The sequence below is a fragment of the Anomaloglossus baeobatrachus genome, chromosome 4, assembly GCF_048569485.1.
Source record: "Anomaloglossus baeobatrachus isolate aAnoBae1 chromosome 4, aAnoBae1.hap1, whole genome shotgun sequence".
NCBI lineage: Eukaryota > Metazoa > Chordata > Amphibia > Anura > Aromobatidae > Anomaloglossus > Anomaloglossus baeobatrachus.
Window position 1 is genome coordinate 174,407,405 of NC_134356.1, and position 288,358 is coordinate 174,695,762.

Here is a 288,358-nt window from a genome sequence, read left to right on the forward strand (position 1 = left end):
ATTTTAGAGTATCGCGGTGCACCAAGGCCTTGTTGGAGGAATCTACATAGCCTCTCCTTTCCCAAACAGGCAGATAATCGGTTAGGGACCTGACAACATAGGAGCTATCACTGTAGATTACCATTGGAGTTTGATCATCAGCTTCATTCAGCTGTAGGACCATTCTTACCGCTTCTATCTCTGCCCTTTGAGCTGAGAAATGACTCGGTAACTTGTGTTTTACCACTTGTCCTCGCTTGGAATAGAGAATTCCATATCCTGTGTGATAGTGTCCTTCCAGAAAAAATCTAGAACCGTCTACAAACACAGGTTCATCTGCGTCTTCCGACTGTCGTCTGAAGAGAGATGGACTTGGTTCATGGAACGTTTGCAGACAATCATGGGTTTGTCCTTCATACTGCATCAATTGAGGAAGAACATATTTGGCCTTATAATCTACCTCAATTTGATTTGGAGACAATGAGAGCAACCAATGGGCAAATCTCTGATGTGACACACCTGGGATGTTTTTCTCAAAGAGAAGTTTCAGTGTGGAATGTGGCGTTTGGAGAATAACCTTTTGGAACCCGATGATGTGTTGAGTGATTTTTATCGCAAAATACACTCCCACCAGGTGTCTTGCGCACACCTCAAACCCCCTCTCAACAGGTGAAAGAAGCTTAGAGAAGTAACCCAAGATTCTCCATTCCGCCCCCCCTTGCAGCTGCAGCAAAACCACAGAGATGCTTGTCTCTGAAGTGTGTGCTTGAAGCGCAAAAGGTGCGTTCTTTTCCACCATACTTAACGCAGGTGCGTGTTGTAGATCATGTTTCAATTGTGTGAAGGCTTTTTCCTGTTCGACACCCCAGGGACCAAAATAATCATCATTATCACCTTTTAAAAGATCATACAAAGGTCTGGCTTTGTCAGCAACATTTTCAATGAAATCCCTTGAGTAATTTACAAGTCCTAAAAAATGTCTTAGTGCCTTGTGTGATGTTGGAATTGGAAGGGATGCGATTGCCTCAATTCTGTCCTGTAGGGGTCGCCGTGCACCTGGACTTAGCAGAACTCCTAAAAACCTGACCTCAGTCTGCATCAGCTTGACCTTTTTGGTATTCAGTTTTAAACCTGCATCATGCAGCAGCTCAAACAATTCTGCAAGTAGAGTCACGTGCAACTCCTTGTCCTCTGTACTCAACAAGATATCGTCCACATATTGCAATAAACATTCCGGATGAGAAAATTTCGACAAAACGTTTGCTAGCGCCTGATGAAAAATGCTTGGCGACATACTAGCCCCTTGAGGAAGACGACAACATACAAATTGTTGATCCAGGTGGTTAAATGCAAGCCTATATTGACAACTTTTCTCAATCGGTATACTGAAGAAACCATTACTGATATCCAATACTGAGAAATACTTTGCCTTAGCATCCAATCTCGACATCATGTCATGTGTATCAGCTACAATCGGTGCAACATTGGGAGTAAACTTATTGAACATCCTCAAGTCCAACAACATCCGATAGCTACCATCGCTTTTCAGAACACACCACAATGGATTGTTACAAACAGAATTTGCCTTTCGTATCACACCTTGAGCCAACAATTCCTGAATAATTTTAGACATCGGAGCAACTGACTCTGGAGGCAACTTATACTGACGCTGTGGAGGCGGATCTCGGCCTTCAATTTTAACAACAACATCCTTCATGGTTCCAACCTCATTTCTGTACTGAGCCCATAAAGAAGGAAACCGCTGTACTATCTCAGTCAATACTTCATCACCACCAGTTTCAGGCTACAAATGATCTGCTGAATAGGATAACTGAAGTGAGCACTAATATATATATTTTATGAGTGCAAGCCAAAAAATACATACTATACAAAGGATAAGGCTGCACATCAAACATAGATAATGGTATAATGCCTCAAGCATATGGAAAAATATTGGAATATACAATGAAAAATGCTACTTGCTAATTTGAACATGTGAATAATGAATTGCATACTTGCCATGAATATTAGGAAAAAGGAGATATTTAGCAATCGCATTGATCAATGTAACTGAGCCCCAAGACCTCGTCAAGGTATATCTCTATATTGGGGTCCCTAGCTCTGTGACCCTAACTGTGTGTCATCTCATTGCAATTAAAAACTGCTGTGGGTGGAGAGGGGTAACTAAGGACTTTCTTATATAGGAGATGGAAAAAACATGGCCGAAAGGGGCGGAGCTGTGTTCACATTCAGAAAAAAACTACATATAACTGAATAGGATAACTGAAGTGAGCACTAATATATATATTTTATGAGTGCAAGCCAAAAAATACATACTATACAAAGGATAAGGCTGCACATCAAACATAGATAATGGTATAATGCCTCAAGCATATGGAAAAATATTGGAGTATACAATGAAAAATGCTACTTGCTAATTTGAACATGTGAATAATGAATTGCATACTTGCCATGAATATTAGGAAAAAGGAGATATTTAGCAATCGCATTGATCAATGTAACTAATTGCTATTGCTAAATATCTCCTTTTTCCTAATATTCATGGCAAGTATGCAATTCATTATTCACATGTTCAAATTAGCAAGTAGCATTTTTCATTGTATATTCCAATATTCTTCCATATGCTTGAGGCATTATACCATTATCTATGTTTGATGTGCAGCCTTATCCTTTGTATAGTATGTATTTTTTGGCTTGCACTCATAAAATATATATATTAGTGCTCACTTCAGTTATCCTATTCAGTTATATGTAGTTTTTTTCTGAATGTGAACACAGCTTCGCTCCTTTCGGCCATGTTTTTTCCATCTCCTATATAAGAAAGTCCTTAGTTACCCCTCTCCACCCACAGCAGTTTTTAATTGCAATGAGATGACACACAGTTAGGGTCACAGAGCTAGGGACCCCAATATAGAGATATACCTTGACGAGGTCTTGGGGCTCAGTTACATTGATCAATGCGATTGCTAAATATCTCCTTTTTCCTAATATTCATGGCAAGTATGCAATTCATTATTCACATGTTCAAATTAGCAAGTTGCATTTTTCATTGTATATTCCAATATTTTTCCATATGCTTGAGGCATTATACCATTATCTATGTTTGATGTGCAGCCTTATCCTTTGTATAGTATGTATTTTTTGGCTTGCACTCATAAAATATATATATTAGTGCTCACTTCAGTTATCCTATTCAGTTATATGTAGTTTTTTTCTGAATGTGAACACAGCTCCACCCCTTTCGGCCATGTTTTTTCCATCTCCTACATAAGAAAGTCCTTAGTTACCCCTCTCCACCCACAGCAGTTTTTAATTGCAATGAGATGACACACAGTTAGGGTCACAGAGCTAGGGACCCCAATATAGAGATATACCTTGACGAGGTCTTGGGGCTCAGTTACATTGATCAATGCGATTGCTAAATATCTCCTTTTTCCTAATATTCATGGCAAGTATGCAATTCATTATTCACATGTTCAAATTAGCAAGTAGCATTTTTCATTGTATATTCCAATATTTTTCCATATGCTTGAGGCATTATACCATTATCTATGTTTGATGTGCAGCCTTATCCTTTGTATAGTATGTATTTTTTGGCTTGCACTCATAAAACATATATATATTAGTGCTCACTTCAGTTATCCTATTCAGTTATATGTAGTTTTTTTCTGAATGTGAACACAGCTCCGCCCCTTTCGGACATGTTTTTTCCATCTCCTATATAAGAAAGTCCTTAGTTACCCCCCTCCACCCACAGCAGTTTTTAATTGCAATGAGATGACACACAGTTAGGGTCACAGAGCTAGGGACCCCAATATAGAGATATACCTTGACGAGGTGTTGGGGCTCAGTTACATTGATCAATGCGATTGCTAAATATCTCCTCTTTCCTAATATTCATGGCAAGTATGCAATTCATTATTCACATGTTCAAATTAGCAAGTTGCATTTTTCATTGTATATTCCAATATTTTTCCATATGCTTGAGGCATTATACCATTATCTATGTTTGATGTGCAGCCTTATCCTTTGTATAGTATGTATTTTTTGGCTTGCACTCATAAAATATATATATTAGTGCTCACTTCAGTTATCCTATTCAGTTATATGTAGTTTTTTTCTGAATGTGAACACAGCTCCGCCCCTTTCGGCCATGTTTTTTCCATCTCCTATATAAGAAAGTCCTTAGTTACCCCTCTCCACCCACAGCAGTTTTTAATTGCAATGAGATGACACACAGTTAGGGTCACAGAGCTAGGGACCCCAATATAGAGATATACCTTGACGAGGTCTTGGGGCTCAGTTACATTGATCAATGCGATTGCTAAATATCTCCTTTTTCCTAATATTCATGGCAAGTATGCAATTCATTATTCACATGTTCAAATTAGCAAGTAGCATTTTTCATTGTATATTCCAATATTTTTCCATATGCTTGAGGCATTATACCATTATCTATGTTTGATGTGCAGCCTTATCCTTTGTATAGTATGTATTTTTTGGCTTGCACTCATAAAATATATATATTAGTGCTCACTTCAGTTATTCTATTCAGTTATATGTAGTTTTTTTCTGAATGTGAACACAGCTCCGCCCCTTTCGGCCATGTTTTTTCCGTCTCCTATATAAGAAAGTCCTTAGTTACCCCTCTCCACCCACAGCAGTTTTTAATTGCAATGAGATGACACACAGTTAGGGTCACAGAGCTAGGGACCCCAATATAGAGATATACCTTGACGAGGTGTTGGGGCTCAGTTACATTGATCAATGTGATTGCTAAATATCTCCTTTTTCCTAATATTCATGGCAAGTATGCAATTCATTATTCACATGTTCAAATTAGCAAGTAGCATTTTTCATTGTATATTCCAATATTTTTCCATATGCTTGAGGCATTATACCATTATCTATGTTTGATGTGCAGCCTTATCCTTTGTATAGTATGTATTTTTTGGCTTGCACTCATAAAATATATATATTAATGCTCACTTCAGTTATCCTATTCAGTTATATGTAGTTTTTTTCTGAATGTGAACACAGCTCCGCCCCTTTCGGCCATGTTTTTTCCATCTCCTATATAAGAAAGTCCTTAGTTACCCCTCTCCACCCACAGCAGTTTTTAATTGCAATGAGATGACACACAGTTAGGGTCACAGAGCTAGGGACCCCAATATAGAGATATACCTTGACGAGGTCTTGGGGCTCAGTTACATTGATCAATGCGATTGCTAAATATCTCCTTTTTCCTAATATTCATGGCAAGTATGCAATTCATTATTCACATGTTCAAATTAGCAAGTAGCATTTTTCATTGTATATTCCAATATTTTTCCATATGCTTGAGGCATTATACCATTATCTATGTTTGATGTGCAGCCTTATCCTTTGTACACAAATGATCTGCTGACACTACATCGGTCAACCAAATGGTCCCGACATGACTGTATTCATTTGGATCAATAACTACCGCCTTACAACCGTTAGAGTCTTTCCAAACTGTTATGTTACCCAAATCAATAATCCAGCCATGCTTTTCCATAAAATCAGTGCCAATTATATTCTCAGTATCCTGACAACACCAAATATCCATTTTCGTTTTCAAAAAACCAGGTATTTCCAAAGAAACATCCTGCGCTAATGTCACCTTTGTTCCATTTTTACCACTGAAACCAACAATTGTACATACAGGGGAATCTGGCTTTAAATGTAAATCAACATTTGTGACACTCAATTGCGCACCTGTATCAAGGAGAAATGTTACTTCCTGACCTTCAAGATTTACCTTTAAAAATGGTCGACCACAGCTATCCATTGAAACTCGAGTAACAAATTCCAGTGGATGGAGCCTGGGCACCGGCTTTGCTAGTCAGGAGGATGGAGAAGGGAGAAGAGCAGCAGGTGTCTTGCTCCTTCCATCCAATCCCTGTATGGTCATTTCCCTAATTTGTCTGGTCAGAGGTGCATATGGTGATTGGTTATTTCTGTTGTCAGTATGAGTGGGCATGTATGAAGGTGGAGGTGCTGAAGATGGTGGAGGTGCACTGGATGTGTTTGGCATCAGTCCATTTTCTTTACCCAGCCTTTCCTCAGCTCCCACCCTTAGGAATTTCTTGCATTCCCACTTCAGATGTCCGGGTAGGCCACAGAAAAAGCAGTGTATATTGCTCTTACTGTTACCCCCCCCCCTGAATTTTTGTTTTTAGAATTCAACACCGGTCTTTTGTTTTTGGTTTGTTTTTCCTGGGATACTAATGTGTCAGTGGTCCCCTCTATCATTGCTATTTTTGACTTTACCTGATTTTGCTTCATTCGTCTACGTATTCTATCAATAAATGACGTGGCCTCTTGTAAATTGTTCATCCTAGAAGCAATTTCGAATGAAGCAGGGTGCAAATATTTAAACTTTTTAACAAAGGCCTTGACCATGGAAGTCGGTTCTTGATCAGGTCCGATTTCCATTATCAAACGATATCCTTGTTCGAATTTCACTAAGAATATGTATGGATCCTCCTGTATGTGTGTCTTAAGGTTTTCTAACAATTCGACTGTTGGGGTAGACTCTCCTGTGGTAAAAAAATTAACTGTCTCAGCCTATCTTCCTTTGTGTCATGGATCAGGTCATCCTGTTCGTTTGGCCTAGGTGTTGCTTGTAACCTTTTTGCCATGTGGGAGGGAAGCCATACCCTGAATATCTTGTTTCTCTGATCATTCGTCAGATTATATTTATCCGAATGTGACTCAAAAATGTCCGCATTATGGAAGGCGTCCATTTTATCATCATATTTGGGTATGTCTTTAATGATTTTCATTAATTGGTCATGGATTTTAATGTTAAGATGGGCTGCCTTGTCATGTAACTTCTTTTTTCGCAGTTCCTCCTCATTTAGACTCTCGTCCTTAGCTGTATCCAGCCGGTCCGGTATGTCGGAACCTGAGGCAGGTGATGCGGAAGCATCTTTCGTGTTCTGTCTCGTATTAACAGATACATATTTAATATCTTTCCGTAATTTTGATATTAAATCTGCTCTTGTTTCCAACTGATCTTCCAGATGTTCGATATGTTCTGCTAATATTGAACAATTTGGACAATCTGTTGTTTCTGCATCTGTGATGTGTGTATCTGTTGTATTGGGTGTATCAGTTGTATTGGGTGTATCTGTCACCATGCAGATGGTGTGTGCATATGGCTGTGCCCCACCCACCATGGAGTTGTAAGTGTAAACCATACCCAATACATTCTGTATCTTTTTCTGTAACCGTTTCACAGTAAAAAACTTCTTATCTAACTTAGCATTCTCAAGTTCACATTGCCGGTACAGATTTGACCATAACTGTGCGTCACTATGTGTATGGTCAAATAAATACTCCACATGACTTTGTCTAGAATAATCATGAATGAAATCCATATCTCACCAATATGTGATGCGTTGTCCTGGAATGACTCCAATCGTCTATGGGTCGATCGTCCTGGAATGGCTCCAATCGTCTATGGGTCGATGGTCCTCTGTGTCCTAGAAGGATTACCCTGGGGATCTCCTGGATTGGAAGTCCTCAGGTGTCCGTCAAGGCTTGACACATACGACCTCCGTGCAGCTTGTCACGTCAAACCTCTCCAAGGTTCCGTGATGTAGACACAGTGTATCGTCTTTGCCTGCAGTCTTTGGACAGAGATTTTACTCCACTGACCCGATCCCCCTTCTCGGACAAAAGGCAGGGAATGACGTAAGAAAAAAAGTCCCACAGGAAGAAAAGGCAGTGTGAAAAAAAATCACCACGCACAGAAAACAGCTGTGCCTCTCAATCATTCAGGCTGATGCTCGCCAAATATGTTAGAAATACGGTTGATGTGACATATGCTAAGCCAGTATATTAATGATTGGAGCAAAATAGGTGCAAAAACATATGTGGATTTATTCAGTAGAAGTTAAAGTCATTACAGAAAAGTAACTTCTTGTCTTTAGTTAGTGAAGAGAAATAGATAAGTAGAGAAAAAGAGTTCATTTATCTTACATAGCTGTGATGTTGTGATAAGCCGTCCCTCTCTCGATCATCTGGTGAGAATGCTCCCATTCTACTTCTGAGTGAGTGTTCTTTGAAGTGTGGTCCGCTTTTATAATTCAAACCCCACCCCCTGATTCTCCTCATCTCTTTACATGGTCTAGCTATCATTTTTAGATATCCATTATGTCATATCACGTGATTCATAATTTGCAGAATAAGTGTCATGCGCAGTGAAGACTTGTAAAACTAAATCACTTTACCATAGAATGTAAAATATATAGAACTCTTTGAAGCTCGCTGACCTTTGACCTTAGTGTAACAGTAAGAAGATTCTCAATTCTAATTTCAGATCTTTGCACAAATTCCAGTTAGAATATAGCACTACGTTGTCAGCTACTTGATGAACAATGGCAGATGGTTTGGTTCTACCATGTCAAACCTTTGGTTAGAGATTTCAACTCACAGGCTCTCTTAAAGGGATGGGCGAAATACACACATTATATGAATGTATGTATTCAAGTTTATGAATCAAATCTCCATAAACTCACTATTTTACACTGAGTCTGGAAGATGTATGGTGCGGGAGGCCAGACCATGGATTGTACTAAACTGGTGACTTCACTCTGTTCCAGAGGTACTCTGTTGCCCCTATTCTGGCAACCTCACTCCTGTGCCCCCGGGTCCCCGTTACACGGACCCAGCTCCTGGCACCCTCCTTTCTCTTTCACTACTACTTCAGATCTCTCCGTCCCCTCCCACCAGGTGGTCTAGCCCCATTTGTTTCTGACTACCCAATGAGCCCTGGTGTGAGTGGCAACTGGGGTTTTGGTTGTGTGTTGCTGTTGCTGGCACTGGTGTTCCAGGTCCCAGGGGGTAGGTCCTGCATCCCTGTGAGGATGCAGTTCCCTGTAGTGCCCTGAGTGGCTCAGGGGCGCAAACATAAGCAATTCAGTGACCTCCATAAGACCCGCAACACACATCCGTGTTTTTTTTTTTGTACGTGTGCAGTACGTATTTGCACGTACCGGAGACATGTACACACGGAGACCCATGTTAATCAATGGTAGATGGCACACGCACGTAAAATCACACGGAACATGTGTCCGTGTCGTAAGTACGTGTGTGCGCTTTTCTACACGGACGACATGTCCGTTTTTTGCCGGCAGCACGCAGGCACGGACCCGCTTTAGTCTATGGGTCCGTGCCTGCACGGACCGCACACAGAGTATGTCAGTGTTCAGCACGTATTATCCGTGTCCGTTTTTCATCACAAAATTTGAAACACCTGTTACCAATCTATCAGGTCAATTGTAGGCCATTAATTCTGGCGCTAAACATACATTTCCTGTCTCATTTGCACGCCAGACAGCAGCTGGGCACCTGTCCTCTCACTGCAGGGGAACTTTGAGCACAGAGAACAACACAGGTACTGAGCATGGCGCCCAGAATTGATACAGAGAGGCTGATTGGAGAAGTAGAGAGGCATCCAGAGCTGTGGGACACACGTGTTGATGGCTATCATGACAGGTTAATGGTGGAACGAGCCTGGATGGCTGTGGCAGAGATAGTCTACCCTAGGAATGGATGGTCTCAATGTACCCCTGGAAAGAAAAATAGATATGATGAGTACAGATATTTGCATTGCTTCTGTCTTTACCTACATGTGCTCATTCTGTAGGCAGATTAGATCCATATTTGTATAGTTTGTTTTGCAGGTACAGTGCCTGCAAGTAGTTTTCAACCCCCTGCAGATTTAGCAGGTTTGATAAGATGCAAATAAGTTAGAGCCTTCAAACTTCAAACAAGAGCAGGATTTATTAACAGATGCATAAATCTTACAAACCAACAAGTTATGTTGCTCAGTTAAATTTTAATAAATTTTCAACATAAAAGTGTGGGTCAATTATTATTCAACCCCTAGGTTTAATATTTTGTGGAATAACCCTTGTTTGCAATAACAGCTAATAATCGTCTTTTATAAGACCTGATCAGGCCGGCACAGGTCTCTGGAGTTATCTTGGCCCACTCCTCCATGCAGATCTTCTCCAAGTTATCTAGGTTCTTTGGGTGTCTCATGTGGACTTTATTCTTGAGCTCCTTCCACAAGTTTTCAATTGGGTTAAGGTCAGGAGACTGACTAGGCCACTGCAACACCTTGATTTTTTCCCTCTTGAACCAGGCCTTGGTTTTCTTGGCTGTGTGCTTTGGGTCGTTGTCTTGTTGGAAGATGAAATGACGACCCATCTTAAGATCCTTGATGGAGGAGCGGAGGTTCTTGGCCAAAATCTCCAGGTAGGCCGTGCTATCCATCTTCCCATGGATGCGGACCAGATGGCCAGGCCCCTTGGCTGAGAAACAGCCCCACAGCATGATGCTGCCACCACCATGCTTGACTGTAGGGATGGTATTCTTGGGGTCGTATGCAGTGCCATCCAGTCTCCAAACGTCACGTGTGTGGTTGGCACCAAAGATCTCGATCTTGGTCTCATCAGACCAGAGAACCTTGAACCAGTCTGTCTCACAGTCCTCCAAGTGATCATGAGCAAACTGTAGACAGCCTTGACATGATGCTTTGAAAGTAAAGGTACCTTACGGGCTCGTCTGGAACAGAGACCATTGCGGTGGAGTACGTTACTTATGGTATTGACTGAAACCAATGTCCCCACTGCCATGAGATCTTCCCGGAGCTCCTTCCTTGTTGTCCTTGGGTTAGCCTTGACTCTTCGGACAAGCCTGGCCTCGGCACGGGAGGAAACTTTCAAAGGCTGTCCAGGCCGTGGAAGGCTAACAGTAGTTCCATAAGCCTTCCACTTCCGGATGATGCTCCCAACAGTGGAGACAGGTAAGCCCAACTCCTTGGAAAGGGTTTTGTACCCCTTGCCAGCCTTGTGACCCTCCACGATATTGTCTCTGATGGCCTTGGAATGCTCCTTTGTCTTTCCCATGTTGACCATGTATGAGTGCTGTTCACAAGTTTGGGGAGGGTCTTAATTAGTCAGAAAAGGCTGGAAAAAGAGATAATTAATCCAAACATGTGAATCTCATTGTTCTTTGTGCCTGAAATACTTCTTAATACTTTAGGGGAACCAAACAGAATTCTGGTGGTTTGAGGGGTTGAATAATAAATGACCCTCTGAATAAACTTTTCACAATTTAAAAAAAAAAGAAAATAAAAATAACATTCTTTTTTTGCTGCAGTGCATTTCACACTTCCAGGCTGATCTACAGTCCAAATGTCACAATGCCAAGTTAATTCCGAATGTGTAAACCTGCTAAATCTGCAGGGGGTTGAATACTACTTGTAGGCACTGTATTAATATGCCTGACTCATTTTGAGATACACTGGAGACTCACAAACAGGAGAGTGTATTTTATTGGCCTTTTGAAGTATTCATTGCAGTTTACTAGTAATGTCAGCATGTGTATATGTGGTCTGCAAAGCATTTTATGCATGTACAAAAGGCATTTCAGGATGGTTAAGCCACTATTAAACATGTTTGGGTTTTTTGTGCTTTTTCTATTGCAAATGTGCTGTGAAATGTCTATACATTTTGAGTTGTATTTTTATGTTTAGTTTATTATGCATGTTCATTGGTGTCACCATGTCTGGAATGGTAACAGTAATGTGTAGTGTATAATGGAAAATCTTTGTGCAACATATGGCACTTCATGGGTTTGTTGTCATTTTATTTCTCATGGCTAAAGGTCCAGTCACAATAAGCAACTTACCAGCGATCCCAACAACGATAGGGATCGCTGGTAAGTTGCTAGGAGGTTGCTGGTGAGATGTCACACTGCGACGCTCCAGCGATCCCACCAGCAACCTGACCTGGCAGGGATCTCTGGAGCGTGGCTACACGAGTTGCTGGTGAGCTCACCAGCAACCAGTGACCAGCCCCCAGTCTCCTAGTTACAGCACACATCGGGTTAATTAACCCGATGTGTGCTGCAGCTAAATGTGCAGAGAGCAGGGAGCAGCGCACACTGCTTAGCGCTGGCTCCTTGCTCTCCTAGCTACAGCACACATCGGGTTAATTAACCCGATGTGTCCTGCAGCTACATGTGCACAGAGCAGGAGCCGGCAGCACAGGCAGTGAGAGCGGCGGAGGCTGGTAACAAAGGTAAATATCGGGTAACCAAGGACAGGGCTTCTTGGTTACCCGATGTTTACATTGGTTACCAGCCTTCGCAGAAGCCGGCTCCTGCTGCCTGCACATTTAGTTGTTGCTGTCTCGCTGTCACACACAGCGATCTGTGCTTCACAGCGGGACAGCAACAACTAAAAAATGGCCCAGGACATTCAGCAACAACCAACGACCTCACAGCAGGGGCCAGGTTGTTGCTGGATGTCACACACCGCAACATCGCTAGCAACGTCACAAAGGTTGTTCGTTAGCAGCGATGTTGCTAGCGATGTTGCTTAGTGTGACGGGGCCTTTACTGAAGGTTTTTTTTTGGTAATTTACAAGGAGATAAATGATTATACAGTTGTTTAAGATTTTTACTGGTGAACTTGTTTTCTTTCTCATGCTTATTGTGTTATTATGTCACTATATGAGTGTTATGGGTTGTTGTTTTCATACACAGGGATGTGTGTTCCAATTTTTTTAGAAATGCTGCAATACAAGACTAATTATTTAAATTAACTTATTTTTTAAATCTTCAATTGTTAGAATTTGTGACTTTATTTTACAATTATTTTTTTTTTTTAACAGTGGATCTTGTAAAACGGCGATGGCGCTCAGCCCGTGACCAGTTCAGAAGAGAATATAACCCAGTGTCCACCACAGCTGCCGATGCAAAATAGAAAAAATATGTCCATTATGAAAAACTGAGCTTCCTTATGCCCATTATGGAAGTACCAAAGTAAGTTTAAACTATTACATCACATGGTGTTTTTTTTTTTTTAAATGCACACATTAATTTTTTTTATTTCATCAAAGTACAGAGGATAATCTTGAAGATAGTGAGGAAGCCCAGTCAGCAGTATTAACAGCGGCCTCTTCTTCTGAGATGGAGCCTACCTCATATCAACCACCAACAATCCCCATCACCAGCCAGCCAGACGCAGAAGAAATGTCCTCTGATTTGGGTTTGTGAACAAGTCAATCCACTAATGTAATTGCAGGCCAGTCTACAGGGCAACAAAATGGCCCTTCACCAGTTCTTGCAGAGAGTAGTCCACAGCTACATGCAGGCACACAGCCAAGAATATCAACTAATACCATGCGCACAGTAGCACAATCTATCCGTGGACGCCGACATAGGCGTTATGAAGACTTACGTTCCCTGCCAGATATCATTGATACTAGAATTATTCACATGATGAATTCACTGATACCAGAGAGTGATGGAGAGAGATTTTGCCGCTCCCTTTCTCCCTCTCTTGCATTGGTTGCACCTGATAGGCAGGACAGATTGAGGGCGTCCTTAACACTAATATCTGCTACCCAACGTGAGCCAGAACCCATATATTGTTTTGAAGTGATAGAACAATGGAGAGCTAATCCACGTGGCCCACACACAAACACAACTCAACAAACTGTGGAAACCCAAACAGAGGAACATTTCTCTAATTTTCAACTTAATCCTGTAGTGCAACAAACACATATACAGTGTCCATCTTGTTCTATATTAACTGATGTACAAATTAGGCCAACAGTTGTCCGACACCAAACAGGTACATTAATGACACAAAGGTCATCTCAACAGCCTTCATTTGTCCCACAAATATCCCAACAGACACCAATGCAAACCTCTTTTAACTATCCTAGTATTGTTAGTAATGTTCATAGACTACCTCAAATGTTTCAACAACCAACATCCTACCATGTTCCTAATAATCCACAACAACAGTACTTTCAACAACAGACTTACCCAACTAACTTCACATACACACATACTCCGCCTCTTCCAACACATCAATATAGATGGTTGTTGGTCTTCCATCTGCTCAAACAACTGCATCATTATTTGTTCCAAGTACAACAACTGTTACTAGTGGAAACACTGATCAGTCACTCACTACAACATCTAGTGTTGTGCAGCAAACATATTCTGTAGATGTCAATGCAATGGAGACTACACAGGAAAGCATCACTAGCCTAGAGGATTTAGTTGAATCATAATGTGATATTGTATGTATTATTTTACTTTTTGGTATCTTTTCTAGGGTATTGCTGGTGGGAAAACATATCAAAATGTAACACATTACTTACTCTATATGCATGTGGTCATATTTATGTTTTACTTCCCAAAAAATCAATAGAAATTACTCTATCACTTCAAAATCAATACCTGCCTGTTAGAATTTAGCCTTGCTCTGGACATGTTGTTTGGACCATCCATTAGAATAAACTGGGTTTAGGGAAAAAATGCACGCACATAAACCACTACACTAACATTCAGACACCTTTATTATAAAAATCCAGCCACTATGCAGTATCTGCATATTGTCTGGTCTCATACTTGTATTCCAATAGTGTCAAACAAATTATGCTTGCGTGACATTATTGCATAATAAAGTATGGTGTTTTGTATGGGCTAATGTCCCTGACAAAATTGATCAAAACAAAACAAAAAAAATACAGGGTGTATTGCAAAAGATAACATACATACATAGGTAAAATAATAATTCTGGACTATTTTTTTCTAAAACAATTTGCCATATTTTTATTAGTCATGTACATTCAGTAGTACTGTTTTTAGAATAACAAAAATTCCAGATTTTATAGCAATATAGTTATATCACAATAGCTTATGGGGACCACAAACACAACCAACCAACAAAAAAAAACACAAATTATACCTATGTATGGTCATTTTCTCTTTTGTATTACATATGTGTTTGTGCTTATGTAACCAAGTGATAAAAAACTATAACAATGTCAAAATTATACATGACTATGGTGATTTAAACTAAAATAATCTTTAAACTGATTCCTCACTTGTAGACCAGAAGTGGACACAGTGGTTCTAACACTACCATTCTCTACAAATGGTACATTTAAAGCAGGCAACTCCTCAATGTCTTCGTCATTGCTTTCATGTAATCTACAGTAATTATGTAACACTACTGTAGCTTTAATGACAGCCTTGACGGTGGTTGGTTGGAGTTGGATGGTGGTTTGATAAATGCTCCATCTTGAGGCCAAAATGCCAAAGGCACGTTCAACATAGCAACGTGCTCTGGCCAATTTGCTATTAAATAGGGCTTTTGATCTGTCCAGCCCCCTTCTGGGATATGGACGCATCAAATGCCTAGACAATGCAAACCCCTGATCTTCAACCATTACAAAAGGAACAATAGGGCCATTAGTACCAAACAATGGTCTTGGTGCAGGCAAAGTTAAACTATCAGACATTAATCGTCTTGCTAAACGTGAGCTTCTGAAAATGCGTGCATCTGAGGCACTGCCATAGGCCCCAATATCAGCAAATAAAAAGCAGTAGTTTGTATCTACCATGGCCAAAATAACTACAGAAAAAAACTTATGATAATTAAAATATCTTGATGCAGAGTTCGGTGGTTTCTTCACTCTAATGTGCTTTCCGTCAATGGCGCCAATACAATTAGGGAAAGCTGTTTTCTCCAAAAATTCATCTGAAATGTGCATCCATTCCTGTGTTGAAGGCAGCTGCATGACATGATGCCTAAGGGTCTCCCATAGCACAGTGCAGGTATGCAGGATAATCTTGCCAATTGTGAACCTTCCCAATAAGAATTCGAAATGTAGACTGCTGATGGATTGGCCAGTTGCTAGGTAGCTGAAATAGAATAAAAACATGACATTACTTTGACTATTCATGTAAGTTGTATTTCACACCAAATATTTGTATCATCCAATGACTGGCGATATACTGTGTATGACTATTTTTTTATTGCTTTTGTTGGGAAAACATATGTGATCTTTACTTTCCATATTGGAAAAATATTTATTTTTCTGTTTAATAAACAAGCTTGTTCAACAAATAATTAAATTTTAAATTACATAATTTAAACAAAATTATGCCTTTGTGATTTAACATGTATTTCAAAATAACAGATAAAACATGAGTATTCATGACAACAGCTACCATAAAGTCACCAACAGTCGTTCCTCAGGGGAGATGCTGAGGCGCATAGAGGTGTCCTGATGCTTCAAACGATGGTACACAAGGCCAAGGATGTTGTCAAATGAATTCATGGTGAGATGGCAGTAGGCTTGGAATTTTGGTGGCAATTTCCGCATTTCGCCATAGAGAATATTAAAATGCCCATGTGTTTTCCTGAGCTTCACAAGGGGGTGGATCCACATCCTTCTCTCCAGTGGTGGCTCTTCTTCAATCATATGTCGCCTAACCCCAAATCTCCTAGATATCAACCAGAGCAAATACATGATTCCTTCATTGGAGTGAGACATTTTGGAGTGTGTCTAATGTGAGAATAAGCTCAGAAGCCAAGTTTGTTAAGGTTTTTTAAGCAAACTAACCAAATTGGGTAGTTAATTAACCAATTTAACACACCAGGAGCACATTATGATGGGCTAACAAGGTTATTTGTTTGAAAATACGGATCTGAAAAAACGGACGGCACACGGACTGCACACGTACGTATTGTATTTCAATACGGACATTCCACACGCACACACGGCTCGCATACGCCATCACACGGATGCCATACGTACCGGAGAAACGCCCCAAAAAAAATGGAACACGGACCCGAAAAACGGACCGTGTCACACGGACGATTTTTCTGCGGAAGTGTGTTTTAGGCCTAGAAAAAGGGAACCTTTCACCAGGTCAAAAATCACCAGTTTTTGCTCTTCTTTTATTATCACTGCTCCTCTTAGTATTCTGTATTTTGTTTGTTTTTTTAAATCCAACTGTTTCACAGATTTGTGCCTTTTTTAGTTCTACTTTTTATGGACTTTACCAAGAGGGAGTTTCATGCAGGATACCCTGGGGGTCTGTCTTTAGGCTGCTTTCCATTATTACTCTGTGAGTAATGTCTCCCTGTTAAGGCCCTAAAATATAGCACTAAATAAAAAGATCCCTATCTCTGGAAACCTATTGCAACAAAAAAAAAAGTACAAAATGCAGGGCAGCGGCGGGAATATAACTAAAGCAAAACTGGTCACTTTTGACCTGATGAAAGGTCCTCTTTAACCCCTTCACGACACTGAATTGTGCTTCATGATAGTGGCAAATTTAGGACAAATCTGTCACAAGTCTCGTCATAACATTTGTGACACTCAAACTACATTACATGCACATGTACACAGATTTAATTAAAAACCCTTAAATGTGTGTGCTTTTTTAACATTCTTATTAAAGGCGTAGCTAAGGGTTCAGCTCATGGGAGCGAAACATCTGAGTGGGCCCCTAACCAGTAACCATGATTACAACTATGGGCCTACACGCAATATGGGTATAGGGGAACCTCAGCAGATGACCACGCAGTTACTGAATATAAATATCTACTCAAACACTGACCATACGATGACCGCATAGTGGTAGCTACCAGTCCTGCATAACATATGAGATTACAGTACTGTTACAGATAGTGACTTACAGCTGACATTCTTTCCTATGGATTTGTTCACTTTCCCATTTTTTCCATTTGGCCCAGACCAATATAAAATCTTCTTCCAGCCTCAACTCATCTGCACAGATTAGAACAAAGGCAGATTTGACTTCTCACATTTCCTGCACCATCTCAATCTATTTCACAACTTGCAAAGACACCTGATTCTACAGATACCCCAATACTGAGCCACTGCTGCTATGTGTGACCCTATTACTGCACCTATTGTTTGGCAAAATAACAGCGCTCCTCTTACTGCTTCACATAAAATTGCCACGAATGTGCCCCTTACAAAGTAATAATGCCTCCTTTGTGTCCTCCAGTTGGTAAAATTGCCCCCCTAGAAAATATTAAATGCCCTGAGCAAATGCCCTAGAAAACAGTGTCCACATTTTACCCCCAGAAAGTAATAATTGCAGATGTCCGTCTTTGATTGTCACAATGCTCTGAGTGCCCCTATAACTATAATGGTTGTTAAGTGCCCACTTAACATTTCATAATGTTTCCTCAATTTCCGAATTTACTGCTAATTTATACACAATATGATGCCCCTACACCACCCCTATACACAGTAAGATGAACACACAGCTCCCTTCTACACAGTATGATGGGCACACAGCTTTCCCTATACACAGTATGATTGACTCAAAGCTACTCTATACACAGAATTATGGACCCACAACTCTCCTACACAGGGTATGATGAGCGCATAGCTCCCCTATACACAGTATGATGCCCCTACTACTCCCTCATACACAGTATAATGAGCCAGCAGTATTTACTCCCCACATTAGCCCTCAAACTGAATAATGGTCTGAAATTTGCCCCCAAACTGTATAATGGCCCCACATTTGCCCCAAACTATATATTGGACCAATATTATCCCTCAAACTCAATAATATAATAGCCCCACATTATCTCCCAAGCTTTATAATGGCACCACATTAGTCCCTAAAATCTATAACTGCCCCCAAACTATATAATGGCCCACATATGGCCCCAAAGCTTAATGAAGGCACCAAACAGACGTCCTTACAATGTATAAGGGTCTCCTCCACACTGTTTCAGCCCTTCCACACTGCATAAAGGTCCTACCTTGTTTTTGATATCCCCACAGTCACATCACAAGTTTTAAATAAAATAAAAACATTGTATACTCACCTAATCCAGGATCCTGATGAGTCCACTCGCAAGGCAACGCATGCACAGAATATCAGATTCCTGGTGCGGTGACATCATTGCATTGGGACACTCACGTCCTGTGGGTGCGCTGGTGCTTTGGTCACTGAATCTTCTGCTGTTCTGCTGTCTATAGTCCACAGGCTTAAAGTGATGCAGTTGTCGCGGGCGGAGGAGGGGACGCTGCGCTCTCCCACTGCTCGGGTCCGGCTGCCGCTGCTGCGGCCGCTGCTGCTCGGTGGCTCGAGCGATGGGCCGGATCCCGGGGACTCGAGCGGCGCTCCTCGCCCGTGAGTGAAAAGGGGAATGGTTTTGGGGATTTATTGTCCGTGACGCCACCCACGGTTGTGGTGATTGTGTGGGCACCACCGCTGCTCTGGATGGGGATCCCGGGAGCGGTGATAGGGAGCAGCTTTGTTGTTATTTCTCCCCTCCGTGGGTAGGGGGTTGGTTGTCCCGGGGCCCGGTGATGGGGTAGGAATAGATGACAGGCGGGTTGCGGGGCCTGATGAGGTGTAGGGTCGCAGGGGCAGCGCTGTGCCGCACGGCACGGAGGTTCTCACTCAGCCCAATGATGATGACACAGTTCACGGTAAAACAAGCGGCTGGATGGACAGGTCCCTCGGACGGCTGCGGTTGCTTCTTCCCTGTAGGTTGGTGATGACTGTCTCTCCCTGCACCTAAGTTCAATGTTGGTAGCGATAGGTTCCCACCGGTAACCCGCTCCCCGACTGGGATGTAGGCCGGAGGAGCCCCTTTTGCCCGCAGGCGCTGGCCCTGGGAAATGGTTGCCCTTGGCGGTGGCGGTGTCTCCCTTTCTCGGTTGGACGGTTGCCTTCTATCGGGACTTGGCTGTTTGGAAACCCGGAGGTCCCCTTCACTAACGGATTTGGCAAATTCACGGCGACTCCAAGCCTTGCCGGGATCCGAAAGGCCCCTGCCAATGGTGCTGGCTTCTCTTTATATGCCGGTCCGGTACCGCCGGGTCACCACCCGTCCACGGTCCTTACGGCAGACTCCAATCGGCCTCCACTGCAGACGGTCACCACCGTCTGACTGACAGAGTCCGGGTGTGTGGCCCGGACGGAACAGAAAGGTTGGCAGTTGCTCCACTACTACCCTTTGCTCCTCACACTTTCACTGTCCAAACTCAACTGCTCCTTTTCCCTCCTCCAGGACTGTGAACTCCTTGGTGGGTGGAGACCAACCGCCTGGCTCCACCCCCTGGTGTGGACATCAGCCCCTGGGGAAGGCAACAAGGATTTTGTGTTCTGACCTCGATGTGCCTACAGGGAGTGTGGGGTGTGGTGGTGTTGTTACCTGTGGCCCCTGGCTTGTCCAGGGCGACACATTCCCCCATAGCAAAATGCAGACCGTCCTCGGGCTGCCCGTCCATCACCGGTTTTATTTTTCTGCAAAAAGATAAGAAAACACAATACAAGTAAAATAACATCATCCCACAACGGGAGGCACTTTTTCTTAAACGTTGCAAACGATTAACGGTTACGGCTTCCGCTCTCTCCCACCCAAGCAACCTGGCCCTGATGCTGCCCCCAAGCAAACAGGCAGCACCCCTTGACCCCAGTCCAGCACAAGTCACCCGAGTGGGATCTGTCCTTTCCAGGGGACCCACGTCCATGGGGAGCCCCTGGAACCCCCAGAGGGTAGCCACCGGTGGTGGCTGGGCCCCAGCCTGCTCCACTGCGGGCCCCCCCTCCAACCTGCCTCTCCGGAGGCGGTAACGGTGAAGCTATAACAAAATTTTTATTTACAAGCCACTAGTTTGTGGTTGCCCTGCAAGTTCATGGGCTTGTCCATAAAGAGTTCTTTATGCAACTTTTTGAACGGTCCCCACGGGGACAACGGTGCCGGCAACTACCGGTTTCAATCAGCAGTTGACAATCAGATGAACTTCGGTTGATCACTCATTTTCATTTTTCAAAACTTTCAAAACTTTTAAACACATACAGCTGGTCCCCCCCCCTAGATAGTAGTTTCCCTGTACCTAAGTGGGGGTCTACCTAGGTTGGGACGAGTGGATCTCCTGGGTCCAGTGTCAGTGGGGATAGGCAGTGGGGCAGAGGGAACAATCGGTTCCTCCTCCCTGCTATCGTGTGGGGCAGGCGGAGGCATAGGGGAGTTGGGTACAGGTTCATCCCTGGGCACTGGCACTAGCTCACGGTTGACTGCCTCCATTACTTCTTCATCCACAGGTTGTGGGAACAGTATCACTGGAAGAATCACCGCGCCGTTCTGTGTAGGCCAGTCCGCCGGGAAGTCACCCATCACGGTGTGGATTACCTCTTTTGCCTTCTCCGCTGGTGGAGGAACCGGAACTTCAGCCGCTGCCCTCAATGCTGGTGGGCACCTTTTCAGATGGTCCCGGGAAACCGTGGCCAAAGTGCCCCCTTGGTCACGGCTGATCTGGTAGGCCTTCCCATCTTCCCATCCCGTGGGCTGTATGACGTATGGGGTTTGTTTCCATTGATCATCCAGCTTATGGGTCCTCCTTTTCCGCTTCAGCACTACATCTCCAGGCTGGAAAGGGCCAGCAGACGCCTTCTGGTTGAAGCGCTGCTCCTGCTGTTCTCGACTCCGACTCAAGTTCTTCTCGACATATTCTTGAATCTCTCGGTATTGTACCCTCCTTCGAGTTTCCCATTCAGCTGTCGAAGGGAGTGCTTCTGGGGCTTCCAGTCCCATGTCTAGATCCACCGGTAGCCGACCGGGGCGAGCACTCGTCAGTTATGCTGGGGTGCACTTCGTTGAGCTGGAAGGGATATTGTTGTACATATCGTCCAAGTCAGGTAGCTTCTCCGGCCACAGGTTCCGCTCTTCCAGCGGCAACGTCTTGAGGAGGCCCAGGACCAAGTGGTTCATCTTCTCACACATGCCGTTGGTCTGGGCATGGTAAGGCGTGGTCCGGATCTTCCTGCAGCCGTACAACTGGCAAAACTCATGAAACACCTCTGCTTGAAAGGCCAGTTGGTCAGTAAGCACCTTCTCAGGGTACCCATGTGGTCGGCAGAAATAAGCCTGGAACGCTCTAGCGGCGGTACGACCAGTTAGGTCCTTGACTGGGACAACCACCATGAACCTCGAATAGTGGTCTACTATGGTTAGAGCGTAGGTGTACCCACTTCGGCTGGGGGTGAGCTTTACATGGTCCAGGGCGACCAGCTCCAGCGGTTGATGTGTAATGATCGGGTGTAGGGGCGCCTTCTGGCTGGCCTCGTCCTTCCTCCTCAGCGTGCAAGGACCGCACTCTCGGCACCAGGCCTCTACAGACTCCCGAATCCCACTCCAATAGAACCGCTCTCTCAACAGCATTTCCAGATTCTTCCATCCGAAGTGTCTGGCACCATCATGGTACGCTTGTAAAAAGGTGGGCACATTAGCTTCGGGAATCACCAACTGGCGGATTTTCTCATGAATCTTCGGGTTAATCAGCTCACGGTACAACTTCCCCTGGTGTAGATACAACCGGGTCCGTTCTCGCCACAGGCGCTGGGCTTCAGCTGGGGCAGCAGGGTCTATCCCAGCAGCACCTTGCTCCACCAAGGTCTTAACTAGGCGGACAGCGGGCACCTGGTTTTGAGCTTCCTGCCACTCCTGACTGGGCAGTGGGTCCAGATTCGCCCGTTGCTGGTAGACATGCACCTTCTCAGTTGGTGGCTGGTGAAATGCAGGCAACTCGATCTCTTCGAGGTCGTCATCCTCGCACCCCTCTTCTGACAAGTGGGGCATCCGAGAGAGTGCATCAGCATTAACATTGGCACGACCGGCCCTTTATTTGATGGTGAAATCGTAGTTGGCTAGCCTGGCCACCCACCGCTGTTCCAGCGCGCCCAACTTGGCCGTGTCCAGGTGGGTCAGCGGATTATTATCTGTGAAAGCGGTGAACTTTGCTGCGGCCAGGTAATGGCGGAACCGCTCGGTGATAGCCCACACCAGCGCCAGGAGCTCGAGCTTGAAAGAGCTGTAGTTCTCAGGGTTCCTTTCAGTCGGTCGGAGCTTTCGGCTAGCATAAGCAATCACGTTTTCCTTCCCGTCCTGGACCTGGGATAGGACTGCCCCCAAACCCACATTGCTGGCATCAATGTAGAGGATGAATGGGCGGCTGTAATCAGGGTACGCTAGGATCTCCTCTCCGGTCAAGGCCGCTTTCAGCTGGCGGAAGGATTCCTCATGCCTCTCTTCCCACACCAGTGGGGCTCCGAGGGATCTACCACCTTTGGTCTGTCCCACGAGGAGGTCTTGCATGGGGGCAGCCATCTTCGTGTATCCCTTGATGAAGCGACGGTAGTACCCTACCAGACCCAGAAACTGCCTTACTTCCCTCACTGTGGTTGGTCTCGGCCAGTCTTGGATGGCAGTGACCTTCTCGGGGTCGGGGGCGACACCTTCTGCTCCCACTACATGCCCCAGGTACTGCACTCTGGGTTTCAGCAGATGACACTTGGAGGGCTTCAACTTCATCCCGTACTTGGCAAGGGACGCGAACACCTCGGCTAGGTGTTCCAGATGGGCTTCATATGTCTGTGAATACACAATTACATCATCCAGATACAACAGGACGGTCTCAAAATTCAGCTGCCCCAAACAGCACTCCATCAGCCGTTGGAAGGTACCAGGGGCATTGCACAGCCCGAACGGCATACTGTTGAATTCACAGAGTCCCATAGAGGTGGTAAAGGCAGTTTTCTCTCGGTCTTTGGGCGCCACGGCCACCTGCCAGTACCCACTGGTGAGGTCAAGGGTGGAGATTTATAAAACTAGTGTTTGAAATGAGATTTCTGACACGACAATGATTATATATCATGTTTTTGAAATGACTATTGAATTATTAGTCCTAATACGATGTCTCTACTGAATAATATCTATTTGAGTCGAACTGTGATTATGTCCTAACATCAGCTTAAAGAGTGTTTGTTATTCAGTGAATGTTTTTAATTTGTTTTTAACAAGTAACACGTTGAGTTAAAAAATTACCCTATTTAAGTGGTTAACACTCACGTTGCTCTGTGTGGACCCGTGAAAGCACCCCTAGAGGTGCGAAACGGTACCGTCGTCCTTGTGCTCCGCTCCCCCTGCTCCCTCATGTTTGTATCACCTGTCTGCAAAAAAGAAAAATAAAATAGATTTCTTGACAACGCAGAGTGCTGCCAAAACTTCTCTTTTTTATGATATTGGTACTTGCTCTGGCTTCTTGGCATTTAGCACCACGGTAGTTCAGGACTTCCACTTGCCGTCAGCTGTTTTTTTCAGCCAAGTCCAATGTGAGGATACAGCAGCTGATCTGCACTTCAAGCACCCACAAGACAGGCTCTACATGGAATTGAGCCAAAGGACTTTCTTGCAGCATTTTCCACAGAGTGGTAAGCAGTGCAGTGCACAACTTTTGTTTTTTCTTCTATTTTTATCACTTTTTGAATTTAGCTAATCTACAAGCACTAGCACGCTTACAAGTATCATAAAGAAAATTATATTTAGGAATACTGCACTACGGCAATAATGATGGAAGTATCTGCAGCAGACAGCCTGGAGGGCACAGGTGCAGGATTACTAGCAGGGAGAGAGGGAGCGAGCACTTTTTTCACTGAATGCAATACCAAGCTAGATACGGACGTTATTAGTACTAAAAGTCTTGAATATAAGATTGCCACTATGGCAGAAAAAGAAATAAGTCTGTTTTGGACGATCCAGTCTCTATCAGAGGCTTTATACGATGTCAGAGTGCCTAGAGGACTACGAGTCATGAAACATATCTCTTTTTACCAGCATGACTCTGATTTTAGAGATAAATGGGAACAGGTCCAAAAAGAAAGTTCTATGCAATTCCTTACCATTGTTTTGGAAAAGAATATTGAAGAGCACGATTTGGTTACCCAAGAGCTTATTAGACTCAGAAGAGAATTGCAGTCCCGTTTTTCACAAGATCAATGGCAGAATTTTTTGAAAAATCTTGATAAAAAACTAATCCCATACCAAACCGTAATCAAAGAAAGGAAGAAAGAAAAATTCCTAAGAGATAAAGTTGATTACGAAACGAATATGATTTTTAGGTGGAAGAATAGAATAACAACTACAGGCTCACCACCTAAGAAGAATACATTTCGTAAAAGATTTTCTAAAAACTTCGGAAAAACTAAAAGAGGCGCGTGGACCACAGAGTCTGACTCCAGTGGGACTGATGAACCACCACCCCCTAAAAAAAAAAAAGGACTGGCGGAGAGGACAGTCAAGGTCCATCAGGAATAGCCCCTTTAGGAGGACTACACGCAGAGGGGGAAGGAGGCAAAGAAGACGCCGACATCAGGAGAATAAAACAAGTTTCATGGAGAAATTGAATAATCAGGGACATAAAATCTACAACTTGTCCCAAAGAACCCTGACCAAGGACATGACCACAGCTCTAGAAAAGGGACTTAGAATTTCTCAGGCAAACAAAAATTGTTTCACAGATTTCCAGATTGATCTCTACAAGTCTTGCAGAAAAATCCACCTAAAAAAATTCTTCGCTGGTGCCAATACTACTAATAAAGAAAAGGCCGTGGCAGAACAACCCTGTAGAATAGGTCCAGTTGGTTTTTGCTTTAAGGACTCTGCACTTGACTCAGTGAGAGAAGATACACTGACCCTATTGAGTCTGACAGAAAATGATGAGTCCTTACAGCGATTACCAATAGCCACACAGGCTGCATATTTTCAGGGAGGGATTAAATCAGATTTCTTTCCACCAGTGGTTCCTGGTAATTGTATTGATATATTCCAGAAGTTAGTGCTGCAAGACATTGAAAGCCTGAAATATCCTCTAATGCCCCCTAACCTGACAGACGCAGAAACAGCAGCGATTAGACAGTTAAGTTCATGGGAAGATATAATAATTCGAAAAGCAGATAAGGGGGGGAGCAACAGTACTGCTAAGTAGAGATTATTATCTACAAGAAGCTAATAGACAACTAGCTGACGCTAATGTATATACAAAATTAAAAACAGATCCTATGCCTAAGATTCAAGAAAAAATACGCAGCTTTCTCAATAGACAGGTAACTCTGGGCACGATTTCCAACAAAAAAGCAGAAAGCCTTTTTCCCTTACATCCGAATAGACCTCATTGGTACTTCGTACCAAAAATTCACAAGTCGACGGAAAGGCCTCCTGGACGTCCTATTATATCAGGAGTGGGTTCAGCAACTGAGCCATTATCAAGATACTTACGTTGGCTGCTGAACCCACTCTTGAGAGAGATACCTTCCTTTATCCGTTACTCAGATGACTGCCTGAAAGTGCTGAAGGATGTCCAGTGGCAGCCGGGATACAACCTAGCTTCTATTGACGTCGAGAGCCTCTACACCCGGATCCCTCAAGATCAGGGTGTGGAGGCTGTCAGATACTTTTTGACTAACATAGGCGAATCCGGCGACTTTGTGAATTTCGTAAGTGAGGCTTTAACAATTGTATTAAAAAATAATGTGTTCAAGTTTGGCAACACCTGGTATCTACAACATGGGGGTGTGGCTATGGGCACCCCCATAGCATGTACATTAGCCAATTTATTTTTGGCCAGATTTGAGGACGACATGATCTATACTGATGCCAACAGTTTTTTGTGCCACATCAAGTATTTTTTTCGCTATGTGGATGACATCCTGATCATTTGGGATGGCACACAGAAACAATTTGAGGATTTTGTGACGTCCCTAAATGAAACAAATAAATATAATATGTATTTTACCAGCGTGTTTGGGGGTTCCAACTTAGAATTCCTGGATATTAAAATCTCGGTTCAAAATAACGACCTAGAGACAGAGCTATACAGAAAATCAATAGCAGTGAACACTCTCTTGCGGCATGATAGTGCCCACCCCGATCACATAAAAATTGTGAATATGGTATTGATCTTTTTAAGAGTCAAAAGGCTGAACAGTAGCAAAGAACGTTTTTTGGAACAAGCAAATGAGCTAAGCACTAGACTAAGAGAAAGGGGATACCCGCAAAAAAACATTTCTAAAGCCCTAGAAAAATCTTTACAAAAACACAATAAAAATATTCATACTCCTAAAAAAACGGACATAGAAAAAAATGAACGGTTTAGATTCAATTTCAAATTTGGTTCCATGGACCAGAGAATAAAATCAGTGATTAATAAACACTGGCACATTATTGAAAATGATAAAGATTTACAGGAGATAGCAGCTAGAAAACCGCAAATTACTTATCGTAGGTCCAAAAATATAGGAGATTTACTCATAAAGAGACAATTTATCCAACAAAAAACCTGGCTAGAAAGGGCAGCCCCGATAGGGAATTTCAAATGCGGGAATTGCTCCTTTTGTGATCAACATCTCACAGGGAAAAACATCAAAGTAGGTGATAAATGGTATAAAATAGAAGGATTAGTTACTTGTCGCACTAAGTGGGTAGTGTACGTCATTTTTTTTCCATGTGGGTTTTTCTACATAGGCAAGACAATTAGACCCCTCTTTATCAGATTCCGGGAACATTCACACTCGATCAGTACTGGCATTGGAGCCACTCGCCTCATCACTCATATGCGTAACACACATAATGGTAATCATAGACTTTTACAATTTGCAGGTTTGGAAAAAATTACACCCTCCCCAGCAGGGGGGGATATGCACAAATATTTGCTGAGAAGAGAGGCCCGATGGATTATAGAAAGTAAGGCAATGGGACCCATTGGGTTCAACGATAAGAATGATTTAGCCATTTTTTTATAAAAATTTTTTTTTTTTTCTTCCCTATATTATACATCTGTCCTCTCTTTTCAGATTTTTCTGTCTTGATCAAGTATATAAGATATATACAGTAGTCATATGATATAATAGTTATACATACTTTTTTGGTCACTAAAAATCAAGATTAATATATTTATAAAACTAGTGTTTGAAATGAGATTTCTGACACGACAATGATTATATATCATGTTTTTGAAATGACTATTGAATTATTAGTCCTAATACGATGTCTCTACTGAATAATATCTATTTGAGTCGAACTGTGATTATGTCCTAACATCAGCTTAAAGAGTGTTTGTTATTCAGTGAATGTTTTTAATTTGTTTTTAACAAGTAACACGTTGAGTTAAAAAATTACCCTATTTAAGTGGTTAACACTCACGTTGCTCTGTGTGGACCCGTGAAAGCACCCCTAGAGGTGCGAAACGGTACCGTCGTCCTTGTGCTCCGCTCCCCCTGCTCCCTCATGTTTGTATCACCTGTCTGCAAAAAAGAAAAATAAAATAGATTTCTTGACACCGCAGAGTGCTGTCAAAACTTCTCTTTTTTATGATAAGCATGGAGAAGTAGTTTGCGGTTCTCAGCGCGGACATGGACTCCTCGATATGGGGCAGAGGGTAGGCATCTTTATGCGTTATCTGGTTAATCTTCCGGTAATCCACGCACATCCGCATGGTGCCGTCCTTCTTCTTAACCAGCACCAACGGGGCGGCCCAGGGACTACAGCTGTCCCTGATAACCCCTGCCTCCCTCATGTTCCTCAACATGTCCTTGGCGCACTGGTAGTGTGCAGGGGGAATGGGCCTGTACCTCTCTTTGATAGGGGGATGTTCACCGGTAGGGATATGGTGTTGGACCCCTTTAATCTGTCCAAAGTCTAGGGGATGTTTGCTAAAAACTTGCTCGTACTCCCGTACCACCCTGTATACCCCTTCTTTGTGATGTGTAGGGGTATCGTCAGTGCCCACGTGTAGCTGTTGGTGCCACTCGTCTAACTCCCCTTGGGGCGGGTGAGTGCTGGCAGTAGGTAGTGAAACTGGAGGAGCTGCTTCGTGGATGGTGTGGGGATCTAGGGTGAGCAACTTGGCAAGTGTGGCATACCGGGGAAGCCTGACTTCTTCCTCCCCACAGTTCAGCACCCTCACGGGCACTCTCCCCTTCTTTACATCTACCACCCCTCGGGCGGCCATTACTGTGGGCCAGTGCTCGGAGGGCATGGGCTCTATCATGGCAGGGTAGTCACGCCCCTGAGGCCCTACTGCTGCCCTACACCAAATCATCATCTCACTCCTAGGGGGCATAGTCAACGGGGCAACATCCATCACTCTCACCCCACCAATCTCTCCTCCCGTCGAGTTTACATGCTGGCGATACATCAAGGCTCGGATCTCACGCTGCACAGCTCTTTGTCGGCTCCCCGCCGCCGTGGCGGCCAGCTGCTGCAGTAGGGTCAACACATCGCTCATACAGTGCTCCATCACATTGGTTCCTAGCACTATCTTCGGGTTATGATCACTGGGTTCATTCATTATCACAATCATACCCTGGTGTTGTAGTTCAGCTCGCCCCACAGTCATGGCTGTCGCGGGCGGAGGAGGGGACGCCGCGCCCTCCCTACTGCTCGGGTCCGGCTGCTGCGGCCCGCTGCTGCCGCTGCTCGGTGGCTCGAGCGATGGGCCGGATCCCGGGGGCTCGAGCGGCGTTCCTCGCCCGTGAGTGAAAGGGGAATTGGTGTTTTGGGATAGTTTATTGTCCGTGACGCCACCCACGGTTGTGGTGATTTGTTGACACCACCGCTGCTCTGTATGGGGATCCCGGGAGTGGTGGTATGGAGCAGCTAGATGTGAGTCCTCCCCTCCGTGGGTAGGGGGGTTGGTTGTCCCGGGGCCCAGTGATGAGGTGGGTGATGCAGGACTTGGTACTTGGTGGGGTGCAGCGACGCGGGGGCAGCTCTGTGCCTTGCGGCACTGTGGTACTCACTCAGCCTGAGACGATGACACAGTTCTCGGTAAAACACACGGCTGGAAAGACGGTTCCCACGGACGGCTGCACTTGCTTTCCCCAGTAGGTGACGGTGAAGGTTCCTTTTTCCTGCACCCAAGATGATGATGGTTGCGATGGGTTCCCACCGGTAACCCACTCCCCGGCTTGGATATGGGCCGGAGGAACCCTACTTTGCCCGCAGGCGCTGGCCCTGAGAAACTGGTGCCCTGGCGGTGGCGGTGTCTCTTCGTTACGGTTGGACTGTTGCCTTCAATCGGGACTTGGTTGTTAGGAGACAGACGTCCCCTTCACTGACGGATTTGGCAAATTATGGCGACTCCTAGCCTTGCCGGGATCCGAAAGGCCCCTGCCCTGGTGCTGACTGTTCTTCGTATACTGCTCCAGACTGCCGGGTCACCACCCGTCCGCGGTCCTTCCAACAACCTCCAAGCAGTCACCCCTGCGGACTATCACCGCCGTCTGCTGACCTTGCTGTCACTGTCCGGGGCACACACCCGGAACAACTTCAGGCTTTACTACTCTCACTCTTTCTGTCACTTCAGCTTTTCTCCTTAGCTCCACTACTACTTCCTTCTACTTCACTCCCCTAGCTTGAACTCCTCCTCAGACTCTAGTCTGGCTTCAACTGCCTGGTTTTCCCGCCTCCAGGGCTGTGAACTCCTCGGTGGGCGGAGCCAACCGCCTGGCCCACCCCCTGGTGTGGACATCAGCCCCTGGAGGAAGGCAACAAGGATTTTAGGTTAGCCTTGGTGTTCCTAACTGGGGTGTAGGGTGTGGTGGTGTTATGACCTGTGACCCCTGGCTTGCCCAGGGCGTCACATTCCCCCTTAGCAAAATGCAGACCGTCCGTGGGCTGCCCGTCCAACACCGGTTTTATTTTCTGAAAAATATATAAGGTAAAACGGTAAACATAACAACTTATGACATCATCCCACATCGGGAGGTTCAGTACTTAAACGTTGCAAACGGTTTACGGTTACGGTCTCCGCTCTCTCCCACCCAAGCAACCTGGCCCTGATGCTGCCCCTAAAGCCCTGGCAGCACCCCTTGACCCCAGTCCAGCACAAGTTACCCGAGCGGGATCTGTCCTTCCCCTCCAGAGGGTAGCCACCGGTTCCTGTGGTGGCTGGGCCCCAGCCTGCTCTGCTGTGGGCCCTCCCTCCAACCTGCCTCTCCGGAGGCGGTAATTGCGGAAATGGTAACGGTAAAACAACTTATTTACATGCCACTTAACGTTTGTGGTTGCCCTGCAAGTTCATGGGCTTGTCCATGAGCAGTTCCTCATGCAACTTTTTAAACGGTCCCCACGGGGACAACGGTGCCGGCAACGGCCGGTTCTCTCAATCACGGTCAGACAATCTGGTAACTGTTCGGTTATCATTTCTGCTTATCATCTTCTGTAAACTTTTTCAAACAAAACTCAGTGGTGGTCCCAACGGGGACGGTGCAACGGTGCTCCGCTGCCTTTACTCAGAGTATCCGGCTTTATCTGAGGGAGGGGGTGCAGAACTCACTCGGCTCTCCTGGCTGCCCCTCAGTTTTGCATCTAGGGCGAACCACCCCCTCTCTCCACAGTGCCGGGTATACTGCACGATGTCACCCGGCATCAGGTTACGGCCGGGATGCTCTTCAGGCAGGTGCGCATTCACATCCCGCTGGGCTATAAACACTTCGGCCAACAGGCCCGGTTCATATATAAACCCATAGCCCCGGCGGACATCAAACCGCCTCACCTGCCCTTCGTACAGCGGGCCCCGGACACGGAACGTTGCCTGACGGAGGCTCTCTTTTTCCCAGATTGCACGGGCCACCAGCTCCGCCTTCTTCCTCTCCCTCTCACCGATCTCCAGGCCCAACGGTACTGGCTCCCTGTCCCAGTACGGCGCTGCTGCGAGCTCTGGCGCACGGGTCGGGCCCCGCAAGACCTGTTTGACATTGCCCACTGCTGGTACTCTGGGCGACAGGTCCCGCGGTGACGTGGCCTTAGACGCTGCCTTGCATCGGCAACCCGGCGCAACCTCAGCCGAGGTGTGGGGGATGGGCACAGGGGCTTTCCGCAGTTGGGCCTTCGGCACGGAGCGGGTCACCGGCTCCGGCTCGGGGACTTTCTCGGAAGACGCCTCCGGTTCGGTCTTCGGAGCCTTCCAGGGCAACACCTCCGGTCGACTACGGGCTCCGGCTACAGGTCGGCCCGCCTGGGCGGGCATGCTGGGTATCGCTACCGGTTGCGGTGGTAGCGGGCCTAATGGCGAGGTCACGGCTTCCGAGACGGGTGGCGAGGGAGGCAGCGGGGGGAGAGGGCTTGGACCGGGTCCCGCAGCCGCGATGACCGGCCCTTCAAGGGCATCGGGGCGTGGGTCACTCACCCTCCCTTCCTCCGCTTCCTCCTCGCGTCTCCGCACGGTTGCTATAACGTCCGCCATGTCGGTCTCCTACTCCTCCATGAGGAGCTGCATCTTAACCTGCAGCCGTTGGTAGAGCTGCGCGGTCCGGATCTCCACCCACGCCGCGGTTCCAGGCGCGGGGGCTACGGTGTTGCGGGACGGCATCCACACGCTGCTGGCGGCTTCTCCCAGGAACAAGATGTCCGCAGAGTCCTGGCGTCCCTGCTTTTATAGCTGCGTTCACATGCAGCCAGCCGCCATCGCATCCCCCTTAGCCTCTTTCCGGCCCCTCCTCTCTCGGGACGGGGTTTTGGCCTTCGCGCCTCTACTACTCGAGAAGACGCTCGAGCGGGAACTTTTCGCGCCAAAGATGGCGACTTCTCAATTTTTCCGGCCGGATACCTCCGGCGGTCACAAGGCGCACCTCTACCCAACAGCAGAGCGGTAAGATCCTGTTCGTGATGCCACGGCGGATGAGGGGACGCCGCGCCCTCCCTACTGCTCGGGTCCGGCTGCTGCGGCCCGCTGCTGCCGCTGCTCGGTGGCTCGAGCGATGGGCCGGATCCCGGGGGCTCGAGCGGCGTTCCTCGCCCGTGAGTGAAAGGGGAATTGGTGTTTTGGGATAGTTTATTGTCCGTGACGCCACCCACGGTTGTGGTGATTTGTTGACACCACCGCTGCTCTGTATGGGGATCCCGGGAGTGGTGGTATGGAGCAGCTAGATGTGAGTCCTCCCCTCCGTGGGTAGGGGGGTTGGTTTTCCCGGGGCCCAGTGATGAGGTGGGTGATGCAGGGCTTGGTGGGGTGCAGGGACGCGGGGGCAGCTCTGTGCCTTGCGGCACTGTGGTACTCACTCAGCCTGAGACAATGACACAGTTCTCGGTAAAACACACGGCTGGAAAGACGGTTCCCACGGACGGCTGCACTTGCTTTCCCCAGTAGGTGACGGTGACGGTCCCTTTTTCCTGCAAATTATGACGACTCCTAGCCTTGCCGGGATCCGAAAGGCCCCTGCCCTGGTGCTGACTGTTCTTCATATACTGCTCCAGACCGCCGGGTCACCACCCGTCCGCGGTCCTTCCAACAACCTCCAAGCAGTCACCCCTGCGGACTATCACCGCCGTCTGCTGACCTTGCTGTCACTGTCCGGGGCACACACCCGGAACAACTTCAGGCTTTACTACTCTCACTCTTTCTGTCACTTCAGCTTTTCTCCTTAGCTCCACTACTACTTCCTTCTACTTCACTCCCCTAGCTTGAACTCCTCCTCAGACTCTAGTCTGGCTTCAACTGCCTGGTTTTCCCGCCTCCAGGGCTGTGAACTCCTCGGTGGGCGGAGCCAACCACCTGGCCCACCCCCTGGTGTGGACATCAGCCCCTGGAGGAAGGCAACAAGGATTTTAGGTTAGCCTTGGTGTTACTAACTGGGGTGTAGGGAGTGGTGGTGTTATGACCTGTGACCCCTGGCTTGTCCAGGGCGTCACATGGCCACTTGGACTCCCACTGACCCAAGTGGGATATAAATATCAGCAGCAATCAGTGTTATACTAGCATCTGGGGGAGCCAGCTCGTCTTTCCCCCAATACCGTTGATACAGTGTGTATGGTATAGTGGTTACCTGTGATCCAGTGTCCAGGAGAGCCATCACCGGTATGCCGTCCACAGCCACGGGAATGATAGGCCTGGCCCAGATGTACCGGTCCCGCCAGTCTGGGGGGCCATGGGGTTCTACTCCTGAGGATTGGCCCCTGGCCCCAGGGGTTGCTCGTTTAACGGACACTGTCGGGAGTAGTGGCCGGGTTTGCTGCACCTGTAACAAATCGGGGGTCCATACCGTGAGTCATTGGTTCTTCTCCGCTGCATCCAGGGGACGTCCTCAGGATGGTCAGCGAGCTGTATCTTTGCCGGAGGCTGGGATATGGTCTGAGGCTGGAGTGCGGTGAGGATCTTGGCGAGGTCTCCATCCATGCGGCGGACCTGGGCAGCCAGTTCTTCCATTGTGCTGCTTGGAGCTGTAGGTACTGGAGATGCTGGTAGGGCAGGGGCCACCATGACGGGGGCCGTCTCAACTGGCCACGGGGCTGGTTCCAAGACTTCCGAAGCCGGGGGTTGCAGAGCTTTAATGGCCCGTTCCTTTAACACAGCAAAGTCCACATCAGTGTTTTCCTTGGCCCACAGCCGGAGTTGTTTGTGATCCTCGGAGGACCTTATCCCCTGCACAAATTGCTCTATTAACATTTTGTTGCTGTCAGCCTCATTGAGGGTGTCCACCCGCTTCAGTGTGCGGAGGGCGGTTTGCAGTCGTAAAGCGTAGTCCCGAATGCTGTACACAGGCCGTTGCCGACATTGGTAAAACTGCATCCTCAGCTCGGCTTCGGTACGGGTCTCAAAGGCGGTCTGTAGTTTCTCAAAGATGGTGGCTACAGAGAACCGGTCCCCCTCGGCCCAGGTCTCCGCCTCCTGCTCAGCCGCGCCGGTTAGCTGCCCCAGCACTACCGCTGCACGTTGCTTATCAGTCAGGGGGTACAATTCTAGGAGCGGGCTAAGCTTTTTCCGGAAGACCTGTAACGCATCAGGTTTCCCGTCGTACTGCGGCAGCCAGGTAGCTCCGGGCACATAGGGCAAGGAGAATGGCATCACCTGAGCGAGAGCTGGGACCGCGGCCCCCCCCCGCCAGTGCGGCCGGGACCTGGGCAGGCCCATTCCTATCCACGGGTGCCACCGCGGCTGCGACCACCGCTCCTCCAGCAGCTCCGTCGGGCGCAGACATCTTGTTTCCGTCCCCCTTAGCCTCTTTCCGGCTCCTCCTCTATCGGGGCGGGATTTTGGCCTTCGCGCCTCCACTACTCGAGGAGATGCTCGAGCGGCAACTTTTCGCGCCAAAGATGGCGGCTTCTGAAATTTTCCGGCCGGACACCTCCGGCGGTAACAAGGCGCACCTCTACCCAACGGCAGAGCGGTAAAATCCTGTTCGTGACGCCAAGTTGTCGCGGGCGGAGGAGGGGACGCTGCGCTCTCCCACTGCTCGGGTCCGGCTGCCGCTGCTGCTGCGGCCGCTGCTGCTCGGTGGCTCGAGCGATGGGCCGGATCCCGGGGACTCGAGCGGCGCTCCTCGCCCGTGAGTGAAAAGGGGAATGGTTTTGGGGATTTATTGTCCGTGACGCCACCCACGGTTGTGGTGATTGTGTGGGCACCACCGCTGCTCTGGACGGGGATCCTGGGAGCGGTGATAGGGAGCAGCTTTGTTGTTATTTCTCCCCTCCATGGGTAGGGGGTTGGTTGTCCCGGGGCCCAGTGATGGGGTAGGAATAGATGACAGGCGGGTTGCGGGGCCTGATGAGGTGCAGGGGCAGCGCTGTGCCGCACGGCACGGAGGTACTCACTCAGCCCAATGATGATGACACAGTTCACGGTAAAACAAGCGGCTGGATGGACAGGTCCCTCGGATGGCTGCAGTTGCTTCTTCCCTGTAGGTTGGTGATGACTGTCTCTCCCTGCACCTAAGTTCAATGTTGGTAGCGATGGGTTCCCACCGGTAACCCGCTCCACGACTGGGATGTAGGCCGGAGGAGCCCCTTTTGCCCGCAGGCGCTCGCCCTGGGAAACGGTTGCCCTTGGCGGTGGCGGTGTTTCCCTTTCTCGGTTGGACGGTTGCCTTCTATCGGGACTTGGCTGTTTGAAAACCCGGAGGTCCCCTTCACTAACGGATTTGTCAAATTCACGGCGACTCCAAGCCTTGCTGGGATCCGAAAGGCCCCAGCCAATGGTGCTGGCTTCTCTTTGTATGCCGGTCCGGTACCGATGGGTCACCACCAGTCCACGGTCCTTACGGCAGACTCCAATCGGCCTCCACTGCAGACGGTCACCACCGTCTGACTGACAGAGTCCGGGTGTGTGGCCCGGACGGAACAGAAAGGTTGGCAGTTGCTCCACTACTACCCTTTGCTCCTCACACTTTCACTGTCCAAACTCAACTGCTCCTTTTCCCTCCTCCAGGACTGTGAACTCCTTGGTGGGTGGAGACCAACCGCCTGGCTCCACCCCCTGGTGTGGACATCAGCCCCTGGGGAAGGCAACAAGGATTTTGTGTTCTGACCTCGATGTGCCTACAGGGAGTGTGGGGTGTGGTGGTGTTGTTACCTGTGGCTCCTGGCTTGTCCAGGGCGACACACAGTCTATAGAACAAAAAGATATAGAGCAAAGAGATCGTGTCTCCCTGCTCTACCACATAGCATAACTATAATGGAGTGATGCGGATATAGTTAGGAGCAGCTGTAGCTCCGGGTGGGCGCCACCGACCACACGCTCTTCTCCCTTGGTAGCTGCGCTACTGATTCTTACAATATGTGTTGCATTATTTCAATACTGAAGCCCTATTGCATTGTGATTTCATTACCCGTTACCCTTTGTATGGCCTGCTAAATTGGTATCAGCATTGTAATTATTTATTTGTGTTGATGTCAGCCCACTTGTTATTTATATGGCATTTTAACTCAATTTTATTGACCACAGGATAGCAGCTGGCTCTGAGTTACACCTCTACCATCCTCTATTTTGCTGCTATTTTACTGTCTGTTACATTTTAAATGTTCCTTTTAATTAAATAATAAACTACATTTTTGCTCGTATTCATTTATGTAGTGCTTTGGCAGTTCTATACACCATTTTCTGGGGGCAATCAAACTATGTGGAGTGTGTATGGGGCCATAATACTGTGTGGAAATATAAAGAAAACTATGAATCATTTCCTTTATACTTCACAAATACCTGCTACTTTGTGTTTGGTATATCACATAAAATCCCAATAAAATACATTTAAGTTTGCAGATGAAAGAATGCGGAAAAGTTCACGGGGCATGAATACTATTTCAAAACACTGTATATACTATGTACAGGAGCATTATTTCAGTTACTGTTTTTTTATTTTTAATTTATATACATTATAGCCTACAGACTTTTGTAGGTTTTGAGTCACTGTGGCATACGACTGATGAAGTTGAACCACACAATAAATAATGTGAAGAATCTTTTAAAATATGGCCTCGTAATATGGAAGGTATGTAGCCCAAAGTGAAGAGTCACAAATAGGGGCATCTGAGATTTGGGTTGGGGCAGTCACATTAAGTATGGGGAAGAACCATGTGTATGGCGACAGGGAAGGTAAACCCTGTGTCTGGGGAAGGGGGAGAATGTGACCCCTGATCAAACCTTCCTCTGGCCCTTGGCTCTTCTAAGCACCCTAGATAGGTCCTGCACCTATGTGCAGAGCAGAATACCTAGCCCTAGATGACCCTGAACTGGGCACTATATAAGGAATGGATGGGATGAGTGCTTAGTCAACCCCACTAAGCTCTAAAGAAGACATAATGAGCCCAACAGGGGGAAGTGAGTGAATAACATCTCCAAGAAGACTCAGGACGAGAAGCAGCAACAATGTCTCCTCAGATGATTGTAAGCCGACTGTCAAATGGTGTTTGGCTCTAAACTCGCTGAGTGTCATGGTGGCATCTGATATTGCTCACATTGTAGAATCTCATACTCCACACTATGCTTCCTTTGGTGCTTCTGTCTTACACAGATAGGCTTGGGGGCGTCTACCAGTTTTGTTCTCATTAGGAATTAATCTCTGCTGGCCTGCTGGTTACCTCTTGGATCACATGTTGTGGGAGACTTATGACAGCCACTCCACGTGTTTTTAAGATGGTGGAACCTGTCTTCCCATGAAAACTATAGCTTTTTTTAAACCGGTCCATGTGCTGTTCTGTCCCAGTCCTGCTGGTGATTATATTACTTTGTATATGAAGTTGTTGTGGAGTCATTGTCTTGTTGTTTCCTCCCTATTCTCATTTTCCTCCTGATATGTTTGTCTCTTACCCACTAGTGATAAGCAGACTGTAAAAGTCCGGATCCGCGCTGTTTCAAAGATACACGGGTGCCGGGCCTAGGCCCAGGATTCTGGGTGTTTGATCTGGATCCGGCACTCAAGATAAAAAAAATAAAGGAACAATAAGGAAAATAAGAATGAAGCAAGCGTTTCATACTTATCGAGGAACTGTCGCAGCTGTACACTGCTCCTGTAGCCTTTCCTTCATTTCCTGGGCCACTCATCATTTCTCATCTATATGCACTGTTTTCCCCGCCCACTGGCTGGCCTGGTGTCTGTGATTGGTTGCAGTCAGATGCACCCCTCCCTAGAATGTGTGACAGTGTCTGCCTGCAACCAATCGCAGGCACTGTCTGTAGGTCAGTATCGTGTATGAAAATAAATAAAACAATTGGCATAGGATCCCCCCCATGGTATGATACCAAGCACAGATAAACCATATGGCTACATGATGCAGCCTACAGCCCTGCACTAATCTTGGCTGTGTATCAAAATAGGAACCGCATGCAGCTTTTTTAAAACTATTTAAATAAATAATTTGAAAAAAACGACGTGCAGTCTCCCCAATTGTGATACCCAGCCAAGATAAAGCCCGAAAGCTGGGGGCTGGTATTCTCAGACTGGGGAGGCCGATGGTTATTAAGCCACCCCCCCCAATCTAAAAATAGCAATCGGTAGCCGCCCCGGGATTATCGCATCTTTTTGATGGACCAAGCTCAGCGCTTTACCTGGCTCTTTCTGATTGCCCTGATGCTGTGGCAATTAGGGGTATTGAGGGGTTAATAACAGTGCACAACTGTCATCAAGCCCAAAATTAGTGATGAGTAGGGGTCTATGAGACCCCCATCACTAATCCTATAAGTAAACAGAAATAAACGCAAACACTGAAGAAAATCCTTCATTTTAAAATACAAAAAAACAGCCACTTTAACCACTTTATTAACCCCCAAACACCCCTGCAGGTCCGATGTAATCCACACAAGGTCCCATGATGATTAGCTCTGCTTCATATGAGGCACAGCACGCGATCTTGGAACATGACCGAATGCTATAACTGCAGACAGAGAATGACTGAGCTGCGATCAGCGGTGATAGCTGCGATCAGCGGTGACGTGACTCAGGAAAGGAGGACCATGGGAACCTTTGTGATCGAAAGTTACCTGAGTGCCGTCATCGCTCATTGCGGCTCAGTCATTGTCTGTCTGCACTCACAGCGGGCAGTCATGTTCTATGGCTGCTCGCTGTGACTGAGATGTAGCAGAGCTGAATCACCATGGGATCTCTTATGGATTACGTCAGACCTACAGGGGTATTTAGGGAGTTAATAAAGTGATGAAAGAAGGTGTTTTTTTGTATTTTATTCCCAATAAAGGATTTTATCGGTGTTTGTGTTTATTTACTTTCACTTACAGATTATTGATAGGGGGGCCTCATAGACGCCTGCCATTACTAATGTAGGATTTCATAGAATCATAGAATGGTAGAGTTGGAAGGGATCTTAAAGGCCATCGGGTCCAACCCCCTGTGAGTGCAGGCTTTCCTAAATCATCCCAGCTATATGTTTATCCAGTTTCCACTGCAAGATTTCCATTGATGGAGTGCTCACCACCTCCCGTGGTAGCCTGTTCCACTCCCTGACTGCCCTCACTGTCAGAAAGTTTTTCCTAATGTCTAATCTGAATCTCCTTCCTTTAAGTTTCATCCCATTGCTCCTTGTTCTTCCTTGTGTGAAGCCCCACAGGTGCTGTGTCGGTGCATTACCTTCAGGGACTCCACTCGGCTGGATCTTGTTACAGGTAGGGAATCTTCTATTCGTCGTGACGCCACTCTCAGTATTGCGGTCAGTGGGGACCGCCACTGCAGGTTGAGGGACGCCTGGGGCTGATGGTGAGTGCAGTTAGTTGGAATAGCCTCCTGAGAGTGAGGCAAGCCCCAGGGCCCTGTGTAGGTGCGTAGTACCACAAGGCGCAGAATAACTCCACACACGCAGAATGTCTTTCAGGGGTTTTACTCACTTCAGATGGCAGGGTGAGTAACCCGGGCGTAGCTGGGATGAACCAGGCTGGAACCAGGTATCCTTCAGGCTGACTTCTGATGGTGACTACCAACTCGCCTTCCTTAGCCCTTGGTGGTTTGGGGTAACCCCGACTTTTAGTCCCTATGGGGGTCACCCAGGGAAGTTGCTGAAGCCTCTCTCCCCTTCGTTTGCCGTTTGCTTGTTGCCTGGGCCAGATCACTCCAGCTGCTTGCCTCCTGTGAACTATGGGCCCTAACTGTGGCTACGTGGCTGCGGCTTTTAGGTGTTGTGGTGTGGGCTTTGAGGGCCCCACACCGGCAGGTTTAGCAGGGAAAGGTGGATCTATCCCTGCTCCGGGATCTGCCGCCCGTTTGGGCCTGGTTCTCCCTAGCAGTCTCCTTACTTCCCACTCTGTGCTCTCTCTCTAGCTGGAGATGGGTTTCGGGTAGCCCTCCTAGGTGACCGTTCTCCCCCGTCGGTAGCCACTGCGCGGACGCTGTCAGACTACAGCAGCCCACGGGATCTGCTCCTCTCTCGAGCTCCCTGGACTCTGCACTGAACTGGCTCACTGCTCCTCCTCTCCTGTTCTTGCCTACGCCACCTAGCAACCAGATTCTCTTACCACACCCCTTGAGTGGAGATGGAGGCTTTTGGCCCCCTCCACTATTCCAGTGGAGGTGAAGGCTTTTCCCCCTCCTGGGATCCCCAGGGGTCCTCTCAAAGGTACATGTGTGAGACCTGATCACTATGCGCCTGTGTAGTCACACCTCGGTCAGCCTTCTGGATTACCTGTATTGTACTGTCCCCAGCATGGGTGCAGTACTCAGTGGTGCCTGACCAGGTCAGGGGCGCCACATTCCCCCTTAGTTATCACCAGCACGTCCTCGGGCTGCAAGACAACATTTTAAAATGCATAAAACATTAAAACATGGTAAAACATATTTAAAAGCACCAGGTACCATACATCACCACCCTCCACCCACAAGTCCGTTAACCCACCCAAAACCCTCTCACGTTGGCCGCGCCTTCAGCCACTTCTGGCAGGATGTAGAGGCGGCTTACATGGGCTGGTGGTTTCAGGGTATACCTGGCCTGGTGGAGCCGCGCCTTCAGCCTCTTCTGGCAGGATGTAGAGGCGGCCTCCACAGTTGGTGCTGACCAGGTACCCTCTTTTTGGTGGAGAGCCAGGCCCCATAAACAGGCATGCTCTCTGGTTGCAGGTAAGCCAAGGCCCTATATACGGACGTGCTCCCTGGTTGCAGACGAGCCAAGCCCCTAAACAGGCTGACTCTGGTGGTGGTGGTGCCCTCTGGTGTAACTATTTACACTGCGAGAGTTTGTGGCTATAGCCAGTTCATAGCCTTAAGGTTCATTTCTCACATGAGTTTATGTGGGCACATTCTTAAACTTGTAAAACGTTGCAAAACAAACTTTTTCAAACTGGTAACTTGCTTCACTTTACATGAACTTTATGCAGATTCCTCTTCACCAGGGCTTGGGCCTGTAGGGCTGCGGCACCTGTTGCTTTCTTGACCTCTTTCTTCATCTGTGGTAGTCTCGTCAGTAGGTCCTTTGTCTGTTCTTTCTTTATCGCTGTCTTTCCTTTCTTCTTCTTTAGGACATGGTGCTACATCTAGCGCATACCAGCCTCTTTCTCCTTGATGCATGGTAAATTGCACTGTGTCTCCCATCCTTAGGTTTCTTCCAGGATGTCCTCTGGGCAGGTGGGCTCTGACGTCTCGTCTATTGACAAAAATGCCCTCTTTCATACCTGATGCCACTATAAAGCCATATCCGCTCTTCAAGTTAAAGTCCTCCACAATTCCTCTACAAAGGGGTCCTCTGACCTGGGCTTTGGCTCTTCTCAGGAACCGTTTTTCTTCTAGGTCTCGGGCCGTGACTTCTCTCTGCTCTGGGGATGGCGGTGCAGGGAAAGACTGGGTTCTGCTACGGCGCCATGTCTTGCGGACTGGATTCTGCGAGGTACAGCTTACAAGCTCCCAGGTGAGGCTTTGGGGCAGATCTTCCTCAGCAGACAGTGTCAGGTCTTCTTCATCCCAGCGGGAATAGGGCAACATCTCCGGCTCTGGGCATGGATCCACTGCTGGTGGCTCCTGAGTCAGCTCCTCAGCTTCCTGGCCTCCCCTCCCCCTTAGTTCTTCTGAGCACTCCTTTGGTGGCAGTGCTGGGGATGGACTTTCATCAGCAGGCCCAGGCGGGGGACTCTTTGGCGTAGTTGCTGCAGGGGTTGCCGGAATCCTCTTGGGGGTGTGCGGAGGGAGTAGATACCGGTCCACCATCTCCTGTGGGAACTTGGCCTCCAGGTCAGTCTTCAGCTGCCAGTATGCGGAGTCTTCACCTATCAGGGATTTCCTTGCAGGGACCTCCTTGGGCTGGGGAGCGGTGGCTGCTCTGGCCTTGCAGGCCGGGGGAAATGGTGATGCAATCTTATCTTGGCGGGCCGCGCCTGGCATGGCGGCGGCCTGGTCTTGGCGGGCCGCGCCTGGCATGGCGGCGGCCTGGATCGGCGTCGCTGTCGCGATGGGATCGGTGCAGACTGGGCTGGGCGTCGCTGCAGCGATCGGAGCTTGGCGGGCCGCACCTGGCGTGGCTGCGGCCTGGTTCAGCACCTCACTTGCGGCGCGGACGAGCGTTGCTGCTGCGGTGGGGTCTCGGCGGGCCGGGCCTAGCATGGCGGCGGCCTGGGTCAGCGTCACACCCGCGGCATGGATGAGGGTCGCGGTGGCAGCCGGTTCTCTGCGGGCCGGACTGGGCGTTGCTGCAGGGACCTGGTCTTGGTGGGCCGAGCAGGGCATCGCTGCGGCGGCCGGGGCTTGGCGGGCCGCACCTGGCGTGGTTGCGGCCTGGCTCAGCGTCGCCGCGCCGGGCGCCTCTTCAGGGACTGCGGGCGTGGCAGCAGGGGTCGGGGCACTCGCGCCGGCAGGGGCATCACTGGACTCACCCATCGGTAGCAGCATCGGGGTCTGGGTCGTCACCGCCCGATCTGGCACTCGGCGCGCGGCTCTTCCCTCATAGGCCTGAACCGCCGCGGTCATCCACAGAAACTCCGTCCGTCCCTCTCTAATCAGCCTTCCGACCCTGGCCTCCAGTTGATCGCAGAACTCGGCGAGCTCCCGACACCACCAGGCAGCGGAGCCTGGCTCTGGGTCTCTGCATTCAGACGCCATCTTCTCTAACAACAAGCTGCTGGCTTCTTTTCCGTTCCGCCGTCTCTGGACGCTTCCGCTCTCTTCACTAGCGAGGTCAGAACTCTGCAGGGGATCTCTGGGTAGCCACACCTCTTCGTGGGCGGTAACTTCTCCCAGCGCGGGCTGCTGTTGTTTTTCAGCGCGCTTTTCATGGTGGCAATATGGCGGCGCTTCCAATTTTTCAAGCGGACCGCCCAGGCACATGGTCACCTGTCTGAACAGGTCTAGTCCTTATCCTGTTCGTGACGCCAGATGTGAAGCCCCACAGGTGCTGTGTCGGTGCATTACCTTCAGGGACTCCACTCGGCTGGATCTTGTTACAGGTAGGGAATCTTCTATTCGTCGTGACGCCACTCTCAGTATTGCGGTCAGTGGGGACCACCACTGCAGGTTGAGGGACGCCTGGGGCTGATGGTGAGTGCAGTTAGTTGGAATAGCCTCCTGAGAGTGAGGCAAGCCCCAGGGCCCTGTGTAGGTGCGTAGTACCACAAGGCGCAGAATAACTCCACACACGCAGAATGTCTTTCAGGGGTTTTACTCACTTCAGATGGCAGGGTGAGTAACCCGGGCGTAGCTGGGATGAACCAGGCTGGAACCAGGTATCCTTCAGGCTGACTTCTGATGGTGACTACCAACTCGCCTTCCTTAGCCCTTGGTGGTTTGGGGTAACCCCGACTTTTAGTCCCTATGGGGGTCACCCAGGGAAGTTGCTGAAGCCTCTCTCCCCTTCGTTTGCCGTTTGCTTGTTGCCTGGGCCAGATCACTCCAGCTGCTTGCCTCCTGTGAACTATGGGCCCTAACTGTGGCTACGTGGCTGCGGATTTTAGGTGTTGTGGTGTGGGCTTTGAGGGCCCCACACCGGCAGGTTTAGCAGGGAAAGGTGGATCTATCCCCGCTCCGGGATCTGCCGCCCGTTTGGGCCTGGTTCTCCCTAGCAGTCTCCTTACTTCCCACTCTGTGCTCTCTCTCTAGCTGGAGATGGGTTTCGGGTAGCCCTCCTAGGTGACCGTTCTCCCCCGTCGGTAGCCACTGCGCGGACGCTGTCAGACTACAGCAGCCCACGGGATCTGCTCCTCTCTCGAGCTCCCTGGACTCTGCACTGAACTGGCTCACTGCTCCTCCTCTCCTGTTCTTGCCTACGCCACCTAGCAACCAGATTCTCTTACCACACCCCTTGAGTGGAGATGGAGGCTTTTGGCCCCCTCCACTATTCCAGTGGAGGTGAAGGCTTTTCCCCCTCCTGGGATCCCCAGGGGTCCTCTCAAAGGTACATGTGTGAGACCTGATCACTATGCGCCTGTGTAGTCACACCTCGGTCAGCCTTCTGGATTACCTGTATTGTACTGTCCCCAGCATGGGTGCAGTACTCAGTGGTGCCTGACCAGGTCAGGGGCGCCACACTTGTGCTAATGAGAATAGGGTAGTTCCCTCTGCACTGTGACTTAGGCTATGTGCGCACGTGTGCGTAATCCATGCAGTTACGCTGCGCTCTGCAGCGCAGCGTAACTGCATGCGTCCTGCGTCCCCTGCACAATCTATGGAGATTGTGCAGGGGCCGTGCGCACGTGGCGTCTTAGAGCGCAGCGCTTCGGCTGCTGCCCGGAGCGCGCGTTCTAAGAAGTGACATGTCACTTCTTCCATGTGCTTTGCCGGCAGCTCTTGCTCTGTCTATGGCAGGAGCTGCAGGCAGAGCGCATGGAATCGGCTTTTTTATTTTTTCACTACGGACATTTTCTGCAACGATTTGAAGCGCACGTGTGCTCTTCAGATCGCTGCAGAAATTTCTGCAGTGACTGTACGCAACGTAACTTTCAGATATTTGTAGACCTCTATTAAGTCTCCTCTCAGCCTTCTTTTTTTCAAGCTAAACATCCCTAATTCTTTTAGCCGTTCTTCATATGACATGGTTTGCAGACCTTCTACCATCTTGGTTGCTCTTCTCTGGACTTGCTTCAATATATCGATGTCTTTCTTGAATTGGGACGCGCAGAACTGTACACAGTATTCTAGGTGGGGTCTGACCAGGGCAGAGTATAGGGGAATAATTACCTCTCTTTATCTAGATTCAGTGCTTGTCTTGATACATTCCAGAATTTTGTTGGCCTTTTTAGCTGCAGCTCCGCATTGTTGGCTCATGTTGAATCTGGGATCCACTATTATGCCCAAGTCCTTTTCCCCAGTGCTATCACCTAGTTCTATTCTTCCCATACTATATATGCTTTTTACATTTCTTTTAACCAGATGTAGGACTTTACAATTGTCCCTGTTAAAAACCATTCTGTTCTCCTCAGCCCATTGTTCGAGTCTGTCTAGATCCTTTTGAATCCTCTCTCTTTCCTCTCTAGTGTTGGCTACTCCTCCTATCTTAGTATCATCTGCAAATTTTATGACTTTCCCAATAACTCCATTATCCAGATCGTTTATAAAGATATTAAACAGCACTGGCCCCAGGACAGAGCCTTGCGGCACCCCGCTTTTGACTTTCCTCCAGGTTGATGTGTAGCCATTTAGTATTACTCGTTGCTCCCGATCGTTAAGCCAGGTGTGAATCCATTTTACTGTTTTTTTGTCAATTCCATACTTGATCATTTTTTCACTGAGGATGTCATGTGATACGTTATCACTCAGTGGCTGCTGTGGGCTGCCATTAACTCTTTATCACCCCGATTGGCACTGCAACAGGGCAATCGGGAGGAGCCGGGTAAAGTACTGGGCTTGTCATATCTAATGGATGCGACAATCCTGGGTGGCCGCAGGTTGCTAATTTTAGGCTGGGGGCGGCCAATAACAATGATCCTCCCCAGTCTGAAAATACCAGCCCCCAGCTGTCCGGCTTTATCTTGGCTGGGTATCAAAATTGATGGGGACTGCACGCTGTTTTGTTTTTTTAAATTACCCACTTAAATAATTTTAAAAAAACCTGCATGCAGTTCTTCTTATTTTGATACACAACAAAGATAAGAGCAGGGCTGTGGGCTGCAGCCTGTAGCCGTGGGCTTTATTTGTGCTGGGTATCAGAATATTGGGGAACCCTACGCCAATTTTTTAATTTATTTTTATTGTAAAAGTAGTCACACTGACGTATGACTCGCACAAGTACAATGCGAGAAAATCTTGCATTGCACTCTGCCCCATTTAAGACAATACTGCAGCTCACATCTGCGAGTTTTTCCTCAGCCTTAATCGGACTGAGGAAAAAATTGCAGCATGCTGAGATTGTCTGCGAGTCTCCTTTCACCCGCATCCATACAAGTCTACAAGAGAAATATTGGACTGCTCTCGGTTGACATCCATGTGCAGCGCGATATATGCACAGGCTGACAATATAGGAGACGGGTGGATTAATACCTCCCTCTCCTCCGCAGCTGTGATCCGATCGCAGGATCTGATCATGCTGCAGCAGAGCCTGAGCCGAGGGTCATTAGCATATTGCATTTGATGCTCTCGTATTAGATGCCATATGCCAGTGTGACACCGGCTTACTATAGTAATATGCATAGCGTGTGTAGCAGTCAGCTGACATGCTGACACTCAGTGTGGGGGCGTGTCTGACTGCAATCAATCACAGGTGCCAGTAGGTGGGGAAAGCAGTGCATATTCACTGAAGGTTAATTAGCTGCTCTGGAAGTGAATATATGACCTGGAAGCAGAGTACCACTAAGGCAGAGCCTCCGTAAGTACATCGTGCGCGCTCACATCCCCTAACACTTCTGCCATAATTTTTAATCACCATATTCTGGTCTTAATAAACTTATATGGGGACCAGATTCTGGTCCGGAACCTGGTTATCTGCGACTCCATTTATCTCTAATGTAGTGCCCACCCTTCTAAGAGTGGTCTCCAGACACTCAGGAACAGGCTTATCTGGATTGGAAGCATGAAATGAACGAACCTACCTTGTGGCATTCACATCCAATGCTGGGACCCACATCCTTTCCTCTAGACCAGGGGTGGGCAATTAATTTTCCCATGGGGCCGTATGAGAAATTGGGATTGGTTTAGAGGGCCGGACTAATATAATTACCTCAGTTCTACCCAATATACTATGTGGCGCCCTAGGACCTGGTCGCCACAACGGCATTGCCCTCCTGAGGGTTAATGCTGAGCCTGGAGGTAATGGGGAAATCTACTGGCCAGTAAGTTAACATCCACCGCAGTTTCTCCCTCAGGCCAGTAGGGGGAGCTCTGAACCTGAAGTTTCAGGGAGCTTCCTTAAGCCTGACCTGGGGGAGGAGTGAGTTAGTCTGTAGGGAGCAGCAGAAGTGAACAGACACAGAGTGAGCTGTCCTGTGAATCTGGGGCCTAGAGCTGGAGCAGTTTGGCCCAGAGAAGCAGGAGTAGCTGAGAGGCAGCAGAGAGACTCGGACATCGGAGTCTGTGGTTGCCAGGGTATAAAATCCGTCCCTGGTAGCCGAATCCGAAGGGCAGGGGAGCTGCAAGCCCCTGGCCCAGACACATCCAAGGTACAGCTGCAGCATCAGGGCCCGGTGTGGACCCCAGCGGAGAAGCACCAGGGAGTGGGCCTGCGCAGCCACCTACAGAGGGAAGGGACGTGCTATTGGTCCCAGCAGCGAAGAGGGCCATTGCTGGATTCAGAGAAGCAGGGTCCTATCATCACCAAGAAAGGTACAGGAGTAGGCCTCATACTCAGCTGGCCAGAAAGATCACCCCAAGTACTTCCAGGCCGACCGGATCCCCATCACCACCTGTAACGGTCTCCCAGGACTGGACTGTTCCCAGAGTAAAAGAGGAAAAGGTAAAGAGACTGTTGTTTGTGCCTGGTTCTTTCCTCGCCTGTCGGCCCTGCACCGTGTTAGTCACACAGCACCATAGACTTTCACAAGCACCAACTGTGCCCCGGGCATTGCTCCACCTGTGGGGAGCAGTACCATCATAGCTGCCATAATATCATCCCGGAGGCCTCACACAGCAGCGGCGGCTTATTAGCCGCATACCACAGGTGGCGTCACGAACACAACCATTAACAAGCAAGCCACATATTCTACTGACACCCACCAGGGCCACGGAGCCGGGCCCAGCCACCACTGACTACCACCGGACTAGTCCAGCCCGGCACCGGGTGTCCCATAGCCCTGGGGTGGGCGAGTCAACTTTTGGCGTCACGAACAGGATTTCGTGCCCGGTCCCACCGGGTACTGTGCGCCTGCCGGAATTGTGCTTAAAAGATTGTGTACTGGCTGCAGACCACCGCCGCCATTAGCCTCGCCGAGCGCAGGAAGAAGGGGGGCGTGCCTGACAAAGAGCGCGAAGGGAGCGCGCCATCAGAGCAGAGTGCTGTTAACCCCGCGCGACCCGGAAGAAAATTTGAAAAGTGAACGGAGCCTGGTAAGGTTCACTAAGGGGGAGGAAGATGTCCGACTCAGAGGGAGGGCAGGTGGCTGCCATAGCCCGAGACGCCGCAGCACCAGCAGAAGCAATCCCAGTCGCCGTCGCCCCGGCCCCCACTGTAGCGCCGGTAATGCCGATCACCATGCCATACATACCGGGAGCAGAATGGCTGCCGCAATACTCCGGGGAGTCCCATACCTTGAGTGACTTCAGAGAAAGCCTGCACAGCTTATTCCGGGTGTATCCGCTGACTGAGAGCCAGAAGGGTGGCATATTAATGGGACAGCTAGCCGGCGCAGCCCAGCGTGAAGCGAAGTCATGGCCTGATACAGATAAAGGGACAGCAGCCCAGATACTGGCCAAGCTAAAGAGTACGTTTGACACTCGCACCGCAGCAGAGATAAAGATGAGATTCTTTGGGTGCAAGCAGCGGGCCACAGACAACATAAGGGACTATGCCCTAAACCTGCAAGAGGCCCTGAAAGCAGTTAAACAGGTGGACCCAGAGAGTGTACGTGAAGAAGACAAACTCCTAACTGAGCAGTTCATAGAGGGGCTCCTGTCAGATGCCCACAGGACCCAGCTGCGTATCCTGGTCCTGCAGAACCCTGCTCTGGACTTTGCCAAGTTTAAGGACCAGGCCATCAGGGTACTGAGAGAATCTACGCCGAATGACCCAGTACCCCTCCGGCCTCCTGCTATCACGTACCCCGGGGTGGTGCCTGCAACACGAGCCACTGCAGGGGCTGAGGCGCAGTCCCTGGATAAGGATCCCACTGCGGAGCTCAGACAACAGGTCCAGGAGCTGACCAAGACTGTGGCTGCCCTTGCCAAGACCGTGCAGTCTCTACAAATGACCCCCTCTAAGGTATAGGGAGTCTACTGTATAAAGTAAAGAGTACTTATTAGAGTGTAAATAGTTATGCAAAATGTCTGTCATGTTGTGCACAAAATGTTTTCTTTTTCTTTGATTGCGAAAATGGACAATTGGGCCACTGGACTATGGGTGGCCAACACCTAAATTGTTCATAGTTAGCACCAGTGTGCTCAAACACCCCTGAAGAAAAACCCGTCCGGCGTGCATAGAGTGGGGTCATCAATGCTCTGACGCACGCCCAGAGCCTACGTTGGGGGTTTGATCGCGGCGGGTCCCCCATGGAGCAGTGTAATGGACACCCGGCAGGGAGCCACACTGGACTCTTATAGAAATGTTTAAGATTGTAACGTTAAAGAGAATGTGCCTCCCATATTGGGATGAAATGTATGACATGTTATGTTTTGTTTCTACAGTCCGGGAGTACTGAATTTAACTAAGGGGGAGTGTGGCGCCCTAGGACCTGGTCGCCACAACGGCATTGCCCTCCTGAGGGTTAATGCTGAGCCTGGAGGTAATGGGGAAATCTACTGGCCAGTAAGTTAACATCCACCGCAGTTTCTCCCTCAGGCCAGTAGGGGGAGCTCTGAACCTGAAGTTTCAGGGAGCTTCCTTAAGCCTGACCTGGGGGAGGAGTGAGTTAGTCTGTAGGGAGCAGCAGAAGTGAACAGACACAGAGTGAGCTGTCCTGTGAATCTGGGGCCTAGAGCTGGAGCAGTTTGGCCCAGAGAAGCAGGAGTAGCTGAGAGGCAGCAGAGAGACTCGGACATCGGAGTCTGTGGTTGCCAGGGTATAAAATCCGTCCCTGGTAGCCGAATCCGAAGGGCAGGGGAGCTGCAAGCCCCTGGCCCAGACACATCCAAGGTACAGCTGCAGCATCAGGGCCCGGTGTGGACCCCAGCGGAGAAGCACCAGGGAGTGGGCCTGCGCAGCCACCTACAGAGGGAAGGGACGTGCTATTGGTCCCAGCAGCGAAGAGGGCCATTGCTGGATTCAGAGAAGCAGGGTCCTATCATCACCAAGAAAGGTACAGGAGTAGGCCTCATACTCAGCTGGCCAGAAAGATCACCCCAAGTACTTCCAGGCCGACCGGATCCCCATCACCACCTGTAACGGTCTCCCAGGACTGGACTGTTCCCAGAGTAAAAGAGGAAAAGGTAAAGAGACTGTTGTTTGTGCCTGGTTCTTTCCTCGCCTGTCGGCCCTGCACCGTGTTAGTCACACAGCACCATAGACTTTCACAAGCACCAACTGTGCCCCGGGCATTGCTCCACCTGTGGGGAGCAGTACCATCATAGCTGCCATAATATCATCCCGGAGGCCTCACACAGCAGCGGCGGCTTATTAGCCGCATACCACAGGTGGCGTCACGAACACAACCATTAACAAGCAAGCCACATATTCTACTGACACCCACCAGGGCCACGGAGCCGGGCCCAGCCACCACTGACTACCACCGGACTAATCCAGCCCGGCACCGGGTGTCCCATAGCCCTGGGGTGGGCGAGTCAACTTCATCACTACACCCCCTCCATATACTACACCTGTAATAAACTACACCACTACATCCCTATATACTATACCTGTATTATACTACACTCCCTCCATATACCTGTATTATACTACACTCCCTCCATATACCTGTATTATACTACACTCCCTCCATATACCTGTATTATACTACACCACTATATAATACACCTCCGATATACTACATCATTACACCCCTATATACTACACCTGTAATATACTACACCTCCATATAGCACACCTGTAATATACTACATCACTACATCCCATATAGCACACCTGTAATATACTACAACTCCATATAGCACACCTGTAATATACTACAACTCCATATAGCACACCTGTAATATACTACAACTCCATATAGCACACCTGTAATATACTACAACTCCATATATGTCACGCTCCCCGGGTCCTCGGTTCCGCTCCCCGGGTCCTCACCCCCGCTCCCCGGCTCACCTGCCACGCTCCCCGCTCTCCAGCCTCCGGTGCCCGTCCTTCCCAGGCCCCCTGGTCCCCGATCCCGGCGCCCGACGGCTTCCCAGGCCCTGGCCGGCTCCCCTGCGTCCTCCTCGCAGCCTCCTTCCCTGGCTTCTGGCACCCGGGCGGCGCGCATGCGCATTAGGGCGCGCGCGCGGTCACTGACCCTTTCTTAAAGGGCCAGCGTCCATTAACAGGAAATGAGGCTAAACAGGTACAGGGTATAAAGGGGGTTATTGTCCAAGGGGGCGGGGCCTGATCTTCGTGTTTCCTAAGCTAGGAGTCAGGTCTCCTGGTGTTTCTGTGCATGTACTTACCTATCTCTCTCGTAGAGCCGTGCCTGCCTCGCCATCCAGTCCTGCCGTATCCCGAACCCCGAACGCTGTCCATCTGCCATCCTGACAGTCCGCACCATCCCGGATCCCTGCGGTGACTCATCACCTCGCTCCAAAGGTTCCGGACCCCGCCTGACATCATCTCGGCTTCCGAACCAGAGCTGCGTCACCCGGACTACCACCCGTGACTCCGTGGTCCCAGGGACTTCTCCGCTATACTCGTGTGCACGGACTGTTCTGCTGTTTATAGTGCTCCAGCTACCGGACTCTTTACTACCATCTAGGAGTTCGGCCCAGTGGATCCACCTCCTGGGTCTGCCCGTCCACCTGGCCGTGACAGTAAGATCAGGCCATGGATCCCGCTGCAGCACTAGCAGCCGTACAGGAGGAACTCCAACGCCAGCGTGAGACTCAGACCCGCATGCTGCAATTCATGTCTTCTGTGGACGCCCGCCTGAACACGCTACAAGCGGCAGTTACGACTTCAACATCCCGGGCTTCCACTAGTCAAGCCACGGCTCCAGCTCCTGTGGCGACTTCTTCAGATACCACCAGACTTCGGTTGGCTTCACCACCCCGGTACGCCGGAGACCCCAAGACCTGCAGGGGATTCTTAAACCAATGCTCCCTCCATTTCACGCAGCTGCCGCATTTGTTTGCCTCCGACCAAGCCAAGGTCGCCTTCATCATGTCCCATCTAGAGGGTGAGGCACTGGCGTGGATGAACCCCTTGTGGGAGAAGGGGGATCCTGTGACCACGAACATCCAGGACTTCCTGCAGGCATTCCGTGGCACCTTCGATGAGCCCGGACGCGCCTCCGCGTCTGCTTCGTCTCTTCTCCGCTTACGTCAGGGGACTCTGACGGTGGGTCAATACGCGATCCGGTTTCGCACCCTGGCCTCAGAACTAGGGTGGAACAACGAGGCCCTAACCGCCGCCTTCTGGGAAGGACTCTCAGGGCGAATTAAAGACGAGCTGGCGGGTCGTGACGTACCGACCACCCTAGATGCCCTGATTGCCCTAGCGACTCGAGTGGACATTCGCTTTCAGGAGCGATCCAAGGAAGCGTCCCGTGAGAGACGTCAGGTACGGCATTCCCCTCCTCCGCAGAAACCCTCCGTACTTCAGTCATCGACAGCTGGGGCTCCCGTCCACGAGCCCATGCAGATCGACCGAGTGCGTCAGTCTGAACAACGTCGAGCAGAGCGGCTCGCCAAGGGTCTCTGCTTTTACTGCGGTGAGGGCACACACCTGCTACGCTCCTGTCCAGAGAGGCCGGGAAACTCCAAAGCCTAGGGTTGGTAGGAGAGGCCACCCTAGGTGCTGGGACTCTCTCTGACCCGGTTACATGGACAGTGCAAGTGACAACAGGAGAGACGCGGTTCACGGCTGATGCCTACCTCGATTCCGGGGCAGCAGGCAATTTCATCCAGCAGACCACGGTGGACAAGTACCGGGTGCCTGTTATTCCACTCGACAAGCCCCTAGTGATTGCCTCGGTGGATGGGAGACCCCTCTCTGACACCATCTCCTGGATCACCAGGCCGGTCGAACTGCGTATCGGTGCCCTTCACACCGAGAACATCGCTTTCTACGTCCTCCCACACATGTCCCACCAGATCCTGCTGGGACTTCCATGGTTGCGGACACACGAACCATCAGTCAGTTGGGGCACTGGCGAAATCACCCGATGGGGCTCTTCGTGTCATGAGAGGTGCCTAAAGTCCATACAACCCATCCGACGACCTCCGGTTCCAGAGAACCTACCGGGGCTGCCCTCGGCCTATTGGTCCTTTGCAGATGTTTTTGATAAAAAGGAATCCGAGGTACTGCCGCCACATCGTCCATACGATTGTGCCATCGACCTGCTCCCAGGAACAACACCACCACGAGGACGGATATATCCTTTATCTCCAGCCGAAACAAGGGCCATGTCTGCTTACATCTCAGAGAGCCTGGCAAGGGGGTTCATTCGGAGATCCTCCTCTCCTGCTGGAGCAGGTTTCTTCTTTGTCAAGAAGAAAGAGGGCGACTTACGCCCATGCATAGACTACCGGGGTTTGAATCAAATCACCGTAAAAAACAAGTACCCACTGCCGCTCATTCCCGAATTGTTTGACCGGCTTAGAGGAGCTCGTGTGTTCACCAAGCTGGATCTTCGGGGTGCTTACAATCTGGTCCGCATCCGCTCTGGTGACGAATGGAAAACCGCGTTCAATACGCGCGATGGACATTATGAATACTGCGTGATGCCCTTCGGCCTGTGTAACGCTCCTGCTGTCTTTCAAGAACTGGTGAACGACGTGTTCCGGGACCTTCTCTACATCTGTGTGGTAGTGTATCTAGATGACATCCTTGTCTTCTCTCCGGACCTCCAACCCCACAGAGAAAACGTACAGCTGGTTCTACAAAGACTGAGAGAGAATCGTCTGTACGCAAAGTATGAGAAGTGTGTCTTTGAGCAGTCTTCTCTCCCCTTCCTGGGGTACATCATCTCTGATACCGGACTGCAGATGGATCCCAAGAAGGTCTCCGCCATTCTCAACTGGCCTCCTCCTTCTGGACTGAAGGCAATCCAACGCTTCCTGGGATTCGCCAACTACTACCGCCAGTTTATACCTCACTTCTCTGCCTTGACTGCTCCTCTCTCCGCCCTGACTAAGAAGGAGGCTAATCCAAAGGACTGGTCACCTGCGGCTGACGCCGCGTTTAGCTCTCTGAAGCGGGCATTTGCCTCCTCTCCTGTACTTCACCGTCCGGAGTTAAACCGCCAGTTCACCTTGGAGGTGGATGCCTCCTCCTCAGGAGCCGGAGCAGTGCTCATGCAAAAGTCCTCCTCGGGAAGATGGTGACTTGCGGATTCTTCTCCAAGGGCTTCTCAGCGCCTGAACGCAACTACACCATCGGTGACCGAGAGCTCTTGGCAGTCAAACTGGCTTTGGAGGAATGGCGCTACCTCCTGGAAGGGGCAGTGTACCCCGTGATTATTTACACGGACCACAAGAACTTGGAATACCTGCGGTCCGCTCAGCGACTGAACCCACGGCAAGCCAGGTGGTCCCTATTCTTTGCCAGGTTTGATTTCCAGCTTCACTTCCGACCCGCGGACAAGAATGTACGTGCTGATGCCTTGTCCAGGTCTTTCATGCCCATGGAGCAGGAGGAAGAGACTACCCAACCCATCATTTGTCCTAGTAAAATCATTCCGGTGGCCCCTGTCACCCTGGCCCAGATACCGCCTGGGAAGACCTATGTCTCCGAGGTAGACAGGGAAAAAGTGTTACACTGGGGACATGCCTCGAAAACAGCCGGTCATGCTGGTCAGAAAAAGACATGGGGTGCGATTGTACGTCATTACTGGTGGCCATCCCTTCGCACGGACGTCGCTGCTTTTGTATCCGCCTGTACCTCTTGTGCCAGGAACAAGACGCCCAAACACCTCCCATATGGCCGTCTTCTGCCTCTGCCGATACCGTCAGTTCCATGGCAACACATAGCAATGGACTTTATTACGGACTTGCCATTGTCCTCCGGACACACAGTCATATGGGTCGTGGTGGATCGGTTCTCTAAAATGGCCCATTTCGTCCCTATGGCTGGACTGCCCTCTGCTCAGGAACTCGCGGACGCCTATATACAACACATCTTCCGCTTGCATGGCTTTCCATTACACATCGTATCCGACAGAGGAACTCAGTTCACCTCCCGCTTCTGGAGGGCCCTCTGTAAACATCTGGGAGTGACTCTGGACTTTTCATCTGCATACCATCCTCAGTCTAATGGCCAGGTAGAGAGGGTCAATCAAATCTTGACCTCTTTCTTACGTCACTATGTTAACGCCCATCACGACGACTGGTCCGCTCTTCTTCCCTGGGCTGAATTCTCCCACAACCACCACGTCAGTGAGTCCTCCTCCAGCTCTCCCTTCCATGTCGTTTACGGACTTCAGCCTTCCATCCCATTGCCTGTATCTCCTTCTTCGGATGTCCCTGCTGCAGATACAGTAGCCCGTGACTTTGCAACCATTTGGGACTCTGTCAAAGCGTCCCTTGGGCGTGCTTCCCTGCGGATGAAAAGACACGCTGACAAGAAACGTCTGGACCCTCCGTGTTTCTCTCCTGGAGATCTCGTCTGGCTTGCTTCCCAGTACGTCCGCCTGAAGATACCATCATACAAGCTGGGTCCTCGCTACATTGGGCCGTTTAAAGTCCTCAACAAGATCAATGAGGTCTCCTACAAGCTACAGCTCCCGGCCACGATGAGGATACCCAACTCATTCCACGTCTCCCTGCTCAAGCCGGTTGTCCTTGGTCCCTTCTCCGCTGCTGCCAGTCCGGCTCCTCCACCTATTGCCGATGACGACATCTATGCGGTAAGGGATATCGTGGCCATGAAGACCGTACGAGGTCGACAGTTCTTCCTGGTGGACTGGGAAGGGTATGGTCCTGAGGATAGGTCCTGGGAGCCCAGGGAGAACGTGGGCACTCCTCTGATCCGTGCCTTCATGTCCCGGTTGCGGGGAGGGGGGCGTGGGGGGGGGTACTGTCACGCTCCCCGGGTCCTCGGTTCCGCTCCCCGGGTCCTCACCCCCGCTCCCCGGCTCACCTGCCACGCTCCCCGCTCTCCAGCCTCCGGTGCCCGTCCTTCCCAGGCCCCCTGGTCCCCGATCCCGGCGCCCGACGGCTTCCCAGGCCCTGGCCGGCTCCCCTGCGTCCTCCTCGCAGCCTCCTTCCCTGGCTTCTGGCACCCGGGCGGCGCGCATGCGCATTAGGGCGCGCGCGCGGTCACTGACCCTTTCTTAAAGGGCCAGCGTCCATTAACAGGAAATGAGGCTAAACAGGTACAGGGTATAAAGGGGGTTATTGTCCAAGGGGGCGGGGCCTGATCTTCGTGTTTCCTAAGCTAGGAGTCAGGTCTCCTGGTGTTTCTGTGCATGTACTTACCTATCTCTCTCGTAGAGCCGTGCCTGCCTCGCCATCCAGTCCTGCCGTATCCCGAACCCCGAACGCTGTCCATCTGCCATCCTGACAGTCCGCACCATCCCGGATCCCTGCGGTGACTCATCACCTCGCTCCAAAGGTTCCGGACCCCGCCTGACATCATCTTGGCTTCCGAACCAGAGCTGCGTCACCCGGACTACCACCCGTGACTCCGTGGTCCCAGGGACTTCTCCGCTATACTCGTGTGCACGGACTGTTCTGCTGTTTATAGTGCTCCAGCTACCGGACTCTTTACTACCATCTAGGAGTTCGGCCCAGTGGATCCACCTCCTGGGTCTGCCCGTCCACCTGGCCGTGACAATATAGTACACCTGTAATATACTACATCACTACACCCCTATATACACCTGTAATATACTACATCACTACACCCCATATACTACACCTGTAATATACTACACCTCCATATAGCACACCTGTAATATACTACACCTCCATATAGCACACCTGTAATATACTACATCACTACACCCCTATATACACCTGTAATATACTACATCACTACACCCCATATACTACACCTGTAATATACTACACCTCCATATAGCACACCTGTAATATACTACACCTCCATATAGCACACCTGTAATATACTACACCTCCATATAGCACACCTGTAATATACTACATCACTACACCCCTATATAGCACACCTGTAATATACTACACCTCCATATAGCACACCTGTAATATACTACATCACTACACCCCTTTATAGCACACCTGTAATATGCTACACCTCCATATAGCACACCTGTAATATACTACACCTCCATAGAGCACACCTGTAATATACACCTCCATATAGCACACCTGTAATATACTACGCCTCCATATAGTACACCTGTAATATACTACACCTCCATATAGTACACCTGTAATATACTACACCTCCATATAGCACACCTGTAATATACTACACCTCCATATAGCACACCTGTAATATACTACACCTCCATATAGCACACCTGTAATATACTACACCTCCATATAGCACACCTGTAATATACTACATCACTATACCCCTATATACTACACCACTATATACACCTCCATATAGTACACCTGTAATATACTACACCCCCATATGTCACACACCCTGCTCCCCAGACAGCCTGCACCCCCATATCACACACACTACACCCCCATATGTCACACACCCTGCCCACATATCTCACCCTGCCTGTACCCCAACTTACCCCTCTCAAACACTCTGCACCCCTTCACATCCTTCTGTCAGTCTGCAGCCCTCATATGCCACTCACCCTGCAACTCCATCTTCCCTCATATGCCACTCACCCTGCAGCCCCCTCCCCCTCATATCCCCTCTTTTCTTATTACCAGTCATCATGTGTCCACATCTCCTTCAGGATTCAGTATCTCTTGCTTTCTGCCCGGCATCCTGTGTCTCCTCCCACACAGTCACATGGGCGTGACGTCATCGCAGGTCCTGGAAGATGAATTATTCCGTCTGCTGTGCTGCTTCTTCTCCTGCACTGACTGTGCGGACCTGCACAGGATCTCTCCCTGCTCGGCACGCTGCAGCCCGGCTCCAGTGCACCGGCTGAAGACGGGCGGGCCGGTCACAGAGAGCAGGCGGGCCGGATGTGGCCCGCGGGCCGCCCCTTGCCCAGGTCTGCTCTAGACCGTAACACCTCCAGTGCACCAAGTATTGAAGGGAATGACGCAGAAAACGAGAATTAACAATGTTAGTTATTTGAATCTCTAAATTACCATCAACCATGATTGGGTCCAGCGGCAAGGAGGACAGCTCCAATGGTACTACATACTTCTTGAACAGAGACCTGTGGAACACATTGTGGATTTTAAGAGCCAGAAGATTAATGGGTTAATGATGACGAGCACCAGAGGTTTCTTTTTGATTAAGAATCAAGGGGCAGCCTCCAATAAAATCACCTTCACCACAAAAAAAAAATCCTTCTTTTATGGGGGATCTCAGAAGAAATATTTGAAGTAGGGGCTCCCCCTAACTGCATGGGCTCCTCTAATCCTATGAGTGATGGTTCCTCCAAAGATCGTTCCACCCCCCCCCCCCGGTCAATGGAGTGCTGCCCCAAGATAGGGTCAATGGGGAAAGTGGTCTATCCATTCTATCCCGGAGGTGTGCCGCCCCTGCAGCGGTCGAACTGGATCCGGGGATGCTGTGGCTCGAGGGTCTCCGGACCCGGGGGCTTGCGGCCAATCAAATGTAAAGGGGGTATTTACAGGGGATAAAAGTTCGTGACGCCACTCGTGGTTCGTGATACGGGGAGTACCGCCGCTGCCGATGGGAGTACCCGGGGATGATGGAGTGGGGCAGCCAGATGACGTTCCCTCCACGGTAGGGAAGGCCCCGGGACTCTGGATGATGGAGGAGGTGTAGGGGAGCGTTGTGCAGGTTGGATGCAGGGGAGGGCAGCATACTCACTCAGGCTATGTTGGTATTGATGCAACCATAAAGCAGACTCTGACGAAGTAAACCAAGTTTCTGGGTGCCGCTGCCACTTCAGGGGAACTCATCCGGGAGTCCGCTCCCATTGGTATTGCTGATGGTCTGTACTCTGCCTCCATTCACTGTATTTAGATGTTCTGAGTGACTCCTCGGCTTGAAGCTGTCGGAGTCCCGCTCCCTACGGCTAAGTAGGGGAGCTGTGCTCTCGATGGCTGACACTTGACATTTCAGTGGGGCGCATAAGCTGGAAAGCCCTATCCCCCTCGTTGAGTTGGTGCCTTCGATCTCTGAGCTCCTGGGGAAAGTTCATAAAGAGACTATCCTCCACAGGTGAATTATCAGGTTGCGTGAAGCTACTCCCTGATCTACGGTCCAGTACCCTGCCGTGCTCGTACCGGTTCGGTTACTAGATGCTCCGATGCCGACCGTCCTCCAAAACTAAGTCTGGGCACCCTTCTCCAATACCCTGTGACTGGGTCTCCGACTCCTCCGGTCCCACAGACCACCGTCTGCAACCTAACCAAAAGTCCCACAGGGAGCTCCAACTCCCAGCTTCTCACTCCATGGGAGCTACTACTAATCTGACCTGTGTCCCTCCCACCAGTCTGCCTGACCCCTAGGCGGGTGGCCCTTTTCCAGCTAGACCACCCACTGGTGTGCCTGACAGGGTGTGGTGTGAGGTGTGGCTAGGATTTGGATGCTGATGGAAGCAGTACCAAAGGTTAGGATCCCAGAACCATGGAGGGTGAGTTCTGCATCATAAGGACAGGGGTGCAGTTCTCTGTGATACCCTGAATAGGTCAGGAACATCACAGAGGCGTCTATCCACACATATAGTCAAGGACATGGAGGCCGCCATGGTCTCAGGAGTTTCATAAATCACCAAGGCATTTTTCAACCTCTCTGAAAGTCCCTGGCAAAACTGGTTTCTAAGAGCCTGGTCGTTCCACTTGGTATTGGTTACTCATCTACGAAATTCAGAGTAAAAAGTCTTCGTCGACCGACTTCCCTGCTGGAGACAATGTAGCCTGGACTCCATCAAAGAGACTCAATCACAATCATCATATATGAGACTCAAGGTCTCAAAAAAATCCATCCACTGACCGGAGGCAACCAGAGCCATTTGGCAAAAAGAAAGCCCAGCATTGTGGATCCCTCTGTAACAGCAAGATCACAATCCGCTCTTGCTGCTCCTCATCCTAAAGGGACTAAGGGGTACTTTGCACGCTGTGACATCGCTAGCCGATGATAGCGATGCCGAGCGCGATAGTACCCGCCCCCGTCGCACATGCGATATCTTGTGATAGCTGCCGTAGCGAACATTATCTCTACGGCAGCTTCACACGCACTTACCTGTCCTGCGATGTCGCTCTGGCCAGCGATCCACCTCCTTCCTAAGGGGGCGGGTCGTACGGCGTCACAGCGACGTCACACGGCAGGCGGCCAATAGAAGCGGAGGGGCAGAGATGAGCGGGATGTAAACATCCCGCCCACCTCCTTCCTTCTGCATAGCCGATGGAGGCAGGTAAGGAGATGCTCCTCACTCCTGCGGCTTCACACACAGCGATGTGTGCTGCCGCAGGAACGAGGAACAACATCGTATCTCCTATTGGTGTGACATTATGAAAATGACCGACACTACACAGATCACCGATTTTCGACGCTTTTGCGATCGTTTATCGCCCATCTATGCTTTACACGTTGCAACGTCGTTACCGGCGCCGGATGTGTGTCACTTTCGATTTGACCCCGACGATATCGCAGTAGCGATGTCGCAGCGTGCAAAGTACCCCTAAGGACAAAGAATAAAGTACAATATACAGGCCTCCTTGAACACTAAGAAATTGTCTCGACCCCCTGCAAACCTGTCAGGGAGAGGGCTCTTGGGTTCTGGGTGGGCCGGTCTACCCGCAGAATCTGCAAAATCGGGAGTCTGCGACCGCTGCTACACAGCTAACTTAAGGTCTGCTACCTCCAGGGAAAGACCCTGAAGTTGCTGAGCCAGAACAGTGACAGAATACATGAAAAAAAACCACAACAACCAAAGCAAAAAAACAAAATCCACTAGTCATTTTTTTTTGGGGCCCTGGGTTCCTTCAGTGCCCTAGATAGGTTCCGCACCTATGCACCGAGCCGGATACCTGGCCCTAGGTAAGGAACTGGGCCCCAAGTAGGGAGTGTGGCACACCTGACCTGGTCAGGCACAACTGAGTACTGCACCCATGCTGGGTGAGTGCAAACAGGTAATCCTGAAGGCTGAAATAGGGTGTGTACGCACAAACACATAGCAACCAGGTCATACACAAACCTTTGAGGGGACTCCTGGGCAGACCCAGGAGGGGGCGTGCCTCCACATCCAATCAAGGGGTGCAGTGGAGAGCCTGGAAGTGAGTTGTTGCAGTGGCAGTCAAGGGAACAGAAGCTGGAGGTAGCCAAGTCTGAAGAGCGGACATGCTAGTCAGACCCTGCACGTGTAGTGGCCACTGGCGGGGGAGAACGTTGCCACACAGTCAGCCTGAAAGTCTCCTGCAGAAGAGAGAGGGCAGGCAGTTGAGTACGGGGACTCCTGGTAATGAAGCACGCACGGCGAACAGGTCCCTAGAGCCAGACATCCATTTAGTGGTCTGCTAAATCCTGCAGGTGGAGGGACTAGAGGTTCCTCACCAACCATTACAGAGCCCGAGCATCAGCAGCAACGAGGGGGCCCATAAGGAGGATTGAGCCTGGGGCCATTTTCCTTGGTCCACGCTGCCAGCAAACGGGCCAGAAAGGGGAGAAAAGGCAGTTGCTACTTCCCGGGATGAATCCCACGGTACTTTAAGTCAGGGGTTGTCCGAAACAAGAAGTGCTAGGAAGGCGAGCTAACGGTCAGCTCTTATATCAGCCTGAAGGATACCTGGTTCTTTCCTGGTCTATCTCAGTATGAGAACTGAATTTCTTTGTCTATTTGCACATCTATATCAGTATCGCCCGGGTTACTTCACAAAAACCAGCTGAACGTGAGTAAACAGGTTGAAATACTTTCTGGACTGCGACTGAGTTATTCTGCGACCTGTTGTTCCACACACACACCCGAGTCCCTGGGGCCAGACTCACTCATGGGAGGCCATACCACCAGACTGCAGACACCATCAGCCTCAGACGCTCGTTAAAACTGCAGTGGCGGTCACACATCACCCTGACCGCAAACCGAGAGTGGCGTCACGACTCCCATACAAACAAGCCTGACATACCCGTGACCAGAGCAGTTCCCCAAAGAGAAGTACCCGCGGCGTCCCTGGAAGTGGAGCAGAGTCCTGGAGGTGACCGCCGTGGCCCTGGGGCGACTCATCTGGCGTCACGAACAGGATAAGGACTAGACCTGTTGAGACAGGTGACCGTGCGCCTTGGAGGTCCATTCAGAAAATTTGGACCACCGCCATATTGACACTGCAAAAGCATGCAAATTTGAAGACTGCAGCCTGCGCAGAAGAGAAGTACCACCCACAAAGAGGTGTGGATGCCTTAGAACGGCTGGAGCACTCTGGCCCCGCGAGAGGAGAAGATGGGGGCGGACTGGACTGCGGGGATGTCCCAGTCCTGGAGAAGAAACAAAACTTAGATTGAGGTGTGAGAAGAACCTGGTGAGCGGCGACAGAGAGAAGATGGCGTCCGCAAGGAGCGACCGCGAGGAGCTGGGATTGACCAGGCCGATGACCGCCGCTGAGCTAGAGGCTGAAGTCGGAAGAATGGCTGATAACATGGAAGCGCAGAGCAGGCAACAGATAGCCGCCTGGAAGACAGAGATGGTGTCGGCAGTAAGAAACCTGCAGATGCTGGTGCAGCGAGGCCCGCATGGAGGTGCCGCCCACGCCGATCTGGAGTCATCACCGGTGATAGTGACCCTGCTGCGGGAGCTCTCCGGCCCAGCCCAAGGTGAGTCCCACACTGCCCCTGCCCGATCGGGTATCCTGACCCCACCGGCGTTGTCACCAGAGGCTGATGTACTCCCTGATGCGACGTCCAGAGCGGTACATACGGCCAGACCAGACCAGGCCGCAACGCCTCCTGTCTCGGCCAGACCAGACCAGGCCGCAACGCCTCCTGTCCCGGCCAGACCAGACCAGGCCGCAACGCCTCCTGTCCCGGCCACACCAGACCAGGCCGCAACGCCTCCTGTCACGGCCAGACCAAACCAGGCCGCAACGCCTCCTGTCACGGCCAGACCAAACCAGGCCGCAACGCCCCTTGACCCGGTTACCTGACCAGAGGTGGTCACAGCGCCCCAGTCTCTGACTGGGGATACAGCTTCTACCCCCATGCCTCAAGAAGACCCAGTGTTCTTGCAGCTAAGGAGAGGACTGGAAGCTCGGTTCCCCGCACACCTGGTAGACAGATACCTGGTTCCAAAGCTGCCAGCCCGTCCTGAAGCGGTCCCAGCACCCTCTCCGCTTGAGAGGGACCCATCACCCTGCCCGGCTGCTAGAGGCTCGTCCCCATAGCTACTGCCATTCAACCGATCGGAGGTGGACACAGCACCCATAAAGACTAAGGGAGGCCTGGAGGTCGCGCTGATGTGCCCCCAACGACCAGAAGAGACTGCAGCACCCCCTGCCGAGGAGGAAGACCTGATTGTCTATATCCCTGGCATGTATGTGACCTGGGAACCGGCTGAGGAACAAGTGATGGTGATGCGGAGGCCAGCCCGCAGAGGACAGCGGCGTGTGAGAGCAAAACACCCCCTTGTGCAGCCTACCCCTGAGAAAGAGCAAGTGGAGGCCAGGGACCTACAGAAGAAGCAGTCCCTGCGGCAGACCGGGTTCCAGACCAGAGGTTCCCTCCACCGTGGGCTAGTAGAAGAATTTAACTGCCACACGGGGTATGGCTTTATCGTAGAAGCAGGGGTCAAGGAAGGCATCTTTGTCTTCAAGAGAGACGTGCAGTCGCATTTACCAAGAGGTCACCCTGATCGTGATCTGTATATGGGGGATGTGATCGAATTCACCAGACACAAGGGAGAAAGAGGCTGGTTTGCCTTAGATGTGGTGCAACGACCAAAGGAAACCTTGATGAGCTCCCACTCCACCCCTACTGCTTCCACCAAATTTCCAGAGTCATCACTACCAGAAGACGACCATGCTGCAAACGCCCAAGACACCCAAAGCACCCAAAATATTCCCACAGCAATCCCCAGGTATCAGAGCACTGAAAGAAAGAGCCCTGGTCTTGAGAGGAGGAAGTCTGTGTAATTTGCAACGTATTTCCAGTAAAATGCTTTAAGAATGTTTGTTACAGGTTAAGCAATGTTTAAAAGTTTAAGAAAATGTGCCCACAAGAACTTTTATGAAATTTTAAGTTTTCCCCTTTTAACACCAGGTTACGTGCACTTTTAAAAAAAATGGACCATAGGTTATGAACTGCCATAGCCACAAACTCTCGCAGTGTAAAAAGTTACCTCAGTGGTACCAACACCAGAGCACGCCTGTTTATGGGGCCTGGCTCTGCACCACCAGGAAGCACGCCTGTTGATGGGGCCTGCTGTCCAAAATTCCAGAGCACGCCTGTTTATGGGGCCTGGCTCTGCACTACAAGAGAGCACGCCTGTTTATGGGGCCTGGTTCTCCAACCACAAAGACGCTGGTACACCTGTTTATGGGGCCTACCTTAAACCACCATCCTCAAGAGAGGAAGATTGGAGGAAAGGCTGGGATAGAGCTGGCCCAGACCTGGTCACCAAATGGACCGGTAAACTGCCTTCTGGAGGTTCTTGGGTGGGTTCAGGACGTATGGGTGGTCGGTGGTGAACAATGGTACCTGGTATGATGTTTTATGTGAATGCCTCCCCTGTGTGGGAAAGTTTGTATTGAAAAGTTTGTATTAAAATTTTTTATTGTCTTTGCAGCCCGAGGACGTGCTGTTGATAAACAACGGGGAATTTGGCTCCCCTGACCTGGTCAGGCACAACTGAGTACTGCACCAATGCTGGGTGAGTGCAAACAGGTAATCCTGAAGGCTGAAATAGGGTGTGTACGCACAGGCACATAGCAACCAGGTCATACACACACCTTTGAAGGAACCCCTGGGCAGACCCAGGAGGGGGCGTGCCTCCACATCCAATCAAGGGGTGCGGTGGAGAGCCTGGAAGTGAGTTGTTGCAGTGGCAGTCAAGTGAACAGGAGCTGGAGGTAGCCGAGTCTGAAGTGTGGAGACGCAGGAGAGCAGACATGCTAGTCAGACCCTGCATGTGTAGTGCCCGCTGGCGGGGGAGAACGTTGCCACACAGTCAGCCTGAAAGCCTCCTGCAGAAGAGAGAGGACAGGTGTTGAGTACGGGGACTCCTAGTAATGAAGCACGCTCGGGAAACAGGTCCCTAGAGCCAGACATCCATTTAGTGGTCTGCTAAATCCTGCAGGTGGAGGGACTAGAGGTTCCTCACCAACCATTACAGAGCCCGAGCATCAGCAGCAACGAGGGGGCCCATAAGGAGGATCGAGCCTGGAGCCATCTTCCTTGGTCCACGCTGCCAGCAAACGGGCCAGAAAGGGGAGAAAAGGCAGTTGCGACTTCCCTGGATGAATCCCACGGTACTTTAAGTCGGCGGTTGTCCGAAACAAGAAGTGCTAGGAAGGCAAGCTAACGGTCACCCCTTATACCAGCCTGAAGGATACCTGGTTCTCTCCTGGTCTATCTCAGTATCGCCCGGGTTACGTCACAAAAACCAGCTGAACATTAGTAAACAGGTTGAAAGACTGTCTGGACTGCGACTGAGTTATTCTGCGACCTATTGTTCCACACACACACCCGAGTCCCTGGGGCCAGCCTCACTCACGGGAGGCCATACCACCAGACTGCAGACACCATCAGCCCCAGACGCTCGTTAAAACTGCAGTGGCAGTCACACATCACCCTGACCGCAAACCGTGAGTAGCGTCACGACTCCCATACAAACAAGCCTGACATACCCATGACCAGAGCAGTTCCCCAAAGAGAAGTCCCTGGAAGTGGAGCGGAGTCCTGGAGATGACTGCCATGGCCCTGGGGCGACTCAGGAGCAGATGGGATGAGCTCTTCGTCATCCCCACTAAGCGCTAGGGATAACAAACAAGGGAAAACAGCAAACAACTCTTCAGATAGAGGAATTGCAACGACCACCAAGATTTTCCAGATTTATGTGACGCGCCCACGGGGTCTCAGGGGTTACTCCTCTCCAGGCCGGTGTCGGTTTGGGGATGTCACAGCGGCCTGGCCCGGTTTCGTGACCCCGTCGGTGTCAATAAAGATGGGGATGGGGATGATGGGAGTTGATATTTGTGACGCCACCTATGGTATGAGGCCAATAGGGAGCTGCCGCTGCGGAGAGTCTCTCTCTTCTGGGGCAGTGGTAATGCAGCTTGGATGTTGCAGCTCTCCACAGGAAAAGCTAGGCCCCAGGGAGGATGATGGTGGTAGTAGTAGTCTATGGCGTCGGAGCGCAGGGGCGACGGTATGGATAGGATGACACAGAGGATGCAGTTTAAGGTCTTTACTCAATGTAAGGTCGCCACCCTTGGAATGTCGGTCCACGTTGTGATGGGGCTCAGCCGATCCCAGGTAATTCAGAGGTCACAGCCGGTGTTCCTTCTGTATATCCTTTCTGTCGGTGTTCCATCCACCCCAGTTCTTGGGCCGTGGAATGGGTCACGGGTGCTGGTGGCACTCTTCGCGAACCCTGGGATCCCCCTTCTAGTGAAGGGCCCGGGTTGAGTTGCCAGCTCCAGACCACGGGTCCCTTGCTGCATTCGCTCTCCTATTGGTTTGTCCTGCTTGGACCGAAGTCCAGACTTGACTGACTATGTGTAAAGTTGCTCCTCACTTCCCCTCAGGGTTTCCCCACTCCCCAGGTGCTGAACTAGTGAACAGGAGGTCCCATATCTTTTGATGGCCACCCCCATCTCTGACCTTAACCGAGCCCCCGTGGTGATGGCAACTAAGTTATGTGTTGTATGGAATGTGATAAACACCAGTGAATAGCCTCCTACTTACCCAGAATGAATACTGCACCTCATTGGGATGCAGTACCCTGTGGCTCCTGAAGCCACATGAGCACCACATATGCAAGCCAACTGCTTGCACTGAAGACTTGATAAAGGCATATTAAGTATCACCAGCACTTAGTAATAGGTAGTGAAAGTATATAAAGACACAAATGAAGTACTGATAAACAGCAGCTGGCAGGCTGAGGAACTCCACAGGGTCCTACAGGGAAGAGCTGAAAACTAAGCAGAAATAATAGAAGGTCAGGGAGCAGTTTGCACAGCCAAACTCTGTGACCTTCTATAGTCAGACACCACAGGACTATCTGTCACCCATGACATACCTGTTACAAACTAGAAAGGATTGAGAGAATTTTAGGACACAAAGCAAAGTGCCAATGAAAACAGCTGACAGGGTGTGGAACTCCGCAGGGACCTAAAGAGAAAGGAATAATCCCCAACCAGAGGAGATACATAAGATATCATGTACACCAAGCAGGAATAATAGAAGGTAAGGGAGCAGTTTGCGCAACCAAATGCTGCGATCTTCTATAGCCGGAAACCACAGGACTGTCTGTCACCCATGACATATATTCTTTGATTTGTTTGCTGTACAATACCCTCCAAGGGACACGTTTTTTGTTTTTTTTTTTTCCTTGAGAAGCTGTAAATCTTTCTGGGTGTTGATTTGGCAGTCATAACCCCAGCGTCAATTTTAGGGGCAGCCCTTACATATAATGGAATAGCAGGATTTGCACATGTCTGCTTTCACCTCAGCTCTGTACCAGTTCCCGTCACTTGCATAATATGCTGCACAGTACTCTTTGCTCGCTGGGGGATATATCCTCTGATTTGTTCGCTGTACAATATTCTCCAATGTACATGTTCTTTTTTTTGAGAAGCTGTAAATCTAACTGGTTGTTGATGTGACAGTCATAGCCCCCAGAGGAAATTTTGGGAGCAGCCTCTACACCATACCTCCCAACTTTTGAAGAAAGGAAAGAGGGACAGAGTCTGCAGCGCGCGCAGTGCGCCACGGCAATTTTTGACCACGCTCCTAGCCACACCCGTTTGTCAGTAAGGATTATTCAGCAGATGCCCCGGACTGTTCATTCATAGCAGCTAGAATTTTCTTATATTTCTATGACTATGTGTCACTATATGACGTTGCTTATTTGGGCCTATAAAGCAGTGTTCACACGTTGCATGAATTCTGTGTCTGGTTGTTTCTGCCGCTGTCTCCACCAAACTACACAATAACTATCTTCTCTGGTTTTTCCATTTTTGCTGCGTTTTTTCTGCATTTTCTCCATTATTGAATGCGTTTTTGGTTCAGATGTGAATCTGCGTTAAGTGTTTTTATTGTACAAAGAAGCTTTTTACTGCATTTTTTTAAGCTCCACATAGAAACCTCCAGAGAAAAAAAAGCACCAAAACCGCAGAGTTCAGTGGCGTCTTCTCATGGAATCACATCCACTTTGCTTGGACAATTAAACAGCAGAATTTATGTGCAAAAAAACAGCAGAAAAAAAAATGCAGCATTTATACTACATGTGAAAAACACGGACTAAATTTCCAAGCAAAGTGGATGAGACGTCATGAAATTTCCACCCCTTTTACGTCTAAAAACGCCGCTGAACTGTGCAGATTTGGTGTTTTTTTTCTTTATAAACTTCAAGATTCACATCTACACCAAACGTATCAAATAAGAGGGACAATGCATAAAAAATATCACAAACACGCAATAATCAGAAAAGATTGTTATTGCGCTCGTGGTGCGGACACCTGCAGAAAAAAACGCAGCATTTACGCTATGTGTGAACACGGCCTCAACAATACATTTTTATTACATTTTTTATGGGTTTTAATAAAGAAAAATAATAGATTGCACCTTTTTTTTTACACCATTTACCGATCCCCATAAATAATCTGATCGCTGTGTTGTTCGGGTTGTTACGATAACATGGACATATTTCTTGTCTCTGTAATTTGCTGATCTGTGATGTTTATTATTTTATAAAAAAAAAAAAATAATAAAATTACATTATTCTATTTTTTTTATTATTTTTAGTAATTTTATTGGAAGAAAAAAAAAATCTCTTTTCTTCACCCTGTAGAATACAGAACATAGAGCTCAATTGTATAAAGCAGCGTCTCTATGTCCTATGTGAGAGGCTGTATTGTAGGTCCATATATGTAAAATCCTCCCACTGACATCGTCATTGTTAGTGGCTCAACAGCTTAGATCAGCTAGGAAAGCTAAGGGCTGCTAGATGTGTGTTTGAAAGTTGCTGGCTTGAATCCAAGGTGGTGAAAGTAGAAAAAAAATTAGTATTTTTTTTCCCTCATTTCTTTATAGTAGTTTTATGGGAACAAATAAATCTGACTCTTTCCTTCACCTACAAAGAGATGCAGTATCTATCTATCTATCTATCTATCTATCCCTCTATCTATAATTTATCTATCCATCTATCTATATGTCTGTCTGTCTATCTATCTATCGATGTATTATATATTTATCTATCCATCTATCTATCTATTATCTATCTATTATATATCTATCATGTATCTATCCATCTATCATGCCTGTATCTGTCGCGGGCGGAGGAGGGGACGCTGCGCTCTCCCACTGCTCGGGTCCGGCTGCTGCTGTGGCTGCTGCTCGGTGGTGGCTCGACCGGTGGGCCGGATCCCGGGGACTCGAGCGGCGTTCCTCGCCCATGAGTGAAAGGGGGTTTGGTTTTGGGGATTTATTGTCAGTGACTACACCCACGGTTGTGGTGATATTGGTGACACCACCGCTGTTCTGGACGGGGATCAAGAGAGCGATGACAGGGAGCAGCCTGGATGTTAGTTCTCCCCTCCGTGGGTAGGGGGTTGGTTGTCCCGGGGCCCGGTGATGGGGTAGGGGTGGATGGCAGGCGGGTTACGGGGCCTGGTGAGGTGCAGGGTCGTGGGGGCAGCGCTGTGCCGCACAGTATGGTGGTACTCACTCATCCAATGATGAGGACACAGTTCTCGGTAAAACACACGGCTGGATGGACGGGTCCCACAGACGGCTGCGGTGTTGTTCCTCCCGGCAGGTTGGTGATGACTGCCTTTCCCTGCACCTATGTACTGTAAACGGTTCCAATGGGTTCCCACCGGTAACCCGCTCCCCAGCTTGGATATGGGCTAGAGGAGCCCCTTTTGCCCGCAGGCTCTGGCCCTGGGAACGGTAGCCTTGGCGGTGGCTGTGTTTCCCTCTCTTGGTTGGACTGTTGCCTTCTGACGAGACTTGGCTGCTGGGAAACCCAGGAGGTTCCCTTCGCTAACGGATTTGGCAAATTCATGGCGACTCCTAGCCTTGCCGGGGTCCGCAAGCCCCTGCCAGATGGTGCTGACTTCTCTTTGTGTACCGGTCCGGTACCGCCGGGCCACCGCCCGTCCACGGTCCTTACGGTAAACTCTGATAGGCCACTCCTGCAGACGGTCACCACCGTCTGCCAACCTTGCTGATCTGTCCGGGCCACACACCCGGACCAACTTCAGTCTGCTCAGCTGCCACTTTACTCCTCTCACTTTCACTTCCTAAACTGATCTGTTTGTTTTTCCCGCCTCCAGGACTGTGTACTCCTCGGTGGGCGGGACCAACCGCCTGGCCCACCCCCTGGTGTGATCATCAGCCCCTGGAGGAAGGCAACAAGGGTTTTGTGTTTTGGCTTTGGTGTGCCTGACCGGGAGTGTAGGGTGTGTTGGTGTTGTTCTCTGTGGCCCCTGGCTTGTCCAGGGCGCCACATATCTATCATATATCTATATATCTATCCATCCATCCCTCCATACATCCCTCCCTGCATCCCTCCATCCATCCATTCCTCCATCCATCCCTCCCTCCATCCATTCATCCATTCCTCCATCCATCCCTCTCTCCATCCATCCATCCCTCCATCCCTCTCTCCATCCCTCCATCCATCCCTCCCTCCCTCCATCTCTCCCTCCATCCATCCCTCTATCCATCTTTGTAGCTGAATAATCTGCTTTTGGTTTCTCTACTGCAATATTGAGGTCAAGATTACCAAAACGTCCTATGCTTTTCAATACAGGCAGTGGCTCAGTGGTAGAGCTGCTGCCTATGGAACAATGAACTTCACGGTTCACAGGTTTGAGTCCCGACTGCCCCGATAAGCCAGAGCCGATGAGAATTTAATTTAATTTATTCACCGCACTGAGGGGAGGAGCCAGGACATCAGCTGTGAGCCGCGGGACACACCGCAGAAACCGGGACGGTTGGGAGGTATGCCTACACATATTGGAACAGCAGGTTTGGCACATTCAGGCCTACTCGGTCCTTCACTTGGCATTTGTAGCAGTTCCCCTCACTTGTACAATATGCCCCATAGATCTCTTGTCTAGGTGGGAGATATCCTCTGATTTGTTGACTATACAAGGGACAAATTCATTGTGTTGAGAAGCTGTATACTGTATCTCTCTGGTTGTAGCTGTGGCAGTCATAGCCCCCAGAGGTAATTTTGGGAACAACCCTTACACTTATTAGAAGAGAAGGTTTGGCACACCCAGGCCTACTTGGTAACTGCTACAGAGGTCAGGTGAAGGACCGTCACTTGCATAATATACTCCACCGATCACTTGTCTAGGTGGAGGGCAAAGAGTTACATAATTAGGCTATGTTCACACTAGAAAAATGATTTTTCTTAAGAAATTTCTTAAGAAATTTCTTAAGAGTGCACCTGTGTTAAAAAACGCACCAAAAACGCACCTGCGTTTTCGGTGCGTTTTTGGTGCGTTTTCGGTGCGTTTTTGGTGCGTTTTTACCGCTGGTTGCTCCCTGCGTTATTGTGCCAATTATCTATGGCAAAAAACGCAGTTAGCTGCAGAAAAGAAGTGACATGCTCATTCTTTTTCTTAAGAAAATCTACTGAAAGAATTTTCTTAAGAAAAAAACGCAGTGTGTGCACAGCTAATTTTTTTTGCCATAGGTTTTGCTGGGGAATGTCTGCAGAAAGGTTACAAGAATTTCTCAAGAAATTTCTGCAGCAAAAACGGACCAAAAACGCAGGTAAAAAACGCAGTGTGTGAACATAGCCTTACATAGGTTGAAAAAAAGACCTAGGTCCATCTAGTTCAACCTTCCTCCATTAATTATATATTTTGTCACTATTACACACAACATTGTCGGTTATAAATGATTTAGTTACATAATTACATGGGCTGAAAAAAGACCATCTAGAGTTAATGTTGGGGGAGCTTGGGTCATTGAAGGGAGGGATTTTTGGCCTGCATTTTTACACTCTGCTGGTACAATAATCAACCAAACAGTCCTAAATACAATCCAGTCTGGCATTGATTAATACAGCTATTCATAAATTGAACAGGAGGTGTCTGACCATGACACACACCACATGCCACAAAGGAATAAAATTATACTATCAGGGCGCTTAGTCATTAACATATCGCTTCCGATGCCCCCGCATCGGAAGCGGTACACAAGTGGCAAACTGCTGCCGGTGTCAGCCGAGGGTCATGCGACTGTGATGTGATCTTGCGATCGCATCACAGGAGCGGAGAAGATGGAGGGAGCACTTTCTCCCCATCTCCTCGGTTGTCTGTCTCTGCATGCACCGCACTGCAGCCGCATAACATGCGAGTATCGCGGGCGGGGAGGGGACGCTGCGCTCACCCACTGCTCAGGTCTGGCTGCTGCTGCTGCTTGGTGGTGGCTCGAGCGGTGGGCCGGATCCCGGGGACTCGAGCAGCGCTCCTCGCCCGTGAGTGTAAAGGGGGTGGTTTGGTTTAGGGATATTGTCCGTGACGCCACCCACGGTTGTGGTGAGGTTGTGACACCACCGCTGCTCTGGACGGGGATCCCGGGAGCGGTGACAGGGAGCAGCTTGGATGTTGTTTTCTCCCCTCCGTGGGTAGGGGGGTCAGTTGTCCCGGGGCCCGGTGAGGTGTAGGGATAGCAGGCGGGTTACGGGGCCTGGTGAGGTGCAGGGTCGCGGGGGCAGCACGGTGCTGCACGGCACGGTGGTACTCACTCAGCCAGTAATTTACACGGAGTCTCTGGTCAAACAAACGGCTGGATGGACGGGTCCCACAGGCGGCTGCGGTGTTTTTCCCCTGACCCCAGGTTGGTAGTGTAAGTCCTTTCCTGCACCTTCGTGTACGCTCTTCCTGCGCTCCGGTTTCCAGCTGGCACCCTGGTTCGGTACCGGTGGGCCACCACCCAGCCCCGGCTACCTATGGTTCCACCAAGACTGTCTTCCCGGCTCCCGCAGACGGCCACTACCGTCTGCCTCACTGGCTACACGAGGGCCCTAGGCTCCAACCTAGGCCCACGTCTGCGTCTGCCTCTCTGCAGACTTCCTCTCTCTTCCTCTGCCTGGACTTCACTGCGTTGTTTCCTGCCTCAGACCAGCTAGACTCCTGGGTGGGCGTCTCCATCTGCCTGACTCCGCCCACCTGGTGTGTCTGTCTGAACCCGAGGGAGGAAATCAGGTCTCACTGGGGGTGCCTGCTGTGAACTGCTGGGGGTGGGGGTGTGTGTGTGTTGTTACCTGTTGCCCCTGGCTTGTCCAGGGCGCCACACGAGTGCAGTGCGATTTTACACACACACGTGAGCCGAGACTCGGTGCAAATCACAGCATGCTGTGATTGCACCTGTCGCGGGCGGAGGAGGGGACGGTGCGCTCTCCCACTGCTCGGGTCCGGCCGCTGCTGCTGCGGCTGCTGCTGCTCAGTGGTGGCTCGAGCGGTAGGCCGGATCCAGGGGACTCGAGCGGCGCTCCTCGCCCGTGAGTGAAAAGGGGTTGGGATAGATTGTGGGGGATTTGGTTATTGTCCGTGACTACACCCACGGTTGTGGTGATATTGGTGACACCACCGCTGCTCTGGACGAGGATCCCGGGAGCGATGACAGGGAGCAGCTTTGTTGTTAGTTCTCCCCTCCGTGGGTAGGGGGTTGGTTGTCCCGGGGCCCGGTGATGGGGTAGGGATGGATGACAGGCGGGTTGCGGGGCCTGATGAGGTGCAGGGTCGCGGGGGCAGCGCTGTGCCGCACGGCACGGTGATACTCACTCAGCCCAATGATGAGGACACAGTTCTCGGTAAAACAAACGGCTGGATGGACGGGTCCCTCAGATGGCTGCGGTGTTGTTGCTCCCGGCAGGTTGGTGATGACTGCCTTTCCCTGCACCTATGTACGGTAGTTGGTTCCAATGGGTTCCCACCGGTAACCCGCTCCCCAGCTTGGATGTGGGCCGGAGGAGCCCCTTTTGCCCGCAGGCTCTGGCCCTGGGAAACGGTTGCCTTGGCGGTGGTGGTGTCTCCCTCACTTGGTTGGACTGTTGCCTTCTGTCGGGACTTGGTCGTTGGGAAACCCAGGAGGTTTTCTTCACTAACGGATTCGGCAAATTCACGGCGACTCCTAGCCTTGCCGGGGTCCGTAAGCCCCTGCCAATGGTGCTGGCTTCTCTTTGTGTACCGGTCCGGTACCGCCGGGCCACCGCCCGTCCACGGTCCTTACGGCTAGCTCCAATAGGCCACTCCTGCAGACGGTCACCACCGTCTGCCAACCTTGCTGATCCGTCCGGGCCACACACCCGGACCAACTTCAGGCTGCTTAGCTGTCACTTTTCTCTTCTCTCCCTCCTTTCCCTCCTTCCACTTTCACTGCTCAAACTAAACTCTCTCCTCTCCAAACTCAACTTCCTGGTTTTCCCGCCTCCAGGACTGTGAACTCCTCGGTGGGTGGGGCCAAACGCCTGGCACACCCCCCTGGTGTGAACATCAGCCCCTGGAGGAAGGCAACAAGGGTTTTGTGTCTGACTTCGGTGTGCCTGCTGGGAGTGTGGGGTGTGTGGGTGTTGTGCTCTGTGACCCCTGGCTTGTCCAGGGCGCCACACACCGAGAGCCCGATTTGGGTGGAGAAAAAAACGGGACAGAGGAAACTGTCTCATTGTTTAACACTGGTGCGAGTGCAATCCGATTTTTTTTATCGGATCGCACTTGTACCAGGAAATCGCAGATGTAAAAGCGCCCTTAGGCCTCGGCTCCACTTGCATTTTACACAGATGAGTGCAATCAGATAAAATATCGGATTGCACTCACACCAGTGTAAAACTATGAGGCAGTGGCATCTGTTTCTCATGCCATATTGGCATGCAAAAAGCATTGTTAGTCTCAGCTCACATGCAAATACAAATTTATGGGTGCAGTGCGATGTATGCAGACACAGGTCGCGGAGCAGAGGGAGAAAGTGCTCCCTCCCGCTCCATACCTGTGATCCGATTGTAAGATCAGATTACAGTTGGATGACACTAAACTCACACTCGCAGCAGAACCTGAGCCGAGGGTCATTAGCATATCATTGCAATACGCAAGTGGAGCCGAAGCCTTAGGCTAGGTTCACACTTCTGTTAAATTGTATCAGTCACAATCCGCTGCTCTGGTAAACAACGGAATCCGTTTAGCGGATTCCGTTGTTCCCATAGACTTGTATGAGCGGCGGATTGTAACTGATGATGCTGCGTTGCACCCTCCGCCCGACTGATCAGTCGTGGAACGACTGACCGCTGGGCGGGAGGAACGCAGCATGTAACGTTTTTTGAGCAGTGCAATCCGTCGGATTTCGCTGCGCATGCTCTCTAGCTCCCTGCACTCGTCACCAGCTTTGCTTGGTTACCCGATATTTACCCTGGTTACGGTGCAAGGAGCCAGCGCTAAGCGGTGTACGCCCGTAACCAAGGTAAATATCGGGTGACCAAGGTAAACATCGGGTGCTTTGCTTTACCCGATATTTAGTCTGGTTACGTGTGCAGGGAGCCGACACTTCCCCGCTCGGCCCCGCCCCCTCCCGCACTCCACACATGTACACACACACTCACACACTCACCTGTCCCCAGCCATGCAGAGCAGACCGCAGCACTGCCACTGACATCCTCAGCGCCTGGCTCCGCCCCCGCTCAGCTCCGCCCCCTCCCACACTCCACATGTGTACACACACTCACACACACACTCACTCACTCACAACACTCACTCACACTCTCACCTGTCCCCAGCCATGCAGACCGCAGCACTGCCACTGACATCCTCAGCGCCTGGCTCCGCCCCCCGCTTGGCTCCGCCCCCTCCCACACTCCGCATATGTACACTCACACACACACTCACACTCACTCACTCACAACACTCACTCACACTCTCACCTGTCCCCAGGGCTGTATTTTGCCTTCGTGCTGCCCTAGGCACTTTAAGTGGTCGCGCCCCTTAGTGACAACGTAACACTATGAGTTTTCACACACGACATCTGTTTAAGGCAGATCTACTTTGTAAAACACTTGAAAAAGCAATCAATGAGAAACGAAGGGCACTACCCCCCCCCCCATGGGGATCACCACAGGCACATCAAAACATAGCATGATTATAAAATATTCCCACCACACCGTCCCCACTTATATACTGTGACTGTCACACTGCCCCTAATAAACTACACACTGCCCTCCCTTATAAATTATACCCACCACACCTTCCTCAATTATGAAATATGATCTGCACATTGACCGCACATCATGCTGCCCCCTCCTCACAATGTCCCATGCATGCTTCCCCCTCCTCACAATGTCCCATGCATGTTGCCCCCTCCTCACAATGTCCCATGCATGCTGCCCCCTCCTCACAATGTCCCATGCATGCTGCCCCCTCCTCACAATGTCCCATGCATACTGCCCCCTCCTCACAATGTCCCATGCATGCTGCCCCCTCCTCACAATGTCCCATGCATGCTGCCCCCTCCTCACAATGTCCCATGCATGCTGCCCCCTCCTCACAATGTCCCATGCATACTGCCCCCTCCTCACAATGTCCCATGCATACTGCCCCCTCCTCACAATGTCCCATGCATACTGCCCCCTCCTCACAATGTCCCATGCATACTGCCCCCTCCTCACAATGTCCCATGCATACTGCCCCCTCCTCACAATGTCCCATGCATACTGCCCCCTCCTCACAATGTCCCATGCATGCTGCCCCCTCCTCCGAATGTCCTATGCATGCTGCCACCTCCTCACAATGTCCCATGCATGCGCTGCCATCTCCATGAGCTCCTAATGCTGCCTTCCTCTTTTCCATAATGACACCTCCATGCTGCCCCATTTATCATACTAAGACCACCACACACCACCCAGCGTCCCCCAGCATCAGCCTCTCTCCCCCAGCCTCCCCCAGTTTCAGCCTCTCTCCCCCAGCTTTCCCCAGCATGAGCCTCTCTCCCCCAGCTTCCCCCAGCATCAGCCTCTCTCCCCCAGCTTCCCCCAGCATCAGCCTCTCTCCCCCACCTTCCCCCAGCATCAGCCTCTCTCCCCCAGCTTCCGCCAGCATCAGCCTCTCTCCCCCAGCTTCCCCCAGCATCAGCCTCTCTCCCCCAGCTTCCCCCAGCATCAGCCTCTCTCCCCCAGCTTCCCCCAGCATCAGCCTCTCTTCCCCAGCTTCCCCCAGCATCAGCCTCTCTCCCCCAGCTTCCCCCAGCATCAGCCTCTCTCCCCCAGCTTCCCCCCAGCATCAGCCTCTCTCTCTCAGCTTCCCGCAGCATCAGCCTCTCTCCCCCAGCTTCCCCCAGCATCAGCCTCTCTCCCCCAGCTTCCCCCAGCATCAGCCTCTCTCCCCCAGCTTCCCTCAGCATCAGCCTCTCTCCCCCAGCTTCCCCCAGCATCAGCCTCTCTCCCCCAGCTTCCCCCAGTATCAGCCTCTCTCCCCCAGCTTCCCCCAGCATCAGCCTCTCTCCCCCAGCTTCCCCCAGCATCAACCTCTCTCCCCCAGCTTCCCCCAGCATCAGCCTCTCTCCCCCAGCTTCCCCCAGCATCAGCCTCTCTCCCCCAGCTTCCCCCAGCATCAGCCTCTCTGCCCCCAGCTTCTCCCAGCATCAGCCTCTCTGCCCCCAGCATCAGTCTCTCTGCCCCCAGCATCAGCCTCTCTGCCCCCAGCATCAGCCTCTCTCCTCCCAGCCTCCCCCCTCCCAGCCTCCCCCAGCATCAGTCTCCCCCCTCCTAGCCTCCCCTAGCATCAGCCTCTCTCCCCCAGCTTCCCCCAGCATCAGCCTCTCTCCCCCACCTTCCCCCAACATCAGCCTCTCTCCCCCAGCTTCCGCCAGCATCAGCCTCTCTCCCCCAGCTTCCCCCAGCATCAGCCTCTCTCCCCCAGCTTCCCCCAGCATCAGCCTCTCTCCCCCAGCTTCCCCCAGCATCAGCCTCTCTCCCCCAGCTTCTCCCAGCATCAGCCTCTCTGCCCCCAGCATCAGTCTCTCTGCCCCCAGCATCAGCCTCTCTGCCCCCAGCATCAGCCTCTCTGCCCCCAGCATCAGCCTCTCTCCTCCCAGCCTCCCCCCTCCCAGCCTCCCCCAGCATCAGTCTCCCCCCTCCTAGCCTCCCCTAGCATCAGCCTCCCCCAGCATCAGCCTCTCTCCTCCCAGCCTCCCCCAGCATCAGCCTCTCTCCTCCCAGCCTCCCCCAGCATCAGCCTCAGCCTCCCTCCTCCCAGCCTCTCCCAGCATCAGCCTCCGCCTCCCTCCTCCCAGCCTCCCCTAGCATCAGCCTCCCCCCTCCTAGCCTCCCCCATCATCAGCCTCCCCCAGCATCAGACTCTCTCCTCCCAGCCTCCCCCAGTATCAGCTTCTCTTCCCCCAAGTCTCCCCCAATATCAGCCTCTCTCCCCCCACCACATGCGCAGATTTCCAGTCTGCATTAGAGACACCCCCACGCTCCTTATGAATCTTCAGCTCTGCGAGCACTTATCTGCTCCAGGGCCCGCTGTCATCTTCCTGGCTCACGTGAGTATCCTCTTCTGACACCGGCTTCCATCGCGGCGTCCTGCTGTGAGCTCTGCATGTGAAATCCACACAGCATTGGACGCAGCACCCGGAAGTGCAGGCGCTGGCAGTTCCGGGGTCAATCAGCTCTCTGTGCCCGGCCGCCGCAGTTTGTCTGCATTCGCGTCTTAATTGATACAGATACAAATAAATGGAGGTGCGCCTCTCCCCCCTCCGAAAATACAGCGGATTTAATAGATATGTGTAAAAAAAAAAAAAAATAAATAAATTTTTTTTTACTGCTAGAAGGTGCCGCCCCCCCGCATCCTGCCGCACCAGGCACAGGACCACAGGTGCCTAATGGTAAATACGGCCCTGCCTGTCCCCAGCCATGCAGACCGCAGCAATGCCACTGACATCCTCAGCGCCTGGCTCCGCCCCCGCTCGGCTCCGCCCCCGCTCGGCTCCGCCCACCGCTCGGCTCTGCCCCCTCCCGCACACAACGGAGTCTGACAACGAAATTCTTTTCTTTGTCATCCATTGTCATCTGTTGTACAACGCATCAGTCACATGCGTCAAGCGACGCATGTGACTGATACAAAACAACGGAAGTGTGAACTTATCCTTAGGCTAAGTTCCCACTTCCATTGTTTTGCATCAGTCACAATCCATCACCTTGAGGAATTACGGTATCCTGCAAAATATTTAGCAGGAATCCGTTTTTTCCCCATAGACTGCTATTAGCGACGGATTGTGACTGATGGCATTGCGTTGCATCCGCCACGTGGGAGCAACGCTGAATGTAACTTTTTTTGTGTGTGACGGATCATTTTTTTTACTGTGAGCATGTGCACAGTAAAAAACCATGATCGACTGTAAATTCATTCCAGCGGCCTGAACGATCAGCTGATCGGCCGGCGGCCGGCTATTGTGAACGATCAGCTGATTGGCCGGCGGCCGGCTATTGTGAATGATCAGCTGATCGCCCGGCAGCCGGCTACTGTGAACGATCAGCTGATCGGCCGGCGGCCGGCTACCGTGAACGATCAGCTAATTGTCCGGCGGTTGGCTATTGTGAACGATCAGCTGATCGGCCGGCGGCCGGCTATTGTGAACGATCAGCTGATTGGCCAGCGGCCGGCTATTGTGAATGATCAGCTGATCGCCCGGCAGCCGGCTACTGTGAACGATCAGCTGATCGGCCAGCGGCCGGCTACTGTGAACGATCAGCTAATTGTCCGGCGGTCGGCTATTGTGAACGATCGGCTGATCGCCCGGCGGCCGGCTATTGTGAACGATCAGTTGATCGCTCCCAAAAGCTAGCTGCCGGGCGATCAGCTGATCATTCACAATAGCCGGCCGTCGATAAAACAGTAAAAAAAAAAAACAATGGATCATTTTTTTGCAGCATCAGTCAAATCAGTTGTGCTACTATCTGCAATGCATCCGTTGCATCATTCACACAACTGATTGTGACTGATACAAAACAACGCAAGTGTGAACTTGGCCTTAGGTTATGTGCGCATGCTGAATATTTGGTACATAAATTTCCTGCATCAAATCTGCACCCTCTGGCAGAAACATGCACCAAAAATGTATGCGTTATTGGTGTGGTTCTCATAATAAAGTCTGTGGGTGGAAGGGCCGAATATGGCAGGCAAAAAGGCACTAAGAATTGATATGCTGCAGATTATTTTTATTTTTAGAAAACTAAACAACATGTGCAGAGGACTTCAGAATTCTCATTGACTTTTCTGGCATAATGATAGACATGCGGATTTGTGACACATCTGCACCCAATCTGCACCAATAAACACATGAAAAACTTATCAAACACACAGTGTGTGCACACAGCCTTACTTTTCCCGTTGACCTCTTTTTCGGCATTAAAAACAATGAGAAAAATAAAGGCAAAAACACTACGTGTGATCATAGACTAAAGGGGAGGATTTTTTTTCTCTTTTTATTTTGCATTTTGTACAAGTCATTATACAGGAAAGAATTTTTCTGGACATTTTTTCTGTAAAATGTCATTTAGATTGGGTTTTGGAGCTTTTAGTGTTACTCCGTAAAAGTGGCATAATACTCTGACAACATTAGTCCCAGAAACCAAATCTGAGTCAAAAATGCATCTAGGCATCTTCCTCATGCTTTTTCCATTCAGTTTCAGCACTTTTCCCATCCATTATTTACAGCCCTCTCAGATATACTTGCAAGGTCCTCCAGAGAATTATTCGAGTTTCCCATTGACTTGCATTGGATTCGTTATTCGGCACAAATATTAGAAAATATTAATCTCGAATAATCTGAACTTGAATATTTGACTATCTCTAATGAGGACCCTTGATGTTTGGGTTGTAAGCTTGCGTATTTAGGCCAAAATATTAACCAATATCTGACATAAATTTTATATATATTTTCTGCATGTTACATTTTTATGCAGGATGCAGCCTAGCCCATTAATGTCGGCCTTATAAACTAGGGTCTCCGTTCTGGTGTGGTGCACTTATATATTGCTGGGCACCCTGCCTAAACTAACAGTACCCATACCTTTATCACAAGGGGCCGGCTGCATCCTGCATGTGCATTTGCCATTTTTGATCTTAGTTGGCCGGTGGCATTTTTGTGGTGAGTTTTTTGATTATTTTTCTTTGAATTTATGTCCTTTTCGGTGAATCAATTTGAATATAGTGTAGGGACTCGTAGCGTGGGGACCCTTGACGTTTGGGTTACAAGCTTATGTATTTTGGCCAAAATATGGACCAATACCTCACATTTATTATCATTTTACTGTGTATCATTATTATTGCACAATTGTCTGCAGGATGCAGCCGGGCCCTCTGGGTGTCAGTCCTCTGTGCTAGTGCACTTATAGTGCTGGGCAGCCCGCCTGATCTAATAGAAGGGCGTCATCAATAGGCCGTGAGCCGGACACTGTGCACTGCACATACCTGTGTGACTGGTGCCCTATGTAAAACCTCATTAGTGTGCATGTTCAATACCAGCAGCCACCCCCTCCATGATTTGGTAGGTTGAAAGTGGCTGTCTCATCGGTATTCTGCACCTGTGTTACCCATACCTTTATCATGAGGGGCCAGCTGCATCCTGCATGTGCATTTGCTATTTTTGACCTTAGTTGGCTGGTGACTTTTTTGTGGTGAGTTTTTTGATTTTTTTCCTTAATTATTTTCTCCCTGTGCCTGCGCTCAATATCTCAGCGCAGCGGAGTATGGTGACGTCACTACTGTGCATCACTGTGCTGCGACATGCAGAGCATAGGACAGTATGATCGGAGCAGCGGGGGAACAAGGAAAGGTGAATACTTGTGGTTTTTTTTTGTTTTTTTTAATCAATGACTATACGGGGGTGAGGACTATCGGAGTGCATTAAACTTGTGTGGGGGCTGCATAATACAATATGAAGGACTATAGGAGCTGTATTATAATACATGGAGGACTATGGGGGCTACCGTATACATGGACTATTGGGGTGCATTATAATACATGGGGATGATGAGGGCTACCATATATATGGACTATGGGGTGCATTATAATACATGGAGGACAATGGGGGCTACCGTATACATGGTTTATAGGGATGCATTATAATACATGAAGGACTATGAAGTGCATTATAATACATGGAGAACTAATGGGGATGCATTATAATACAAGGAAAGCTAGGGAGCTGTATTTTAATACATGGAATGCTATGGGGGCTGCATTATACTACATGGAAGACTATGGGGGCTCAATTATAATACATAGAGGACTATAGGGGCGGTATTATAAATGGACTATGGAGGTGCACTATAACACATGGAGAGCTATGGGGGCTGCATTCTAAATGGACTATGGTGGTGCATTATGACATATAGAGGGATGTGAGGGTATGGAGGACTATGGTGCTACCTTATACATGGACTATGGGGGTGCTTTATAATAAACGGAGGACTATGAGGGTTACATTATAAAATATGGAGGTCTGTGGGGGCCGCATTGTAATACATGCAGGACTATGAGGGGCTGCATTATAATATATGGAAGACTAAGGAGGCTGCATTATAATGTAAGGACTAGGGAGAGTGCATTATACAGTAATACATGGAGGACATTATAATCTATGGGGAGTGCATTATAATACACAGAGGACTATAGGGACTGCATTATAATAATTAGAGAACTATGGGGGTGCATTCTAATATATGAATGACTATGTGGGACCCATTATACTAAACGGAAGGCTATGTGGGGGCCATTATAGTATTTGGAGATCTATGAGGTAGACTTTATACTTTATGTAGGGCTATTTGAAGGCTAATGTGACGTCCTGGCAAAACCAGGTAGTCACACAGTTAGGCCCCCGCATAACACCTTTCCACACAGGGTTACATTTAGAGATGAGCGAACCGGTCGTGGTTCTACTCGAGTTCGGTTCGTCGAACGGAGGTCTTGTTCAAGTTCAGTTCGACGAACCGAACTCGAACCGCATAGGAAACAATGGCAGGCAATCACAAACACATAAAAACACCTAGAAAACCCCCTCAAAGGTGTCCAAAAGGTGGCAAACAACTCACAACACAACACAAACACATGGGAAAGTGACAAGGACATATACTCATGCGAAAACAAAAGAGCTGGACAAGGATAAAGAGGAGGAGACACAGATATAGGCATGGCATGCCCTTCTAAAATCATGTAAAACACCGCAAGGGTTACTCCAAGCGGAGTCTCCCTTTTTTCCAAAAATTGGGCCCCACACACACCCACCCCTTCAGTGGCAGCAGTTGTGCCCCAGTTGTACACTTCACAGGTAGATTTGCATCAAGCACATTCAAAAATATGCCATACTTGTTGTACACTTCACAGGTAGATTTGCATCAAGCACATTCAAAAATACGTCATTCTTAACCGTCCCCAGGATGACACCGGGGTAGGTAGCAAAGTCTTTGCTGAACCATGACTTGTTCATCTTGGCTCCTTTTTAAAAACACGGCAAGCAAAGGGTTACTCCAAGCGGAGTCTCCCTTTTTTCCAAAAATTGGGCCACACAGACACCCCATCAGTGGCTTCACTTGTGCCCCAGTTGCAAACAGGATGTTTTGATTTGCATCAAGCACATTCCAAATCCACAAGCATTTACTCTCCCCAGGATGACACAGGGGTAGTAAATTACTTGTGGATCCATGACTTGTTCATTTTGATGAACGTTAGTCTGTCCACATTGTCACTGGACAGACGCGTGCGCTTATCTGTCAGCACACACCCAGCAGCACTGAAGACACGTTCAGAGACAACGCTGGCAGCTGGACACGACAAAATCTCCAAGGCGTAAGTTGAGAGCTCTGGCCATTTTTCAAGAGCCCAAGGCTCCATTTGCAAAGTCATGGCATCAATGTTCATTTGGAGATACTCCTGTATCATCCTCTCCAGCCGTTGACTATGTGTCAGACTTGTTGTCTCTGGTGGCCTTGCAAAGGACGGTCTAAAAAAATTATGAAAAGATTCCATAAAATTGCTGTTACCAGCACCAGATACGGTGCTACTGGTACGGGTAGACTGTTGAAGATGATGATGTGAGCAAGGATGGTTGACCTTAGGGAGATCAACATCCACCACTGCGGAGACACCATCACGTGTTTCTCAACGCAGTGATTCTAGAGCAATGCCCCCTGGGAAATATTCAAAGCAAGAAGGCCTGCGGAGACACCATCACATGTTTCTCAACGCTGGCAGGAAACTAGCCAGGTCTTTCACCGGGAAGGAACAACCACGGGAAGGGCAGTCTCCAGTCAAGGAGACCACCTATGCCAAACATGGTTTGACTCCTTGACTGGAGACTGCCCTTCCCGTGGTTGTTCCTTCCCGGTGAAAGACCTGGCTAGTTTCCTGCCAGCGTTGAGAAACATGTGATGGTGTCTCCGCAGGCCTTCTTGCTTTGTTGAAGATGACGAGACCGTCCCATGTTTGTCAAGTTACAACTGGGAGAATCACTCCCTGCATCTGCACAGATGTTTGGTGGAAAAGCCGAGCTAAGATCGAGTAACAGCTTCTGCTGATACTCCTGCATACGTGCGTCTCTTTCTATGGCTGGAATTATGTCACAAAATTTGGACTTGTACCGGGGATCTAATAGTGTGAAAAAGCCAGTAGTCGTCATCACTTCTAATTTTGACAATACGAGGGTCATGTTGGAGGTAGTGCAGCAAGAAGGCGCTCATGTGTCTTGCGCAGCCATGCGGACCAAGTCCACGCTGTGTTTGTGGCATAGAGGTGCTAACCGTTCTTTCTTGCTCTGACATCTCCCCCCCAACCTCTTTCAACTGAAATTTGACCAAGGTCTCCCTCATCCGCTGAGTCTTCCATGTCCATGGACAGTTCGTCCTCCATTTCTTCATGTTCTCCTGCACCTTCCTCAACATTTCGCCTGCTACCATGCGCCCTTGTTGATCCCTGTCCCCCATGGTCCCATGCCTGCCGCGTTGGTGTTGATGAACGTCTGGACCTTGGTGATGTTGTTGTGTCTTGCGCATATGAATCCTCCTGTAGTTCCTCCCCTTCCTGTTGTCCCACCCCCTGACTCCGAATAGTGTTTAGCGTGTGCTCCAGCATGTAAATGACTGGAATTGTCATGCTGATAATGGCATTGTCAGCGCTAAACATATTCGTCGCCATGTCAAAACTGTGCAGAAGGGTGCATAGGTCCTTGATCTGAGACCACTCCATCAGGGTGATCTGCCCCACCTCTGCATCTCGTTGGCCCAGGCTATACGTCATGACGTATTGCACCAGGGATCGGCGGTGCTGCCACAGTCGCTGTAACATGTGGAGAGTCGAATTCCAGCGTGTCGGCACATTGCATTTCAGGCGATGAACCGACAGGCCGAAAGACTTCTGGAGCGATGCAAGTCGCTCAGCTGCGGCGGTTGAACGGCGGAAGTGAGCAGACAGTTTTCGTGCCCTGGTCAGAAGGCCATCTAGGCCGGGATAGTGTGTTAAAAATTGCTGGACAACAAGGTTCAACACGTGAGCCATACAAGGCACGTGTGTCACCTTGCCCAGGCGAAGGGCCGCACCCAGGTTTGCAGCATTGTCGCACACGGCCTTACCAGGCTGCAGGTTGAGTGGAGACAACCATTTACAGTCAGGGCCAGAAATATTTGGACAGTGACACAAGTTTTGTTACTTTAGCTGTTTACAAAAACATGTTCAGAAATACAATTATATATATATATATATATATATAATATGGGCTGAAAGTGCACACTCCCAGCTGCAATATGAGAGTTTTCACATCCAAATCAGAGAAAGGGTTTAGGAATCATAGCTCTGTAATGCATAGCCTCCTCTTTTTCAAGGGACCAAAAGTAATTGGACAAGGGACTGTAAGGGCTGCAATTAACTCTGATGGCGTCTCCCTCGTTAACCTGTAATCAATGAAGTAGTTAAAAGGTCTGGGGTTGATTACAGATGTGTGGTTTTGCATTTGGAAGCTGTTGCTGTGACCAGACAACATGCAGTCTAAGGAACTCTCAATTGAGGTGAAGCAGAACATCCTGAGGCTGGAAAAAAGAAAAAATCCATCAGAGAGATAGCAGACATGCTTGGAGTAGCAAAATCAACAGTCGGGTACATTCTGAGAAAAAAGGAATTGACTGGTGAGCTTGGGAACTCAAAAAGGCCTGGGCGTCCACGGATGACAACAGTGGTGGATGATCGCCGCATACTTTCTTTGGTGAAGAAGAACCTGTTCACAACATCAACTGAAGTTCAGAACACTCTCCGTGAAGTAGGTGTATCTGTCTCTAAGTCAACAGTAAAGAGAAGACTCCATGAAAGTAAATACAAAGGGTTCACATCTAGATGCAAACCATTCATCAATTCCAAAAATAGACAGGCCAGAGTTAAATTTTCTGAAAAACACCTCATGAAGCCAGCTCAGTTCTGGAAAAGTATTCTATGGACAGATGAGACAAAGATCAACCTGTACCAGAATGATGGGAAGAAAAAAGTTTGGAGAAGAAAGGGAACGGCACATGATCCAAGGCACACCACATCCTCTGTAAAACATGGTGGAGGCAACGTGATGGCATGGGCATGCATGGCTTTCAATGGCACTGGGTCACTTGTGTTTATTGATGACATAACAGCAGACAAGAGTAGCCAGATGAATTCTGAAGTGTACAGGGATATACTTTCAGCCCAGATTGAGCCAAATGCCGCAAAGTTGATCGGACGGCGCTTCATAGTACAGATGGACAATGACCCCAAGCATACAGCCAAAGCTACCCAGGAGTTCATGAGTGCAAAAAAGTGGAACATTCTGCAATGGCCAAGTCAATCACCAGATCTTAACCCAATTGAGCATGCATTTCACTTGCTCAAATCCAGACTTAAGACAGAAAGACCCACAAACAAGCAAGACCGGAAGGCTGCGGCTGTAAAGGCCTGGCAAAGCATTAAGAAGGAGGAAACCCAGCGTTTGGTGATGTCCATGGGTTCCAGACTTAAGGCAGTGATTGCCTCCAAAGGATTCGCAACAAAATATTGAAAATAAAAATATTTTGTTTGGGTTTGGTTTATTTGTCCAATTACTTTTGACCTCCTAAAATGTGGAGTGTTTGTAAAGAAATGTGTACAATTCCTACAATTTCTATCAGATATTTTTGTTCAAACCTTCAAATTAAACGTTACAATCTGCACTTGAATTCTGTTGTAGAGGTTTCATTTCAAATCCAATGTGGTGGCATGCAGAGCCCAACTCGCGAAAATTGTGTCACTGTCCAAATATTTCTGGACCTAACTGTATTAAACTCAGTCTCCAGAGCTGCCCAGAACTCAGCCGCTGTGTGACTCCTATTTCCAAGACATGTCAAGCTAAAGGCCACCTGATGCCGTTGCGCTCTGCTGCCAGCATAGTAATGAGGGGTGCGTGATTCCTTCTGCGCAGTGCGAACGCTGGTGGCCTGACAAGGCAGGCTTGGGGCGGAGGTGGAGGACCCAGATGAGGTGGAGGAGGCAGAAGCAGTGGCGGAACTTGGACAGACAGAGGATTGACACACAAGTCAGGGGGACGGCAAGACTTGTGCAGCAGACCCTTCACCATCTATCACCATAGTTACCCAGTGCCCAGTCAGCGACATGTAACGTCCCTGTCCATGCTTACTGGTCCAAGTATCGGTGGTGAAATGCACCCGTTGACACACAGAGTTTCTCAAGGAAGCGGTGATGTTGTGTGCGACATGCTGGTGTAGCGCGGGCACACCTTTCTTAGAGAAGTAGTGGCGACTGGGCATCTGGTACTGGGGCACAGCGCCAGACATAAGGTCTCTAAAATCCTGTGTGTCCACCAGGCGGAAAGGCAGCATTTCGGTAGCCAAGAGCTTACAGAGGGATAAAGTCAACCTCTTAGCTTTGTCATGGGTCGCAGGAAATGGCCTTTTATTTGTCCACATCTGAGGGACAGAGATCTGGCTGCTGTGTGTAGGCGGTGTTGACTAGGGTGTCCCTGGAAAAATGCAGCCTTGTGAGGAAAGTGCAGGCATAGACATGATGTCGCCTTCATCCAACGTTAGTGCTATCGATGTCTGAGAGAGCTGTACACACTTACTTGTTTCCCCTTCCAAACCAACTGACGACCTACCAAGCAAAGTGCCTGTTGCGGTTACAGTGGTGGAAGTTGTGCGTGGAAAACCAGGTGTGACAGCTGTCCCCACAGTCCTAGAAGATGAAGAGCGCGCGGATACACTGGAAGGGGCAGGCGGTGGATGGTTCGCTCCGCAAGGCCGCATTGCAGCACGGTGAGCTTCCCACTGGGACATATGATATTTATTCATGTGACGATTCATGGAAGAAGTTGTCAAACTGCTGAGGTTTTGCCCTCTACTAACAGAATCATGACAAATTTTACAGATCACATAATTTGGGCGATCTTTTGCTATGTCAAAAAAGGACCAGGCTAGGCAAGGCTTAGAGGGCATGCGACCTGCTGATCCACCCCGACTAGTGCTCAGAGGCACAGTGGTGGCTGAGGATGCAGTTGTAGACGTGCTACCAGTACTCCGACTCTGTCCAGGAAGGCGCAAGGTAACTTCGTCGTCAGTTGCATCCTCCTCCACCGTCTCTGTTGACCTCCTCGAGGGCCTGACTGTGGGTTGACAGTAGGTGGGATCTAGAACTTCCTCATCAATTGTTGTGTTTGCACTCCCCTCACCCTCAGACCGAGCCTCTTCTTGCCCTGACCGAATATTTAAGTTGTCATCCCAATCTGGTATCTGCGTCTCATCGTCATCAGTATGTTCCTCATTGTCTATTATCACAGGTGTTTCAGTTTGTGAATAAGGGTCAACATTATGCTCAGAAACTTGGTCATCACGGCCTGAATCTGAGTCACAAAGGTTCTGGGCATCACTGCAGACCATTTCCTGGTCTGTACTCACTGTAGCTTGGGAGCAGACCTCTGATTCCCAGGCTATAGTGTGACTGAACAGCTCTGCAGACTCAGCCATCTCAGTTCCACCATACTGTGCAGGGCGGATGGAGACTTCAGAGCTGTGAGAATGCAAGTGTGATTGGGCTGACAACTCAGAGGACTGGTGTTTTTTGGATGCGGTAGTTGAGGTGGCGGAGAGGGCACTTGTTGGACCACTTGAGATCCATTCAAGCATTTTCCTTTTTTGGCCATCATCTACCTTTGTTCCAGTTGTTCGTGTCCGTAAAAAAGGGAGCACATCGGATTGTCCACAGTAAGTAGTAGACATCTTACTTTTGCTGGAAGATGGTCTATCTTCAGCAGATGTTAATGGAGCTTTGCCACCTTCCCCACGGACAAACCCTTTTATTCCTTTTCCAACACGCCTCTTCCCCTTTCCATCAGCATCTGTCATTTTGCCACTCATTTTGATTGCGACAAGATTGTGCACTTAAAATGTGGTAGTAAAAATTGAGAGGTGGTGTAGATTTCAACGGTGGTCTAGCTTTATTAACAGCAGAATAAACAACAATAATTATCCCTCACAATGCAACTACGGCCCTTAAACTGGCAGCAGTGTTTGCTAGTATAATGGCTTAGTAACAATAAGTTTGAGTGTGCAATGCAGGCAGACGTGCTGCAAATATCTTTGCACTAGTGGGACAATACAGAAGTCCAACAGCCACGTTTAGGATGCCACTAAGTTTACTTAGTGTTTGCTAGTATAATTGCTTAGTAACAATGAGTTTGATTGTGCAAAGGACAGGAGGGTACAGTGGCAGGGTTGTGGGTCTGGGTACAGGAAAGGAAGCCTCCCTTTCTATCCCTCCTAATGGGGAAATGCAGCGAGGAAATCCCTGACCTTAGCTACACAGTCGCTGTCATCTTGTGTAGCTGTTAAACTCTGTTTTCACTGCCCTGACTGTCACCTATGGCTCTGACCCTGCCGGTATTAGCCCTTAGAAGGGCTGAAAGAAACTTCTATCCCTATTCTGTATAGCGCTGTGTATAGAGCGTACACAGCAGTATCGGAGACAGGAGCTACGCCGGCGGTGACTGACACCCAGATGCAGAAAAGATAATGGCGTCCGGACGGGCAGATACTCTTTTTTTATAATGCAGGGACATGTGACATGGACATCCTATCACACATGCCGTTGCTTCTCTGGCTAAAAGTCCACTTAGCTGTGTGTGTGTCTGGGATTGGCTGACATGCTGGCCCGCCCCACTACACGCGCGCGCTTATCCAAACAGCAGTGATCTGAATGCGCTGTTCCCGCACACTATACACTGAAATTTCATAATAGTGTGAGTCACAGAGTGACTTACACTATTACAGCGGAAAGCCAGCTAGTAATTAGCTTGTCTTTTTGCTACTAGAACCGTTCTCGAACGTATCTAAAACTATCGAGCTTTAGCAAAAAGCTCAAGTTCTAGTTCGATCTAGAACAGCCCCCAAAATCACTCGAGCCGCGAACTGGAGAACCGAGAACCGCGAACCGCGCTCAACTCTAGTTACATTCAGCCAACCTGAAATCCTAGCCACCCCCCTTTGGACAGTACAGACACACCAGTGGGCCAGACCAGGCGGATGAGAAACGCCCACCTATGGGTCTGGAGAACACGGGGGTGGGAAAGCAGTCAGGTTGGCGTTTGGCAGTTGGCGTTTGGCAGTTGGCGTTTGGCAGTTGGCGTTTGGAGGTTGGCGTTTGGAGGTTGGCGTTTGGAGGTTGGCAGGCTGGCAGTTTGGAGCTGGCAGTTTGGAGTTGGGGGTGGGACCCAATTTAACCCCCCTCAGCGGTGTCCAGAACTTTGGTTTATGCAGTTGTCGGTGTCAGCTTAACCCCTTAGTGACAGAGCTAATTTTCACCTTAATGACCAGACCAAATTTTGCAATTCTGACCAGTGTCACTTCATGAGGTTATAACTCTGGAACGCTTCAATGCATCCTGGTGATTCTGAGATTGTTTTTTCGTCACATATTGGACTTCATGTTAGTGCCAAATTTAGGACAATATTTTTTGCGTTTATTTATGAAAAAAATTGAATTTTGGCCAAAATTTTGAAAATTTAGCAATTTTCAACTTTTGAATTGTTATACCGTTAAACCAGAGATTTCTGTGACACAAAATAGTTAATAAATAACATTTTCCACTTGTCTATTTTACATCAGCACAATTTTGGAAACAAAATTTTTTTTGTTAAGAAGTTAGAGTTCAAAGTTTATCAGCGATTTCTCATTTTTACATCAAAATTTACAAAACCATTTTTTTAGGGACCACATCCCATTTGAAGTGACTTCGATAGGCCTAGATGACAGAAAATACCCAAAAGTGACACTATTCTAAAATCTGCACCCCCCCCCCCCCAAAGTACTCAAAACCACATTCAAGAATTTTATTAACCCTTCAGGTGCTTCACATGAACAAAAGCAATGTGGAATGAAAAAAAGCAAAAATTAAATTTTACCTAAAAATGTTTCTCCAACCCAAATTTATTCACTTTTAGAAGAAATAACACAACAAAATGGACCCCAAAACTTGTTCCCCACTTTCTTATGAGCGCGCCGATACCCCACATGTGGTCAGAAACCTCTGTTTGGACAAATGGGAGGGCTCGGAACAGAAGGAGCAATATTTGAATTTTGGAAAGCAAATTTGGCTGAAATAGATTGCGGGCACCATGTTGCATTTACAGGTCCGCTAAGGTACCTAAACAGAAGAAACCCCTCACAAGTGATGCCATTTTGGAAACTAGACCCCTCAAGGCTTCTATCTAGGGGTATAGTGAGCATTTTGGATCCACAGGTACTTCACAGATTTTGTTAACGTTACGTTGTCATATTGAAAATTTGTAATAATTTTCTCAAAAATGTTGCTTTAGCATCAATTTTCTCACTTTTTCAAGAGGTAATTCCAAAAATTTGACCGCAAGGTTTGTTACCCACTTTTTTATGAGCACGGTGATACCTCACATGTGGTCTGAAACCTTTGTTTGGACAAATGGGAGGGCTTGGAACGAAAGGAGCAATATTTGAATTTTGGAAAGGAAATTTGGCTGAAAAAGATTGCGGGCACCATGTCGCATTTGGAGGTCCCCTAAGGTACCTAAACAGCAGAAACCCCGCACAAGTGACCCCATTTTGGAAACTAGGCCCCTCAAGGAATTTATCTAGATGTTTGAGTACCCTGAACCCCCCCAGGTGCTTCACAGAATTTTATAACGTTGAGCCATGAAAATAAAAAAATAAAATTTTACCACAAAATTGTTATTTCAACCAGGTAGCTTTTTTTTCACAAGGGTAACAGGAAAAAAATCACCATGCAATTTATTGTGCTATTTCTCCTGAGTTTGGCGATACCTTTTATATGTGGTGGAAATCAACTGTTTGGGTACACGGCGGGGCTCGGAAGGGAAGGAGTGCCATTTGACTGCAAAATTGTCTGGAATCAATAGCGGACGCCATGCTGCATTAGGAGAGCCCCTGAGGTGCCTAAACAGTGAAGCTCCTCAACATGTGGCCACATTTTGGAATATAGACCCCCACAATGAATTTATCTAGGTGTTTGGTTAGTACCCTGAACCCTCAGGTGCTTCACAGAAGTTTATAATGTTGAGCTGTGAAAATAAATAAATACATTTTTACCACAAAATTGTTACTTCAACCAGGTAGCTTTTTTTTTTTTTTTTTACAAGTGTAAAAGGAACAAATTCAGCATAAAATTTATTGTGCAATTTCTCCTGAGTATGTTGATACCTTATGTGTGGTGGAAATCAACTGTTTGGGTGCACAGCAGGGCTCGGAAGGGAAGGAGCGCCATTTGACTGCACAATTGGCTGGAATCATTAGCGGACCCTATGTTGCATTTGGAAAGCCCCTAAGGTGCCTAAAGAGTGGAGGTTTCCCACAAGTAACCCCATTCTGGAAACAAGACACCTCAAGGCTTTTATCTAGGTGTATAGTGAGCAGTTTGAATCCAAGAGTACTTCACAGAATTTGATAAGCTTAGGTTGCCATATTGAAAATTTATTTTTTTTTTTTTTCACAAAGTTGCTTTAGCATCACATTTCTTAGTTTTTCAAGAGGCAACAACAAACCGTGGACCCAACAGGTTGTTATCCAATGTCTTATGAGCACAGGGATACCCCACATGTGGCCAAAAACCTCTGTTTGGATAAATGGGTGGGCTTAGAATGGAAGGAGCACCATTTGAATTCTGGAAAAGTTGAAATAAATTGCGGGCACCATGTCACATTTGCAGGGCCCCTTGGGTACCTATACAGCAGAAACCCCCCACAAGGGACCCCATTTTGGAAACTGGATTTTATTCAGGAGTATAGTAAGCATTTTGAATCCACAGGTACTTCACAAAAATGTTGCTGTAGCAACAAATTTCTCACTTTTAGGCTATGTGGCCATGATCCAGCGACACGTCGTCTAGTACACAGTGTCAGCCTTCCTGCAGAGATGTGAGTGTTGTCCACGGGAGAACACAGCTGCCCATGCCCACGATTTGGGTTCAGGCTGCTGTGGAGCTCTATGCTACCTGCAGAGAACACTCTTGTCTCCGCAGCATAAATTGACATGCTGAGGCTCGGGAAGCTGCACCACAGGTCAGTGTATGCTGCGGAGAAGAGAAGCACAGTGGACATGGGATTTCTAAAAATCCTTCCACTGTGCTTCTACTGCACAACGCAGCGTTATGGACGCAGGAAAAACACTGCGCCCAAAACGCTGCAAACCCTGATCGTGGGCACACAGCCTAAAATGCTACAATGGATGAATGGATAGATGTCAAACATATATAACATCCCACCCCCCTGCATATTCTAAGCTGGCGCCCTTTAGTGCCTTTCATGTGGCACTAAAGGTTGCCTAGCCTTGTATTTAGCCCCCCAGTCGCTGTAATGCATTTTGGAGGTCCCTCGACGACTTTGGACCTTCTAGAATATGGGGGGCATGTTCAGGGAACGTATCCCACATTTTCTGGAAGAGCAAGCTCTCCATGAGCAGTGTGGGTGCAGTAATCTGAGAATACTGCACTCACACTGCCCCGGTCCAACCTAGGGCAGAGTGACCTGCAGTAACCTCATTCCAGAATATGAGGGGCACGCTCACAGAACGTACCCCCCATTTTCTAGAACAGCAGGCTCTCCATGTGAGGAGTGTGGCTGCAGATTACTGCACTCACTCTCCCCCGGTCCATAGTGCAGCAGCGAGGTCAGCGTCCCTGCTTGCAAGGATCCAGCTGACAGCCGCTGTCTGCACATGCGCCGCCAGCTTTCCAGAAGGAGGCGAGTGATCGCGGGGATGGAGCAGAAGCCTGGTAACTGGGAAGACCGGGGGCTGACGGGGGGGCGACGGCGGGAGACCTGGCGACAACTTTTCTGTCGCATGTGACGTGTCCCCCGATAGCTGAAACCCCCGAGATTTTCGGTCTCTGGGGGGCGCTACAGGCTTTTTTCGACCCGACGCTTTAAAGCGGCGGAATAGAATAAGTACCCTGTTTTGCCGCCGCTTTAAGTCGTACGGCCGTCGTTATGAGGTTAATGGACTGAGTACATAAGTGACCCCTTCACAGCCGACGGCACTCCCCAGTCACCATCACCGAGTCCCGGGGCATCCCTCCTACCCGTGGAGGCAGCGGCGGACTGGAGTACCTGGGGCCCACCAGGAAAAATCAGTCTTGGGGCCCACCAGCACCATGCAGTTACCGTACTGTATATAGCAGGAGTGGGATTCAAATTTTTAACAGGTTCTCTGTAAACCCCGCCCATTTGAAAACCACACCCATTCTATAACCACACCCATTTTGTTAGCAACCAAAAAATACAAGTAATTTAAAGTAAAATCTCCTTCCCCTTCCTCTCCTGTCCAGGACCAGTTGTTCCAGTCACTGTCAGTCATATTGTATTAATTGATTTTTCTACAGTTTTTAAAAATTATTACTAAAGGAGCCCTGCTAAAACTGGAAAGGACGACCTTCCCCATACAGATCCCATCCCATCATGGCCTCTTTCCCCTGCAGATCTCATCCCATTATGGCCTCTTTCCCCCTGCAGATCTCATCCCATTATGGCCTCTTTCCCCCTGCAGATCCCATCCCATTATGGCCTCTTTTCCCCTGCAGATCTCATCCCATTATGGCCTCTTTCCACTGCAGATCCCATCCCATTATGGCCTCTTTTTCCCTGCAGATCTCATCCCATTATGGCCTCTTTTTTTCCCTGCAGATCTCATCCCATTATGGCCTCTTTCCCCTGCAGATCTCATCCCATTATGGCCTCTTTTTCCCTGCAGATCTCATCCCATTATGGCCTCTTTTCCCCTGCAGATCCCATCCCATTATGGCCTCTTTTCCCATGCAGATCTCATCCCATTATGGCCTCTTTCCCTTGCAGATCCCAACCCATTATGGCCTCTTTTCCCCTGCAGATCTCATCCCATTATGGCCTCTTTCCCCAGCAGATCACATCCCATGTGCTCCTTTTCCCATATAGCTCCCATCTTATGTGGCCCCTCTCCCCATATAGCTGCCATCTTAATGCGGCTCCTCTCCCCATATAGCCACATATAGCTGCCATCTTAATGCGGTTCCTCTCCCCATATAGCCACATATAGCTTATATCTTAATGTGGCCCCTCTCCCCATATAGCCACATATAGCTGCCATCTTATGTGGCCCCTCCCCCTGCATCTTCGGCTTACTGAGCGCTTACCTGCTCCAAGCACCGGTGGCCTCTCCTCTGTCTTCCGTCCTCCGCAGCTCTCTGCACACTAAGGGTATGTGCGCACTAGGTGTTTTTTTTCACACTGCGTTTTTGGCTGCGTTTTTGCTCACTGATTTTTTTTTTATGCGTTTTTATTATCAGTGAACAATGCCATTAAAGAATGTTGAAAAAAAAGGTCTGATGTCATTTCATTCTTCAATATGTTCTTCATTCTCCACTAGTGTATGAAGGAGAGCAGACAGCAGCTGCAGAACCACAAGGCTCAGCATGCTCCATCCAGGACTGTATGCAGGAGTTTTTTGCCCTCCAAAAAAATGACGTGGGCTTCGCCATATTTTTGTATGCTAGCCAGGTACAGCAGGCAGCTATGGGCTGCCCCCAACCCCCAGCTGCCTATTTGTACACGACTGGGAACCAAAAATATAGAGAAGCCCTTTTTTTTTTTTTTTTTTTTATTTCATGAATTTCATTAAATAATTAAAAAAAAATGACGTGGGCTTCGCCATATTTTTGAGTCTAGCCAGGTACAACTAGGCAGCTGGGGATTGGAATCCGCAGTGCAGGGTGCCCAAGCTTTCTGGGCACCCCCTCTGCGAATTGCAGTCCGCAGCCACCCCATAAAATGGCGCTTTCATAGAAGCGCCATCTTCTGGCGCTGTATCCAACTCTTCCAGCTGCCCTGATGTCGGGTGGCTCGCTGGGTAATAATGGGGTTAGAGCTAGCTGTATATTATCAGCTGGCCCTAAGCCCGAAAATTCATGGTGTCATGCCAATATTAGACATGGCCACCATGAATTTCTAGTACATATAAAAAAAAAAAAACACACAGAAAAATATTTTATTAGAAATAAAACACAACACAATTAGTGACTCCATCTTTATTGAAATAAAGAACACCCCCCCCGCCGCAGTAATCCTGGGTCAGGGTCCCGCGCCGTCCAATCCAGATCCAATATCATCTGATCGTTTGCTGGAAGGCAGAGCGATCAGATGATGTGTCAGGATCAAGGATGTGAATTCCATGACACAGCAGCTGATTGTATAAAAGCCGTTTATACAATCAGCTGATGCATCAGTGCAAAAAAAACCCCCAACAAACTACACACTTCAGTGCAGACTCCTGTCAGACCGATCAATGCAGGACCCGGCGGTAATCAGCTGATAAAGTCTCCTGACTGCATCAGCTAATAGTTTAGCCGGCCGGGTAGTAAAAAGCCGGCGTCACCGCTGTCACTGTCAGCTGATTCCATCAGGTGACCGCATCAGGTGATCAGTGGCAGGTCCCGCAGGTATCGGAGGTGTCCCGGCTGTCTGCACACAGCCGGAGCCGCGGTACCGGGAGCGGACATGGCACCGTGAGGCTGCAGACAGGTGAGTATGAGGGGCCCCTGCTCACTCCCCGGGACCCCGCACCCCCCCCTCCGGGACCCCCGTACACCCTTCCTGGGCCCCTGCTCGCTCTCCGGACCCCCGCACCACCCCCCCCGGGGCCCCTGCTTGCTCCCCGGGCCCCCGCACCCCCTTCCCCGGGGCCCCTACTCGCTCCCCGGGCCCCCGCACCCTCCCCCGGGGCCCCCCGCCTTCTATACTCACGTGCTGCTGCACGTGCCGGCAATGTGCCGATATGATTAGTGAAATTACCGGCTGGGGGGGCCTCTCACACACATCCATAGGGGCCCAGGGGGGGCGGGGCCTAGGGGGCGTGGCCATCAATAGCAGGGGCCCACCGGGGGTTCTCCCGACCTCCTGGTGGGCCAGTCCGCCCCTGCGTGGAGGGTTCTAACACCTGGCTGCCCCATTCCATCACTCCCAGGTACTCCCAACTGCGGCGGTGGTACTCCAAAATACCACATACCACGGGTGGCGTCACGAACTCTAACAAAATCCCCTGTAAATACCCCCTTCATTTGAGTGGCCACACGACCCCCAGGTCCGGAGACCCCTTGAGCCACCGTGGATCTGGATCTGAGCAGCTCGGCTGCTGGCACGGGGGCGGCACATGTCACACTGCTCTCACACGGATCAAATCAGTGTGCAATCCGTGTGACACCCGTGCTGCCGGAGAAAAAACGGACATGTCTCCGTGTGTGCATGCGGGGCCATGAGGGGTCACACAGCCGTGTGAGTAACTCCAGAGAATAACATGTGTACGTGTGGCATCCGTGTTAAAAACAGATGTCACACATACCTGAAACACGGACGTCTGAAACCGGGGTTTTGCTGCATCCTGCTAGGCAATTAGATTCTGTGACCTGGGCTGGCAAATACTGTTGTCTCCTCCTTTTTTTTTTTTTTCCCTCTTTCTCTCTGCTTAATTCTGAATTTTTGAGGTAAAATGTAATTCCTCTTCTTGTCTTAGCTTTTATATTTGATTTTTACAGTCCCAGCAAAAGCAATATAATTTTATAAAGCTAATGTGCATGATTGTTTGTTTTGCCTGATCGAAATTGGAAACTCCTGTGTTTTTGATAGAACACGAAGGCCCTGTGCGCGCACTGTGTTTTTTGGGTTTTTTTTTTTTTTTTATAAATTCTTTAAATTTTTTAAGGCATAACAAGGTATAGGACAAAAACAAAAAAAAAAAAGAGAGAATGGCATCTTAACAAATCTTTTACAAGATATGACATAATATACATACATGAAGAGTTATACACATTGCGACACATATGATTCTATATCAAGAGTACAAAAGAGAGAAGCTTTGATGCCTGAGGAGATATGGGAGTAAGAAGAAGAAAAGGAGGGAAGAGGAGTATTAAGTTTAGGATACGGCAGAATGCGGGGAGAAGATGGGTGAATGATGTATAGAGGAGAGAGGGTGTTATGGTGAACAGAGTAAAGAAACTTGAGTCCTGCTAAGATTATCACGTTTTTTAGAGCAAGGAGTAATAAAAAACATGAAACATATGAAGAGAATTGTTTGGTCAATATTGATGAAGGCTAAGCTACTATCATCATGTAAGAGCATTTAGCCAAACGCTCCAGTTCGTTGATATTTTCCCATCTTTAATTTTTGACAATCTAATTTTTTCGTATATGCCTACTCGTGTTGTCTCCTCAATACATTCTTTCATGGAGGGCAGGTCTTCACTCTTCCAATGCCTGGCTATCATCAGTTTTGCAGCATTGAGTAATTGAGGTAGCATGGAATTTTTTTTTTTTTTTTTTTTAAAACTTTGAATTTTTATTGAGATTTTCAATTTACGTTTTTCATACATAAAATAAAACACAAAATTCAGAATCCTTATCGAACCTAGACAAACAATGACAGGACAGGTGAGGAGGGTTAGGAGGGGAGAGGAGAAATAGGAGGGAAGAGGGAAGGGTTTCAAGAGTCCATGCTCCTTCCATAGGACCCATAGGCCTCAGTCTCACAGATCCTCCTGTCCCGCAAAGTAGTCCCATGGTGCCCACACGGCCTGGAAACGGTCAACTGTGTCATGCAATAGTGCCGTGAGATGTTCCATGCGTCTAACGTCCAGTAATCTATACTTGAGGCTCTGGAGTGAGGGTGTCCCTGGCTGCCTCCAATTCTTTGCAATTAAGCATCTGGCCGCCGTAAGGATGTGGGACAAAAGCTTAGAGGCCGTTTTTCCCAATCCCCCATTCCCAAGACCCAGAACATAGATCAGGGGATCAAGATCAACCTCTATATATATAGTACTTTAAGGATCAACCCTCTAACCCGCTCCCAGAAGGGGACTATCCCTGGACAGGACCAGAATATGTGCAGAATGGTGCCCCTGCCTCCCCCGCATCTCCAGCAACAAGCCGGTATGGAGGGGTCTATGCCATGAAGGAAATCTGGAGTGTGGTACCAAAATAGCAAAATTTTATAGATATTTTCCTTATATAGTGTGCATATTGACGTCTTGGCGGCGTTTCCCCAGATTGCTGCCCATTCCTGAGGAAGTATCCGCCTTCCCAATAGAGACTCCCATTTCCGCATGTATGGAAAAGGCCCCTCGGGCCCCTCCCGTGACTCAGAAAGCAAAATGTAAATTTCCGAAATTAGTCCCTTAGTATCAGTGCCCCTTCTGCAAATTTTCTCAAAATCTGTGGGAATCGAGGCCCCTGCCCTGCCAAACAAGGAGCCAGCCAAGTCTCTGATCTGCAGATATTGGAAAAACTCTCGATTAGAGAGAGAGAATTTATCTCTAAGGTACTCAAAGGAATGGATCTGCATTGTACTTCCATCTATAATGTCTGCAAATCTGAATAGACCTGCCTTGAGCCAGGGGTGCACCATGTCCGACTCCAGACTGCTTGGGAGCAAGGGTTGGTATATGAAGGACACCAGAGGGGAGCAGGGGGATGCCAAAGGAAATCTTCTAATGCAAAATGCCCAGAGGTCCCTAGTGAACTGCATCGGTCCAAGAAGAGGGGGGGGCGAATCACACCGGGCCGGGGGCCACAGGAGCGTGTTTGGATGTATAGGCGCCAGCCAAAGTTTTTCAATCTCAGTCCACCTGTTGTATGCCCAAAGGGACACCCAACAGGGGATCCTCCTAAGATGGGCCGCCCAATAGTATTTTAGGATGTCCGGGACAGAAAGCCCCCCCCTGTTTCTCCGAGCCATCAACACCTCCCTGGCCACCCTATGACGTTTGTTACACCAAATAAATCTAAGGATAGCCGCCTGAAGGGACTTCAGCTCCTTTATTGGTACCTTAACTGGGAGGGTTTCAAAGAAATATAATAATTTTGGGAGCAAGCTCATTTTAACCGCCGCAATGCGCCCCATCCACGAAAGAGGGAGGGGCAACCACTTGCTCAAAAGATTTCTCAGCTCTCGGAAAAGGGGGGGGAAGTTAAGGTTATAGAGGGAATCATAAGTAGATGTGAGGTTAACCCCCAGGTACTTGACCGCATCTGTCTTCCAACGAAACTTAAAATTCAAACGCAGGTAATCCAGGGCCACCGGGTCGAGATTCAAGGGCATTGCCTCCGTTTTGCTAGAGTTGATCTTATACCCCGAAAGGCTCCCGTACCTACCCAAGGTGCACATTAAAATTGGAAGGGACACATGGATGTTAGTAAGTGTAATGAGCACATCGTCGGCAAAAAGCGAGATTTTAAACGGTTTATTCCTGACCAGGACCCCCGAGATGTCTGGGTTGCTCCTGACCGAGGCCGCGAGGGGCTCTATGCATAGCACAAAAAGGAGGGGGGACAGGGGGCACCCCTGCCTGGTGCCATTGGAGATGAGAAAAGGCTTAGAGATGTGGAGGGGGAGTTTGATAGAGGCCGTAGGAGCGCTATACAGGGACTTCAAGGCCCGCATAAAGCCACCCGAGATCCCAAAGACCTCCAGTGTCTTGAAGAGAAAAGGCCACGCAAGGCGGTCAAAAGCCTTCTCTGCATCTAGACTCAACACCAACGCCTGTTGCTTCGTCCGATTTGCCACATCCACCAGGTCTATGACCTTCCTGGTGTTGTCACCCCCCTGACGGCAAGGGACAAAACCCACCTGGTCTTTATACACGAGTTGGGGCAACCATCGATTAAGCCTGGCCGCCAAGAGCTTGGTGAACATCTTCAAATCGGAGTTCAAAAGGGCTATTGGTCTATAATTAGCACAGTCCAATGGGTCCCTGGGTGGCTTGGGCAGGAGGATTAAATGGGAGTGTAGCATGGATGGAGGGATAGGGTCACCCTGAAGGAAAGAGTTAAACAAGGCGGCCATGTGTGGGAGGAGCTCCGCCGCAAACACCTTGTAATAAAAATAAGTAAAGCCGTCCGGGCCCGGTGACTTCCCGCCAGGCAGGGCTTCCAGAACTTGCTCCAGTTCCTCTGTAGTAATCTCTTCATTCAAAGCCGCGGGTGCTCCGCAAGGCAGTGAAGGGAGCTCAAGGGCCGAAAAATAGTCCCCAAGTGCCCCAGCCCCGCGCGAAGCCATGCCCGGGGGAACCGGAAGGTTATAAAGCTTGCTGTAGTAATTGAAAAAAATGTCAGCTATTGAAGCGGGGTGATAGTGGATAATGCCCTTTTCGTCGCGCAGAGCCTGAGGGCATGAGGATGTAGCGCGCTCCTTAAGCTGCCTGGCGAGTAAGGTATGAGCCTTATTACTCCTTTCATAGTATCTTTGTTTGGAAAAGGTTAGCAATTTTTCTGCTCTGCCAATTGCCAAGTCTCTCAACTTTTCCCTAAGGCTGATGACTCTCCTAAGAATAGTCAGTGATGGGGCAGCCGCCAGTCTCCCCTCCTGTAGCTTAAGATGGGCCGTTATAGAGTCCCGCTGACTTGTGGCATTCTTTTTAGCCCTGGCGCCCTCTCTAATGCATAGTCCCCTCATCACTGCCTTGTGAGCTTCCCAGAGTGTTGCCGGCGACGTGACCGTGCCCGTGTTCAACTGAAAGAATTCGACCAGTTGCTTATTTAAAAAGGCCCTAGTGTCGGGATTTTTGATCAGAGATTCATTAAGGCGCCAATGCTGAGGCCTAGGTCGAGGACCATCTTTCTTGAAGTCCATTGTGAGTGGGGAATGGTCTGACCACGTAATGGATCCCATCTCCACCCGCTCAAGACGCCCCAGCAGCTGTGAGTCAATGAAAAAATAGTCTATTCTGGTGTGCGTCTGATGCGGATGCGAGTAGAAGGAAAAGGCCTTCTCTCCCGGGTGGTCCACCCTCCAAGCGTCGTATAAAGCGCCTGATCTAATGAGCCTACGAAAGTCCCGGGACAAATTTTTCGAAGCACCCGATGGAGGGTGTCCACCCACAGAGAGTCTGTCGGCCACCTCCGAAAAGGGGATGTTAAAGTCTCCCCCCAACACCGTAGAGGCCGGTGCCAGTCCGCCTATCAGATCGAGTATTTTCTTAAGAAAGCGTATCTGCCCTTCATTAGGTGCATAAATGTTGGCCAGTATGTGCGGGGATCCCCCCAGTTGGCCCTCCAGAATCACATATCTACCCTCTGGATCGCAGTGAGAACCCGTAATTTGTAGAGGACAACTGGAGGATATTAAAATAGCAACTCCCCCCCTCTTGGAGCCCGAGTAAGCCGAGTAATGGATGGGAAAGCGGTGGGACACAAATTTGAAAGTGTTTGATTCCACAAAATGTTTTTCTTGGATAAAGGCTATGTCTGCACCTGATGTTTTCAGTTCCTGTAGCAGCAATTTCCTCTTACGGGGTGAATTCAGACCTTTTACGTTAAGAGAGATAATGCGGGTCATATCTAAAACTTAGAAGTAAGAAAAAGCTAATGGCACACCTATACCGTCGGGGGCATGACTTCCCCTGTGAAGCCGGCCAGAGGAGACGGTCCATACGACAAAGGGCCGCAGCTCCCAGGGACTCTAGAAGGGGTGGTACCTGAAAGGACACATAAGGAAAAAACATCGGGGAGGGGGGAAGACAAGGACAAACAGAAATGAACATGAATTAAGAACATTAACCAAAATGCATAAACCTTAGGCATAGATTCCCGGGGGGTAAACCCGGAAGGGAGAGACCTAGAGGGAGGTTCCCCAACCCGTCTGGGCTGAGAGAGCCACCCACCTCACTCCCCAGTAGCCCTCCCACGGGGGTCAGTCCAGTGGGCACGGGCCCGTGCCTAAAGGAAACAAGGGAGAAAAAAAAAAAAAAAACCTCAACCACTAACTCCAAGTAAGGGGACCGGGCTCCCGCCAACCCCCCTACCCCCACGGCATCATTGTGGCTACAGCCCCCCCCCTTATGCAGCTCAACAGACCCAGAGGGCCGCAGATGACACAATGGACAGTCAGAGGCTTGCTGTAGAGAGAGTCACAGTATCACAAAGCATGCTCAGCCACTGGAACTCAGAGGGTATAAGAAATAGGCACCAACCAGGTTAAGGAGTGTCCTCAACGGCGAGCCGGGGAGGGGAGCGACCCGCGGCCCCTACCTCCTCTCCCCCCCAAAGCCCCACGCCCTCCACCCCTCACCTTGGACCACACGGGAGGGGGCGGACCTTCCAACCTTTGCAAGTCCCAATCTGGGATACAGACCGCTGGAATGTCCAGTGCTTCACAGAACAGAGTGGTATCTGCTGGAGTGCGAAGGGTCGCCGATTTACCCCCTCTGCGCGCTGTTAGTGCAAACGGGTAACCCCAGCGGTATGGAACCTGGTGCTCCTTCAGGCTCGTGAGGAGGGGTTTGAGGTGCCGCCTTTTCTGGAGTGTGATGCGAGAAAGATCCGGGAAAAGCTGGATTTCCTTGCCATTGAACACAGATGCCGTGCGCCTCATTCTAGCCTTAGCCATGATCAGTTCTTTGGTGGAGAAGTCGTGGATGCAACAAATGATGTCCCGGGGTTGGGTGGATAAATTCTTCGGCTGTAAAGCCCTGTGTGCCCTGTCCAGCTTGATGATGCTAGAAGGGGGAGCGTCCAACACTTCACCAAAGATGGATTGTAGTATGGAGTTTGTGTCCTCGGGCCCATCTGACTCTGGGACCCCCCTCACACGGACATTGCAACGGCGTCCTCTGTTGTCGAGATCCTCTATGTGAGACTGCATATCCTCCATAATTTTTTGTTGCGATGTTGCCAGTTTGTGTAATTCTGATACATGGGATCTGGTGATGTCATGCTCTTCCTCCAGGGATTCAATTCTGCCAGACAATTGCTGCAAATCTCTCCTCACTTCAGCTATTTCTGACCTGCAAGTTGCTTTAACCTCTTGTATGAGGCATTGAAAGTCCTCTTTAGAAGGAAGTTTACTTATGAAATCATGCATGTCCTTATAGAAGGTGTCTGGCCCTTTAAGGTGAGCACCTGCAGTAATAGACACTGGAGTTTTAGTCTGGTGCTGGGGAAGCTGGGGAAGTTGATCTCCACACCGAGGCCCAGAGGGGGGAAGCAGGCTGCTCTGTTCCCTGATATTACCAGCTGTAGCTGCAGTCCCTTCTCCTCCCGGCAGTGGGGAGGGCTGCCCCCCGACCTCCACCTTATCTCCCACAGCCACTATGTGCTCCTGGGCCTGCTGCTGCTGTGCCTGAGGATCCGATGCAGTGCAGGGCTGCTGAGCCAAGGCATTCCCTGTTGGATCTGCTGCAGAGATTCCTCCACTTTCCCCTGTGTCCCCGCTCACCCACTCCTCCTTCTCTTGCTGCTTAGCAGGCTGGGCCAGTGCCTCCATTTCCCCTCCATGCTCCTGGAAAGATGGCGTCCGGGCCTCCCCTGGACCCTGTTCCAGGCCCAAGAAAGTATCCAGCGCCGTGGTGTGCAGCGGGGGGGGCACCGATGCCTGCTGCGATGGTTTAATCCTCCATGGTCCCATCCTGAGAGCCGGTGAGTAGGTTTATGCTTATGATAAGTGCTGATTTAGCTGAGGGTCAACAGGAGCTCCTCTTCCCCACGTCCACTCAGCTCAGCATCCTGGACACCGGATTTTTTTTTTTTAATAGTGTGTTTGTAGGATCTAGATTTAAGAGGATGAATTCTGGTGTTAAATGTGTATCTATTTTAGCCACTCTCTTAATGTGTTCTCTTATCTTTTCCCAGTATTCTTGAATTTTCATTTGCACATTTCAACCATATGTGAGTCCAAGTGCCCAACTCCATCTCACATCTCCAGCATAGTGGTGATATTGTGCTATCTATTTTGTTTAATATTACTCGGGTTTTGTACCACCCTGAGATTTGTTTTATAATTTAATTCTTGATATCTCACTGAGAATGTATTGTAATGAATATTTCTCATTATTGCTTGAATTTCGTTTGGAAGAAATTTTATGTTCAGTTCGGTTTCCCATTTGCTTATAAAATTGGGATAACTTCTTGTGTTAAATTTTTTATTTATTTTAGCTATTATTTTGTCATTTCTCGTTGTGTTTAAAAAGAGTTTGAGTATTGGGGGTCTGCTGTACAAGTTGAAATGCCTGGAAAGTGATGTTTTATTATGTCTCCAAGGATTTGTGCATCAGCGTTATCTAGTTGGAGGGAGGAGGTGAGTAGGTTGATTTTATCAGATCTTAGAGTCTTTTTTGTCCATCAATGAATATAGTGGTGCATCTCTATATGCTTTCGAAAGACCAATCTTTTTTTTAGAAGAGATGAATCCAGCGAGCCAAAGTTGTAGTAGATAAAAAGTTTCTTTAGTCTTTATTTCAATAATATTAAAAAAAGTCTTTGTCCATAGCAGCATAAATGATGACAGAGGTAGGAAAAGTTGCTGCTGGCGCACCAAAGACTAAAGAAACTTTTTATCTACTACAACTTTGGCTCGCTGGATTCATCTTTTCTATTTGTGCTGGTAAGAGCTTCTACCATATATCCGTGCTAAGAGCCGGATATATAGCAGCTTGATCCTACAATATATTGGGTAAGCTGGAAAAACTTTTTCTTTTTTAAATCTTTTTTTTTAAGTGTTCTATATTTGTTTGGTATTAAGTGGAGAATAGGGGTGGCTTTACATATCCTTGTTATGATGCTCATTTTTTTATTCGTTCTGTGCCATAGCTTAAGAGTTGTCGTAGTATAGGGGTTTGAGATGCTATTATATTTGAATTTGCTATGTGGGGTAGGCCAAAGATAGTGTAGGAACCCTGCATCTAGGTCGTTGATTATTAGAGTCGTCCAGAGTTTTGTTGGGGAGTGAGTTCTAAGTTCAGTTACTCTAGCTATGTGTGCGGCTATTCTGTGTCTCTCAAAGTCTGGGAGACCTAGACCTCCTTTATGTTTTGGGTTTGTTAAGATCTTGTAGCTTATTCTATGACTTTTTCCTGCCCATATAAAGTTTGATGCTAAGCTTTCCATTTTTTTTTGAAGAATTGTTGGGGGATCTCTATCGGGAGAGTTTGTAGAAGGTATAACATTTTTGGTAGAATTATCATTTTTATTAAGTTGACTCTACCGAACCAGGAAATTGGAACATCTTTCCATGACGTCAGAGTGGATTCTAATGACAATATTAATGGTGCAAAACTAAGCCTATAGAGATGGATGGAGGAGTCACTCAACTTTGTGCCTAGATAGGTGATGGATGAGCATTCCTTAAAGGGTGAGATTGTGTCAATTTTTTTTTTGTTTTCAGGTGATATTAGAATATGCATAATGTTTGATTTAGAAAAATTTATTTTAAAGTTTGAAATTGAATTTAAGTAACTTAAGTCAGATAGTAAGGTTTTTCTAGATTTATTTGGGTTTACTAGAAAGAAAAGAATATCATCTGCGTAGGCAGCGCATTTGTGTTCAATTGTGCCAAGTTTCAATCCTTTAATTTTGGGGGATTGTCTAACTTTTTTTGTAACAATGTTTTTCTAGCGTAAGGATAAAGAGTATAGGAGATAAGGGGCAGCCTTGTCTTGTGCAATTCTGTATATTGAAGCCAGGAGATAATGTGTTGTTGATTTTGAATTTCGCTGAAGGGGCGGTATATAAAGCCATAATTTTGTGTATGAATTATGAACCCTTCCCTACCCCGACCTCCCTTCCCTCCCTCCTGCCCCTTCCCCCCCCCCTCCCCCCCCTCCCCCCCCTTTTCCCCCCCTTCCTCTTCTCCCCCCCTTTTCTCCCCTCATACATTTCTTATATATGTGTGTATGTAGATATATATATATATATATATATATATATATATATATATATATATATATATATATATATATATATATGGATATATATGTGTATCTGGATGTCATTCTACATATGTCCCTATGATTCACATTTTTTCCACAATACTTTTGTACTTATTACTCTAATTATCCAGCATTCACTTTCTACATACTGCCATTTTTCACATTCACATTGTTGCTTTTCTGTCACTTATTAATATATACACGTATCTCACACATCCTTTGTTGCACACACACGCTATTTTTCCGCATTACATTCACGTTATTAATCCAGCCACGTTGAATATATTGGCTGACTAACACCTAATACTTACACCGTTTCCTATATACATCACACTCACGTTTCACTTCTCTTTTCTATTTTCACTATATTTAGTATTAATTATAACATAGTAATATGGTGGGACGTTTGTAGATTGATGTTATTATCATAATTATAGAAATTCTTTTATGTTGGGTGATCACTGGGGGGGCTTAATAAGTGACTATCTTGGTTATCATATATTACTATACATCATGGATATTATACCATGTTTACTATGATGGGCACTGTGTCTGTATGATGTATTTTCAATCTTTCTAATTTTATTATTGAGTAAAAAATATCCTTATACATATAAAGAGGGTACGCTGTGCTTTATGGCGTGGTAGTACATACCTGATTGCTTTAGCAACTTAAATTAATAGGAACATTGCGTTCCTGGGTCTATTTTCCCTAACATAATGTATCCGCGCCGGAACTCTAAACCTTATGCGCATGCGTCCCCAAACATGCACAATTCACTCCATGTGCCGCTGCTTCCTGCTGTGGGATCGCGCATACACATGGCGCGGCCCCGCGGCCGGAAGTGATGACAGACGCTGCACGGCCGTGCACGTGGAATCTCCTGGCACCATTCATACTATATAAGAGCACCGTACTACACGTACCACCATGTTTCCCTTGATAAAGACGGCGAAACGCGCATTGGGAAGCCCCCCTGTGGTCCCCAGTATTCTTAATATGTAAGTAATTTTTCTCTGTACATTCCACTTAATATTTATGTGTACCCTTAAACACTCTGGGTATATTATATGGTAATTCCGTCTGTGATGGGCATGTTTTTATACTCTTAGTTGGTATAATGTTTCTGCACTTGCATTTAATATCCGATTATATGTTGATTCATGTGTGCATACCCAGTCAGAGGGTTACTATATCTACTCTGTACATAAATAGTCTTGCTGAACACATATATGTGCACCTATGCATATTGGCATTCTAAATACACATCTCAATCTTCTGATTGATTATATATATGGTCTTTCTTTATCAGCATAAGTTGTGATTTATTGTGCTTGCTCTGTAGATAAACAGTCTTGCCGAGCACACTCATTTACATTCACACATCATGACAGATCACATCTGTTGGTGTGCTGTATATAGATATATATTCTTTACATAGATATGACCTTCCATCTATAGTTGCCAATACGGGCACATATATGTGGCTTGCTTGAAACCTGTCCATTACTCCATATGGTGAATGTGCAGAGAAATTCATACATTGTTTATAAATACCTTATGTGTTATTTGCATACGGTGGATGTGCAGAGAAATACTATTCATATATATTGTTCTTAAATACCCTATATGTTATCTGCATTAGGGTGGTCTCTTTCTAGTATATAGCTGATTCAATAGGAGTATACTCACCAAAGGATCTTGGTTATGAATTGACCTCCTCAGATCTAGATATTTTGGGATACCTGAGTCCTCTAGTCAATTACCCATTGGATTTTATATGGTGAGGACCATTGATTTGGAGTGATCTATGTGGGCCGATTCGGGCCTTACATGCTATTAATAGCAATCCCTTCACCTGTAAAGTATTTAAATATACATATAGGATACCTTTTACATAGGTGTCCAATTCTCCATTGACTACTCCATTCTATACTGAGACCCTTATTTTTACTCTGTGCATTGAACCAATTCATTACTTTTCTCATAGCTACTGGGTGACCATTTCAGGATTATATCATTCACTGTTCATTTTTCATGCTCCCTTTTTTCCCCCTCCCTCAACTTTTCTTCCTGTAAAATTTTTTTTAACAATTTTCAATAATAAAAATTATTGTTTTAATATGAGTTTCAGTATTCTTTTTGTAGGTTGTATATGGTAATGTATACTGGAACCACTAATATGGTATTCTGTTTACTTTGTTAAGATCTTGTAGCTTATTCTATGACTTTTTCCTGCCCATATAAAGTTTGATGCTAAGCTTTCCGTTTTTTTGAAGAATTGTTGGGGGATCTCTATCGGGAGAGTTTGTAGAAGGTATAACATTTTTGGTAGAATTATCATTTTTATTAAGTTGACTCTACCGAACCAGGAAATTGGAACATCTTTCCATGACGTCAGAGTGGATTCTAATGACAATATTAATGGTGCAAAACTAAGCCTATAGAGATGGATGGAGGAGTCACTCAACTTTGTGCCTAGATAGGTGATGGATGAGCATTCCTTAAAGGGTGAGATTGTTGTCAATTTTTTTTTGTTTTCAGGTGATATTAGAATATGCATAATGTTTGATTTAGAAAAATTTATTTTAAAGTTTGAAATTGAATTTAAGTAACTTAAGTCAGATAGTAAGGTTTTTCTAGATTTATTTGGGTTTACTAGAAAGAAAAGAATATCATCTGCGTAGGCAGCGCATTTGTGTTCAATTGTGCCAAGTTTCAATCCTTTAATTTTGGGGGATTGTCTAACTTTTTTTGTAACAATGTTTTTCTAGCGTAAGGATAAAGAGTATAGGAGATAAGGGGCAGCCTTGTCTTGTGCAATTCTGTATATTGAAGCCAGGAGATAATGTGTTGTTGATTTTGACTTTCGCTGAAGGGGCGGTATATAAAGCCATAATTTTGTGTATGAATTTTTGTGGAAGTCCGAATTTGGAAAGGGTCTGCTCCATGAAGTACCAATCAACGCGATCAAAGGCTTTTTCTGCATCCATAGAAAGTACAGACATTTGTATTTTCCGGTGTTTTGCCACATGGATCGCGTCGATTGCCCTCATTATGTTGTCCTTAGCCTCTCTGCCTTTGACAAAGCCAACCTGTTACGGGTTTATCAGTTCTGGGAGAAATTTTTGTAATTGGTTCACTAATATTTTGGCATAGATCTTTGTCATTGTTGATAAGGGAGATTGGCCTGAAACTACTACAGGAGGTAGGGTCTTTTCCCTCCTTCGGTATAAGGCTAATGTGAGCAATAAGGGATTCCTTTTTAAATTTGTTGGATTCATCAATGTGGTTAAAATAATCTGTCAGATATGGAACTAGTTCAGCTTTAAAATGCTTTAGTACTCGATCGGGAAGCCATCTGGGCTTTTGCCATTTGGGGTTTGTGATATAGCTTCTTCTACCTCATTTCTAGTTATTGGGCAGGTTAAAGAGTTCTTTTGTGTGTCAGAGAGCTGAGGAAGAGTTACTTTTTTTTAAAAAAATTTCTTGTTTTTGCGATTTATTTATTTTTTAATCAAGAAAACAACAGAAATTTCTCGGATTTCTGGTCAAGAAGAGCTCTGAGCTCGAATCTTAGATTGTAGAGTTTTTTTTCTAGAATAGGGGAGTGTGACGCCTTATGTTTGTCTTCTATTTTTTTTTTTTTTTATTAGGGCTATTTTTGTTGTGATCTCATTTTCCCTCTCGTTCTTTGATTTTTGATCCTAATTCGATAAAAGAGCCTCTAAGGATGGCCTTGTGGGTTTCCCAAATATTGGAATCACATTTGTTACCCAAACAGTTTTCTCTGAAAAAAGTTTTGATATTTTTGGCTATTTGTTCTCGTGTGTTATTATTTTTGAGGAGATTATGGTTTAGTTTCCAGTTAATAGGCCCTTTGTTTTGTTGGTGTATTTTCAATTTAAGGAATAGCGGGTCACGGTCTGACAATAAGATTGTGTCATATGAGATGTCATCTACATGACTCAGAAATTTGTGTGGAAGAAATAAGTAATCAATTCTCGAGTATTTTTTATGTATAGCTGAAAAGAAGGAATAGTCCCTTGAGGAGGGGTGCACTATTCTCCAAACATCCATCAGAAGTCAGGTGGATAAGAGCTTTCTAATGTATTTGATTGTTTTTTGTGGTGTTGTCGATTGGCTGTGTCTGAAGGGGGATGTAAACGTACGTTAAAGTCACTGCCTAGAATTAATTGACCCTCAGCAAAGTTATCGTCTGTCAGTTACTTTTTTTAAAGAAGGCGCCTTAGTTATTGTTTAGTGCATATACATTCGCTAACGTGAACAGGACATTGTGTATTGAGCCTTTAAGCATTATATATCTGCCTTCTGTGTCATGTAGCACATCTTGGAATGTAAAGGGGATCCTTTTATTTATAATTATGGAAGCACCTTTATTTTTTTTTTTTATTGGGGAATTGGAGTTATACCACCTGGTATAAAATCTGTTCTTGGTTATAGGCGTATGTGTTTGTTTGAAATGGGTTTCTTGTAGGAATATCACAATATCACATCTACTTTTATTTTTTTGTAAATAGTTTGTGTCTTTTTTTTTTTTTTTTTTTAAATGTTTAGGGCTCTTACATTAAAAGTAGCTACTTCTATGTTAGTCATTAGGCATTGAAAGATGCATGTTTATATGTTTTTTGGATTTTCTTAGCAGGGTTTGGGGTAAACCAGAACATAACAATAAATAAAACAACAAAGTGAGGTAGACCACACTGAGAAGTTTTGATCTCAGGTCTATCACTAATTTGGTAATTTTTTTTTTTTTTTTTTTTTGCAGCTGGTTGGGTGATGGGCAACGGTGCAGACCCCACCAGCAGTAAATGCAAAAAAGAAAGGATATCAGGTCTGCGGGGGGTGTGGACCTACGAGTGTTGGGGGCTTTAGATTATAAAGACTCCCGGTGAGTCTTAATTGATCAAATGAGTTGATTACATCCTGTCAGATTTCCCTATGGGACAGGCCTACGTGCCTGATCCAAGGGGGTTATATTTTCCAACATGGATGTATTTTACAGACCCCTCCTGCCCCTCTGACCCCCCCCGACGGCGGGGCACAAGAGCGGGAGGAAAGAAAAAGAGGGAAACGTCTTGTGAGAGGCGGAGGGGAAAAAAAACCAAAACCAAAAACATTCAAACCTGCGCCTCTCTATTAATGTCAACAAGTTTATAAGACAGCATTACTCATCAAACTAGACAATAATTATGTCAGGTAAATCAGATAGTTACGCCGTGGGTTCCACATCTGATTTTCATTCGGCTTCATCATCTTCTTTTGAGTCTTTTTTTGGGTGTTCTCTTGTGTTCTGAGTTCAGCCTTCTTTTCTTCTTTTCTTTGGGCGAGATGGCTGTGGACCATTTCTCCATTGCTGGTAATGGGGGTAGGTTTAGATAGACTTCAGCAGTTGCCCAATCTGGAACATGGAGATCCATCAGGTCTAGGTTCTTGAGGACAGGCGGCAGATCATCCGGAGTTCTGATTATTAGAGTTCGGTTATTGATTGGAATTGCCAGTCCAAATGGGAAGAGCCTTCTGTAGTTAATGCTTTTGTTTCTCAGGGCCTTTGTCAGGGGTTGAAGCTGCCTTGATAGATTTGGATCTCGTTACCTTAATATTCTATTTTCTCTGTATCTCTCGCTTTTGGTATATGTCTTCTTGCTTTGGAAGCAACATAAGATATCCCTTGGTCTATCTGTCCTTAGTTGTCTGGGACGGAACACCCTGTGAGCTCTTTCAATTTTCAAGTCGTTGTCGCCATTTTTCCCGATCATGTTGTTAAAGATTGTGGTCAGTGTAGTGAAAATGTCCTTATCAGGAATGGATTCTGGTAGACATTTAACTCTCAGGTTATTCCTGCATGATCTATTCTCAAGATCGTCTATGTGAGTTCTTTGTAAGAATTGATCTTTTTGATTTTCTATTAAGATCTCTGTTACCTTCGTGGCGTGCACTAAAATCTGTTCGCTGTTGTTCTCCAGAGTCTGTATTGACGTGTGCAGCTTTAACATCATTTCTTAGGTCTGCTATCTCCTCTTTCACTGCCTGTGTGAAGTCTTTGACTAGGTTCTTCATATAATCTGCTGTAGGTAGAGCCTTTAGGTATTCTTTTATACTTAGGTCTTGTTGGAGAGAGTTATGATCGTCATCCTCTTCACTCTCTGACCATTGACAAGTTGGCAGTGAGCTCATTTTCTGTTTGTGTGGGTCACTGCAATGTTTAGTACGCTGTGGAGTTTCTGCTGCAGGACGTTTTTGTGCTTTATTCTCATCTTGAGTCTTCTTAGGTGTCTTATGCACCTTGTTTGTTTCTTCAGTATGAGGTTTGTTATTCTTCCCCATTTTGTCTGGTTTTATATCACTACATCGGGAGCTGGGAGTCAAATAGTTAAATCATTTAATTCTGCCACTAGATTCTTTTGTAGTACTCAGGAACTTTGACTGCCTGTCAGCTCCTGCCTGCACAACAAGTCTCAGGCTTTTTCCTTGTCAAGATGGCCACGGGAGATAATAGCAGGGGCCACCCTGGGGAACAGAAGGCAGTCAAGGGAGACAGATGTTGCCAGGGGAGGGAGACAGAAGCTGCTGGTCACCCGACACCGAGCAACTCAGGTAGCAGATGAGCTCCTCACCTTTAGCTCTCGTTGCAGTTGTCTCTCCTCGCTCCTCTGTGCTTAAATCTTAATTCGCTGTCTGTAGTTTGCAGCAGGGATCTTTTCTTCTGGGGTTGTAGTTTATGATGGCGGATTTTCCTCCACATTGCAGCCTCTGTCTCTTCTTGATGGGACCTTTTCTGTGGTCTCTGGGGATTTTTTCTTTCACTTAGGGATCCCCACAACGTCTCCTCCTTCTCCTGTATCCTTTTAGGGTGATTTAGTGAACTTTGTTCGGTGTTTTGTTCACGTCTCTTCTTGATATTCAGGAGAGCTGGGAGAGATGCGTCTTTTCCATTCAGTAGCTAGGCCACACCCCCCACACTGCATTTTTTACCGCTGTTTTGCTGAATGTTTTGCTGCAGAAAATGTTCATAACCTTGCTGCAGTCCTTTCCCAGCAAAACCTATGGTAAAAAAAAAAAGCGTTTTTTTTTTCACCAAACAGGTTTTGCTGCGGAATTTCTGCTGCGGAATTAATGTGCATGTCACTTCTTTTCTTCAGGTCCCTGTGTTTTGGAGGGCTGGCAGATCAATCACCCGCTGACTCTGGATCAGCGAAGAATTGATCCCCGATATCTGGCCAGATACTGCTCCCCTTTATAAAGTTTATGGGGAACACAATCTGGTGTAAAGGGGTGGGAGCAAGCTCATACTCACTGATCACTAGTCGGCTGTCACACTGCTCCCGCGGCAGCTCTTTCATCTTTCAGAGCCAGCCGCTCATTAGTCTCATAACATATTCACGCCTTCCCTGCTCACCGGTTGCTGTGATTGGTTGCACTCAAACCTGCCCCCATGCTGAGTGTCAGCTGTCTGACTGCAACCAATCACAGACGCCAGTGGGCAGGTCTATAGCGTACAGTAAAATAAATAATTTAAAAAAAAATGGTGTGCGAATAAAGCCTCACAGCTGGGGACTGGTATTTCCAACTGTCACTTGACATCGGCTAACTGAAGTCACCGCTGATCTTATACTCACCTTCTCCAGCGAGGTTCCCTCCAGACACTGGTCTCCTGCTTCCAGGCCAGCTCATGCATATACAGTTATGCACTGCATAGCCGACCCATAAGTGGCAGAGCACCGGAGACAGCCGCACGGGACACAGCATTGCGGGAGACTTCAACACCACGGACAGCAGGAGCGGGGACAGGTGAGCATCTCCCTGTGCTATCAAAATAACGCAGGGACATGCAGCAGCAAACCGCGGTAAAACCACATGTGGATTTCGGGTGCGGTTTGCTGCGTTTTTGTTTTTTTTTTACCGCAGGTGCAGTAATCTTTCAGAGGGTGCGAAATTTTCTTACGAAAATTCCATTTTCTAGTGCGCACAGGGCCTAAGTGTGAATATATCCAGAGGGGGGAGAAGGTAATTTTTCTCTCCAGTTAGGTTTGCCTTAGAAACATCAATATACAGGAAAGAATGTTTCCAAACACTTTTTCCATTAAAATCTATTTTATCAACGGTTTTGTACATTTTCTTGTCCATCCATTAAAGGGGCATAATACTCTGACAACAATTTTTTCATCAGCAACGTAGGAGTCTAAAGGCTGCTTTACACCAGAAGATCTATCGTGCGATAGATCGTCGGGGTCACTGTTTTTGTGACGCACATCCGGCATCGCTTGCGATACCGGACTGTGTGACACCTCCTAGCTACGCAGTTGGGCTCACAAATCGTGAGTCGTGTACTGCTCGCTAGGTTTCATAATATCGTTTAATTTAATTGTTCATCGTTCCCGGGGTAGCACACGTCGCTCCGTGTGACACCCCGGGAACGATTAACATCGCTTACCTGCGACCCGCGGCTCTCGCCGGCTATGTGGAAGGAAGGAGGTGGGCGGGATGTTTACATCCCGCTCATCTCCGCCCCTCCGCTTCTATTGGCCGGCGGCCGTGTGATGTCGCTGTGACGCCGAACGTCCCTCCCACTCCAGGAAGTGGACGTTCGCCGCCCACAGCGAGGTTGGACGGGAGGTAAGTACGTGTGACGGGGGGTTACCGACTTTGTGCGCCACGGGCAGCGATTTGCCCGTGATGCAAAAAGGACGGGGGCGGGTACGATCGATTGTGAAAATGCACAATCGGTCGTACCGTGTAAAGCAGCCTTAAGATGCGTCCGAGCATCTTCCCCATGCCATTTAAGTGGTGTTTCCATCCATTTCAGTGATTTCCATGCCCCCCTCAGACCACCTGGGGGGGTCTTCCAGAAAAATGCTCGATGTTTCTGTGCCGCCCCAGTGCTAGCAGCCGACGCTGCTCGGATCCGGGCCTTCAGGGGTGGTGGCTTGAGGGTCTCCGGACCCGGGGGTCACGCAGACACGACAAATAAATGTGGGGATGTAGATGTATGGGCTAGGCCTTAGTAAGTTTGTGACGCCACCCATGGTGTGTGGTGAGGTGGACACCACCGTTGCTGTTATGGGGCACCAGGGGGAGATGTTGTGTAGCAAGCTGTTAACCCCTCCGTGGGTAGGGATGGTGGCCCCGGGACCCGGTGGCTCGATGCAGGGGATGGCGACTGCAGGGGGTGTTGGTGTACTCACTGTTAGTAAAACACACGAGTCTTTGGTAAACCAAGGTGATGGTGGCCAGTGCTGCGGCCGGTTGCTTTCTGGTCCCCCACCCGGTGCTATCCTTTTCCTGCACTGCTTTGTGTAAGGTGGAGTTTCCTAGTGTGACACTCAGGAGTCCGCTCCCGGCTGGTTGTGGCCTAAGGAGCCGTGCCCGCAGACGCTGCCCCTTGGGATCTATGGGCCCTGGCGGTGACCTCTTATCCCTAGTCGGTGGGCTGTTGTCTTCTATGAGGGACTTTGGGTGGGACAGAACCTCTTGTCCTGGCCTAAATCAGTTAATTAACCAGTTCCACTTGTTTCTGGTCCTGGCTTCAGGGTCCGAGTACCCCCCTTTTGTGCTACGGTTTCCGGGTCGGTTCCCCGTGTCGGTACCGGCAGGCTACAACCCTGTCTCGGTCCACCTCGGTTCTGCCGAGCCGTCTTCCCGTCTCCTGCTGACGGAGACCACCGTCTGCCTCCTAGCCAGTGGCACCAGGGCTCCTACCCTGGTACCCAGCTACCCTTAGCTCCAGCCCACACTCCTCTCCAAACTGAACTTCAGACTCATCTGCCTGTTTTCCCGCCCCGGGCTGTCTTGACCCCTGGGTGGGCGTGTTCCAACCGCCTGGTGACGCCCACTGGTGTGTCTATCTTTCCCTAAGGGGGGGTGACTAGGTTTTCAGGTCGGCTGTGTGTTTCCTAATGAGGGAAGGTGTTATGCAGGGGCCTAACTATGACTACCTGGTTTTGCCAGGGCGTCGCACTTCTTTTTGAAGAATCTATAAAAAGACGTCATTGCGTTGAATCATATTGGATTTTCAAATGACCCATCAAACCTTCGACATCAATGCAATTAACTAACTGATCTTCCTGGGCAAAGTAGGAAACAAACTCCTTTTCATAATCCAGGAGTAGAAAGAAAGCGGCAGCTCACTCAGCGTGTGGCAAACATAAATCCTTTATTCTGCTATCGCAGATGTGTACCTGGTCAGGCACCACAGAGTATTGCACCCATGCTGGGGCAGTGCTTCCAGGTAATCTCCAAAGGCCAGGATGAGGTGCACACACAAACACATAGTAACCAGGTCTCCCACACCATTAGAAGAGACCCTTGGGTAGCCAGAAGGGGTTAACTTTCAATTCCCATCAAGGGGTGTGCTCAGAGGCTGGTTGCTAGAAAGCAGGGCAGGCAGGAAGAGAAGGAGGAGCGAGGAGTCTGGAGCAGAGTGTTGAGGAGTGTGGAAGGGAGCAGAGGGTCTCTTATGCTAGCCAGGCCCTGCGGAGTGCAGTAGCTGAAAACGGGGGAGAATGGGTACCTGTGGGTCAGCCTGAAAGACACCCAGAGAAAGGTGGCCGAGTAAGGGGATCACTGGTATTCCAGCACGCAAGGGGAGACATGTCCCCAGAGCAGGCAACTAATCATCCAGAGCTGCTCAACCTTCAGGTGGGGGTACTTCACGCCCTCACCACCACAACAGAGTCCGAGGCCAAGCAGCAACCAGGCGGCCCATAAGGGGATAGGGCCAGAAGACATTCCACCAAGGTTTACGCTGCCGGCAGACGGGCCAGAGAGGGGAGCGGGGGTCAGAAACAGCTTCCCTGGAGGAATCCTACCATACTTCATGTAAGGGGTCCTCCCAAACAAAAGGAGGGCGAGTGGACAGCTACCCTCAGAATGGCCTTCTGGGATTCCTGGTTCCACCTGGTTATCACAGTGTCGCCCGGGCATCTCACCGTAACCACCAAACAGTGAGTAAACAGGTTAAAAGACTCCTTGGATTGTGTTTGAGTCATTCTGAGCCTTGTGGCTCCACCCACTCAAAATGGGCCCTGGGGCCAGCCCTACTCTCGGGGGGCCACACCATCTAACTGCACCTACCAACAACCCCAGGCGTCCCTTAACATGCAGTGGCGGTCCCCTGACCGCAATAGCGAGAGTGGCGTCACGGAAATCCTAAAGAGAAGGTTCCCTACCTGTGACCAGACCATCCCACGTGGAGTCCCTGAAGGTAATGCACCGACACAACACCTGTGGGGCTTCACATCTGGCGTCACGAACAGGATAAGGACTAGACCTGTTCAGACAAGTGACCGTGCGCCTCAGAGGTCCGACCGCAAAAATTGAACCGCCGCCATATTGCCATCATCAAAAGTGAGCGCTGCAGCCCGCGTGAGGGAGAAGAGCACCGGTCACGAAGAGGTGTGGCTGCCCCAGAATCCCCAGAGCGTTCTGCAGATTTTAAAGAAAAGCGGGACCTGAAAGGAAAATGGACGCTGCGGGAGGTAATGCCCCCGGTCAGGGCGATGCAGCCCAAGCGATGCCAGCCCCCCGGCGTGGTGAACGCAGCAGCACCTGGTGCCGGTGCCGCGGTCGCAGCTGCGCTGGCCGAAGTCTCCCCGATAATGCAGATTTCCTTACCGTACATCCCAGGGGCGCACTGGCTGCCCCAATATGCCGGTAAAATAGACACACTGACCGGATTTAAGAAGATCAACACCCTGCTGTACGCAATGACTGGTAAGCAGAGGGCCGCCGTGGTGCTGGGACAATTAACTGGAGCAGCAGAATTGGAGGCTGAGGCCTGGACCAGTGATGACCGGAGCTCTGTAGAAGCCATCTTTGCCAAACTAGCAGCTGCTTTTGAACACCGCACCGAGGGAGAGCTGAGGACGGACTTCTATAACTGCCGCCAGAAGCCCCAAGATAGCATAAGAGACTATGCCCTCAGGCTGCAGGCTGCACTACAGGCTCTCAAGCTGGTGGACCCTGTCAGTGATTAGGAAGGAAACCAGATGATGAAAGAACAATTCTTGCGGGGTCTGCACTCTCCTGAGGATAGGAAGCAGATGAAGCGTAGGGCCCTGGAACACCCTGACGTGGACTTTGCCATTCTGAAAGACAGGGCGGTGAAGGCACTCCAACATTCTGTGGACACAGACCCCGTCTCACCAGCATGGCCTGCCAGTTCCCTGGCTGCAGGAGCGGAATCCTCCTCGCAGGCCCTGGTAACTGCAAAAGGACTCAACACGCCGGCAGAGGCCATAAATACACTATCCTCCCAGGTACAACAGCTCAGCAAGGACGTCGCACGAATCCTGAAAGCATTGCAGTTGCCCTTAGAAACCAAAGTCCCTCATCGGATCCTGCTAGCTGACAGCCTGGAGGATATCCCTTGGATGCGGGGGAAAAGAGGTCCTACAGCCCGAGGCAGGAGCAGTGATCGCTATGACTCATCTGGACAACCCATTTGCCGTCGTTGCCAGGGGGCAGGCCACTATGCAAGGGCTTGTCCTTTAAACGAGCCAAACCTGGGGCCAAGGGCCAGTCCTCAGGATTAAGAGGATCAGGCCCAGTTCGCTGCCGTGATCAGTACGTGGGTGGACGTCCGGTCCTGTCCATCATCCTGGATGGGATCCCTACTCCGGCATTATTGGACACTGGTTCTCAGGTAACCACGATCCTGTATGTTCTTTATCGTAGGTTTTGGTTGGACGACGATCTCCGACCACCGGACCCTGACCTCACCATCTATGCAGCCAATGGACAACCTATAGACCAGGTTGGGGTCAAAGAGGTAACCATAAAGGTGGGAAGGCAGGAAATGAAAGGACAAGGACTGATTGTTGTGGATAATGATGTTAGAGAAAGGAACCCACAAATGATTTTAGGCACTAATGTCATGGAAAATTACCTAGGGGAAGTGCTGTTGCTTCACCAGATTGCTGAAGGTGCTGAGGGCGGATCGCAGAGAGCCTTGCAAAAAGAGATCCGAGTCATTCTGAGGAAGCAGCAGGTAAAACAGACTGGCGGTGAGATTGGTAGTGTACGGGTAATGGATGCTAACCCCATTGTGATACCCCCACGGAGTGAAATGATGATGTGGTGTAGAGCAGCGGTAGGTCTCAGAGGACAGGATTACCAGGCTGTACTAGAGCCCACTCATTCAGAACACTGGCCCACGATTCTGACAGCCAGGGGGGTAGTTGACGTACACAAGGGATGACTGCCTGTACAAGTGTTGAACTGTGGGGAGGAGGAAGCCAGACTACCAAGGTACGCTACCATAGCCAAACTGTTTACTTGCCCAAATGACGCTATAACACCTGTAGGTCCCCTGACACAAGCCGACTCCAGAGAGGACGAGACCTCCCAAAAGCAGTTAGAGGACTGGTGCCAGAAACTCCATGTGAGGACTGACTCTACACCCACCTACCAGAAACACGGGGTTCATAGGGTCGTGCAGAAATACGATCAGGTCTTTAGTAAGGACCCATTAGACTTTCGCAGAATCAAAGGGGTGCAACATCACATACCCACAGGCAGTTATCCTCCCATTAAGGAAAGACATAGGCCCATTACCAGCGCACAAAGGACATGCTGAAGGACATGAAGGAGGCAGGGGTCATAAGGGACAGTTGCAGCCCCTGGGCAGCTCCCCTGGTTCTGGTGAAAAAGAAGGATGGCACGATGAGGATGTGTGTAGACTACAGACGGATAAATCAGATAACACACAAGGATGCCTACCCTTTGCCACGGATAGAGGAATCACTCGCTGCCTTGAAAGCCTCTAACTACTTTTCTACCCTAGATTTCACTAGTGGCTACTGGCAAGTATCGGTAGCAGAGGAAGATTGGGAGAAGACGGCCTTCACCACCCCCATGGGCCTCTGAGTTCAACAGCATGCCATTTGGACTCTGAAACGCCCCCGGGAACTTCCAGAGGTTGATGGAGTGTTGCCCGGGGCACCTCAACTTTGAAACTGTCTTGCTCTACCTGGATGATGTCATGGTGTACTCCAAGACCTATGAGGACCACTTGAAACACCTGGCTGAAATCTTTGAAGCACTATCTCGATATGGGATGAAGCTGAAACCATCCAATTGCCATTTACTGAATCCAAAGGTCCAGTACCTAGGTCATGTGGTCAGCGCAGAAGGAGTAGCGCTGGACCCAGAGAAGGTCACAGTCATCCAGGAATGGCCCACACCTACTACCGTCCGGGAGGTACGTCAGTTCCTTGGCTTGGTAGGCTACTACAGAAGGTTCATCAAGGGCTACACAAAGATGGCGGCCCCTTTACAAGAGCTTTTAGTAGGCCAAGCAAAGAAGGGGAAGACCTTCGGCCCACCATTTCACTGGGGAGGAGCAGAAGAACACTCCTTCAGACAAATGAATGGGGCCTTGATGGGTGAAGAGATCCTAGCCTCCCCTGACTTCAGTCTACCATTTGTACTGTATACAGATGCCAGTAATGTGGGACTGGGAGCAGTGCTTTCACAGGTGCAGGAAGGCAAGGAACGTGTGATTGCTTACGCCAGCAGGAAGCTCAGGCCTACTGAAAGAAACCCAGAAAATTATAGCGCATTTAAGCTAGAGTTCCTGGCCATGGTCTGGGCTATCACAGAGCGATTCAAGCACTACCTGGCAGCTACCAAATTCACCGTCTTCACGGACAACAACCCCCTGACCCATTTGAACACTGCTAAATTGGGTGCCATGGAGCAACGTTGGGTAGCCCAACTAGCGAATTATGATTTTCCTGTCAAGTATCGAGCTGGCCGCAAAAATGGCAACACAGATGCTTTTGTCCAGGATGCCTCACCTAGCAGACGAGGGTGAAGATGTAGATGACCTCGAAGAGACTGAGCTGCCAGCGTTCCATCGCCACGGGGCCAAACAGTGTCGGCATTCACGTGTCAACCGCCAAGAGGTGACCCTGAATCCACTACCTCACTACAACTGGAAGGAGACGCAGGAAAATGATCCAGTGGTAGGCTTGATGAAGAAGCTGATCACTCAACCTGGCACCAGCCTTGACCCAGGAGCACAATACCTATGGAAAGAGAGGGGTCGATTATTCATCTACCAAAACAAGCTCTACAGGAGTATCATTGACCCAAAGATGCATGAGAAGGTGTGGCAAGTGATAGTACCACAGAAGGATACACGGATGGTGCTGGAAGCCTATCATAATGGCGCGGGCCACTTTGGTTGGAAGAAACTGGAGGCGCTATTTAAAGCAAGATTCTACTGGGTGGAGATGAGATCTGCCTTAGAGAAGTGGTGTCGAAACTGCGGGCCCTGCAATCTTAGAAGAAAAGACCATCACAGCCAGAAAGCACCACTACAGCCAATCCAAACTAAACGGCCCCTGGAGATTGTGGCCCTGGACCATGTAACGTTGGCACCCAGCAGACAAGGCTACAACTACGCTCTCACAATGGTTGATCATTACTCCAGGTTCCTGGTGGTGGTACCAGTCAAGGACTTGACAGGCCAGACTGCAGCCAGAGCTTTCCAGACACATTTCTGTCAACCACATGGTTATCCAGACAAAGTGCTCACTGACCAAGGACCAGCCTTTGAAGCTGAGGTGTTTAAGGAATTTTGTAACCTTTCTGGCTGCAAGAAGATCCGTACCACGCCTTACCACCCTCAGACCAAAGGCATGTGTGAGAAGATGAATCACATTATTCTTGACCTTCTGAAGACTCTCCCACTGGAGGAAAGGAGCCAGTGGCCAGAAAAGCTGTCTGACCTGGTGGACATGTATAACAACATCCCTGTGAGTTCCACAAATTGCACGCCGGCATATCTGACGAGGGCCAGACCAGGAAGATTGCCAGTAGATCTGGAAATGGGAGTTGAGACCCCTGAAGACCCTCTAAGAGGTGCTGATTGGGATTCCAACCGCCAAGCCCAATACAAGAAAGTACAAGAGTGTGTGGAGCGAAGCTTGACTCAGCAGCGCGAGAAACAAGAAATAGTCTACAATCAAAAAGCACCTGCTGTTTCTTTGATGCCTGGAGACGTAGTCCTCAAGAGAAGATGTCATAAACTCGACAATCACTGGGAAGAAGAACCCTATACTGTTACCATCGACACTTAGGGTACCTTCACACTTTAGCGACACAGCAGCGATCCCACCAGCGATCTGACCTGGTCAGGATCGCTGCTGCATCGCTACATGGTCGCTGGTGAGCTGTCAAACAGGCAGATCTCACCAGCGACCAGTGACCAGCCCCCAGCCAGCAGCGACGCTGCGCTTGCACGGAGCCGGCGTCTGGAAGCTGCGGACACTGGTAACTAAGGTAAACATCGGGTATGGTTACCCGATGTTTACCTTAGTTATCAGCGCACACCGCTTAGCGTGTGCAGGGAGCAGGGAGCCGGCACTGGCAGCGTGAGAGCTGCGGAGGCTGGTAACGAAGGTAAATATCGGGCAACCACCTTGGTTACCCGATGTTTACCTTGGTTACAGCTTACCGCAGGCTGTCAGACGCCGGCTCCTGCTCCCTGCACATTCAGGATTGTTGCTCTCTCGCTGTCACGCACAGCGATGTGTGCTTATCAGCGGGAGAGCAACAATAAAAAAACGAACCAGGGCTGTGTGTAACGAGCAGCGATCTCACAGCAGGGGCCAGATCGCTGCTCAGTGTCACACACAGCGAGATCGCTAATGAGGTCACTGCTGCGTCACAAAAACCGTGACTCAGCAGTGATCTCAGTAGCGATCTCACTGTGTGTGAAGCACCCCTTAGCCGTGAAAAGATATGCCTTATCAGCAAAGATAGAGGAAAGACAACAGTTGTCGTTTCTAGAGATCGCCTAAAGAGATGTCCTGAACAGCTAAGAATCCCTGAAGAAGTTTCCAACCCTTCACCAGTCGAAGAACCAAGTGAAAACATGATCCATACTGTACTTGGAGATTTTCCAGCAAGTTGGCCTCAATACAATGGAGCATTTGTTATTCCAGTCATTACCTTCCCTCAACCCAGAGAAGAAGTAAGAGAACAAGAACCTGTTCAGAACCTTGAAGAGCCAAACATAGTTGAATCACAAGACCATGCATTGGTATCGGCACCCAGTACACCCATTATTCACAGTGAGACACATACACCGGGTGGGAGGACACAACCTCAGACAGATGACAGTATAGTACTGCGTAGATCGACCCGCATTAACTTTGGTCAGCTCCCATTACGCTATAGAGAATGTATAGTTTAATCCAAAATGTCAGTATAACATGTATTGTTTAACCCCTTAACGACCCATGACGTACTGGGTACGTCATGGATCGTGTGCCGGTAAGCCCCGCCCCCTGCCGCCGGCAGGCGGCGGCAATCCGCGCACATATCAGCTGTTATCAACAGCTGACATGTGTGCCTGCTAGCCGCGGGTGGAATCGCTTCCACCCGCGGTCATTAACCCCTTACATATGCCAAAATCTGGCAGCGATATGTATATGGGCGCCGCCATGACAGTCACTTACCCCGCCCCCACCGGAAGTCACGTGACATGATCACGTGACTTTCGATGGTTGCCATGGTAGCACAGGGTCATGTGATGACGCCTGTAGCTAACATGACTCACTTCCTCTCAATGCCGGAATACAGCCGGCATTGAAAGTAAAGCAGCAAATCTGCAGTTCTCAGCTCTGTAGCTGAGATCTGCAGATAGTGCAGAGCGATCGGATTGCTGATCGCTATAGCCCCCTAGGGGGACTATTAAAATAAAAAAAAAGTAAAAAAAAAAAGTTTTAAAAAAAAGTAAAAAACCCTGAAAGTTCAAATCACCCCCCTTTCACCCCATTGAAAATTAAAGGGTTAAAAAAATATACACATTTGGTATCGCCGTGTTCATAAATGCCCGATCTATCAAAATATAAATCAATGAATATGATCAGTAAACGGCGTAGCGGCAAAAAAATTCCAAACGCCAAAATTACGTTTTTTGGTCGCCGCAAATTTTGCGCAAAATACAATAACAGGCGATCAGAACGTAGCATCTGCGCAAAAATGGTACCATTAAAAACGTCAGGTCGAGATGCAAAAAATAAGCCATCAATGAGCCTCAGATCCTGAAAAATGAGAACACTACGGGTTTTGGAAAATGGCGCAAAACGTGCACAACCTTTTTTGGACAAGCTTGTGAATTTTTTATACTCCCTTAGATACAAGTAAACCTATACATGTTTGGTGTCTACAAACTCGCACTGACCTGAGGTATCACATAGATACCTCAGTTTTACCATATAGTGAACACAGTGAATAAAATATCCCAAAAACTATTGCATGATCACACTTTTTTTGCAATTTTTCCGCACTTGGAATTTTTTTGCCGTTTTCCAGTACACTATATGGTAAAACTTATGGTTTCATTTAAAAGTACAACTCGTTTCACAAAAAAAAAGCCCTCATATGGCAAGATTGATGGAAAAATAAAAAAGTTACACCTCTCGGAAGAAGGGGAGCAAAAAACAAAAACGGAAAGTGCCCGGGGGCTGAAGGGGTTAACCTGTTTACAGTTGAGTAACGGTTAAGTGAAATGTGCCCACAAGGACTATTGTGAGAACTCTTTAAAATGTTTCCTTTGCATCTGGTTACATGCACTTTAAAACATGGACCATAGGTTATGAACTGGCTATGACCACGGACTCCCAGTGTAAAAAGTTACCTCCTTGGTACCAACTCCAGAGTCTGCCTGTTGAGGGGCATGGCTCTGCACCAACAAGGGGGCACGCCTGTTTATGGGGCCTGCCCTCCAACAGTCGGAAGCGGGTACGCCTGTTTGTGGGGCGTACCTTACACCACCCTCCTCAGGACAGGAGAATTGGAGGAAAGGTCTGGGGAAATGGATGGCCCAGACCTGGTCACCAAAAGGACCGGTGACCTACCTCCTGGAGGTTTTTCGGTGGGTCTCGGATTTGTGGGTGGTTGGTGGTGGAATGGTACCTGGTATGTTTAAATGTTGTCGATGTAAATAGTTGCCCCTGTGTGGCAAAAGTTTGTAATTACCCTTTTTTCTTCTTGTCTTTGCAGCCCGAGGACGTGCTGCTGATAAGCAAGGGGGAATGTGGCATCATGGCCTGGTCAGGCACCACAGAGTATTGCACCCATGCTGGGGCAGTACTTCCAGATAATCTCCAAAGGCCAGGATGAGGTGCACACACAAACACATAGTAACCAGGTCTCCCACACCATTAGAAGGGACCCTTGGGTAGCCAGAAGGGGTTAACTTTGAATTCCCATCAAGGGGTGTGCTCAGAGGCTGGTTGCTAGAAAGCAGGGCAGACAGGAAGAGAAGGAGGAGTCTGGAGCAGAGTGTTGAGGAGAGTGGAAGGGAGCAGAGGGTCTTTCATGCTAGCCAGGCCCTGCGGAGTGCAGTAGCTGAAAACTGGGGAGAATGGGTACCTGTGGGTCAGCCTGAAAGACACCCAGAGAAAGGTGGCCAAGTAAGGCTGCTTTCACACCTCCGGTTTCTGCAATGCGGCACAATCCGGCACTTTGCAGGAAAATCGCAACCGTTTTTTTTTTGCTGCCGGTTGCGTTTTTCTGCATAGACTTTAATTAGTGCCGCATGGGCTCGCGTTCGGTCCGGTTTTTGCCGCATGCGGCAGATTTAGCGGATGCGGCGGCCGGATGGAACGTTGCCTGGCACGTTTTTTCGTGAGGCATAAAAAACCGCATTGCGCCGCATTCGGCCGATGCGGCGCATTTTTCAATGCATGCCTATGGCGGCCGGATGCGGCACGATGCGGCAAAAACCGCATCCGGCCACCGCATGCGGTTTTTGCCACTGCGCATGCTCAGTAGCATGCCGCAAGCGGCAAAAACCGGACGGGCCGCATGGGAAAAACTTATGCAAAGGATGCGGTGTTTTCACCGCATCCGTTGCATAGCTTGCACAGCTGGATTGAGCCGCACAGCTCAAGCCGGATGTGTGAAAGCAGCCTAAGGGGATCACTGGTATTCCAGCACGCAAGGGGAGACAGGTCCCCAGAGCAGGCAGCTAATCATCCAGAGCTACTGAACCTTCAGGTGGGGGTACTTCACGCCCTCACCACCACAACAGAGTCCGAGCCCAAGCAGCAACCAGGAGGCCCATAAGGGGATAGGGCCAGAAGACATTCCACCAAGGTCTACGCTGCCGGCAGACGGGCCAGAGAGGGGAGCTGTGGTCAGAATCGGCTTCCCTGGAGGAATCCTACCATACTTCATGTAAGGGGTCCTCCCAAACAAAAGGAGTGCAAGGAGGGCGAGTGGACAGCTACCCTCAGAATGGCCTTCTGGGATTCATGGTTCCACCTGGTTATCACAGTGTCGCCCGGGCATCTCACCGTAACCACCAAACAGTGAGCAAACAGGTTAAAAGACTCCCTGGATTGTGTTTGAGTCATTCTGCGCCTTGTGGTTCCACCCACTCAAAACGGGCCCTGGGGCCAGCCCTACTCTCGGGGGGCCACACCATCTAACTGCACCTACCAACAACCCCAGGCGTCCCTTAACCTGCAGTGGTGGTCCCCTGACCGCAATACCGAGAGTGGCGTCACGGAAATCCTAAAGAGAAGGTTCCCTACCAATTTTGGTTTTTTATCATCTTCAAAGTAAGAACTTGATTCATCATCTGGTTCAGGTATAAGGCTGTGTGTGCACATGTGCATTTTTCATGCGTTTACGCTGCGCTTTGCACTGCAGCGTAAACGCATGCGTTCTGCATCCCCAGAAAAGTCTGTGACTTGTGCAAATTCCATTCGCACGTTGCGTTTTAGAACGCAGCGTTTTGCATGCTAAAATTTTTTGACAAAACGCTGCATTCTAAAAAGCAGCATGTCACTACTTTTGTGCATTTTGGATGCTTTTCCCACTTGGTCTATGGCAGAGCAAGCATCCAGAACGCATGAATCCCGCATGAATTCTGCATCCAAAACGCAGCTTTTCGGCTGCGTCTTGAAACGCACAGGCAGTGCCAAAATGGACATGCATCCATGCAATACAGATACACATACGTTTCACGCACAAGGACACTTGCACCATACAGACAGGGCTGTATTTTGCCTTCATGCTGACCTAGGCACTTTAAGTGGTCGCGCTCCTTAGTGACAACGTAAAACTGTTTAAGGGAGATCTACTCTGTAAAACACTTTAAAAAGTATCAATGAGAAACGAAGGGCACTAACCCCCCCTATGGGGATCACCACAGGCACATCAAAACATAGCATGAGTATAAAATATTCCGACCACACCGTCCCCACTTATATACTGTGACTGTGACACTGCCCCTAATAAACACCACACTGCCCTCCCTTATAAATTATACCCACCACACCTTCCTCCATTATGAAATATAATCTGTACATTGTGAGGAGGGAGCAGTATGATGTGAGGACAATGTCCCATGCATGCTGCCCCCTCCTCACAATGTCCCATGCATGCTGCCCCCTCCTCACAGTGTCCCATGCATGCTGCCCCCTCCTCACAGTGTCCCATGCATGCTGCCCCTCTCCATGAGCTCCTAATGCTGCCTTCCTCTTTTCCATAATGACACCTCCATTTTGCCCCACTCATGCTAAGACCACCACACTTACGCTTATGCTGACACCCCCCCCCACACACACACTACCGCACTCTTGATATTGACTCCCCTACATTGCAGCACTCCATACTGAGCCCATACATGCTGCCACTTCTCTATAATGAGCTCCCAATGCTGCCCCCCTCTCATTCTGAGTCCTTACACTCCCACCCATCGATTTTGTCATTGCATTATCCCTCAACCCTTGTCCCCTATCTCTAGCATTAGCCCCTATCTCCCACTCCCCCAGCAGAAGCCTCTCTCCCCCGCCTCCAGCATCAGCCTCAGCCTCTCTTCCCTCAGCCTCTCTCCCCCAGCATCAGCCTCTCTCCCCCCAGCCTCTGCCAGCATCAGCCTCACTCCACAGTCTCCGCCAGCATCAGCCTCACTCCCCAGTTTCCGCCAGCATCAGCCTCACTCCCCCCCCCATCCTCCGCCAGCATCAGCCTCTCTCAACCCAGCATCCTCCGTCAGCATCAGCCTCTCTCCACCCAGCCTCCTCCAGCACCAGCCTCTCTCCAGCCAGCCTCCGCCAACATCAGCCTCTCTCCCACCAGCTTCCCCCAGCATCAGCCTCTCTCCCCCAGAATCAGCCTCTCTTTTCCTTCAGCATCAGCCTCTCTCCCCCAGCCTCTATCTTCCCTCAGCATCATCCTCTCTCCCCCAGTCTCAGCCTGCCCCAGTCTCCGCCTCAGCCTCCTGCAGTATCAGCTTCTGCCTCCCTCCAGCCTCCCCCCCAGTATCAGCCTCTGCCTCCCTCCAGCCTCCCCCCCAGTATCAGCCTCTGCCTCCCTCCAGCCTCCCCCCCAGTATCAGCCTCTGCCTCCCTCCAGCCTCCCCCCCAGTATCAGCCTCTGCCTCTCTCCAGCCTCCCCCCAGTATCAGCCTCTGCCTCCCTCCAGCCTCCCCCCCAGTATCAGCCTCTGCCTCCCTCCAGCCTCCCCCCCAGTATCAGCCTCTGCCTCCCTCTAGCCTCCCCCCCAGTATCAGCCTCTGCCTCCCTCCAGCAGTATCAGCCTTTGCCTGTCCCTCATCCACTATCCTCACATTGCAGCCTCTGCCTCTGCCTGTACCTCGTCCACTATCCTCACATTGTAGCCTGCCTACCTGCCCCTCCCCCAGAATCCTCACTTCATAGCACTGGAACTCTGCCAGCGGTTACCTGCTCTTGTGCCTCCCGCCTCCTCTTGCTGCTGCCGCTCCCCTTACGACGTCCATCATCCTCCTGCTGCTGCTGGCTCTGGTGAGTGTTCTGTCCTCCGCGGTATCTGCAGCATTGCACACACACATGCCACAGCACGGAGCTAATTGGCGCGCCTCTGACCCCGGAAATGCAGGCGCCGGCTCAATCAGTTCCCTGTGCCCGGCGGCGCCCACAGTTTATCTGTATTCGCGTCTTAAAGACGCAGATACAGATTAATGGAAGTGCGTCTCTCACCCCCACACACGGATTTAATAGACTGTCCGGAGGGGGAGAAGATGTAAAAAAAAAAAAAATTTTTTTTTTTGCAGCCAGAAAGTGCCGCCCCCCTGCAACGTGGCGCCCCAGGCACGGGACCACGGATGCCTAATGGTAAATATGGCCCTGCATACAGAATAACGCACGTGTAACTACAAACATTAAATAACATTGGAGCACGTGTGTCCGTGTCTCCGGTACATACGGAAACGGACCAAACACGCATGTGTTTCACGGACGTGTGAAGGGGGTCATAAGAAGTATTGTGTCGCCCCGGACAAGCCAGGGGCCACAGAGAACAACACCACAACATCCCACACTCCCAGCAGGCACATCAAGGTCAGACAAAACCCTTGTTGCCCTCCTCCAGGGGCTGATGATCACACCAGGGGGTGGGCCAGGCGGTTGGTCCCGCTCACCGAGGATTTCACAGTTCTGGAGGCGGGAAAAACAGACAGTCTAGTTTTGACAGTGAAAGTGGAAGAAGTGAAGTAGTAGCAGAGCAACTGACTGACAGCGTCCGGGTGTGTGGCCCGGGCGAGACAGCAAGATTGGCAGACGGTGGTGACCGTCTGCATGAGTGGCCGATTGGAGTCTACCGTAAGGACCGTGGATGGGTGGTGGCCCGGTGGTACTGGACCGGTACGCAAAGAGAAGCCAGCACCAGTGGCAGGGGCTTTTCGGACCCCGGCAAGGCTAGGAGTCACCGTGAATTTGCCAGATCCGTTAGTGAAGGGGACCTCCTGGGTTTCCAAACAGTCAAGTCCTGACAGAAGGTAACAGTCCAAAGTAAGTGAGAGAGACACCGCCACCACCAAGGCAACCGTTTCTCAGGGCCAGCGCCTGCGGGCAAATGGGGCTCCTCCGTCCCATATCCAAGCCAAGGAGCGGGTTACCGGTGGGAACCCATCGAAACCGTACAGACAGCGTAGGTGCAGGGAAAAGACAGTCATCGCTAACCTGCCGGGAGCAACAACACCGCAGCCGTCCGAGGGACCCGTCCATCCAGCCGCTTGTTTACCGTGAACTGTGTCATCATCTTTGGGCTGAGTGCAGCACAGTGCTGCCCCTGCGACCCTGCACCTCATCAGGCCCCTGTCATCAATCCCTACCCCATCACCGGGCCCCGGGACAACCAACCCCCCTACCCACGGAGGGGAGAATTAACAACCAAAGCTGCTCCCTGTCACCGCTCCCGGGATCCCCGTCCAGAGCAGCGGTGGTGTCCACAAAATCACCACAACCGTGGGTGGCATCACGGACAATATCCCCAAAACCAAACCACCCCCTTTACACTCACGGGCGAGGAGCGCTGCTCGAGTCCCCGGGATCCGGCCCACCGCTCGAGCCACCGAGCAACGGCAGTAGCAGCTGGACCCGAGCAGTGGGAGAGCGCAGCGTCCCCTCCTCCGCCCGCGACAGTATCAATATTGGCTAAGAGTCCATAATTGCTGAGCAATGTATGCTGAGGATTTTTATTTATGCTAGTGACCCATATGAGGTGGATTTATGCAGAAATTTGGAGTGCAATTGTTTAAATCTGCAGTAAGTTTCTTGCAAAATTCTGTTTCCCCAAAAATGGCAACTTGTGGACTTGGAATAAAGCTGATATCACACTACCTCCCAAAACCTGATATTTTTGTATATCAAAACCTATAATTGAAATGCTCTTAAAGGGGTTGTCCACTGCTTTGACAACACCTTCTGATCCCCTATGTTTGGGCCCCATTAAATAAAAAAAAGCTTATGTACCGCCCCGCGCTCGGCTGCAGCCGAGCCGCTCGGGTCCGGGCTCGTTTGGTGGGTGGCTCGAGTGCCTCCGGACCCGGGGGTCACGTTGCTCTGCAAGGGGTTGCTGGCGATCTCGATGGGGGTGGTGAGGTAGGTGTACGGCCAGAGCCATGTTTTGAGTTCATGATGCCACCCGCGGAACGTGGTGAAGGTGTAGACACCACCGCTGCAGTTACGGGTGTACCCGGGGGAGATGATCATGCAGTAAGATGTTAACTCCTCCGTGGGCAGGGATGGTGGCCCTGGGACCCGTTTGGGGAGAGTGATAGTTGGGCGGTGCAGGGCGGTGTGCGGCCGGATGGCACTGTTGTACTCACGATTGTTTACAGAGACTTGCGTGTGTCTATAAAGTTGATGGTGGTCAGTGCCCGCAGCCAGCTGCGTCTTGTCCCCCACCCGGGTTGGTGGTCTTGGCCTTTCTCCTGCACCTTGTTATGTTCGTGTAGACTGCCTATGCCTCAGCAACGGGAGTCTGCTCCCCGGCTGTGTGTGTCGGTGGAGTCCGTTTGCCTGCAGGAGCTGGCCCGTGGGATCTCTCTGCCTGTGCAGTGGCTTTCTATCCCCCTCGGTGGGCTGTTGCCTTCTTTCGGGACTTGGGATGGGAATGGAACTAAAGTCCAGACCTCAATCAGTGAATTCGACGTGGTCCAGTGGCTTCTGGGCCTCGTTCTGGGTCTGAGTACCCCCCTGGTGCTCCGGTTTCCAGTCGGTTCCCCGGTTCGGTACCGGCGGGCCACTACCCTGTCCCGGTCCCTTACGGTTCCACCTGGCCATCTTCCCGGCTCCTGCAGGCCAGGCCACCGCCTGCCTCCTAGCCAAGGTACCAGGGCTACGACCCTGGCACCTGTCAGTTTCCGCTGCAGACCTGGGCACAGGTCTGCTGCACGCTACTCTTCTCACTACTCGACCTTTTACTGACTGACTACTTTTTTTCTCCTGCCTCAGGCCCTCTGGACTCCTCGGTGAGCGTGGCCAACCACCTGGCTCCACCCCCTGGTGTGACCATCAAGCTCTGAGGGAGGTGACTAGGTTTTAAAAGGTTGGCTGCTGTTACCTTTTTAGGGGGACGGGTGTTATGCGGGGCCTATCTGTGACTACCTGGCTAGTCCAGGGCATCACACTTATATTCACTTCCCGTGCCGGCGTTTCGTCTCACATGAGGTTGATATGTCACATGACACCTACTTTTCTCTCCCTGCCTTCAGACATATGAGTAATCAACAGGAAGTGAAAGCTATGGCTGGCCACTCACTTCCTGTTGACTACTCATACATCCAATGGCGGGGAGAGAGAAGTAGGCAGTGATTGGGAGTGGGGCTTCTGTGACATAACAACCTCAAGTGAGCCCCATAACTGCAAGTGCCAACACCGCTGGAAAGGCGCCAGCACTAGAGGTGAGTACAAACTTTTCTTTTTTAATGGCGTCAAACATGGGGGATGAGAATGGGTTGTTCAAGTAGTGGACAATCCATTTAAGAAATATTTGGAAGAGTTGAAGGATTATGGCTACGTGTACAATTCAAATGTGTAGTTGTAGGACAAACAAGATTGTATTTCAAGTACAAGTTGATTATTTAATCTCTTTACAGCAAACACATAACCTTGTGAAAGCAAAGATTAATAGATCACAACAAGGATAAAGCAAATTACTGTAACATTAATGACATTAAAGGTCTTGGTTTATCAAAAGTACAATGCAAAATAATCTAAATTAAAATGTGTTCTTTTCCAACAGGACATTGGTACCATTGGCACTGTCAACTGGTGTGCTTTGTGACCTCTGAACTGTATCCCTTATAAAAGTAGACGGTGCTTCCCATTACAGTATCCTGTTATTCCATTTGGAGTGTTAGACAGAGTCAACCAGCAAAATGAAAATCGCTGTTGTTTTTATTCTCGCTGCCCTATGCGGCTTACAGGGTAAGTTTGACTTATTTTATTACTAAAATAAGATTTAATATATTTACATGCAAGAAAAAGCAATTCTTTAGAAAAAAAATATTCGGGGAATGTTAAGTTAAAGCAGTGTACCTCCTTATTGGAGAAATAGAACAGAGGGTGATCCCATACTAAAGATCAAAATGGGTCTTAGGACAAAATGTCTGATATGTTTCCCCTCTGTAAGACCCTTATGACAATTCCCTTCTTCAGGATTGCTAACAATGCAGTTGAAGAGTTCTGAATACTTTCTTGCCACATAATAGAACACGCTGAAATCTGGCTAAAGATCCCTTGCTTTGCATAATAATAAATAAATTGCATATAAATAAATAAAATAGCAAAGTTAATGTATTAATTAAAAGACTAAAATGCTATTTAAGAAAATAAATCTATACTATCTTTGTTTGTACAGACGCTGCATCTGTGCCACAAACCAACTGCCTTGAGCAACTTTTCCAGGTAAGATTACCAATAAAATGTGGTTGTAATTTTTAGTGTAATGGAGCTTTTAACCTATATGCTATTAGATTTATTAGACTTATTATATAATATACTGTATATATCTATATCAATGGCAAGATACTTAAACGGTTATTCCTAAAATCACAATGTGGTCTTATAATAAGGTACACATATTTATTAAGTTGTGCCAATATAACTGTTTTAAATCTGCTTTGATTTTCACATATCCCCTCTGAAAGGATGAGTCTGCAGACTGTAGTTACCTTTCCGTTCTGTTGGCGGTCCAGTGCTCCTGGGCAACCATGCTTAGTCTAGTCTCCCTCAATTGGTTTCCTGCCAACATAGCTCTGCTCTTGCTTAACTCTAGAACAAATTTGCTCTTGTGGAGCTCTTTCATGACATTGCACAGTTCATATCAGGAAACAGCGGTGTCTGTGTGTGCTTGTAACTAACAGGAATGATTTATTGCAGAATTCGGTGGTATATGGCAGGGCTGAAAGGAGCAATATACTGAAGGATGGGACTGTGTCTAGAGTGGGCTAAAAAGAGAGACACTGCAGGACAGAGCTGTGTACAGAGAGGACTGAGGAGAGTGCTACACTGAAAAATGATACCTTGCATAGAGTGTGCTGAAAGTGATACTGCAATTTGTGGCTGTGTATAGGGGGCTAAAAGGAGGACATACTATAGGAAGGGGCTGCATATAGAAGGGGCTAAAAAAGAAATCTACTATAAGAATGAGTCTGCTAAAAGATATACGGCAAGATGGTTCTGTATATATGGGGGTGAAAGAAGAAACACACTGCAAAGTAGAGCTGTGTATATAGGGTTATAGGGTGCTGAAAGGAGAGATGTACTGCAGAAAAGGGTGGTATATACAGGGGGTGAACTGTGTCTATATAGGGCACTGAAAGGAGAGATACACTGCAGGATGTGGCTGTATATACAGTACATAAGCTGAGAGGATCAATGTAGTGAAGCATGTGAAAGGGGAGATATACTACAGGATTTGGCTGTATATAGACAGGCTGGAGCAATAGATACTCTGCAGAGTGGACAATATACAGAAGGGTAAAGGAAGAGATATACTGCAAGATAGGGCTGTGTATCAGGAGCTGAAAGATGTGATAAACTGCAAGATAGGGCTTTATCTAGAGGGATTGAGAGAAACTGCAGAATAAGGTGTTATCTTAATTTTGCGGTATACAATAGGATGGCACTTTATAAAGGAGATGAGAGGTGGGATTTACTGTAAACGTTAGATGTGTGTGTGTGTGTATATATATATATATATATATATATATATATATATATATATAATATATATATATACTAGAAGGTGGCCCGATTCTACGCATCGGGTATTCTAGAATTTACGTATTGTGTAGTTCATGTATGATTTTTTTTATATATAGATGTTGTTGTGTGTAGTTACCAAGTGTTTGTGTAGGGCGCTGTACATGTTCTGGGTGTTCAAAGAAAACCACAGCCGTACCATGATTTACCAGATCAAATTATAGATAATAAACATCATAATATGTATAGAAAGGATCCTGGATGGGGACTGAGGATAAGTCGCAATAATTTACTAAGAAAAGAGAGAACAATACGACCAACATCCAAAGTGCAAAAAGTGAGATCTTTATTGAGGGTAGGTGCAGGGCGGCACAATACAAGTGGAGCCACAGACAACAAACACTGACTATATGTGCACAGTATATCACAAATTGTAAATGCATCTATGTACAGATCACATAACTCCAATCTCAAGCACATATGGGAGACCCTTGATTGTGTATACAGATTTAGAAGTATAAAATTCATAAAATTGAGCTAAGTTGTAGCAAGGGAGGGAAAGATTACTATTATGTCCCTCAGGATGTATTATAGAATCCAGAATATCCCAGATATGTGTTAATTAATGAATTCGCACTATATACATAACATGTGCTGTTATCAATCTCAAACTGACATACTGGGTATCAGAACCTGAGCTGAAAGGATCTATAAAAAATGGAAGGACATGTACCACAGATTTAATGGTCACAAAAAAGAGGAAAAACTTCTCCACATCTCCCAGCCATCAGGGATATTCACTTGATAACAGTATGTTAGTGTTTCACAAGGGAATCCCACAGTGCCTGAAGGAATGATGTAATCAATACTATATACACAGTCCAAAAGAATCCTACTTAGTGACAGCCACAATTGGCCTTATTAGCAGACTGTGATCCTAACTAACATAGATAATACACAACCATAGCAAACCAATATAAGCGGTCTGCACCACTATGTGTGCTAGAAAGAGAGAGACATTTATATGTATCTCAATCATGTAGGTCCGCTTATTATAGCTCAAATACCTACATACAAGGGAAACCATACCCCAATCGTGGCACACATATGGTACAGCACTATACCTGATTATTGGTAGTCAGTGGGTGTTGTCCGCGTCCTTCCCGACGGCCGTTTCGGCGAGATGCCTTCGTCAGGGGGCGTGTACAAAGTGAGGGGGCGCGTGGTTTAAAAAGGGACCGTCAGCCAATTGCCTCCGATTACTATTTAAGTGACGTGGGCAGTAACCCGGACAACGGAGGACGCTCACCGCCAGCCGCGCGTACCTCCCGCCCGACGCTTCTGGTCACATGACCGCCACGTGTGCGCATCACGCGGCCGTCACGCGAGCAGACGTCACACAAGGAAGACAGCGCGGTAGCGCGTGAACGCCCACCGCTCCCAGGGCGCCTGCGCACAAATCCGCCACTATATCATGTATTGTATGTGGGCAACACCAATTTGAAGGGATATATACATACGGGGCAAGGATATTATATGTATATAAACAGAGGGCTAATATACCCAATATACGTATATATACATAGAGGGGCTGGGAGGAGTGATACACTGCAGGATAGGGCTATGCATAGAGAGTCTAAGGGTATGTGCGCACGTTGCTTTTTACCTGCTTTTTACCTGCTTTTTTGCTGCTTTTTCTTCTGCGCTGTTTAATGCCAAAATGGATGTGTTCTTCTATTCAAGCAAAGTCTATGGGAATTTGGGTTTCTAGTTCACACTATGTTGTTCAAAATGCTGCCTTTTTGTGGCAGAACTTTGGTCAAAAACTCAGCTTTTCAAAGAAGCAACATGTCAATTGTTTTTGCCATTTGGGTTTTGCACTGCAAAGCTGAGTTTTTGACCAAAGTTCTGCCACAAAAAGGCAGCATTTGAACAACATAGTGTGAACAAGAAACCCAAATTCCCATAGACTTTGCTTGAATAGAAGAACACATCCATTTTGGCATTAAACAGCGCAGAAGAAAAAGCAGCAAAAAAGCAGGTAAAAAGCAGGTAAAAAGCAACGTGCGCACATACCCTTAGACGAGTTTAGCTGTTTCTTGCCTGCTGCTGAGAGATCAGTGATGTGAAACTCCAAATACTGCTCTATTGATGAATATGACCTAATATAATCCTCTGCCATGTGCATAGACATAGTAGCCCTTGCAGTTTCACATCACTAATCTCTCAGCAGCAAGCAACAAAAACAGCTCTGTATTGCTTAGTAATTACAAGTTCCATTGTCCAGTAATAAGTTAAGCTGTATAAATAAGCTAATAATTCTGTAATATCACATAGGCAGCTATACTGATGTAGATGGCAGACGATAAAATCAGTTAGGAAAGGTACAGAAGCATAAGGTGAATTCTACAATTAGTTTACCTTCATGATAATTTAGAGGGAAATGACTAGTCAGGAGCACACAGGGAAGAGGGGTGGGGATCTGCAGCACTATGAAGAAGCAATTGCTGCTAGGAAAAGTAAGGCAGTATAAGAATAGGATTGCCTATTTAGCAATGTGCAACTGGATTCAAAGATTGCAAAAGCAGCGGAAAACAATCAAATGCCCAATATTTACACATTAAGAAGATTTTTATTAAGTATAAAATATATATATATATATATAATATTACAAGTTCATTGGTGGAACAACATATATGTATTAATTGTACAGATTACTAATGACCGGGATCACATTTTAACATGAATCTTTATTTATGCTCATGCTGCATTAAATTATCATACCACTAGGGGTCGCTAAAATCATGTTTATCAGGGATAAAAATATATACCAAGTCCCGTGCTGATAAATACCAAGTCTAGTTCACCCATTTCAAATTCCACAAGGAACCCATAAGGAATCCATAAAGGCACATACATATATTCACCTTAAATAGACAATTGCAGCATATAGCAGAGGATCACCACGGTCAAACACCCTACAGGTGTTTTGGCTTCCAAAGTCTGTATAGAAATGCATGTTGTTTCACTGCGAACCCTTATTTATGGATTCAAAGAGAGGCAGATAAAGATGAAATAAGACACAAAGACTGTGGTTAGTCGGTATAGCTAGGGATGAGCGAACCCTAACGGTAATGTTCAGTGTTTGTACACGATACAGTGTGTCTGAGACTCGAACATGGACTTTAAAAAAAAACCAAAAAAAAAAACCCAAACAAGTCAGTGTCCAAGTTTGCTTGCTATTCATATACTAATAAACCATAGTTAATTGGCCCTTTGCAGACTAAAAATAGCAGCCCACAGCTGCCCCATAAGGGGGCACATCCAATAGATGTGTTAATTCTGGTGCTTTGCCACAATTTTCCCAATTGCCCTGGTGCAGTGGCAACTGGGGTAATACTTTTGAGTGGTTGTCAGCTGTAAATTGACAGCTGGTATCAACCCCAGGGGTTAATAATGTATAGGCGTCTATCAGAGAGTCCCATTACTAACCAGCAAGCGTACAGTTAAAAATCACACTCAGGAAAAAAAAGTTTGAGTAAAGACTCCGCCCACACTCCCTCGTTCACCAATTTATTAATTAAAAAGAAATCCTCGAAGTTCCAATGGTGTAATGTCCCACTACGTTAATCGATTCCTATGAAGCCTTCTTCTGTGAAGACTCCTTAGGTCACTCCCGGTCAGTGGCAAATCCTGAATTTCTCATGAGCGTGAGAAGTTACAGGTCTGCTGCTGACCGGCTGTGACTTAAGGCTGCTTTACACGCTGTAACATCGCTAACGATATATCGTCGGAGTCACATCGTTAGTGACGCACATCCGGCGCCGTTAGCGACATCGCAGCATGTGACACCAAGGACCGACTATCAATGAGCGCAAAAACGTGACAAATCATTACTCGTTGACACGTCGCTCCTTTTCCAAATATCATAGCATAGCAGGTACGATGTTGTTCATCATTCCTGTGGCAGCATACATCGCTATGTGTGACACTGCAGGAACAACGAACATCTACTTACCTGCATCCACCGGCAATGAGGAAGGAAGGAGGTGGGCGGCATGTTCCGGACGCTCATCTCCGCCCCTCCTCTGAGATTGGACGGCTGCCGTGTGACGTCGCTGTGACGCCGCACAAACTGCCCCCCCTTAGAAAGGAGGCGGTTCGCCGGTCAGAGCGACATCGCAGGGAAGGAAAGCCCGTGTGACGGGTGTTAACGATGTTGTGCGCCACAGTCAGCGATTTGCCCGTGACGCACAACCGATGGGGACGGGTACGCTCTCTAGCGATATCGGTACCGATATCGCAGCGTGTAAAGTACCCTTTAGTCTGGCCGAACACAGAAAAGCTGAACTTTCAAAAGTCTGCTCATTCCTACGTATAACAAATATGAATTTACTGTGGTTTGTAAATAACAATGCAATTTTGAGGAAAAAACTTTAAGCAGTATCAAAATACTGTAAAAATAGTATTTCATCCACGTGACATTATCCATAAAAAACCTGTTTCCAATATAGTTTCAATACTATTCCTATTAGTGTCAATAGAGCATTTACCTACGGTAGTTATTTATATAGTGAAATTTATATGCATGTTTCTTTACAAGGTCTTGAAAACTTGCCTTCGCTAAAGGCCTAAAACACACTTCCGCAAAAAAAACGTACGTGTCTCACGGTTTGTTTTTCGGGTCCGTGTTCCGTTTTTTAGGGGCGTTTCTCCAGTACGTATGGCATCCATGTGATGGCGTATGCGAGCCGTGTGTGCGTGTGGAATGTCCGTACTGACGTAAAATACGTACGTGTGCTGTCCGTGTGCTGTCCGTTTATAAAGGCCCGCATTCTTACCCAATTAACGTTGTTAATCATTCATCATGAGATCCTAGTGTTTTTGTTTGCCATCAATTGACCTGATAGATTGATAACAAGTGTTTCAGATTTCGTGACTAAAAACGGACACGGACGATACGTGCTGAACACGGACATACTCCGTGTGTGGTCTGTGCAGGCACAGACCCATAGACTAAAGCGGGTCCGTGCCTGCGTGCTGCTGGCCAAAAACGGACATGTCGTCCGTGTAGAAAAGTGCACACACGTACTTACGACACGGACACACGTTCCGTGTGATTTTTACGTGTGTGTGCCATCTACCATTGAATAACATGGGTCTCCGTGTGTACGTGTCTCCGGTACGTGCAAATACGTACCGCACACGTACAAAAAAAACGGATGTGTGTTGCGGGTCAAAGTGACATGTCATTTCTTTAATTTCTTTGATATGGATTCCTCATGGACTCTATTCCAAGAAAATAAAGGTTTTAAAAATCTAAGCAAACTACATAAGACCACTCTGAAAACCTTGTCAAAAGCCACATGCACTCCTGCCATCACATTTGTCCCCTTCAAAAAAACTTTGTGAACATAACCTTACTTCAACTTGCCCAAGAAGTAAAGCTTTCAATCTACCCAAATGCTAGCAAACAGCTTTATATGAATGTTCAACTAGTTTTAGGCACTAGCTACGTTGAGTAATCTGTTTCACACTTATCCTATTACCATTACTATCAGCCTACAAAGCATGATCCCTGGAATATCTGAACAAAGAAAATAAATACACACATATTTGGTGTGGGCGGGGGCAGCTTTCTCAGCTCTGTTGCATTGCTAAATCTAAAGACTCTGATTGTGTCAGAACTACTGCACCCAGTAACCTAAGTTATACATCATTGGATTCTGTGTCTCTTTGCCTACAACATGCTGCTCTCAGATAAGGTAGCAAAAAACCTTCTGACAAATTCTCTTTGACATGTGCGCACTAGAAAGTGACTTTTTCTTAAGGAAAAAACGGACCCTCTGAAAGAATTCCGCACCCGCGGTAAAAAAACGCACCAAAACTGCAACGAAATCCGCATGCATTTTTACAATGGATTTGTGCGTTTTTGTTAAGAATTTACCGTGGATTTTCCGCAGGTTGATCCCGTTTGGATTTTTACCATTATCTATGGCAAAAACCGCAGGTACCTGCGGAAAAGAAGTAACATGCTCATTAATTCCACAACGGAAATTCCGCGGGTAAATCCGCAGTGACAAAAAAACGCAGTGTGCGCACAGCATTTTTTAAAACGCATAGTTTTTGCTGGGGAATGACTTCAGAAAGGTTATGAACATTTTCTGCAGCAAATCCACGGTAAATCTGCAGCGTGCGCACATAGCCTCACACCTACCTTTTCATACCTACAAGACAGAATAGATTGCTTATCTAGATGTACTGTAGATAAAATGGTAATGTGTTAGTTGGAATAAAATATGATAAATGTTCATTTAATATCTATATTAACTCTTATAACCACATTTGTTTTTGTCAGGATGACGCTCCAGTCCTTCTCCAGACTCTAGCTACTCTCCTATGTAAATACAAGATTGCACAGGTAAAATAAACTATATCTAGAAAGGTAGCAAATGTACGTCTTCTGTTATTTTGAAAAATAATAAATAAGAATCGCTTATCAGTCGAGACCTAATGTCAAATGGCTGTTTTATTATTTTTAGTGTCCTCCTATATATTTATATTTAGTGATTAAATTGTTTTTTGGATCACTATTCCTCAAAAGTCTATGGTCTCTTTTGGACGCAGTGTATTTTTGCTCAGTCCAAGAACACTATTTTGTATCAAGCACAGTGGATGGATTTATAGAAATCCCTTGCCCACTGTGCTTTTCTCTGCAGCGTAAACTGACATGTGGCATGGTTTCCCGAGCCACAGCATGTCAATTTATGCTTGAGGAAACGCGAGTGTTCGCAGTGAGGAGAACACAGTGAAACTCCGCAATGCCCAGAATCCTGATGCTGCGTTCTCCCATGAAGAACACTCACTTTTTCACAGGAAGGAAAACACAGCATCTATAAAGCTGTGTCTCCGGATTGTAGGAACGACGCTGTGCACCACTCCAATATTTTTAATCCGGTCCCTAACTGCAGTGATATTTCTGGCAAACCTAGTCTTCAATTAAACAAGCTTATTCATTACGCTCCCACTGAGCCCCTGTCTCTATCCGCCAATTTTGGTGGTGCTGGGAGAAACTGATGTGAAAATACCAAAAGTTGCCAAATTTTTCCACAGATATGAGTTGCGCGAAAAATTTGTGACTATTGACAGTTTACACCAGAATTCTAGTGAAATTGATTTGATGAATTAGGTCTAATGTTTTAAAAAAATACTGGTTTGGACAATCCTTTTGTTCTTGGAGCATACCGTATAAGCTGTAGCTTATTCCATTCTCCCCATTTAGAACACAAGCACATTGGTAGATATATCTATCAACGGCTAGTAAAGGTGTTTGGGCACATTATAAAAGCAGCATTTTTATATGACATTTTGCCTATAGGAGCAACCCATAGCTAATGTTTGTATTTAATGCATTTGTTTTTTCACTACATTAAAATGTAATTCTTAACTTTCTAGGCCAGTAACAATGCAGTCCTGTTCCAAGCTTTCCTGGAGGAAGTGAATGTCCTTCTGGTATGATTTATGATCATTTACTATTTGTGTATACTTCATTATGGCAGTCATTCAATTGTTAATAGTCAAAATGAGTGGCTTGGCCACTTACACCAAAATACTATGAGAAAGAACTAGTCAGTTTTTAGTTAAATGATTAGACATCAACCCAAAGTGTAAAAAATGGTTTAATACTTGTAAATCACAAGTTATAGCAGAAATCATTGTTTAGTGAGACAACCAGGAATATGGCCATACTGATGAAAGCTTTGAAGATTCTCTGATCACTTTTATCAGCATTTTCAATCTAGAAATATGTCTATATTTACAAAGGAGGTTACGTATAGGTGACATCTAGGTTCAACTTTGTGGTTAATTTGCCATAAATAGAGGAGAACAATAAACATTCTGCATCGGAGAATCTATTCTTTTAGGTTAACCATAGTGTAACGCCTGCCTGGAGCCACAGACTCAGACTGGATGTAAAGAGAGACTAGAGGAAAGCCGCTCACAAAGCAGGACCCAAAGAACTCTGCAACCCTTTAACCCCTCTACAGGGATTTGGAATTACACAGAGCCCCAGAGATCCCCACCAGTGGTAGGCTGCAGTCTGTGGTGGTTAGGCAGGGTCTAAAACCAGGAAATGCAATACAGGAACAGAATTGTCAGGCAAGGGCGTAATGAGAAAAGCAGAGGTAAAATCCGGGACTGGTAGCAAGGTACAAAAACGACAGGCAGAAGGGTAGTCAGAAAACAAGCACAGGTCAGTGCATGGGAATTACTATACAAACAGAACAGGAACCAAGAATACAGAACTCTCTCTGGCAGTGGTCAGCAGACAGGAGGAGGAATAAGAAGGGTGTGGTGTCTTCCAATTGGTTGTAGCTGAATGATGGTAACTTCAGCTGGAAGACACATGACACCTACAGTCAGCCAGTGGTACTGCAGATCCCAAGGAAACCCAGTGGATGAGCGGAGCCTGCGCCCACCGGCGCCGCTGGTATCAACTCCTCTCACACCACCAGCACTATCCACGACAGGAACACTGCGTCACTTGGTGATCGAAGCAGAAGTCGATGGAGCGGCCACCGGTGGGGATGTAACGCATAGCTTTTCACATGTACTTATTATTCAATCTCCTCACGAGAGCTATTTGGTACTTTTCACTCTAGTATATTAGTGGACAAGTTAATATCCAATATGCTTTTCCCTTACCTCTAAACTGAACATATCACTAAATTTGCAGCTGAAGGGATGGTAAACCAACATGGGGAAAAAAAAGTGTATGTGTCCAAATGATGCTTGTACAGATATCTCCATTGGCCTTTCATTCTTATAGTTGCCCATGTTGAATCCTAAAGTTAATGAGTCTGAAAATAAAATAGAAAATATAAAGTGAGGAGAACATCATGACATATTTCAACATGAATTGACACTAATTTACCTTCTTTTTTAGGGCAAAGTTGGTTGCACCATTGATAACATTCTTGGCACAAAAGTGGTAATGACTGTTCATAAGTATTATTATTATTATTATTATTATTATTATAATTATTATTATTATTATTTATTATTATTATTATTATTACACATGGAACAGAAACTTGCATATAATGGTTTAATTGTTATATAATCTGTATTTTGCTTACTTTTTACAAACTGATATAAGAACAATGTTAAACGTCAGTTAACAGGAAACACAGGAGTGCTCTTTATCATAGCATAACCGCAAAGAAAGTGTTTACCTTTTTATACGCTTTTTATACCTTGTAGAAGAGTCTGGGTGCACGACAACTAGATATCCCCTCCCTTTAGATCTATTAATATAGATCTCATAGACCAGTAGTGTGTAAGGATTTTGCTCATTCAGCTGTAGTCCGAGGTGCAGAAATACTTTCTATTTTGTACAGGAATCCTGTCTATTTACAGTTCATCTGGTTTATTCAACTTGATAAAGCAGCCCAACAAAACAAAAACAGCCTTTTTGTCATAAAGAAAATAAAACCACCAAATGCAGTCCATATAGCTGCGGAGTTCGCCCGCTCAAGTACAGGGTTCCAGTCTTTACCCAAGAACACCGCTATGGAGGTCTACCACCTCTATACACAGAACTAATGGATCCAGAGGCCTTCATTTTTTACCTCCTGAATCACACCCTAGAGAGGAGATATGTGAGCAGCAATCCCTTCCATCTCATTGTCTGTTCACAAAAAAAAACAGCCCTTTTAACCCCTTCAGCCCCCAGCCTGTTTTCACCTTAAAGACCCGGCCATTTTTTGCAATTTTGACCAGTGTCACTTTGACAGGTTATAACTCTGGAACACTTCAACGGATCCTGGCGATTCTGAGATTGTTTATTCGTGACATATTGTACTTCATGTCAGTGGTAAATTTAGGCCGATATGTTTTGCGTTTATTTGTGAAAATTTCGGAAATTTAGCGAAAATTTTGAAAATTTTGCAATTTTCAAAATTTGAAATTTTATGCCCATAAATCTGAGAGATATGTCACACAAAAAAGTTATTAAATAACATTTCCCACATGTCTACTTTACACCAGCGCAATTTTTGAAAAAAAAAAAATTTACGTTAGGAAGTTAGAAGGGTTCAAAGTTCATCACCAATTTCTCATTTTTCCAACAAAATTTACAAAAAAAATTGTTTAGGTACCACATCACATTTGGAGTGATTTGAGAAACCTAGGCGACAGAAAATACCCAAAAGTGACCCAATTCTAAAATCTGCACCCCTCACTCTGCTCAAAACCACATCCAAGAAGTTTATTAACCCTTTAGGAGCTTCACAGCAACCAAAGCAATGTAGACGAAAAAATGAAAATTTTACTTTTTTAACACAAAAATGTTACTTTAGCCATAAAAATTAGTATTTGCACAAGGGTATCAGGAAAAATGCATCATAAAATGTATCGTGCATTTTCTCCTGAGTACGCAGATACCCCATATGTGGTGGTAATCAAATGTTTGGGCACACAGCAGGACTCGGAAGGCAAGGAGCGCCATTTGAATTTTTGAGTGCAAAATTAGCTGCACTCATTAGCGGACGCCATGTCGGGTTTGAAGACCCCCTGAGGTGCCTAAACAATGGAGCTCCCCCACAAATGACCCCATTTTGGAAACTAGAGCCCTCAAATATTTTTTCTAGATGTTTGATGTGCACTTTGAACCCCTGGGGGCTTCACAGAAGTTTATAACGTTGAGCTATGAAAAGAAAAAAAAATTTTTTTACCACAAAACTGTTGCTTCAACCAGGTAGCTTTTTTTATCACAAGGGTATCAGGAAAAAATGCACCATAAAATTTATGGTGCATTTTCTCCTGAGTACGCAGATACCCCATATGTGGTGGAAATCAAATGTTTGGGCGCACGGCAGGACTCGGAAGGCAAGGAGCGCCATTTCACAGCAAAATTGGTTGGAATTATTAGCGGACGCCATGTTTCATTTGGAGACCCCCCTGAAGTGCCTAAACAATGGAGCTCCCCCACAATTGACCCCATTTTGGAAACTAGACCCCTCATGGAATTTATCTAGCTGTTTAGTGAGCACTTTGAACCCCTGGAGGCTTCACAAACGTTTGTAATGTTCAGCCGTGAAAATATTTTATTCTTTTTTTTTACCACAAAATTGTTTTTTCAACCAGGTAGCTTTTTTTTCCACAAGGGTATCAGAAAAAAATGCACCATAAAATGTATTGTGCAATTTCTCCTGAGTACGACGATACCTCATATGTGGTGGAAATCAATTGTTTGGGCGTACGGCGGGGCTCAGAAGAGAAGGAGCGCCATTTCACAGTAAAATTGATTGGAATTATTAGCAGACGCCATGTTTCATTTGGAGACCCCCCTGAGGTGCCTAAACAATGGAGCTCCCCCACATGTGATCCCATTTTGGAAACTAGACCCCCCCCCCATACAAAAAAAATTAGTTTGGCGAAATAAAAAATACAGACATCAGTAAAAAAAAAAAAAAAAAAAAAAAGAGCGCCTGCCACTAAGACCAGTGCCAAACGTGAGAGCAATGCACGAGTCTCGCATCGCATCATCCACTGCAGTCTGGAAGCGAGCAACTGCGCTGGATAATGCGATGCTAGAGGGCGGGGCGGCAGATGAGAAAGGGCGCAGCGGATGGAAGATGGGAAAGGGCGCAGCGGATGGAGGAGCGGCAGAGGATGGGAAAGGGCGCAGCGGATGGATGATGGGAAATGGCGCAGCGGATGGAGGAGCGGCAGAGGATGGGGGGGGTGAGATGGGGATACCTACCTTACAGGATGGATCTAGGCAGCAGGATCACAGCAGACAGAAGAGGCAGCAGATGAAGGAGGCAACAGATCGAGGAGGGTGAGAGGGGGCAGTAGATGGAAAATGGGAGAGAGCAGGCAGCAGATCGGGGAGGGGGGCAGAGTCTGATGCGATAGAGAGATGGCACATGTAGGGGAAGGGAGGGGGGCTTGCAGCACATGTAGGGGGAGGGAGGGGGGCTTGCAGCACATGTAGGGGGAGGGAGGGGGGCTTGCAGCACATGTAGGGGGAGGGTGGCTGGCTTGCAGCACATGTAGGGGGAGGGTGGCTTGCAGCACATGTGCTGCAAGCCAGCCACCCTCCCCCCACATGTGCTGCAAGCCAGCCACCCTCCCCCCACATGTGCTGCAAGCCAGCCACCCTCCCCCCACATGTGCTGCAAGCCAGCCACCCTCCCCCCACGTGGGGGGAGGGTGGCTTGCAGCACATGGAGGGATAGGTGGTGTGGCGATGGAGAAGGGGCAGCCGATGACGGAGGCGGCGGCAGCGGCCGCCGCCGATCGGGGGCAGCAGCGGCTGAAAAAGGTGGGTGCGACGGCGGGGACAGTGGCGAGCATGGCGGCGGGGACGGCGGTGGATCGGGAGCGGCGGCGGGGACAGCGGTGGAGCGGGAGCATGGCGGCGGGGACAGCGGTGGAGCGGGAGCGGTGGCGGGGACAGCGGTGGAGCGGGAGCATGGCGGCGGGGACGGCGGTGGATCGGGAGCGGCGGCGGGGACAGCGGTGGAGCGGGAGCATGGCGGCGGAGACAGCTGTGCAGCGGGAGCATGGCGGCGGGGACGGCGGTGGATCGGGAGTGGCGGCGGGGACAGCGGTGCAGCGGGAGCATGGCGGCGGAGACAGCGGTGCAGCGGGAGCATGGCGGCGGGGACGGCGGTGGATCGGGAGCGGCGGCGGGGACAGCGGTGCAGCGGGAGCATGGCGGCGGAGACAGCGGTGCAGCGGGAGCATGGCGGCGGGGACGGCGGTGGATCGGGAGCGGCGGCGGGGACAGCGGTGCAGCGGGAGCATGGCGGCGGAGACAGCGGTGCAGCGGGAGCATGGCGGCGGGGACGGCGGTGGATCGGGAGCGGCGGCGGGGACAGCGGTGCAGCGGGAGCATGGCGGCAGAGACAGCGGTGCAGCGGGAGCATGGCGGCGGGGACGGCGGTGGATCGGGAGCGGCGGCGGGGACAGCGGTGGAGCGGGAGCATGGCGGCGGAGACAGCGGTGCAGCGGGAGCATGGCGGCGGGGACGGCGGTGGATCGGGAGCGGCGGCGGGGACAGCGGTGCAGCGGGAGCATGGCGGCGGAGACAGCGGTGCAGCTGGAGCATGGCGGCGGGGACGGCGGTGGATCGGGAGCAGCGGCGGGGACAGCGGTGCAGCGGGAGCATGGCGGCGGGGACGGCGGTGGATCGGGAGCGGCGGCGGGGACAGCGGTGCAGCGGGAGCATGGCGGCGGGGACAGCGGTGCATCGGGAGCATGGCGGCGGGGACAGCGGTGAAACGGCAGCAGCGGCGGGGCGATCGGAGACAGCGGCGGTGAAGCGGGAGCAGCGGCGGGGCGATCGGAGACAGCGGCGGTGAAGCGGGAGCAGCGGCGGGGACAGCGGTGAAGCGGGAGCAGCGGCGGGGCGATCGGGGACAGGGGCGAGCGGCGGGGCGATCGGGGATAGGGGCGGGCGGCGGGGACAACAACTTACCGCTCTCCTCGGCTTCTAGGGACGATCACAGGCCGCAGATCCACATTGATTGGAGAGAGCGGTCACAAGACCGGTCTCTCCAATCAGAGCTGGGGGCGGGTGAAGCATCGATCACCCAGCTCCAGCCAATGGCCAGTGCTACAGCAGCACTGATCAGGGCTGGATTTCAATGTTCCAGCCATTTTCAATGGCTGGAACATTACAGTGGCTGTAATTGGCTGAGCGGCGTTCGTCAGCCAATCACAGCCTCTGTAGGTTCGGGGAGGAGGCACCACCCCTCCTGACGTCAGGCAGAGGTCCCCTCCTTCCCGAATCCACCGTTTAAGTAAATAAATTTCACTCCCCGGGGCTCCGGGACCGCGATTTCGCCAGGACGTACTGAGTACGTCATGGGTCGTTTAGCACCATGTCACCATGACGTACTCAGTACGTCCAAGGTCGTTAAGGGGTTAATGGCCAATTTAATCCTCCCAGCACCATATTGATGGTGGGGCTTACATTACAGGTTTCACATAATTGAAGCTAATAACCTCAGTAAAAAATATCTTCCCTTCAGGATTATACTATTGACCATCTTATAAGAGTTGCACAACTCAGAGCTAAGGCACTAAAACAAACATTAAATTCTCATTTTTAAACAGATAACAAATTCAACAATATTGTCTATCCTAAAATGACACACTGACCCAATCTTGTAAAACCTATAATACAATTCTACTTTAGATCACAAGAACCAAACATACCCACATGATCCACTACATAAGTTCTCTAGGGTTGGCTTTACCCAGAGCCCTCTGCACAGGCATTGCAGCAACTGAAGGGGGTCACTGTAGTGGGTTATTTACTGCTGCAAATGTAGTATAATCAAAGGCTGAAAGCGTTCCCACCCTTAAAATATTTCCAGGAAATGAAGTATTTCTCCCAAATTATTGCCATTACACATTTTGTTATGCACCTGTTTATTTCCTTTGTGTATTGGCACTACACACAAAAAAGGCAAATTGGACATGATTTCACAGAAAACCCCAAAAATGGGAAAAACAAAATTGTTGGCATCTTTCCAAAATTGTGGGTAAACAACTTTGTTTTGAGCATGTGATGCTCACTTTAACACACCTGTGGCAAGTAATAGGTGTGGGTAATATTAAAATCACACCTGAAGCCAGTTAAAAAAGAGGAGACGTTGACTCAATCTTTGCATTGTGTGTGCTACACTAGGCATAGAAAACAAAGAGGAGAAGAGAACTGTCTGAGGAGTTGGGAACCAAAATTGTTGTAAAATATCAACAATCTCTAGGTTACAAGCCCATCTCCACAGAGCTTGATGTTCCTTTGTCCACAGTATGCAACATAATCAAGACATTTTCAACCTATGGCACAGTAACTGATCTCCCTGGATGTAGACAGCAGAGAAAAATTACTGAAAGGTTGCAACGCAGGATAGTCTGAATCTTGGATAAGCAGGTCCAAATAAAGTTCCAAAGAAATTCAAGATGTCCAGCAGGCTCAGGGTGCATCAGTGTCAGCACAAACTATCCATTGACATTTGAATTAAATGAAAAGCTATGGCAGGAGATCTAGGAGGATCCCACCACTGAGAAAGAGGTAAAAAAAACATGACTGCAGTTTGAAAAAAAATGTATGTGAGTAACCCAAAATCCTTTTGAAAAAGCATCTTGTGGACAGATGGGACCACGACAGAGAGCTTTTTTTAGTAAAGCACATAATTCTACAATAACACAAATGGCATAAAGCCTGCACAGAAAAGAACACATTACCTACAGTAAAATATGCTGGAGGTTCAAAGATGTTTGGAGGTTGTTCTGCTTTGACTGTGCCTTGACTGTGTGTAAGACATCATGAAGCCTGAAGATTCTAAAGGATTTTGGGCTGCAATGTATTGCCCAGTGTACAAAAGCTGGATTTGTGTCCTGTGTCATGGGTCATCCAGTAGGACATTGACCCAAACATGCTTCAAGAAGCACCCATAAATTGGTGGAAACAAAGCACTGGAGAGCTCTAAAGTGTCCAGCAATGTTTCCAGCTCTAAATCCCACTAAGTAACTCTGTAGAGATCATAAAATTGCTGTTAGGAGAAGGCACCCTTCAAATATGAGACCTGGAGCAGCTTCCAAACGAAGAGTGGTCCAAAATTTCAATTGGGAAGTTTAAGAAGCTTGTTGATGGTTGTAGAAAGAGATTATCTGCAATTAATTATTCCAAAGGGTGTACAACCAGACATTACCTCTGAATTATAAAGTGCTGCGGAATTTGTTGGCACTATAAAAATAAAGATTAAGTTGAGGGTATGAACAATTTTTGGAACTTTGTGTGAAATTTCCTAGAAGAAATACTACATTTTCCAAAACCATTTCAAGAGTGCCAACACTTTTGGCCATGACTATCAGTAGCTAGTTCTTATGATAATATCCATTCTTGATGATTTTTTGTGTTACAGACCCTCACACTTCAAAATGCTGAACAGATTGGAGATCAAGTTGCCCAAACTCTGTTTTCCTTTGTGGTAAGACAATCATCTATCGGCTATGGTATAACTAATTGATCTTGTCTTTACTCACAGAATTGTAGTCTTTTAGTAAAATAATAAACTAAAGTATCTATGCCAAATTTTATAAATCAATAATCAATCCGATATACCTATAGTGGTTAATCAACTTGTCTTCTAAATAATATAGCTACAATATGTTTTGCACATTTTTTGATTTTCAATAATAATGGGGAAACTACTATTTGTTTTCTAATATTGAAAATTAAGATGACCCTATATCAAAGTACTAGACACATGCTTGAGTTGGTGTAAGGATAAGTGACAAGTGGCATGCACTTCTAAACTTGCCCTTTTCTTATGCTATTGTAGCATAGATAATAGTCTTTGCAGTTTCACTAAGCCACATTTGTTGGGGGTTGGAGACAGTCTAAACTAGTCCATCTTATTCCACTTTCCAATTGGGTCAACCTACTGTATGTGAACTAAGCCTCCTACTGACTTGTCGCGTGCATTTGAGGTCTACTATTGTTACAGCTGTCTGAACCAAGCCTAACATTCAGCCCATTCATGTCTGCAAATTTTGGATATGACTATATGTGCCTGTTATTGACATGCACTAGTCTGGCATTAGTAATTGCCAGTGTGTTGTCTGTCGTCCACATGGACAGCACACTGAACAAATACAGTATATAGTCGTTAGAACGAGTCCTTAATATATAGAATTGATATTTTGTTTGAGTCAAATAACAAAATACGTCATTTGTAAGTCACTATCCTGTCCCTAATATTTGTTTTAATTAACTAAAATTTAATACATTTCACCTTTTTAATGATTATTTCTTCATACAAAATTAGGATGGCTTGATTGCAAAAGTGACAAAAGTCCTGGTGAGTACCCATAACCACATCTCTTCTTTTTTTTTTTCATTTATATTGTTCCTGCAGTATTAAGGAAGGGTTACAAGTTTATTATAAAGCATTAATTAGCAATCATACACAATAGATGGCTTTCAACCAGTCAACAGCTATTATTATTATTATTATTATTATTATTATTATTATTATTACCCCATTTATTCCATGGTGCTTTACAAGTGAAAAGGGTATACATAAAAATCAGTGCAACATTCATGGACATTACAAAAACAGACTGGTACAGGAGGAGAGATCTCTCCTGATTCCCCATACACATGAACTCTACATTCGTCCAAACCTTCCTGTGCTCTCTGAGAGAGTCACTGACTGATTACTTTGGCAAAGGAGAGAATCAAAGATCAGCCACTGAAATTTTGCATGCCGGATCCATCTCTTCTACTTACATCATTTATCAGGGGAGAGGCCTTCATGCACATTAACCAATCCTACTGATATTTGTGGCTTTGGTTGACCTTAGGCTAACCTGTTTGTGGGCCTTTAACCTAGCCATACATATTAGCATATTAGATGTACATCTGCCAAACCTCGTGCTTTAGTAATAACCAGCCCTCCCTAAAAGGTTTATGGGGCACACATCAGGGGAAAAAAGGATCGGGCACTGGATTTGAATTGCCCAATATGTTTGTTCTGCTGGAAGTTTCTATCCGTGACATACTTCCTCCTTTCTACTGAAAACCAATCCATGCTCAGCCAAGCTGAACACGAATTTGGTTGGGGAAGTCAAAAAGCATAGCTTTTTTCTAATCTACAGCTTTTAAATATGCATGGCCATCTTTATACTTTTGTGAAAAAAGTAAGCTCACCAACCTTCAAATTATGGATGACACGGAGGATTCTAATGCAGGAACCATGAACACAGAGTGAAGACTATTTTATATCCAGCATCCAAAACTTTGTAAAAAGCCAATTTATTGCAAAAGTATCTCAATTGAAACATCCAAATGTGGTTAAAATATATATAATATATAATATATATATATGTAATAGCAAACATGTTTCAGACTACACGTCCTTATTCATTCACAGCCTTTAAATATGTATGGCCATCCTTATATTTAACCGCTATTGATTTCCACCAAATAATTTTGATATATAACCTATCCTCCGTTTCAAAATCCATTAAATAATCTTTTAAAAATAATATACTTAAGACCCTAAAAATATTACAGAAATGCTAGCTGAAAATGCCATTTTGGTCTCCTCCAACAGATGATGTTGGAATTAATGATCGGACATTTGTAATTTAACCTCTCACTCTTTTGCTTTCATTGGGCATAAAATATTGCCGTGACTATCTAGCAGAAGCTTTCGCCTCTATGTATTTTAAAAACACATGGCTGATTGAGAAACACAAGCATTCATTTGTATGAGGGACTTGGGAGAGAAAGCTGTTTCTCCAATAGCCATCTTATGTGTATGGTCAGCTGTTAAAGGGTTGTCCAGTTTTAGAGAATATCATCTACATCCGCCCATAGATTGTCAGATATTGCAGCTGACCCCAATTAAAGCAAATTAATTTCAATAGAAAAGTCAATGAATAAAGACATATTTTTCTTTTATAACTGTACAAATCTCTTTTCATAGATCAAAAGTCATGAATTCTAACAAATATTGCATTTTCTTTAGGATGATGTTCCTTTCTTGGGAGAAATTTTGGTAAGTTTTCTTCATCCTTCGGCTTCGGTGGAAATCTACTGGCTAAACCAGAAATCAGAAAATGCCTAATAGAAGTAAAATAGTTAAACTGTTACTGTATAGAATACAAGATTGCCTATACAAAGTTTATCACCTGATAAACATTAGCCACCATTTATCATCCATATTACTCTACATTTACGTGTATGGTAATAATAAAGACAATCTGTGAATATATGCAATAGCTACATACATACTATGGCATGAATGTCACAGCACATAAAATGACATTGACGTTCATTATTCGCTCTTTTGTTTTATATATGAAAACAGGACTAATTCGCATTTTTTTTATATACTCTTAGCAAGACAAAAACCTTGTTGGTGACATCCAAGACGTCTCATGTGGCGTAATGGTAAGTTAAGTAAAAAAATATTGTTAGGCGTCATACTCACGTATGTTTTTAGACACATACAGGAAAAAATGGTGTAATAAGTGAACAGTCCGTGTATCGATAGTGAAAGCAGTGTTTTTCATGGCTGGATTAAAAATTAAAAAAAAAAAATTAAATACATAAATTACAAAGCTTCTTCTATATATTGGAATGTTAAAAAAAAATACACAGACATGTAAATTTAACCATATATTATAACATTATAACAACATGGACATCTAAATAATAATTTGCATAAAGTCCTGTGCAAGTCTTTATATGAATTTATATAAAAGAAATGTAATATATCCAGATAACGTTCTCCGTGTTAGGCAGTGATATGTATGACGTGTTTCTTATCCACCATCAAAGTCAAGGATTTAGTTTAATGGAAGGTCAACAAATGCAGACGCACTAAGAACTGCATAAACATGCACTATGTAAAGATCAAGACCATAAAGCATATTAAATAACAAAGTACACCAGTATACATATAACTATACTACAGTACTCAGATTACACATATAATACTAAACTTCTATGATGGCTATATTAATCCCTTAAGAACTTTTAGGTTTTACAAAAAGGTCATCCTGCTAAATTTATAAATGTGGGTTATACGTGCTAAAAAAAAAAAAAAAGTGGGGGTTTTTGTATTTTTTTTTACAAATTGATCAATTCAGAACACTGTACGGCCATATGTCGTGATTGTTCTGTTTCTTCAAATAAATTGAACCTTGTGCCTGTTATTTTAGAACATCCCTAAAGTAATTTGATAATTGTAAATTGGTAATTTAATGTTTTTTATTGTCGGTATTAATAGGAAGTAGTGATGGCTGAATTGGACAAAATACTGGTAAGAAATTATATAACTATTTTTCTTTTTATATTACGAATCTATGTATAATTGCTTCTGTCCCATAAAAATAAAACCTATATCAACAAGAGCGGTGGAATCACATTATCGTACAATTTAAGGCCCCCTTCACACGTACGTGAAAAAACGAACCGTTTTTTACGTACGTATTAAAGGAGTGGTTTTCTCCCTGTGTGCCGTGTTTGTGGCACATTCCTGTTCACCGTGTGTTATACGTAAAAACACACAGAGAACAGATAGTCCCGCCTTACCTGATTCTTCCGGAGCTGTCTATGGTGCTGAATGACAGAGTCCGGCACAGGCCATGCCCCGCTGACGCTGCTTCCGGCCCCCAGTGAAGAAGATGCGTTGTTCAAATTCACTGGGGGTCGGATGCAGGTGACAGCCGCGGCAGAGACTGCAGGGCTGGTGGAGGTGAGTATGTGTTTTTTTTATTTTAACAATGACACGTGTGTTTCTCCGCCGCGTGTCACATGGGACCGCATCCACACTACATCCATATTGTACGGGTGCGGGTCATATGACACCCGTGCTGCTAGAGAAAAACGGACATGCCTCCATATGGAGCACACGGGCTCATGTCTGCTCCACACGGAGGCATGGGCCAATGGCTGAACACATGCGTGCACATATACCCATTGATTTTAATGGGTCTACATGTGCCCGTGTCTCCGGTACATGCGGAAATGGACCTAGCACGTACCGGAGGCACGTGCGTGTGAAGGGGGCCAAAGCAAAGGGGAAAAATGGATAGAGAACGGCCTACCACAATACATACAGTATCTAGCAAAGCAAGGAGTTAAAATTTAAAGCAATTTTCATAATTGCATTCCTTTTAATGGACCACTGGTTAATTACACTTAATGTTGCTTGAAATTTTGGAAGCCCTTCAGAATTTTTCAGATTTTTGCATTAAAAAATCAAAACTTCAGATTTTCATACTCCTAAAAATAGAAAACCAACTAATACTAACAAAAAAAATTAAAATTAGATTTTTTTTTTGCTTAAAGAATGATCCAAAATCACATGTGAATGGCAAAAGTATATGCATACAAAAAGCAAAAGGAAAAAAGTCTTAGGCTGTGTGTGCACGTTGCGTCGTGTCCCTGCAGAAATTTGATAGCTCATGTGCGCTTCAAATCGCTGCAGAAACACTGCATAATGGATGCAGTGTTTCTGCAGAAAAAAGCCAATTTCATGCGCTCTGGATGCAGCCTCTCCCATAGACAGAGCGGGACCTGCATCCAAAGTGCACGGAATAATTCACATGTTGCTTTTTAGAACGCAGCGATTTGGAACAAAATCTTGGCATCCAAATCGCTGCGCTTTCAAACGCAACGTGCGCATGGATTATGCACAATCTTCATAGATTGTGCAGGGGACGCAGGTCGCATGCATTTACGATGCAATGAAATCCGCATGCGGTTTTACCGCGGTTTGCTGCAAATTTGTTGCGGATTTTCCGCAAGTTGGTCCCTGCAGATTTTTACCATTATCTATGGGAAAAAACGCAGGTACCTGCGGAAAAGAAGTGACATGCTCATTAATTCCGCAGTAGAAAATCCGTGGTGTAAAGCCACGGGTATAAAAAAAACAGTGTGCGCATAGGATTTGCTGAGGAATGACTGCAGCAATGTTAGACACATTTTCTGCGGCAAATCCGCGACAAAATCCACAGTAAATCCGCAGCATGCGCACAGGGCCTCAATGTGCTAAAACAGAATTAAAAACATGTAGGGAAAAGCTTAACAGGTGTTGCCAGCCATCTGGTCTCACCTGGGGATCCAGAGGTAATTGGAGCCAAGTCCTTTTTTTTTTTAATTTTTCTTTTTCCTTCTTCAAAAGTATTTGCCCCTACACTTTCAGAATCTTGTAATATTGTGTAAAACTTTATCGACTTGTGGGAATTTTAGCACATTCCTGCCTACAACACAGCTTAAAATATATGTTGTTGGGTTCTTTTTCCCATGATCTGCTCACATCAGGTCCTTTCTACAATCGTTCTATAAAATTAAGGTCAGGACTTTGACTTAGATATTCAAAAACCTTTCACTTCATTTTTCTTTAACTTTTATTTTATATAACAACTTGTGTGCTTCGGGTCCTTGACTTCCTGATCCACATTCTCAAAAGATTCAGCTCATTGACAGATGTCCTGACATTTTCCTTTATAATTTGCTGTCCTAATCTAGAATTCATTGATACATTAATTGTGGCATGCCATTCTGGAACAGATTTAAAAACACAGCCCCGAACAGTAAAGCGGGCTTTACACACTGCGATATGTCACAATTTGGTTAATTTCCATTCATGCATTTTTAGTAAATTCGAGATACCTGTTCTAGCTATCTGCTGGTCTATTGTATCCTAATGTGGTATTCATGTTAACTATAGAAATTACTATTACATACTGAAAAATAAAAAAAGTGTAAGCATCATGCTAGTGTTGGAGATTCAACACAAATATATATTCACTATGATGCTAATCTATTTGTAATTTTTTTTTTTTATTTAACAGAAAGTCATTTCAAACATTGTAGCAAATCTACAAAAACATTAAGTCCCAAGTTTTGTCTTGACTCGGTCAAATCCAGTCACATTGTGAGTATCTTTTTCTTAGTTAAATTATGTTTAGAAATGCATTTCAAAGGTTGTCTCGAAAAGACTACTCCATACTATATAATCAATTGGATGACCCCTCTCTTGAATAATAACAAATAAAAAAATGTGCTCTGTATGATCCAGCTAATGCTTATATTACATTGGTTCGTGTGTGTGTGTGTGTGTGTGTGTGTGTGTGTGTGTGTGTGTGTGTGTGTGTATTTATATATAATTTCTCGTCTCGTCCTTCAGCTGTCTTAGCGCCTCAGCTCACTGCCATCATCCATTGGGCACCTTCCAGCTCCGGTTAACTTCTCAGTCTCCACAGTTTGCAGCTCTGATGCTGACTAGGACTCATGTGTTGTCATAACATTGTGGTGCAATGTACATCATGATGTTACGTGAATCCTAGCGAAGTTTTGAGATGTCTCTCAAGACCCCGGAGCATCAAAAACTGCTTTTATGAGTAATTAAATTCACATAGAGAAAAAATTAAACAAAAGTTTAATTTTTTTTACCAAATTCAAGTGCATATTACGAATCGAGTTTCAGAAGATTTACTCATCTCAATTTAACTATTAGTATTAATATTACTTTCACCCTTCATACTAAACACAACTCTACTGTAACAACAATTAAGTCAAAGCCACACGGCATGAAAATCGGACCGAGTGGAATGCGATAAAACATTGCATTCCACTCAGACCAATATTAAACTATGTGTCAACACCCATGGGCGATTATTTGCTCCGCCCCAATTGGACCGAGAAAACAATCGCAGCATGCTGCGATTGTAATGCGAGACTTTCTCTTGCACCCATTCAAGTCTATGGGGCGAGAGAAAGATTGCACTGCACTCGCAGTACACCAGTGTACCGCGAGTGCAGGGCGAGAATTGCAATAGACGGCTACTGAGGAGAGAGGGAGATAAATCCCTCCCTCCCCTCCTCAGTGCCGGCCCTTCCCTCGCAGCTGAGGTCCGATCTCATGATTGGACCTCAGTCGCAGTGACACTCGCATGACACTCGGCTCCTGCTGTGCTGCCAGCGTGAGCCGAGTGTCATGCGAGGATCGCAGCAGTCCCCGTGTGGCCCCGGCCTAAGTGATACAATGATAAAATATATCATAACTAGTGATAAGCGAGCACTACCATGTACGGATTCTCAGTACTCGTAACGAGAAGTTGGATGCTTAGATTGACGTGACTAGATTACCCAACTATAATGGAAGTCAATGGAGCTTCGAAAAAAAAAAATCTGGAAATCTTCCAGAAAAAATGCTTGAGGTCACCATTTACTTCTATTATCCTTGAGTTGCGCCAATCTAAGCATCCAACTGCTTGTACTGAGTATCTGAGGACGGTAGTGCTCGCTCATCATTAATTACAACTGATGGCTAAAATTTTTCTTGCTTGGATCAGTAATTTTCTGTGACTTTTTATCTTTGTAATTATGGAAATCCTTACTGAAAACGTTTCTTAATTTTTGCAGGAAGTCATATTGAAATCCTGAGGAAATCACTTCACTTTCTCTACATGTTTTTAATGCAAAGACCCGACATCATTACGGCTCACTGAAATCCCTCTTATACTTTCATTGTTGTATTCTTTTACAATAAAGCCATTCTTAAGCAAAAGGTCTTGTGTGACTTTTCTTTATTAACCTCAAACTGCTCAATTTTCAGAAATGGCAGGATTTCCTAACCATAAGAATTGTAAATCTGTAAAAGAGCCAAGTCATAAATGGAACAGCCAACGGCTTAAAAAAAGCTTAAAGGGAATCTATCAATAAGTTTTTGCCACATAATCTGAGATTAGAATAACGTAGGGGCAGAGACACCAATTCCAGCGATGTGTCACTTACTGAGCTGTTTGCTGTCATTTTGATAAAATCACTGTTTAATCAGCAGTAGATTATCATTGGAGGACTACTTGATGTGCTGCAGGTAGTCCAGCATATACATGAGCTCTGTATAACTGCTAGATCTGCAACAGAGAAAAGATTAATTTTTATCAAAATGACAGCAAACAGCTCAGTAAGTGACACATCGCTGAAATCAGGGTCATATCTGCCTATAAAAGGTATCTTGTCATTTACACTATACAGTGACTTCTTTTTTTATCATCATTCATATCATACCCAGAAAAATGTTTGGAGAACCCTGACCTCACATATTCAGCTTCAGTAAACTGCTGAGTTCACGAATTGGCTGCAGTGCTGTTGGTGTGACATCAGCACTGCAGATATTATTATTATTATTATTATTTATTTATTTATAGACCACCATTAATTCCACGGTGCTGTACATGAGAAGGGGGTTACATACAGAATACATATATAAGTTACAATAGACAGACTAGTACAGAGGGAAGAGGGCCCGGCCCTTGCGGGCTTACATTCTATAGGATTTTGGGGAGGAGACAGTAGGTGGGGTGTAGATTGGGCGGCAGCTCCGCACGGTGGTTGGGCAGCAGCTCCGCACGGTGGTTGGGCGGCATCTTGGGAGGACCGGAGGTGATGTGTTGGAGTGTAATGGGAGATTAGTTCAGAGATATACGGAGGAGACAGATATTAAGGCTATGTGCCCACGGGACAATGTACCAGTGGATTTTGCCTCCGGTTTGTCCACAGGTTTACCACAGCTGCTGCCCGGAATCCGCAGGGATTCGAGCATTTTTTGTTGCGGTAATACCTGCGGACATCCCACCCTCTATCTCCATAGTGGAAAGGCGGGACATCCGCAGATATTTCCGCATGAATAATTGACATGCAGTTATGTGCGGCTACGGTACATCCACAGCCACACATACCGCAGCATTGATACAGCACTCCCCAAATCCCATAGGATAACATGGGAAGTGTCTGTACTTGCGCAAACCTACGGATTTATCTAGAAAATCCAGAAAAATCCGCAGGTTTTTCGCTACAAAATCCGCGGGTACGTTGTCCCGGGACTCTATACCCGCGGATATATCCGCAGGTACGTCCGCAGATTTCCCGCAGCTGATCCCGGAATCCCCAGCCGCACATACCACAGCATGGACACAGACACTCCCCATGTCCCATAGGATAACATGGGGAGTGTCTGTACTTGCTAAAACCTGCGGATTTATCTAGAAAATCCAGATAAATCCACAGGTTTTCTGCAGCAAATCCGCGGGTATGTTGTCCCTTGGGCACACAGCCTAACGGCGGGAGCAGCTGCCGAGATTCTGCTCTGGATCCTGGGAGACTAGTTCTCCAAAACTAGAAAACTACTTTAAGGCTATATTTTAAACTCAAGCAAAATCACTACATTTTTCAAGTAGAAAACACTGTAGGAAGCCGGTGTTTTTTTTCCTTAAGCATATTTTGTGTAATTCTTTTGGTAATTTCTTTAGTTTTCTGCATTCTTTTAGAGGGATTTCCCAGGCTTCGACACACTCTTTAACTTAATGTTACAGTTCGTTTGTTTTTTTTCACACCATAGAATGAGGAAAAAGCAAGCATTTGTTTGTTTGCTTGTTTGTTTGTTGTTTTTTTTAAACGAAAATTATGGTAATACAATCTTAAAGGCATCTGGGCATCTTCCAAGCTTTCTGATTTACTTGTATTGTAAAATACATAGCCTTCCAAGAAGAAAATGCCAAAAGAATGGACATGTCACTTCTAACCACTTGGCTGAGTTCACATGTTCTGTAATCATCTGTTAGAACTGATCCTGCATAGATACATTGGGAAAAAGTTGTGCAAACTGATGGCTGCCGGTTACGTTTTTTTAATATTCGAGAGTATGGAGAACGGATAAATTAACAGATGGCTATTTACCCATCCATGTTTCTTGCATTTGTAATGGATCTGGGTTTTTTTTCCTTACAGGATCTGTTTCAAATGGAAGATAAATAGCAATCCGTTAATGTAGAGTTCCTGAACTTCAGTCCTCAAGGCCCATCAACAGTGCATGTTTTCAGGATTTCCTTAACCTCTACACAACATTGGATGTACTGGGTACGTCATGATTGTCAATGCATTCCCAACCAAGGACATACCCAGTACATCATGGCGATCACGGATGTCCAGAGGCTGTACTCCCACAATCGCCACTGATGTTACAGCTGAGATCTGGCTGTGACTGCTAGAAGTGGTGCAGGCACCGCTCCTGTCAGGTTAAGCCCCTATGCTTCGATCCATAGTGATTGCGGCATTCAAGTGGTAGGGAGAGGATTGCACTTCTTTCCCAAGCGTTCGGGTCCTTGTAATGCGATCACAGGGACCCAATTGCTGCCATGATGACCCTCAGGTTACCCAGCTATGGAAAGGCACATGCATAGTGTGTGAGATGAACGGTCAGTGCTGGGAGTGCAGCACTGACTGATCTAATCCACTGCAGTGAATGTGCATTGCAGTGGATTATATGAATGATCAAAGTGACAAAAAGTAAGCCCCTTTTTATGGGCCTTAAGTAAAAAAGTTTTTAAAAAAAAAGTAAAAATATTTTTTTAAAAATATATATTCCAATAAATATGTACATTTATGTAAGAAAAAAAAACCCAAAACACTAGTTAACCCCTTCAGTGAACACAGTAATAAAAAATAAAGTAGCAAAAACTATATCTTCATCATACAGCTGACAAAAAAAGTGGACTAAAACATGATCAAAAAGTCCTAAATAAAAAGGGTACCTCCAAAAACATTATCTTGTTACGCAAAAAAACAAGCCATGATACATCTCAGTCAGACAAAAAAAAACTATATACCTTTTCAGAATACAGCAATGCAAAAACAATTTTTTTTTCTATAAAATTGTATTTATGGTGTATAGGCAGCAAAACATAAAAGAACTACTCTACTGTATGTAAATGTGGTATCACTGTAATTTGACTGATGCAAATAATAAGCTGTCTTATCACTTTTATGACACTGAACAGCATAAAAAAACAACAAACAATTCCTGGATTGCTGTTTCTTCTTGCTTCTGCCGCACAAAAAGTGGAATAGAAAGCGATCAAAAAATATTGTGGGACAAAATGGTACTAATAAACTCCAAATCATCCCAAAGAAAACAATCCTCAAGTCTCTCTGCTACCTCATTAGTGAATGGATCCATTGGGGATTTAACCTGAATCACATATTTCAGAGATGCATATGGAAGACCAAGTGTATGTGCTCAACTTAGACAACATGATAAATGTGATCTGATCCAAAATGTTCTGTACCCAAATCAGCAAATAGCTTTAAACCCAACCTACAAAAACACAGGTGCCCGACTCCCCACTCTGTCCGTCATTTTTTTAACGGAAATATTGGGAGAATCCACATTACTGGTAACACAAAGGCTTGGCAAAATGTGATATCTCCCCCCCCCCCCCAAAAAAAAAGAAATCCAGCAAAATCTGCACTTCTAAATCCAAATGTTTCCCTTCCTTCTGAGCCTCACAATGTGCCTAAACCGCAGTTAGCCTCCACATGTTTAACATTGTTGTAGTGAGGAAGCCTGCTTAATTTATGGGATGCAGGTTTCTAGAAGCACAAGCTGGGCACAATGTACAAGCACTACAATCTACTTGGCATGACAAGGACTTATTTGAAAATTTTAATTCTGTGACGTTCACTGCGTTTGACTCAATGGATTTTTTCAGGAGACTAAATCATCACTACACCTGTAGATGAATTCCCAGAGGGGCATAATTTCCAAAATTTGGTCACTTGAGAGGGTTTCTGTTGTTCTTGCACTTAGGGGCTCTGCAAAGAAAGTTCACAAAAAATTCTAGGAAACTCTGTGCTCCAAAAATCAAAAGGCACTCCCTCCTTCCCAAGCCATGCTATGTGACCCAACAGTGCTGTACAGTCACATGTGGGGTATTGCCACGTTCAAAAGAAATTGTGTAACACATTATGAAGCCTATATGTATCGGTTTCCCTTGTGAAAATTGGAAATATGGGATTAAAGTATTTTAGTGGTAAAAATGTAATTTTTTCATCACCACCCAATATTATAAAATGTTGTCACAAACCTGATATGCCAATATGCTCAATACACCCCTGGATGAATTCATAGAAGGGAGCAGTTTGTAAAAGGGGGTCACTTGTGGAGAGTTTCTGCTGTTATGGCATCTCAGGGGCTCTGCCAATGTGACATGACACCTGCAACCATTCCATCCAAGTCTGAACTCAAATAATGGCACTCCTTCCATTATTCACTTTGCCCTGTGCCTCAAAATTTATTTTTTGACCACACATAGAGTATTGCTGTACTCAGGATAAATTGCACAACAAATTGTATGGTCCATTATCTCTTATTACCCTAGTGAGTTTGAAAAAATTGGGGTTATAGCAACATGTTTGTGGTTTAAAAATGTGTTTTGTTGTTTTTTTTTTTTTTTCATTTTCACATCTCAATGTTATACAATTCTGTGAAGCATCTGGGGGTTCAAAGTGTTCACCAAACATCTAGATAAATTACTTGAAGGGTCTACTTTCCAAAATGGGGTTACTTGTGAGGGAGCTCTTCTGTTAAAGCACCTCAGGGGCTTTGTCAATGTGACATGGCACCCGCAAACCATTCCAACTAAACCTGTACTCATGTATGGCGCTCCTTCCCTTCTTCACTTTGCACTGTGTCGCAAAAGTAGTTTTTGATCACATGTGGAGTATTACTGTACTCAGGAAAAATTGCACAACAAACCATACTCTGGGGTAAAGGGGTTAATATTGCACAGATGATTTCATTACCTGCACAGGTGATGATTACAACATCTGTGCATTGTAAGGAAATCCTGAAAACATGCACTGTTGGTACTCCTTGAGGAGAGGAGCTGGGGTACTCTGTGTTAACAGATCCATTCTCCATAGAATCCAATGTTCAAAAAAACAGGATCCGACAGAAATCATTTTGCCAACTGATCTCTGCAGGATCTATTCTAAGGCGGGCTTTGCACACTACGACATCGCAGGTGCGATGTCGGTGGGGTCAAATTGAAAATGACGCACTTCCAGCATCGCATGCGACATCGTAGTGTGTAAAGCCTAGATGATACGATTAACGAGCGCAAAAGCATCGTAATCGTATCATCGGTGCAGCGTCGGCGTAATCCATGATTACGCTGACGCGACAGTCCGATGTTGTTCCTCGCTTCTGTGGCAGCACACATCGCTGTGTGTGAAGCCGCAGGAGCGAGGAACATCTACCGGCGTCACTGCGGCTTCCGTAGGATATGCGGAAGGAAGGAGATGGGCGGGATGTTTACATCCCACTCATCTCCGCCCCTCCGCTCCGATTGGCCGCCTGGCGTGTGACGTCGCTATGACGCCGCACGACCCGCCCCCTTAACAAGGAGGCGGGTCGCCGGCCAGAGCGACGGTCGCAGGACAGGTGAGTCCATGTGAAGCTGCCGTAGCGATAATGTTTGCAATGGCAGCTATCACAAGGAAATCGCTGCTGCGACGGGGGCGGGTACTATCGCGCTCGGCATCGCAGCATCGGCCTGTACCCCTAAGGGTGAACTCACATGAGTCTCTCATTGCATCACCCGGCGCGGACGCACATTCTCCAGACAGAAGCATGTCAGCTGCACAGAAATACATGCAGCCAAACCCGCTCCTGTAAGGAGAGAAGCCGGCCGCGTCGGATGATGTGATCTGATACGCGTATGAATCATACGGCTCTTGTGAGCGCACCCTTACAGATGATAACTGAACATGTGAACTGAGATTTAGAAACCTGAAATGGTTAAGACATTAAAAAATCTGAAGATATGAACAGCATGTTGTGCATATACTGAAATGCAAACATTCATACTTTTGAGCAATTTTCATAGCAGTCTCCTTGGTGGAATCTGCGTAAGGGTTTGTGCAAACAACACATTAAGTGGTATGTACTCAAAATTGGCACTAGTGAAAACTACAGCTTCCTACCCCACATCCATATCTGAAAAAAGATCTCTTAGAGCACTGGTTTCTTTGTTTTGTTTTTTTTTGTTTTTTCTTGTTATGTTACAGTTATGAGTCTGAAAATAGTGATAAAGTGTACATAATTAATGTATTGTATACATTTTGGTATAGCAATTGTATGGGCCTGCTTAATAAAGATAACACGTCAGTTACATCTATGATCTATGGTAAAGTGCATTTTATAAAATGGATAAATACAATCCAGAATTGTTCTTTGATTATTCCACCTCCCAAACAGTATAATTTGAAAGGTTTCAAAAAGTCATATGTGCTACACAATGATACTGTTAAACAAGTTTCTTAATAAAAAAAAAGATTAGATCCAGTGACAGAAACTTGGAATATGGTGACACGAAAATACGCAATTTTTTAAAATTTTTTTTTACTATTATTATACTCATTGTAAAATAGGTAATACAACTGGAAAAAAACACCCTGTTTTTTGAAACTATAACATGCACTTTTTCTCCTCAGAGCAGGGATTCTGACCAGAGCACATGGTAGGGATAGACTACGTTGAACGGGAGCGCCAGTACAAATTAGGGCGTCATACCCTCCGTGATCAGGTAGAGATTACTATAGGGGCTTACAGGATTAATTGCTGCAGCATATATTCCATATTTTGGTAAAATCCCTTTTTGAATTTATCTCTTCCTACACCAGTGCCAGAACCCTATCTGTCTGCTTGTACCAAAATATATAGGGAGATTTGATTGTCTTGGACGACACATGTTTTTAATGAATATCAATTAAAGGTAATGTTTTATTGAGATTGTTTTCTTGTTAACTAGTTTTCTGGATCCCTTTACAGTTCAATAATTTTGTTAACCTCTTTTTTATATAGGCAAAAGGACTTTTGGGCCTCTCTAGGCTCCAGATCCCTGGTGCCACTGCAACCCCTGCACCTATTGTATTTACACTCTTTGCATCCCTGCCCATTAATTATATAAAGAGGCCACAGCACTATGGAGGGCACAACTTTTATTTACAGTACCCAGCTCTGTACTTAAAGTAGTGTCTTATGCTGGTACTGCAACTCAGAGCAGTTAATAGGACTGAGCTGTAATTCAGGACGCAGCTGAGACAATATAGTCCTTTTATATTGACTTCTTGTAACCTACAAGAGCACAAAGATATTACATATTCACCATGCAGCAAGTAGACTTGTGTGCTTTTAAATGCCAGAGCTGAATTTTAGTCCCAATCTACGAGTGGTCAGAATAAAAAAAATTTAATTGTAGAGCAGATTAGTTCTTCCACTAGGATTTTTAGATCAGAAAAACACAACTGTACCAGAACTACCGATAGTATATGAATGCATCACCAGAACCACATTAGTACATGAACACATCACCAGAGCCATCAACAGTACATGAATACAGCACTGGAACCACTTTCAGTACTTGAATACATCATCAGAACTATTATCAATACATGAATGTAGAACCAAAGTTACCATCAGTACATAAATAAGGCACCAAGCTTAGGACAGTGATCAATTGCAATGTCAGGTCAGCCCCATGTATAAATATATTGTATGAACCTCCAATCCTACAACCCCCAGTATATGCTTAACAAAAACTACCAATACCTCCTTATCATTGTTAACAGTCATAATCAAACTAGGGGGCATACTTCAACCAGAGTATTGATGAAATATAGTCAGTATCAGTATAAACATTTGCAACCAGGTACCTTACAGATGATATCATCTTTGATTGAAGAGACAGAGAGAAATAAAAAAAAGCTAGGCAGCAGTTTGCTATAATGTATGTGAGTAATCCAAAATCCTTTTGGGAAAATCGACTTGTGGACAGATGAGACCATGATAGAGCTTTTTGGTAACACACATCATTCTACTGCTTACCGAAAATGGAATGAGGCCTGCAAACAAACAAAAGAATACAGTAGCTACAGTCAAATATGATGAAGAGTCAAAAATGTTTTGGGGTTGTCTTCCTACTTCTGGCCCTGGGTGCCTTGACTGCGTGTAAGCAGAGGAAACTGAAGAAGAGACTGGATATTGATGCTGCACCACCGTTGTGAAAGATTATTTCAGATATATTATTAAAAGTGATATATTTCAGTGCATTTCAGAGAGACAGAGCATCAATACCCAATCAATCTTTTATTTGATTTCCTCTGCTTCTACGTGGAGCTGCAGTAGCCGTGTGATTCATACCCTGGGAAGATAGTTATGACTCACACAACCCTCCAAGATGACACTCCTAAAGGCCACTTTACACGCTGCGACATCGCTAGCGATCGCCCCCGTCATTTGTGCATCACTGGCAAATCGCTGCCCGTGATGAACAATATCGGAGGTACGCGTCACACATACTTACCTTCCTAACAACGTCGCTGTGGCCGGTGAACAACCTCTTTTCTAAGGGGGCGGTTCGTGTGGCATCACAGCGACGTCACACAGTAGGCAACCAATGGAAGTGGAGGGGCGGGGAGCAGCCGCATGAAGGTCACTCCCACCTCATTGCCGGAGGCCGCAGATACGGTGTTGTTCGTCGTTCCCGGGGTGTCACACGTAGCGATGTGTGCTGCCTCAGGCACAACGAACAACCAGCATGCCAGAAGATCAACAACATTTTGAAAATGAACGACGTGTCAGCGATCAACAATGTCATGAGTATTTTGGATCGTTAGTGGTCGCTCGTACGTGTCACATGCAATGATGTTGTAACGAGGCCGGATGTGCCTCACGAATTCCGTGACCCCAGCGACATCTCGTTAGCGATGTCATTGCGTGTAAAGCGGCCTTTAGTGTTGTTTATCCTCTATATCTCTCAAACAAGACCCTCTTTGACTCCCTCTTGTCTTCCAGCATTTCACATTTGATTGCCTGCAAGGCATCATGAAATATAAAGATTACCAAAGAAGTTTGGGTCGCAATGTAGTGCCCAATGTCAGAAAGCTGGGTTTGCTTCATAGGTCTTGGGTCTTCAAGCAGGTAAATAAACCTCAAACATACTTCATAAAGCCCCAGAAATGGATAGAAACTAAGCACTGGGGAGTTTTGAAGGGGCAGCAATGAGTCCACATCTGGGGGGAGATCTTAAAATTGCTGTTGGGAGAAGGGGCCTTTTAACTGTGAAATAGGTAGAGCAGTTTGCAAAAGAAGAGTGGACCAACATTCCAGTTGAGAGGTGTAAGAAGCATGTTAATTTTTATAGGAAGTGATTGCAGTTATTTATTCCAAAGCTTATGCAATGCAAACAAATATTAAGTTGAAGATACCAACAATTTTGTCCAGACTTTTGGTTTTTGTTTTTTTTTTGTTGTGTGAAATTAATTCTAATTTGCCTTTTTTCTTTTTTTTTGTGTTGTTCTAATATATGCAAAGGAAATAAAACATGTGAATAACAAAACATGTGTAATTGCAATAATGTTCTGGGAAAAAAAACTTCATTTTCTGGAACACTTTTAAGGGAGCAGAAACTTTTGGCCATGACTGTAATGACCAATTTTCCGAAATCTTTTGGTTTTCTAAAGTATTAAAGGAATATTTCTATCTCCAAGACTGGAGATATGAAGTATGTGTAATATTAATATTATTTGCAAATACCTGCAATCAGAAATGTAGTATATTTCTCCTGATATTACCATTTATCTTACCTCATGTGCAGGGTATATCCATGGATACCTAACGTGCAATCAGCTAGGTGTTCATGGATAGTTCCACCCATATAGTAACAATTAGTTAGGTGCTTGTAGCTGTAACCATGGATACCTAAGCTGCAATACCCTGCACATGAGGTAAGAGACATGGCTAAAGTGGGAGGTAAACATTTGGGCACCTCTGGTCAAAATTACTGTTAAAACAGTAAAACAAGTTGAAGATGAAAAATTCTCTACAAGGCATAATGTTAAAGATGACACATTTCCTTTGTATCGTAATCAAAGAAAATATATATATTTATCTTTTACATTTTAAAAATTGCAAAACAGACAATGGACGATGCAAAAGTTTGAGCACCCTTGGAGATTTACATAACTCACATAACTTTGACCAAGGTTTCAGACCTTAATTAGCCTGTTAGGGTGTTTTTGGCTTGTTCACTACCATCGTTAAGACATGCCAGGTGATGAAAATTTCACAGATTTCTAAAAACCCTGCATCCTCTAATCTTGTGCCAAAAAGCAGCAGCCATGGGTTCTTCTAAGCAGCTGCCTAGCACTCTGAAAATGTATTTATTTCTTTTAATTTTTTTTTACTCACTTATATAGCACTATACAGATGTGATCATCACTGTCGCAATTAGGGCTCACAAACTAAATTCGCTCTCAGTATGTCTTTGGAGTGTGGAAGGAAATTGGAGTACTCAGAGGAAACCCAGACAAACACGGGGAGAACATAAAAACTCCTTGCAGTTCTTGTCCTGGGAGGAATTTGAACCCCGGACTTCAGGACTGCAAGGCTTCTGTGCTAACCACAGAACAACTGTACTGCCCATAACTAAAAATGGTGGAGACACACAAAGCAGGGAAAGGCTATAAGAAGAAAGCAAATTGCCTTTTCCTCAGTTCGAAATGTAATGACATAGTGGCATTTAACAGGAACAGTGGAGGTCAAGATAAGATTGGGAAGACCAAGTAAAATTTCACTTTTCTGCTTGAAGGATTGCTAGAGAGGCTCAGAACGCACCCCCCCCCCCCACACCCAGAAAACCTCTTGTGCATCCTAACCTTAAAATTTAAGCATGCAAAACAATATCTAAACAAGCTGATGCATTTTGGAAACAAGTCCTGTTGACCGATGAAGTTAAAATATAACTTTGAATAGCGAATGGGCTTTGTACAATGGAATATAAAGTTCCTACATCTCTCTGTGAGTAGCTATACTATGCTTTTATAAGGGGGTGGTTGAGCCGCCTGGGAGAAGAAACCCCCCAGAAGACATCACATGTTTCTAAAATGTGGTTATTAATCTTTATAGTGTGTTATAAGGATGTATTAGAGTTTTATATATATTGTAATGCTGTTTGGTTGTTTCACCACTAGATGTCACCCAGGAGTAGGACACTCACTAGGAAAACTGCCTGGTAACAGTTGACAGTTGGTGATTGGCTAGGGGAAGGAGTCGGTGGCAGTTACAGTTGTGACAGGAAGTGAAACCAGTCTAGTCTAGTTTGGGACACGGACCTGACAGGGAGTTGAAGTAGCAGAGAAGAAAGAGACGGCAGTGGAAAGCTGAGGAATATCTGTAATGTAGTTAAGCTAAAGAGAGAGGGAATCGCAGGTAAAAGCTTCCATATTAATGTTCCTTACCTGAGCCGGAGACTGGCATGGATACCTGAGGAAGGCCTGAGAAGTACCTTGGAGTTAGGTATTGACTAGCCCGGGAACAGTGCAGCGACTAGAGGATAGGTTTTATGAGCCCCTTTAGAGGGCAGGAAGGTGAACCAGTGCTTGAGCGTACTATTTATTGGAAGTCTGGATCAACAGCTGCGCGGTGGTGTAAGCTGAGGGCTAAGTAACAGAGACCTGGGAGTAACTACATTTGACTGAAAGTGTAACCTGAAGGAGAGAAGGATTTCAATTGATAGATGTGCTGCAGACCTGTTATGTAATAAAGAAGAACTTGTTGAGTTATATGTCTGTCTTGGACTCTTTCCCGTTGCCCGGCACAACGCTGAACTTCATCAGCAGAGGAAAGGCCCAGACTTGACAGGTGCTGTGTTATGGGACTCTCCTAATATCTCTATGCTACATTTCCCATGTGCTCCATGTGTCCCGGATTTGTCTCTGACGGCTGGGTCTGAGGTGAGCCTGCCGCTCCAGGGGCAAGTGCCACGACTACAAAAGATGCGCCCCCGATCCCACCGTTACACCTTCTTGGGGAATTGTATTCCTCCCTAAAATCAATGATTAATATAACAATGCAAAGTCCAGTAGAATATGCAACATTTTTCATCTAACAAATTACATTTTGAAGCATATTACAAAAAATGAATTCGTGTACCTCCGAGTCATAATATGGACCTGGACGTGAGCCCATAGATACACAACGTGGGGGAAAAGAAGACAAGACCAAGTTCATAAATAAAGAGTGCCACTGAAGCAAAAAATTATTTAAGGCTTTGACTCATCTCAGCAGATCACAAGGACAATAAAATGTTGTTTCAGTATGTTTTCCAGTAAAGATTAGTTTATCAGAGTAATAAAACATATAAATGGAAACATGTTGTCCAGATCTGATAAAATAAATTGTTGAATTGGTGTTATGATAAAGATAAGATAAACATTGCAAACATGTAACGCCGCCTATAGTGAAAGTCAATTATAAAAAGCTACTAGAGGCGCTTTTACATGACTGGTTGAACAAGTGTTAATAGAAACAATCACAACTAACCATTGGCTTTTGTGAATATGAGCAAGTGATATATATATATATATATTTATATATATATATATATATATATATATATATACTCTATATCTAGTTGAACTATTCAGGGTTTTTGCAAACATATGAAAACTAGAACTGTGTTAGGCCTCCTTCACACATCCGTGTCTCCGGTACGTGTTTGGTCCGTTTCCTCACGTACCGGAGACACGGGCACACGTAGACCCATTTAAATCAATGGGTCTGCGCTCACGTGCGTGTTCTGCCATTGACCATGTGTCTGTGTGGAGCATACGTGTGCCCATGTGCTCCACACGTAGATATGTCAGTTTTTCTCCGGCATCATGGGTGTCACACAGAACGCAAACGGACCACACAGAGGTGTTCCGTGTGACACAGATAGGAGAAAACACACGTGTCTGAGAAAAAAATAAAAAATCTTTACTCACCTTCTCCAGCAGTGCTGTCTCTGCCGATGCTGTCACTTGTTTCCGACCGCCGCTCATTATGCTCATTGCATATTCACTTCACTGCGGCAGGAAGCAGCAGCAGCGGGGAGTCGGCAGGACCGGAGACCGAAGATCAGCACCACGGACAGCGAGGCCAGGGACAGGTGAGCAGAAAGTTCCCTTCTCCGTGTGTTATCACAGATACCACACGGAGAACACACGTGTGTCATAAACACGGCTCACGGAGGGCAATACGCACCTTTGACACGTCCGTGAAAAACGTGTGTGATTTTCACGGACGTGAAAGAGGCCTTACACATAGTAAACATACTTTCCAGCATTGTCATTCAAATATAATTCCATGTTACTTTTTGTAGGCAGGTAAAAATTAATACATTTCTTATACAATAAAGAATCCTGTAATAATAATGTTTATTCATTCAGAAAAAACATATTCTTCTGCACTCTACTCAGCCTCTATAGTATATAAACACTAAAAACAGACATTATAGAGTAAATAATTAACAATTCAAACAAACGGAGGGAGAGCCCTGTTCACATGAGCAATAAATCTAGGAAGTATGGATGACTCAAAAAGTAAAATTGCTTGTTTTAAAAAATGGATAAACCATCATTTAAAATGTATCCAACACCAGGTTTTTGCTGCCCTCTCTGAGAACAATAGAGAGTAGAGACAAAGGCCCTGATTCCAGCAATGGATTACCTAGTGGGATGTTAAAGGTACTTCTCACATAGCGAGATCGCTGCTGAGTCACAGGTTTTGTGACATACCAGTGACCTTATCAGCGATCTCGCTGTGTGTGACACTAAGCAGCGACCTGGCCCCTGCTGTGAAATCGCTGATCATTACACACTGTTCTGGTTAATTATTTTGGTCGTCGGGCTCCCTCAGGGCAGCATGCATTGGTGTGTTTGACTGCAGGAGACCAACGAGCACCGACTCTGTGTAAGCAGCATATGCTGGTAACCAGGGTAAATATCGGGTAACTAAGCAAAGCGCTTTGCTTGGTTACTCGATATTTACCCTGGTTATCAGCGTACGCTGCTTACAGGTTGCCAGCGCTGGCTCCCTGCACACGTAGACAGGGTTAATATTGGGTAAGTAAGCAAAGCGCTTTGCTTAGTAACCCGATGTGTACCCTAGCTACGTATACAGGGAGCCAGCGCGGGCAGCCTGTAAGCGGTGTATGCTGATAACTATGGTAAATATCGGGTAACCAAGCAAAGCACTTTGCTTAGTTACCTGATATTTACCCTGGTTACCAAGCGCAGCATCGTTACACGAGTCGCTGGTGGCTGGTCGCTGGTGAGATCTGACTGACAGCTGACTAGTGACCCTGTAGCGACGTACCAGCAATCCTGACCAGGTCATATCGTGGTCAGAATCGCTGGTACGTCGTTTTTATTATGACGGTACCCTTAGCCATAGTTTTGATTAAATACTGTTGCAGTTCTCTCAGTGATAAGGTTTTGGTAAAGACTCCTTGATATTCCTGAGCTTTGGCTAACCACCCTACTCCCATTGTTTGTCAGCTTTCTGGCTATGCATAGTGCAGGCAGAAGGCTGTCAATCGATGGGAGGGATGGAGGCAGAATCACAACTGCTAAAAAAAAATGATAACGCTAAATGAACTCATCATCTAGGCAGGACTTGTGTATGAACAGAGATGAAAAGCAAGAAGTGAGAATAAAATTCTCCATGAATATTATAGAATTTTCACTATAAAATTTGGTTCTCATTCCGTGACAACTCTTTCTTGCTTGTCTCTTGTACTCCTGCATTGGATCATCTCTTACAGTTAATCTGCAAGCATTGATGGATTTTTCTTGATATCTTTTCTCAGTAGCAGCAATATCTTACTGAAATTTCTCCCTTTGCTTATCGCTCACTATTCCCCAGTTTGGTGGAAAGAACTCTATGTGAAAAAGGAAGAAATTAATCATTAAACACATGTTACAGCCAAGACCCTTGTTTTGAGGAGTTTTTCCCAACAATTCTAAATAGTTACCAGCTCTTGAGTTTCCCAATAAAGCTTACAAATGTGAGGTCCAATAAAGACTCCTCCGTTTATCTTTGCTTCACTCAGCCTTGGAAATTTATCAATGAGATTCTTGAATGCTTTGGCAGTTTTATCTATTCCCTTTACAAAGTTCTTGATAGGCCCAACGTGATATACAAAGGTGGTAACAAAACTAGTGATCAGCAAGCACTAAAATGCTTGAGTGCTCAGTACTCGAATAGAGCAGGTTGGATGCTCGATTCGAGTAACGCGTATAATGAAAGCTGATGAGAAACTTGAGCAATGTTTGATGATTGTACATGATTAAGGCCAAGAGATTGGCAGAAACGTGTTGTCCCCACTGACCATTTAGTCCTACAATGGGGTAGTCATGACTATCCTGTATTTTTACTTGCAACGTTTCTAAATAAATTTTGATATTTTATAAGAACTACTTCAAGCTTACAAGCGCCGGATCTCTTTTATTGTTTGTCTTCATACGGTTGCCCAAACAAAGTCCAGGCTGCTACTATGATACCAGAGAACCAGAGGAAATGAGCTGACAACATTGCTTTGTATTCTGTGTCTGTGGTTTGCTCCTTTTTTGGCCCAGTCACTAGTGACCAAAAGACCCCTTTCGAACTCCCTCCAGATTTTAATCATTCAGAAAGATAATTTTTCCTTCCCTGGCATGAAAGAATGCAACTCAGAAATATTTCCAAAAATTGGATGACAACTCTCGCAACAAAAAAAAGAGAGGTCCAGGTAGCCATAGAGGTACTGTTATTTAAATTAAATTCTGCAAGGGCTTAAAACGCCACTCAGTCTTCCTGATTAGATTAAATGAAATGCCTCAATTATTGCCATATTCCATTATTCTTGGTATAGTACCATGAGGAAAATGACAATTTAATACCAAATCACAAATAAAACAGAAAAGGCGAAAGCTGGGAAGGAAAACACACATACAAACCACAGGGAAAAGTAAAAGTGATAAATCCACAAGATTGTCCTAAACTTAGGAGCTGGGACTCCACACATCCATCAACCTTTGGAATTTAGCCAGCACTGAGACATGTGCATGGAGCGTTTAATTAGGATTTCCAAGGATGTAATAGAGCAAACAACCCAAGGAAGTGAACACACCTGAGTTGAAAAAACAAAAACAAAAAGGAAAGGCAAAGGAAAGACACGAGAACTAACAGCAATTGGACTGGTACGAAACATGCTGTGGTCAAACAGAGAGGGAACTTGACCACAGAACTAGAGGTCACGGGATTGAGCCCTGGATTTGAGCCATGACACTAGCTTCTTACAATGCAATTATGATCATGAAATAATAAGGATGCAGTTTTTTTATGAAACTGCATAAAAGGTGTCATAAGTACTCATAAGTACTGATAAGTGAGCGCAACCATGCTCTCTACTCACAACGAGCAGCTGAATGCTCAGATGGGTACGTCTCGAGTACCCGAGCATAATGGAAGGAAAGCATGAATCCAGTTTAAGGTTTCTTTTAAGATTAATTAGTGAGTCACCGTAATGAAGACAAGAATAAACCAGGGTAATAATATACTGATCGCCAAATAATTATTAACATGTCTGGATAGTGTTTCATAATCTTTTAAAAAGAAATAATTGATGTATGCTAAAGTAACAACTGTGGAATTCCAGACTGTGGAATGCCCTACCGCAAGAGGTAGTAATGGCAGATACTATAACAGCTCTTAAAAAAGGGCTGGATGATTTCCTCAGTACACACAACATTATCGGCTATAAATGACTTAATGACAAAATGTATAATTGGTGGAGGAAGGTTGAACTACCGTAGATGGACCGAGGGCTTTTTTCAACCTATGTAACTACAGTGCCTACAAGTAGTATTCAACCCCCTGCAGATTTAGCAGGTTTGATAAGATGCAAATAAGTTAGAGCCTGCAAACTTCAAACAAGAGCAGGATTTATTAACAGATGCATAAATCTTACAAACAAACAAGTTATGTTGCTCAGTTAAATTTTAATAAATTTTAAACATAAAAGTGTGGGTCAATTATTATTCAACCCCTAGGTTTAAAATTTTGTGGAATAACCCTTGTTTACAATTACAGCTAATAATCGTCTTTTATAAGACCTGATCAGGCCGGCACAGGTCTCTGGAGTTATCTTGGCCCACTCCTCCATGCAGATCTTCTCCAAGTTATCTAGGTTCTTTGGGTGTCTCATGTGGACTTTAATCTTGAGCTCCTTCCACAAGTTTTCAATTGGGTTAAGGTCAGGAGACTGACTAGGCCACTGCAACACCTTGATTTTTTCCCTCTTGAACCAGGCCTTGGTTTTCTTGGCTGTGTGCTTTGGGTCGTTGTCTTGTTGGAAGATGAAATGACGACCCATCTTAAGATCCTTGATGGAGGAGCGGAGGTTCTTGGCCAAAATCTCCAGGTAGGCCGTGCTATCCATCTTCCCATGGATGCGGACCAGATGGCCAGGCCCCTTGGCTGAGAAACAGCTCCACAGCATGATGCTGCCACCACCATGCTTAACTGTAGGGATGGTATTCTTGAGGTCGTATGCAGTGCCATCCAGTCTCCAACCATAAAGATTCTGGGTGCACAGCTAATGTTGCAAGTAATCAACAACAGGGATGCTGCGTCCTGCATGAATAAACAGACAACAACTGGGGAGAAGAAAGCTCATGCATAATGGACGCGCAAACCGCAAAGTGAGACCATAATACTGGAATTGTAAGTAGAAAAATATGAAATTTATTGAACAAACCCAACACACACAATGTACTAAAATCACTTAAAACCATGAAACATCAAAATCCCACATCTCTCATGCTGGTAAAAGGGGGTACCGCCCTGTATAACCATTCAGTGTGCAATATGTAAGCAGATTTTAATCAGAAAGTACATTATGCGCATAAGGTAATCCCTATACATACATGAAAACTCATAGAATCTGAGTGACCAGGAGCAGACCTAATAGGCAGTCCCCAATGTTAGGCTGAATAAACCACTGTGTGGAACCCCCAATGTGGTAAAAGGAGGATACCTGCATGTGACACAAGACAAAGATGGAGGGGTGTAGGGGGTAACCAATAACCACAACATATGGTATATTATTCAAAATTGAAAGGCATGAAACATAGCTCTATATAAAACAAGAGAAGGTATACAGGGCAACCAATGACTACACATATGATATATCATTCAGATGAAGCATAAAGAAAAATATATTCTGTATATATATATAGTATGCAGTTCCATTGGAGATAACCACAACACATTATATGCCATAGAGAATTGGTGCCCAAAAATCCCCCATGGTGTACATGCAGATACCTAACACAGGACTGACAGGCTCACGGTCTGAGAGGGAGCTGAGCGCACGGCAGAGCCCAGCAAGGAGAGAGAGATGTGGGGAGAAGCCCCACTCGTATCGCTGGCAAGCAGCTTCGTCAGGGGAGAGTGTGTCCCGGGTTACATAAGAGTGAGTATTTATAGACCATAATAAATTGAAAAATCAAATGGTAACAATCAAATTAGACCTACCACAGGTGGTATGTAACAGAACGTAGCGGCCGAATGAGGATATCAGAACCGGAAGTAGATGCTGGAGGAGCCGAGGTCTTAATATAATCCTATAACCGGGTCAATGTAGAAAAGTCCCTCTGATTACCCTGCACATGGACACCTAATGCCCCATGCAAACCGCATGGGATTTAATGTTTAAAAGTGAGAAACTCACTAGTAGGAACAGTGTGCCGGCTCGGCCGTAACCGGAAGTGACATACACCTTCAGTTACCATGGGCACTGCAAATGCTCCAGCTACTGCGCATGACAGGGCTCTTAGGCATACACTATGCTAGAAATATGAGCGCATGCATAATTAAACCAGGGAGCTTCCCTACATGTCTGGCTAGTAAACACTGTCAGGGAAAATGATGTAATCTTCAAAAGACATTAGTAGGGCTTAATCCACAATATACAGATAAGGATAAGAAGATTAGAGTGGATTAAGGAATCGGACAATAACACAGGGTAACCATAGCAAACCCACAATCAGTCTAGATCATCCAATGTACAATAATTAAATCATACATATAAAAGGATGGAAAACTGAGCTTGCAAGGACATGCCCCATAGATCATAAAAGTGACTGGGCAAGGCATCCAAATTATATGCACATGAGGTGGAAGCATAGTACAATCCATATGACATCACTGCTATTCATAACACCTAGGTGGATTTATGTTGTAATCTATGTCTAAAAGAATCCTGGATGCCATAAAAGTGAGCATCACAGGTCCCTGTGTCAACAAGGTCCAAAGGCCAGTGAGCTGGCCACTGTTAGAATGCAAGTGTTATATAGTACCACCCACAGGCCGGATTTATCCATATATTACCACCAACAGGGTGGGTTTATCAAAGAAGGGCATTAATGAGAAGGAAACTTTAGGGATAAACAATGATCAAGGCCCAGGAAGTAATCGACCCAAAAGGAGTCCTGGGCAAAGAACCAAGGTAAGAAGATTGTTACCACGTATATCTGAAATAATGAATGAAAAAATAATAAATCAACCAAGACCATCAAGCAAGTGCTTATATTCAAAAAGACCCCACGCACGCAACAATGTTATGGATGCTATCTAAATACATATGGATGTCATCAAGCATAAGGACAAAAGGTCCACTGTGGGTACCACCAAATGGTGGGTTTGCCATAGAACCGTAATGAGAAACCCAAGATAAATAATTCCAATTATCTGAAAAACACACCGGTATAGGACCCAAGTTTGTACTCAAAAAAGCAGTTTAAATATTGCCTATTTAGGGTAAGCAGAATTCAATTATCATGTACTGGGGGACGGAAAAGAGATGGCAAACGCGCTCGACAGGAAGGCCAGTGAGAATGGAATAGGGCATATATATATATATATATATATATGCACATACAAAACCATGCATGCCCCTGTATGTGCATGCATGTGTAAGCACATACACAGAGCATGCCCCTCTTAGTCCGATAACGTCCATATAGATGAAACTTCATGAAGAAAGGGAGCGAAAATGATTCAACCATATACAATCCTTGTTCATATGTTATTACATCCAAGATCAGAAAGTCAATCCTGGAGTTTCCCAGGTATGGCAAAGTAATTGTCCAAGAAGTCGAACCATCCAAGAAGAACGTGGTTATGAGTCACATGACCCTGGAGATCAAGACAGTCTTGTGGGATCCCTGAAGTTAGGCTGAAGGATAGGTGCTCATTCAAACCCCATATACGGGAGGATAGAGTAGTCCCGATGGAAAAATGATGGAAAAAATGGAACAAAAATTAAATTAAAATCAAGTCAAGATTATGTAGTTCCCATATCTTTAGCCAAGAAAGCCGGTGTACAATAGCTCTTCATTTAGACCTGATGGCGTAAGCGATTTCAAATTGAAAATCCATCTTGCCTCAATTTGTAGCAAGGACTTCAAGAGCGACCCACCTCTTCCATTCGTAGTTATCCTCTGGAGTCCAACAAAGCGTAGACCATGACAGGAGCCCTGATGGTATCTGAGGAAATGTGCAGCCACTGAAGTCAACGTGCGTCCTTTTTTTAGGTCAGATCTGGCCAAATTGATAGTAGACATGTGTTTCTGTGCCCTTTTGCGTACTTCTTGGGAGGTTTGTCCCACATACACCTTCTGGCAGGGACAGACAATGGCATAAATCACATTAGAAGTCTTGCAATTAATATAACCATTTAGTCTGTGTGAGGTAGCATCCAGAGGGTTCAGAAAGATGTCTCTGACCGGTTGCATGAATGGACACACGTTACACTCACCGCAGGGATAAGATCCTCGTAGCGTGATTCCTCTATTCAGCCTCATTGTCGGTCTCCTGAAATGGCTCCTTGTCAATAGATCTCTGAGTCTGGGCGCTCTTCTAGCTGTGAGGAGAGGAACATCACTCACAAGGGATGCGGTCTGGCAATCAAATTTAATAATCTTCCAGTGCTCCCGCAAAATCCCCCTTACCTGCTCCCAGTGACTGTTGTAATCGGTTATCAGTCGTAATGGTTGGTCTCTCACTGGTCTTTTTCGAATAAGCAGGTTTTGCTGGGATTCCTCTTTTGCCCTCAGGAAGGCCAAGGATATGACTCCCCTGGGATATCCTCTGTGTTTCAGCCGTTTCGTCAAATCACGAGCCTGGCACTGGAAATCTTCATCCATGGAACAGTTACGGCGTACCCGTAAGAATTGCCCGACTGGTACTCCCTTCCTTGTATGGAGGGGGTGGAAACTGTCAAAGCCTAGGAGCCCATTGGTGGCCGTCGGCTTGCGGTACAAATTGGTAATGATGCGCCCATCTTCGAATTTTACAGACAAATCCAGAAAGATAGCTGTGGAAGATGACAAATTAGACGTCAAAAAGATGTTGTGATTGTTGATGTTGAGACCATTAAGGAAGTGATGACAATCCTCCTCACTACCAGTCCACAGAAAAAATATATCATCAATGTACCTCCGCCAATGCAAAACCTGCTCCCTGTAGTGGTGAGAGGGGTACACCTGGGTTTCCTCCCACCACCCCAAAAACAGGTTTGCATAAGCCGGTGCACACCGCGCCCCCATTGCGACTCCTGAGACCTGCCTGAAAAAGATGTTATCAAATAGGAAAAAATTGTGCTCCAACACAAATCTACACAGATCGATCAAAAAGGAGTCATGCATCCTGTCCGAGTTCGACTGTTTCCCCAAGAAGTACGTGAGAGCCTCAATACCATCCTCATGCTTTATGTTTGAATACAAAGATTCGACATCGCATGTGACCATCAATGTCTGGGAAGGTACTGTGATGCCAAGACAAAGCCGAATGAAGTCTGATGAGTCTTGTATATAGGATGGAAGCTGTGCTACCATGGGCTGGAGAAAGAAATCGACATATGTAGCCGCCCTCTCACACATGCTCCCAACACTAGATACGATGGGGCGACCAGGTGGTTTCGTGGTATCCTTGTGTACTTTCGGAAGCATGTAAAATGTGGGTATCGTAGGATGTTCCACCCACATGTATTTACGTTCCTTATTGTTGATAATACCCAAACCACATGCACCATCAAGTAAGGTCTTCAATTTTTTGTGAAAAACAACAGAGGGATCAGATGGCAACCTGGTGTAACATTTGATGTTGTTAAGTTGTCTATAGGCCTCCTCCAAGTAAAGAGAGGTAGGCCAAAGCACCACGTTGCCACCTTTGTCCGCCTCCTTGATGATAAAAGTCCTGTTGTCTTTCAACCGATGGAGTGCTGTTTTTTCAGCGAGGCTGAAATTTCCCGCCCTGATGACCCTGGTAGGTAGACTCATGATGTCAGTTTTTACCAGGTCAAAAAAAGTTTTGACCGCAGGTGCCAGGGGCAATGACGGTGTAACTGAGGACTTGCATCTATATGGGAAGACCTTCCTACCTGTTGTATGTTCATTCTCTTGGAGCAAATCGAGGAGGTCCTGGAAAACCTGTCTGTCTGTATCTGGCAGGTGGTCCAACATATCCGGTTTTTTATGGATCGCTCTGAGAACCAAATTTCTGCAAAAAAGATACAAGTCCTTGACCAATGTAAATTTATCCAAATTGTGCGTAGGTATAAATGTAAGCCCTTTTTGAAGCACAGAAGTCTCCCCTGGTGTCAAGACATGGTCAGAAAGATTAATGATTTGCAATTGATCATTCTTGTCCATCTCACCTGAAGTCCCAGGATCCTGTTGGCTGATTTCTGCCGAGGTCATCACGTCATCCAGACCCGGAGCCTCCATTACATGCGTTTGTAGCGTTTGTGGTGCTGATAGTTCACACGGGTTTTTGGCGTTGTGACTCGCCCTATTGGATCTCCTGCCCCTCCTACCTCGTCTGGTCCTGTGTCTAGATCGCTGCTGGCTGAGGATAAAAAATCCTCGCTCGTATTGGTGTTATTCACAGTGTTACCAGACCGGGTTTTGCCATGACTGCCCTGGTTCGAAAATTTCCATCTGGAGTTGCCTCCATGTTTCCATCTGTATGCCTTATTAGCCTCGAAATCCGCCCTATCCCTAGCCAATTTGCTGCGTTTAGACAAATATGACTCAGATCTGATTGCGCGTAAAGTGTCCTTCATGGAAGCCCGGAAGGACTGTATTTGCTGTACATTATCAAACTTATTGAGATTAGCCTCCATATCTCTGATCTCTTTTTTAACATTAGAGAATAATTCCCTGTCGTGCTCCAATAACATATTAATAATAATATGTGAGCACTTCAATAGGTCCTGTTCCCATGTTTTCTGGAATACACTGGTGGGCTCCCAAGCCGGAAATATTTGTACCCGTAGGCCTCTGGGACAAATATTAGCCCCCAAATACTCCTCCAAACTCCGAATATTCCAGAGTAACCGGATGCCCTTCTTATGCAAAAATAATAGGTCATTGGAGCACTTAGAGAAGTCTGAATCAGAAGTTGTTTCAGAATTAGTCAGGAGGGGATTGTTATTGAGCTGGGAGCACCATCTAGTCTCCCGTGCCTCCCAATCCATGATACCACAATCCGCCGCCACGAGAAAACTATCTGTAATATGAAAAGGCCAAAAGTAGCTACAATAATCGCGTGCTACCCAGAAAAAGGGAACCCTGTAACAGGGACAAGAAATTTTGAACCATAAAGATTCTGGGTGCACAGCTAATGTTGCAAGTAATCAACAACAGGGATGCTGCGTCCTGCATGAATAAACAGACAACAACTGGGGAGAAGAAAGCTCATGCATAATGGACGCGCAAACCGCAAAGTGAGACCATAATACTGGAATTGTAAGTAGAAAAATATGAAATTTATTGAACAAACCCAACACACACAATGTACTAAAATCACTTAAAACCATGAAACATCAAAATCCCACATCTCTCATGCTGGTAAAAGGGGGGTACCGCCCTGTATAACCATTCAGTGTGCAATATGTAAGCAGATTTTAATCAGAAAGTACATTATGCGCATAAGGTAATCCCTATACATACATGAAAACTCATAGAATCTGAGTGACCGGGAGCAGACCTAATAGGCAGTCCCCAATGTTAGGCTGAATAAACCACTGTGTGGAACCCCCAATGTGGTAAAAGGAGGATACCTGCATGTGACACAAGACAAAGATGGAGGGGTGTAGGGGGTAACCAATAACCACAACATATGGTATATTATTCAAAATTGAATACTGTCATGCGCAGTAGCTGGAGCATTTGCAGTGCCCATGGTAACTGAAGGTGTATGTCACTTCCGGTTACGGCCGAGCCGGCACACTGTTCCTACTAGTGAGTTTCTCACTTTTAAACATTAAATCCCATGCGGTTTGCATGGGGCATTAGGTGTCCATGTGCAGGGGAATCAGAGGGACTTTTCTGCATTGTCAATGACACGGAACCTTAGACCCTTCGAATTGCAGTCATGATGTTTTTTGAAGTGTCTTGGTAACGTCTTAAGTAAAGACGGATTTTCTATTGTACGGGCATTCCTAATATCTTTAAGGTGTTCCAATGCCCTGACTTTAAATTCTCGTGTCGTAAGACCAACATATATCTTGGTGCAGGGGCATTCTGCCTGGTATATCACGCCACTCGATGAACAGCTAAGTGTCTTCCAAATGGCATACCTGCGTGTACCATCATGGTTTTTGAAAAATTTTGTTTTGACACAATTCCCGCAGGCCTTACAAAGGCCACACGGGAAGAAACCATTTAGGGGATTGGAGACTTCATTACTTTTAGTTTTGGGACGGGCCTCGTAGTGGCTATGTACAAGAATATCTCGTAAGTTACGTGAGCGCCTGGCCACCAAGGAGGGTTTGGGGGGAATATAATTTTTCAAAATTGGATCAGTACATAAAATACTCCAATGTCTTTCCAAAATGGCCTTGAAATCCCTCCACTGGGAGTTATATGTTGTTATTACTCTGGTTACATCAGGCCCCTCTTTGGATCTATTTTTGGGTGCGAAGAGGAGATCATTTCTATTGCAATTCTTGGCTCGTTTGTAACCATTTTTTATACTTCTCCTACTATATCCACGTTCCATGAATCTGCGTGAGATATCTTTAGATTGAGATTCAAAGGTCATTTCGCTGGAACATATTCTTTTGGCCCTCAGAAATTGTCCGATAGGAATACCATGAATAAGGGAGGGCAAATGGGATGAGGAAGCGTGCAACAACGAATTTGTTGCAGTCGGCTTGCGATATACATCAGTGTGTATGAAGCCGTCATCCAAAACTTCAATTTGGAGGTCCAAAAACTCAAGACGTCTACCATATTTGTAAGTGAGTTTAATTTTCAATTCGTTATCATTAAGCTCGTTCATAAACTCAACTAAATCACCCTCAGATCCAGACCACAGAAACCAAATGTCATCAATGTAACGCATCCATTCCTGAACTCCAGATATTGCAGATGTGATATCTCCAGAAAATAAATGGCGTTCCCAGAAACCTAAAAATAAATTTGCATACGAGGGGGCACATGAGGCCCCCATCGCTGTGCCTTGTAACTGTAAATAAACCCTTTTATTAAATGTGAAAAAATTATGGTACAACACAAATTCTAAAAGGATCAGTAGGAGTTCAGAAATGGATGCGTCAATATTGCTGGTCTGTAAAAACCATTTTATGGCTCGAAGTCCATCAGTGTGTTTGATTGACGTGTACAGGGCTTCTATGTCAGCCGTCACCATGATCATCTCCCCCTCAACCTGAATGTGGCTAATTCTCTGCAAAGCAGAGGTTGTATCTTGAATGTATGATGGTAATGTTGCCACGATAGGTTTGAGGAAGTGATCGATAGTGACGGAGACGAGTTCACATAAACTGCCATTACCCGATATTATGGGTCGCCCTGGGGGGTCTCTGGGGTCTTTATGGATCTTTGGGATCAGGTACAAAGTTGGCAGACGTGGATGAAGTTTTTTCACAAGGTCTAAAAATTTTTTTGGAATTATTCCTTCCTCGAAAGCCCTTTCTAAAATGGAAATTAATTTGTTTTGGTACTGAGCGGATGGGTTGGCGGGTAATTGCTTGTAGCACTTGCCGTCGTTTAATAATTTATACGCTTGTTTTTCGTATAAAGTGGACGGCCAGACGACTAGATTTCCGCCTTTATCGGCTGGTTTAAAAACCACATTTTCTAGTTGACTGAGATCTTGGAGTGCTTGCTTTTCAATTCTACTTAGATTAGATTTTGATGTAAAACCGTCCAATCTCATCCGCTCGATATCTCCACAAACCAATTTGGTAAATACATCTACCGCTGGGCACAAACTAAGTGATGGGAAGGTTTTTGATTTATGCATGAGGTGCAATGGAAATTTATTTATGGGGGTAGTGTCACTCTCCCTTGCTAGAGATTCTAGGGTCTCTAAAGCTTCCCTCTCAACCGAAGTGTCGAACAAATCACCTCCACTAGATTTGTGATGTAAACGACGTAAAATCAACTTACGGGAAAATAGATGAATGTCCTTCACCGCTGTAAATTTATCCATCGGTTGAGAGGGAGAGAAGGTGAGACCCCTTTCTAACACACCCATCTGTACATCAGTTAGATTATAATCCGACAGATTAATTACCTTGTAATGATCTTGTCCCTTGTGGGATCTGCCATCTCTCGGTTTGAACATGTCGTGATATTTGGATCCAGCTTTATTTTTAGCTCTGGTCCTGAATGATATTTCGCTGCCTTCATCCATATCACTAGATGACGCATAGCTGTCAGACATTGCTGCATTGGTATTTCCAGATTGATTTTTCTGTATGCGGGATCTGGGCATGTTGTAGCCCTTTTGCTGCCATTTATAAATTTTTTTATTTTCGTAGTCACCAAGGTCTCGCTGGTACTTCTTTAACTTGGTTTGACTTATTTCTTGCTCCCATTTATCAATTTCTTTTTCTAAATCGGCCATATATTTGTTTATCTGGTCCACAGCCATATCTTTTTTGATGGTAAGCATTAATGCCTCAAGATCCTCATCAATTTTATTCAATGATATTAAATTATTTTCAATAATAATCTGGATAAACTCAAGGGAGCAAGTCTCAGCAGCCTTGATCCATCTATTAGTTAATAGCTCGTTATTAAGTTCAAAGGATGGAAAAACCTGCACTCTCAACCCCCTTGGTATTATTCTTTGGGAGTGATAATTGGTAAGAGAGGCCTTATTCCACCATAGTCTTGTCTTTTTTTGTACCAGGTTCCTATATTGTCTCAGGTGCTCCTTGTTGTCCACCAGGTTTTCAAATACGACAGACGGGGCTCCCTGTTTGAATAAATTTGTTGCCTTATTCAGCCTAAAGGTCCAGTCACACTAAGCAACTTACCAGCGATCCCAACAACGATAGGGATCGCTGGTAAGTTGCTAGGAGGTTGCTGGTGAGATGTCACACTGCAACGCTCCAGCGATCCCACCAGCAACCTGACCTGGCAGGGATCGCTGGAGCGTCGCTACACAAGTTGCTGGTGAGCTCACCAGCAACCAGTGACCAGCCCCCAGCGCCGCGTGGAAGCTGCTGCGCTTGGTAACTAAGGTAAATATCGGGTAACCAACCCGATATTTACCTTGGTTACCACCGCACGGAGCTACACGTGCAGAGAGCAGGGAGCAGCGCACACTGAGCGCTGGCTCCCTGCTCTCGTAGTTACAGCACACATCGGGTTAATTACACGATGTGTGCTGCAGCTAAATGTGCAGAGAGCAGGGAGCAGCGCAGAATGCTTAGCGCTGGCTCCCTGCTCTCGTAGTTACAGCACACATCAGGTTAATTACACGATGTGTGCTGCAGCTAAATGTGCAGAGAGCAGGGAGCAGCGCACAATGCTTAGCGCTGGCTCCTTGCTCTCCTAGTTACAGCACACATCGGGTTAATTAACCCGATGTGTCCTGCAGCTACATGTGCACACAGCAGGAGCCGGCAGCACAGGCAGTGAGAGCGGCGGAGGCTGGTATCAAAGGTAAATATCGGGTAACCAAGGACAGGGCTTCTTGGTTACCCGATGTTTACATTGGTTACCAGCCTCCGCAGAAGCCGGCTCCCTGCTGCCTGCACATTTAGTTGTTGCTGTCTCACTGTCACACACAGCGATCTGTGCTTCACAGCGGGACAGCAACAACTAAAAAATGGCCCAGGACATTCAGCAACAACCAACGACCTCACAGCAGGGGCCAGGTTGTTGCTGGATGTCACACACAGCAACATCGCTAGCAACGTCACAAAAGTTGTTCGTTAGCAGCGATGTTGCTAGCGATGTTGCTTAGTGTGACGGGGCCTAAAGTGTTTCTCTGGCTTTGAGATCCATGATAAATATATCTCAGGATGCGGACACACTGTACTAAAACAGTAAGCAGAACATTTAAATATCAATTGTCCTTAATGAACACACTTCAAACACTGATCTATAACAACAATCTGGGCACTATAATGCTCAGATAAGAAGTGGAGCTGAATGCATAGTAATTCTTGAAAAGTACAAAACTTTATTTATTACAAAATCACAAGTAAAAACAGGAAAAAAGCCCTCAAAGTGGAGCACATCATCCCCAGTTTGGAGATATCGAGCGGATGAGATTGGACGGTTTTACATCAAAATCTAATCTAAGTAGAATTGAAAAGCAAGCACTCCAAGATCTCAGTCAACTAGAAAATGTGGTTTTTAAACCAGCCGATAAAGGCGGAAATCTAGTTGTCTGGCCGTCCACTTTATACGAAAAACAAGCGTATAAATTATTAAACGACGGCAAGTGCTACAAGCAATTACCCGCCAACCCATCCGCTCAGTACCAAAACAAATTAATTTCCATTTTAGAAAGGGCTTTCGAGGAAGGAATAATTCCAAAAAAATGTTTAGACCTTGTGAGAAAACGTCATCCACGTCTGCCAACTTTGTACCTGATCCCAAAGATCCATAAAGACCCCAGAGACCCCCCAGGGCGACCCATAATATCGGGTAATGGCAGTTTATGTGAACTCGTCTCCGTCACTATCGATCACTTCCTCAAACCTATCGTGGCAACATTACCATCATACATTCAAGATACAACCTCTGCTTTGCAGAGAATTAGCCACATTCAGGTTGAGGGGGAGATGATCATGGTGACCTCTGACGTAGAAGCCCTGTACACGTCAATCAAACACACTGATGGACTTCGAGCCATAAAATGGTTTTTACAGACCAGCAATATTGACGCATCCATTTCTGAACTCCTACTGATCCTTTTAGAATTTGTGTTGTACCATAATTTTTTTCACATTTAATAAAAGGGTTTATTTACAGTTACAAGGCACAGCGATGGGGGCCTCATGTGCGCCCTCGTATGCAAATTTATTTTTAGGTTTCTGGGAACGCCATTTATTTTCTGGAGATATCACATCTGCAATATCTGGAGTTCAGGAATGGATGCGTTACATTGATGACATTTGGTTTCTGTGGTCTGGATCAGAGGGTGATTTAGTTGAGTTTATGAACGAGCTTAATGATAACGAATTGAATATTAAACTCACTTACAAATATGGCAGACGTCTTGAGTTTTTGGACCTCCAAATTGAAGTTTTGGATGACGGCTTCATACACACTGATGTATCTCGCAAGCCGACTGCAACAAATTCGTTGTTGCACGCTTCCTCATCCCATTTGCCCTCCCTTATTCATGGTATTCCTATCGGACAATTTCTGAGGGCCAAAAGAATATGTTCCAGCGAAATGACCTTTGAATCTCAATCTAAAGATATCTCCCGCAGATTCATGGAACGTGGATATAGTAGGAGAAGTATCAAAAATGGTTACAAACGAGCCAAGAATTGCAATAGAAATGATCTCCTCTTCGCACCCAAAAATAGATCCAAAGAGGGGCCTGATGTAACCAGAGTAATAACAACATATAACTCCCAGTGGAGGGATTTCAAGGCCATTTTGGAAAGACATTGGAGTATTTTATGTACTGATCCAATTTTGAAAAATTATATTCCCCCCAAACCCTCCTTGGTGGCCAGGCGCTCACGTAACTTACGAGATATTCTTGTACATAGCCACTACGAGGCCCGTCCCAAAACTAAAAGTAATGAAGTCTCCAATCCCCTAAATGGTTTCTTCCCGTGTGGCCTTTGTAAGGCCTGCGGGAATTGTGTCAAAACAAAATTTTTCAAAAACCATGATGGTACACGCAGGTATGCCATTTGGAAGACACTTAGCTGTTCATCGAGTGGCGTGATATACCAGGCAGAATGCCCCTGCACCAAGATATATGTTGGTCTTACGACACGAGAATTTAAAGTCAGGGCATTGGAACACCTTAAAGATATTAGGAATGCCCGTACAATAGAAAATCCGTCTTTACTTAAGACGTTACCAAGACACTTCAAAAAACATCATGACTGCAATTCGAAGGGTCTAAGGTTCCGTGTCATTGACCAAATTCAGCTTGGACCAAGGGGAGGGGACCTCGCACAAGCTCTGGGCAGATTAGAATGTAGATGGATCTACAGGTTGGGATCCCTAACTCCACAAGGTTTGAATGAAACTGATGGCTTTGGTTCCTTTTTATAGTCTCTTCCACATAGCTCATTAAGGCCTTATTTTTCAGGGAGATAATCTCACAATTTGCTCTTTTGTAGTTGTCCTACGGTTTTCTTTTATGGGTGGGTATGGTTTTAGTTCAGGTTAACCGTTTTTGTTTTAATGTTTCTTCTCCTTTTGTTTTAGCCCTAGATAAGCAGTCTAATGTGCGTCTATACGAGATCACGCTCCTGGCAAATTATTTCTGCCTGCAAGCAACAAATCCTAAATTGATTTGAAACATCTAATGTGGTGAAGTGGATATGAACTTCCATATATTTCAGAAGAATTTGTATTCCTAATGCGGCTTTTCTAATAATTGTTATTGTGAAATCTGGTTATGACTAATATATATAGCTGTTGTGGATAATCCCACATTATGTGCAGTCTCTTTTATATTCATATCGACTGCCTGTTTATACAAGCGGCAGAATTTATAGGCATTATTTTTGATAATATGAGGATTTGCACATTGTCATGAAGTATTTGTTGTTTAATATTTAATATTTTCTTCTCCACATTTACTATGTTTGCAATGTAATGTATGTATGGACATCTGCATATAAGCCTGTACATGTTGAATGATCTGTGTATATCGATTGTATTCTAATAGAGACACTTCCAATTTTCCCTTATAATATTTTTTTCTTATTTCAAATACCTTCTGATGTTTGCCATATCGGCATTAAGTTACATGTTGCCGGCAGTGCGCGTGCGCCAGCCTCCGCTCCTCACACTTCCTGGTATGCGCCTTATTTGGGACATTGCGTGTCACGCTGTGTTCCAGCGCGCGCATCCAGGAGAGTGAACTTGATAGAGGTAGGCGGTGACTGCCCCACGCGCCGACATTACCAGCATCATGTGACAGGGGCGTGTATGGAGGCTTGTTTGGACTGCTTTTGCCATTGGCTGCTTTACGAAGATAAATGCCTGGACATCTCCCCACCCTGACACGCCCCTTTTGAAGAAGCGAGGCGAAACGGCGTCAGGGGTGGTGGAGTACTCTCCTAGTTTACCCTCTTTTCCAGGTATATGATTGTGGATAGTATTATGTAATTTTATGCAATGTCATCTTCTAGTGGTCTGTCATGACTCATGAGTGCCTGTGTGATACGTTAGCCGACAACTGATATGACTCAGTGTCTCATGATAAACCATGGGTGCTTATTGAATGTTAATTAGCCCTGTGAATTTTTCCTCTTCACCACCTCCTCATCAGCACGGTAGATTTATGCAGGTGCAAACTAGTGTGTTGGTTGCATGCTGTTTACAGCATATGTAATAATGCACACATTATCTGGTGCTGAGGGGTAGGTGATATTATCTTGAACTTTCTCATGAATAGTTGCACCTAATGGTTTATATCGAACTATTTTGTCATCTGCCGGCTGAGACAGCAGAGATATTCTAAATTGCTTATATGTGCCTTAGGAGACTAAAGCTGGTGTCACACATAACGACGACGACAACGACGTCGCTGCTACGTCACCATTTTCTGTGACGTTGCAGCGACGTCCCGTCGCTGTCGCTGTGTGTGACATCCAGCAACGACCTGGCCCCTGCTGTGAGGTCGCCGGTCGTTGCTGAATGTCCAGCTTCATTTTTTGGTCGTCACTCTCCCGCTGTGACACACACATCGCTGTGTGTGACAGCGAGAGAGCGACGAAATGAAGCGAGCAGGAGCCGGCACTGGCAGCTGCGGTAAGCTGTAACCAGCGTAAACATCGGGTAACCAAGGGAAGTCCTTTCCCTGGTTACCCGATGTTTACGCTGGTTACCAGCCTCCGCTCTTGCTGCCAGTGCCGGCTCCTGCACTGTGACATGTGGCTGCAGTATGCATCGGGTAATTAACCCGATGCATACTGTAGCAAAGAGAGCAAGGAGCCAGCGCTAAGCAGTGCGCGCGGCTCCCTGCTCTCTGAACTGTGACATGTAGCTGCAGCACACATCGGGTTAATTAACCCGTTGTGTGCTGCAGGAGAGCAAGGAGCCAGCGCTAAGCGCGGCTCCCTGCTCTCTGAACATGTAGCACAGCGACGTTATGATCGCTGCTTCTGCTGTGTTTGACAGCTAAGCAGCGATCATAACAGCGACTTACAAGGTCGCTGTTACGTCACCGAAAATGGTGACGTAACAGCGACGTCGTTGTCGCTGTCGTTTAGTGTGACACCAGCTTAATAGATCTCTGTTGTCTCTGTTATCAGCCATATAGTGTTTCATGATAGACCATGGGTGCTTACTGAATGTTAATTAGCTCTGTGAATTTTTCCTCTTCACCACCTCCTCATCAGCACGGTAGATTTATGCAGGTGCAAACTAGTGTGTTATTTGCACGCTGTTTACAGCATATTTAATAATGCACACATTATCTGGTGCTGAGGGGTAGGTGATATTATCTTGAACTTTCTCATGAATAGTTGCACCTAATGGTTTATATCGAACTATTTTTGTCATCTGCCGGCTGAGACAGCAGAGATATTCTAAATTGGCTTATATGTGCCTGAGGAGACTAATAGACCTCTGTTGTCTCTGTTATCAGCCATATAGTGTTTCATGATAGACCATGGGTGCTTACTGAATGTTAATTAGCCCTGTGAAGTTTTTTCTCTTCACCACCTCCTCATCAGCACAGTAGATTTATGCAGTTGCAAACTAGTGTGTTATTTGCACGCTGTTTATAGCTCATTTAATAATGCACATGTTATCTGGTGCTGATGGGCAGGTGATATGATCTTGAACATTTTCATGAATAGTAGCACCAAACTATTTTTCTATTTACTGGCTGATATAGCATTGATATTCTAAATTGGCTTATATATGCCTGAGGAGACTAACAGACTTCTGCTGTCTCTGTTATCAGCCAGTCGTGGCTATATATAAATATACCTGTGGATGTATCCTTGTATATATTTCTCTGAGGGTTATTAACTGGGGATAATGTGCTCCACTTTGAGGGCTTTTTTCCTGTTTTTACTTGTGATTTTGTAATAAATAAAGTTTTGTACTTTTCAAGAATTACTATGCATTCAGCTCCACTTCTTATCTGAGCATTATAGTGCCCAGATTGTTGTTATAGATCAGTGTTTGAAGTGTGTTCATTAAGGACAATTGATATTTAACATTGGGGACTGCCTATTAGGTCTGCTCCCGGTCACTCAGATTCTATGAGTTTTCATGTATTTTAGGAAAAAATATGTGTCGTATGCTTCACCAATAAATCGAATATAGCTGAGCAATAGTATATATAAAAGTGGTAACAATTAAAATGTAACCTTTAATATTTATTATCTAAAAAAAGACCACATAACAAAGACAAAAACGGTTGTAAAACCAACCCAATGACGGAGCAGATTTTTATCTCCAATTTGTGTCAGATATAGGACAAAACTCCACAAGGAGGGGTTGACCTCCACCGTGGTAATAGTAGTGACAACACTAGACAGGTTGTCAAACACAGTTCAGCAAGGTCAAGTAAACATAACTTACTACCATCTCAAAGAATGAAAAGAAAGGTTATCCAATATGTAGAGGGGGCGGGGGGGGCAAAATTATCGCCTCACATTACCCCTCAATTGGTAACAGTCTGACCTTAAATGCTCCAAGACCTCCCGACGCGTTTCATAATTGGGCTTACTCCTCAGGGGATTATGGTCATGAGGGAGCTTAAGAACAATGGACCTCCAGCTTGGTGTGTCTGGCACACACCAAGACACACCAAGGTTTGCCAGACACACCAAGCTGGAGGTCCATTGTTCTTAAGCTCCCTTAAGCCGCGATTTGGTGCGTTTTTTTGCTGCGTTTTGCTGCGTTTTTGCTCACTGCGTCTTTATGCGTTTTTTATCAGTGAACAAAAAAAAAAGGTCTGATGTCATTTCCTTCTTCAATGTGTTCTTCATTCTCCACTAGTGTATGCAGAAGAGCAGACAGCTGCAGAACTACAAGGCTCAGCATATTCCATCCATTAGTGTATGCAGGAGAGCAGACAGCAGCTGCAGAACTACAAGGCTCAGCATGCTCCATCCAGGACTATATGCTTGAGGGAGAGTCAGGGGGTGCAGACCTACAAGGCTCAGCATCCTCCTTCCAGGACTGTATGCAGGATTTCTTTGCCCCCCCAAACAAAAAAAATGACGTGGGCTTCGCCATATTTTTGTATACTAGCCGGGTACAGCAGGCAGGTACGGGCTGCCCCCAACCCCCAGCTGCCTATTTGTACCCGGCTGGGAACCAAAAATATAGGAAAGCCCTTTTTTTTAAATTATTTCATGAATTTCATGAAATATGTTAAAAAAAAAATGACGTGAGCTTCGCCCAATTTTTGAGTCCAGCCGGGTACAACTAGGCAGCTGGGGATTGGAATCCACAGTGCAGGGTGCCCATGCTTTCTGGGCACCCCCGCTGTGAATTGCAGTCCCGCAGCCACCCCAGAAAATGGCGCTTTCATAGAAGCGCCATCTTCTGGCGCTGTATCCAACTCTTCCAGCTGCCCTGAAGCCGGGTGGCTAGCTAGGTAATAATGGAGTTAGGGCTAGCTGTATATTATCAGCTAGCCCTAAGCCCGAAATTCATGGTGTCACGCCAATATTTGACATGGCCACCATGAATTTCTAGTAAAGATAAAAAAAAAAACACAACACAGAAAAATATTTTTATTAGAAATAAAACACAACACAATTAGTGACTCCATCTTTATTGAAATAAAGAGCTTCCCCCCTCCGCAGTAATCCTGGGTCAGGGTCCCGCGCCGTCCAATCAGGATCCAATATCATCTGATCGGTTTGCTGGAAGGCAAAGCGATCAGATGATGTGTCAGGATCAAGTGCCTGAATCCCATCACACATCAGCTGATTGTATAAAAGCCGATTATACAATCAGCTGATGCATCGGTGCAAAAAAAAATAAAAAAAATAATACTCACTTATGTGCTGATTACCGGCAGCTCCTGGAGCGAGTCTGATCCCGTCCGATCGCTGCAGCAGCTGCCGGTAATCAGGGATGAAGTCTCCTGACGCATCCGCTGATAGCTTAAACCGGCCGGGCGCCCGCGTCACCGCGATACTTACGATCACCTGATGCGTCAGGTGACTGCATCAGGTGATCCATCGCCAGGTCCTGCATCTATCAGAGCCGGAGGTGTCCCGGCCGTCTGCACACAGCCGGAGCAGCGATACCGTGAGAGGAGATGGGAGCGGGCATGGCACCGGGAGGCTGCAGACAGGTGAGTATAACTTTTTTTTTTTTTTCTACTGTTAACTTTTGTTTTCGCAGCCGCTTCCACCTCCTGCCTGTACATGGCGCCGCACGGCAGCATACATGCACAGGACTGGAGGTGGACGTGGCGGTGACGGTACCGGGAGGATTCACGCTTCTGTATATACTGACAGAAGGAATCCTCTTCCTGTACACGTCACTTTACTACCCACCTCCTGCGTTTTTAGCTGCGTTTTTGGTCTTCAAAACGCACCAAAACGCAGCTATTTGCGTTTCTCATTGCGTCTTTCAACATCCCATTGAACTCAATGGATGAAAAGCGCAGTGAAAAACGCGGGAATAATTGACATGCTGCGTTTTTGTGGTCACCACAAAAACGCAGCTGAAAAAAAACGCTGTGTGGGGACAGCAAAAATGAAAACTCATAGACTTTGCTGGGGAAGCAAAGTCATGCAGTTTTGAGGCCAAAAACGCACCCGAAAAACGCGCAAAAACGCCGAGAAAAACGCACTGTGTGCACATAGCCTAAGGCTCCTCCACAGCAAGCACCAGTACAGACTATTGTAACCAAAGAGCCGTTGGAAGTACTCATGATCGATTATCTCAAGATTGGCCACTCCCACCGGGACTATCAGTTCTGCCTTGTGATGACAGATCACTTCTCCAAATTTGCAGTGGTGACGCCCACCAGAGATCAGACGGCTGAATCAGCTGCTCGAGCCATCAGTGATGACTTTATCCGGGTGTACGGCTGCCCCAAAAGAATACATTCTGACCAAGGAGCTTGCTTTCAGGGCAGTGTCATGAGAGAGCTGCAAAGGATTTACGGAATGCAGAAGTCAAGGACTACGCCTTATCATCCACAGGGCAACGGAGCCTGCGAGAGAGTTAACCAGACCCTCCTACAAATGCTACGCACGTTGGAGGATGATCGTAAGAATCACTGGCCCGGCTATCTCGCAGAACTCGTGTGGGCGTACAATAATCGTGTCCACTCCACCACTGGGTACACCCCATACGTGCTACTGTTTGGAAGAGCCGGAAGAGGCATTGAAGAGCTGAACCTAGCTCCCCCCGAGATCAGTGAAGGTCAGAGCGTAGGTTCCTGGGTTGATTGTCACCGTCGGCGGCTGGAGACTATCCATCGAATTGTCACCAAGCGGTTGCTAGAAAAGACACACCCGCAGCGGAAACCTGTGTGTGAAACCCCGTTCTTACCAGGAGACAGAGTACTAGTTGCAGAGAAACACCCGAGACACAAGTTGAGCGAGCGCTGCAAAACAGAGCCGTACATTGTGATCAGAAGAATCTCGCCCCATGGATCAGTATACAAAGTGAGAGGCGAGCAAAGAGGTGGCACCCTCATCCTGCATCGTAATATGCTGAGGCCCTGCTATTCAGAAGACAGGACCAGACAAAGTACCTCGGAGATGGTGCCCGTGCCCGTCCCTGTTACCCTCGAAGAGGACTCTGACGATGAAGAATGGTGGCGGGCCCCGACCAACCCAGCAGACTGGGAGAGATCCACAGCCCCATCCGTTCAAGACACAGGTGCCACCCCTGCAGAGCAGGAGTCCCCAATCTCCAGCGATGGGGACGAGAATACTGTACTCCCTGATACAGCGCCGACGTCTGGCGACTTAGCTGTAGTGCCACGCCGGACTGAGCGGGCTAATGCTGGTATTCCCCCTGATCGGTACTTGGCAGATGAATTTGTGTGTTCTGTCACTGGATCCTGTTTTAAGACATTGGCTCCCAAGCAACAGGTTGTGAAGCAGGGCAGGAGTTGCCACCGTGTGCCCTTGTGCAGAGTGCCTCAGGAGTGTATCGGCCGGGACGGCCGAGGTTAAAGAGGGGGGAAATGTAAGACCTGTTAACATTTATATATATATATAGGTTAAAAGACAGTTTGGTGGACTTCCTTGATGCTGCCACCTGCTGTCATAACAGAGAACAGGAGGCAAAAGCCCCTGCTGATCCAAGTGACTTGGTACAGTCTAAAACAGGAGGAGGAGGCTACATGTGGCTTTTTTTGGGAGAGAGGAGTGTGCTCGGGTGGGCTGAAAAACAGAAGGCCTCAGTCTTCCCTGTTTTCCGAGGTCCAAGTACCGGATAGTGTTGCGTGGCGTCCCCCCCAAGACACAGATCCAAAGAGGCTGGATGTGGAGCGAGGAGCCAGCCAGCACGTACAAGTTACAGATCCGGGACAAAGACTGAACTTTAGAGGTGTCTGCCGGCGGAATACGGGCCCCAACGGTGATGAGGTACCCCACGATGAAACCTGCAGTTAAGTGTGCACACTACTTTTAGTTAGGGACAGATAGGAAAAGACTGCACTGTGTTATACGAGTAAGGTAACAAGGACTCTGCGTTTTTTTGTTTAATAAGGATTTCTGTGTTTTGCTTTTGGGAGTACAATCTGAGGCTTCCTATCCTTGACAAGTTATCCAAAGTAGTTGTATGTATATTGCAGTATCTCTACTGCTGTGCTCCCTTCCCTCACTTTTCCTCCACCTGTGTTGTGCAATACATTATTAAATTTGCATTGATTAACCCCCGTGGTTCCGTGCAGTCCTTGCGTATCCCGTTACCTGCAGGTTATTACAGATACCCCAAACGGGTCCTACAGCAATCCTATGCGTATGCCAAGAATATCAATAGGCATACGCTTATGACCACTAGGGTGAGGAATGACGACCCCAAGATTACACGTATAATTGGCACATTCGACATGCAGTCTGAACGTGTTTTTAGAGTAATCAAAAAACACTGGAATATCCTAAGGGCGGATCCGGATCTGGTGAAGTTTATTCTAAAAGCTCCATGTATCACCTATAGGCGGGGCCGCACAATAGGAGATAGACTTGTGCATAGTATGTACCAGGGACCCCGTCCGGTGGGTACGTGGCTAGACAGACAAACATGTGGCATGTTCCGATATGGGAATTGTAGCTATTGTGACTCGATGGAGCAATGTAAGACGGTTAGGAGTGCGGCAACGGGAAGAATATTTTTGCTGCGGGATTTCAGTAACTGTAAGACGGCAGGGGTGGTTTACAGGGCCACTTGCACGTGTCCCCTTGATTACGTAGGGAAGACCCTACGGGAACTCCGGAAACGTGTGGGTGAACACCTGTCGGACATCCGAAATGGACAGGATACCCCCATTTCCCGACACATGAATACTGTGCATCAAGGTGATATTAAACATATCCGGTTCTCAGTATTGGAACTAGTTAGGCGTAGTCCGAGGGGGGGGATTTTGATAGGGTACTCCTTCAGAAAGAACCTGCATGGATATTTAGAATGGGATCCTTGACCCCGGGGGGCTCAATGAGCAGCTCTCCTTTAATTGTTTTCTCCCCACATAGATATTGAAGGGTCCTTATCGTTTTGTAAATTCAGCTACGGCATACTCTTGGGACAAATTTTTCCTTTATGGAACTGCCCACATTGTTTGGTATAAACTTCATATTGTCTACTTGCCTCTGGGAATTTGGGACAATGAACTGATAAGTGGGATATTGAATTTACATATATTTCCAAATCCTCTCTGTGTGTTCATCATATACAGTCATATGAAAATGTTTGGGCACCTCTATTAATGTTAACCTTTTTTCTTTATAGCAAATTGGGTTTTTGCAACAGCTATTTCAGTTTCATATATCTAATAACTGATGGACTGAGTAATATTTCTGGATTGAAATGAGGTTTATTGTACTAACAGAAAATATGCAATCCGCATTTAAACAAAATTTGACCGGTGCAAAAGTATGGGCACCTCAACATAAAAGTGACATTGATATTTTGTAGATCCTCATTTTGCGAAAATAACAGCCTCTAGTCGCTTCCTGTAGCTTTAAATTAGTTCCTGGATGAAGGTATATTTCACCATTCCTGTTTACAAAACAATTCCAGTTCAGTTAAGTTTGATGGTCGCCGAGCATGGATAGCATGCTTCAAATCATCCCACAGATTTTCAATTATATTCAGGTCTGGGGACTGGGATGGCCATTCCAGAACATTGTAATTGTTCCTCTGCATGAATGCCTGAGTAGATTTGGAGCGGTGTTTTGGATCATTGTCTTGCTAAAATATCCATCCCCTGCGTAACTTCAACTTCATCACTGATTCTTGCACATTATTGTCAAGAATCTGCTGATACTAAGTTGAATCCATGCGACCCTCAACTTTAACAAGATTCCCGGTGCCGGCATTGGCCACACAGCCCCAAAGCATGATGGAACCTCCACCAAATTTTACTGTGGGTAGCAAGTGCTTCTCTTGGAATGCCGTGTTTTTTTGCCTCCATGCATAACGCCTTTTTGTATGACCAAACAACTCAATCTTTGTTTCATCAGTCCACAGGACCTTCTTCCAAAATGTAACTGGCTTGTCCAAATGTGCTTTTGCATACCTCCGGCGACTGTTTGTGGCGTGCTTGCAAAAACGGCTTCTTTCGCATCACTCTTCCATACAGCTTCTCCTTGTGCAACGTGCGCTGTATTGTTGACCGATGCACATTGACACCATCTGCAGCAAGATGATGCTGCAGGTCTTTGGAGGTGGTCTGTGGATTGTCCTTGACTGTTCTCACCATTCTTCTTCTCTACCTTTCTAATATTTTTCTTGGTCTGCCACTTCTTGGCTTAACAAGAACTGTACTTGTGTTCTTACATTTCCTTACTATGTTCCTCACAGTGGAAACTGACAGTTTAAATCTCTGAGACAATTTTTTGTATCCTTCGCCTGAACAATTATGTTGAATAATCTTTGTTTTCAGATCATTTGAGAGTTGTTTTGAGGAGCCCATGATGCCACTCTTCATAGAAGATTCAAATAGGAGAACAACTTGCAAGTGGCCACCTTAAATACCTTTTCTCATGATAGGATACACCTGCCTATGAAGTTCTAAGCTCAATGAGGTTACAAAACCAATTTAGTGCTTTAGTAAGTCAGTAAAATGTAGTTAGGAGAGTTCAAATCAAGAAATTGATAAGGGTGACCATACTTTTGCACCGGTCAAATTTTATTTAAGTGAGGATTGCACATTTTCTGTTAGTACAATAAACCTCATTTCAATCTAGAAATATTAGTCAGTCCCTCAGTTATTAGATATATGAAACTGAAATAGCTGTTGCAAAAAAACAAATTGTTATAAAGAAAAAAGGTTAACATTAATAGGGGTGCCCAAACTTTTTCATATGACTGTACATGAGAGTAGTGTTTAATATTTGATATCGCTTTGTGTCCTTATAATCTTGCAACTATCGGAATATTATGTCCTTAATCTTGTGAAATACTGTACTCACTATACTGTGATTAATTCTGACCTATTACGCCTCTGTAAGTATGGGAGCCCTCGATATAATGCCACTTTTTGCATAGCGTTATTGCTATTTTAGTCCCTGTTTAGATCTGTCTGACTTTTAGACCTGCGCATGCGCGGTGTGCGCGATGGGGAACTTTGATAAGTCCCATGCTTGATTCACTGCGCCGGCGTGTGTTCCAGGATATCACGCCTCCTTTTATCATGTGACCGCCGCTTATGCAGCGGTGGATGTGGTATTAGCAGGGATCTCACGCATGCGTGATAGGTCTGCATGTATATCCTTTATGTATCCCTGTTGTGTCCCCGTATTGCGCGTGCGCATTCATAGCGCTACATCACGCATGCGCACTTGCGATACTACTGTAGTGACGTTGTTTGCATAATTGATTGAATGGTCCACAGCTGATGTGGTGACTGTGGGCTATTTAAATGCTTCCCAGACATGCAGCTCTATGACGCTACCTGAGGACGGTGGTGGATTTTTATCAATACAGGATTCTTCTGTGCTACCACTGATCTGGATAAGAACGGCGCCATGGATCTGCATGTCTGACATCTTCCTTTATGGCAAGTAGTTGTTACCATCCTTTTTTCGCTCTGTTACTTATATCCACGTGTTTGGTGCAATTTTGTTGTGAACTGTGCTTATTCAGATCTGTCTGTTTTCTGATAGACTGCACTTACCTTTATAGCCTCCGGATGAACCACATATGTTGTGTGGGGAAACGCGTCGAGGTGGAGACTGACTCCAGCTGTATTTGATGGTCGGCGGTTCATCCTATTGCTAGTGGGACTGGATATCATGCGCCTTGTGACCTATTTGGACTCATCTGGATTGCATTACCTAAGTGATCTATATATTTATGTAATATTTGCCTGAAGAATTACTTACAGTCCTTAAGTTAAGTCTGACTAATGGTGTGATTCCCTATTGTTCCTCTGTGTGAACCTTTTATCTTATGTGCATCTGAAATTGTATCAATTTGTCTGGTAAATTTATGGAAATCCTGTCCTTGACATTCAAGGCCAGGGGTGACCAATAATTTTGGTTAAAACCGGAGACAAATTGATGTTCCGTTATTTTCACTGAATGGTGTGGTATCAAATTTTATATTTAATAAAATAATAAATTATTCGGGAATAATTCGTTTGTTTATATGCCCCTAACAGTGGCAGAACAGTTTGCAATTAGAATTGCGTACCAAAAATGGACAGCTGTGTACAATGCAGAGGTGGTCTAGCTTTATTGACAGCTGAAGAACCAACACTGACTATCACAGACAATTTTTGTATGCCCCTAACAGTGGCAGCACAGTTTGCAAATAAAATAGCGTGGCAAAACTGGGCAGGTGGGTAGAGTGCCCAGGTTCTGTGGCTACCAGGACAGGAAAGGAAGCCTCACTTTCTATCCCTGCTAATGATGAAATGCAGCAAGGAATTCCCTGAGCTGATGTACACAGACGCCGTTATCTAAAGCTGTACACAGCGTTTGCACGGACCTGCCTAGCAGCTATGGCTATGAGCGCCTGGAAATCAGCCCTGAAAAGGGCTGAAATAACCAGCAGTCCTTAATCCCTACAGCGCGGTGTAGTTTGCACTATGTCTATAGCGCACACAGCAGCAGCAGGAGCAGCAGCGTGAGCGGTGACTGTCACCCACACACAGAAGGCAGATAATGGTGGCGATGGGGAAAATGGCCGTATCTTATAAGGCAAGGACATGTGACATTCACAGCCTATGACACATGCCCTTGCTTGTCTGGCAAAAATGCACTTAGCTGTGTGTGTGTGTGTGTGCGTGCGTGCATGCGTGCGTGCGTGCGTGTGTGTGTGTGTTTGTGATTGGCTGACATCCTGGCACGCCCCACTGCACGCGCGGTTAGAAAAAAGAAAAAAAAATGGCAATCGGCATTATATAAGCACTCAGCAGCAGCACTGATCTAAACCGCGGCCCCCCCCCCCCGCACACTATACGCTGAAATTTAATAATGGCGTGAATCACAGTGACTCATACTAGTACAGTGAAAAGCCAGCTAGTGACTAGCTAGGCTTTTTGGTGATCGAACCGTTTTTGAACGTAACTCGAACTGTCGAGCTTTTAGCAAAAAGCTCGAGTTCGATCTCGAGCACCCCCCAAAATCACTCGAACATGATATTGGCAAACCTCGAACATCGCTCAACTCTAGTTATATTCTATCCTCCAGTCAACTCGAGAGCTGCAGTCACTATTCTGGTGTTATGATATTTTTTATCCTCAAGGCACCTCCAGAGCTGCAGTCACGATGTTATATTTTATCCTCCACTCACCTCCAGAGCTGCAGTCCGTATTCTGCTGTTATGTTATATTCTATCCTCCAGTCAACTCCAGAGCTATAGTCACTATTCTGATGTTATATTTTATCCTCCAGTCACTTCCAGAGCTGCAGTCACTATTATGATATTATATTTTATCCTCCAGTCACTTCCAGAGCTGCATTCACTTTTCTGATGTTATATTTTATCCTCCAGTCACTTCCAGAGCTGCAGTCACTATTCTGATGTTATATTTTATCCTCTAGTCACCTCCAGAACTGCCATCAATATTCTGATGTTATATGTTATCCTCTAGTCACCTCCAGAGCTGCAGTCACTATTATGATGTTATATTTTATCCTCCAGTCACCTCCAGAGCTGCAGTCACTATTCTGATGTTATATTTTATCCTCTAGTCACCTTCAGAGCTGCATTCACTTTTATGTTGTTATATTTTATCCTCCAGTCCCTTCTAGAGCTGCAGTCACTATTATGATGTTCTATTTTATCCTCCGGTGTTCTTCTGCAGCTCCTGTCACCTTCATGTAGCAGAGCTGGAAGCGACGCGGGACCTCCATTGATTACGCCGGACATGGATGGGTTTTTGGGGCTTAATAAAGTGGTGAACGATGGTATTTGTTCGTGTTTATTATTGCAAATAAAGGATTTTTTCACTGTGTGTGTTTATTCACTTTAAATTACCGGTTAATCATTGGGGGTGTCTCATAGATGCCTGCAATGATTAATCTAGGACTTAGTGGCAGCTATGGGCTGCTGCCATTAACTCCTTATTACCCTGTTTGCCAACGCACCAGGGCAAAACGGGAAGAGCCGGGTACAGTCCCAGAACAGTCGCATCTAATGGATGCGGCAATTCTGGACGGCTGCTGGCTGTTATTGTTAGGCTGGGGGGCTCCCCATAATGTGGGGCTCCCCATCCTGAGAATACCAGCCTTCAACCGTGTGGCTTTACCATGGCTGGTATTAAAATTGGGGGGGACCGCACGCCGTTTTTTTTAATTATTTATTTATTTTACTGCATGATAGAGACCCGCCCACCGGCAGCTGTGATTGTTTGCAATGAGACAGCGGTCACTCATCTTGGGGGCGTGTCTGACTGCAACCAATCATAGGCGCCGGTGGGCGGGTAAAGCAAGGAATACGAGATTGAATAATGAGCGGCCGGCTTTTTCAAAAGAGGAGAAGCCGCCGGAGCAGTGTGATCGCCGTGCAGCGCCGCGCTGATGATCGGGGATCGGTAAGTATGAGAGAGGGGGGAAAGGAATAGACCGACATGGACAGAGAGAGAGAGAGACCGACAGAGAGAGAGAGACCGACCGACAGACCGACCGACAGAGAGAGAATAGAGACCGACAGAGAGAGAGAGACCGACCGAGAGAGAGAGAATAGAGACCGAGAGGGAGAGACCGACTGACAGAGATAGAGATTGACCGACATTATGAGACCTCACTCATTTCCAGTGCTTTGTGACACATGCGATAAAAGTATTTAGAAAAACGGATGTCACTAGGATGGTGTGAGTGCCGGTCCGTGTGACATTCTTTTTTTTCACGCTCCCATAGAGTTGCATTGGAGAGACTCGCACGAGAAACTCTTTAAATAGCAGCTTGCTGCGATTTTTTTCTCAGTCCGATTTTGAGTGAGAAAAAAATCGCCGATGAGAGCTGATTCATTAAATAACATGTGTTCGAGTGCAATGCGAGATTTTCTCGCATTGCGCTACTGCGAGAAAATCGCAAGTGAGAAGCCGGCCTAACACAGCGAATCCTGATCGTGGGCATATACCCTTATAATGTCAGTGACCTGAGGCTGACAGGAGGCCTCGGCTCCACTTGCGTTTTGCACAAACCAGTGCAATCTGGTACATCATACTGTGCTCACTCCAGTGCAAAACTATGGGGCAGTGTCAACCTGCGACTGATAACTCATGCCATATCAGCCTGAGCAATGAATCGCAGCATGCTGTGTTTGGCAGCGAGTCTCGGCTCATACACCCCATACAAGTCCATGGGACTGTGTGTAAACATCGCACTGCACTCACTTGTCATCCGACCGCAGTGCGATGTACGCAGAGACAGGCCGGGGAGGAGAGGGAGAAAGTGCTCCCTCTCACCACCTCCTTCTCCGCAAGACCCCCGCAGACGCGGCCCTTGCAAAACCCCTGCAGACACGGCACCAGCATAACCCCCGCAGACTCGGCCCCTGCAAGACCCCCGCAGAAGCGGCCAATGCACCCCCTTATTCGTCAGATTCTTATTCGGCAATTTAGTATTTTCAGTTTTTTACAGGTTTAACAAGAAAAATAATACATCATAATAATAAAATACAATGCACTGATGTGCCCCAATATAAGTACACTGCAAATCAACTGCGAAAATGATAAAACTGGCAACAAAATGGGCATCAAAGTGGGCACCGTATGTTAGTGAAAGGGTTAAATGGCTTTGGGCCACTGATCTCACACCACAATTGCATATCTAGTGATGCCCCTAATCAAATTCAACTGACTCCAGCCTGGCCCAAAGAGGTTCTGGGCATCAAAACTGGCATCAAAATGGGCAAATGGCTAATTTTCACATATTTGAATAAGTAACTGGTGTTTGAGGGGTTAGATGGTTTTGGGCCTCTGATCTCACACCACATTTACATACCTAGTGATGCCCCACATTAAATTCAGATCACTCCAGCGTGGCCCAAAAGGGTTCTGGGCATCAGAACTGGCATCAAAGTGGGCAAATGGCCAGAACCCTTTTGGGCCAGGCTGGAGTGATCTGAATTTGATGTGGGGCATCACTAGGTATGTAAATGTGGTGTGAGATCAGAGGCCCAAAGCTATTTAACCCTTTCACTAATATACTTCGGTGCCCACTTTGAGGCCAGTTTTATCGTTTCCGCAGCTGATTTGAAGCGTATTTATAATAGGGCAGATCAGTGCATTGTATATTATTATTGTGATAAGAAACCAACTTCAGCATCGTCACAGACAGGGCCGGCCTAAGGCCGATTGGTGCCCTGTGCAAATTTGCCCTTTGGTGCCCCCACCCCATTGTTTGTTTTCTCAGAACACATTAGCGGGCATGTTTGTACATATGTTCATGGTCTGCATATCTTTTGGCTGCCACAGGATTTGTGAGCAGCTGAACATGGGAGGTGACATGTGTTGGACCCAAAAACAGTCCAATACTGATGACATATCCAAGTATAAGGAATCACCATCAATGTCTAATACTGGACATCCCCTTTAAGATCTTTGATTAGTACTCCTGTCCATTGATGAGAACATGTAAAATACAGGTCTTCTCATGAGAATAACATCTGGTTGTCTACCCTAATTTCATGTGTGATACGGTGCATGAAACTGCTTGCTGAGCTTTTGTATTTCTTAGATACACCATAACTTGCAAAATATTGGACATCTAAAGGGCCATTTTCAACTCATACATTGATGGCCTAGCCACAGGATAGGTTCATACCTTTATAGTAAATGTGGTCCCAAATGGTAGCATAAAGCCCACTATAACCAATTAACTTAGCATTAATAAAGAAATAAATACTCAGACACATGACATTTGGATTAAAATAGCCGTGGTGTTTTATTATTGGTAACTTGATAAATTAAAAATCACCATATTATTAAAAATAAATAAATAACCATAACATTTCATAAAGACCACCATAAAATTCAAATTAACCACTTATAAAACTACAATCCACCCAACATAGTTGGGGGATTTTTCCCCAAACGGCCGAGTATTAACAATACGAGGCCCCCCCCCAAACACCGCAGCCATTCTTCTATCATATTCTGAATACCCACATTAAAAATGTCCAGGCCAACATCAGAGAGATGTACCCCATCCGACCTGTATAGGCCAGCCGTGAAACCTTAGAAATCCTTATGGCGATACGAAAAGTCGCCCAAACTAACAAAAAATTTCGCCATGTGACGATTGACACGTTTCCTTATTTTTTCCAAAAAGGCAAGCTGGCCATTCTAGACCAGTCTCGGTACAATTTCAGAAAAAAATCAGTGCTGAATAAGGAAAAAGGTTCTTTATTAGCGCAAAATCTCTGCGAAAATTAGATAACAAGTCCAACGTTTTGATTCTTCCTAAATCATTACCTCCAATGTGTAAAATTATGAGATCAGGATACGGGTGAGTCAACAGCATACTCTTTAGGCTAGCAACCAGATTAGAAAATTTTAGACCCCTTATACTGTACCAAAAAAGATTTATCAGTTCATACTGAAAAGATAAGTTCTCTGTGTAACTTCTACAAGCTGCTCTCCTCTGCGCCCAATGTATAAACGAGTGACCTACCAGCCAAATGACCATTGGGCCTAGAATTGGCGAGAAACAGAATAAATTAATTATAATAAATTAGGGCGTATATACAACTGATAACGATTTGACGCCCATCTACCAATTTTACCAATTCTTTTGCCTTTGAGGCCTGCTCTTGCTGCCTCGGTTGCAGCCCCGATCCGGAAAGAGTGTGATGAAAAGTTAGAGCTATCTAACTGTAAATTAACCATACATTTCTTTCAATATTGCATTAAATTGAAACTTAGTGGCAGGAGAACCATCCTCATGTAAAAACAACAAACCAGGAGTATCCCCCCGTATAGTAAGCCACTTACATAAATTGGTGACGGGGCATATACGTGAACCCCGTAAAGAACGCAATTTTACATTACACCCTTTATCAAGTTGGTCCATTTTTGACCTACTAATAAATAACACAGCACAAGAATCAGATACATTGACATCCTTCCTACATAAACCCGAGGTGTTGCGCCGACTATGGGACAACAACTCACTAATATTAAGTGCTGCGAAGAAACAAATAACAAAAGCTGCACGAAATAAACATAACTCAAAATTATTAAAACAAACTTCATTCAACATAAACCATAACTTTTCTAATAGATTTATAGATATAGGCCTGCGGCAATCAGGCACAACACAACCTTTTTTACGACCCTTTAACGCCTGCCGAACCGCAAATAAGCTTAATAGAGACTCCTCACCATACAATTTTAAGAAAAAAGAGACTCCACATAATGTTTTTTACAAAAAAGTATACCGATAACCTAAAATAATATAAAAATTCAAAAAAAACCCAGTGCTCTAGACACATCACACTTGTGGGGAAACAGATTCCTAGAACCACAGAATTGATTCCATGCCAACCAAGCAGCCGAGTATGCTTTCCATGTCCCTGGTGCAAGAGAATTTTTAATGGAAGCTGCTACTAATCTAAAATTGCCTCCCATAGCTGGGACGGGCATGCAGTCGAAAGGGGATCCATCTTTCTTGAACTCTTCCTGAATTCCTCTAACCGCTGAGAAGAGAGGTAAAGAACAGAAGCATTATTGCACTCCGGAACAAAACGAGCCTTCAACCAAATAGTCCACCTCAAACACAAAAGGACCAATTTTCGCAATACACCACCTAAAAACCTATATTTCACCACCAAGGTGTTTAAAGCAAAAACCAAACCTTGACAATGTGATATGAATATAATCCTCCTATTCGCTAGTTCCTCACCCCAAATATGCACTGAAACAAAAACCGGAAAAAGCTCCAATAACGCCTGTTTCTCCAGCAAACCTTCAGAAAACCAAGATGAAGGCCATGAAGAAAAGCACCAATGTGTACGAAAAATCGTACCGAACCCCACTTCATTAGTCACCCCTGTAAACCAAAGTAAATCCTGAGACAATATAAACTCCTGCTGAACGCAGCTAGTCCCGTTAAAACTTTCTAAAAATTCATACCAAATTCTTAAATCCTTCCTCATCTCCCACGAAATTCTAATATGTGAACCTGAACACCTAACACCCTTAGTTGCGTCATACAAACGCCTTGAAAACACTCTCCCCATTGGCAAAATTCTTAGTGCAAAGTTCAAACCACCCAGCAGAGATTGGAGCTCTCGCAGGGTACACTTTTTCTTCACTAAAAAACTCGCAATACAGCCCTTTAACTTCATAATCTTTTGGCAAGGGAGTCTCAATTCCATTTTTTGTGAATCCAATACAATTCCTAAAAACTCAAGCTCTGTACAAGGGAAAACTGTTTTATTATGCGCTAATGGGACCCCAAAAAACTCCATCAAATCCAAAAATTTATTTAGTAATTGCAAACAACATCCTGACCTACCAACAAATAAAAAATCGTCCAAATAATGTAACATACCCCCTCTGAAAACCCCTCTTGAACTGCCCAATGTAAAAACATGGAAAATGACTCAAAATAATAACATGATAACGAAAAACCCATAGGGAGGCACCTATCGAAATAAAAAGAACCCTCAAAACAAAAACCCAAAGAATTAAAACCCAAGGGGTTAATTGGCAGAAGCTGAAAGGCAGACTTAATGTCCGATTTGGCCATGAAACAATCAGGGCCAAACTTCCGTAGCAAATCCACTGCCTCATCAAAGGACGTGTAACTCACCGAAGATGCATTAGGATCAATAGCATCATTCAGTGAGCTACCCGTTGGATAAGACAGATGATGTATGATCCTAAAAGAATTAACCTCCTTCTTGGGGACAACCCCCAAAGGTGATATCCTAAAATTCGTAAACGGAGAAAATTCAAAAGGACCAGACACCCTGCCCACCCTGGCGCGGAAACGGATGGTAACGATTCCGGGCCTGATATAGAACTGGTCTCGGAGTCCGAGGAAGCAGGTGAGAGTCTTCCCAATGGCAGTGCACCAGTAGCTTTCTATGTCCCGCGCGGCGGTGGGAACGGATACCGGGTGGCCCTCTTCCACCAGGCCTGCCACCGTATGTTTGCAATATTGGAGGCGGAGGGCGAGGCTACCTCAGAGAAAGAGGTGGAATAGGCAGCGGTCCACCGTTGCACCCTGTTGTCCCCCGTTGGGACCCTCAGCAAAGTGAGTCAATCTGAAAAATCACCTGATTACCGTCCGAGAAGAGAACCGTCCCCGTTGGGACTGGAGTTGCCCTGTTGTTAAGTTCATTCCCATACCCACATGAGAAACTGCTTATGAACATGGCCGAGAACTAGCAGGCCACCCACGAACTTGTGGGCCTGTAAATAATGTTGTGGGATGGATACCGTTGCCGCCTCCGGAGAGGCTGATTTGGAGGATGGGCATGTAGGAAAGAGATGGCCCAGGCCCGCCACTACCGTAGCCGGTGGCGATCCTCCAGGGGTCAGGGGTCCCCCTGGACGTGGGGTCCCCTGAAGTTACAGTCGGGTGCGAGTTACCGTACCCGTTCCCGCTCGGGCAGCCTGGACCTGGACTGGGGTCAAGGGGTGCTCCCCACTTCTTAGGGGCAGCATCAGGGCTAGGTTGCTTGGGTGGGAGAGTGGAAGACATCCGCCCGTCCGTATTAAAAATGTTTTATATGTGCAACGTTTAAATTGACCATAAGAATGCTTATGTTGATATGTTTACCGTTTACATATTATTTATATTTTTACAGTTGAAAAATAAAACCGGTGATGAACGGGCAGCCTGCAGACGGTCTGCATTTCACCAAGGGGGAATGTGGCGCCCTGGACTAGCCAGGTAGCCACAGACAAAACACACACACACCTCCACTCCCGGACAGTTACATTAGTCAGACACAAAATCCTTGTTGCCTCCCTCCAGGGTCTGATGTCCACAACAGGTGGGGCGGAGCCAGGCGGTTGGTCCCACCCACCGAGGAGTTCACAGGCCTGGAGGCGGGAAAAGTGTCAGAGGAGTTCAGGAGGTGGAGGTGAGAGGAGTAAACACTTGAGTGTCTGGGTCGGAGCCCAGACACTGACAGCAAGGTTGGCAGACGGTGGTGGCCGTCTGCAGGAGTTGGTGGAACTCCGCAGAGCCGTAAGGACCGGGGCTGGGCTTTGGCCCACCGGTACCAGTCCGGGGAACGGAGTGAAGCTAAGCACACCCAGGCAGGGCCATCGGACCCCGACCAGGCTTGGAGCCGCCGTTAATAGTCAAATCCGAGTGTGACAGGAACCCCCGGGGTTCCCTAACAACCAAGTCCCGATTGAAGGCAACCGCTCACACCGTGAGGATACACAGCCACTGCCAACGGCTAGAAATCCAAGGGCCAGCGCCTGCGGGCAAAACGGGCTCCTCCGGTATCTGTACACCGGGGAGCGGACTACCATTGGGAAGCCATTGGAGTCAACACAGTACACAAAGGTGCAGGGAGAGACAGCCACCATCACCTGTCCGGGGAGAGACACAGCAGCCGGCTGCGAGACCCGTCCATCCAGCCGTTTGGTTTACCGGAGACTTTGGGCATCTTTTGCTGAGTGAGTACACCCATGCCATCCGGCACCGCGCCGCGCTGTCCCTGCAACCCTGCACCTCACCTACCCTGCCTTCCCGTCTCACCACCGGGCCCCGGGACCACCAACTACTTCCCACGGAGGGGGAAAACAACATCCCAGCTGCTCCCTAACATCGTTCCCGGGATCCCCGTCACCAGCAGCGGTGGTGCCTATCTTCACCACGACCCGTGGGTGGCGTCACGGACTAAATCCCCAACCAAACCACCCCCTTTTCACTCACGGGCGAGGAGCGCCGTTCGAGTCCCCGGATCCAGCCCACCGCTCGAGCCACCAAGCAGCAGCAGCGCCGGACCCGAGCGTTAGCAAGCGCAGCGCCCCGCCGCCAGCGACATGTGCGCAGTCAATAGGATTATGTGAATTAACGGAGCATCAGCTTCCCACTTCCCATTGTTGGGCTAGTGGTAGGCTTGTCGATTGGGCTATGAGAGGTTGTGGGTTCGAATCCCAGGCAAATCCTGTGGACATTGTATGGCTCCATTCAATTGCATGGTCCAATGAACTGTGATTGATGACTATGCGTTTCCATTGGAGTGGGAGTCCAGGCACTTTATGCCTGCCCTGCACTGTCTGAGGCCTAAAGCACACTTCAGCATAAAAAACGTACGTCCGTGTTCCGTTTTTTATGGGCGTTTCTGCGGTACATGTGACATCCGTGTGATGGCGTATGCTTGCCGTGTTTACGTGTGGAATGGCCGTGTATGCGTACGTATAATGTCCGTGTGGTGTCCGTATGTGTTGATCTGTGGTGTGTTGTAAAATGTCGTTGCTACATACCTGCTGACAGCCGACACACACCGAGCGATGAGAATAAACTCTGGTGAACCTCACCCGACTTCATTGTCATACCGCGGCTCTGTCTGGGTGTCATGTACTGATTAGCGGTCACCCTTGATGGAATCACCGGTGACCGCTAGTTTCCTGGGTGACTGAAGTGAGCAGCGCGATTAGCGCTGCGGTCATTCAGGCTACCCACGGCCAGCTGGAGTCCTCCCCCCGAGACCGCAACTCACCTGTGATTTCATCGCTGTCACTCGGGCGACTTGCTGTCACAGTTGGAGGATCCAGCGGTGGCCGTGGGTAACCTGAGTGACAGCACAGCTGATCGCGCTACTCACCTCAGTTGCTGCGTGGAGCTGACAGACGCGGCGGTGTTCTTCTGCAGCTCCTGTCACCTTCATGTAGCAGAGCTGGAAGCGACGCGGGACCTCCGTGGATTACGCCGGACATGGATGGGTTTTTAGGGCTTCATAAATTGGTTAGCGAGGGTATTTGTTAGTGTTTATTATTGCAAATAAAGGATTTTTACAGGTGTATGTGTTTAATTACTTTAACTTACAGATTACTCATGGAAGATATCTCGGGGAGACGCCTGCCATGATTAATCTTGGACTTAATGGCAGCAACCCATAGCTGCCACTAACTCGTTATTACGCCATTTGCCAACGCACCAGGGCACTTTGGGTAGAGTCGGGTAGAGTCCCAGAACTGTCGCATCTAATGTGTATGCGGCAATTCTGGGCGGCTGCTGGCTGATATTGTTAGGCTGTGGGGCTCCCCATAACGTGGGGCTCCCCATCCTGAGAATACCAGCCTTCAGCCGTATGGCTTTATCTTGGCTGGTATAAAAATTGGGGGGGACCGCACGCCGTTTTTTTTAATTATTTAATTATTTATTTTACTGCACAGTATAGACTCGCCCACCGGCTGCTGTGATTGGTTGCAGTGAGACAGCTGTCACGCAGCGTGGGGGAGTGTCTCACTGCAACCAATCATAGGCGCCGGTGGGCGGGGGAAGCAGGGAATACAAGATTGATTAATGAGTGGCCGGCATTTTCAAATTGAAGCCGCGTATCTTTGGCTCAGCTGTTCTTCGCCGCGCTGATGATCGGGGTTCGGTGAGTATGCGACAGGGGAAGAAACAGACAGAGCGCCAAAGGGATGATGACTGAGAACAGCAGAAAAAAAGGTAAGTAGACTGACATTTAAAAAAAAAAAGCCCGACATCGTTCGTTTAAAAACGCACACGGACGAAACGTGCTGAACACGGACATGCTACGTGTGCAGTCTGTGTAGGCACGGACCCATTGACTTTAGCGGGTCCGTGACTGCGTGTTGACGGCCAAAAACGGACATGTCGACTGTGTGGAAAAACGCACACACGTACTAAGCACACGGACACACGTTCCGTGTGATTTTATGTGTGTGTGTGCCATCTACCATAGGGTAACATTGGTCAACATGTCTCCGTGTCTCCAGTACGTGCAAAAACGTACCAACACGTACCGGAGGCACGGATGTGTGTTGCAGGCCTCACCAAGTGAGCCCATCTTAAAGGGAGGGAGGTGACCTAGGGCGTGTATATATAAAGTCCTAGGTCATACAGGGGCAAATACATGTCAGTAATGCAGTCAATACTTATTTCTGTGTCATTTCTCATTATCACTTAATTTATGGACATCTATGGTTTGATTTTTTTTTTTCCTGTGGATTGGATGGCTTGTTACCGACATCTGGTGAGAAATTCATGTCGATAGCACCTTGAGAAATATATTCACTAAAAAAAAAAAAAAAATCGGTGACGTTTTCAATACTTATTTCACCTCCTATATTTATTAAAAGTGATAAGTGTCAGTGAAAGACAAAATGTCTGGTGTACCAAACAAAAAATAAGTTGCCTCCAATAATCATATGTAAATTTTGCTTCCTATAGTACTGACAACATTTTATGAGCTCAATTTGAATAACAAAACTGATAGCTGTCAGTGAATGGCACTCAGCAAAATGTCTGGCACATGTCCATGGGAAAAAAAACACATTACACCCGGGGGGGGGGAGGGGGGGTATCCATTTACAGCAAGGGGTGTATGTATTTATACTCCAGGGGAGTCTTATTTCACGACGTTAATAAGGTTAGTATATGAATATACTCAAAATGGGGTTAATGATGATACTCAAGGGGGTGGGGGACATTATTCTATGATTATACTCCACTCTAGGGAGGGGGCGTTTTATGATTGGACTTCATGAGTGAAGGGCGTTATTCTATTATTATAATCCAGGGGAAGGGGGGGAGCATTATTTTAGGATTATACTCCACTGGGGGAAATTATTGCATGATTGAAATCTAGGGGTGGGAGACGTTATTCAAGAATTGTCACCAGGGGTGGGGGGTGTCATTGCATGATTATACTCCAGGGATGGGGGGTGTCATTTTGTGATTATACTCCAGTGGGGGGAGGGGGTCATTGTATGATTATACTCCAGTGGGGCGGGCGTCATTGTAAGATTATACTCCAGTGGGGGGGGGGCCTCATTGTATGATTATACTCCAGGGGTGGGGGGCGTCATTGCATGATTATACTCCAGTGGGTGGGGGGGGGCATTGTCGGATTATACTCCAGGGGTGGGGGGCGTCGTTGTAGGATTGTACACCAGGGGTGGGGGGTGTTATTGTATGATTATATTCCAGTGAGGAAGTGGTCATTATTATATTATTATAATCTAGGGAAGGGGCTTGAATTATGATTATATGAAAATGGCAATAATTTAATTTGTTGTAAAAGTGCATAATATTACAACAATTTGTGTAAGTGACTATACTGCACTGTGGCTCCTGTGTAAGTGATTCATACACACATCACCCATTGCTATAAAATGAAGCCCCCCAACTGCAGAAACAAAATATACACCCTTGGAATATAATGCCCCTCTCCACCTTTCATGTACAAGTGTACATGTCGCGGGCGGGGAGGGGGGCGCTGCGCTCACCACGCTTGGGTCCGGTGCTGCTGCTGCTTGCTGCTGGCTGCTCGGTGGCTCGAGCGGTGGGCCGGATCCGGGGACTCGAGCGGCGCTCCTCGCCCGTGAGTGAAAGGGGTGGTTTTGGGTTTGGGGAGTTGGTCCATGATGCCACCCACGGTTTGTGGTGAGGTTCGGACACCACCGCTGCTCTGGACGGGGATCCCGGGAGCGATGACAGGGAGCAGCCGAGATGTTGTTTTCCCCCTCCGTGGGTAGGGGAGGTTGGTAGTCCCGGTGCCCGGTGAGGTGTGACGGGGAGACAGGGTTGGCGAGGTGCAGGGTCGCGGGGGGCAGCGAGGTGCCAATGGCAGGGTGGTACTCACTCAGCCAAGAATGGATACAGAGTCTCCGGTAAAACAAACGGCTGGATGGACGGGTCCTGCAGCCGGCTGCTGTGGTTACTCCCGGAGGGTTGGTGGTGGCTGCCTTTCCCTGCACCTGTTTTGTATCTTCGGTCCCGATGGCTTCCCACCGGTAACCCGCTCCCCAGCTTGGATATGTGCCGGAGGAGCCCCTTTTGCCCGCAGGCTCTGGCCCTGGGAACTCTAGCTATGGCGGTAGCTGTATTTCCTTTTCTGCTGTTTGGACGGTTGCCTTCAATTGGGTCTTTGCTGCTAGGAAACCCCAGAGGTTCCGGTCGCTAACGGATTTGACCTGTTTAACGGCGACTCCAAGCCTGGTCGGGGTCCGCAGGCCCTGCCGGTTTGTGCTGGCTTCTCTTCGCTCCCCGGTTCGGTACCATTGGGCCACCACCCGTCTCAGGTCCTACGGTTCCGCGTCGATCGGCCTCTCCTGCAGACGGCCACCACCGTCTGCCAACCTTGCTCTTGGTGCCCGGGCCACGTACCCGGACACGGTCAGTTTACTCCTCTACTTGCCACTTCCCTAACTACACTCCTCCACTGCTACACTCCAACTCACTCTACACTGATCTGACTTCCTTTTCCCGCCTCCAGGACTGTGAACTCCTCAGTGGGTGGGGCCAACTGCCTGGCTCCACCCCACCTGGTGTGGACATCAGCCCCTGGAGGGAGGCAACAAGGATTTGTGTCTGGCTGATGTGCCTATCTCGGGGTGTGGGGTGTGTTGTTGTAGTACCTGTGACGACCTGGCTTGTCCAGGGCGCCTCATTCCCCCTTGGTTAAATGCAGACCGTCCGCGGGCTGCCCGTCCACCACCGGTTTTATTTTTGTAAAACTGTAAAAGAGGTAGAAAAACATGTCAAACAGTAAACACAAGTATTTTTATGAAACTTCCCCTAACGGGAGGCATGGTACTTAAACGTTACAAACACATTTTATTAGCAGTAACGGTCGGCTTCCGCTCTCTCCCGCCCAAACAACCTGGCCCGGATGCTGCTGTGTCGCCCTGGGCAAAGCCAGGGGACACAGGTCAAACACCACCACACCCCACACTCCAGGTAGGCACATCACAGCTAACCACAAATCCTTGTTGCCTTCCTCCAGGAGTCTGATGATGCACACCAGGGGGTGGGCCAGGCGGTTGGCTCCGCCCACCAAGGAGCTCACAGCTCTGGAGGCAGGAAGTAACCAGGCAGAAGAGCTCAGGGAGAGCTTGAGTGAGGAGTCAGCTCAGGGAGGAGTAGGAGTGAAGGAGTAGTCTAGACAGGGCTAAAGTAAACAAGAAAGTGAAAGTGAAAGTAGTAAAGGAGAAAAAAGCAAGTGAAGTGACAGAAGAAAAAGACAGCCTGAAGGGTCCAGCTTTGTGAGGGCCAGAACAGCAAGGTCAGCAACGGCGGTGACTGTCTGGAGGGGGACCGTTTGGAAGTTCCTGGAAGGACCCCGTTGGCTGTGTGCCCGGTGGTCTGGAGCAGTGTTCCGAAGGACAGTCAGCACCAGGGCAGGGGCCTCTCGGACCCCGGCAAGGCTAGGAGTCGCCAGATTTGCCAAATCCGTCAGTGACGGGGACGCAGATCCCCCAACAACCAAGTCCCGATTGAAGGCAACAGCCCAACCCGTATTGGAGAGACACCGCCACCGCCACGGCACCAGTTTCTCAGGGCCAGCGCCTGCGGGCAAAGTGTAGAGCTCCTCCGGCCCAGATTGCAGTCGGGGAGCGGGTAACCGGAGGGAATCCACCGCTACCATCAGTCAACACAGGTGCAAGGAAGAGGGACATCACCGTCACCTACCGGGAGTGCAGGTGCAGCCGTCTGTGGGACCGTCCTACCAGCCGTTGGTTTACCGTACAAACTGTGTCCGTGTGTCAGGCTGAGTGAGTACCATAGTGCCGCAAGGCACAGCGCTGTCCCCGCGTCCCTGCGCCCTCCAGGCCCTACACTTTACATCTCATCACCGGGCCCCGGGATCACCAACCCCTACCCACGGAGGGGCAACACAACACCTGGCTGCTCCGCATCACCATCCCCGGGACCCCCACACTGAGCAGCGGTGGTGCAATCACCACAACCGTGGGTGGCGTCACGAACTATAACAATCCCTTCACCCAACAAACACCCCCTTTCACTCACGGGCGAGGAGTGTCGCTCGAGAAACCCCGGGATCCGGCCCACAGCTCGAGCCACCAGGAGCAGCTGCCGGACCCGAGCAGAAGGGGTGAGCGCGGTGTGCTGACACCCTCCTCCCCGCCCGCGACAACTTGGCGTCACGAACAGGATCCTACCGCTCTGCCGTCAGGTAGAGGTGCGCCTTGTTACCGCCGGAGGCATCCGGCAGGAAAATTTCAGAAGCCGCCATCTTTGGCGCGAAAAGTTCCCGCTCGAGCGTCTTCTCGAGCAGTAGAGGCGCGAAGGCCAAAACCCCGCCCCGAGAGAGGAGGGGCCGGAAAGAGCTAAGGGGGACGCGATGGCGGCTGGCTGCATGTAACAACGCAGCTAAAAAGACGGGGACACGAATGGAGAAATGGCAGCGTCCTCGAATTGGAGTGCGGGAATGCCCGCCACCGGAGTACCCAAGCTCTGGGGGAAACGAGGCGGAGTAGCTTTTGAAGACTGCGGCCCGGGTGAGCTCCCCGCCGGGACCGCTGCGTGGCTGGAGCGGGAGCTGGGCCGATTCTGCGTGAAGGTGAGGGCGCAAAGCCTGCAGCAGTTGATGGATTGGAAAGCAGAGATGCGAAGGATGGTTGCCGTAGTAGGGGCCCGTGAGCAAGGGGCCGCTGCGGCCGTGCCGCGTCGCGATCAGTCCACCCAAACCCCAGAGCCGGCCCTGATTGAGTGGGAGACAGACATCAGCACCGCGGCTGGAGGTCCGAAGGGGATGTCGTTGATGGAGGAAGAGGTCCCAAGTATGCCGCCTCCGCCGCCATTCCTAACGGCTGTCAGCGGTGCGGGGTTGAACTGCCAGTGGGAGGAAAATCCCATGTACCGCTCGGTCGCGGAGTGGGCTGACACCATGCGGTGGTAGCCGCCTCCAGGGCAGCGGATGCCCGCTGCACCGTCCCCGTTGGGACCATCACTGAAGTTGCTGTTTGTTTGAAAAAGTTTAAAAAGTTTGAAATGATAAGGAAAATGAAAATGATACCAAGTACTTCACCTGATTTGTTTGTTGATTTGCAACCGGCTGGAGCCGGCACCGTTGTCCCCGTGGGGACCGTTTAAGTTTTGCATGGAGGACTATCCATGGACAAGCCCGTGAACTTGCAGGGCACCACAAACGTTAAGTGGCTTGTAAATATGTTGGGTACCGTTACCGTTTCCGCAATGCCGCCTCCGGAGAGGCAGGTTGGAGGGAGGGCCCTGAGCAGAGCAGGCCAGGGCCCAGCCACCAAAGGAACCGGTGGCCACCCTCTGGAGGGGAAGGACAGATCCCGCTCGGGTAACTTGTGCTGGACTGTGGGTCAAGGGGTGCTGCCTGGGTTTTAGGGGCAGCATCAGGGCCAGGTTGCTTGGGTGGGAGAGAGCGGAAACCGTGACCGTATACCGTTGCAACGTTTAAGTAAATGTGCCTCCCGTCTTGGGAAGAGTGATTAAAAATGTATTTATGTTTTGCTTAACCCTGTTATCCCCTTTTTACAGAAAAATAAAATCGGTGTAGGACGGCAGCCCGCGGACGGTCTGCATTTTGCTAAGGGGGAATGTGTCGCCCTGGGCAAAGCCAGGGGACACAGGTCAAACACCACCACACCCCACACTCCAGGTAGGCACATCACAGCTAACCACAAATCCTTGTTGCCTTCCTCCAGGAGTCTGATGATGCACACCAGGGGGTGGGCCAGGCGGTTGGCTCCGCCCACCAAGGAGCTCACAGCTCTGGAGGCAGGAAGTAACCAGGCAGAAGAGCTCAGGGAGAGCTTGAGTGAGGAGTCAGCTCAGGGAGGAGTAGGAGTGAAGGAGTAGTCTAGACAGGGCTAAAGTAAACAAGAAAGTGAAAGTTAAAGTAGTAAAGGAGAAAAAAGCAAGTGAAGTGACAGAAGAAAAAGACAGCCTGAAGGGTCCAGCTTTGTGAGGGCCAGAACAGCAAGGTCAGCAACGGCGGTGACTGTCTGGAGGGGGACCGTTTGGAAGTTCCTGGAAGGACCCCGTTGGCTGTGTGCCCGGTGATCTGGAGCAGTGTTCCGAAGGACAGTCAGCACCAGGGCAGGGGCCTCTCGGACCCCGGCAAGGCTAGGAGTCGCCAGATTTGCCAAATCCGTCAGTGACGGGGACGCAGATCCCCCAACAACCAAGTCCCGATTGAAGGCAACAGCCCAACCCGTATTGGAGAGACACCGCCACCGCCACGGCACCAGTTTCTCAGGGCCAGCGCCTGCGGGCAAAGTGTAGAGCTCCTCCGGCCCAGATTGCAGTCGGGGAGCAGGTAACCGGAGGGAATCCACCGGTACCATCAGTCAACACAGGTGCAAGGAAGAGGGACATCACCGTCACCTACCGGGAGTGCAGGTGCAGCCGTCTGTGGGACCGTCCTACCAGCCGTTGGTTTACCGTACAAACTGTGTCCGTGTGTCAGGCTGAGTGAGTACCATAGTGCCGCAAGGCACAGCGCTGCCCCCGCGTCCCTGCGCCCTCCAGGCCCTACACTTTACATCTCATCACCGGGCCCCGGGATCACCAACCCCTACCCACGGAGGGGCAACACAACACCTGGCTGCTCCGCATCACCATCCCCGGGACCCCCACACTGAGCAGCGGTGGTGCAATCACCACAACCGTGGGTGGCGTCACGAACTATAACAATCCCTTCACCCAACAAACACCCCCTTTCACTCACGGGCGAGGAGTGTCGCTCGAGAAACCCCGGGATCCGGCCCACAGCTCGAGCCACCAGGAGCAGCTGCCGGACCCGAGCAGAAGGGGTGAGCGCGGTGTGCTGACACCCTCCTCCCCGCCCGCGACACTGCCCCTAAGAAGTGGGCAGCACCCCTTGACCCCAGTCCATATCCAGGCTGCCCGAGCGGGTACGGGTACGGTATTTCATACCCTACGGTCACTTCAGGGGACCCACGTCCATGGGGAACCCCTGACCCCTGGAGGATCGCCACCGGTTACGGTAGTGGCGGGCCTGGGCCATCCCTTTACTCCAGGCCCATCCTCCAAATCAGCCTCTCCGGAGGCGGTAACGGAATCATGCCAATTATTTACATTCCACAAGTTTGTGGTTGCCCTGCGAGTTCTCGGGCATGTCCGTAAGTAGTTCCTTAGACCCGCAACAAACATCCGTGTAATTTATACGTGTGCGGTACGTATTTGCACGTACCGGAGACACGTACACACGGAGACCCATGTTATTCAATGGTAGATGGCACACGTACGTAAAATCACACGGAACGTGTGTCCGTGTCGTAAGTACGTGTGTGCGCTTTTCTACACAGACGACATGTCCATTTTTGGCCGGCAACACGCAGGCACGGACCCGCTTTAGTCTATGGGTCCGTGCCTGCACGGACCGCACACGGAGTATGTCCGTGTTCAGCACGTATCGTCCGTGTCCGTTTTTCATCACAAAATTTGAAACACTTGTTACCAGTCTATCAGGTCAATTGTAGGCCATTAATTCTGGCGCCAAACATACATTTCCTGTCTCATTTGCACGCCAGACAGCAGCTGGGCACCTGTCCTCTCACTGCAGGGGAACTTTGAGCACAGAGAAAAACACAGGTACTGAGCATGGTGCCCAGAATCGATACAGGGAGGCTGATTTGGAGAAGTAGAGAGGCATCCAGAGCTGTGGGACACACGTGTTGATGGCTATCATGACAGGTTAATGGTGGAACGAGCATGGATGGCTGTGGCAGAGATAGTCTACCCTAGGAAAGGATGGTCTCAATGTACCCCTGGAAAGAAAAATAGATATGGTGAGTACAGATATTTACCTTGCTTCTGTCTTTACCTACATGTGCACATTCTGTAGGCAGATTATATCCATATTTGTTTAGTTTGTTGGGCCTGTATTAATGGGCCTGACTCATTTTGAGATACACTGGAGACTCACAAACAGGAGAGTGTAGTTTTCTGCACTTTTGAAGAATTCATTGCAGTTTACTAGTAATGTCAGCATGTGTATATGTGGGCTGCAAAGTATTTTATGCATGTACAAATGGCATTTCAGGGTGGGGAAGCCACTATTAAACCTACTTGGGGTTTTTTTTGGATAGCATTTCTGTGCTTTTTGTTTTGCAAATGTGCTGTGATTTGTCTATATATTTTGAGTTGTATTTCTATGTTTGGTTTATTATGCATGTTCCTTGGTGTCACCATGTCTGGAATGGTAACAGCATACCTCCCAACCGTCCCGGATTCTGCGGGACTTGCACGATTTATCAGGGCTGTCGCGCACTCCCGCTGATGTCCCGGCTCCTCCCCTCAGTGAAGTGAATAAATTAAATTAAATTATCATCGGCTCTGGATTTTCGGGGCGGCCGGGACTCGAACTCGTGGGACTGTGAGTTCATTGTTTCAAAGGCAGCAGCTCTAACCACTGAGCTACTGCCTGTATTGAAAGCAATGGGAAGATTTTGTTATCTTGACCTCTATACTGCAGGTGAGACACCAGAAGCAGATTATTCAGCTGCAAAGATGGATGGAGGGATGGATGAATGGAGAGATAGAGGGAGGGATGGATGGATGATAGAGGGATGAATGGAGGGATAGAGGCAGGGATGGATGGATGATAGAGGGATGAATGGAGGGATAGAGGGATGAAAGGAGGGATAGAGGGAGGGATGGATGGATGATAGAGGGATGAATGGAGGGATGAATGGAGGGATAGACGGAGGGAGGGATGGATGCATGGATGATAGAGGGATGAATAGAGGGATGGATGGATGATAGAGGGATGAATGGAGGGATAGAGGGAGGGATGGATGGATGATAGAGGGATGAATGGAGGGATAGAGGGAGGGCTGAATGGAGGGATAGAGGCAGGGATGGATGGATGATAGAGGGATGAAAGGAGGGATAGAGGGAGGGATGGATGGATGATAGAGGGATGAATGGAGAGATAGAGGGAGGGATGGATGATAGAGGGATGAATGGAGGGATGAATGGAGGGATAGAAGGAGGGATGAATGGAGGGATAGAGGGACGAAAGGAGGGATAGAGGGAGGGATGGATGGATGATAGAGGGATGAATGGAGGGATGAATGGAGGGATAGAGGGAGGGATGGATGCATGGATGATAGAGGGATGAATGGAGGGATAGAGGGATGGATGGATGGATGAATGATAGAGGGATGAATGGAGGGATAGAGGGAGGGATGGATGGATGATAGAGGGATGAATGGAGGGATAGAGGGAGGGATGAATAGAGGGATAGAGGCAGGGATGGATGGATGATAGAGGGATGAATGGAGGGATAGAGGGAGGGAGGGATGGATGGATGATAGAGGGATGAATGGAGAGATAGAGGGAGGGATGGATGATAGAGGGATGAATGGAGGGATGAATGGAGGGATAGAAGGAGGGATGAATGGAGGGATAGAGGGACGAAAGGAGGGATAGAGGGAGGGATGGATGGATGATAGAGGGATGAATGGAGGGATAGAGGGATGGATGGATGGATGATAGAGGGATGAATGGAGGGATAGAGGGAGGGATGGATGGATGATAGAGGGATGAATGGAGGGATAGAGGGAGGGATGAATGGAGGGATAGAGGGAGGGATGGATGCATGGATGATAGAGGGATGAATGGAGGGATAGAGGGATGGATGGATGGATGAATGATAGAGGGATGAATGGAGGGATAGAGGGAGGGATGGATGGATGATAGAGGGATGAATGGAGGGATAGAGGGAGGGATGAATAGAGGGATAGAGGCAGGGATGGATGGATGATAGAGGGATGAATGGAGGGATAGAGGGATGGATGGATGGATGATAGAGGGATGAATGGAGGGATAGAGGGAGGGATGGATGGATGATAGAGGGATGAATGGAGGGATAGAGGGAGGGATGAATGGAGGGATAGAGGGAGGGATGGATGGATGATAGCGGGATGAATGGAGGGATGAATGGAGGGATAGAGGGATGGATGGATGAATGGAGGGATGAATGGAGGGATAGAGGGAGGGATGGATGATAGAGGGATGAATGGAGGGATAGAGGGAGGGATGAATGGAGGGATAGAGGGAGGGATGAATGGAGGGATAGAGGGAGGGATGGATGGATGATAGCGGGATGAATGGAGGGATGAATGGAGGGATAGAGGGATGGATGGATGAATGGAGGGATGAATGGAGGGATAGAGGGAGGGATGGATGGATGATAGAGGGATGAATGGAGGGATAGAGGGAGGGATGAATGGAGGGATAGAGGGAGGGATGGATGGATGATAGCGGGATGAATGGAGGGATGAATGGAGGGATAGAGGGATGGATGGATGAATGGAGAGATGAATGGAGGGATAGAGGGAGGGATAGAGGGATTGTTACGCTCACCGAGGAGCGGCGAACGTCCGGAGGTGGACCCACTGGACCGTGCACCGGACTCCCCTGAGAAGACGGCCAGCAGCGAACCCCTATACAGGGACTGTGCGGCGCCTCCCCAGAAGGCCTAAATGCACGGCAGCCAGGGACCGGAGGTAGGAGTCTCTGTACGGCCAGGCGTGGCTCGGGTACGATGTCCGCGGCAGGCGGAACACGGAAGTGGCACCGGAGATGTTTCACAGCAGGTGACGTCCACAGCCGGTACGGTACAGATAGTGTCCACGGCAGGTATGGCACGGTGACGTCCACGGTAGGAATGGGTGGTGACGTCCACAGCCGGTACGGTACAGATAGTGTCCACGACAGGTATGGCACGGTGACGTCCACGGTAGGAATAGGTGGTGACGTCCACAGCCGGAATGGTATAGATGGCACTACGGTGAGACACAGGATTAGAATCAGGTAACAAATGTACGGATCATAAACAATAGCAAGACAGATTAGGACACTGGCAATGCACTAATAGAGGCGTTGCTCGGGCGCCTGCTGCCGGGGGAAGTGAACTTAAATACCTATTAGGCAGCAGGTGACCTCTGAGATCACTTCCAGGATTTGGGGCATGCCACTTTAAGAAAGGGGGCGTGGCCTCGCACGCAGCCTAGAATCACCTACAGCAATTCTGTGTGAGGAGGAAACTGCAGCAGGCCTAGGAGTGGGAGCAACGTCTGCAGAGCCCTGGGGCCGGTAAGTGGAAGGCTTTCTCTGCCTGGGAGTGGGGGCAGGAATGCATGTGGGAGCCATGCTGGGACTGGGCAGATGTGAGGGAGAGCTCCCCCCCCGGGGTCTGGTGGGACCAGGCGTTACAGGGATGAATGGAGGGATGAATGGAGGGATGAATGGAGGGATAGAGGGAGGGATAGAGGGAGGGATGGATGATAGTTTAATGGATGGATGATAGAGGGATGGATGATAGAGGGATATATAGATACACGACAGATAATAGATACGCACCTGTTCAGAAATGCCTACAATCTACAATGAACTCGCTGCCGCCCGACCACCGTGCGGAGCTGCCGCCCGACCACCGTGCGGAGCTGCCGCCCGACCACCGTGCGGAGCTGCCGCCCGACCACCGTGCGGAGCTGCCGCCCGACCTACACCCCACCTATTGTCTCCTCCCCATAATCCTATAGAATGTAAGCCCGCAAGGGTAGGGCCCTCTTCCCTCTGTACTAGTCTGTCTACTGTAACTTGTATACGTATTTTGTATGTAATCCCCTTCTCATGTACAGCACCATGGAATTAATGGTGCTCTATAAATAAATAATAATAATAATAATAATAAAATAGATAGAGATAGAATCATAGATAGATAGAATCATAGAGCAATAGAATCATAGATAGAGGGATAGAGATAGATAGATAAATACTGTATCTCAATGTTGGTGAAAGAGTCAGATTAATTTGTTCCCATAAAACTACTATAAAGAAATGAGGAAAAAAATACAAATACAATTTTTTTTTTATTTTTTTATTTTCACCACCTTGGATTCAAACTAGCAACGTTCAAAACAGCAGCCTCCTGGCTTTCCTAGCTGCTCTAGCTGTTGAGCCACTAGGATTGATGATGTCAGAAGGAGGATTTCACATAAATGAACCTACAATGCAGCCTATTACACAGGACACAGCTACATTGTACAGAGCAGCATCTCTATGTCCTGTATTCTAGAGGGAGAGGAAAAGAGGATTTTTTTTTTCTTCTAATAAAGTTACTAAAAATAATAATAAAAAATAGAATAATGTAATTTTATTGCACTTTTTTATAAAATAATAAACATCACAAATCAGCAAATAACATGGACATATTTGGTGTCCCTGTAATCGTAATGACCTGAACAACACAGCAATCAGATTATTTATGGGGATCGGTAAATGGCGGGAAAAAAAAGGCGCAATTTATTATTTTTCTTTATTAAAACCCATAAAAAATGTAATAAAAATGGATCACTGAGGCCGTGTTCACACATAGCGTAAATGCTGCATTTTTTCTGCAGGTGTCCGCGCCACGAGTGCAATAACAATGTTCTCTGATTATTGCGTGTTTGCGGTATTTTTTATGCATTCTCCTCTTATTTGATACATGTTTGTTGCTGATGTGAATCCTGAAGCTTATAAAGAAAGAAACACCAAATCCGCACAGTTCAGCGGCGTCTTTACACGCACCAGGAGCGGAGATTTCATGATGTCTCATCCACTTTGCTTGGACAATTAGTCCATATTCACATGTAGTGTAAATGCTGCATTTTTTTCTGCTCTTTCTTTGCACATTTATTCTGCTGTGTTTAATTGTCCAAGTAAAGTGGATGTGATTCCATGAAAAGACGCCGCTGAATTCTGCGGTTTTCGGGGGGGGGGGGATTCTCTGGAGGTTTCTATGTGGAGCTTAAAAAAAATGCAGGAAAATGCTTCTCTGTACGATAAAAACACTTAAAAACGCAGATTCACATCTGAACCAAAAACACATTAAATAATGGAGAAAAGGCAGAAAAAATGCAGCAAAAATGGAAAAAACAGAGAAGATTGTTATTGTGTAGTTTGGTGCAGACAGAAACGAAAAGAAGCAGAATTTATGCAACGTGTAAAGACGGATTGATAGGCACAAATAAGCAACATGTCATATAGTGACACATAGAAATATAAAAAAAATTCTGACTGCTATGAATATGAATGAACAGTGCGGGACATCTGCTGAATGACCCTTACTGCCAAATAGCTAGGGGTGTGGCTAGGGGCGTGGTCAAAATTTGCCGCGGCGCGCTGTGCGCGCCGCATACTTTGTCCCTCTTTCCTTTCTTGAAAAGTTGGGAGGTATGGGTAACAGTAATGTGTAGTGTATAATGGAAAATATATGTGGAACTTATAGCACTTCATGGGTTAGTAGTCATTTTGTTTGTCATGGCTTTCTGTAGGTTGTTTGTTTTTTTTTTAACAATTTTAAGGAGATGAATGATTATTCAGTGGTTTAAGATGATTACTGGTGAACTTCTTTTCTTTCCCATGCTTATTGTGTTATTATGTCACTATATGACTGTAATGGGTTGTTGTTTTCATACACATGGATGTGTGTTCCTATTTTATACAATTGATGCAATACAAGACTAATGTCTAATTTTTTTTACATCTACAATTGTTAGAATTAGTGACCTTATTTTCCTTTTTTTTTTTTTTACAGTGGATCTTGTCAAACGGCGATAGCGCTCAGCCCATGCCCAGTTCAGAAGAGAGAATAACCCTGTGGCCACCACAGCTGCCGCAGCCAAAAAGAAAAAATATGTCCATTATGAAAAACTGAGCTTCCTTATGCCCATTATGGAAGTACCAAAGTAAGTTTCAAGCATTACATCACATGGTGGTTTTATTTAACCCCTTCAGCCCCCAGCCTGCTTTCACCTTAAAGACCCGGCCATTTTTTGCAATTTTGACCAGTGTCACTTTGACAGGTTATAACTCTGGAACACTTCAACGGATCCTGGCGATTCTGACATTGTTTTTTTGTGACATATTGTACTTAATGTCAGTGGTAAATTTAGGCCGATATGTTTTGCTTTTATTTGTGAAAATTTCGGAAATTTGGAGAAAATTTTGAAAATTTCGCAATTTTCAAAATTTGAAATTTTATGCCCAGAAATCTGAGAGATATGTCATACAAAATAGTTACTAAATAACATTTCCCACTTGTCTGCTTTACACCAGCGCAATTTTTGAAAAAAAAAAAAAATTTCCGTTAGGAAGTTAGAAGGGTTCAAAGTTGATCAGCAATTTCTCATTTTTCCAACAAAATTTACAAAAAAAAATTTTTTAGGTACCACATCCCATTTGGAGTGATTTGAGAAACCTAGGCGACAGAAAATACCCAAAAGTGACCCCATTCTAAAATCTGCACCCCTCACTCTGCTCAAAACCACATCCAAGAAGTTTATTAACCCTTTAGGAGCTTCACAGCAACCAAAGCAATGTAGAAGAAAAAATGAAAATTTTACTTTTTTAACACAAAAATGTTACTTTAACCATAAAAATTAGTATTTTCACAAGGGTATCAGGAAAAATGCATCATAAAATGTATTGTGCATTTTCTCCTGAGTACGCAGATACCTCATATGTGGTGGAAATCAAATGTTTGGGCACACGGCAGGACTCGGAAGGCAAGGAGCGCCATTTCACAGCAAAATTGGTTGGAATTATTAGCGGATGCCATGTTGCGTTTGGAGACCCTCCTGAAGTGCCTAAACAATGGAGCTCCCCCATAAGGTGACCCCATTTTGGAAACTAGAGCCCTCAAATATTTTTTCTAGATGTTTGATGTGCACTTTGAACCCCTGGGGGCTTCACAGAAGTTTATAACGTTGAGCCGTGAAAAGAAAATTTTTTTTTTTTAACCACAAAACTGTTGCTTCAACCAGGTAGCTTTTTTTTATCACAAGGGTATCAGGAAAAAATGCACCATAAAATGTATTGTGCATTTTCTCCTGAGTACGCAGATACCTCATATGTGGTGGAAATCAAATGTTTGGGCACACGGCAGGACTCGGAAGGCAAGGAGCGACATTTCACAGCAAAATTGGTTGGAATTATTAGCGGATGCCATGTTGCGTTTGGAGACCCTCCTGAAGTGCCTAAACAATGGAGCTCCCCCACATGTGATCCCATTTTGGAAACTAGACCCCCCCATACAAAAAAAATAGTTTGGCGAAATAAAAAATAGACATCAGTAAAAAAAAAAATGAATAAAAAAAAAAAATATGAGCGCCTGCCACTAAGACCAGTGCCAAACGTGAGAGCAATGCACGAGTCTCGCATCACATCGTCCACTGCAGTCTGGAAGCGAGCAACTGCGCTGGATAATGCGATGCGAGAAGGCGGGGCGGCAGATGAGAAAGGGCGCAGCGGATGGAAGATGGGAAAGGGCGCAGCGGGTGGAGGAGCGGCAGAGGATGGGAAAGGGCGCAGCAGATGGATGATGGGAAATGGCGCAGCGGATGGAGGAGCGGCAGAGGATGGGAAAGGGCGCAGCGGATGGATGATGGGAAATGGCGCAGCGGATGGAGGAGCGGCGGAGGATGGGGGGGAGGGAGGTGAGATGGGGATACCTACCTTACAGGATGGATCTAGGCAGCAGGATCACAGTAGACAGAAGAGGCAGCAGATGAAGGAGGTAACCGATTGAGGAGGGTGAGAGGGGGCAGTAGATGAAGAGGATGGGAGAGAGCAGGCAGCAGATCGGGGAGGGGGGCAGAGTCTGATGGGAGAGAGAGATGGCACATGGAGGAGGGGGGGCCCCGGGGGGAGGGTGGCCCCCAGAACATGGAGGGGGGAGGGTGGCTTGCAGCACATGTGGGGGGAGGGTGGCTTGCAGCACATGTGCTGCAAGCCACCCTCCCCCCACATGTGCTGCAAGCCACCCTCCCCCCTCCATGTTCTGGGGGCCACCCTCCCCCCACATGTGCTGCAAGCCACCCTCCCCCCACATGTGCTGCAAGCCACCCTCCCCCCACATGTGGGAGGAGGTGTAGTGGCGATGGAGAAGGGGCAGCCGATGAAGGAGGCGGCCGATCGGGAACAGTGGGGGCCGATTCAGGGGCAGCAGCAGCGGCTGAAAAAGGTGGGTGCGACGGCGGCGGGGACAGTGGCGAGCGTGGCGGCGGGGACAGTGGCGAGCATGGCGGCGGGGACAGTGGCGAGCGTGGCGGCGGGGACAGTGGTGGATCGGGAGCAGCGACGAGGCGATCGGAGACAGCGGCGGGGCTGGCGGTGGCGATCGGACTTGCGGCGGGGCTGGCGGTGGCGATCGGACCCACGGCGGGGCTGGCGGTGGCGGGCGGGGCGATCGGAGACAGCGGCGGGGCTGGCGGTGGCGGGCGGGGCGATCGGAGACAGCGGCGGGGCAATCGGAGACAGCGGCGGGGCTGGCGGTGGCGGGCGGGGCGATCGGAGACAGCGGCGGGGCGATTGGAGACAGCGGCGGGGCGATCGGAGACAGCGGCGGGGCTAGCGGTGGAGGGCGGGGCGATCGGAGACAGCGGCGGGCTGGCGGTGGTGGGCGGGGCGATCGGAGACAGCGGCGGGGCGATCGGAGACAGCGGCGGGGCTGGCGGTGGCGGGCGGGGCGATCGGAGACAGCGGCGGGGCTGGCGGGCGGGGCGATCGGAGACAGCGGCAGGGCAATCGGAGACAGCGGCGGGGCTGGCAGGGCGATCGGGGACAGGGGCGGGCGGCGGGGGCAGCAACTTACCGATGGGCACCCACAGAGACCGCTCTCCTCGGCTTCCAGGGACGGACACAGGTCACAGGCCCCAGATCAACATTGATTGTAGAGATCGGTCACAAGATCGATGTCTCCAATCAGAGCTGGGGGCGGATGAAGCACCGATCACCCAGCTCCAGCCAATGGCAAGTGCTACAGCAGCACTGATCAGGGCTGGATTTCAATGTTCCAGCCATTTTCAATGGCTGGAACATTACAGTGATTGTAATTGGCTGAGCGGCGTTCGTCAGCCAATCACAGCCTCTGTAGGTTCGGGGAGGAGGCACCACCCCTCCTGAGGTCAGGCAGAGGTCCCCTCCTTCCCGAATCTACCGTTTAATTAAAGAAATTGGACTCCCCGGGGCTCCGGGACCACGATTTCGCCATGACGTACTGGGTACGTCATGGGTCGTTTAGCACCATGTCACCGTGACGTACCCAGTACGTCAAAAGTCGTTAAGGGGTTAAAAGGCACACAGTAATATTTTTTTATTTTACTTTTTTTTCATCAAAGTACAGAGGATAACCTGGAAGATAGTGAGGAAGCCCAGTCAGCAGTATTAACAGCGACCTCTGCTTCTGAGATGGAGCCAACCTCATATCAACCTCCACCAATTCCCAACACCAGCCAGCCAGATGCAGAAGAAATGTCCTCTGATTTGGGTTTGGGCACAAGTCAATCCACTAATGTAATTGCAGGGCAGTCTACAGGGCAACAAAGTGGCCCTTCACCAGTTATTGCAGAGAGTAGTCCACAGCAACATGCAGGCACACAGCCAAGAATATCAACTAATACCATGCGCACAGTAGCACAATCTATTCGTGGTCGCAGACATAGGCGTTATGAAGATTTACGTTCCCTGCCAGATATCATTGATACCAGAATTATACACATGATGAATTCACTGATACCAGAGAGTGATGGAGAGAGATTTTGCCGCTCCCTTTCTCCCTCTCTTGCATTGGTTGCACCTGATAGGCAGGACAGATTGAGGGCATCCTTAATAACACTAAAATCTGCTACCCAACGTGAGCCAGAACCCATTTATTGTTTTGAAGTGATAGAACAATGGAGAGCCAATCCATGTGGCCCACACACAAACACAACTCAACAAAATGTGGAAACCCAAACAGAAGAAAATTTCTCTAATTTTCAACTTAATCCTGTAGTGTAACAAATAGAGATGAGCGAACCGGTTGCGGTAAGGCTCGAGTTCGGTTCGCCGAACGGGCGTCTCGTTCGAGTTCGGTTCGGCGAACGTTCAACGAACCGAACTCGAACCGCATAGGAAACAATGGCAGGCAATCACAAACACATAAAAACACCTAGAAAACACCCTCAAAGGTGTCCAAAAGGTGACAAACAACTCACAACACAACACAAACACATGGGAAAGTGACAAGGACATATACTCATGCGAAAACAAAAGAGCAGGACAAGGAAAAAGAGGAGGAGACACAGATATAGGCATGGCACGCCCTTCTAAAATCATGTCAAACACCACAAGGTGACTCCAAGCGGAGTCTCCCTTTTTTTCCAAAAATTGGGCCACACACACACACACCCCTTCAGTGGCAGCACTTGTACCCCAGTTGTACACTTCACAGCTAGATTTGCATCAAGCACATTAAAAAATACGCCATACTTAACCGTCCCCAGGATGACACCGGGGTAGGTAGCAAAGTCTTATCTGATTCCAGCTCTGTGCATCTTGGATCATTTTTAAAAACAATGTAAGCAAGGGTTACTCCAAGCGGAGTCTCCCTTTTTTTCCAAAAATTGGGCCACACACACACCCACCCCTTCAGTGGCAGCACTTGTACCCCAGTTGTACACTTCACAGCTAGATTTGCATCAAGCACATTCAAAAATACGCCATACTTAACCGTCCCCAGGATGACACCGGGGTAGGTAGCAAAGTCTTATCTGATTCCAGCTCTGTGCATCTTGGATCATTTTTAAAAACAATGTAAGCAAGGGTTACTCCAAGCGGAGTCTCCCTTTTTTTCCAAAAATTGGGCCACACACACACCCACCCCTTCAGTGGCAGCACTTGTGCCCCAGTTGTACACTTCACAGCTAGATTTGCATCAAGCACATTCAAAAATACGCCATACTTAACCGTCCCCAGGATGACACCGGGGTCGGTAGCAAAGTCTTTCCTGATCCCAGCGCTGTGCATCTTGGATCATTTTTAAAAACACAGCAAGGGTTACTCCAAGCGGAGTCTCCCTTTTTTTCCAAAAATTGGGCCACACACACACACCCACCCCTTCAGTGGCAGCACTTGTGCCCCAGTTGTACACTTCACAGCTAGATTTGCATCAAGCACATTCAAAAATACACCATACTTAACCGTCCCCAGGATGACACCGGGGTCGGTAGCAAAGTCTTTCCTGATCCCAGCGCTGTGCATCTTGGATCATTTTTAAAAACACAGCAAGGGTTACTCAAAGCGGAGTCTCCCTTTTTTTCCAAAAATTGGGCCACACACACACACCCACCCCTTCAGTGGCAGCACTTGTGCCCCAGTTGTACACTTCACAGCTAGATTTGCATCAAGCACATTCAAAAATACGCCATACTTAACCGTCCCCAGGATGACACCAGGGTAGGTAGCAAAGTCTTTCCTGATCCCAGCGCTGTGCATCTTGGATCATTTTTAAAAACACAGCAAGGGTTACTCCAAGAAGAGTCTCCCTTTTTTCCCAAAAATTGGGCCACACACACACCCACCCCTTCAGTGGCACCACTTGTGCCCCAGTTGTACACTTCACAGCTAGATTTGCATCAAGCACATTCAAAAATACGCCATACTTAACCGTCCCCAGGATGACACCGGGGTAGGTAGCAAAGTCTTATCTGATTCCAGCTCTGTGCATCTTGGATCATTTTTAAAAACAATGTAAGCAAGGGTTACTCCAAGCGGAGTCTCCCTTTTTTTCCAAAAATTGGGCCACACACACACCCACCCCTTCAGTGGCAGCACTTGTGCCCCAGTTGTACACTTCACAGCTAGATTTGCATCAAGCACATTCAAAAATACGCCATACTTAACCGTCCCCAGGATGACACCGGGGTAGGTAGCAAAGTCTTATCTGATTCCAGCTCTGTGCATCTTGGATCATTTTTAAAAACAATGTAAGCAAGGGTTACTCCAAGCGGAGTCTCCCTTTTTTTCCAAAAATTGGGCCACACACACACCCACCCCTTCAGTGGCAGCACTTGTGCCCCAGTTGTACACTTCACAGCTAGATTTGCATCAAGCACATTCAAAAATACGCCATACTTAACCGTCCCCAGGATGACACCGGGGTAGGTAGCAAAGTCTTATCTGATTCCAGCTCTGTGCATCTTGGATCATTTTTAAAAACAATGTAAGCAAGGGTTACTCCAAGCGGAGTCTCCCTTTTTTTCCAAAAATTGGGCCACACACACACCCACCCCTTCAGTGGCAGCACTTGTGCCCCAGTTGTACACTTCGCAGCTAGATTTACATCAAGCACATTCAAAAATACGCCATACTTAACCGTCCCCAGGATGACACCGGGGTCGGTAGCAAAGTCTTTCCTGATCCCAGCGCTGTGCATCTTGGATCATTTTTAAAAACAATGTAAGCAAGGGTTACTCCAAGCGGAGTCTCCCTTTTTTTCCAAAAATTGGGCCACACACACACCCACCCCTTCAGTGGCAGCACTTGTACCCCAGTTGTACACTTCACAGCTAGATTTGCATCAAGCACATTCAAAAATACGCCATACTTAACCGTCCCCAGGATGACACCGGGGTAGGTAGCAAAGTCTTATCTGATTCCAGCTCTGTGCATCTTGGATCATTTTTAAAAACAATGTAAGCAAGGGTTACTCCAAGCGGAGTCTCCCTTTTTTTCCAAAAATTGGGCCACACACACACCCACCCCTTCAGTGGCAGCACTTGTGCCCCAGTTGTACACTTCACAGCTAGATTTGCATCAAGCACATTCAAAAATACGCCATACTTAACCGTCCCCAGGATGACACCGGGGTCGGTAGCAAAGTCTTTCCTGATCCCAGCGCTGTGCATCTTGGATCATTTTTAAAAACACAGCAAGGGTTACTCCAAGCGGAGTCTCCCTTTTTTTCCAAAAATTGGGCCACACACACACACCCACCCCTTCAGTGGCAGCACTTGTGCCCCAGTTGTACACTTCACAGCTAGATTTGCATCAAGCACATTCAAAAATACACCATACTTAACCGTCCCCAGGATGACACCGGGGTAGGTAGCAAAGTCTTTCCTGATCCCAGCGCTGTGCATCTTGGATCATTTTTAAAGACACAGCAAGGGTTACTCCAAGAAGAGTCTCCCTTTTTTCCAAAAATTGGGCCACACAGACACCCCATCAGTGGCAGCACTTGTGCCCTAGTTGTACACTTCACAGCTAGATTTGCATCAAGCACATTCAAAATACACAAGCATTTACTCTCCCCAGGATGACACAGGGGTAGTAAATTCCTTGTGGATCCATGACTTGTTCATTTTGATGAACGTTAGTCTGTTCACATTGTCACTGGACAGACGCGTGCGCTTATCTGTCAGCACACACCCAGCAGCACTGAAGACACGTTCAGAGACAACGCTGGCAGCTGGACACGACAAAATTTCCAAGGCGTAAGTGGAGAGCGCTGGCCATTTTTCAAGATTTGAAGCCCAAAGTGAGCAAGGCTCCATTTGCAAAGTAATGGCATTGATGTTCATTTGGAGATACTCCTGTATCATCCTCTCCAGCCGTTGACTATGTGTCAGACTTTTGTCTCTGGTGGCCTTGCAAAGGAGGGTCTAAAAAAATTATGAAAAGATTCAATAAAATTGCTGCTACCAGCACCAGATACGGTGCTACTGGTACGGGTAGATTGTTGAAGACGACGAGACCGTCCCATGTTTGTCAAGTTACAACTGGGAGATTCACTCCCTGCACCTGCACGATTGTTTGGTCGAAAAGCCGAGCTAAGATCGAGTAACAGCTTCTGCTGATATTCCTGCATATGTGCGTCCCTTTCTATGGCTGGAATTATGTCACAAAATTTGGACTTGTACCGGGGATCTAATAGTGTCGCAAGCCAGTAGTCATCATCACTTCTAATTTTGACAATACGAGGGTCATGTTCGAGGTAGTGCAGCAAGAAGGCGCTCATGTGTCTTGCGCAGCCATGCGGACCAAGTCCACGCTGTGTTTGTGGCATAGAGGTGCTAACCGTTGTTTCTTCCTCTGACATCCCCCCCAACCTCTTTCAACTGAAATTTGACCAAGGTCTCCTTCATCTGCTGAGTCTTCCATGTCCATGGACAGTTCGTCCTCCATTTCTTCATGTTCTCCTGCACCTTCCTCAAAATTTCGCCTGCTATTATGCGCCCTTGTTGATCCCTGTCCCCCATGGTCCCATGCCTGCCGCGTTGGTGATGATGAACGTCTGGACCTTGGTGATATTGTCGTGTCTTGCGCATATGAATCCTCCTGTAGTTCCTCCCCTTCCTGTTGTCCCACCCCCTGACTCCGAATAGTGTTTAGCGTGTGCTCCAGCATGTAAATGACTGGAATTGTCATTGTGATAATGGCATGGTCAGCGCTAAACATATTCGTCGCCATGTCGAAACTGTGCAGAAGGGTGCATAGGTCCTTCATCTGAGCCCACTCCATCAGGGTGATCTGCCCCACCTCTGCATCTCGTTGGCCCAGGCTATACGTCATGATGTATTGCACCAGGGCTCGACAGTGCTGCCACAGTCGCTGTAACATGTGGAGAGTCGAATTCCAGCGTGTCGCCACATCGCATTTCAGGCGATGAACCGGCAGGCCAAAAGACTTCTGGAGCGATGCAAGTCGCTCAGCAGCGGTGGTTGAACGGCGGAAGTGAGCAGACAGTTTTCGTGCCCTGTTCAGAAGGCCATCTAGGCGGGGATAGTGTGTTAAAAATTGTGTGGACAACAAGGTTCAACACGTGAGCCATACAAGGCACGTGTGTCACCTTGCCCAGGCGAAGGGCCGCACCCAGGTTTGCAGCATTGTCGCACACGGCCTTACCAGGCTGCAGGTTGAGTGGAGACAACCATTTATTAAACTCAGTCTCCAGAGCTGCCCACAACTCATCCGCTGTGTGACTCTTATTTCCAAGACATGTCAAGCTATAGACCGCCTGATGCCGTTGCGCTCTGCTGCCAGCATAGTAATGAGGGGTGCATGATTCCTTCTGCGCAGTGAGAACGCTGGTGGCCTGACCAGGCAGGCTTGGGGCGGAGGTGGACGAACCAGATGAGGTGTAGGAGGCAGAAACAGTGGCGGAACTTGGACAGACAGAGGATTGACACAAAAGTCGTGGGGACGGCAAGACTTGTGCAGCAGACCCTTCACCATCTATCACCATAGTTACCCAGTGCCCAGTCAGCGACATGTAACGTCCCTGTCCATGCTTACTGGTCCAAGTATCGGTGGTGAAATGCACCCGTTGACACACAGAGTTTCTCAAGGAAGCGGTGATGTTGTGTGCGACATGCTGGTGTAGCGCAGGCACACCTTTCTTAGAGAAGTAGTGGCGACTGGGCATCTGGTACTGGGGCACAGCGACAGACATAAGGTCTCTAAAATCCTGTGTGTCCACCAGGCGGAAAGGCAGCATTTCGGTAGCCAAGAGCTTACAGAAGGATAACGTCAACCTCTTAGCTTTGTCATGGGTCGCAGGAAATGGCCTTTTATTTGTCCACATCTGAGGGACAGAGATCTGGCTGCTGTGTGTAGACGGTGTAGAGTAGGGTGTCCCTGAAAAAATGCAGGTTTGTGAGGAAAGTGCAGGCGTAGACATGATGTTGCCTTCATCCAACGTTGGTGCTATCGATGTCTGAGAGAGCTGTACACACGCACTTGTTTCCCCTTCCAAACCAACTGACGACCTACCAAGCAAACTGCCTGTTGCGGTTACAGTGGTGGAAGTTGTGCGTGGAAAACCAGGTGTGACAGCTGTCCCCACAGTCCTAGAAGATGAAGAGCGCGCGGATGCACTGGAAGAGGCAGGACGTGGATGGTTCGCTCCGCTAGGCCGCATTGCAGCACGGTGAGCTTCCCACTGGGACATATGATATTTATTCATGTGATGATTCATGGAAGAAGTTGTCAAACTGCTGAGGTTTTGCCCTCTACTAACAGAATCACGACAAATTTTACAGATCACATAATTTGGCCGATCTTTTGCTATGTCAAAAAAGGACCAGGCTAGGCAAGGCTTAGAGGGCATGCGACTTGCTGATCCACCCCGACTAGTGCTCAGAAGCACAGTGATGGCTGAGGATGCAGTTGTAGACGTGCTACCAGTACTCCGACCTCTGTCCAGGAAGGCGCAAGGTAACTTCGTCGTCAGTTGCATCCTCCTCCACCATCTCTGTTGACCTCGAGTGCCTGACTGTGGGTTGACAGTAGGTGGGATCTAGAACTTCCTCATCAATTGTTGTGTTTGCACTCCCCTCACCCTCAGACCGAGCCTCTTCTTGCCCTGACCGAATATTTAAGTTGTCATCCCAATCTGGTATCTGCATCTCATCGTCATCAGTATGTTCCTCATTGTCTATTACCACAGGTGTTTCAGTTTGTGAATAAGGATCAACATTATGCTCAGAAACTTGGTCATCACGGCCTGAATCTGAGTCACAAAGCTTCTGGGCATCACTACAGACCATTTCCTGGTCTGTACTCACTGTAGCTTAGGAGCAGACCTCTGATTCCCAGGCTATAGTGTGACTGAACAGCTCTGCAGACTCAGCCATCTCAGTTCCACCATACTGTGCAGGGCGGATGGAGACTTCAGAGCTGGGAGAAAGCAAGTGTGATTGGGATGACAACTCAGAGGACTGGTGTTTTTTGGATGCGGTAGTTGAGGTGGAGGAGAGGGCATTTGTTGGACCACTTGAGATCCATTCAAGCATTTTCTTTTTTTGGCCATCATCTACCTTTGTTCCAGTTGTTCGTATCCGTAAAAAAGGGAGCACATCGGATTGTCTACGGTAAGTAGTAGACATCTTACTTTTGCTGGAAGATGGTCTATCTTCAGCAGATGTTAATGGAGCTTTTCCACCTTCCCCACGGACAAACCCTTTTTTTCCTCTTCCCCTTTCCACCAGCATCTGTCATTTTGCCACTTATTTTGATTGCGACAAGATTGTGCACTTAAAATGTGGTAGTAAAAATTGAGAGGTGGTGTATATTGCAGCGGTGGTCTATCTTTATTAACAGCAGAATAAACAACAATAACTATCCCTGACAATGCAACTACGGCCCTTAAACTGGCAGCATAGTTTGCTAGTATAATGGCTTAGGAACAATGAGTTTGAGTGTGCAATGCAGAGGTGCTGCACATAGATTTGCACCAGTGGGACACTAATGGAAGTCCAACAGCCACTTTTAGGATGCCACTAAGTTTACTCAGTGTTTGCTAGTATAATGGCTTAATGGCTTAGTAACAATGAGTTTGAGTGTGCAATGCAGAGGTGATGCACATAGATTTGCACCAGTGGGACACTAATGGAAGTCCAATAGCCACTTCTAGGATGCCACTAAGTTTACTCAGTGTTTGCTAGTATAATGGCTTAGTAACAATGAGTTTGAGTGTGCAATGCAGAGGTGCTGCACATAGATTTGCACCAGTGGGACACTAATGGAAGTCCAACAGCCACTTTTAGGATGCCACTAAGTTTACTCAGTGTTTGCTAGTATAATGGCTTTGTAACAATGAGTTTGAGTGTGCAATGCAGAGGTGCTGCACATAGATTTGCACCAGTGGGACACTAATGGAAGTCCAACAGCCACTTTTAGGATGCCACTAAGTTTACTCAGTGCTTGCTAGTATAATGGCTTAGTAACAATGAGTTTGAGTGTGCAATGCAGGGGTGATGCACATAGATTTGCACCATTGGGACACTAATGGAAGTCCAACTGCCACTTTTAGGATGCCACTAAGTTTACTCAGTGTTTGCTAGTATAATGGCTTAGTAAAAATGAGTTTGAGTGTGCAATGCAGAGGTGCTGCACATAGATTTGCACCAGTGGGACACTAATGGAAGTCCAACAGCCACTTTTAGGATGCCACTAAGTTTACTCAGTGTTTGCTAGTATAATGGCTTAGTAACAATGAGTTTGAGTGTGCAATGCAGAGGTGATGCACATAGATTTGCACCAGTGGGACACTAATGGAAGTCCAACAGCCACTTTTAGGATGCTACTAAGTTTACTCAGTGTTTGCTAGTATAATGGCTTAGTAACAATGAGCTTGAGTGTGCAAAGGGCAGGAGGGTACAGTGGCAGGGTTGTGGGTCTGGGTAGAGGAAAGGAAGCCTCCCTTTCTATCCCTCCTAATGGGGAAATGCAGTGAGGAAATCCCTGACCTTAGCTACACAGACGCTGTCATCTTGTGTAGCTGTTAAAATCTGTTTTCACGGACCTGACTGTCACCTATGGCTCTGACCCTGCCGGTTTTAGCCCTTAAAAGGACTAATAGAAACTTCTATCCCTATTCTGTATAGCGCTGTGTATAGAGCGTACACAGCAGTATCGGAGACAGGAGCTACGCCAGCGGTGACTGACACCAAGACGCAGAAGGCAGATAATGGCGTGCTGGAGGAAAATGTCCGTTTTTATAATGCATGGACATGTGACATGGACATCCTATCACACATGCCGTTGCTTCTCTGGCTAAAAGTCCACTTAGCTGTGTGTGTGTCTGGGATTGGCTGACATGCTGGCCCGCCCCACTACACGCGCGCGCTTATCCAAACAACAGTGATCTGAATGCGCTGTTCCCGCACACTATACGCTGAAATTTCATAATAGTGTGAGTCACAGAGTGACTTACACTATTACAGCGGAAAGACAGCTAGTAATTAGCTTGTCTTTTTGCTGCTAGAACCGTTCTCGAACGTATCTAGAACTATCAAGCTTTAGCAAAAAGCTCGAGTTCTAGTTCGATCTAGAACAGCCCCCAAAATCACTCGAGCCGCGAACTGGAGAACCTCGAACCGCGAACCGCGCTCAACTCTAGCAACAAACACATATACAGTGTCCATCTTCTTCTATGGTAACTGATGTACAAATTAGGCCAACAGTTGTCCCACACCAAACAGGTACATTAATGACACAAAGGCCATCTCAACAGCCAACATTTGTCCCACAAGTACCCCATTAAACACCAATGCAAACCTCTTTTAACTATCCTAGTATTGTTAGTAATGTTCATAGACTACCTCAAATGTTTCAACAACCAACAGCCTACCATGTTCCTAATAATCCACAACAACAGTACTTTCAACAACAGACTTACCCAACTAACTTCCCATACACACATTCTCAGCCTCTTCCAACACATCAATATGTACCACCTACACTTGGTCTTCCATCTGCTCAAACAACTGCCTCATTATTTGTTCAACAACTGTTACTAGTGGAAACACTGATCAGTCACTCACTACAACATCTACTGTTGTGCAGCAAACATATTCTGTAGATGTCAATGCAATGGAGCCTACACAGGAAAACATCACTAGCCTAGAAGATTTAGTTGAATCATAATGTGATATTGTATGTATTATTTTACATTTTGGTATGTTTTCTAGGGTATTGCTGGTGGGAAAACATATCAAAATGTAACACATTACTTACTCTATATGCATGTGGTCATATTTTTGTTATCCTTTACAAAAAATCATTAGAAATTACTCTATCACTTCAAAAACAATACCTGCCTGTTAGAATGATGCCTTTCTCTGGACATGTTGTTTGGACCATCCATTAGATTAAACTGAGTTTAGGGATAAGATGCACGCACATAAACTACTACACTAACATTCAGACACCTTTATTATTAAAAATCCAGCCACTATGCAGTATCTGCATATGGTCTGGTCCCATACTTGTATTCCAATAGTGTCAAACAAATTATGTTTGCGTGCCATTATTGCATAATAAAGTATGGTGTTTTGTATGGGCTAAAGTCCCTGACAAAATTGTATATAAAAAAAAAATACACAGTGTTTTGCAAAAGATAACATACATACATACATAGGTAAAATAATAATTCTGGACTAACTTTTTTAAATCAAATTTGCCATAATTTTATTAGGCATGTACATTCAGTAGTACTGTTGTTAGAATAACAAAAATTCCTGATGTTATAACAATATTGTTATATCACAATAGCTTATGGGGACCACAAACACAACCAACCAACAAAAAAACCTCAAACTATACCTATGTATGGTCATTTTCTCTTTTGTATTACATATGTGTTTGTGCTTATGTAACCAAGTGATAAAAAACTATAACAATGTCAAAATTATACATGACTATGGCTATTTAAACTAAAAAAACCTTTAAACTGATTCCTCACTTGTAGACCAGAAGTGGACACAGTGGTTCTGACACTACCATTCTCTACAAATGGTGCATTTAAAGCAGGCAACTCCTCAATGTCTTCGTCATTGCTTTCATGTAATCTACAGTAATTATGTAACACTACTGTCGATTTAATGACAGCCTTGACGGTGGTTGGTTGGAGTTGGATGGTGGTTTGATAAATGCGCCATCTTGAGGCCAAAATGCCAAAGGAACGTTCAACATAGCAACGTGCTTTGGACAATTTGCCATTAAATAGGGCTTTTGATCTGTCCAGCCCCCTTCTGGGATATGGACGCATCAAATGCCTTGACAATGCAAACCCCTGATCTACAACCATTACAAAAGGGACAATTGGGCTATTAGTACCAGGCAATGGTCTTGGTGCAGGCAAACTTAAACTATCAGACATTAATCGTCTTGCTAAACGTGAGCTTCTGAAAATGCGTGCATCTGAGGCACTGCCATAGGCCCCAATATCAGCAAATAAAAAGCAGTAGTTTGTATCTACCGTGGCCAAAATAACTACAGAAAAAAACTTATGATAATTAAAATATCTTAATGCAGAGTTCGGTGGTTTCTTCACTCTAATGTGTTTTCTGTCAATGGCACCAATACAATTTGGGAAAGCTGTTTTCTCCAAGAATTCATCTGAAATGTGCATCCATTCCTGTGTTGAAGGCAGCTGCATGACATGATGCCTAAGGGTCTCCCAAAGCACAGTGCAGGTATGCAGGATAATCTTGCCAATTGTGGACCTTCCCAATAAGAATTCGAAATGTAGACTGCTGATGGATTGCCCAGTTGCTAGGTAACTGAAATAGAATAAAAACATGACATTACTTTGACTATTCATAAAATTTGTATTTTACACCAAATATTTGTATCATCCAATGACTGGCGAGATACTGTGTATGTTTTTTAATAATTTCTTTGGTTGGGAAAAGCATATGTGATCTTTACTTTCCATATTGGAAATATATTTAATTTAGTGTTTAATAAACAAGCTTGTTTGAGTTAAGCCTCTTGTTTCTTCAATTTTGGTAGAGATATAATGGTAGATATGACTTCTCAGTTTTTTTTTTTAAATTGCACTGTGGTTAAGTGATCAATATAAGTTTTCTACAAAGACCATATTTTTAAATTACATAATTTCTTCAAAATGTTGCCTTAGCGACTTAACATGTATTTCAATATAACCGATAAAGCATGAGTATACATGACAACACCTACCGTAAAGTCACCAACAGTCGTTCCTCAGAGGAGATGCTGAGGCGCATAGAGGTGTATTGATGCTTCAAACGTTGGTACACAAGGCCAAGGATGTTGTCAAATGATTTCATGGTGAGATGGCAGTAGGCTTGGAATTTAGGTGGAAATTTCCGCATTTCCCCATATAAAATATTAAAATGGCCATGTGTTTTCCTGAGCTTCACAAGGGGGTGAATCCACATCCTTTTCTCCAGTGGTGGCTCTTCTTCAATCATATGTCGCCTTACCCCAAATCTCCTAGATATCAACCAGAGCAAATACATGGTTGGTTCATTGGAGAGAGACATTTTGGAGTGTGTCTAATGTGAGAATGAGCTTTGAAGCCATGTTTTTTAAGATTATTTAAGCAAACAAACCAAAATGGGTAGTTAATTGACCAATTTAACACACCAGGAGCACATTATGATGGGCTAACAAGGTTATTTGTGTGAAAATACGTATCTAAAAAAACGGACGGCACACGGACTGCACACGTAGGTATTTTATGTCAATATGGAAATTTCACACGCACACACGGCTCGCATACACCATCACACGGATGCCATACGTACCAGAGAAACGCCCCAAAAATACGGAACACGACCCGAAAAATGGACCGTGTCATATGGACGTTTTTTTTTTGCGGAAGTGTGTTTTAGGCCTTACGCACGGTGCAAAGGGTCCCTTCGGGGACAACTTGCCGGCAACGTCCGGTTCAATCACGGTTGATAATCAGGTTAACTTCTCGGTTGATTCGTTCATTCAGTAACGGTACTGGTGGTCCCAACGGGGACAACGGTGCAACGGAGGGACCGCTGACTTTACTTTAAATCCACTACGCAAGCCGGAGGAGGGGGCTGGACTGATGCTTGGGCCTCCTGGCCTCCTCTCAGTTTGGCGTCCAGGGCAAACCAGCCCCTCTCTCCACAATGCCGCGTGTAGGTAACTAAGTCACCTGGGAGCAGGTTGCGACCCGGGTGGTCCTCTAGCAGGTGGGCATTAACGTCCCGACGGGCCACAAATACTTTGGCCTCCAGGCCCGGCTCGAAGATAAATCCGTACCCCTGACGGACGTCAAACTTCCTTACTTGCCCCTCGTGGATCGGTCCCCGTACCTGGAAGGTGGCCCTGCGGAAGCTCTCCTTCTCTTGGATGGTGCGGGCTATCAGTTCAGCCTTCCGCTTTTCCCTCTCCGCAATTTCTCGGTCCAGCAGGGTCGGTTCCCTGTCCCAGTAAGGGGCTGCTGATTGTCCCTGCGCGCGGGTCGGGCCCCGCGGGATTTCCACCACACTGCCCACTACTGGCGCCCTCTGTGGAAGATCCCGCGGTGTCATGGCCTGGGGTGCTGCCTCACAGCAACAACCTGGCGCAGCCTCAGCCGAGGCGTGGGGGATGGGTACAGGGGTCCTCTCCCACTTGACCTCCGCCTACTCCTGCACGGGTCGGACTGCCGGTGCCGGAACGGAACTAGGCACGGTCACTGCAAGTGCCACCGGTACATCTTCGCCGGCGGACAATGTCTTCGGCAACTTCCAGGGAAGCGGTTCAGGGCGGCTACGGGCTTCAACTGCAGGTCGGTCCGCTTGGGCGGACGGTCAGGGTTCCGCTACCGGTTGTGCGGGTAGCGGGCCTAGTGGCGGGGCGGTAGCGACTAACACGGGTAGCGGGGGAGGCAGCAGGGTAAGCGGGCGCAGGCCGGGCCCCTCAGCCGCAGCGGCCGATCCCCTAGGAACACAGGGGCGTGGGTCGCTTACCCGCTCTTCCAATTCTCCCTCCACCTCGCGTCTCCATATGGCCGCCACCACGTCCGCCATGTCGGCCTCCCACTCCTCCAGGAGGAGCTGCATTCGGACCTGCAGGCGGCTACTCAGCTGTACGGTCCGGACCTCCACCCACGCCGCGGTACCAGGTGCGGGCGCGGGGACTGCGGTGTTGCCGGACGGACGGTGCATACTGGCAGCGGTATCTTCCAGGAACCAAATATGGCCGCAGAGTCCTGGCGTCCCTGCTTTTATAGCCGCGGTCTTCATGGGGCCAGACGCCATCCGTCCCCCCTTGGTCTTTTCTCAGCACTTCCTCTTCAGGGGCGGAGCTTCGGCTTTCGCGCCTCCACTGCTCGAGAAGACGCTCGAGCGGGAAAATCTTCACGCCCAAGATGGCGGCTTCTGAAATTTTTCAGCCGGACACCTCCGGCGGGACACAAGGCGCACCTCTACCAACCGGTAGAACGGTAAGATCCTGTTCGTGACGCCAAGTTGTCGCGGGCGGGGAGGGGGGCGCTGCGCTCACCACGCTCGGGTCCGGCGCTGCTGCTTGCTGCTGGCTTCTCGGTGGCTCGAGCGGTGGGCCGGATCCGGGGACTCGAGCGGCGCTCCTCGCCCATGAGTGAAAGGGGTGGTTTTGGGTTTGGGGAGTTGGTCCGTGACGCCACCCACGGTTTGTAGTGAGGTTGGGACACCACCGCTGCTCTGGACGGGGATCCCGGGAGCGATGACAGGGAACAGCCGAGATGTTGTTTTCCCCCTCCATGGGTAGGGGAGGCTGGTGGTCCCGGGGCCTGGTGAGGTGTGACGGGGAGGCAGGGTTGGCGAGGTGCAGGGTCGCGGGGGGCAGCGCGGTGCCAATGGCACGGTGGTACTCACTCAGCCAAGAATGGATACAGAGTCTCCGGTAAAACAAACGGCTGGATGGACGGATCCTGCAGCCGGCTGCTGTGGTTACACCCGGACGGTTGGTGGTTGCTGCCTTTCCCTGCACCTGTTTTGTATCTTCGGTCCCGATGGCTTCCCACCGGTAACCCGCTCCCCAGCTTGGATATGTGCCGGAGGAGCCCCTTTTGCCCGCAGGCTCTGGCCCTGGGAACTCTAGCTGTGGTGGTAGCTGTATTTCCCTTTCTGCTGTTTGGACGGTTGCCTTCAATCGGGTCTTTGCTGCTAGGAAACCCCTGAGGTTCCAGTCGCTAACTGATTTGACCTGTTTAACGGCGACTCCAAGCCTGGTCGGGGTCCGCAGGCCCTGCTGGTTTGTGCTGGCTTCTGTTCGCTCCCCGGTTCGGTACCGGCGGGCCACCGCCCGTCCCAGGTCCTACGGTTCCGCGTTGATCGGCCTCTCCTGCAGACGGCCACCACCGTCTGCCAACCTTGCTCTTGGTGCCCGGGCCACGTACCCGGACACGGTCAGTTTTCTCCTCTACTTGCCACTTCCCTAACTGCACTCCTCCACTGCAACACTGCAACTCACTCTACACTGATCTGACTTCCTTTTCCCGCCTCCAGGACTATGAACTCCTCAGTGGGTGGGGCCAACCGCCTGGCTCTACCCCACCTGGTGTGGACATCAGCCCCTGGAGGGAGGCAACAAGGATTTGTGTCTGGCTGCTGTGCCTATCTCGGGGTGTGGGGTGTGTTGTTGTAGTACCTGTGACGACCTGGCTTGTCCAGGGCGCCACATACACAGTTATTCCACCTTTAGTTATAGCTGTCCTCATGTTACCTGGAGCGATAATGGAGTCCCCTCTACACCCCCTGCCCTGACCTTACACACTCACAGCTGACGTCCCGCGGACGGTCACAAGCTGTATCTGCAGCAGGATGTCGGGGCATAGCACATCAGTGAGGATGAATCTCCCGCCTCCACAATCCTCTCCGAGAGATAATGTGAGAAGCGCAGCAGAGCGGAAACAGACAGTGAAGGAGCAGAAGCAGCAAATCAAAATGGCAGCGGTCTCCCTGCAGACCCCCCCTCTGGAGCCTGACAGCCGGTGCCCTGTGCGACCGCAGCATTCGCACATGGTAAAGCCGGCTATAGTCACAGAACAGATCGTCACAGGAGAGATGTCACAGGACAGATCGTCACAGGAGATATGTCACAGAACAGATCGTCACAGGAGAGATGTCACAGAACAGATCGTCACAGGAGAGATGTCACCAGGGCCAGCCTTAGGCTAAATGGCGCCCTCTGCAAAATTACCCTTTGGTGCCCCCAGACCATGTCACAGGCAACCTGCCACCGATCAGCAGCTGGTTTACTCTCTCATCCTTTGAATAAAACTGTAATCCAGAGGAAGTCATGAAACAGCAGCAGCTCTCACTTCTTCTGGATTACAGTTTTGAAAGAGGGATAGTGAAGCAGCCGCTGATTGGCTGCAGATCACAAAACCCCGGAGACCAGGGGCAAACATTGCTAGAATGGTGCCGGCTGTATTGCTTTTCTGGTGCGTTTGTTTTTTTCATGTACTGTAAAATGACAAGAAAGCCTCACCCTAAGCATACTGCAATTTAGTTATTTAAAAAAATTAAAAATCACTTGCAAAAAATATCCTGAAAGTCTAGATGTATGAGCCGTTGTTACTGGCCTACGCCTACGCCTAAAATGATGGTACGTTGCTGGGCAGGACCAGAGACCAGATGAGAGTCAAAAGTGGCTCCATCTGCCTCATTATAGTTAGTTGTTCCTTCAGCGTTTCGTCTGAATCATGTTTTTTGGAAATTTATATTGAAACCTCAATGTAAGTGACCACTGAAGAGCGCTGAATAAATGTGATTTTTGGGAGGCAGAATGAACCAATAAAGAAAAATATAAGAATAATTTTTATTTTTAAACTGTTTTAGGCCCCCTTCACACGTCCGTGATACACGTGCATGTTTGGTCCGTTTCCGTATATGCCGGAGACACGGCCAAACGTGCACCAATGTTAATCTATGATTGTGGTCACACGTGCGTTATTTCATTATGTCCGTGTGTGCGTGTCCGTGATCCGTATGTGTTTGCGTTTTGCACGGATGCATGTCCGTTATCTGCACGGAGCACGCACACGTGGACACAATGAAAGTCTATGGATATGTGCACACACGTTAGTAAACACGTATGCATCTACCTATAGTCCGTGTCCGTTTGGTGTTTTTATTTCTAGTGATGTCGGCCATTCTTTCTATTTCTGTGTATGTCGGTCAATCTCCCTGAGTCCGTCAGTCGGTCTCTCTGTCCCTCTCTCACAGTCTGTCAGTCAGTTTCCCCCCCTCTCTCATACTTACCGTTCCCCGATCACCGGCGCGGCGCTGCACGGCATTCACACTGCTGCGGCGGCTTTTACTATTTTGAAAAAGCCGGCCGCTCATTAAACAATCTCCTATTCCCTGCTTTCCCCGCCCACCGGCGCCTATGATTGGTTGCAGTGAGACACGCCCCCACGCTGAGTGACAGGTGCCTCACTGCACCCAATCACAGCAGCCGGTGGGCGTGTCTATACTGTGCAGTAAAATAAATAAATAAATAATTAAAAAAAAACGGCGTGCGGTCCCCCCCAATTTTAATGCAAGCCAGATAAAGCCATACGGCTGAAGGCTGGTATTCTCAGGATGGGGAGCTCCACGTTATGGGGAGCCCCCCACCCTAACAATATCAGTCAGCAGCCGCCCAGAATTGCCGCATACATTATATGCGACAGTTCTGGGGCTGTACCCGGCTCTTCCCGATTTGCCCTGGTGCTTTGGCAAATCGGGGTAATAAGGAGTTAATGGCAGCCCATAGCTGCCACTAAATCCTAGATTAATCATGTCAGGCGTCTCCCCGAGATTCCTTTCATGATTAATCTGTAAATTACAGTAAATAAACACACACACCAGAAAAAATCCTTTATTAGAAATAAAAAACACACACATATACCCTGGTTCAACAATTTAATCAGCCCGAAAAAGCCCTCCATATCCGGCGTAATCCAGGATGGTCCAGCGTCGCATCCAGCTCTGCTGCATGGAGGTGACCGGAGCTGCAGAAGACACCGCCGCTCCGGTCACCTCCACGCAGCAACTGAGGTGAGAAGCGCGATCAGCTGAGCTGTCACTGAGGTTACCCGCTGTCACTGGATCCAGTGACAGCGGGTAACCTCAGTGACAGCTCAGCTGATCGCGCGGCTGTCTTCATTTGCCGCGTGGAGGTGACCGGAGCGGCGGTGTCTTCTGCAGCTCCTGTCACCTCCATGCAGCAGAGCTGGATGCGACGCTGGACCATCCTGGATGACGCCGGACATGGAGGGCTTTTTCGGGCTGATTAAATTGTTGAACCAGGGTATATGTGTGTGTTTTTTATTTCTAATAAAGGATTTTTTCTGGTGTGTGTGTTTATTTACTGTAATTTACAGATCATGAAAGGAATCTCATAGACGCCTGACATGATTAATCTAGGATTTAGTGGCAGCTATGGGCTGCCATTAACTCCTTATTACCCCGATTTGCCAACGCACCAGGGCAAATCGGGAAGAGCCGGGTACAGCCCCAGAACTGTCGCATATAATGTATGCGGCAATTCTGGGCGGCTGCTGACTGATATTGTTAGGGTGGGGGGCTCCCCATAACGTGGAGCTCCCCATCCTGAGAATACCAGCCTTTAGCCGTATGGCTTTATCTGGCTGGCATTAAAATTGGGGGGACCGCACGCCGTTTTTTTTTAATTATTTATTTATTTATTTTACTGCACAGTATAGACACACCCACCGGCTGCTGTGATTGGGTGCAGTGTGACACCAGTCACTCAGCGTGGGGGCGTGTCTCACTGTAACCAATCATAGGCGCCGGTGAGCGGGGAAAGCAGGGAATAGGAGATTGTTTAATGAGCGGCCGGCTTTTTCAAAATAGTAAAAGCCGCCGCAGCAGTGTGAACGCCGTGCAGCGCCGCGCCGGGGATCGAGGAACGGTGAGTATGAGAGAGGGGGGGAAACTTCAGTCACTCGGGGGATTAGCGGTCACCGGTGAATCCTTCACAGGTGACCGCTAATCAGTACTCAACACAGACAGAGCCGCGGTATGAGGATGAAGTCGGGTGAAGTTCACCCGAGTTCATTCTCATCGCGCAACTCTGTCTGCTGTCAGCCGACATTTATAAACGACATTGTGCATCACACACACGGACATTACACACGGACATTACACGTACACATACTCGTTAATTCCACACGCACACACGGACGTTCTACACACAAACACGGCTAGCATATGCAATTCACACAGGTGCCACACGGACCATAAAAACGGACACAAAAACGGGACACGGACCCGAAAAACGGCCCGTAACACACGTGCGTGTTTTTCACGGACGTGTGAAGGGGGCCTTAAAGGGAGTCTGTCAGGACGTTTTTGCTATGTAATCTGAAGCCAGGATGCAACATGCAGTTTACAACCAGCCTTGTCTTATCTCAGTCTTTTTTTGTTTACCTGCAATGTTAGGGGTACTTCTCACATAGCGAGATCGCTGCTGAGTCACGGTTTTCGTGACGCAGCAGTGACCTCATTAGCGATCTCGCTGTGTGTGACACTGAGCAGCGATCTGGCCCCAGCTGTGAGATCGCTGCTCGTTACACACAGTGCTGGTTCATTTTTTGGACGTTGCTCTCCCGCTGTGAAGCACACATCGCTGTGTTTGACAGCGAGAGAGCAACGACTGGAAGCTGCGGACACTGGTAACCATGGTAAACATCGGGTAACTAAGAGAAGTGCTTTGCTTGTTTACCCGATATTTACCTTGGTTACTAGCGTCCGCCGCTCTCAGGCTGCCAGTGCCGGCTGGCTGCTCCCTGCACACGTAGCCAGAGTACACATCAGGTAAATAAGCAAAGCGGTTTGCTTATTAACCCGATGTGTACTCTGGCTACGAGTGCAGGGAGCCAGCGCTAAGCAGTGTGTGCTGGTAAGCAAGGTAAATATCGGGTAACCAAGCAAAGCATTTTGCTTAGTTACCCGATATTTACCTTAGTTACCAAGCGCAGCATCGTTTCCACACGTCGCTGGTGTCTGGGGACTGGTCACTGGTCGCTGGTGAGATCTGCTGGTGACCATGTAGAGACGCACCAGCGATCCTGACCAGGTCATATCGTGGTCAGAATCGCTGGTATGTCGTTTAGTGAGACGGTACCCTTAGGGGTACTTGAAATGTTGTGACATCGCTACTGCGATATCGCCGGGGTCAAATCGAAAGTGATGCACATCCGGCGCCGGTAGCGACATCGCAACGTGTAAAGCCTAGGAGAGGAGATGAACGAGCGTGAAACAGTCAAAAATCGCTGATCTGTGTCACGTCGTTCATTTCCATAATGGTGCGTCCGCAGGTACGATGTTGTTTGTCGTTCCTGCAGTGCCACACATCGCTGTGTGTGAAGCCGCAGGACCGTCAAACATCTCCTTACCTCCAGCCACCGGCAATGCGGAAGGGAGATGGTGGGCGGGATGTTTACATACCGTTCATCTCCGCCCCTCCGCTTTGATTGGCCGGCTGCTTTGTGACGTCGCGGTGACGTCGCTGTGACGCCGAAAGCACCTCTCCCTTGAAGGAGGGATTCCTTGGCAGTCACAGCGATGTCGCCGACCAGGTATGTGAGTGTGAAGCTGCCGTAGCGATAAAGTTCGCTATGGCAGCTCGCACTACATATCGCATGTGCGACGGGGGCGGGGGCTATCGCGCTCGGCTTCGCTAGCATCGGCGAGCGATGTCACAGCGTGCAAAGTACCCCTTCGTTTTAGGCCGGAGTCACACTGGTGAGTCTCGCATCGGCATCACCTTACACGGCCGCACACTCTCCTGACAGGAGCCTGTCGGCTGCATGTATTTCTTTTTTTTAATTAAATGTTTTTATTAAAGTTTTACAAGTTACAACCAAATAAACATTGGAGGCTACCCAGCCTCTACTCCTCTCCCATCCCTCCCCTCCCCAACAAACATTAAACAAACAGACTTTGTAGAAAGGAGAGATAATGTCAGATCTGCAGCTCCACACATTCCTAGACAAAAGTTTTTAAGTGCCATTATTACGTTTATCAATTAATCCAATTAGACTTTTGTTTTTCTTTATGAGTTTTTGCTTTGTTTGGCATTGTACACATTTAAATGTCATTTTTGATGAAGAATCTAACCTGTTCTTCTCCCCAAACCTCCGTCATCATTATAGATAAGTTCTGCAGAAATTTCTCGCCCTTTGCCCCTTGTTATCAATTTAGAGTAAGGGGTGCTTCACACACAGCGAGCTCGCTGCCGAGATCGCTGCTGAGTCACGCTTTTTGTGACGCAGCAGTGACCTCATTAGCGATCTCGCTGTGTGTGACAATGAGCAGCGATCTGGCCCCTGCTGCGAGATCGCTGCTCGTTACACACAGCCCTGGTTCGTTTTCTTCAAAGGCGCTCTCCCACTGTGACACACAGATCGCTGTGTGTGACAGCGAGAGAGCGACAAATGAAGCGAGCAGGGAGCAGGAGCCGGCGTCTGACAGCTGAGGTAAGCTGTAACCAAGATAAACATCGGGTAACCAAGGTGGTTACCCGATATTTACCTTAGTTATCAGCCTCTGCAGCTCTCACGCTGCCTGTGCTGCCGGCTCCGGCTCTCTGCACATGTAGCTGCTGTACACATCGGGTTAATTAACCCGATGTGTACAGCAGCTAGGAGAGCAAGGAGCCAGCGCTAAGCAGTGTGCGCGGCTCCCTGCTCTCTGCACATGTAGCTGCATTACACATCAGGTTAATTAACCCGATGTGTACTGTAGCTAGGAGAGCAAGGAGCCAGCGCTCAGTGTGCGCGGCTCCCTGCTCCCTGCACACACAGCTAAGCGGTGTGCGCTGGTAACTAATGTAAACATCGGGTAACCATACCCGATGTTTATATTAGTTACCAGTGTCCGCAGCTTCCAGACGGCGGCTCCGTGCAAGCGCAGCGTCGCTGCTGGCTGGGGGCTGTTCACTGGTCGCTGGTGAGATCTGCCTGTTTGACAGCTCACCAGCGACCATGTAGCGATGCAGCAGCGATCCTGACCAGGTCAGATCGCTGGTCGGATCGCTGCTGCATCGCTAAGTGTGAAGGTACCCTAAGCCCAATCTAAACCTAATCAGTTCCCTCGAAGCCAACCCTGACCCGTCTATCCATCGTGCCCATATTTTTTCAAATTTGATTACGCCATTTCTTTTCCGATATATACTTTTCTCCACATTTAATCACCCAATTAACTTTTTTGACATATTCAGATATTGTAGGACTGTGGTCCATGATCCAGTGTTGAGCGATTAGTTTCCTGGCAATATATAATAGTCTAGATGCGGCCACTTTGCCCTCCTCCTCCAAAGGTAAATCCTCCACGTATCCCAGAATACATACAAAGGGAGTTAAGCTCGTCTCTATCGTATATACTCTATCGATTATTTCTGTCACCTCTCTCCAGTAATGTTCAATATCAGGACACGACCACATCATATGTAATAGATCTGCGGAACATATTTTGCATCGCGGGCAGAAGGGGTCAGTTCTAACTCCAATATCAAACAGGAATCTAGGAGTGCGATATACTTGGTGAATAACGTACAGGTGTGACAGTCTGTATGCCTCCCCCAATGATAGACTAGGAATTCTTTCTAAAATTTCTACCCATTGGTTGTCCTCAATAGGTCCTATAGCTCGTTCCCATTTTTCTTTTGCGTTTACTGGACAATTCCGGTGCACCAGATATAATAGATCCCAATATAAACGAGAGATCACTCCCGCTGAGCCTCTAGAGGTTGCTATGCGTTGCATGACTTTGTTCTGCTCCAATGCTCTACCCGTAATAGAGATTTCTACCTGATAGGCATGTCTCAGTTGCAAGTACTTCTAAAACTCCGAATTCTGGATCCCAAACTCTGCTTGCAACTGAGGGAAGCCTCTGAGTTGTCCACCCTCCACAATATGTGTGAATCTATTTATCCCTCTCAAAGCCCAGCTCCCAAACCCCTCTAAACGATACAAGTTAGGTAACCATGGAGTTTTCCATAGAGAGGTGTATTGTGAAATTCCCTGAATGTCTTGTAGTTTTTTAGTCTTATCCCAAAGTTTTTGGATTAGTAATAGGGTTGGGAAACTATTAGCAGCAGCTCCGAAGCCTCCTGCCTATAGAACCTTGTATAGACCAGTGGAGTGAAAATATTGTTGTATAATCATATACTGTGCCCCCCCCCCTCCTCCAGGGTCCTGCCATTCCCTAATGTGCTGAAGCTGAGCCGCCAGATATGTGGTGCCCTGGCCTAGCCAGGTCGTCACAGGGACTACAACAACACACCCCACACCCCGAGATAGGCACATCAGCCAGACACCAAACCCTTGTTGCCTCCCTCCAGGGGTTGATGTCCACACCAGGTGGGGTGGAGCCAGGCGGTTGGCCCCACCCACTGAGGAGTTCACAGTCCTGGAGGCGGGAAAAGGAAGAGAGAGCAGTTTTAGACAGTGGTAGTGGAGGAGCAGACTGACCGTGTCCGGGTACGTGGCCCGGGGACATACGGCAAGGTTGGCAGACGGTGGTGGCCGTCTGCAGGAGAGGCAGATCGTCGCAGAACCGTAGGGCCGGGGACGGGCGGTGGCCCGCCGGTACCGAACCGGGGAGCGAAGAGAAGCCAGCACAAACCGGCAGGGCCTGCGGACCCCGACCAGGCTTGGAGTCGCCGTTAAACAGGTCAAATCCATTAGTGACCGGAACCCCAGGGGTTTCCAAACAGCTAAGACCCGATTGAAGGCAACCGTCCAAACAACAAAGGGGAAATACAGCTACCACCACAGCCAGAAATCCCAGGGCCAGAGCCTGCGGTCAAAAGGGCTCCTCCGGCCCATATCCAAGCCGGGGAGTGGGTTACCAGTGGGAAGCCATCGGGACCGAAGATACACAACAGGTGCAGGGAAAGGCAGCCACCACCCACCGTCCGGGAGAAACCACAGCAGCCGGCTGCGGGACCTGTCCATCCAGCCGTTTGTTTTACCGGAAACTCTGTATCCATTCTTGGCTGAGTGAGTACCACCGTGCCAACCGGCACCGCGCTGCCCCCGCGACCCTGCATCTCACCAACCCTGCCTCCCCGTCACACCTCATCACCGGGCCCCGGGACCGCCAAACCCCCTACCCATGCAGGGGAGAGAAACATCTTGGCTGCTCTGTCATCGCTCCCGGGATCCGCGTCCAGAGCAGCGGTGGTGTCCCAACCTCACCACAAACCGTGGGTGGCGTCACGGACTAACTCACCAAACCCAAACCACCCCTTTCACTCATGGGCGAGGAGCGCCGCTCGAGTCCCTGGGTCCGGCCCACCGCTCGAGCCACCGAGCAGCAGCAAGCAGCGCCCTCCCCGCCCGCGACAACTTGGCGTCACGAACAGGATCTTACCGTTCTACCGGCTGGTAGAAGTGCGCCTTGTGTCCCGCTGGAAGTGTCTGGCCGAAAAATTTCAGAAGCCGCCATCTTCGGCGCGAAGATTTTCCCGCTTGAGCATCTTCTCGAGCAGTGGAGGCACGAAAGCCAAAGCTCCGCCCCTGAAGAGGAGGTGCTGAGAAAAGACCAAGGGAAGACGGATGGCGTCCGGCCGCATGTAGACCGCGGCTATAAAAGCAGGGACGCCAGGACTCTGCGGCCATATTTGGTTCCTGGGAGATACCGCTGCCAGTATGCATCGTCCGTCCGGAAACACCGCAGTCCCCGCGCCCGCGCCTGGTACCGCGGCGTGGGTGGAGGTCCAGGCCGTACAGCTGAATAGCCGCCTGCAGGCCCGAATGCAGCTCCTCCTGGAGGAGTGGTAGGCCGACATGGCGGACGTGGTGGCGGCCATACGGAGACGCGAGGTGGAGGAGGAATTGGAAGAGCGGGTAAGCGACTCACGCCCCTGTGTTCCTACCGGATCGGTTATTGCGGCTGAGGGGCCCGGTCTGCGCCCGCTCTCCCTGCTGCCTCCCCCGCTACCCGTGTTGTCTGCCGCTGCCACGCCACTAGGCCCGCTACCCCCGCAACCGGTAGCGGAACCCTGCCTGTCCGCCCAAGCGGACCAGGATGCAGCTGAAGCCCGTAGCCGCCCCGAGCCGCTTCCCTGAAAGCTTCCGAAGACCTCGCCCGTCGGCGAAGGCGTGTCGGTGGCACCAGAAGTAACCGTGCCTAATCCCATTCCGGCTCCAGTGATCCACCCCGTGCAGGAGGAGGCGGAGGTCAAGCGGGAGAGGACCCCTGTACCCATCCCCCACGCCTCGGCTGAGGCTGCGCCGGGTCGTTGCTGCAAGGCAGCGCCCCAGGCCATGTCACCGCGGGATCTTCCACCGAGGGCGCCAGTGGTGGGCAGTGTAGTGGAAATCCCGCGGGGCCCGACCCGCGCGCAGGGGCAAGCAGCAGCCCCTTACTGGGACAGGGAACCGACCCCGCTGGGCCGAGAAATTGCGGAGAGGGAAAAGCGGAGGGCTGAGCTGATAGCCCGCACCATCCAAGAAAAGGAGAGCCTCCGCAGAGCCACCTTCCAGGTACGCGGCCCGATCCACGAGGGGCAAGTGAGATGGTTCGATGTCCGTCGGGAGTACGGATTTATCTTCGAATCGGGCCTGGAGGCCGAAATATTTGTGGCCCGACGGGACGTTAATGCCCATCTGCCAGAGGTCCACCCAGGCCGCAATCTGCTCCCGGGCGACCTAGTTACCTACACGCGGCACTGTGGAGAGAGGGGCTGGTTTGCCCTGGACGCCAAATTGAGAGGAGGCCAGGAGGCCCAAGCACCAGCCCAGCCCCCTCATCCGGCCTGTGTTGTGGACCTAAAGTAAGTCAGCGGTCCCTCCGTTGCACCGTTGTCCCCGTTGGGACCACCAGTACCGTTAACCTGATGAATGACTGTGAATCAACCGAGATGTTACCTGATTGATACCGTGATTGAACTGGCCATTGCCGGCAAGTTGTCCCCGTAGGGACCCTTTGCACCGTGCGTAAGGAACTACTTACGGACATGCCTGAGAACTCGCAGGGCAACCACAAACTAGTGGAATTGTAAATATGTTGGCATGTTTCCGTTACCGCCTCCGGAGAGGCTGATTTGGAGGATGGGCCTGGAGGAAAGTGATGGCCCAGGCCCGCCACTACCGTAACGGGTGGCGATCCTCCGGGGGGGGGGGGTCATGGGTCCTCCATGGACGTGGGGTCCCCTGCAGTGACCGTAGGGTGCGAAACACTGTACCCGTACCCGCTCGGGCAGCCTGGATCTGGACTGGGGTCAAGGGGTGCTGCCCACTTCTTAGGGGCAGCATCAGGGCCAGGTTGTTTGGGCGGGAGAGCGGAAGCCGACCGTTATTAATAAAAGTGTGTTGTAACATTTAAGTACCGTGCATAAAGATGCTTGTTTAATGTTTTATATGCTTTTTCTATCTTTTTACAGTTTTACAAAATAAAACCGGTGGTGGACGGACAGCCCGCGGACGGTCTGCATTTAACCAAGGGGGAATGTGGCGCCCTGGCCTAGCCAGGTCGTCACAGGGACTACAACAACACACCCCACACCCCGAGATAGGCACATCAGCCAGACACCAAATCCTTGTTGCCTCCCTCCAGGGGCTGATGTCCACACCAGGTGGGGTGGAGCCAGGCGGTTGGCCCCACTCACTGAGGAGTTCACAGTCCTGGAGGCGGGAAAAGGAAGAGAGAACAGTTTTAGGCAGTGGTAGTGGAGGAGCAGACTGACCGTGTCCGGGTACGTGGCCCGGGGACATACGGCAAGGTTGGCAGACGGTGGTGGCCGTCTGCAGGAGAGGCAGATCGATGCGGAACCGTAGGACCGGGGACGGGCGGTGGCCCGCCAGTACCGAACCGGGGAGCGAAGAGAAGCCAGCACAAACCGGCAGGGCCTGCGGACCCCGACCAGGCTTGAAGTCGCCGTTAAACAGGTCAAATCCGTTAGTGACCGGAACCCCAGGGGTTTCCAAACAGCTAAGACCCGATTGAAGGCAACCGTCCAAATAACAAAGGGGAAATACAGCTACCGCCACAGCTAGAATTCCCAGGGCCAGAGCCTGCGGGCAAAAGGGCTCCTCCGGCCCATATCCAAGCCGGGGAGCGGGTTACCGGTGGGAAGCCATCGGGACCGAAGATACACAACAGGTGCAAGATAAGGCAGCCACCACCAACCGTCCGGGAGAAACCACAGCAGCCGGCGACAGATAGTAAACCCATGGATTGGGTACCGCCAGACCTCCACTACTTTTATCCCTCTGCAGGGTCTCGAGCCCAATGCACGGCATCTTTCCGCTCCAGATCAATTCCCGGAATAACGCATTTACCTTATGGAAAAATCTTTGTGGGATCCATTGTGGAGAGTTGTGTAGCTTGTATAATAGTTGGAGCATCCAGATCATTTTGATCAAGTTAGTGCAGCCAACTGCTGAGAAGGGCAGGCGAGACCAGACTTCCTTCTTATCCTTAAATTTCGACAGAATAGGGGTTAGGTTGAGATTCTCATAATCCTCAACACGAGTGGTGACTATTATCCCCAAATATTTAAACTGGGCAACAACCTGTAGGCCCGAGTGTATGTAGTTAAGTGAATTTGTGGTTCCATCCACCGGAAGTAATATAGACTTTTCCCAGTTAATTGATAGACCTGAGTACTTCCTAAATTCTTGTATAACCCCCATTGCTCTTGGCAGTGATGATGTTGCATTGGCCAGAAAAAGGAGTGTGTCGTCTGCGTACAACGCTATTTTTTCCTCCTGACCACCCCTCCTGAAACCTGTTATGTCTGGATTGGATCTAACCATTGCTGCCATAGGCTCAACGGCCAGAGCAAATAGTAAGGGGGATAGCGGGCATCCCTGGCGGGTGCCCCTACCTAGGTGAAAAGGTGAAGTAAGGCATCCATTAACTTTGATCCTAGCAGTAGGGTTATTATATAGAAGTCTTACCAAGGAAATAAAGTCCCTCCGCAGTCCAAATCTGGCAAGTACTGCCCAGAGAAACTTCCACTCTATACAGTCGAAAGCCTTAGCGGCGTCTAGGGAGCAAATTACTCTATCCCCTGAGTTATCAACTGGCAATTGTAGGTTGAGGTGTAACCGTCGTATATTCACTGACGTTGATCTGGAAGGCATGAACCCCGACTGGTCCGAATGGATTAGTGAAAGTATAACTTTATTAAGTCTGGAAGCTAGTACTTTAGCAATTATTTTGATATCTGTAGGTAAGTGAGAGATAGGTCTATAAGAGTCAGGGATGAGGGGATCCTTACCTGGTTTAGGTATGACAACTATCACTGCTTCTCAAATAAACAAATCCGCAATTGTGGAATCATATATGCGGCAATCTTATGACCGCAGAAGCACGTCCTTAAAATACAGACTAATGAACACCAGAGAAGAAAAGGACTCAGCGTGCAAAGGAACAATGAAATCATTGCCAGTCAGAATCACAACCTCAGATAATGCATATAAAAGTCATCTTTATTGTAAGACCAGATAAAAGACAGGTTAGATTATCCTTATATATAAATACAGTTTAGTACAAAAGATATATATGTATAGAGAACATAGAGTAAACGAGGACAGGGAAAAGCAGCACATTAACCCAAACATGGAAAAAAGGGGGCTTGTCGTCATATCACTCAAGGGATTTCAAAGTAACTCACATAATGATTGGAGCAGTGTCCCATGGGGAGGGCAAGGTAAATTAGGCTGGTCAAATAGATAAAGGGTGGAATACATCACATCCATATAACTGGAAACTCCATATGTCAGGTCATACGTTCAGGGCTAAATACGCCCACAAAAACACAAAGGGGTATCAAACGGAGTATGTCAAAAATACATCCCACAAGCCTAACCACACTTACCCATATGTCAAATCACACCAGCCAGGTCGTAGAGTCGTGTGCACACGACTCTACGACCTGGCTGGTGTGATTTGACATATGGGATGTGGGATGTATTTTTGACATTCTCCGTTTGATACCCTTTGTGTTTTTGTGGGCGTATTTAGCGCCCCCACAAATGTGTTCTGTCGCGGGCGGGGGGTGCGCTGCTCGACCGCGCTTGCGGCTCGGGTCCGGCTGCTGCGGCTGCTCGGTGGCTCGAGCGGTGGGCCGGATCCCGGGGACTCGAGCAGCGCTCCTCGCCCGTGAGTGAAAGGGGTGGTTTGGTTTGGGCATATTGTCCGTGACGCCACCCACGGTTTGTGGTGAGGTTGGGACACCACCGCTGCTCTGTACGGGGATCCCGGGAGCGATGTCAGGGAGCAGCTGAGTTGTTTTCTCCCCTCCGTGGGTAGGGGGGGTTTGGGTGGTCCCGGGGCCCGGTGATGGAGGTTGGAAGGTGGGTTGCGGGGCCTGGCCGGGTGCAGGGTCGCGGGGCAACGCAGTGCCAGACGACACAGTGGTACTTACTCGGCCAGTAACACACACGGAGTCTCTGGTAAAACAAATGGCTGGATGGACGAGTCCCACAGACGGCTGCGGCGGTCACTCCCGGTAGGTTGGCGGTAACTGTCTCTCCCTGCACCTGTGTTATGTTCTCGGCCCCAATGGCTTCCCACTGATTGCCAACATACCGCTGGGGAGCGGGCTAAGGGAGCCCTCTCTTTGCCCGCAGGCTCTGGCCCTGGGAGCTCTAACTCTGGCGGTAGCTTTATCTCCCTCACGGTTTGGACGGTTGCCTTCAGTCGGGTCTTTACTGCTGGGAAACCCCGGAGGTTCCCGTCGCTGACGGATTTGACCGGTTTAACAGCAACTCCAAGCCTGGTCGGGGTCCATAGGCCCTGCCGAATTGTGCTGGCTTTTCTTTGCTCCCCGGTCCGGTACCGGCGGGCCACCGCCCGACCCCGGTCCTTACAGTTGTGCGTCAATCGGCCTCTCCTGCAGACGGTCACCACCGTCTGCCAACCTCACGTACCCGGACACGGTCAGACTGCTCCTTTACCACTTCACACTTTCCCTCATGGAACTACACTGACTTCCTTTTCCTGCCTCCAGGACTGTGAACTCCTCAGTGGGTGGGGCCAACCGCCTGGCTCCACCCCACCTGGTGTGGACATCAGCCCCTGGAGGGAGGCAACAAGGATTTGTGTGTGCGGCTGATGTGCCTAACCGGGGTGTGGGGTGTGTTTTTGCAGTACCTGTGACGTCCTGGCTTGTCCAGGGTGCCACATTCCCCCTTGGTTAAACGCAGACCGTCCGCGGGCTGCTCGTCCATCACCAGTTTTATTTTTGTTACTGAAAAAGACAGAAAACGGTAAACATGTAAAACATAAGCATTTCTGTATAAAACTAACCATAACGGGAGGCACGGTTCTTTTAACGTTACTAAACATTTTTATTAACGGTATGGCTTCCGCTCTCCCCCTGCCCAAACAACCTGGCCCTGATGCTGCCCCTAAGAAAATGGGCAGCACACCTTGCCCCAGTCCAGAACCAAATTGCCCGAGCGGGTACTGTCTCTTTCAGGGGACCCACGTCCATGGGGACCCCTGACCCCCGGAGGATCGCCACCGGTTATGGTAGTGGCGGGCCTGGGCCATCCCTTCCCTCCAGGCCCATCCTCCAAAACAGCCTCTCCGGAGGCGGGCACGGCATTGCCAACAAATATATTTACATGCCACTAAGTTTGTGGTTGCCCTGCAAGTTCATGGGCGTGTCCGTAAGAAGTTCCTTACGCAACGGTTGCAGAAAAGTCCCTACGGGGACTAGTTGCTGGCAACGGGCGGTTGAATCACGGTGTTAATCTGGTCACAGTTCGGTTGATTACTTCTTATTTTTCTTATCATTCAGTTACATTCAACAACATACTTAAACATTCAACGTATCACACGGTGCTGGTGGTCCCAACAGGGACAACTTGCAGCGGGGGACCGCTGCCATCACTTTAGATCCACCCCACCTGGCGGGGGAGGGGGCTGGGCCGGTGCTTGAGGCTCTTGGCCTCCTCTCAGCCTAGCGTCCAGGGCAAACCAGCCCCTCTCCCCGCAGTGCCGGGTATAATTAACAAGGTCGCCGGGGAGCAGGTTGCGGCCCGAGTGATCCTCCGGCAAGTGGTCGTTCACAAACCCTTCGTGCTATGAAAATTTTGGCCTCCAGGCCCGGTTCAAAAATGAAGCCGTATCTTCTACGGATGTCGAACCTCCTCACTTGCCCTTCGTACCTCGGGCCCCGCACTCGGAAGGTGGCCCTGCGGAGATTCTCTTTCTCCCTTATTGTGCGGGCTACCAGCTCTGCCTTCCTCCTCTCTCGGCGATCTCTTGGCCCAGCGTGGTCTGTTCCCTGTCCCAATAGGGGGCTACAGTAGGCCCCTGCGCGCGGGTCGGGCCCCGCGAGACCTCCTTCATACTGACCACTACTGGCGTTCTGGGCGGCAGGTCTCGCGGTGTCATGGCCTTTGGTGCTGCCTCGCAGCGGCGACCCGGCGCAGCCTCAGCCAAGGCGTTGGGGATGGGCACAGGGACCTTCTCCCGCACGACCGCCGTCTCCTCCTGCATGGAACAAGCTGCCGGAGTCGGTTCGGGCCCGGCCACGGTCGCTACAGGTGCTTCCGGAGCATCTCCGCTGACGGGCTCAGCTTTCGGTTTCTTCCACGGAAGCGGCTCTGGACGGTCACGGACCTCGGCTGCAGGTCGATCCGCTTGGGTGGATTGGCTGGGTGTCGCTACCCATTGCGGTGGTAGCGGGCCTAGTGACGGGGCAGCAGCAGCCAACACGGGTAGCGGGGGAGGTAGCAGGGAGAGCGGGTGTAGACCGGGCCCCTCAGCCGCGATGACCGGCCCGCTAGGGGTACAGGGGCGTGGGTCACTTACCCGCTCTTCCAGAACTCCCTTCACCTCGCGTCTCTGTATGGCCGCCACCACATCCGCCATGTCGGCCTCCCACTCCTCCAAGAGGAGTCGCACACGGATCTGCAGCCGTTGTTGTAGCTGAGCGGTCCGGACCTCCACCCACGCCGCGGTCCCGGGCGCGGGGGCTACCGTGCTGCTGGACGGTTGGTGCATCGCTGCGGCGGCCTCTTCCAGGAACCAAAAGATGGCCGCAGGGTCCTGGCGTCCCTGCTTTTATAGCCGCGGGCTACATGCGGCCAGACGCCATCCGTCCCCCCTTGGTCTCTTTCCGGCACCTCCTCTTCAGGGGCGGAGCTTCGGCTTTCGTGCCTCCACTGCTTGGGAAGACGCTCGAGCGGGGAACTTTTCGCGCCCAATATGGCGGCTTCTGAAAATTTTCGGCCGGACACCTCCGGCGGGACACAAGGCGCACCTCTACCAAACGGCAGAGCGGTAAGATCCTGTTTGTGACGCCAAGTTGTCGCGGGTGGGGGGTGCGCTGCTCGACCGCGCTTGCGGCTCGGGTCCGGTTGCTGCGGCTGCTCGGTGGACCGAGCGGTGGGCCGGATCCCGGGGACTCGAGCGGCGCTCCTCGCCCGTGAGTGAAAGGGGTGGTTTGGTTTGGGGATATTGTCCGTGACGCCACTCACGGTTTGTGGTGAGGTTGGGACACCACCGCTGCTCTGTACGGGGATCCCGGGAGTGATGTCAGGGAGCAGCTGAGTTGTTTTCTCCCCTCTGTGGGTAGGGGGGTTTGGGTGGTCCCGGGGCCCGGTGATGGAGGTTGGAAGGTGGGTTGCGGGGCCTGGCCGGGTGCAGGGTCGCGGGGCAGCGCAGTGCCAGACGGCACAGTGGTACTTACTCGGCCAGTAACACACACGGAGTCTCCGGTAAAACAAACGGCTGGATGGACGAGTCCCACAGACAGCTGCGGCGGTCATTCCCGGTAGGTTGGCGGTAACTGTCTCTCCCTGCACCGGTGTTACGTTCTCGGCCCCAATGGCTTCCCACTGATAGCCAACATACCACTGGGGAGCGGGCTAAGGGAGCCCTCTCTTTGCCCGCAGGCTCTGGCCCTGGGAGCTCTAGCTCTGGCGGTAGCTTTATCTCCCTCACGGTTTGGACGGTTGCCTTCAGTCGGGTCTTTACTGCTGGGAAACCCCAGAGGTTCCCGTCGCTGACGGATTTGACCGGTTTAACGGCAACTCCAAGCCTGGTCGGGGTCCGTAGGCCCTGCCGAATTGTGCTGGCTTTTCTTCGCTCCCCGGTCCGGTACCGGCGGGCCACCGCCCGACCCCGGTCCTTACGGTTGTGCGTCAATCGGCCTCTCCTGCAGACGGTCACCACCGTCTGCCAACCTTGCTGTATGTGCCCGGGCCACGTACCCGGACACGGTCAGACTGCTCCTTTACCACTTCACTACTTCACACTTTCCCTCACGGAACTACACTGACTTCCTTTTCCTGCCTCCAGGACTGTGAACTCCTCAGTGGGTGGGGCCAACCGCCTGGCTCCACCCCACCTGGTGTGGACATCAGCCCCTGGAGGGAGGCAACAAGGATTTGTGTGTGCGTCTGATGTGCCTAACCGGGGTATGGGGTGTGTTGTTGCAGTACCCGTGACGTCCTGGCTTGTCCAGGGCGCCACATGTTCCTTCTTTGTGCATTAGCAATCACCGCTAATAAATGACCCGCTTTTTTGCCCTCTTCAAAGAATCTCTGTTGTGAAAAAAGTATTTTGTTAGTGGCCCGCTCCTTAATGTGAGAGTCATATGCTTCTTGTGCCTCCCTCCATTCCAGTAAGTCCCGTGTATCCCCTGACAGAATGTATTTCTGTTCTGTCGTCTAGACCCGTTCTTTAAGAAAAATTTCAAATTGTGCCGACTTAATTTTAGATCTACTGACCCCCTGTATCAGTGACCCCCCTCAGACAGGCCTTCATGGCATCCCAAACAGTGTTAAGCGACATCTCCCCAGTACAGTTGTCCTGAAAATAGTATTCAAGGTCTAGTTCAACCGGGCCCACATCTATAATCAGTAGCCAAAAAGGATTAAAGGACCACAAGCTACGGGTACGATCAAGCCCAGGTAAAATATTAAGTCGTGTCAACAGTGGGGAATGGTCTGATAAACCTTTAGGAAGGTATTCTGTGTTTTCCACCATTGGTAGTATACCCTCCGAGCCCAAGATCAGGTCTATTCTGGACAGAGTGTTGTGTGTTTTGGAATAGTACGAGAATTGCTTGATTCCAGGGTTTCTGATTCGCCACAGATCTGAAAGTGCCAGTTCAGCCACCATGTCCCTAAATTTGGAGTTAGGATAGTGTTCTAAGTGAGTACCCGCATTGTGTTTGTCCTAATATGGGCGAATGATATTGTTGAAATCCCCCGTGCACACCACCTGTACATTGGGGGTCTTGCTAATCATTTCCGCAATTTTGTTCATAACAGTATTATTATATGGAGTCGATATATAAACTGTTATCAGAAGGAGCTCCTTGTTAAATATTTTACAGTGCACGCAAATGAATCTACCTTCCTTAGCTACTGTGGATGAAATGATCTCAAATGGGATTGCTCTGTGGACTAAGATACTGACACCTCTGAAATGAGCTGTGTAGGTTGAGTAGAAACAATGGCTCACCCATGAGCGATTCATGTATGCTATTTTGTCGCCCTCCAAATGTGTCTCCTGTAGGCGGATGATTGCTGGAAAATGGGATTTGACCTGTTCCATTACTGCTACCCTTTTTGTGGGGTCCCTCAAGCCACGGACATTCCAAGAAAGAATGTTAATCCTACCCGCCATCCTGGTGGTATGTGAATGTAGTGCAGGCAGTCACACACGGTAAAGAGTTCCAACCCACCTCCACCTTCCTGAACCACATGAGAACCATTAGCAGACATAAATATAAAAGCATCATTAAAGCTGCAGAAACATTTCCCCCCCTCCATCCTCCACCCCCTCCCCCCGCATCTAACAGTTGTCCCACAACATAAACATTGAAACTGAGGCACCAGTCCATCCTGAAGCTGAAACAAAAGAGACAAAATTCCCGCTTCCCAAAATGGTTTAAAGCAAGAGACAAAAAAAAGCCTGAGAACAATGAAAAATGCAGGGAAGTGAGAAAAACAAAAACCGTCTCTGGAAGTGAAAAAGGGAAAGAAAAAGGAAACCCAAAGAGAGTTCTGCTGGAACCAATCAATGGGTATCATAATAATTTTATCCACTGGGCCAATCCTATGTAATCGCAGCAGAAAGTCAAGTATTCATCACCCCTAAAGTCCTTAAAGGGTTACATATCAATGTTGTGGATTTTGCCTGAGCCGTTGCTCATTCATGTCGAGCCATCTGAGAGCATCTTTAGGATTTTCAAAAAAGAATGTCTCTTGCAGTGCAGCCACCCTGAGCCTCGCTGGGTACAGCATGGAGTACGAGACTTGTGCATTTCTCAGGCGTCGTTTGACATTGTGAATTGAGCTCTTCTTTTTGAAATTTCAACTGAATAATCAGGAAAGAAGGATATTTTGTGGCCGTTATGGACCCTTTGTTTCTAGCCGCTCTTAGGATCGCATCCCGGTCTCTATGTGGCGCCCTGGACAAGCCAGGTCGTCACAGAACTACACCAACACACCCCCACACCCCGGTTAGGTACACCAAAGCCAAACACAAAATCCTTGTTGCCTTCCTCCAGGGGCTGATGTCCACACCAGGGATGGGCCAGGCGGTTGGTCCCGCCCACCGAGGAGTTCACAGTCCTGGAGGCGGGAAAAGGGGGCAGATTTGTTTTGGAGTTACCGGTGGGAAGCCATTGGGACCATAACACAACACAGATGCAGGGAAAGGCAGTCACCATCAACCTGCCGGGAGGAGAAACACCTCAGCCGTCTGTGGGACCCGTCCATCAAGCCGTTTGTTTGACCAGAGACTCCGTGTGAATTACTGGCTGAGTGAGTACCACCGTGCCGTGCGGCACAGCGCTGCCCCCACGACCCTGCACCTCACCAGGCCCCGTAACCCGCCTGCCATCCATCCCTACCTAACCCTCACCGGGCCCCGGGACAACCAACCCCCTACCCACGGATGGGAAAACAACAACTGCGCTGCTCCCTGTCATCGCTCCCGGGATCCCTGTCCAGAGCAGCAGTGGTGTCACAACCTCACCACAACCGTGGGTGGAGTCACGGACAATCAAATCCCCAAAACCATTCCCCTTTTCACTCATGGGCGAGGAGCGCCGCTCGAGGCCCCGGATCCGGCCCGCCGCTCGAGCCACCGAGCAGCGAGCAAGCAAGCCGCAGCAGCGCCGGACCCGAGCAGTGGGTGAGCGCAGCGCCCTCCCCGCCCGCGACATCTATAATGTAGTAGTTTCACCAGGACAGGTCTTGGAGGAGCTCCCGGAGGCAGGGGTCTGGTGGGCACTCTGTGGGCTCTCTCTACAGCATACAGGGGGAATAGGACCTCTGCGCCAAATACTTTTTGCAGCCATCTCTCAAAGAATTCTGACGGATTTGCACCCTCCATTTTTTCTGGAACCCCTATCAGCCGCACATTGTTTCTCCTCAATCTATTTTCTAAATCATCTGTCTTGTTAAGTAGAAATGCCAGTTGCTGATCATGCCTGTGGGAGTCACGGGTAACCTGGGGCATTTTGTCCTCTAAGTCACTGATTCTCCCCTCTGACGCCGTCATGCGGTCGTTCACTTTTTGGAGGCTCTGTCTCACATCTGATAACTCCTCCATGATTTGGCCCATTTGGAGGCTGAGGGATGTCATTGTGGAGCCATTTTGAGCTATAGCTGCAAGTGTGGCGTCCTGGCCTAGCCAGGTCGTCACAGATAACACTCACACACCCCATCCCTACTAGACAGGGACACCAGCCAAACACAAAACCCTTGTTGCCTCCCTCCAGTGTCTGATGTCCACACCAGGTGGGGCGGGGCTAAGCGGTTGGCTCCACCCACCGAGGAGTTCACAGGCCTGGAGGCGGGAAAAGTGACAGAACAGTTGAGGAGTTTGAAGGGAGAGGAGTAAACACTTGGGTGTCTGGGTTTGTGGCCCAGGCACTGACAGCAAGGTTGGCAGATGGTGGTGGCCGTCTGCAGGAGTGGTGGAGCGACGCGGAACTGTAGGACCGGGGTCGGGCGACGGCCCGCCGGTACCGACTGGGGAGAGAAGTGAAGCCAGCACACACAGGCAGGGCCATCGGACCCCGACCAGGCTTGGAGCCGCCGACAATAGTCAGATCCGAATGTGACTGGAACCCCAGGGGTTTCACAACAGCAAAAGTCCCGATTGAAGGCAACCGCCCACACCGTGAGGGTATACAGCTACCGCCTAAGGCTAGAGACCCAAGGGCCAGCGCCTGCGGGCAAACGGGCTCCTCCGGTACCCATACACCGGGGAGCGGACTACCGTTGGGAATCCATAGTAGTCAGAAGAAGAACATCAAGGTGCAGGGAAAGACAGCCACCATCACCTGTCCGGGGAGAGACACTGCAGCCAGCTGCGGGACCCGTCTATCCAGCCGTTTGGTTTACCGAGGACTTTGTACCTTTCTTGCTGAGTGAGTACACCCATGCCATCCGGCACTGCGCCGCGCTGTCCCTGCAACCCTGCACCTCATCGACCCTGCCTCTCCATCTTACCATCGGGCCCCGGGACCACCGACCCCAACCCACGGAGGGGGAAAACAACATCCCAGCTGCTCCCCACCATCGCTCCCGGGATCCCCGTCACCAGCAGCGGTGGTGCCCATCTTCACCAGCCTCCGTGGCTGGCGTTGTGGACTAAATCCCCCAAACCAACCACCCCTTTCACTCACGGGCGAGGAGCGCCGCCGCTCGAGTCCCCGGATCCGGCCCACCGCTCAAGCCACCGAGCAGCCGCAGCAGCGCCGGACCCGAGCGTTAGCGAGAGCGCAGTAGCGACGGCGTCCTCCCCTCCCGCGACAACTTGGCATCACGGACAGGATTTAACCCCTCTACTTACCAGTAGAAGTGCACCTTGTGATCTCCGCCAGCGGCGTCCGGCCGAAAATTTTGAAGCGCCGCCATCTTGGCGCGAAAATCTCCCGCTCGAGCGTCTTCTCCGAGCAGGGAAGGCACGAAAGCGAAGCCCCGCCCCCAACAAACGGAAGTGCTGAAGAGTACCAATGGGGGACGGGAAAAAGATGTCTGTGCTGTTGGAGGAGTGGCTGTTGTAGCTCCCGCCGCGCCTGTAGATGGAAACGGGATAGCCCCTGCTCTCGTCGCAGGAGCGGGGGAGGCCGCGGGCCCAGCGGTCGCCCAGGTGATGCCGTTCTCCTTGCCCTATGTGCCCGGTGCTACCTGGCTACCGCAGTACGATGGGAAGCCTGATGCTTTGCAGGTGTTCCGGAAAAAGATCAGCCCGGTCCTCGATTTACAGTCAGGGCCAGAAATATTTGGACAGTGACACAAGTTTTGTTATTTTAGCTGTTTACAAAAACATGTTCAGAAATACAATTATATATATATAATATGGGCTGAAAGTGCACACTCCCAGCTGCAATATGAGAGTTTTCACATCCAAATCGGAGAAAGGGTTTAGGAATCATAGCTCTGTAATGCCTAGCCTCCTCTTTTTCAAGGGACCAAAAGTAATTGGACAAGGGACTCTAAGGGCTGCAATTAACTCTGAAGGCGTCTCCCTCGTTAACCTGTAATCAATGAAGTAGTTAAAAGGTCTGGGGTTGATTACAGGTGTGTGGTTTTGCATTTGGAAGCTGTTGCTGTGACCAGACAACATGCGGTCTAAGGAACTCTCAATTGAGGTGAAGCAGAACATCCTGAGGCTGAAAAAAAAGAAAAAATCCATCAGAGAGATAGCAGACATGCTTGGAGTAGCAAAATCAACAGTCGGGTACATTCTGAGAAAAAAGAAATTGACTGGTGAGCTTGGGAACTCAAAAAGGCCTGGGCGTCCACGGATGACAACAGTGGTGGATGATCGCCGCATACTTTCTTTGGTGAAGAAGAACCCGTTCACAACATCAACTGAAGTCCAGAACACTCTCAGTGAAGTAGGTGTATCTGTCTCTAAGTCAACAGTAAAGAGAAGACTCCATGAAAGTAAATACAAAGGGTTCACATCTAGATGCAAACCATTCATCAATTCCAAAAATAGACAGGCCAGAGTTAAATTTGCTGAAAAACACCTCATGAAGCCAGCTCAGTTCTGGAAAAGTATTCTATGGACAGATGAGACAAAGATCAACCTGTACCAGAATGATGGGAAGAAAAAAGTTTGGAGAAGAAAGGGAACGGCACATGATCCAAGGCACACCACATCCTCTGTAAAACATGGTGGAGGCAACGTGATGGCATGGGCATGCATGGCTTTCAATGGCACTGGGTCACTTGTGTTTATTGATGACATAACAGCAGACAAGAGTAGCCGGATGAATTCTGAAGTGTACCGGGATATACTTTCAGCCCAGATTCAGCCAAATGCCGCAAAGTTGATCGGACGGCGCTTCATAGTACAGATGGACAATGACCCCAAGCATACAGCCAAAGCTACCCAGGAGTTCATGAGTGCAAAAAAGTGGAACATTCTGCAATGGCCAAGTCAATCACCAGATCTTAACCCAATTGAGCATGCATTTCTCTTGCTCAAATCCAGACTTAAGACGGAAAGACCCACAAACAAGCAAGACCTGAAGGCTGCGGCTGTAAAGGCCTGGCAAAGCATTAAGAAGGAGAAAACCCAGCGTTTAGTGATGTCCATGGGTTCCAGACTTAAGGCAGTGATTGCCTCCAAAGGATTCGCAACAAAATATTAAAAATAAAAATATTTTGTTTGGGTTTGGTTTATTTGTCCAATTACTTTTGACCTCCTAAAATGTGGAGTGTTTGTAAAGAAATGTGTACAATTCCTAAAATTTCTATCAGATATTTTTGTTCAAACCTTCAAATTAAACGTTACAATCTGCACTTGAATTCTTTTGTAGAGGTTTCATTTCAAATCCAATGTGGTGGCATGCAGAGCCCAACTCGCGAAAATTGTGTCACTGTCCAAATATTTCTGGACCTAACTGTATATCCCTTGGCTGATAGACAGCGGGCAGTGGTAGTGCTGGGGCAGCTAACCGGTGCGGCTGAGCAGGAGGCGGAGACCTGGACCGACGCAGACCAAGCCTCGGTGATTACCATTTTCGAAAAACTACAAGTCGCTTTTGAGACCCGCACTGAAGTGGAGCTGAGGATGCAGTTTTATCAGTGCCGACAACGGCCTGCGGACAATGTAAGAGATTACGCCCTGCGCCTGCAAACAGTCCTCTGTACACTGAAGCGGGTGGACACTATTAATGATGTGGACAGTAATAAGATGCTAGTGGAGCAGTTCCTGCAGGGGCTGGGGTCCGTGGAAGACCGCAAGCAGCTACGGCTGTGGGCCTTGGAACACCCCAATCTGGACTTTAGATTACTGAAAGAGCGGGCCATCAAGGCCCTGCGGGCCCCAGCGCCCGACGCTCCTGAGGCGGCCCCGTGGCCGGCTGAGACTGCTCCTATCACGGTGTCGCCTCCACCCCCGGTTCCACCGGCTCCTGCTGCACCCATCGGAATGATGGAAGAACTAGCCGCCCAGGTCCGCCGCATGGATGGAGACCTAGCCAAGATCCTCGCCGCACTCCAGCTTCCGACGAAAGTCAAGCCCCCAGGAGGGATCCAGCTTGCTGACAGCCCGGAGGACGTCCCCTGGATGCAGAGGAGAAGGACCAATGACTCACGGTATGGGCCCCCTATCTGTTACAGGTGCAGCAAGCCTGGCCACTAATCTAGGCGGTGCCCGTTAAGCGAGCAACCCCTGCGGCCAAGGGCCAATCCTCAGGAGTAGACACCAACGGCCCCCCTGATTGGCGAGACCGGTACGTCGGAGCCCGCCCCATTATCCCCCTGGCAGTGGACGGCGTCCAGCTCATGGCCCTCTTGGACTCAGGATCACAGGTAACCACTATACCATATACCCTGTACCAGCAGTATTGGGGCACTGACGAACTTGCCCCCTCTGATGATAGCCTGACCCTGATTGCAGCCAATGGACTCCCGCTAACCCAGGTGGGATACAAGTGTGGCGCCCTGGACTAGCCAGGTCGTCACAGGTACTGCAACACACACCCCCACCCCGAGACAGGCACATCAGCCAGACACAAAATCCTTGTTGCTTTCCTCCAGGAGCTGATGTCCACACCAGGTGGGGTGGAGCCAGGCGGTTGGCCCTACCCACTGAGGAGTTCACAGTCCTGGAGGCGGGAAAAGGAAGTCAGAGCAGTTCAGTTAGGGAAGTGCAAGAGTGAGGAGTGTAGGAGCAAACTGACCATGTCCGGGTGTGTGGCCCGGGCACTAAGAGCAAGGTTGGCAGACGGTGGTGGCCATCTGCAGGAGAGGTGAATCAACGCGGAACCGTAGGACCGGGGATGGGCGGTGGCCCGCCGGTACCGAACCGGGGAACGAAGTGAAGCCAGCACACACAGGCAGGGCCTGCGGACCCCGACCAGGCTTGGAGTTGCCATTAGAGGTCAAATCCGTCAGTGACCGGAACCCCAGGGGTTTCCTAACAGCCAAGACCCGATTGAAGGCAACCGTCTGACCAGTAGAGGGAAATACAGCTACCGCCACAGCTAGAGTTCCAAGGGCCAGAGCCTGCGGGCAAAAGGGCTCCTCCAGCACATATATATACGCTGGGGAGCGGGTTACCGGTGGGAATCCATCGGGACCGAACATACACAAAGGTGCAGGGAAAGGCAGCCACCACCAACCGTCCGGGAGAAGCTACAGCAGCCGGCTGCGGGACCCATCCATCCAGCGACTTTGCGTACATTTGTGGCTGAGTGAGTACATCCGTGCCATCCGGCACCGCGCTGCGCAGTCCAGGTGACCCTGCACCTTGCCAACCCTGCCTCCCCGTCACCTCACCGGGCCCCGGGACCACCAACCCCTACCCACGGAGGGGGAGAACAACATCCCAGCTGCTCCCTGCCATCGCTCCCGGGATCCCCGTCACCAGCAGCGGTGGTGCCCAACCTCACCACAACCCGTGGGTGGCGTCACGGACTAAATCCCCAAACCAAACTACCCCTTTCACTCACGGGCGAGGAGCGCCGCTCGAGTCCCCGGATCCGGCCCACCGCTTGAGCCACCGAGCAGTCATCGCAGCAGCGCCGGACCCGAGCATTGACGAGCGCAGCGCAGCGGCGTCCTCCCCGCCTGCGACACGAGCAAGTGACCCTGACAGTGGCACGTGCGGCGTTAAAGAATCAAGGGTTGATTGTGGTAATGAATGAACCCAGTGACCATACCCCGAAAGTAATCTTGGGGACCAACGTCATGGAGCATTGTATGAGTGAGGTGCTGAATCTGTTGCAGCAGTTGGCCGCCACAGCAGGAGGGGGCCGACAGAGGGCAGTGCAGCGTGAGATCCGGGCCCTGCTGTATCGGCAACAAGTGAGCTCGACTGGCGGAGAGATTGGTGGAGTGAGGGTGATGGATTTGGCCCCCTTAGTAGTGCCACCCCAGAGTGAAATGATGATCTGGTGCAGGGCAGCAGTAGGCCCCCAGGGGCGCAACTACCCGGCGATGGTGGAACCCATGCCTTCTGAAAACTGGCCCACAGTGATGGCGGCCAGAGGGGTGGTTGACGTTAAAAAGGGGAGAGTGCCTGTAAGAGTGCTGAATTGTGGAGAGGATGAAGTCAGGCTCCCCCGTTACGCCACCCTTGCCAAGTTGCTTACCCTAGACTCCCACACCATTCACGAAGCTGTCCCTCCTACCTCCGCATCCTCTGCCAGTAACCCTACACCAGACCTGGGCAAGGGGCGGCCCGCGGGCCACATCCGGCCCGCCTGCTCTCTGTGACCGGCCCGCCCGTCTTCAGCCAGTGCAGTGGAGCCGGGCTGCAGCGTGCCGAGCAGGGGGAGATCTTGTGCAGGTCCGCACAGTCAGTGCAGGCAGCGGAACGCAGGAGTCTTTCCTCTGTTCCCTGCCGGCACTAATTGTCAGTGACACGCGCGCGCTCTGACGTTGTCAGTACTGCGCTGCGTGTGTCATTTCAAAAGTTCCCGCCGGGCAGGAGAAAGAAGCAGTACAGCAGACGGAATAATTCATCTTGCAGGACCTGCGATGATGTCACGCCCATGTGACTGTGTGGGAGGAGACACAGGATGCCGGGCAGAAAGCAAAGATACTGAATGCTGAAGGAGATGTGGACACATGATGACTGGTAATGAGAAAAGAGGGGACATGAGGGGGAGGGGGGCTGCAGGGTGAGTGCATATGAGGGAAGATGGAGTTGCAGTGTGAGTGGCATATGAGGGCTGCAGACTGACAGAAGGATGTGAAGGGGTGCAGAGTGTTTGAGAGGGGTAAGTTGGGGTACAGGCAGGGTGAGATATGTGGGCATGGTGTGTGACATATGGGGGTGCAGTGTGTGTGATATGGGGGTGCAGGCTGTATGGGGTGTAGTGTGTGTGATATGGGGGTGCAGGCTAGTGGTGTAGTATTTGGGGGTATAGTGATGTAGTATATTACAGGTGTGCTATATGGAGGTGTAGTATATTACAGGTGTGCTATATGGAGGCGTAGTATATTACAGGTGTGCTATATAGGGGTGTAGTGATGTAGTATATTACAGGTGTGCTATATAGGGGTGTAGTGATGTAGTATATTACAGGTGTGCTATATAGGGGTGTAGTGATGTAGTATATTACAGGTGTGCTATATAGGGGTGTAGTGATGTAGTATATTACAGGTGTGCTATATAGTGGTGTAGTGATGTAGTATATTACAGGTATGCTATATGGAGGTGTAGTATATTACAGGTGTGCTATATGGAGGTGTAGTATATTACAGGTGTGCTATATGGAGGTGTAGTATATTACAGGTGTGCTATATGGAGGTGTATATTACAGGTGTACTATATGGAGGCGTAGTATATTACAGGTGTGCTATATAGGGGTGTAGTGATGTAGTATATTACAGGTGAGCTATATGGAGGCGTAGTATATTACAGGTGTGCTATATAGGGGTGTAGTGATGTAGTATATTACAGGTATGCTATATGGAGGTGTAGTATATTACAGGTGTGCTATATGGAGGTGTAGTATATTACAGGTGTGCTATATGGAGGTGTAGTATATTACAGGTGTACTATATGGAGTTGTAGTAGATTACAGGTGTGCTACATGGGGGTGTACTATATTACAGGTGTAGTATATGGGGTGTAGTGATGTAGTATATTACAGGTATACTATATAGAGGTGTAGTATATTACAGGTGTGCTATATGGAGGTGTAGTATATTACAGGTGTACTATATGGAGGTGTAGTATATTACAGGTGTACTATATGGAGGCGTAGTATATTACAGGTGTGCTATATGGAGGTGTATATTACAGGTGTGCTATATGGAGGTGTAGTATATTACAGGTGTGCTATATAGTGGTGTAGTGATGTAGTATATTACAGGTGTGCTATATGGAGGTGTAGTATATTGCAGGTGTAGTATATGGGGTGTAGTGATGTAGTATATTACAGGTGTATATAGTGGTGTAGTGATGTAGTATATTACAGGTGTGCTATATGGAGGTGTACTATATTACAGGTGTAGTATATAGGGGTGTAATGATGTAGTATATCGGAGGTGTATTATATAGTGGTGCAGTATAATGCAGGTGTATATGGGGGTGTAGTATATTACAGGTATATGGAGGGAGTGTCCACAAAAAAACAGTGATTTCAATAAGTTTTATTTCTGAATAATTCATAAAAATATGCATATCAATGTTAAAATCAATAATAATAATAATAATGATGCTTCAACATGAGGGACGATATATAAGCAAAAATATAAAAATAACTATAAAACGTGCACCAAAGTATATACAAAGCCGAACTGTTTATCAAATTTAGATTGAATAACATAAAACAATGTATTCCAAATTTTTATATATATACAGGTTAAATATCCTTATTAAAACCTTCATGCGCTTATAAAAACAATAATTACTACTTTTTTTTAAAAAAAAATTTTAGGCCAATGGATAACAAACATCTACGTGTGACTTTATAAAAAATTAATAACAATAATACTCAAGGTAAAATAGTGTGTGAATCATGTAAAAATTAAGAACACACAATGTGCATAAGACTATATTACTCAAAAAATTATTGTGAAAATAGGGGTGAAACAATCACTAAATAAATCAAAAAAAAAAAAAAGTAAAAAATAAGATGCAATGTGCAAAGTGCTGATTTTGATAAAAGTCACATGAAAATGTAAGACTAAAGCCTAATTCAGTAAAGATCTTTAAATATAAGCACAATAATGACCAAAAAGTCTCAAAATACAGAGTGTAATATACAGACCTGCAATTTAGATCGCATGAAAGTTGTAAGAAGGAAGAAACTAATCAGCCAAAATACCTTTAAAAATATTCAAGCCAAATGGCAAAAACCGATCTCAATAAAAGAAAAAAGAGCAGAATAAGAAAAATTCAGCTGTATATTACAAAATAATAAGCAGAAAAAGTTGTTAAATAAGGTGCCAAAGTGCTTATTCAGCTATTCAGCTGCATATAGCAAGATTAATTAGCTACAAAAAGTAAAGGTGCTAATGTGCTTACAAGTGCATATGCATACACAGGCTGTCAGCTCCGAGATCAAGAATAAAGATAAAGATAAAGATAAGCAACAAGGTGAATAGCAAAGCACAGTATAGTGTTCAGCTATTTAGCTGAATATAGCAAAGTTGCTTGGCTTAAAAAAAAAAAAAAAAAAAAAATCATGCTCCCTGAGGAAGAATACTGGAAACATATGTCGGAGTAGAGGGACGGTATAGCACTTGCACTTTTGGTAATTACCATTATTATTACTTTTAAGCACTTTAGCACCTTCTTTCTTGAACACTTGGCCGTATCTTGTTGTTTATCTTTATCTTTATCTTTATTCCTGATCTCGGAGCTGACAGCCTGTGTATGCATATGCACTTGTAAGCACATTAGCACTTTTACTTTTTGTAGCTAATTAATCTTGCTATATGCAGCTGAATAGCTGAACACTAAGCCGTATTTTTCTGTATATTTTCTCCTGACATCTTATTCCTTTGTAACTCTGGAGCTGATAGTTTCTATATGTATGCACACTTATAAGCACGTTAGCACCCTTTTTTTTTTTTTTTTTTTTTTTTTAAGCCAAGCAACTTTGCTATATTCAGCTAAATAGCTGAACACTATACTGTGCTTTGCTATTCACCTTGTTGCTTATCTTTATCTTTATCTTTATTCTTGATCTCGGAGCTGACAGCCTGTGTATGCATATGCACTTGTAAGCACATTAGCACCTTTACTTTTTGTAGCTAATTAATCTTGCTATATGCAGCTGAATAGCTGAATAAGCACTTTGGCACCTTATTTAACAACTTTTTCTGCTTATTATTTTGTAATATACAGCTGAATTTTTCTTATTCTGCTCTTTTTTCTTTTATTGAGATCGGTTTTTGCCATTTGGCTTGAATATTTTTAAAGGTATTTTGGCTGATTAGTTTCTTCCTTCTTACAACTTTCATGCGATCTAAATTGCAGGTCTGTATATTACACTCTGTATTTTGAGACTTTTTGGTCATTATTGTGCTTATATTTAAAGATCTTTACTGAATTAGGCTTTAGTCTTACATTTTCATGTGACTTTTATCAAAATCAGCACTTTGCACATTGCATCTTATTTTTTACTTTTTTTTTTTTTTTTTGATTTATTTAGTGATTGTTTCACCCCTATTTTCACAATAATTTTTTGAGTAATATAGTCTTATGCACATTGTGTGTTCTTAATTTTTACATGATTCACACACTATTTTACCTTGAGTATTATTGTTATTAATTTTTTATAAAGTCACACGTAGATGTTTGTTATCCATTGGCCTAAAAAATTTTTTTTAAAAAAAGTAGTAATTATTGTTTTTATAAGCGCATGAAGGTTTTAATAAGGATATTTAACCTGTATATATATAAAAATTTGGAATACATTGTTTTATGTTATTCAATCTAAATTTGATAAACAGTTCGGCTTTGTATATACTTTGGTGCACGTTTTATAGTTATTTTTATATTTTTGCTTATATATCGTCCCTCATGTTGAAGCATTATTATTATTATTATTATTGATTTTAACATTGATATGCATATTTTTATGAATTATTCAGAAATAAAACTTATTGAAATCACTGTTTTTTTGTGGACAATCCTTGCTCCTCAAATGTTGTTTTGAATTTTATTAGCAGTGAATATTAATTTCAGACCTTGTTGTTAATTATATGGAGGGAGTGTAGTATAATACAGGTGTAGTATATAGGGGTGTAGTGGTGTAGTTTATTACAGGTGTAGTATATGGAGGGGGTGTAGTGATGTAGTATATTGGGTAGAACTGAGGTAATTATATTAGTCCGGCCCTCTAAACCAATCCCAATTTCTCATGCGGCCCCATGGGAAAATTAATTGCCCACCCCTGCCCTACACCCCCTGAACGAACCGTTAGAGGAGTGGTGCCAGGAACTACACGTAGGCACTGAAACCACACCCACGCATCACAAAGAGGGGGTATACATGGTAGTGCAAGAGTACGAACAGGTTTTCAGCTAGCACCCATTAGATTTCGGGAGGATTAAGGGTATTCAACACCATATCCCTACAGGCCTACACCCACCTAGCAAAGAGAGGTACAGGCCCATTCCGCCAGCACACTATCAATGTGCTAAAGACATGTTGAGGAACATGAAGGAGGCAGGAGTCATTCGGGATAGTTGTAGTCCCTGGGCAGCCCCACTGGTGCTGGTCAAGAAGAAGGACGGCACCATGAGAATGTGTGTGGATTACCGGAAGATCAACCAGATCACGCATAAAGATGCCTACCCTCTCCCCCGTATCGAAGAGTCACTAGCTGCACTGAGAACTGCTAACTTCTTCTCCACCCTTGACCTTACTAGCGGGTACTGGCAGGTAACGGTTGCGCCAGAGGACCGCGAGAAGACGGCATTCGCCACCCCCATGGGACTCTGCGAGTTTAACAGCATGCCGTTTGGGCTGTGCAATGCCCCTGGAACCTTCCAACGGCTCATGGAGTGCTGCCTGGGACACCTCAACTTCGAAATGGTCCTACTGTACCTGGACGATGTGATCATGTACTCCCAGACGTACGAGGCTCATCTGGAACATTTGGCTGAAGTGTTTGCGTCCCTAGCCAAATATAGGATGAAATTGAAGCCCTCTAAGTGCCACCTACTGAAACCCAGGGTACAGTACCTCGGACACGTGGTGAGCGCGGAAGGCGTCACCCCAGATCCCGAGAAGATCACTGCCATTCAGGACTGGCCGAGACCGACCACGGTGAGAGAGGTGAGATAGTTCCTGGGCCTGGTGGGCTACTATCGGCGCTTCATTAAGGGTTATACGAAGATGGCCGCCCCCATGCAAGACCTCCTCGTGGGACAGACCAAGGGTGGCAGGCCCTCTGGAACCCCGTTGGCATGGGAAGCGAAGCACGAAGAGTCTTTCTGCCAGCTGAAGACGGCCTTGACCGGGGAAGAAATCTTGGCGTATCCCGACTATAATCTCCCATTCATCCTCTACACCGATGCCAGTAATGTAAGCTTGGGAGCCGTCCTGTCTCAGGTCCAGAACGGAAGGGAAAAAGTGATCGCCTATGCCAGCAAAAAACTCCGGCCCACGGAAAGGAACCCTGAGAATTACAGCTCCTTCAAGCTTGAGTTCCTAGCCCTGGTGTGGGCCATTACTGAGCGATTCCGCCATTACCTCGCAGCCGCTAAGTTCACCGCCTATACGGACAATAATCCATTAACCCATCTGGACACGGCCAAACTAGGTGCGTTGGAGCAGTGGTGGGTAGCCCGGCTATCTAATTATGACTTCACGATCAAGTACTGAGCCGGCCACAAGAACACCAACGCGGATGCGCTATCCCGGATGCCCCACCTATCGGATAAGGGATAGGAAGGCGATGATCTCGAAGAAATCGAGCTGCCCGCATTCCACCGGCCACCAGTCGAGAAGCTGCATGTCCAGCAGCAACAGGAGAGCCTGGACCCGCTACCCAGTCAGGGATAGCAAGAAGCCCAAGACCAAGCACCTGCTGTCCAAGTGGTCAAGACCATGATTGAACAAGGTTCCACTAGACTGGACCCCGCTGCTCCGCCTGAGGCCCAACGGCTGTGGAAAGAACGAGCCCGGCTGCATCTGGACCAGGGGACACTGTATCAGGAACTGATCAACCCGAAGACCCATGAGAAGGTTCGTGCGCGGTGGTTCCCCAAGCTAGTGTGCCCACAGTTCTACAGGCTTACCATGACGGTGCCGGGCACTTTTGGTGGAAGAAGCTGGAGATGCTGTTGAGAAAGCGATTCTATTGGAGTGGGATGCGGGAGTCTGTGGAGGCCTGGTGCCGAGAGTGTGGTCCCTGTGCACTGACAAGAAGGGATGAGGCCAGCCAGAAGGCCCCTCTATGCCCAATCATCACTCATTAGCCGCTGGAGTTGGTCGCCCTCGACCACGTGAAGCTCACCCCTAGCCGAAGTGGGTACACCTACGCCCTGACTATTGTAGACCACTATTCAAGATTCATGGTGGTTTTTCCAGTCAAGGACCTGACCTGCCGTACCACCACTAGAGCATTCCAGGCCTATTTCTGCCGACCGCACGGGTACCCGGAGAGGGTGCTTACCGACCCGGGCCCGGCTTTTGAAGCAGAGGTGTTTCAAGAATTCTGCCAGTTGTACGGCTGCAAGAAGATTCGGACCACGCCTTACCACGCCCAGACTAATGGCATATGTGAAAAGATGAACCATCTGGTCCTAGGTCTCCTCAAGACGTTACCGCTAGAAGAGCGGAGCCTGTGGCCAGAAAAGCTGCCTGACCTGGTCGATATGTACAATAATATTCCTTCTAGCTCTACTAAATGTACACCAGCGTATTTGATGCGAGCCCGGCCAGGCCGGTTGCCGGTAGACCTAGAAATGGGCTTGGAAGCTCCAGAAGCCCTCCCTTCGACTGCTGGGTGGGACACTCGGCGGAGAGCGCAGTACCGACAGGTCCAGGAGTACGTAGAGAGGAACCTGTGTTGGAGCCGGGAACAGCAGGAACAGTACTTCAACAGGCGGGCTCCAGCTGGCCCCTTTAAACCTGGAGATGTAGTGCTGAAACGAAAAAGAAGAACCCATAAGCTCGATGACCAGTGGGAAAAGACCCCGTATGTCATACAACCCACTGAATGGGAGAATGAGAAGGCCTACCAGATTAGTCGTCGTGACCAGGGGAAGACTTCGGCCACGGTGCCCAGGGACCACCCGAAGAGGTGCCCATCGCCGTTGAAGGTAGCAGCTGAAGTTCCAACCCCCAGACCAACCGGGGAGAAGGAGAAAGAGGTGATCCACACTGTAATGGGTGATTTCCCAGCGGACTGGCCCACACAGAATGGCACGGTGCTTATTCCGGTAATAATGTTCCCACAACCCGTGGAGGAAAAGGAGACGGAAGAACCCGCCGGTGAACCAGTGCCCAGGCCTGCACCTGTACCCAGTCCCCCTGAGTCTCCGCCGGCCCCACACCGAAGACGGGAAGAGGAGCTGACTGTCTCCTCTGTCCCCTTGCCCTCCACTGATAGCATTGGGCCCAGAAGGTCCACACACCCCAACCTAGGCCAACCCCCGCTTAGGTACAGGGAAACTACCATTTAGGGGTGTCATATGTTAAGTGTGTAAATATGTGATTGAATGACCTTAATGAACCGTGAACCTTTATCTGATTGCCCATGTGATTATTCCGGCTGTTGCCGGCAAGTTGTCCCCGGAGGAACCCTGTGTGCTTTAACTCCCCCTGCATGAGAGACTACTCATGGACAAGGCCGAGAACTGGCAGGCCACCCATGAACTTGTGGGCTTGTAATTAAGTTGAGGGGTGATTTCCGTCGGAGCCGCCTCCGGAGAGGCAGATTGGAGGAAGGGCCCGCAGCAGAGCAGGCTGGGGCCCGGCCATCACCAGGACCGCTGGCCATCCTCCGAGTAACCGTACCCATTCCCGCTCGGGCAGCCTGAACCTTGACTGGGGTCAAGGGGTGCTGCCCACTTCTTAGGGGCAGCATCAGGGCTAGGTTGCTTGGGAGGGAGAGTGGAAGACACCCGTCCATCCATTTGTATTAAAAATGTTTATATGTGCAACGTTCAAGTGTCCTAACAAAAATGCTTATGTTTGAAATGTTTAAATGTTAATTTATGTTTTTACAGATTTTAAAAGAAAAATAAAACCGGTAATGGACGGGCAGCCCGCGGACGGTCTGAATTTCACCAAGGGGGAATGTGGCACCCTGGCCTAGCCAGGTCGTCACAAATAACACTCACACACCCCACCCCCACTAGACAGGGACACCAGCCAAACACAAAACCCTTGTTGCCTCCCTCCAGTGTCTGATGTCCACACCAGGTGGGGCGGGGCTAAGCGGTTGGCTCCACCCACCGAGGAGTTTACAGGCCTGGAGGCGGGAAAAGTGACAGAACAGTTGAGGAGTTTGAAGGGAGAGGAGTAAACACTTGGGTGTCTGGGTTTGTGGCCCAGGCACTGACAGCAAGGTTGGCAGACGGTGGTGGTCGTCTGCAGGAGTGGTGGAGCTACGCGGAACCGTAGGACTGGGGTCGGGCGACAGCCCGCCGGTACCGACCGGGGAGCGAAGTGAAGCCAGCACACACAGGCAGGGCCATCGGACCCCGACCAGGCTTGGAGCCGCCGACAATAGTCAGATCCGAATGTGACTGGAACCCCAGGGGTTTCACAACAGCAAAAGTCCCGATTGAAGGCAACTGCCCCCACCGTGAGGGTATACAGCTACCGCCTAAGGCTAGAGACCCAAGGGCCAGCGCCTGCGGGCAAATGGGCTCCTCCGGTACCCATACACCGGAGAGTGGACTACCGTTGGGAATCCATAGTAGTAAGAAGAAGAACATCAAGGTGCAGGGAAAGACAGCCACCATCACCTGTCCGGGGAGAGACACTGCAGCCGGCTGCGGGACCCGTCCATCCAGCCATTTGCTTTACCGAGGACTTTGTACCTTTCTTGCTGAGTGAGTACACCCGTGCCATCCGGCACCGCGCCGCGCTGTCCCTGCAACCCTGCACCTCACCAACCCTGCCTCCCCGTCTCACCATCGGGCCCCGGGACCACTGACCCCTACCCACGGAGGGGGAAAACAACATCCCAGCTGCTCCCCACCATCGCTCCCGGGATCCCCGTCACCAGCAGCGGTGGTGCCCATCTTCACCACGACCCGTGGGTGGCGTCACGGACTAAATCCCCCAAACCAACCACCCCTTTCACTCATGGGCGAGGAGCGCCGCTCGAGTCCCCGAATCCGGCCCACCGCTCGAGCCACCGAGCAGCCGCAGCAGCGCCGGACCCGAGCGTTAGCGAGAGCGCAGCAGCGACGGCGTCCTCCCCACCCGCGACACAAACATGCCTCTCAGAGTGGGCTCAGCACCCTGAGTTGTGGCAGGCTCAGGGGGACATTTGTTATGCATGGATGCAAGGGGCTCCAGCTTGTTATGCAAGCCTTGCTGTAATAATGAGTCTGCATATTTTCTCCTTCCTCCTCCACTGCATTGTGAGGGCTGTGCTGCCTGGAGCTCCACAGTTTAACTCCTTCATCCCTGTGCACCGTGGGAGCCCTGCATTCTGTGCCCCTGGCATACTCAGACAGTTTTTCAGCTGCATGTGTGGCTGCAGCTCTAGCTACTTTGGAGGTTGGTGTCTGTGTCCCACCTCCATTTTGTGCAGTACCGTCCATTCCTGCCACCGCCTCCTTCTGCCTCCTGCTCATCCCCGCAGCCATGTAACCTCTGTCCAAGCTGTGCAGTAAGTGCAGGGTGGTCCTGGTTGCTGCACGGATGATTTTTGTCCTCTCCACGGCCCAGTGGAAGTCAGGATAATCAGCAGTTCCAGGAGCTCTCCTCTTAGCTTCTTCTCACATCTCTGGCCAGGCCACACCCCGGCTGCATGTATTTCTATGCAACTGAGACGCTCCTGTCCGGAGAGCAGCAGGATGTGGCCAGGTGCTGCCGATGCGAGAGTCACCAGTGTGACTCCGGCCTTAAGGGGGCTTTACACGCTGCAATAATGCTAAGGAAATATCGGCTGGGTCAAGGTGGTTGTGACGCACATCCGGCCTCGTTAGCGAGATCGCAGCATGTGACTGCTCTGAGCGACTGTAAACGATCGCAAAAGACGGAAAAATCGGTGGTCATGGAGAGGTCGTTCTAAAACAAAATATCGTTTTCTGCCCAGTAGCGATGTGGTTCTTCGCTTCTGCGGCAGCACACATCGCTGTGTGTGACACCGCAGAAGCGACAACCATCACTTTACCTCCATCCACTGGAAAAGGAGGAAGGAAGGAGGTGGGCAGCATGTTCCGGCTGCTCATCTCCTCCCCTCCTTTTCTTTTGGGCGGCGGTTCGGTGACGCTGCTGTGACCTCGCTGTGACGCAGAACGAACCACCCCCTTAGAAAGGAGGCAGTTCGCCGGTCACAGCGACGTCGCAGAGCAGGTATGTGCATGTGACGCTGCCATAGCGATAATGTTTGCTACAGCAGCGATCACCACATATCGGCCGTACGACGGGGGCGGGTGCTATCGCGATTGCTAGAGATGTTGCAGTGTGTAAAGCCCGCTTTAGACTCTTATCTTTATTATTAGTGGGTCTGAGAGGTTGAGCTCTAGTCCGACTTCGCCCCCTTCTGTGATTAGCAGCTTCTGTCTATGGAAATGTACACTGAAAGCCTGGTATGGGTGGGGACAGCTCCCCCAGCTCTGCTACATGTAAGGCCGGCTTCTCACTTGCGATTTTCTCGCAGTAGTGCAATGCGAGAAATTCCCGCATTCCACTCGGACACATGTTAATCAATGAGGCAGCTCAAATCTGCTATTTTTTTCTCAGTCCAAATCAGACTGAGAAAAAAATCGCAGCATGCTGCGTTTTGGAGAGTTTCTCGTGCGAGTCTCTCCAATGCAACTCTATGGAAGCATGAAAAAAAAGGATGTCACACGGACCGGCACTCACACCATCCTAGTGACATTCGTTTTTTTAAATACATTTATCGCATATTTCACAAAACACTGGAAATGAGTGAGGTCTCACAATGTCGGTCAATCTCTATCTCTGTCAGTCGGTCTTTCCCTCTCGGTCTCTATTTTCTCTCTGTTGGTCGGTGTCTCTCTCTGTCGGTCTCTCTCTCTCTCTGTCCATGTCGGTCTATTCCTTTCCCTCCCTCTCTCATACTCACCGATCCCCGATCACCAGCGCGGCGCTGCACGGAATTCACATTGCTCTGGCGGCTTCTCCTCTTTTGAAAAAGCCGGCCGCTCATTATTCAATCTCGTATTCCCTGCTTTACCCGCCCGCCGGCGCCTATAATTGGTTGCAGTCAGACACGCCCCCACGATGAGTGACAGCTGTCTCACTGCAACCAATCACAGCTGCCGGTGGGCGGGTCTATATCGTGCAGTAAAATAAATAAATAATTAATTAAAAAAAACGGCGTGCGGTTCCCCCCAATTTTAATACCTGCCAGGGAAAAGCCACACGGCTGAAAGCTAGTATTGTCAGGATGGGAAGCCCCACGTTATGGGGAGCCAACCACCCTAACAATATCAGCCAGCAGCCGCCCGGAATAGCCGTATCCATTAGATGCGACAGTGCCGGGACTGTACCCGGCCATCCCAAATTGCCCTGGTGCAGTGGCAATCGAGGTAATAAGGAGTTAATGGCAGCAGCCCATAGCTGCCACTAAGTCCTAGATTAATCATGGCATGCGTCTCCCCGAGATACCTTCCATGATTAATCTGTAAGATTAAGAAAATGAAGACATACACCAAAAATCCTTTATTTGAAATAAATAACAAAAAAAACAACCCTCTTTCACCTTTTTATTCAAGTGCCCAAATACCCCTCCATGTCCGATGTAATCCACAGAGGTCCCTTGACGCTGTCAGCTCTGCTACATCGGAAGCTGACAGAGAGCAGTCACAGACCACAACCACTCTCTGTGAGCTCCCCGCAGCGACTGAAGTGAGTCGCGCTATCAGCGATGACGTCTCTCAGGTTACCCGCGGCCACAGGTCTCAGCGGGAGGACTTCTGCTGTGGCCGAAGGTAACCCCAGTGACGGCACCGCTCACTGCGGTCACTCAGGGGATTTGCGGGCATCGGTGAGACCTTCCCCGGTGACCGCAAATCAGGCCATGCCACACAGACAGAGCCGCTGGATGACAATGAAGTCGGGTGAAGTTCATCCGACTTCATTCTGATCGTGCGGCTGTGTCTGTATCTGCTGTCAGCGGCGATTCAGCTCTGCCAGATGGCTCTGTGTCTGCTGTCAGCGGCCATGTAGCAGAGCTGAATGGCAGATGACATAGTAAAAACGGATCCCATATGCATCAAACACGCATTGCACACGCACTGCAATCATGAGAAAAATCCCAGGATCGCTGTGCAGTTGCATTGCACACTGATTATAAAGTGAACTGAAATTGTCCGACTTTTTATCATGCAACTCGAAGCAATTTTACACGCATAAGTGTGTTTCCAGCCTAAGGCCTCTTTCGGACGTCAGTGATTCTGGTACGTATGCGCTTTTCTACATACCAGAATCACTGACATACACAGACCCATTATAAACAATGGGTCTGCGCAAACATCAGTGATTTTTCACTGACCGTATCTCCGTGCTGTGTACGCGTGTGTCTGTGTGCTCTTCACAGAAACATGTCTGTTTTTTTCCGGCATCACTGATGTCCCACAGACCACACAATGGAGTGAGCCATGAAACACGTACCAGAAAAATACAGACATTGAAAATAAAGTGATTTTTATACTCAACTTCTCCAGCCTCTGCTACTCCCTGCCCGGCTAATTACTGCCATGCCTATTCATTTAGGCACGGCACAGCCGACCCGGAAGTAGTTGCAGACGGGAGACATATCGGCGGCCAGATGCAGCAGAGCCGGAAAGTTCAGCACCATGGACAGCAGGAGCGGGGACAGGTGAGTTTATCTCCATGTGCTATCATGTATCACAGATCATGGATTGCACATTGAAAACCCACGTATGCCGTGGATCACGGCACACAGAGGGACACATGCGCTTTTAACATGTCAGTGAAAAACGTCTGTGTTTTTCACTGACATGCGAAACAGGCCTAAAATCTTAAATCTTAGAATATGTCAGAACGGATGTGTGACGCCATGACCTATCAGGTCATCACAGGGTATTGTGCAATCTGCCCTTCTGCACGGTATCCACATCCTCCTTGGTTACGAGTCCCTGATCTTTGGTGTTGCTAAGAACAAGGTAATCAAAATCCTAGAAACATTCTGCACCACACCCACCAGATACACCAGTGGGTAGTCTGAAGGGAATAGGGCCGCCCACTTGGCGGGTTGGTTTGGGAGGGTCAGGTGTGTTAGGAGACAGTAGTAGTTGTGGAGTGTCTCTCGAGTGGAGAGGTTAGGAGCTGGGCTCCTCTGTTACTAGTTGGCAGACGTTGATCTGGACCTGGTAGGAGCTGGAACCCCGGTCGCAGGGGATCGTGACAATGGCCTTGTGCCATCTCCAGGCAGGGGCCAAGGCACGACGGGGTACGTGGACCCTAGGCCGGGAAGTAGCTTCAAGCGTCCTGGTAATTCACCCGACGAGGACGGAGCATTCAAGATCCGTTCTGCACCCGCTCTAAAATTGGGATACTAGCAGCACACATCGCAGCAGACCCAATATGGCAAAATTAAAGAAATACACACGACGCCTGCTCTCCCTTCATCGTAAACAGATAGGCGTCATCAAAGCCCAGTAAACCAGCACATTGGACCACGACATAGCAAAAATCCATGAGCATTAATTGTGAGTCAAACTCCCAAACTCACCTATCCAAGGCCAAAAGCTTACCACTAGACCATGGAACGGACATAAGAAATGCTGTTTCCCCTACTTCCCTTGATCTTATAGCCATAACAGAAA

General features: G+C 47.9%; 1 long non-coding RNA gene across 3 annotated transcripts; it reads right to left on the reverse strand.

Moving 5' to 3' along the window:
• Nucleotides 1-14,672: 14,672 nt before the first annotated feature.
• On the reverse strand, nucleotides 14,673-179,084 carry LOC142303319 (uncharacterized). Of its 3 annotated transcripts, XR_012753008.1 has the most exons (5): nucleotides 178,869-179,084; nucleotides 155,103-155,186; nucleotides 152,898-153,014; nucleotides 144,784-144,938; nucleotides 14,673-15,768 (listed from the first exon to the last, which is right to left on the reverse strand). It is a non-coding gene; the product is annotated as an uncharacterized LOC142303319 (long non-coding RNA). The 3 variants fall into 3 exon arrangements; XR_012753007.1 differs by lacking the exon at nucleotides 14,673-15,768 and having other exon boundaries at nucleotides 143,788-144,938; XR_012753009.1 differs by lacking the exons at nucleotides 14,673-15,768; nucleotides 155,103-155,186 and having other exon boundaries at nucleotides 143,788-144,938.
• Between the last annotated feature and the right edge of the window lie 109,274 nt (nucleotides 179,085-288,358).